Source organism: Lycorma delicatula, chromosome 9 (assembly GCF_047948215.1).
Source record: "Lycorma delicatula isolate Av1 chromosome 9, ASM4794821v1, whole genome shotgun sequence".
Lineage (NCBI taxonomy): Eukaryota > Metazoa > Arthropoda > Insecta > Hemiptera > Fulgoridae > Lycorma > Lycorma delicatula.
Window position 1 is genome coordinate 41,331,281 of NC_134463.1, and position 218,154 is coordinate 41,549,434.

General features: G+C 29.3%; 2 protein-coding genes across 3 annotated transcripts; one reads left to right on the plus strand and one right to left on the minus strand.

Annotated features, from left to right (window-relative positions):
- Positions 1-18,539: 18,539 nt before the first annotated feature.
- On the plus strand, positions 18,540-42,114 carry LOC142330644 (uncharacterized). The gene is made up of 5 exons (XM_075376089.1): positions 18,540-18,596; positions 26,879-27,051; positions 30,118-30,245; positions 38,332-38,583; positions 42,038-42,114. Exons 1-5 carry the CDS (start codon positions 18,540-18,542, stop codon positions 42,112-42,114), a joined length of 687 nt encoding a protein of 228 aa, XP_075232204.1.
- Positions 42,115-43,251: 1,137 nt separating this feature from the next.
- Positions 43,252-190,568, minus strand: LOC142330080 (alkylglycerol monooxygenase-like). 2 transcript variants are annotated; one of them, XM_075375128.1, is made up of 10 exons: positions 190,529-190,568; positions 79,642-79,865; positions 74,395-74,522; positions 70,105-70,256; positions 68,533-68,636; positions 67,291-67,453; positions 64,871-65,022; positions 64,452-64,586; positions 61,693-61,806; positions 43,252-44,731 (listed from the first exon to the last, which is right to left on the minus strand). In XM_075375128.1, the coding sequence occupies exons 1-10, from the start codon at positions 190,551-190,553 to the stop codon at positions 44,462-44,464; spliced, it is 1,467 nt and encodes a 488-aa protein (XP_075231243.1). In that variant the 5' UTR covers positions 190,554-190,568; the 3' UTR covers positions 43,252-44,461. The 2 variants fall into 2 exon arrangements, with proteins under 2 accessions (XP_075231243.1, XP_075231244.1); XM_075375129.1 differs by lacking the exon at positions 190,529-190,568 and adding an exon at positions 96,147-96,636.
- Positions 190,569-218,154: the final 27,586 nt, after the last annotated feature.

The window sequence follows — 218,154 nt, forward strand, 5'->3', positions numbered from 1 at the left end:
TAATTGGTCGTGAAGTCTTTTAAATGGCTATTTAATTTATTAAAGGTATGAACTAAGTAGGTGCACATGTATATGCAATATATGTCGTGTGTGGTTTTATAGTAATGAATAATGTTAAAATTTATTTATTTTTTTTTACAAGTAAGTGACTATTTTTTTTTTAGCGCGTATGACACACTAGTAGACATACGAGCATACACATATGGAAATGTTAAAATATTTCAATTGCATCAAAGAACTGTCAGCCCGTTTTTACATCCTGAAAAATTTGTCTGAATTTTCTGAATATCCCAAGATGTAATTTTATATTTTAACGGGAATATACATAGGAAAAATAAATATTTAAGTATGATTATGAGCTTAGTGATCGATTAAATCAAACTTTTTAAAGAGAAACCGTAGTGTTCGTTCTTGTTACGAATAAAATCGATCCCGTTATCCCACTAAAATACACAGTAGTTCAGGAGGAAAGGGAAATAATTTGGGACTGATTCTAGAGCTTCAAATAAAGAAAAAAATTCATACAAACATATGTCCAAAAATTCTTTGTTATCGATTTACGGCTATCAAAACTTTTTGCCGAATTTCAGTTCCGACGGTGAAATGAGAACATAATGAAATTTTTAAGGCGTTATATAAGCGGTAAACTTGATGGTTTCTTGACCTGAAGAATCTAATAAATAAGTCCCAGAACTGTATCTACCGTAGTTTTCACGATATCCAACGTAAAACAGAAGCCGGCCTCTGTGGCGCAAGTGGTAGCGTTTCGACCTTAAATCCGGAGGTCCCGGATTCGAATCCCGGTCAGGCATGGCATTTTCACACACGCTACAAATCATTCATCTTTATCCTCTGAATGTCTAAAGGTGGATCCGGAGGAAAAAACGTAAAACAGAAAACTTCGTTGTAGAAGAGCACGTTTTTGTTGCCAATCTAAGTTAACAGTTTAATGTTAGATTAATTTAGTAGTCTTCGGTATTGAAATTTCAATAATTATACCAATATTGTCAACAAAAATACGAAATATGAATGAATGATTATCATCATCACAGTTAGTGTTGCCAATCTAATTTTTGAAAGGTCTAAATTTATTGTACTAAAAACAGCTGCTATTAATTTTTACTAATTAATAACATTTTCTGTTAAATTTTGTTGTTTTGTTTTAATAACAAAAGTTGATTTTTTGTTGTTTTTTTTTTAGACTACATCAATTTTTTCAAAATTCAATTCTCTATACTTTTTGATATTAAAATTTACAAATTTTATATCATTTAACGAAGTTAAATAACTTTAAACCTAAAAAACCGTAATTGTACTTTTGCGTTTTTGACATAAACGTAATTGTACTTTAAACCTAAATAAACGTGTTATTCCTCCCCGAAATAAGTAAATTTTGTTAGCGAGAATTACCTATATATATATAGGTAATTATATATAATAATTTTATATATATATATATATATATATATAATATATATATATATATATATATATATATATATATATATATATATAAAATTAAAGTTTTGCCTCTAAATTACTAAGAAAATGTTTAATTTTTGTGTTATCTTTAGTTTCATACAAAACTAAAGCGAAACCTCATAACCTAATTTGCATTCCTCATCACGTTAACCTATTAACTCGATTTATTTTCTTATTATACAGGACGCATTGAAAAACCTGTTTTAATTAAATTTTCAAGATGAACTTACTAGGTATGTTTTTTAAGTAAGTACATTCTCATCCCGTAGGAGAAGACACCCACCATGTGACAGTAGCGGTCCCCGCGCATCCCCCTCCGTACCTAGTCATTATGGGCTTTACCGGAGGTCATCATCAAAACCACGAAGAAAGACATCTCTCATCCTCGTTCTTGCCTCAGTCAGGATGCCATCGATGCGAATGCCACATGTGACATTCCCATCGGTGTACTACTATCCCTAAAAAAACAACAAAACTAAAAACAAAACAGTACGTTTTGTTTTTAATTTTTGTTGCACATGTCTTTGCGTTGTTTTTGTTGTACATGTCACTGCACATGACATGTTAGTTTTCACAAGGCTGACTGAACAAAATAACGAAAGGAACCGAAATCCAATACCTACCCGAAGGTAAAAAAAGTTAGTTCAACACGCAATTACTAAAAAACAAACCAACAAAAAAAAACTTATCAATTACAGAACAAACAAAATAAGAACGCGGGAAAACTCAGGCAGTACCCTAAATACGCACGGCAATCCTTCCTTCTATCAAATAGCGTATGAAATTCACAACTATTATCCATTCGGCCTGGTTTCGCCAATTCACAAGGAGATCCAGCGCCAACCCGATAATATCGAACCAACAGATAGTCTCCGTGCGTATCAACTCATACTTTGAACAAACATACAGAACATGATGGTACATCGTGTCCAATTGTACGCATTGCGGAGACATTACCGAGTCCACCGGTCGAACCTTTGCAGCCTGTCCTGGAAAGCGCCATGCCCAGAAAGACATTGCTTTTGATTATATCCGCTGCAGCGCAGCTGCCGCCGTTTCGAGTACATAAGTACAACGGCGGCAGCCGTTGTACTTATGTACACTGAGTAACTACATAAGTTGGCTTGCTTCAGACACCATTACGTGATTGTTAATCTTTTTTTACAGTTTCCTGTGCGTGTTTAAAATCCTTATGACTACAGACAGTGCCGCCGATTGTGAAATACGCGCTGTAATTCACCTCTAAATGCAAAAAGTACAAAAGAGGCCGAAGTTCATCGATAGATTAGTGAACAGAATGAGAATAAGTTATGTCAGATGGAATGGTGAGAAATAGATTAAGGTGTTCAAAGAGGGCCGTAAAATGTACCCGATAAGTGGGCGACCAATTTGTCACTACTGATGACCTGGTGCAAAGATTTAATGGAAAATTCCGTGAGAATAGACAGTTACTACTTCATCACTATATAATGAATATCAAGTGTTCTATATAAAACCGTACCGAGGTACGCTTAAATTATCGGAAGCTGTGTTCACATTGCTTACCAAAAATGCTGACAAAGTTGCACAAAAACAAACTTTTAGCCAGTGCTTTGAATTTTTAAATAAAATATAGCAATAAAGGCGATCTGTTTTTAAGTCTAACTGTTACTGGTCCCCAGACGTGGATGTCTAACGCTACACTGGAATGAAAACAACCGTCCATGGAATACAGATACTCAACATCTCTAAAAAAAGTGAAGTTCAAGCAAACAATGCCGCGCTGAAAATCATGTGCATTGTGTTTTGATATAGACAGAGGCCGTTACATGTTGATTTTTTGTCTTGGAAAGAAACGATAAATGCCGAGACACATTGTGAGACCTTGACTAAACTGCCTCAAATAATTCCAAACAGATGGCGCAACATGTTCAGTACGGGAATTGTGCTGCTTCACGACAATGCTCGGGCACACGCGGTTCGTCGCATCAAAGATCTCTTCGCGTCATTTGGATGTAAAAAAATGTATCACCCACCGTACGGTCCTGACCTGACGTCTAGTGACTAGCACTTGTTCCTACTTTTAAGTAACACCTCGGCGGTCAGCACCACGACGACGATGACGACGTTAAAACAGCTGTTCAGCAATGGTTTTCTTCTCAGTAAGATTTCTATGAAGCTGAAATGCAAAATCTGATCAAACGATACTAAGGTGCCTTAATAAGTAGGAGGAAATTATATAGAATTGTGGATTAAGATCCAGGCTTTTGGTGAATATAATTAAAAAAAAAAAGATTGCTTGTTATTTTTTATATCAAAACCGTACTTATTTTAAAAATCTGATGTGGATAATACATGATTTCCTTGTACGCCTATTAAATTCCATATACACATTTTTACTTCTTCTACTTAAAATAAAAAATTAACGTACAGAGGAATTATGGACTACAAAAAGATTAATTTAAATAAATTAATATATATATATATCTGAGGCATTCGCAGTCAAGAACGGTGTTGTCAAATTTAGACTAGGCGCGGGGTCCGCGCTTCGCGGTCTCGGTTAGTCAGTTTGATGGAATCATGTTAGGTTGGATGTGAAGATGTCCGTTTGAAGCCTACGTGAAGGCGAAATTTGATTTGTATTTTACTGACGCAAATGTCTGCCGAGGCATTTACATCGATGGCATCCCGACCGAGGCCTGGCTGATGACTGTGAGATTTAATCAATTAGAGAGTCTAAAGACGACCTGCTGTAAAGCCCCTCAGGGCTCGGAACGGAGGGGGTGGTGTGGCGACCAGTAACGTCACAAGGTTTACCGGAGGTCCTCCCCTACGGGGTATATATATACCCCGATATATATATCGTGAAAGATCGATATCTGGAAAATTTCGATATTCTCCGGTGAATGTCGACATATAACAAATACGTCAGTAAAAGACCAAAATAGTTGTTTATTCGAACCGTCGCCGGTATACGTCGACAAACATAGATAAGATCTCGTGAGTGTCGAAACAATAACTAGACATTTTTTCACCCAGCACCAATCTCTAACGTAAATAAATTATAGAAATCCTCGAAAAAAAGGAAATTTTAATTTAAGCCAAACATAACCTACGCTCGGCAACTTAGTCTAATTAACGTCAATATACAAATTATATATGTATGTTATTCTCCAACATTGGAGGTGATTAATCAAATTCATCGCGTTTATAAAAACATTTATTCAAATTTTCAGCGTTTTATAAATTGAAAGGACCAATTAGTATATACAGAATATATTAATTGCATGTTATGAACTATAACGATAAAAATAAATGGTCAGATGATTTGCCCTTTGTTTTATTTTAATATTTTTATTCAACTTTCACCGCCAGTGCATGCTGAATACGGTGAATTTGATTAATCGCCTGCAGTGTTAGAGAATAACATACATAATTTGTATATTTAATGTTAATTAGACGAGATAATCGAGCGTAGGTTATGTTTGAATTAAATTTAAACTTCCTTTTATTTTATGAGGGTTTCTCGTAATCTATTTACCTTAGAGATTGGTACTGGTTGATTTTTTTTTAATTTGTAGTTATCGTTTTGACCCCCATCAGAGCTTAACTGTGTTTGTCAACATATACCGGCAGAGATCAATATTTCGGTCTTTCACCGACGTATTTGGTATGTGTCGACATTTACCGGAGAATATTGACATTGTCTAATATCTGTCTTAATATATATATATATATATATATTACCGTAAAAGAGAGAGAGAGAGAGAGAGAGAGAGAGAGAGAGAGAGAGAGAGAGAGAGAGAAAGAGAGAGAGAGAGAGAGAGCCAAATATCTGTAGCAAATTACAATTTCTTTGGTGAACGCTATATTGAAGTTTTGAGATAAAAATTGTTCGGAAATTAACGTTCCATATCCTCACCCCTAAATTCGATTGGCTTAAAACTTTAGAATTTTAAATAACTTAATATGTACTTTTATTAGTAAAAATCATTTTTGTATGACCATTATATAAAAATTAAACGGACGAAAACTACCCTTCCTTCTTTTTTAATTTTTTCCAAAATTTAATGTAATCAATGACCTATATAAATAAATTTTGTTTAGCTATTTTCTCATAATTTTATTGAATCAGTTTCGAAGGTAATAATCAAAATACTAGCATACACATACGTCATCTGGAAATGTTTATAACTCTGCTTCTGTTTATTGGACTAAGGGGTTCCTGAAACGTCAACTATTGCAAAAACCTCGATACCCAAAAATTTTGGCTGATCCATATATTTTCCCTTTGTAGCTATGCTGCTCTTGTAGCAATAGAGCTACGGAAAGTAAAAATAATAAACGGTAATTGGATAACCTAAATTATAAGCCAAATTAGGGTTTACAACAAAAGGATAAACTAAATTTAAAAATGAGGACATTACTATAATATCCTACACCTATATCATTATAAAAAATGTTCAGAAAGAAACGGAAAGAATTTGATGACACCTTTTACAAGTGAAAATAAATTGTTTATATAAACTTAAGTCCAAAAACGCTTCGCTTTCGAGTTACAACTTGCAAAAATTTTGGCCCTGATAAGCTCAAAGGATAAAATGAAGCCATACTTAAATTCTTGGAACTTAAATTTGATGGTTTTTGACCTGAAAAATTGAATAAAACAGGACCTAAAATTATATTTCTAGTAGTCTATTTTGAAGATTATCATAAAATACAAAACAACTGTATCGTAAAACACAGTTTTTTAGGTTTTACGTACAATAACTTTGTTACATAATCAGTAAACAAACATTTTTCTAACAAAATTTAATTATTAGAAAGTCTATATAAAGAACGATGGATGAAGAGTTTAAAATATTTGACTTTTTATAAAGAAAAAAAAACCAAAATAAATCGCTAAGTATTGTAATAAAATAAAATAAATATTATCATTTAAAACCGGTATAAGGATCATTTGGGATAATTTTGAGGTAGGATAATTTGGAATATCTTATTTATTTTTTTTTTTTTTTTTAGCGTCTCTACGAGCAATTATTTATGATGTACTGTATACTACTTTTGAAAAATATTATATGCCGCCATTTTGATATCATAGCTTGAGGTGTTATATATCAGATTTTTTTCCATAATAAAAAAACATTACTTTACATCTACTTTACTTAACAGTATTTTTTGTATCGTATCTGAACGATAACTTTTAATATTTTTAAATTTCATTTATTTTTTTAGTTTTACCAAAATTGTGATAGTCTATCAAAATAAAATAATTACAGCGGTATCGAATAGCCAATGTCAACATTATTAAAGGCAACAACATGATCCCGTGTAAGGGATTCTGTTTAATGAATTGATAATGAGTCCTGTGGGTGTAGGCCGTATTCTCCTGTGGGACAGGTTGAGGTAGTACTGAATACATTTGGCATACGATGAGGAGAGTGGATGGGGGATAATTGTGGTACGGTACAGGATAGTTCTGTGCACTGCAGAGCAGTGCAGTTGCTTTAAACATCCACCAGTAACCGACCTGAACCTTGTGTGTAAGCTGTAATGCGGTATGCTACATTAGAGTTTGTGTATGTGTCACATACACACAGACACACACACACATATATATATATATGTATATGTATATATATATACACACACAAACACACATATATATATATATTTATGGTTGTGTATGTACGTTTTCTAGAGAGTGAAAAAGGGATAGTTAGAGAAGGAAAATTATTAAAGGGGTGGTAAATGATAAAGAGAGTAAATGAAATGATAGAAGAGGTAGTATTTCAGAACGAATGAGAAATAAAGAGGGTAGCCATAGGGTAGATAGCAGCAGCAGCGAAGTCAGAGAAAGGTAGCTACTATAGCGTTTTAAGTTAGCTCGGTTCATCATCACTATAAAACATACCTTTAATAATGTATTTTGTAGATGAACACGGCAAAATATAACGTTTCTAAAAACATGCATAGTGATATATAATATCTAAAAGTAATACGTAAGGATGGTTACGTACACTTATGTTAACTTTACTCTGTATTACACTTTAAAAATTTATTTTTAATTAAAATTTACACATTTAAATTAACTTAACTAAAAATCTTAACTTTTTTTAAAATAATGAAAAATAAAATATTGATACTTTTTAGAATTCCCTTCCGATTAAAAAGTGAAAATGACGCATCTTTTTCCAAAACAACATTCATTTTTTTTTTGCTTTACACTATTTTTCCCATCATACTTACGACTATGATGTATCTAAACCGGCCGTACTACGAATGACATTAATTAAATATCGCTTACTCTGTAAGTTATGATATTTATTTTAAAACCGGTCTCTGTAATGAACAGAGTTTTAAATAACATAATTAGTAAATATTACTTGCATTCAATCAAACACTTGAGTTCTAAATTCCCAGTTACGAAAACAGCTTCACTCCTCACTTTCCTTATCTAGTGTATTTTTTTTATTTGTTATTCGTGAAAATAGATATATACAATGAAATTCTGTCCCGTTAGTAGCCTAAAACTACTTTTTAAAAGACAAACTAAATATAAATTATAATTTACCCTAGTTATTAAATTTATCCATAAGAGAGAATACAGAAGATGTCTTTATAAATTAAAAGTTAATTTTTTTAATTTTTGAAAAACGCCGAACATATTAAAATATAAGCGAATTTGTACAAATTAGTCGTTCGTTTATCACAAGTCTGTCTTGGAAAAGATCGTTTTGAAATCTATACTGAAAATAATCATTAATATATTACTTACAACTTAAGTACTAAGCTTAGGTACTTAGGTAACTTAAGTAGTATATATTACTTACAACTTATGTTTTTTTATTATAAAAAAACATTCTCTAGATCTAATGGCTTTCTTACTTAATGAAATAAAAGAGTCAGATTTAAGAGACGTGACTGATATTAAACTCACCACCTACTTTAAGACATCTACGATCCTTCTAGTGAACCAGTATTTAGTAAATTCTTTTAGAATCAATTTGTATTTTGTAAAAATACACAATAGCATAACAATTCTTATTATTATTTAAACAATAAATTTTTAACGAAAATTACTGTTCAAATACACCGTATTCATTTTATATCAGATAACGACTTCACCTATATAAATAAAAATGTAAATGTTCGTTTGTTCAAAATTTTAAATCTCCGAAATTTCTTCACCGGTTGCTTTGAAATTTTGACACAACGTTGCATTCGAATACGCGCGTGTTTTTATATATATCTACTATTTATATCTACCTAAGATGTCACACCTGTTTCGGGTAAAAACATGCTTTTTTTAAAAAAGAGCGCTATCTGTTGGACGTAAAAGCAATACACGGTATATTAAATATTTTACGATTCCATTTCAATGTTTCCGATATGTGTCCGCTATAGACTAAAACATTACTTGGCCGATTTACCGCGGGGAAAAAGAGAGAAAGAGAAAAATCGGAAAAAGGAAAGAGGGAAAATCGAAAAAGATAAAAGGGAGAAGGTAAAAAGGTAAGAAGGGGAAATTAAAAAAAATAAAAAAGGAAATAACGGGGAAAAGGAAATGGAAAGGGGGAAAGGAGAAAAAAGAAAAGGGGACAGGAATTAAGAGAAAGAGAAATGGGGGAAGGAAAGGGAGTGGAAAAAAGGGGAAATGGGGAAAAGGAATATGGTAAAAATGAAAATTGGAAAAAGGAAAAGGGAAAGTGGGAAAGGGAAAACGGGAAAAGATAAAATGAAAGGTTATATTTTGTGAATTCCGTAATGTTCATTTTGTTAATGTTTTATCAAACTTTCAATTGTGTTCATTTAAGCTAAATATATACTCAAATCTAGCAATAGCGAAGCACTGCCGGGTCTGCAAGTTAAATAAATAAAATTAAAAACCTGATGTGTACATCACATGATATCCTTGTAGCCTATTAAATTACATATTTATACACATTTACACGAGTACATAAAATTTTATTTCATTAATAACTTCTGATTTGTTTTTCATATTTTTTTATTGTTATTATTGAATCATTATTTATTGTAAAAGTTTCTTTTTACAATCAGAGGTTAATAATTAATTATTAATAAGTCAATATATTTAATTTAAAAAAAAGAAGGAAATCAAGTCGAATTCGAACCGATGTGCCTTCCCCTTGTAAGATCAAAATATTTCATTAATTAAAATATTATTTGGCTTTAACCCTGGAACCAACAAAAAGAAGCAGTACTTATGATATATCGTTGAAAAGTACTCAATGAGGGCTTATTAATGCAGTTAAGAAAAAGTTGAAAATCCAAATCTTTTGATTTTGGGTTTTTTTGGACATTTTTGGTCGAACCGATTGCAGTCAAAAGGGGGAAGTGCACAACTAGATGTTACAACAGTCTAAATCCAAAATTTCAACATGCTACGGCTAATCCTTTTTGAGTTACGCGAGATACATACGTACGCCGAAACTAATCAAAATGGATTCAGCGATGGTCAAAATGGATATTTCCGTTGAAATCTGGAAACCGAAATTTTTCACGATCACAATACTTCCTTTACTTAGTACAAGGAAGTAAAAATCAGTCGTCGTACTCAAATCAGATAGTTCAGTGCTGCTATCTACTGAGTAAAAACAGAGACTGAATGTTATTAAAAAAATTATTTGGTATTTGAAAACAGGCTTAAAATAGTATTTAGTAAATTCTATAATATTTACAATAAAGAAAGCTAAAAATAAATTTGTAAAAAGTAAATATTTTTTAGAAAAACATATAACCGCTAAAATCTTCGTTACATTTAACCCACATATATATATATATATATATATATATAAATGAATATTTGTTTGTTTGTTCCACATGCGTTCCTACACCATTCATCCAATTACAATGAAACTTTGGTTGACTTGTGCCCACGCCCGCCGAAGGTTTCTCAATTAGTTTGAACTCGCTAAGTGGCGCCGGTGTCGAGATATTTAAAAAAAAAACAAGCAAACAAACATACAAACAGACTTTCTTCTTTTGTGCATATATATATATATATATATATATATATATATAAGGCAATGTTGGTACATGTGTCCGCTATAGACTAAAAAACTACTGGACCGATTTACGCGCGGGTTTTTGCAAAATAGTCCGCATTGTCCGGAGAAGGTTTAAAGCTATTGAAATTCTCGATCTAATCAGGAGAAAAAAGGTTAGGGTCATTTTAAACCGACTACTGTCTTTAGAGAGTAAGTTAAATTAAATACGATAGGTAGTGCTGTTTTACTAATTGGATTTATTTACATTTTGACTTTTATAAAGCGAAAGGTTAAATTTTGTGAAGTTCCGTAATGTTCAGTGTTTTAATGTCTTAATATACTCAAATCTAGCAATAGCGAAGCAATGCCGGGTCTGCTAGTCATTTATAAAAAAAGTGATTACGGTCTGTCAAATAAAACTGCTTGTGCAAGGCTTACAATTTTCTTCAACAGTCAAAGCCTACGCATAACATAAAAAAGAGAAGCAATGTTAAAAAAATGTCTTCGTCATTGCTATATATCCCAATATAAACACAAGTACTACCAAACAATGCCGCCCGTATTCCGGACAAAAATTTGCTCGACAGCAAAATTTTGACCGATTGCAAAGATAGCCTGCACGTCGTTTAAGGTTTTACATCGATCATGATGTATTAATCAATCCACACAGACTGTAATACAAATTGCTTTGTTTTGACTACAAACCTACATTCTGTAAAATAAAATGATGTAAATAAAACAAACAACTTCTAACAACAACTACTAATAATGATTAGTAATTACCGACCATTAGAAAATTAAATATTTATTTATGACTTAGCGTTAGAATTATCGGAAGCCCTTTGCATTTTCCTCACATATAGACTACTCTTATTTCTCACGAAATATATTTTATTAGCCACTTTATGATAATCTTTCATTTTGACAACGAACATTCAGTAATTAAAAGTTTCGTGTACAGTAGAACTACAGAACGAGTGAAAAAAAGTAATTGCTTTCATTCAATTTTGCAAAAAAATTATGTGTATTGTATACGCAAAGGAGCATGCAAATCATGCTAAACAGAAAATTTGATATAGCAGAGTCCTGCATTCGTGAGTGGCAAAAGAAAGAAAACTAATTTCTCTTAACAATTAAGAACAAAGGAGCATTTCCGCGGAAAACGCAAAATATCCAGAAATATAAGAAAAACTTGCAGCCCATAAATGGAATATACGTCGGTTTGGATAAGCGATTTCTACAGAAACGAGTCGGATGAAAGTTCTGATAATCACCGATGAATTAAACATCGGAAGAGATGAATTTAAAAACTACTCTTAACTGGCTTAAGACTAGTTCTTTGCCGACATAGTTTTTTTATTCGAAAAAGTACAACAGTACAGCGGCTTCGTAAAGGGTATTATAAATTCATAAAGTTTCAAGATATGTCATAAATTTACGAAAAACGGAACAATTACCGTATTTATTCGAATACCCCATGCACTTTTTTCTTGGAATTGGAGAGAAAAAATAAGGGTGCATGGCTTACTTGAAACATAGCCTTTAGCCAGGATAATTTACGTAAAGTAAACGTTTCCTTAGAAGTACCTAAATTCAATCACATATATATAGTTACATTAGGCGTTCGTTTTTCAAAATCGGATGCCGCTTATACAGAATACATCCTTAATTATTAACATCCTGTTCATATTATCGATAGGAACAAAGTTATGGTATTTTTATAAAACTGATTCATTCTGTATAGGCTGCATCCGGTTCTAATGACACTACAATTACTGTATCAGTTACCCATCGTCGTCTTGTCTATTCGCCATAGTCATTGTACTGTTTGTATATGTGGAAGGTTATGTGTATTTTATCAGTTTAGTTTATCTTGTAAAGTTTAATACGGTGATTTATTTTAATTACGGCATTAAAATGAGTACAAAAGGACAGTGTCTACGATCTTTTACAGTAAATGAAAAACTGCGCGTTATAGAAGAGGCTGAAAAAATTGGAAATCGGGCGGCAGGAAGAAAATTTGAAGTAGATAAAAGCTGCATTCGAGACTGGCGTAAGAAGAAACAACTTCTGGTGAAAGGCACTGGTAATAAAAGGACTTTTCGTGGCTTAAAACCAAAATATACACACATAGAAAAAAAATGTATGACTTCGTTATGGAAATAAGGAAATGCGGTTATGCTGTCACGACAGAAATGTGTCAATCATATGCTCTTGAAATAGCTAAATCATTGAATAAAGTTGATTTTACAGCAAGCCGCGGATGGATAACTCGATTTTTTGCACGTAATGACTTGTCAATAAGACGAAAGACGACAATTTCTCAATGAATTCCAGACGCTTATGAACAAAAAATATTACATTTTCACAAATACATAATAAATCTTAGAAAGATAAAGGCTACTTGCCTTCTCAAATAGGAAACGCTGATCAAACCCCCGTATATTTTGAAATGCCATTTGACAAAACCGTAAATAAAAAAGGTGAAAAAAGTGTTACGATTCGCACTGGTGGTAATGAAAAACAAAGGTGTAGTGTTATGCTTTGCATTACTTCTGATGGATCAAAATTACCTCCGTACATTGTTTTTAAAAGAAAAACTCTTCCTACCGTACAGGTAAATGGAGTTATCAGCGCACAGGAATCAGGTTGGATGAACGAAACCTTAATTTTAGAAATCGAGGTGCGGGGTTTATTCGTGGGCGGGGGGTACTCGAATAAATACGGTATTCCCTACTGCTGATGTGAGCCAGATACCGGTAAATTTCGAATTGCCATAGACAACAATAATTGAAATCGTAGGTGCAGAGTATTCAGATATGAACTGACAGTTACAAAAAAACCTGCTCTGTGATTCTGACAATACTTTCGGACGGAAAACGATTACATCCATACGTATAATTTTTAAAGGAAAACATCTACCAAAAGGTGAAAAATTTTCACCAATGTCATAAAAGCAAAAAAAAAGATAAATAATGAATTAATAGTGGAATGCCGGCCACCGTGGAGCGAGTGGTAGCGTCTCGGCCTTTCATCCGGATGTCCCGGGTTCGAATCCTGGTCAGGCATGGCATTTTCACACACGCTACAAATCATTCAGCTTCATCCTCTGAAGAATGCCTAAAGGTGGATCCGGAGGTTAAAAAAAAGTGGAATGGATTAAATGCATCTAGGAACGTCGACGCACTTTTTACGACGTTTCATACGTGTGGACATTTATTCTTCAATCTCTAGATATATGCATAAACCGACCATTTAAAACCAAACTACGAAGAGACTACACAAACCGGATGGCCAACACGACATGAGACTACATCATCTGGTAAAATTAAGAAATCGTCTTTTTTATAGATTTATGAGTGAATTATTGCTGCTCGGTCATAAATATCGGATGTTTTGATTAAAAATAGTTCAAGAAATGTATTTCGAACGCCCGTGATAGAAGTGAGAACCATTATTTGCGGTTAAATGATTACGAAGGTAATTGCGATTCTACAGGATGGCGGAAACCCGAGCACTGGTTATAGTAATTAAGATAAATACCTATTATAATTCCTGTGCTTTTAATTAATATTTACTGTATAAACTGATTTACTGACATTATGTAAACAAGAAATATTGTTATTCGTTTAATATTCTACGGTAATTTTATTAATAAAATGAAAAAAAAAAATATGAATCGTTTTTACTTTTTCAATTTTCCAAGCCTGGATTAATGAATTAACCCATCAGTCACACAAAAAAGAGAAATTACAACTTTTATTATGTATGAGATCATTGTCAACACTTTTAAAATAATGTTTCTAACAAAAGAAGAATGATTAAAATTTTATGTGCTTTACTTTTTTCATTTCTGTAATAGATTCTGAGTTAAAAATTTATTTTACTAAAGAGTGCAGACTTCATTTAAAATTTCAGCGTTATGTTTACTAATTTTTACAAAAAAAACATTTTATGTAGTTTGTTTGAACTTTCTATTGTTTCGTTTAAATGTATACTGAATGAAGAGATTAATTGTGTTTTTAATTGTTAATGAGGAAATATCCTTTCAGAGAAAAATTTTAAAAATTCATAAAGCATCACTTAATTTTTTGATAATTCAACGGTGCAGGAGTAGAGGGCCGTCGGTGCAAGGGACCCTGAACTGTTGAAAACCATTATCTTAATTATTTTTTAAGGATACAAATTTTAAAAAAAAAGTAATTTAGTGTGTGAGTATATATATATATATATTTGTTCACTATTACTAGCCGGTCGGGAGAGCGTAGCGAACCCCGACAGCTAGCCAGGATCCCCGCAGTGTTCGTTACTCTGATGGTTGGGTTGTATAATAATACTGATTGATAAATAACAATTAAACTATTCAGGCTTTATAGAAACCTGAAAAAAAGTAAATTACAAACGACAGAATAGTAATTATTGTAACTAATGTACATTTATCTTTGACATGGAAAACCCCAACTTATTTCTGTTACAATAATGACAGAAATTAATTTAATTTTTAATTATTTTTTTCTTCTTTAATAAATATCTTTAATTGACAACTTCATCCCAAGGGGGCTAGGACCTTTGTCTATGATTTAATACCTTTATGGGATAACACAAATGTATCCTGCAAATTTGAAAACAATCGGTCGGTTGTTGGTTCTTGCGTGATTCGAGATCATGCAAACAAACTTTCGGCTTTATAAATAATGTGATTTTTAATCAGTGTAGAAGGCAAGGGACCTTGTAGTGGTAAAAGCGTAAATCTTTTCTTCTGCTAAACTATTTCAATTTTCTTTATTAAATTAACATTTTAAAAGGTAGTTTTAAAAAGTAGAAAAAGAAAGATTCAAATGTCTCACTATTCAATTTTTATTAATTTTGTGAGCAGTTAGAGGTAAAAACCCGAGATAAAGAGAGATCTTGACATTTTGTTTATCCGAGCAGCTTACGGGAGTTTAGAATGCTTTCAGTTCTAGTAATTTTATATTTTTGGTACCTTATTTCAGATTCAAAAGTCTAGTGGATGAGTGAGATGCGATTTTGGCGCATATTACAATGAAGGGGTACGAAATAGGACAAAACTGAGTGTATTTCGGACTGAAATCCGAACTGAGTGTATTTCTGTGATTATCCAGAAAAACAAACTCTATCCTTATTTAATAGAATATAGATTTACCATGCATCATATTTTCAAAGTATGTCCAGTGTTATGCCCTGAATTTTAAACATTGTTAATATTTCAATACGAGTAGTCTTTTTTTTAGATAAGAAAAATATTTTCAAAAGTTGTGAATTACGATGACATGTTAAAAATGCATTAAATTAGAACTCTATAATTACAGAATTATGTAACAGTCAAATTTTTTAATCGTGTGCCCCAAAATGGGAAAGAAAATTATTTGTGAAAAATTTAGTGTTCCTTTCTTTAAATAATAATTTTATTACATGTGCAATTTCATATTTACACCTGCTTAAAGAAAAAGAAAAACGATTATTAAAAATCTAGTAAATAGATGATTTAACAATACAACTAGCTTACGCAATTTAGACTGTAGAAATCCCTATGTTCGTTTGCCGAAATATTGGCTCGAAATAGAAAACTGACCAGTTCTGTAACATCGTATTAAACATGGTCGCGTGTGAATCGCAGTGATACCTACTAAGATACGTTGGTCGAACTGTTCAGCAAACTCACAAGCCCCTACGTCGCAAATCTATACACATTTTAAAACCTAAATCGTTTATATACTGTAAAACGTAAATCGTTTTACAGTATGGTGTTACGGAATGCGTTCGTCTAGATGTTGCACGTTACGTATAGAATATAGGTTAGCCGAACCATTTTGCTCAAAATCTGTACGCGGCTTTAATATAAGAACGATCAAATGGTTTTCTTAGATACAAGACCGGCAAACGATAGCCTATAATGTACATTATTATGTTCCTTTGTTATCATGCTATGAATATGGCTTAAGAATAAGAATTAAAATAATAAAATTTTCGTTTTATTAAAATTTATCTTACCTTAAAATGGATATAACTCGTTTGATTATTAAGCACTTCTGTAATTTAAAATATTATTTAAAAGTTTACTCACACTATTCATTAAAATTAACGAACCGGTTAGTTATTATTAAAACACAACGAACAAGAAATGCAGTTTTATACTACAATGTAAATACAAATAATCACAACAGATATTGGAAAAACGTATAAATCAAAAGCCCCCACAACGAGTTCAGAAACCGATATGTGTTTTATGAGGTTAGAAAGAAAACATGCTTGTTAATTCCTGTTGCAGGCGACAGTCCGCGCGACGTTACCGTAACAGGATGACGTCAGCCGTGGCCAGTTGCTTAACGTAGTGTCGGTTTGTTTAAACTGTCGAGAAAAACGACGCGCCGTCTTCTACCACCGTTCTCGTACGCTTTAAATATTTATCACACATAATTGTTTATCGCCCTACAGCCTGCAATTTGTTAAGAATAAATGACAAATAGAGTACGTAAACGTTAACCCATCCCTAGTTAGTTTTCTTGCGCAAAAATTTTTTTTAATTTTAAATGCCATTATTCTCGATAGAGACAAAAAGGAACCAAAAAAAAACAATTGATTAATAATTATATCATCTTATAACTACCGAATACAAAACCAAAAATTTCCTACTCGTTACACAATTTACAATTAGTGAATAATAAGCAACCCCCTCATGGCCCAATGAAATGAGGACTATATGTATGACATGTAAATGAGGTATAGTCTTTTATAGAGTCAGGTCGACCATTCTTGAAATATGTGGTTAATTGAACCCCAACACCAAAGTACACACCGATGACAATGGATACCGATCCACTGTCTAGTATTCAAATTCGTATAAAAGTAACTAACTTTTACCAGGATTTTCGTGTTTGCACAAAATTTACCTCCTGTCAATGTAGGATTTAAATCTGCATGTACAAGAAATATTTTGAAGGTGAAATTTTAGTGAACCTTATATTTACATACTAAAATAAAAATTATTAAAAGGTTTTTTTTTTTAATTTACACTGTAAAATATTAAGATTAATGTGTTTGTTTTTCGTTTGTTACAGAATCGAAAACTCAAGAAAGCAAAAGTACCAGTAAATTAAACAAGGAAGTATAATATTATAACAGTAATAATAAATACATCGATTAATCTAACTAACAGATCAGTAAAGAATAAGTTTTTAAAACGGGAATTCGATTTAAAATGAAAATAAATCAATATTTTACGAAAACTAATGATAAGAGTAACTTATTTGTTGAAAACTGTGTAAGTAAACACAATAAATCTTAGTAAGGAATGTTCGTGTTTATTACTAACAAAGGCGACGAGACGCCATCCAAGTTGAAAATTTGATTTCAAAAACAAAGTTCCCTTATTTAACTTTAAAAAGGTAACTAATCATCTAAAGTTTAAAAAAGTTGTTGACAATCAGTAATTTAAACTTTTTTATATTACTTTAAACTTTTAAATTGTTAGAAATATTTTTACGTTAAAATATATTATTTTTTTGTTTATAAAAAAATTAAAAAGTACTACGAATAACATTTTTTTGTTTATTTTATTATAATTTTATAAAATTAAATTTTCTTGATTTTATAAATATTCGTAATGTTTTCTTAATAGATGTGCGTAATAAAATTAATTTTCTTTTCATAAATTAATAAATCGGGTAAAAATTTGTATATAATGTCTAGCATTTATTTTTGTAGTGCAAAAGAATTTATAAAAATTGCAATTTTATATAAAATTGAAGATAAAAATTTAATTTTATATTTAAGAAGCCTTTTTTTATATCCGCCCGTGTAAAACAGTTTTATTAAGATAATAAATAATAACAATCTAACATTAAGAAAATGTACATAAATTTATAATAATAATAATATTTAGAAAAATAAAATATGTGCGGGTTAAAAATAAAAAGTGCCGAAGAAAATCTCCGATCGACGAAAGACTTTCAAATAGAAACAAATTTTTCGAGAATAACACCTAAACGCATATGGTATAACACTAGCTTAAGAATAATTAACACTTCGTGATCTATCCGAGACACTATGTGTCCTGACATGGCAGACAAAGCGGTTTCAACTGACACCGACTTGGAAGCTCAGGTATGTTAGTTTAATTTATAGTTTTAAATGTTAATAATATCGCTAAGCATTCATATTATGAAAAGTGAAAATTCCGATAGTACTAGATTAAATCATTTCATTAACGATTATAATGAATTTTCAATGGATACAGAAACTTAGTATGAAATTATGGTTACTGAAGTTTTTCTGTATAAATTTCTTAAAAACCGGCCAAAGTCGAATGAGAAATTTTTATAATGGACAAGTTTTCTATATTTTTCATTATAAAAGTTTTTTTTATTATTATTAAACAAACAAACTAGCACTTAGCTCCTCAACGTCATGCTGATTTTATTTACTGAATTACAAAAAAATGAGTAATTTAAAAAAAATACAAAGTATCTTAAAAATGAATAAACACAAGTAGAACAAGAGTGAGTCAAAAAAAAAAAAAGCTGACAACACATTTTTTTCTGATGCAAGGCTTACATAAACAACTTAATTTATAATTTTATTTAAATATAATATTTTTTCGTTTATTTAATTTAATGATTCTTAACTAAAACTCGCGCGCATACCGTATTTAATTCGCGTGGGTAGCGGTACTAGCGGCGATGGTCGGAACAAAGTAAACTAATTTAATTTCACAACTTACATAGAATAAATTTTCGCTCGTATGGTCGGCAACTGGTGTAGCCGCGAGGCTTAACGCACTAGGAACCGAGTAACCGGGCGATTGTTGTTCGAGACCCAGGCAGACCGAGTTGCTTTTTTACACTAAATATTATTCATTTATTTAACTCTACCGCTCACCTGTGACGTTACAACATAGTATAAAACTACAACGCCATTTTTGGGGTGGAGATGCAATTTTGCAAAACATTTTTTTTTGCAAATTTTGTTATTTTTTAAACGTTAAACGTTATTTTAAACCGTTAGAAGATACAGTTTAAGGGTTGGTAAATGGAAAGAGAGAAAGGGAAAGAAGGAGATTTCAGTTGATTGATGGGTTGTGGAAAGAGGAAAATATATGGAAACAAAAACACTTGCACAGGACAGGAACAAGTGGGGAGCAGCCATGGCAAGACCTGCCCCATTGGCTGAACATAATGAATGAATGAATTAATTAATGGTGTAGAAAATTGAGTTTTAGTACATTGGAAGTACTTATTAAGTTATTTAGTATTTCAAAGTATTAAGTTAATCTAATTTCGAATGGTAGACATTTAATATTATTTCTAAACAGGTTTTACCGTATATCTAGAAAACTCGTTGACTACAAAAGTTAAAATTTGGAAATATATAGGCTATATATTCCAGGTTTGACTTTTAACCCCATCATACAAGGGGACATCACTGTACCCATAATTTTTTTTTTAATAAACTACAATTTTGGTAGCCTTATAGAACAACATTGTACCAGAATGAGCAGAATAAATTAAGTATATTTATTTCAATAAATACACTTTTAAACCCCAAAAAAACAAGGGGCTGAATGAATTTTTACTTAAAATATTATTTTTTTAGCTTTAATTTTCAAGATTAAAAATCCAATTGCATCTAATCGTAATATCGAGGACATGGTAACTTTTCTGAAAAAGGAGTTCCTGTGGTATCTGACAAAATTTTAAAAATCTTCTTTTTTTTATAATTTCTGATAAGTTATCCGGTTTTTCTAGTCATGCAGTCATTAAAAATGTTATATGAAGTATCTCTTGTGCAAGGGGATCAAAGGGACTCACATTTTTTTTTAGCAATTATGCAAGTAAAATCTTGATGTAAAAATCATTATTTGGTCAAGAGAGTAAAGCAAACCTAAAATGTATTTTTTTTTTTATTGTAGATTTTAATACTACAAAATTTTTAGGATAAATATCATTTAATCAAGGGAGTCAAATTGGACCAAAATTTTTTTTCTCTTTTATTAAAATATATAATTTCAGAATTATATACTCTGCAGATCCTAGTCTCAGCACAACTTTATCTTTTAAAAACAATTTTGATTGTAATCTATGTACTTTTATTGATCATTTAGTTTAAGTTTTTAAGTTATTCCTGTTAATTTTTAATTACCAAAGAAATAAAGAAGTAAATTAATAAATATAGATATGATTAAAATTTTAAATTAAATGATAAAAGTTAAAAAACCATAATTGTCCAGATAGAAATTTATTTATAGAAAATAATGTTGTAGCGTAAATAGATTGGGATAGCAAAAAGTTAGAAAGATTTATAGAACTTCCTATTTTTGTAGTTGGGGGATTTATTGCCTTTAATGTAAACTTATACACACCACTCAAGTTTTTAAAACTGTTTCACCCTAATAACAGTCTAGAAATAATAAGTTGAGTAAAATTCAAAGCACATACAATATGTAGGGTACCATGCACCACATTTGTACAGAACATTACAAAATAAATTAGAATATTTTTGAATTTAAGCACACTTCAATAAACTCAAAAAGTAGAGGAAGGCAAGTCATTTTTACTTTACTGGCATCATAGCTCTAGAGTTATGTTGCAAGAAGGAAAGTATGGTAATCAGTCAAAAAATGTGATATGGCTTTTTTGCATTTCTCAATACTTCATGACCCAGGAAATCCAAAAAAAAATAGGTGTGTAATGTTCATATGTATGTATGTATGTGTGTTGGTGTGTTTGAAGCTTAATAACTTTTGACTGGATAAACCGATTATGATCAAATTTTGAACAGATTCGTGTGTATTGGAAAATTTGTTGGTAAACTTTTGGGGGTCATTATCTGCAGGGAGTGGGAAGATTTTTCGGTAGTTAATTTTCTAATAATTTTGCATATATAACCCCACTTAATATTAAGCTCAGTACATGCACGCATGCTTAACATATATTTTTTTTTAATTTTTCCCAAAATTACCCTTTTCCTAAAAATCAAAAAGCTACCTTTTTATTTTTTGTATATTTTTTAACTGCTTTTTTTAATGTATTCCTAGAGAAAGAAGTAGCACAAGAACCCAAAAAAAAATATTTCAGGAGGAATTATTGTGGGTGGGGGAGCCAATCAAAGTTTAAAAATATCGATTTTTAATTTTTTCAACATTTTTTTGGAGCTTTTTTTAAACTTTTACTACTGTTAATAAACCTTTAGTAATAATATTACAATAAAATTTCATCATAATTCATCCCCCACCTCCTAAGAATAAATCTTAGGTAACTTTTATTGTTTGTACATTTTTGTGGATTTTTGTTAGTTTCTTCCATTTAACATAGTAAACGTAGAAAAATATTGGAAGATGATTTTGGAGGTGGAGGAGCAGAACTTTAAAAACTTATTTTTTAGTTTTTAAAAACTGAAAAAGTTCTTCCATCCCAAAAAAAAAAATTTAGGTTAATTTTTGAATTTATAATTATTTTTCCACTCTATAAGAATAAATAATAATTGCATTGAAAAATATTGCAACTTTGTTGTTAGCTTTTTTACTTTTCCTCGACATATATAACATAACGTACTAAATATACTGTATAATGGATAAGAAAGTAGCAGTTGCTGTTCTATGTTCCTTAATTACATTTTAAGCGTACTGTAATAAATGAAGAAAAAAGTTCTGAAATTTTGTCTTATAACAACCATTATCAAATAAATGTTACTCTTTAAAAAATAAAATGTGGTATTTTATAAATTTTATGTTTCTCTATAACTTATAATAAACTATAACTTAATACTGTACTCTATAACTCTATAACTGTACTGTATAACTTATTTAGTAACAAATATAATTTAATAACAATGGCGATATATATTCATACTAAAAGAAACGTTTCATACTGAAATAAACGCTGAAACGAACCAAAATATTATCGAATCACTGGAAATCATACTCCGTAGTAGGCCAACTTGAATGAATTCATAACTGATTAGTTCAATGAAAAATTACTGGTCGCTTATTATAAAACGAAAATGTGTTTATCAGCAGATAAATATAGATAAAAATGCTTTTTATTTTTTTAAATCCATTTTTTAGTACGATACTTTTAGTGACATTCTCGTAGATCCTTGCTGACCTCTCAAATAATTTATAAATAAACAAATTTTTTATTCTGATGGTACATAATAATATATAGATCAATCAGAAATAGATAGAAATGCTACTCCGTGAATGTAAAAGAGGAACTACTCCGACATTTATCGGAAAGAATCGAACGAAAGAGGATCAGAGCAACGTTACAAAATAAAAATTTAAAAAAAACTTACAACAGAATTGTATGTAATATTTTCCTGGAATTATATCCTGGATATTTTCCTGGATAGTCATTTATCTTATATAGTGAAAAAATAAAATTCATGAAAAAAATTACCTATGATTTCTTTTTTTGGATGGGAGTAATTTATGATGAAGTTTTATTATAAAATTAACAATAAATGTTTAAATAAACAAAAAAGTGTAAAAATGCAAAAAAAATAGCATTTTTTATGTTTTCTGCTCCCTGCTCCACTTTTAAAATCACCTTCCAAAATATTTTTTTTTATTTCTCTACTCTAAGAAATATAGTTTGTTTACATCAAAAATTAATTTAAATGTCATGAAAAGATTTTTGAAAGTATATGTTTGGAGTGTCGCTTTATATGGAAGTGAAACTTCCATATAAAATCAATCGGAGTATCTGAGAAGAAAAGATTAGAAGCTTTTGAAATGTGGTGCTATAGGAGAATGTTAAAAATCAGATGGGTGGATAAAGTGACAAATGAAGAGGTATTACGACAAATAGATGAAGAAAGAAGCATTTGGAAAAATATAGTTAAGGAAGAGACAGACTTATAGGCCACATACTAAGGTATCCTGGAATAGTCGCTTTAATATTGGAAGGGCAGGTAGAAGGAAAAAATTGTGTAGGCAGGCCACGTTTGGAATATGTAAAACAAATTGTTAGGGATGTAGGATGTAGAGGGTATACTGAAATGAAACGACTAGCACTAGATAGGGAATCTTGGAGAGCTGCATCAAACTAGTCAAATGACTGAAGACAAAAAAAAAAATTCAGACAAAAGTTTTAGGTAATGTTTATAGGACTAACGACCACTTTAAACCGATTCGATACTGTGCTTACTAAGGGAGGTATGATTTTTTCTCACTCCATTTTTCAGAACTCCATTTTTTTCACCCCCAGGGCCAATGGTTGGTGATATCAATAACTTTACTTAGGTAAGTTTTAGGCCTCTATCCAAAAAATAATAGTAACTTTAAAGAATTTGATATTTTACTTAATAAGAAAGTTATAGCGATATTTTGTTTTTTCAACCCACCACCATGGTTCGATTTTGGCAGTTAACGAACTCGACCAAGATTTTGGGACGAGTTATTTTTAAGGAACAATTTGAAAGTGGTTGGCGCAGGATTACGGCAGTTATCATCAACCACAAAAAAGTGAAATATAGTCAGCTCAAAGGTTTATATTTACATATAAACCTTTGAGCTGACGGTGGTTTAGGGGTCTAGGAGATGTGAAACGCAAAGATATGTCGAAATATTCCAGAAGTCGAATCACGGTACCCATTACAATAGATATCTTTCTTGTGAAATTTACTAAAAACTTACCAAGATTTCTTTTGGTCGGGCTGAATTATGATAAAATATTATTACTAAAAATTTATTATTTAAATTTTTATAACATTAAAAGTTTAAATAAACAAAAAAAGTTTTAAAAAAAAATCAATATTTTTATACATTAATCAGCTTCCCTCCACACAACATTGCTCCCAAATTTTATTTTTTGGGGTTTTGCACTACAAACACTATGCCTAGGAAAATATTACAAAAATTCGGTTAAAAATATACAATAAATAAAAAGATGGCTTTTAAGATTTTTGGGGAAGGGGAATTTTGAAGCAAATCATTTATAAAATTGGTAAAAATAAGCATGCATGCATGTACTAAGCTTAATATAAAGTGGAGTTATGTTGCAAAATTTTGAGAAAATTTACCCACAAAAAATCCCCCTTACCGTCTATAGTTGTTGATCCCAAAATTTTACCTACAAATTACCCATTATACTCAGTCTTTGTACAAAATGTCATCAAAATCAATTTATCCAGTCAAAAATTATTAAGCACCAACATAGAGTTAACACACTAACATACTTATTTATGTACAAATATTACCCCATTTTTTTTAATTTATTGGGTTCCTAGTCATGAAACGTCGAGAAATGTAAAAAAAAAAAAACCCAATTTTTGAGTGATTACCATACCTTCCTTCTCCTTTCCAGGAAAGTAAATATAGAACGGGTTATAAGTTCCTTTATTTATTCAAAGGAAAAAGATTAAATAACTGTCTTACTTCAGAATCAACATATTTATGCCGTAGCCCACTGGCTGATCTAGTGGTTAACTCGTTATCGCAAATCAGCTGATTTTGAAGTCGAGAGTCCTAAGGTTCAAATCCTAGTAAAGGCAGTTACTTTTATACGGATTTGAATACTAGATCATGGATGATCTTTGGTGGTTGGGTTTCAATTAACCACACATCTCAGGAATGGTCAACCTAAGATTGTACAAGACTACAATTCATTTACATTCATACATATCATTCTCTGTAGTAATACCTTACAGTGGAGGCTAAAAAGAAAAAGAGAGATATTTATGCTGTAATTAAACTTAATTGAAGGAAAGTTAGTGTCAAAGGTTTACACCGAATGTATTTTCAACTTGAATAGTATTTTAGTTGATAATAATAATAATAATATTAGAAAAAAGACTCTAATTTGAGGCAAGCATTCTTTCAAAATGACTTTCAATTACTCTTAATCTTGTGTATCGAAGGTAGATTAAAGGTAAAACGTATAGAAGATTACGTAAAAAAAATGATAACATTGTTAAGGTTTAAAGAAATTAAAAAAAGAATTAGCGGGAAAGGTGAGAGATGGTAGCATGTGGATTTAGATTGTGTTAACTTTACGTTGCATCACGATAAACCCGTTTGGATCAATAAATCATTGTACTGACTTCAGTTTATTTTATTCTCATTTCCCTTATTACTCTTAGATTGCATTTTCACTCTTTATTTAATCCATTAAAAAAACAAAAATATAGAATGAAAAATCAATGCATTTTAATTCAATGGCAAAAATGTAGGATGTAATGGTTTAAAAAAAAAACATTTTTAAATTCAGATACATTTTTATTCGTTATTAATTAAAGCATTATAAAGATTGGAAGCACCTTTTATATGCATTCATTACAAGTCACTGTTGAAAAATGCTTTAAAAATCATTTTCAAGAATAACAAACATCCTATGTCAAGCTTAATGAGGTGTAATACTGCAAGGGGTGGTGGAATAGTTTCTATATTTTAAAATATGGTATTTCTCGATTGAGAAATATTGTTTAGTTTATGTAAAAAAAAAAATTTATATAAATATTGTTAGAACAATTAAAATTATTATTTTAATATGATTTCTAAATATTTTAAACTTTACTAGCAATATCTCGATCTCGAATCATAAACTTTCTGACAACCATTTTTACTGAGTCAAAAAAGCTGATTTATACCAGGCGATATTTTGTCATAGAAGTCACTCTGTTCACTAAAGGGGGGCTGACTGTATAATGAACATTGTTTTTCTTACAGAAAGCAACCCTTACTGGTGTCTTTTTTACTTCATGGGTGCTTTACATATGTCACAGCCGTTAAGAGATATACAGGGAAATAGTTTGAATTAATTTATTACATATACTACCATTATTACTCTGTATAGGAGTAAGTCGAGTATGGAGATCCATAAATAATTATTAAATTAAAGTAAAGCCCTTGGCAAATGCTCTTTCCAGTTTTATTATTGCTATTTACTTAAATTATTATTTACATGATTACTAAATATCTTAAACTTTATTAACAGTGTCAAATCATAAATTTTCTTGTCTTTTTAACTATTTATAATTTATTTTTTTATGTCAAGTGGAAGAAATGTTTTTTGCAGAAATTTAAATAAACAAGAATGAAATCTTAATCTTACTTGTTAAAATTATCTTGATTTCAAATAATAATAATAATAATATTCAGCACATTATTCTTAGTTTATAATCATCTTAAATTGCATCTAAAATAGACTAAATATGAAACAAAATTATAACATATATATTTGATTTATATCGGAGTATGTCATATTTGTTGTCTTTGCAATATACTATTATCCTGATAAATTGAAAATTGGAATAAATTAATACACTATAGAGTGTAATAAATTAATAAATTTATTACACTCATTAATAATAAATTAGTTGCAGATTATAATTATTAATAGGTTAATTACAAGTAACAGTGTATTGACTACTCGTGTCGATGTTAGCAGGTAGAAGATGGTCCATATTGGAGAGTTGTACAACTAGAGTCATTACTAGCTGCACTAGTTAACTCTAAAGTTGTTGCAATTAAAGCGGATCGTGTTACTGGAGGTAAAACCTACATTAGAAAACCATCTGATTCAGTAGCACCATCATCATCTCCCCACGACAATGTCAGGTAAAGTATAATTATGGCAACAGTAACTAAACTTACGATATTAATATTTTATGTTATCGTACAAATATTTATCTTAAAATATTAATATAATATATATTCTTATTTTTTTAAATTACTTTTTAATTAATCAATTACTTTAAAGTTTAACTAATATTACTTTTGTAATTTAATTAATTACTAAATTTTACTTTTATTATTTCTATTTTAATTTTATTACTACTGTAAATTTTAATTAATTTAAAATATATATATATATATATCTACTATATTGATCACTTTTAAATAGATTAAAAACAATTTTATCAATTTTTGTCAATTTTATTTCAGTATTACAAATCATAAATGTAGTATACAGATATTTTAATAAGAAAAATGGAATGGACAAAACGACAGGTGATAAGTGCCTGATGTGGCTAGAAATCAAGGGATATCCCAAAAGCTGACATGCTAACCACCGCTACACAGTGCAATTTTGTTATATATTTATTTATTTACTCTCCAGTTATATTTAATATGATGGAACTCACCTCATTTTTAATGTCCAAAGATTTATAACAGTACATCCCTCATCATTAAGAGTACATAAAAACCAGTAAAGAAACCTTGTCAATTCGTTTATATTCCTTTTATTATGTTTAACAAATATGTATGTATCTTTTTTAAGCTAAGCTAATATTTATAAATATATATATTGTATAAATAAAATAGATTCAACTTTATCCATCCAAGTACAGAATTGAATAAAATAAAATGACACTCACCTTATTTTTATTTTTTTATACAATCTCTACAAAAGCTATTAAAACATAAAATTTAAAAAATTAAAAAATAAACTTCTTTGATAGTATTGGCTGGCCAAACACATGTGGTGTATTGTATTTTATTTAATTTTTTAATACTTGATATCATATTTTTATATGTAATTTTTAATTTTAACATTTTTATACTTCCTTTAATAAATTTTTTAATATTTTATATTTTTAATTTTTTATATATATTCTAATTTATTATACTTTAATTTTTAATTTTGAGTTTTATATGTATAATTTAACACAAGGATTTTTACAAATAGAAAAAATCTGCAACTGAAGATGCAGGTTGCCACGTTGTAGAGATAATATGAAAAAATAGAAAAAAAGGAGAGTGTCATTTTATTCATTTCTATACTTGGGTGGATCAAGTTTGGTCTATTTTATTTATAGAATAATTTTATTAGTACAGAGGTGATATGGGTCTTGAAAAAATCGACTTTAGAAAAAAAAAATATATATATATATATTCAAAAAACAACTTAACCACTTAAACTTAACACAGATCAGGCTAAAATTTAAATAAATCAGGCTTTAAATTTCTTATAAAAAAAATAACATGGTTCTCAAACAGCTAAATGAAACAATCAAAATCTCAAAAGAAAAGACAATTAATCATTTCAAAAATTGGAATACCTAGAGGAAATTATAACATTAAAGGTCTTTCAACAAAAAAACATGGATGAAAGCTAGAATAGAGAAGATGGAAATATCAACATAAAAAATACAAGAATATAACAACACTTGTACTTCCAGAAGACCTAAATGGAGCAGAATTTACAAAAATTTTCAGAAAGAGAAATCACCATAATAAAAAATCAAATTTAACAAAAATACACCATCTAAAATATCAAAACACTATCAATAAATTAAGAAAACAGAAGAAATGCATAAAGATTTAAAAAAGATAAAACAATTTGAAAAAGAGGAAAATTTTAGTATTTGAAAATACTCAATATAGCAAAAAAGCAGAATTCTGAAGACTAACTTTCAGAAAAAGGAAGATCAATCTGAATTTCCAGAAGAGAAAAAGAAAAAGCAAAATTGTAACTGGAGTGATGAGATGAAAAGAAAGATGAGTGAAAGGATGAAGAGTTTTTAAAAATGAAAGAAGTCCGAGTATATATATGTGAATGTGTGAACCTTAGAGTCAGATCAAAAGAAAAAAAAATTCTGTTTTATCATAAGGTTGCAAATGATCAAATTAAATAAAGTTGGATCTATTTTATTTTATTTAAAAAAAAAAAAAAAAAAAAAATATTATGACCTAAATTAATTAAAAATTATAGCTATACAAAGAGAACAGTGATTTTATTTCCATTCATGTATTTTCAACATCAGATTTAAATAAAAAGAAAACTACTACATTGTACAGAGTAGTATTTGAACTATTTATTGTACTATATTAATATTTTAGTACTTCTCTATTGGAAATCAACAGTGCAAATCAATCACAGTTCTATTTTGAATTTTTATTTTAATTGGCAGCAGGTAATTATTAACAGTAAATCTGCACATTAGCAATTGACTATACACACAGAAGAATATTTTGAGGTGGAAGTACTGCAATTCAACATTCACCTACTTCCTACAGGTTTTTATTATACTCAGGGGTGATTTCATGATCGTTCAAAACGTCAACTATTGTTATGATTTTTATGTTCTAATCCCTTGCAGCAAAATTGTGAAGCGACATTAAATAACTAAAAGAAATTTTTGATCTCCTTAATCAGTACAAAATGTAACTTATAGTAGTAGACTATCTTATTTTTATTATCCACTTAGAGACTTTGTCTCACTGTCTTCTTTACACATACCTTAAGGGTCTACTTTAGATATAGAAAAACAAAATAGTAACGTGTTGATTGTTAAATTCACAACTTTTATGGCTGTGGCTTTATTATATACTTTAAATTTATTTATCACAGTATTTTCATTATGTACTTTATAATAATTACATGCAATTTTACTTTTAATTTCAATTTGAATTCAAGAAAAATAGATTTTCTTTCTGACCTCTTCTTGCAAGATATTTGAAATAAATAAATAGTTAATATGTATGAACACTACCTCTTAGGCGTAACTACCTGAATAAAAATTAATTGGATTTTCAATCTAGAATTGCAGCACTTGACTTTCTAGAGTAAAGTAAGGAATTCCACCAAATAACTTATTATTTTTATATCATACAACTGTTTCTCAGAAACTCTTTATTTGATATATACTTATTGTGCTGTCATAAATTTATGGTATAAAAATGTTACAGGCATCACAGACACCACCACCACCACCACCATCATCATCACCATCACCATCATCATAGACATAAACGAGCAAGAACAAAAAAAGCAGCAGTCTGTAAAGTTCGACAATGGGATGATGGATCCGCAATGGTTTTAACTCCTACAGCAGAAACAGATTTCTGCCATATGGAAGGATTCCCAGAAGAAATGTGTGCAGGCGGTTGTCACTCGCATCATAAAATGTAATTTTTTTTAAATTTATGTATATATGAAATATAGTTACATTATATGTAATCAGGATAAAAATTTAAAAAAAATTAAGGTAAATAACAAAATTTCATGGGTTAGTAAAGAGCATCAATGTAAGATCGAGTAGAAACTGAATATTTGAAATGAGATTCTTTCTTTTTCATTCTGTTGTGCCATTAGGCATCAGGTTACTTTTTTCTGAACTTTTTTTAATTTGTCCAACATGAAATATTAGCCCTTTGACTAGACTAGTCATCAGGTAGAAGACTTCTTTTTTTGAGGCGAAATACACTTTTACGTTATCATCGCCTGGATTAAAATAATTACAAGAGATATTATATCTTCTCAGATATTAAAATATTATAATAAAATAGCAAAATAGAATTTTAAAACTATGATGAAAACTAATGTAGCAGGAGTAAAATTGAAACAGTAAAAGAAATGCAACAATTAGGAATACATGAAACACGAATAACAAAACAATATCAACATTTTGACAGGTTAAATTTATTAAGTACATTCATTTTTTAGAAATAATAATACCCTGTCTAGAACATTCTTGCCATATAGCATATGCAGTACACAAGGATGTGGTGGGCGGACACATAACACACACAGTGATGCACTCTCTGCTGACATCACTTGTCCATGAGTAGCTTTGGTATATCCTAATCACAATTGACACAGAACCACTACCTCTAGGCAAATTTTCCTACATGAAGAGTCCCATGATAACACTGTGTCTTTTATGTGTCAGAGTTTATTATCCTCTGCAGCAGTTTAATGGAATTGATGAGGACTTTTGACTACCTTGATTTGAGGAGTTTGCTACATTCTGTAGCAGTTTCAACTAGGTAAATGATATACTCATTTCTGTTACTGAAATGATACATATTTTCATCCTTCCAGGTTACTGCTCTTTAAGGAAGAAAATCCTTACCTCCTCTCCCCAGCAAAATACTTGGACTCAGTGTCTCACTATAATTGGTTGGTTACATAATCTCTTTCTGGGTAGCTCAATTTAATTTTTTGTGTGTTGAAGTTGGAGTGGAAAGGCTATGAAGAATCTCTCACTGATTCCCTATTTTATTATGCTGAAGCATCATAACTCCTATGAACCTATGTATCACACTCCCGAAAGCTATAACCAGTCCCCCTAGATAAATTTTCTGGGCCCTCTTAATGAGATCAGAACAATAAATTATATCATTTTTTTTCAAATTTTACATCACGATTAAAAAAAAATTATTCTTTTAAATTTTTTTATTCTATCTTAAATTATGACGGTCAATTTTTTTTTTTATTATCCATAAACATGAACAGCTCTTAGCTATTCTATCCTGTTTATGGTATTGCATCAACTTCTTGATGAATAAGATTACCACTAACATATAATCATCAGCTGATGAATATTTTCACATTCAGTTATTGTAATGTACGATAATCACAGCCTCGGTGCAATACTTTTTTTTTGTTTTACATCAGAGGAGGGAAAATCTGCAACCAGATGCCCAGCAGCTCATACTACTGGGTGTGTGGAGTTTCCTGCCAAAGCAGGGACCCACTAAAAACCCTCCCCCTCACACAGCATAAGGATGGGATCGCCTAAGCAGGCTCCCCACATTATCTCCACAAGTGTCTCAGGTTCTACCTGTGTCATCCTCAAGCAGCAGCTTGAAGTGTCCCCCGAGGACACCCAGCAGCAACAATCCTATATGACCCCCACTACCCACCCCCGAGGGCTGGCCCTCCATCACTACTCTCAGACTAAACACCACCCTATCTTGGTTCCTCTTCTTCCATTTTCTTGGACAGGAAGACAGTCTTCCTGGAACCAGTGAGAATAACGACTCCAACCTTCATTGGAGCTAAGCATAATGCTCATAATTTCCTTCAGAGAGATCTCTCCCCCAAACAGTCTATTTGGAGCCCATCTTGGGCACAGAATCATCTTCAAGATTATAATATAGGCACCCCGGCAATGCCCGTATCTCTCTTTTATATAAGTATGCGTTGAACGATCCATGGCCAGATACCCACTGGACTGTCCAAAAATCTATCTCTCCATACTTCCTAGAGATCCATTTCTCATCAGCCTGAAAGTCCATCAGCCCATTAGTGTACTACACCATCTCTCCTACCAATGGCCCATTAGGGAGACCCTAGCCACAGACCTGTCCATACCCTGGTACATTTCAAATATCTCCTCTGCTAGGAGATCCACCAGTGGCATCCCAGCAACAACCAACACTGCTTCTAGTGAGACAGCATGGTATGCCTGTGCCAATCTCTGGTATAACCTGTTGGCCCTCATCTTATCCCTTAAGATGTCTAGAGACAAATCCCATATTGGTTCGGTGCAATACCTAAGTTATGTTAGCTATCTCATTATTAATTGCTGGTAATTCAAATTTTCATTAAATATACTTTTTATTCACTTAAATGTCACATCATCTTTATTGACTTTATTACATTTTGTTTTATATTATTTCATATTAATTGAGGTTAGTTTAAGTTTAAAATTATATTAATATTACATGTCCTCCTCTATGAATCATGAGACCTTGCCGTTGGTGAGGGGGCTTGAGTGCTCAGTGATACAGAGTAGCTGGACCGAAGGTGCAACCATATCGGAGAGGTATCTGTTGAGAGCCAGACTAAGGAATGATTCCTGAAAGAGGGCAGCAGCTCTTTCAGGAGTTGTTAGGGGTGGGAGTCAGGATGACTTAAACGGCCATATCAACATTACTCAGTCCCCTGAGTACTGCGCAGCTGAAAGCAATGGAAAACTACAGCTGCTTTTTTTTCCAAGAAAATGTGGCTCTCTGCATTTTCATATAGCAATGATAGAGGCGCCTTCCTTGGTAAAATATTCTGGAGGTAAACTAGTCCCCTGTTCGGATCTCCATGTGGGGACTACTAAGGAAGGGGTTACCAGAAAATTAAAAAATAACATTCTACGAGTCGGAGCGTGGAATGTTAGAAATTTAAAAAAGGTTGGTAGGCTAGAAAATTTAAAATGGAAATGGATAGGTCAAATGTAGATGTAGTAGGAATTAGTGAGGTTTGGTGGGAAGAGGAAGGCGACTTTTGGTCAGGTGATTTTACAATAATAAACTCAGCTTCAAATAATGGGCAGGCAGGAGTAGGTTTCAAAATGAACAAGAAGATAGGGAAGAGAGTAGAATATTTCAAAACGCATAGCGATAGAATCATTGTAATAAGGGTAAAATCAAAACCTAAACCGACAACGATTGTTAACGTTTATATGCCTACAAGTGCCCATGATGATGATGATAGAATGTGTATACAAAGAGATTGATGAAGCAATTAAACATGTAAAAGGAGATAAAAATTTAATAATAGTTGGAGATTGGAATGCAAGCATTGGAAAAGGCAAGGAAGGAAATATAGTGGGTGAATACGGGCTGGGCAAAAGGAACCAAAGAGGGGGCCAACTAATAGAGTTTTTCACGAAGTATAATTTAGTAAATGCCAACACCCAATTTAAAAATCATAGTAGAAGAATATACACTTGGATAAAGCCAGGCGATACTGCAAGGTATCAGATATATTATATCAAGGTTAAGCAAAGATTTAGAAATCAACTTGTTGACTGCAAAACTTACCCTGGAGCAGACATTGATAGCGACCATAATTTGGTGATAATGAAATGTAGATTGGGGTTTAAAAACCTGAAGAAAAGGTGTCAGATGAATCGGTGGAATTTAGAGAAGCTTGAGGAAGAGGAGGTAAAGAAGAATTTTGAGGAGGACATCGCAAGAGGTCTGAGTAAAAAAGATAAGGTAGAAAATGTAGAAGAAGAATGGGAGAATGTTAAAAAGGAAATTCTTAAATCAGCAGAAGCAAACTTAGGCGGAATAAAGAGAACTGGTAGAAAAACTTGGGTTTCAGACGATATATTGCAGCTGATGGATGAACGTAGAAAATATAAGAATGCTAGTGATGAAGAAAGTAAAAGGAACTATCAGCAATTAAGAAATGCTATAAACAGGAAGTGCAAACTGGCGAAAGAAGAGTGGATTAAAGAAAAGTGTTCAGAAGTGGAAAGAGAAATGAACATTGGTAAAATAGACGGAGCATACAGGAAAGTCAAGGAAAATTTTGGGGTACATAAATTAAACTCTAATAATGTGTTAAACAAAGATGGTACACCATCTTTATACCAAAGATGGTATAATACGAAAGGTAAAGTCGATAGATGGGTGGAATATATTGAAGAGTTATACGGAGGAAATTAGAAAAAGGTGTTATAGAGGAAGAAGAGGAAGTTGAGGAGGATGAAATGGGAGAAACAATACTGAGATCTGAATTTAAGAGAGCATTAAAAGATTTAAATGTCAGAAATGCTCCTGGAATAGACGGAATACCTGTAGAATTACTGCGCAGTGCAGGTGAGGAAGCGATTGATAGATTATACAAACTGGTGTATAATATTTATGAAAAAGGGGAAGTTCCGTCAGACTTCAAAAAAAGTGTTATAGTCATGATACCAAAGAAAGCAGGGGCAGATAAATGTGAAGAATACAGAACAATTAGTTTAACTAGTCATGCATCAAAAATCTGAACTAGAATTCTATACAGAAGAATTGAGAGGAGAGTGGAAGAAGTGTTAGGAGAAGACCAATTTGGTTTCAGGGAAAGTATAGGGACAAGGGAAGCAATTTTAGGCCTCAGATTAATAGTAGAAGGAAGATTAAAGAAAAACAAATCAACATACTTGGCGTTTATAGACCTAGAAAAGGCATTCGATAACGTAGACTGGAATAAAATGTTCAGCATTTTAAAAAAATTAGGGTTCAAATACAGAGATAGAAGAACAATTGCTAACATGTACAGGAACCAAACAGCAACAATAACAATTGAAGAACATAAGAAAGAAGCCCTAATAAGAAAGGGAGTCCGACAAGGATGTTCCCTATCTCCGTTACTTTTTAATCTTTACATGGAACTAGCAGTTAATGATGTTAAAGAACAATTTAGATTCGGAGTAACAGTACAAGGTGAAAAGATAAAGATGCTACGATTTGCTGATGATATAGTAATTCTAGCCGAGAGTAAAAAGGATTTAGAAGAAACAATGAACGGCATAGATGAAGTCCTACGCAAGAACTATCTCATGAAAATAAACAAGAACAAAACAAAAGTAATGAAATGTAGTAGAAATAACAAAGATGGACCGCTGAATGTGAAAATAGGAGGAGAAAAGATTATGGAGGTAGAAGAATTTTGTTATTTGGGAAGTAGAATTACTAAAGATGGACAAAGCAGCAGCGATATAAAATGCAGAATAGCACAAGCGAAACGAGCTTTCAGTAAGAAATATAATTTGTTTACATCAAAAATTAATTTAAATGTCAGGTAAAAATTTTTGAAAGTATGTTTGGAGTGTCGCTTTATATGGAAGTGAAGCTTGGACAATCGGAGTATCTGAGAAGAAAAGATTAGAAGCTTTTGAAATGCGGTGCTATAGGAGAATGTTAAAAATCAGATGGGTGGATAAAGTGACAAATGAAGAGGTATTGCGGCAAATAGATGAAGAAAGAAGCATTTGGAAAAATATAGTTAAAAGAAGAGACAGACTTATAGACCACATACTAAGGCATCCTGGAATAGTCGCTTTAATATTGGAAGGACAGGTAGAAGGAAAAAATTGTGTAGGCAGGCCACGTTTGGAATATGTAAAACAAATTGTTAGGGATGTAGGATGTAGAGGGTATACTGAAATGAAACGACTAGCACTAGATAGGGAATCTTGGAGAGCTGCATCAAACCAGTCAAATGACTGAAGACAAAAAAAAATACATGTTTTATAAGTTTGTATGGGAAAACATGTTTATACATGTATATTAGAAACTAAAGTCATAGTGAACAATACATTAATTTAAAATATGCAACATCAGCTGGTTTAATAAGCTAACATAATACAATATCTTTGTTTAGTGAGTATAAAGAACGTGACAGTTGTTTATTTACATTAATTAGAAAGAAAAGGATCAATCTCAATTACGTCCAAAATACATAATCACAAATCACTTCTTAAAAAGAAATAAATTTTTCCAATAAAATATTAAAAATTGATATCATATACCTATTCACTGACTAACAAGAAAAAATTTCTAGGAAAATTAACAAACTTCAAAACAAAATATGATGTACACTCAAGAACTATAATATATATTTGAAATGTATAAATCTTCAAAATGAAATAGTGATGTAAGGTAAATAATATAAAATTCAATCAAGCTTTGTTATTAATGAAGTGAAATAATATTTAAATATAAAGTAAAAACTATTTCTTAGGTGTTATTTCAAGCAGACTTCCTTGCCAGACGACATACTAATTAATATTGTTGTTCAAGACAACTTCCTCCAAAACCAGTAAGAAATGAGGCACAGGATATTAAAAATGTGTCCATCAAACCCTATAGAAACACCACAGTCTGGAAAAAAGAATTTATAAGTCTTTTTTTCTTTAATGCAAATAAAAAAATTGATTTATACTGCTGATGATATTCACTGATAAAAAAGATAAATAACAAATTAACAAAATTAAATATGAAAAAAGCAATGGTATTACAAAGAGAACTTTTATAATAATTGAATTGACATTAAAATTTTTACTTCCCGTCTAGTTGAAAATTATGTTTACCCTCATTCTTATTTACTTAATTACTTTCTTATGAAAAATAATTAAAAAATAGTTTATATTGATGTTTTGAACTCATAAAAAATAATAAAAATAATTTAAAAAAAATTCAAACCTGTATAAAGGAACAGTCTTAAGTTATTATGTTATTATTAAATCAATAATTTAAAACTCTATTCAAATAGTTCTAAAAAGAGTTGAGTATAAGTAATACCCTTGTCTTTTACCCTTTTATCTGTATTTACTCTGAGACCTTCTGAAAAATATTAAACTATATTTACTATGCTGTTTGTACTTTTATACAAGCTTTTAACTGGATTATGTATATAACATCAATACTCAATTCCTTCATCACTTTCTCATTTACAGGGGTGCTGTCATATGCTTTGCTTGGGTCAAAAAATAATATGTAACTGTATATAACATCAATACTCAATTCCTTCATCACTTTCTCATTTACAGGGGTGCTGTCATATGCTTTGCTTGGGTCAAAAAATAATATGTAAGTCCTCATATTCAATACAATTTTCTGCTAATTGTTTCAAACAAAAAAAATATTATCAATGCATGACCTTTTGGCCCTAAACCCATTATGCTCTTCCGAGTTGAAAAAAACTGCCTCCTCAGTTTAGACTTTAGAACCTTTCTGTACAATCTGGATATGTAAGGTGTCACACTTTTACTTCTTTAATTCTCACAATCAATTTTGCAGCCCTGCATACTTATACAGGGTTGCAATTCAAATTAAGTAATCAAATCCCCATTCATTTAGGATATCTCCTCCATTGATACAATCATTAAACAACTTCAAGATAGTTTCTAAAACTGCAGTCAGAGCGTTCTTTATTAATTCTACAAGTAGATCTCCAGGACCTACAGCCCTACCATTCCTAATTCGCTTAACCGCTAGCACTATCTGGCTGACCAAACTGTCAAGAACATCTTCCCTTGTATAATCAAATTTACAAAAAATAATAGCAATTTAATATTCTTGTGTACATAAGGTGCAATAACCAAACAGGTTGTAGGCGTCCTGATATTAAACACACTCATCAGTAACTAGCTTAGACATTCTCAAGATAACAAACACCCCATGTCAGGCTTGCTAAGAAAAAAGTGAAGTGGTTTCCCATTTCTTTCTTTGCTGAGCCAATCATACCAATACACATTAGCATGTAAAAGATCTGTCTACCAGAAAAACTGACAGACTCCTACTATTAAACAAAATGCACTAAATACATTGTCTCTATTTAGTAGACCATTAATAATAACTTATGTACAAATTAAACTTATGATAGTTACTTTTTCAGGCGTATGACCGGTATGGATGATCGTTATGTAACATTAGATATGGAAGAAGGTTGTGAAAAACCTCGGAGGAAAAGAAGAAAGAAAAGACCGGCGTACCAAGGACCACTAGAAACAAAAGTAAAGATGGTAGACCCAGAAGATCTTCCAAAAAGAGCTCGATGGACAATCATAATAACTGCAGGATTTTTGCTATTGACTTGTATGTTGTTAGTCGGTATAACATTACGCATGGCACCTATCATCGATCAAATGGGTATGTTATATAAAAATATCAATGTAAAATCTGACATATCTTATACAAAAACTAGGAAATTGAATAAAAATTAATCTTTTATAATTATTTTACAAGTTACATGTCACAATGTACTTAAAATGTAAGTCAATTATTGAATTAGTACATGTGTCCATCCGTTTGACCATTTAGAAAATTTGTCTTAATAATTCATCAGATACTGACATTTTCCTTGTTGTATTGCCAAATAAATATTGGTCTAGTTTGAAAATTAGTGAAAGTTGCCCAGACTTTATTGATTTAATGTAAAATAAGTGTAAATAAAAAGAATATTTTTCGGTACTTACGTATTAACACCACTGCAGCAGAAGTTGCACTAATGCGCCAATAAAGAGCAATCTACCCTTAAGTAAAAATAGATAATAGTAAATAATACGTAAACATGAAAATATAATCTAACCAAACTTAACCTACGCTCGCTAACCTTGACTAATTAACAGGAGTGTTTTGATTATTTAAATAATAAATAATTGCAATAATTACTGAATTTATTAAATAAATACTCAAAAAATTACGGTGTTAATCAATCAAGGTTAGCAAGCGAAGCGAGCGTAGGTTAAATTATATTTATAAAATAAATAAATATAAATAAATAACCATTTATTAAAATTAATAAAGAGACTGTTCATTTTCCACCGAAATCCGATTGAATACTTTGTTTTTAAATAAAGCTGTAGCTACGGTGGCGTTAATACATAAGTACCTATTTTTCTCTCAGAGAATATGTAGAGTGCTTTTACTTTAATCCGTAACCATCTCAATGGCCAGGTCAGTACACTATGCAAGGTATCCGTGGTTGCAGATTTAAGACCAAACTGGCTATTTTATAAATATATTATTTATTTATTTTCAAAGAACCAGTATTATTTTTAATAATTCGTACCTTTTTTGAATATTAAACTTTTGATAAATAAAAACAATAACCATATCAACTTATGTTTTGAATTAATTAAATAACTTGTATATAAGTCGGAGATTTTGTCACTCATTTAATCCAATAGAACGAAATCACTGCTTAACAATAAAAAGGGAGTGTAGTTATAATTCAACAGTAAGACTTCTCTGATCTCACTCAAACTGATCAACATTATCAGAATTCCAATACGTAGTAACAGAAGCATTCAGTTTGAACTATTTAAAAATATCTACACTTTTAGCCAGAATTAATTCTCTTACATCCCTTAATGAACTGACGATACAAATGTATAAGAATTTAGTGAATATCTAGCCCGGCAAACTGTTTTTCTGATCAAAGTACAAAAGCCTCTCTGATCAGTCCAATAGCTTATACTACGAAATATCTTTCAGTCATAGTAAAGTGTCGATAGATTATGGAAAAAAGAAGAAACGTTTGGTCAAGGAAAACCTTTTCTTGATTTGGACAGTCAATGTGTTAAACTACTTTATTAAGATTGCTTTGTAGTTTGGGTAGGAAGAAATTTGACCTACATTTAGATTTACTGATAGGTCATAGCTATCTTCAGTACCAAATGGGTAACTACGGAAGTCTGCAGACATCGCTAGGAAGATAGAATCTGGAGATTCATTCCTTCGGAATTTCATGATTTAACAGCAAGATTTTATATTTGGATGAAAAACTTACCTGCTGAAGTTGGAAAATTTTGACTGCAAGCCATCAGAGAATGGTAGAAGGCTACATTAAGATGAGAAGAAAATTATATACAGAGTGATTCAAAGAAACGGGAAATTTAAAAAATTAAATAACGTTAATGAAAAATTTTTTTTAGAAAATGAATTTTGTTTCATGTAATTGTACAAATGTTGCCATTTTAGGATACATAATTTTTAGTATATTTTTTAAAGATGACATCTTGCAGGTGACCTCCTCTTCTACGTAAACACTCACGAAGTCTCTTCGTTAAATTGTTCATGGTTTGACGTAACATCTCAACTGGAATTTCCGCAATTGCTTCTCGGATCTTTGCCTTCAGTTCTTCCGTTGTAGCAGGTCTACTGTGGAACACTTTGCTTTTAAGGTGACCCCACAAAAAGCAATCGCAAGCTGAGAGATCAGGCGATCTGGGAGGCCATCTAATGTCACCATTTCGTGAAATGACACGTTGTCCAAACAATCGGCGTACAGCTGCCATCAATATTCATGCAGTATGTGACGTTGCTCCGTCTTGTTGAAACCAGGCTGTGTTAAGAATCGGTGGAAATCTCTTTTGTTGTTCCACAACAAAGGTTTCAAGCATGGCTACGTAACGAGCCGACGTCACTGTAATCGCAAGACCGTTGTCATCCTCAAAAAAATAAGGGCCAATAACACTGTAACATGACATAGCACACTACACGGTCACTTTCTGGCTGTGCAACGGACGCTGGTGCAGCTGCGTAGGATTATCTTGTGCCCAGTATCTGAAATTTTGCTTGTTAACAAATCCACTGAGGTGGAAATGCAATTCGTCTGACATCCACAGTTCGTGAACAAACTCTTCGTTATCATTTATCTTCTGAAGCATTACATTACAGAATTGTGCTCGCACACAACTGCATCGTTCGGTTTCAGTTCCTGGACGATCTGCAACTTGTATGGATCGTATTGCAAGTCCTTCACTAACATTCTTCGAACACTTGAACTATGCAATTGTAAAGATGCTGAGAGACGACGGATTGACCGATGTGGACTTCGTGTGACAGCATCTTGTAAAGCTTGAACATTCTGTGGTGTACGGACGGTTCGCTCACGGCCTGGAGGTTTCTTTTTCATTGCCGAACCAGTTTCCTCAAAATTAGAGATCCATGTTTTGATTGCATGTGCTGATGCTGTCCCAGATTAAAATGACAGCGAAATTCTCTACGCGCTCCCTCCACACTGTCATTGTTTTTGTAAAACGCTTTGATAGCAAATCTACGTTGCGCACCACTCCAAGGATCCATGACAACTAAATGGCAGGTTAGGTTAGAGAGGCTGGCGCCACTTATCAAGTGGTACCAATCGCCCACGGCTACCAACACAACTTTCAAAATTTCCCGTTTCTTTGAATCACCTGTACAACTATGAACCACAAAATATAGGGTTAGAGTAATGATAAATAAGTTTTTTATTCTGATCGGTACATAATAATAAATTGAGATACATGGTGAGGTGCTGTTTAACGGCTGAAAAAAAATTGGTTGCATGTAAAACTAATCATAAATATTCTAATTGTTTAAATTAACTGATAATAGATAAAAAAAATGGTCGATACATTTCTGTAACTTAACTAACACCTGAGTCAATACTGAACAGTAATTTTAGAGTACGAGAATATTCTTAAACAAAGTTTTTGAATGGTTAAAACAGAATTTATGAATGACAGTAATAAACATTTTTTTATATGGTTGGCACATATAAAATAGGCAATATTATGGTCCTTAACAAATCCCCAATAACAACAATTATTTGTTTCAGTACGTAGCCAGAACGAACAATTGATGAATTCGCTCAATCGTCAAGACTTCAATGACTCATTGTACATAGCGCGATGATGTCTTCCGTACTTATAATTTTTTCCTGAATTATTATTTAAGGTTAGTATTTTAATCATAAACTTTTCAAATTTATAATTTCACAAAAAGTATGTATGTCACTTGATCCATTAACACCAAATTCCTACTGCAGTTCAAAAAATACAAACTAGCTTTCACATTGTTGCAAAAAGAGAAACCTTTACATGTACAATCTAATTATATTAATTATATGCTGCAATATACACTATCACTTGCATAACACATATAAACTACATTCTTTCACCTTAATATTTAATTTGTAATTCCCCTTTTGTTAATTTAATTACTTTTTCAAATTGAATTAGTTAGAATGCATTTATAACACTTAGTATCTCCTTAGCTATGCAGTTTTCTGTCTTCATCATTCTTATGTCTTTATACCTTATTTGTCCCTTCATCGCTACTAATATACCCATAATTTTCTAATAACCTTTCTATATTGTAATTTTTTTTTTTTAATTTAAAATTTTTATTTTTTAATTCATTCATTTTGTTCATTTTGTCCAATGTAAGTGATGATTCTCGAAATAGTGGCTCACACAGGCGCAAGCACAAATGCATGCAAGACAGCATCACCCTCTGTCTATGGCGCCAAGATTAAAAAAAAAAATTACTATAGCTGATCATACTCTTATTGACTTCACATGCTTGTCTGGCAAATGACAATGTTGTGCTACAACTGAATTGCTGCACTTATCATGTTTTAGACTACTTTGAAAAAAACATGTTTTCCATATTTTATTTTCTGAACAAAATCCACATTTTTACCCAAATTTACCGACCTGCTCCCAAGCCCATGTGGCCCTTTCCTAAATCTGGCCATGCTTGTCTTATATTGTTACTCTTGTTTTTACTGCTCCTGCACTTGATTTTGTGTTAATTATTCTGTTATTCACAAAACTACAACTATATCTAATCATAAATTGTCCACTTCATTTTTTAATTAATTTAGAACTATAAGACTAGTAAACTGATTAGAGCATAATATATTACGCTATAATCTGAAAAATATTGTGATTTTTGTTTTTGTGTAAGCACCATTCTAAAAAGGGATAAAAATTATAACAAAATACATGTTATAAAGAGTAAGCAAATAAATATACACGTGAAAAAAATTAAATATTTTAATTAACACATTAAATAATTTTAAAATGTTTAAATGTATTATGAGTAAACATAAAATTACATGACAATACTTACAAAATAAAACACTTCTTTTTTTAAAATTTAATACTAATACTGAAAGTTATTTTATAAATTAAAAAATTACTTCAACGAAAATACAATTACTGTATTTATATTTCTTTGACATAGCATTAAACAAGTGTATATTCAACTTAACTGCTCAACCGAATAAATAAAATAAATATTTATAATTAAAATGAACACATATATGTTATTTACATTAAATAACTATTTTAATTTAACATAATAATAATAATATAATTGATAAACTATAATTAATTTTGTACTGATTATTTTAATATATATATATTATGTATATTACTATTTAATGCCCGCAATCTAAAAAAAACAAAAAAAAAATTATTGTACCTACAAAATAAAACAACCATTTTACAAAAAAATTTAAATAATTCTGAATACTTTTTATTTTGTATTTGAGAACACTAATTTTTTTAACAGAAAGTAAGCATAAGTGGAGGTAATTCCTTTAAATATTAGTACTGTCTATTCTAAGCAATTTTTCTGAAGAAAATATGAAAACAGTACTTTTTTATTTTTTTAAAAAATATTTTTACTATAGTCACAACAATTAAAGTCATTAGCAACTTGTCAATGTAATGTAACTACTGATAAATGTATAGTCTTGACCAAACTCAGGCCAACCATTCCTGAGATATGTGGTTAATTAAGACCCAACCACCAAAGACAATTGGTATCAGTGATCTAGTATTCAAATCCCAATAAAAGCAACTACCTTTATTAGGATTTGAACTTGAGACTATAAAATTAGCTGATTTACCAATCCGGTGGGTTGAAAAGAGTTTTACAATATCATTGATAACAAAATAATTTCAATGAAATTATAAAAAATAACAATAATTTTGATTTAGAATGAAATTATTTTTAATGAGAATCAACGAAACTTTAGATTTATAAGAAAAAGAAAGAAACTTGCATAACTTAATGAATAAAATTAAAAAATAAATGAATGTAACAAATTAACACACAAACATTCTTAAATTACATATATAAATCCTAAACTTAAAATGACTGTTTTGAATACAATATAAATAATTACAATATATCAGTCAACATAAAAATATTTATAAATTATTACATATAAGATTTTTAGAAATAGAAATTACTTCGTTTTTATTTTTATTTGCAGAACACGAAGACAATGCAACACCCAAAACATTGCTGATAAAATATAAAACCATTGTAATAATGGTAGTGGCACTATTGGTTCTGATAAAGTGAGATTACTGTTACGTATAAGAGATACCAGAATGATGCAACGAACTAATTCGATCAAAAATGCATGCGGATGGTTATCAAACATCATACCGATGACAGTAAGTGATCCGATTATATAAATAACAAAGACTAGAACTGCAAACTGATTCATTCCCTGTAACATATAAAAAGAAGATTATTTTTAATATTATATATAAATAAATGTTCTTTATAAATACAATAATTCAGAGCATTCTCAAGTAATACATCATACAATCTGTTGCTGAACTGAAGTCAAATTAATGTACATATTATTATATTACAGAATTTACTAATAGACTGCTTGGCTATTCAATTGTTTAATATTTATTATGTGATCATATATTTGCAAATCTCATAAAAAATTTACTTCATCAAAATAGGCTTAGCGTATTTTGAAAAAGTAAATTTTTTAAAGCCTGTTATCCATAGGCTTTAGCTGACATTAAAAGCACTTCTGGGCATTCAAAATTTTATTCTTTTATTGTATACATGTTCCTCATGTACTATGCTGTATGAAACTTCAGATCGGATTCAGTTTGTACATCATATTAGTTACATTTTACTTTGTAGCATTAAGATTAATTTATGTAAAACCTTAAAACTAAGAAATTGACTCTAGAAAGTATGGAGATAATACTAGGTTCTGTAGCCAGTTATTCACAGTAAATATTGATAACATCATAACTTTACATTAATAAAAAATAGCTTTAATGATAAAGCTTATCTTCATGAAGCTTACTGCTCAGAAAAAGTAATAAGAACTGGTGTGTATTACCACACAATTACTTAGAAGAATGAAAAAGAGTGCCTAGAATGTTCAAACCAGAGGAGTTCATAGGTGTGAAATTTAACTTTGCCTTTTTGTGAAAAAAAATTTGTTTATCATAAAGGCAAAGTATTAGAATACTCCCTAAATTACATTAAAACTTCTGATGCAATTTTAATGGAATTAGATGGCTTGTTCAGGCATATAACATAACATTATACACTTTTAACTGGTAAAAAATTCAACTATCTGCATTTTTATTCTAAAGTATATCTTGTTAATAAAACAAAACAAAAAAATTGAAAATCCAACTTTTTCTTAATTCTTGTATTTATGAATGAATATTTACTTTTTCAAAAAAACTTAATTTAAATACATCTAACAAAAAAGATGAAGATAACTTTTTTGTACATAAAAAATAAAAATATAATTTCTTTAAATAAAAATTTTCAGCATATTTAAAAGTACTGCATAAACATTTTTGTTATTGTATCTTTTTAATTTTTGGTGGATCATTTATTTTTTGACTATTTGAAGATGATTTTTTTTTTTTTAATTTATTTATTTATGTTTTAATATAGAACAATTGAATAGTTTTGAGCAAGTTTGTATTTTATACATTTACACCGTTACATGAGTATTTTCACATTATTTTCTATGAAGAATTATTGCAGTAGAATGAAAATTAATAAATAGTTTAAATTAAAAACATAAATTGATTACAATTTATTATTCAACATATAAAACCATCTGAAAACAAAATTAAGACAACATAAAAATAACCCCCACAAAAAGAAAATAATAGTTATACTCAGAATACAGGATAATTGACTTATTTTAATTTTTAATGAAAACTCATATCTTTTCGCATTAAACTTTCAAAGTAGGCCACCATGTACAACAACACTACAAAAATATGTTTCTTTCCACAAATAGTATTAATTTAAAAACATAAAGTTTAATTATAAAGAACAAATTAGAAGCAATCTAATTTATTATTTTTTTACTTTTTTTACAAAAAGAACAACACAGCATTAATTAAAGTGTAAATTTAATGTTTAATTCATTTAATGTTTAATGTGAATTAATTAATTATAATGTAAATTTAGATTATAATTCAGTTATAATGTTTATTTAATTTAACTTGTTCCTGGTCACTTTGTAACAATCAAGTATTATTTTATATGGAATTTCAGGTAAATAACAGTGGTTATTTTCACTTTATAGAGTACCACTATCAGAAGGAACAATAGATACATCTGATGAAATGAAACTCTTTTTTTTTTACCAGACACAAAAAGATAGTTTAAAAAAAAAAAAAATAAAAGTAAAACCACAATGTTAATAAAATATCACATAAGAGAGTATAATTTTAATTTTTTTTTTAATTATCAATAGTAAAACTGGCTGATAATTTGGAAATTTTTCTAAAGTCATTCATGCCACCATCTATAATGATTCTAGGATAAGTATTCTGTCACCTCCTCAGAGTATTTTATGAGTCACCCTGAATCACTGAATGAAGCAGCAACTTTATGTTGCTCTGCTGTCAAGCAAAACTAAACTAATAACCACAAGAATAGGAATGTCAGTTAGGTTAGGTCATTCTTATCTTGCTCTCTTTTAGGGTCTCATGCTTTATCCAGTGGATTGGCTGGAACCCAGAGACTATTCAGAGGAAGAGCTGGGTTTTGCTGGAAAATATTAGATATATAATTTTCAGTATCATCAGAGGATGCTAGAGCACTCAGTATCAGACTAGTGATTGAGATGTTTCTGTAAGGACTTAATGCCATTTCACATTAACTTGCACACTAAAGTAGGTATCTTGTACCTTATTAGGTGGTGTGAAATCTTACTACAAAAAGATTTAGGTAAATCCTTTATATAAATTATAGATGAAATCATATCCATAATCTTCTATAGAGGGTCTGTAAACACAATGTTTCTTTAATAAGATTATACTGCTATTGATTATTATATTGCTTTGTCATATTGCAAGCTAAAATCCAGTTCAACAGTTAATCTTGTCCAACCTCAGGCCTACTGGTCCACTGAATTCCGAGAGTCGAAGTACACTAGAAGTAAAGTTTTCAAATCCAGTTACAAACAATTTTACCATCAACTGTACTTGAATGCAGGTCCTCCAGCACCATGAGGTAGCAGTAATTACTGTTGTTCAATGACATGCTAATTACTCACTGAAAGAATTTATTCAGGTTCAATTCCTTTTATTGTAATTCTTTGTAACCACCTACTTAATTTCTGTTGATGGTTCACACACTTCATTCTTCCGCTAACCTATACTGCTATTCTTAAACTTCTTTTTATTTCATTATTTCAAATCTATGACAGTATCAAATTGATGTCCACTTCCTAATATGGGGTTTCCATAGAAAATATTGCTCACATGAAGAATCTATTTTTGTAATTTACTAATATATTTACATGTAGGTACCATCGGACAACCATTTTTCATGTAACTTCTAATTTTCAGTTCTTATTTTTCTTATAAAAATGCATATATACTTATGATTGAATTTCATAATGTTTTTAAGCTTGCATTAGTTATAAACATGATAAGATTGAACGTTTTTGGCAATAAATTAAACACAAAGACTCTGGTCATCAAGGAATAGCTTGATAACAAAGAAAGCTAAAATTATCTTATTAAAATACAAGAATATATTGTAGATAAGATTTTATAATAAAGAAATAACATATACACACACACAGACACAGGGTATAAATACATAATTGCTTAAACTGTTACTTAATATTAATAATTTTTATCATCTAAAATTCTAGAACAACCTATTGTGTATTTAATTACCCTCACATTAACATGTAAATTTAAATTAAAAAAAGTTAATATTATTATATGTGTACGTATTTTTGTGACAGAATAATACCATGTATGTATTTATAATAATTATAAATGATATAAATATATAATATTATAATATATACATATGTAATTTATAAATGTATTTTCTGTGATCAGGTTTACCATATAAGGTTAGTAACAAAATGTAATTAATAAAACATACAACGTTTTGTCTCAAAGTTATTAATATATAATTAGGAAGTTAAAAAAGTAATGTATGAATGCATGCAAAAATAGATTTAATGTTAATTTTATGATTAAAATTAAAAACTTAAAATGAATTGTTGTTCACTAATAGTAATAAATTAATATTAATAAATAATATTTAGATAAAATGTTATTTTTGTTGGTATGTATGTTTGTAAATGTACAAAAAGAAATTGTTGTATTAGATGTGTAATATAATAATATTTTAGTATAATATTTCATTAAAAAAAATAATCAAGATGAAATGAGAAAATAAAAAAAAATTGAATAATATTAATAAAAAATAAGAAATAAGGATTGGTTTTTATGAACACAGACTGACTGATTTAATTTTATAAAGGGTGTACTATTAATAATAACAGAAAAAAAACAATATATTAATCTGTTTTATAAAAATGTTGACAGAATTTCTATTAAGAGAGAAAATCTGTGATACTAACATTTCTTTTAAATTTTTAAGATCAAAAATAAAGAAAATTGTTGAAAAATGAATCTTTGTATTTGTACTTATAAAAATAGTAAGTCATACATTTTAAAATTACTAATAGTAATAAATTATATCTAGATAAAATGTTATTTTTGTTGGTAATAGGTGTTAGTAAATGTACAAAAAGAAACTGTTGTACTTTACAGCCTTTAAAATTACCACACTCTACAGTCATAAGACTTAATAACACATATTTACACCTAACAGATCTTTTCCTAACAATGTACAACATAATATAAAATGTTGTTGAATTTAAAAGTTTTTATTCAATAAAAAAGATCTTCAGACTGAAATCTAACCTAACCTTTTCATTAGTTAATCAATATTATTGTTAATTTCTAACAGAATGTTTTTAATCTTAGAGAACAGCAGACAAATAAACAGACAACTTTATAAAATCAACAACTAACACTTTCAATGGAAAATCATCAAAAAAAAAAAAAAAAAAAAAAAAAAAATGAAAATTCTATCAAGAGAACAATCATATATATATATATATATATATATATATATATATATATATATATATATATAAACCTATTTTTGAATTTGTTTACATCTAAACTGTAAAACTTGTGAAATAACAGAACACCTAAACAATGAGATCAATTAAAATAAATTAATGGTATTTTTGTAAGCAATCAGAAACAAATGTTCAAGTATCATTAAAAAAAAATTAAAATCTGAAGCCAAATATATTTCGAATGAACAATCATCTACACGTGTATGTGTGTGTATATATATATATATATATATATATATATATATATATATATAATGTTAAAATTAATTAATTAATTTTAATTTTTTTTAAATCTTCATTAAATAATACACATTTACAAAAGTTCTGTAGAATGAACACTAATATTTTATTTAATGACAAAGATAATCTATAATTTTATTCACATTTTTTAATTTTTTATTTGTTATGAAAAAAATAAAATCCCTTTAAAAGTATTCTACAAAGATTATATAAAAAAAACGAAATTCAACAAGTGGAGAAATTTTTCTAAATATACATATTTTGAAAATTCAAAACTACTATGCTAATTAAATTTAAAAAATAACAACTTAACCACCAAATCACAATAGTCTACTTTCATGGTATCCCACATCATCAGTTGGTACACTAATTACATCATAATTACATCAGCACTTAAAACACTTTTTTTTGCTCAAAAAATTTGTTTGATGCAATTATAGAATTGCGTATCAAGTGATGATGCAAGATCCCACGAAAGTCCACTATAGGTATTAGTTTTCTTTTTTTAGGTTTTTCTGTTAATGTGTTTTGGTGGTTTTATATATATATATATATATATATATATAACTGAAAATTATCAGGATTTACATGATTTATGTACATTCTATTTCTTTTTGAAACATAAAACTTTTAGTTATAATTTATTTACACAAAGCGATTTTATATACAACAGAATTAAATAATTAAAACCATCATTAATAAATAAATATTTTATTTACTTAGGTACATAACAATGCATTTATAGACCACATTAGTGATGAGTAGATAATGCTCCTCTACAGATAAAAAAAGAAACTAACCCACCATTTTCCACAAAGGCTCAAGGGAAATTGTAGTAAGGCTTCAATCCAGCATCTCAAAATTCAGAATGAATTATAAAATAAAAATAGATAAATAGTGATTTTTAAATATTGGTACAATATTATTGTATATGATCAAAATGTACTACGATAAACATCAAATTTGAATCACTTTTCAAAAAAATCAATTATCTTTGATATTTCTTTTAATATTTTAATATTTCTTAGTATTAATATTAAAAGATCACTATATATATATATATATATATATATATATATATGATTAAGACCAATATAAACATTATCTACACTCTGAAAATATACCTTAAATGAGTTTCATGTTATCTACTGATGATGATCATTTAACTGTAAAAATCCTCATTTAATTTTAGTTTTTCGTTTTTATGTTAATGAATCTTGAGTGTTTCTCTGTGATATTCTATTTCAACAATCGCTTAATATACCTCATTTTTTGTATATAATGGTTCAATTTCATTGTAGTAGAAGTGAAGTAGTATCAAGGCTTTTGTTATCTGATTATAATTTTATTATTTCAGTATAGTTAAAATACAATTATATTATTATGTTTAAGTAATAAAATAAAGTCATTTTAAATTTTAAATAATTATTTCATTGTTTAATAGATAATAGTATTACTAGTATCTAATATACATAAAACATATTTTTAATGACCTCAATTACTAATCTAGTTTAGGTTAGTTTTTTTAAGAACTTGCTTCACAAAATTATTTATAAAGAATATTACATTGGGATCATAATTATTAATAGTTCATATATTTGAAACTTAATAGTTCACTCTTTATAATCATTAATTAATCATTTTATTAGTAGATAATAATATTTATAGTAATTAAATATTTATTATTACTTTTTTTAAATGTTTTTATCTTAAACCTGATTAATTACAATGAAACTAACTAGAATTTGATATAAATAATAGTTGAAATATTAAAATAAGTAAAGTGGAATAAGCATAGTATTACATACATATATTGAAAATAAACAAATACTTTTTTTTTAATTATTAATTAATCTGACATGAAAAATGTGCAAAAGTTAATTCTAATTTATGAGAAAAATTTAATATATACTAGAATAATAATAACAAGATTCTTGATTTGAACAAATCCATTCAAATAATTGCAGTTGTCAATTAATAATGAAATGTGGATTATAAAGATTGGACCGTAAATAAAATTAAATGAATTTTTATTGATAGAAACAGCAATTCCCATAAAGGTCCTAGTTACACAGTATGATATTTAACAGATTTTTTCTTTTAAATTTAATGTGCAAAGAGTTCCTGATGCGACTTTCATACAAAATTAGGTGTAAAAAATAAATAGGCAAACAAATATTGAGATAAATAGATGTGTTTACACACAAAAGTATACTTCTTTTCTGATGCATTAAAATAAAGGATGCAGTGAAGGAAAACAATTTACAACTAAAACTACAAGCTCAGTTGTGAAGTCATTATGAAACTTACTTCTTCTGTATATACAATTTCCGAATGAAACTAACATGAGATTTCAAAAGTATTAGGTCATAAATCACCTGCTATTATATAACTATCAGTGAGTTAAGATGATTGATAACTGCACAGTGTGCCAATTTGAATCTCCACTTACTTACATTAGTAAATGGAGATACCTAGCTATTATCCTAGTATGAAAACAGTTTCTAAGTCTCATATGTTTAAGTTTCACATTTCGTACAAGTACATAGTACTACAATGAAAAGCCTAAAATTTTTTTTGAATTTCTAAGTAATTTGTTTAAAAAAAGTGCATTAATATAAATTCCAATTTAATAAAAAACACATTAAAATTTTAAGGTCAGATAATTTGCAAATTTTACTCATCACTAATAATAATGTATGTAGTTTTGCCCGCTTTTATTTAGAGCATAGAAAAGATATAAAGTTGTATGCCATAAAGAAAAAAGTACGGATGGTATATAAAAAAACTCTAAAATGGAATTTAATCTAAAACATTTTTTAATTGTATGAAAGTCAAGGATCCACAACATTTAAACTATCATTAGACTAATACAACAAACATTCTTTTAACAGTTCTCCTGGGTCGATTATTGTTTTAAACCACTGATAGCCAAATATACTTTTATTTTATTCATTTACGAAAAATTTTATATTACAAAGAAAAATCTTAAAATAATTTTCTTCCTTTTTTTGCATTTTTCTGCTTTCATGTTAATAATGTCACTGAAATAGCTAATAAAGGACCAGATAAAAATAACATGTTCACTGTGGCAATGATTTTATGTTTATTTAATATATTTTGGTACATCTTGTAAACATTACATACACATATGTGAAATACAAGACTCCAGATTCCTGTTTGCAGCTTACCACTCAAATTTCACATATAAGTAAATTTTAAAACTTATAAATTTCTATCTTAGACAGATTAATAATATAGATTTTAAATGAAATAACTTTACAAAAAAGCAACTTTCATAATACATCACATGGTTTAAAAGTCTCTTGTTATTTATATTCATATTAATAATTATTTATAATAAAATTTTTGGGTAGAAACAATTTGAATTCAAAGCTATCGATCAAGAATGACTAATTTGTAGTGTTTGATCACAAGTTTTTTTATTAAAGTTTCTTTTTAAAAGTGATAAGCAGCTAAATTTTTAAAATAGCTGTTTCATTGATATATTTCACCTTTGTAATCACAAAAATGCTGTATCAGTAACATAACCCAAATATTAGCCGACAGACAGAATAAATTGAGATTGTAATGTGACCTTTTGCAATTTCATCCTTCTGTGATGCAGTTGTAGCTAGTCATATTTTCCAACTTTAATAAAATTTAATAGTGTGTTTCCATATTATTAAGTGAAATGTAATACAGTTAATGACTTTTTAATAAAATTTTTCTTTTCAAGATTGCAGCCAGTTCATCTTTTAGGAAGTGCATCAACTGTTAATCCCCGTTCAGAAGAATTTAAAACTACAAAAAGCATTCAGTAATGTTGTGAGACTACCTTCTCAATCATCATTAGTCAATGATATCTATTATACCTAGAAATGGGTGCTTGCAATAATGATAATACAATAATGTTTTTTTTGGCACTAGCTAAGCCTTCAACTATCAGTTAATAATAATAATAAATAATTTCTTTTGTACACTTTTATTTATTAAATTCAGTAAAATAAGTAATATCTGCTGCTCATAGAACTACTTGTATCAAATTGTATTTACAATTATATGAGATCCTTTGACTGAAGTTGATTTATGAATAGTAATCTCATAATCAAAATAACAAAACTGAGTATTTAATTTATATTAGTTATCACCGCATGTTTAAATGGGGGTTTTAACTGAGATGCAAATAATGTAAATTTTCCTTTTTTAAAAGATTTATTTTTATAATTATTAAGTCTGAGGGTAAATTTATCAATTATTTTGAAATTTATTTGTGAGTACTTTATCAAAATAGAAATCATTCTTATCAAAACCATCTTCTCTACTTCACTGAAGATTAGATATTTCAAAACATAATTCCATCAATCTGTAATTGGCTAGAACATTTTTTTGCTGAGGCTATACAGTTTTAGCATTATACAAATAAAGATATTTTACTATATTATTTCAATTTTATTTGATTATGGCACACACTAGACTACAACAAGAACTTCAAAAAAGACCAAATGGCGCAAACACTAAAAATTTAAAAATTAATTCAAACGAGTAGACAGATTAAGAATTAAATAACTAACTATTTTAAAAAACTAATGATTATAAATATTTTTATCTTATTGAATTCATAAATATTAACGATATCATAATTAAATATTTTTGAGTAATAAAGAAATATTTTAGACATGTGCACTTCCAGTAATAGTTTCTAAATACAGAACTCAAGAGATCTGGCAACACTGTTAATCCATTATTCTCAGAGTGCAACACCTTCATGAAGACCCGTAAATATGTGAATAGGATCATTATTTAATGAACATAAGTATCAAAAGAATGATGAAAAATATTTAGTGTTAAGAAATCATGGCAAGTATGGAAGTCTGTCCATATAGTCATTATTCTTATATAGAATCTTATGGTCCCATACTGCGGTGGACATGTTAAAGTAATGTAAATAATGTAGTAGAGGCCTTAGAAACTGTGTTTAATAATACAGCATGTCTATTGTAGATATATATATATATATATATATATATATATATATATGTGTGTGTGTACAAACACACTTAATATATAAAATACATAATTTTTCTATAATACTTTTTTTAATTAAATACTTGTTAGATATTTTTAATACTTGTAAAATTGACAAAGTTAACTTCTCTAATAGTTTTTATTCAACAAAAAATAATCATCCGTACTTATGAAAACAGTTTTTTTTTTGTTTTTTTTTTTTTTAATTCACCAATTCAAAAAGTATTTTTGGATTTTATATCTCTTTTATGTATTATTCTTTAAATAAACATGAGAATTAAAAACACAATATAAAATACATTTATACTCAAAAAAGTAAAAAAGAATAACTTGTCTTCCTGAAATATGCTACTATAGGTCTGTAATAAAAAATGAAGGAAAATCAGAAGTGTTAGAGCATATTATTAATCGTTTCATATGTAAATTTTTAGAACTGAACTACATCCTGTGAATCAAGTATCAGAATTTTTTTGCAAGAATTAAACATATAGTAAAGAAAAACTTTATTTTGGCATGATTTTGCAAAAATATACCCATTAAAACTTTATATAAAAGAATTATTAAACTGGTTCAATAACATACCTTTTTACCTACATCAGTTATCCAAAAGAAGTAACACATTATTTTATTAATTGCATCTGTCCTAAGCCTAGATAACATGAGCCATAGAGGTTTGCTGGATTCATTGTAAATTATTTTCTTTAAAATAATGGTAAAGCGAAATAAGATAACATTAATAAAAATAATGGTTCAAAGACATGAGAGTTATTTTCAAAGTAGTGGTACAAGAATATTTTTGAATAGATACAAGAGAAAAATTGTTTTTAATTTATAAAAAATTTATATAGCAAGAAAAGAATAGTATTAAAATTTTCTTTTCTCTTAGTAGTTTGAGCATTTTCTCTATTTTATTTCAGTAATCGATTAGAATAGCAAATTCTTTCCATTCAAAATACAAATTTAACCTTGAACAAACATTTGCATGTTAAACCAGAATTTTGGTTTTTACCGGATAGCAAATAGAGGTACCTTGAATATTGGAAGTACTGAAAATGGAAGCTATTGGATGTACCAAGCAGTATGCTGCTGCTTCGTGGCTGGGGCAAGTCAACATTCATCTTAACAGGTTGGCTCTGAAAAAAACATTTCATCTATGAGCTTTCAAAGCTCATAAGAGTGACAGCACTAATCTGAGAGTTTAAATGTCAAGGAGTTCTTAAAAGAACAATTTTGACTTGCCACAAAGTAGCCACACTCAGAAGCCTGCAGTTGGCAGTATGAGGAAACCAAATTCCTCTACTGTGAGGTTCTTCCTTTTCCTTCTTCTTCTTCTATTTTCCATATATGTAATCCATATATGTATGGGAGGGAACTGACTATCCATATATTTATCAGAATACTACTTTACTGACTCATTTCAAATTAACATCATTCATGCCTAGGTACCCTCTAATACTTACTCTGATGTTGTGAAATCATACTTAAGAAAGTATATTAAACACAATACCCGTGTAATCATCTACATAAAAAAAAATCTCTATCCTATTAATATTTCTGCCACTTCTTTTTTCACAGTGGCTACAGCACTGGCATACAAGTCACAGAACATCCAAAACTGTACTGAAACAGTTTCTCCTGAGGAGCAGCACAAAATCACTGCCACTTTTCAGTCACTGTTTCAGTCAACACTTCACTACCAAATGAACAGCCTAGTACAATGCTTTTACTGATTCAAAATGCCTCAATATATTGTGGCTTTTCTACGACAATGATCTAGTCCATCAATAATTCTAAGGAGTATAAGTGTATTTGTATAACAAAACTGTATAGAATTCTGAAACCAGTACTATATGTTTCTACTACTATTATTACATATGAAGTTAACTCGGTCAAATTCTAATTATTCATGAAATTTACATTTCTTGTTAGTAATTGTAGCAGAACTTTAAATAAACAATCACTAAATTACTTGTAAAATTTTTTAAAAGTATGTTTTAAATATGAATTTACTAATTTATTTCTTATAATCATTAGAAATTCACATGTACTTTTCTAATAAACACCTTAACTATTTTTCATCTTTATAATGTTTTATATGAAACATTTACATATTACTTCAAATAACTTATACATTATAACATTAAAAAACCATATTAATTTTATTATTTTTTTAACAGAGTACATATAAATTACATATGTGTATGTGATAGTGCAACTGTTGGATTCAAAAATACAATCTTGTAATAAACAGGCACTATTTAGTCATTTGAAAGCATTAATAAGTATTTAATTAGTAAGTTAATCTCATAATAAAACATAACTCATCAATTGAGAGATGTCTGAAAAACATCTTTATTTATAATTATAAGTCAAATTTAAAATATATAATCGTTAACATTTTAATGTTGACCTTTTTCTTTTTTACATTATATATTATTACTGAATTAACAATATATATAACTACTTATTTCAATTCAAATTTTAATCAACTTATAACTAACTAATTCACGGTCAAAGACAAAAAGTAATTTTCAATCGATGAGTCATATTTTATACAATCCATTCCTTAATACTGTTATAACCAATAAAATAAGAGCAAATAATATATTTAAATAATTTTAAAATTCTATAACTGTATCATTAGATTATTATTTTCCATAAATTGTGTAGTGCTGTATAAATAAATAAACCACTATATAAATAAATCATTAACATTTTACAATCTTTAATACCGTAAACTAATTTTCTCATCTTCTATAGCACAAAAAAAAAGGATTCTTGAAAATAAAAACTGTCTAATTTCTCCAGATCCTAGACTTCATACCGATTTTGTCCATAACGAATCACATGATATGTAAAGTTTATTATTAATGCAACTATTATTTTCTGATTCATCAGACATTAAAACACAGTTACAGGTAAAACGATGGTAAAAAATATCTGTTTGATTTTAACAGAAATAATATTATAATCAGCATAATATACTTTATTACACTATATTTTCTCAAAGGCTAGTAACTTCTTTGTTACCCGTGTAGAAATAAAAAAAACAATAAGTAATACAATGGCTAAAAGCCACACACAGAGGTGAGTGCTTTTCAAAACTTGAAATGCAGTCTTTTATGTAAATATTTTAGAATCTGTTAACCTCACAACACGTATGTATAAGAATTCTTACTAAGTATTATTATTTTCTAATTTCAAAATTAAATTGCCTCACAACAAACAATGTTATATTATCTACTTAATAGTATTCATTTACTTTATTTTGATAAGTAGACAGAAACCGTAGGGTTCTGAAGTAAATGTTTTAGGAAATAAATAATGAAACCTAATTACTAATAACTAAATAAACTAATAACTAAAACTTAAATAACTAATAACCTAATAAAATAAAAGTAAAATTGCATTAAAAATTGCAATCTTGATCAAAGATTCAAGTCAGACCTACTGTTCACCATCCATTTACAACAACATGTAATGCACGAGTATACTTCGCAATTAGTTTATTTTTATTTTTAAGTAATTCTGATAAAACCTAATAAATATTCAAACATTTTACATAGATCCAGATTTAGTTATATGTATCTGTTCTTATATAATACTGTATCACATAAGCAGACCCTGGGGAATATTATTAAAACCTTACTGTCACCTTAGGGATTAGGAAGTTTGATTGTATAAAGCACTAAGTATGATCGAATACTTAGCATCAGGAAGGGAACTAATGACCTATCTCACAATTTACACCGGTCCTACTCAGTCAAGAAACTTTGTAGAAAGGTTAACATGTCAAAATGTCAATCCTTTTCTTTATGAACCATAAACTTTCATAATTTTGGTTATCATCATAACCATTTGTATTTTTAGGCTGTAGAGCCTGAAAGATAAACACCGTACAAGTTTTTTGAACAGTTCAATTATGATCTAATATTTGTTTGATTCTCATATTGTAGTAAATTTGATAACCAAGATATCTAATACAGTTCTGGGCACAAATCTTGTTCCTCTAACTGCAACACTAACCACATTTTTGATTTCTGCTAATAACAAGAAACTTAGACTTCTTAACACTTATGTAAAGATTTATTCCATATTACTGACTATGCTTAGTAAATCCTCTTGGCTAGAGCCAAAAAGTATTATGTTACAAATTATTTATAAGTTTTCCATTATTAACAACCCTCTTCCTGTTCTCCAACATTCTCTTTGAGTAAACATTAAACATTGGTGGCAAAATGCAAATGTCTGATGCCTTGGTTTAAAAGATTCTTGATTAATATAACTCTTGATTAATATAAATGCCTGAGTTTAAGCCATCTATTCAATTATTACAGAATCAAATCTCTTTAATAAAATAACTATATAAACATGAGTTTTAATGTCAGAACAGATTTCACCAGAACAGAAATTTCACCAATTTTCAATCCATAAAGCAAAAAAGAAGAAATATCAGTAAATTTAAAAATAAATAATACAGTTTTATTTATAATTTATAAAAAAAAAAAATAATAATGAATGTAAAACAAATATGAAGTCGTATTAGAAAACGAAATCTTAACTTGAAACCAACAGTTGTAAACAGATTGAAGTCATGCAAATATTTAGTTAAAAAATTTTATATAACATAATGTTTAAAAAAAATATATGTAAAAAATAAATAGTATTAAAACATTTAATTATAAATGTAAAGTATAAATAAACATAAAATTTGATAATCAATATGTTGCACAATTAACTTTAATAATATTATTATTATTAATAGCATTTTTTTTATACTAAACCAATAATTCTAAATAACTTTGATGCATTAATTTCAATATTTTTTTGTTATCAAAATAGACAAGTAATCAGTATATATATATCCTAATTAATAAAACATAGCCAAAGAAAAATTAGAATAAATATATAATATTAGAAAAATTATCATATTCATTTTTTATATATTTCATTTCTAATAAAAATACAAACCTAATTATTGAATTTTTTAATAATTTATTCTTTTATTGTATTATAAATAATAAACTGTTTAGAAATTAAAAAAAAAGATTGTATAAAATTATTTGTAAAATTACGTTATTAAAGTTGTTTTAATTATTCTATTAAACATTTAAAAATAAATATTATTACTATTATTGTTCAATTTATAATGTAAAAATTTATATAAATTTCATAATAATTGTAATAAATGTTGATTGTTATTAATAAAATAATGTGTTATACTGTGTTATTGATTTTGTGTTATAGCTTTTTGATAATTTACCGCATTATTTATATCACTTCGCCAGAGGCCAGTTTCAATATAAATAAACGTTATTACACTTTCAGTTCATGAAGTGTATTACAATAGATCTAAATCTGGAACAATTTTCTACTAAGTACATCTCAGTACCATTCATTATATGTATATACTCAAAACTAATTTCTATAGACACAGATTTTTTATATTTATAAATTCAGTACATATAAAAAAAAATTAATGAACTAAAAATTTGTGTTCAAATGAACGAAAGATAATCCATTCATTAATTAATCAGTAAACCTGATTTTTTTGTTACATCTTTCCTGGTTTGTATATTTAGATATAAAGAATAGATATAACTTAGAGCTGGAAATATGATACGTAAAGAATATGTATATAAAAAAACTGTAACCATTAATAAGTTAGAAATTCTATAAAAATTTAGTCTTGGACAAAATTTAATTCTCCCCAGAGATAATGAACCCATCACATACTATTTCTAACTGTGTTGTTCATTTTTATTTGTATACATTATCATTTCTAGTAATACATCACTTTTAATGCTTAATATTTGTTGCTAATAATTTTTGACCAGAGTGGTTTCTTGGTGATCACTGCTTCATCAAGTGATAATGAAAAAACCAATAAAAAATATTAATTTTAAATAGATTCTACCATTAAAAAAAAGTTAAAATATTTTTTTTTAATATTTTGCATTTTAATTACTGTCTGATGAAGCAAGATCACTATGAAATTAATCGCACTGGCAAAAATAATAATTAAATAGCAAATACTAATCAGTTTATTAAAACTAATTCAGTGGTTGGAAGCAGTTTAATAAAATATTTATTGTTGCTTATTTACATTGTAATAATTAAAAATATTATCATGTATAATGTTTAACTGTACATTATTTTTGTTATAATCAACATAATAATTTATAATTATGGTAAAAAAAATTATAATTTATTTATTTCAGCAGTCAATAGTTACAATTAAAATTAAGTAAAAAATTATATATTTAAATAAAATCAACAGAACTGTATGCTTAAAAAAAAAATTAAACCCATCATTGAATTGAAATTTTTTTCTGAGGAATGGAATGAAATTTCATCTCCCCACAATCGCTGATCTCTAGTCTGGTAAGCGTAAGGGTTCACAGATATGCTTCATTACATCTAAACAGCTAGAAAAGTAATGGTAAAAATGAAAGTCCAAAGCTATCTAATTCTTGGTTGAAGCCAAAAAATGGAACATGAAAATAAATTTAGGGAAAAGAGAAAAATTAATAGTAACAAGGAATTGATGAAACAAAAATGACAATCAGTTAATACAAAAAGAACTAATGGAAACTGCTATACATATAACAAATTGTGTTAAATATCTGATGATGAAAATGCTTTGGGAAATTAGTAATGTTGTGCAAATGATACATGAAGGTAGAACAAGATATTAAAACCTAAGATGGTCTGGTCATTTATTAAGATTGTAACATGGACAAAGATTATAATATGATTTTTAACAAAGAAAATCATTAACTTAAAAGATTAAGAATAGGGAGAAAGTCTACAGGAAGACTAAGAAGAAGAAGCTCCATAATTTCAATCGTTTAACTTTTCTGAGTGTGTAAAAAACACAAAAGATCTACCCAAAAATAATCCATAAAACATCGTAAAAAAATAAATCGAAAACTAAAATTTAAAATCTTACTCACCATATAACGTGTGGCTAATTCTTGAAAACCTATGAGAACTGCTATGAAATGGACAATTAAATAGGCATTGCACCAATATGCTAACTTAACTTCATACTTTACACGACTTTTTATCTGTAAAAAATAAATAAAATAAGAATGAAAATATTAATAATAAACCAGTAAAAAGATTAAATATAGTAAAATAAATATTGCCACATGTGAGGAGAGAAACAATCAGTAGGCGATAGGTAAGGCAACTTGCAGAAGATCAGGAAAAATAAACTGTATTATTGTGTTAAGAAATATAAAATTATATGAATATTACAGTGAAAAATTGATTACCAAAGATAATGTGAGGATATTAATTTAGAATAACAAATTTTTTCAGATAACTGATCAGAAACAATTAATAAAAAAAGTCCAATGTGATTGATGTAAGACATTTTTCATATTAATGCATTAATTTTATTCTAATTATAACAAAAACAATGTTTCTATTTTTTTTTCAGTTATGTAATAAGAAATTTAATGTTAAAAAAAATATGTTAAAACAACTGTTCTTTAAAAATAACTTACTTTGCTTTGTTTAATACAATTCTTTCTTTTTAATACAATTCTTTGCTATTGAACCCTCTTTTTAATAGCATTGGGTTTTAAAAGGCTTCAGGTTGGTATCAAAACATTTTTTAAACATGTTTCTAATGCTAATCTTAAAATGCTTACTATGAGTAGGCATAAACAAATAAATATTTTATATTTATCTGTGCGTAAGAATGCATTACATGGATCATATCTGGAATGTGTACAAAAAATTATTTGACTGCACCCTTTATATACTCGTACATGTTGAACAAGATGCAGAAAATTAATTCTTTGTCCATTTTTAAATGGAATCATCTAAAAATTTACAGAGTAATATTATTCTGTAAAATAGTCTTTTATCTGTATTTTAAATAAATTGGTACAAAGATTTTCTTAAATGGCTCGATAATTTATTAAAAGTGACTACAATAATATAATATAAGGTCCTTGTTATATGAGAACAGTCCTGTTGTCTACTTTGAAGTGTATACTTTTTTTTTCAATAAGTAACTATTGTTTTTAACAAAGGTTGTTTTTTTTAGCAAAGATAGCATTAAAGACTGTTTCAGCTCTTTCTATGTCACCTTTATTATCTTTTTTTACTGATGCTGTAACAACCAATCTAATAATGACTTTGTCTGTTTTTATCTGTCAGCAAGGACCTGAATACTAGTTTTCAAATCTAATGCACAAGTTCAAATTTTTCTTATACATTCTTCAAACTAGCAACTGTTATTCTACTGATAAATATAGGTGTTCTTGAGTTCCATTACTTAAATTACTGTTTTTATCACTGTAAAAATATCCCAATTCCCTTACAGAGTAAATTTTTAAATATTCTCCCAAGACTCAGCAACCATAAAACCACACCTATAATTTTAGATCTAACTTCTAGTGCAGTTAATTACTCTCTAATCAATTTTTCATAAAATAATTTTCTGATAATTTCTTTTTAATATCTTAATAACTCTCGGTGACAAACATTATTTAATGGATTTCCAATAAAGAAAACGAGCAAGGGTTATTAATGTTTGTTTAAAATTAAATTCTGCCTTGCTTACTGGATTCCCAAAATTTCTATTTATTATTGGAATAAAAATATTGTCATTGTGGTTCAAATTTTGAACCACCTGGAACAAAATGACAAATTCCACATCGAAAAAATTTTAGATTTTTAGAGGCTACCATCATCCTTTTTCAACTATTAGTTTTCAGTGAATATGATATATTAATATGCTATTATGATATTATATATTTCTCATATTATAGAAATAAAAATATAATCACACATAGAATTCAAATCATTAAGAACACAAAATATGTTTTAAAGTAAAATTTGTTAAAAATTGTTTGAACAACCCTTAATTTTCTTATTTCTTAGTTTTTAATTTTTGTATATGATTCATTATTCTTCCAATTTTAGTGGCACAGTAGCATCTCCACCTTTCATCAAGAAGGTTCTGGATATATTTATATATATATATATATATATATATATATATATATGATATTATATATATATATCATATATATATGATATTATATATATATATATATACCAGCATTTTTTACAGACTACAAAATCATTTCTTATCCAAAGAAAAATAAAGCAATAGGCAAACTGTAATCATGCATAGGCCTGTTGTTACCAGAGAGTGGACAAATAAATATTTTGATTATAAAGTAGAAATAAATTCTTAATAAAAATTCTAACTTTTTGGAAAATGAAATAGATGATTTAAAATAGTTCCTAGCATGTAGTATCTGTTTTCATTAAGTTCCAAATCTAGAAATTCTTTGATTTACTTGTTACTAAAAAGGCATATTACATCATCGAATACCATGTTGAAAGACACAAAAATTTAATCTGAAGAGGAGATGCAAGTATTGCAATTAGGTGTGTGATGAACATAAATTTATTTTTAACAAATATATAATGTATGATAAAGAAAAATATTATTAGATATTTTTCATAAATGAGAGAATTGCTTTTTTGAAAATAATTACTATCAACTTAGTAGACCCCAGAAGTAAATAATTTTAAATCTTAAAAAAAATAGTTATTAAATATTAGAGATTGAAAAGTATGTATGATAAAATTCATAAAAAAACTGTGTAAAGCTATGATAATAATCACAGGAAAAAAATGAATCTAGTTTTTTTATAATTCTTAAAAAAATTATTATATGTCTTACATTTGGTTTATCTTCATCGGCACCTGTCCATGGTTTATCAGGTAGCCAACTCGGTCCTTTGATGATAGCAAATAGTTTATTTTTCCAACCAGTCATTATTTGCCATTTTTTATACACATTAGCATTATAAAAGATCTGTAAATAATAAAACAACATTTATTAAAGTAATTGAAGAAATATTTAAAACGCTGAATAAACTCATTAACCGTTAATCTTACTTCATGACTAATATAGCAATTAGAATAACTGTAAATTCATACTTATAAAGGCGTTACTCGTCAATGTAAATGACTTATCATACATGTATGCCATATAAGCTACAGAAAGTGTTAGTTTATTGGCCCAAGGTATTCAACAAAAATAAAACAATAGTAGACTATTTATGCAAATTACAAATGTCAGGTGGCAATTCAACTTACTTGTAAGTAAAATGGATTAAAAGTTGCTTCATTGTAAACTAGTCCATAAATCAATTCTTGTTTCTTCTTTTCTTCAGCAAATGTTCCGAATAGACGATCCCATATAATCAAACAGCCTCCATAATTTTTGTCCAGACAATACAACATACTACCTGTAAATAGCATTATAGATGGAATATTAATATAACTTATTAATTAATCTGTAAAATGTAGACAAAATGAAATCAGAATTCAATATTACATTGACAGCTGTTGTTTTAAAGTCCTCAATATGAAATACATGGAACACATCCTTGGTGAAAATTATCAATGAGAATGTTTCTCATTTTAATAATAATAATATATATGTATATGTGTGCACATATACACACACATATATATAATGTGTGTGTGTGTGTGTGTGTGTGTGTGTGTGTGTGTGTGTGTGTGTGTGTGTGTGTGTGTGTGTGTGTGTGTGTGTGTGTGTGTGTGTGTGTGTGTGTTGTATGTTAAATGTACCACACATCCTGAATGTATTTTGTTCAATAAACTCTTTGTATTTTGCATTGAAACTGTACCTTTATATACTATCTGAAACATCTCAAAGCATATGGAACTGTCTCAATAGCATCTGATGAAGTTAGATTAAAACACAAACATATTTAATAAACTGGGTAGATTTCACAAACCACTGATGTTAAAAAAAAAAAAAATGGTATATTTTCAATGCATGCTACTAACATTTATTAATGGTCAATGGCCTTAGTTAGCAGTCTACACCACTTACAAAATTTCCTGGTCTGTGATTGTTTGTAAAGTATAAGCAGGAGAGATTCTCAGATATCCGGTGCTTTGGAGGGCTAGACTGAGCAATAAAGATATTAAAAAAGCTAAATTTTGATCCTATGAAATAATATTGAAAGAAGTACATAACCGGCTGGATCACTCATATTACTAAAATATAATTTATGTTTGTCTAAGCAGCTACTATTAACCTCATCATAACATTAGATGCAATCTTACTAAAAGAAGATAGATAAGGAAACCTGAAGTTGAGATATCAGAATGGTCCAAAAGATCTATCATCTTGTTGATGATGATGATGATTATATAATTAACTTTAAATTACAAAACTTATTGATAAGTTTTTCAATTTTGGGGGCTACTGCCAAATACCCTGAAGAATTCCAGAATATCTTATAACTTACAATTTATGAAGGCTTAAGTAGTTACTTATTCAATGGGCAGTTTGAACCTGTTTTAAAAAATCTTTTATATAATTTGTAATGAAAAATTTTGATTGGCAGTTATAAGTTAGACAACCGTTTTCTATTCATGGTGGTTTCACAATGTAACCGGATAATCAGAAATAGATTAAATAGAAATTTTAGGTGTATATAAAAACATTACCTACTATGTAATATGAAAAACAATAATTTCTGACAAAATATCCTGTCTATTCCATATATAATATATGGAATATATATATATATATATAATATATAATATAATATATATATAATAATATATATATATATTCAGTAGTATAATATATATATAGATATCTATATATATCTATATCTAGTATATATATATTATTATACTGAATGAGACAGTGATGTGTATTTCTATCGACTCCAGAATTTGCTGGTATCTCAGGAAATGAAATCACACATGAAGCCAACACAATGACAACAAACAGCAAAATATAATTCCTATTTGACAGAGAGATAAAAAATTGACTGACATTATCAGAAACACTTGGAGCAACAAATGGTGAAGATTAAATACCAAATTAAATGCGATCTAAATATCTCAATATAAATGGAAGAGCAATGCGAAACTAACTAGCCAGAAGCAAGTGGGTTTGATAAGACTGACAATCAGTCATAGGAATAACAAATTTATACATCCTCACTGGTAAAGAAAAACCAATTTGTAGTGTATGTGACAAACTGCTCATTGTTGTTTTGAAAAGTGTTCAATGTAACAAAGTCTCACAAAGAGATATGGATTAAGAAAAAATATTGCTACGGATTTGGAAAATTGTAAAGAACAAACAATAGTTACTACCTTCATGCCAGTGAATTACCCATTTGTAGCAGGCTTTTGGCAAAATTTGAGTTATGTTTGACTGCAGACTCCCTCTAAGAAGGCATAGGGTATCTTTTTTTTTAGTATTTAAAAACTTATGTATATTGTTTAAATGATTTTAAAGTTTAATTTTGTTTTTTATTTAATTGTCAGGACATTATACAACCATGCATCTAAGCATCTGATGACAGTATCTGTTATATTTTTTTACTTTTAAACCATGTAACGATGGCTAATAACTTAGAAATAGATGTACACAGATTAAAAAAAATTTCTGATAAAATGCTTGTGCATAATCTATTTTTAAACCATTAAACAATCTGTATAAATATTATAAAGAAAGTTACCATGATGAACACGATGGTGTTTTGGAGTGTTTAGAATCCACTCCAATGGACCTAACGAGGATACTGTTTCAGTATGAATCCAAAACTGATACAGAAGACTGAACTGTTGGTGGGTTAAAAAATGTGCTGGTGGCACAAAAAATGCCATTGGTAGATAGAAAACCTGTAAAAATGGAAAAACAAGACTTAAAAATAATTACAAGACCTTACAATAATAAAGTTTTATAGCATCTTTTTATTTGCTGTATAACGTTTTAAGCACAGTCACTTAAAACTTTCAAGTAAATGAAAATCTTTAACAAAAAAAAATGTTTAACCAAACAAGAAATGTGCCCCTTTTATCAAAATTGAAGAAAGCTTGTCTCATCTATATTTCTTATAATTCTTTAGAAAAGAACAACCCGTATTTATAAAAAGGACAAGTTTTTTACACAGTGGATATAGTATTAATCCCATCTACATAGAAGAGAAATAAGTGTTAAATATTTTTCTATATAAAGTATTATTTTAAAATAAACAATAAATTTAAAAACAGAATTATAAATCAGTTGTATATTTAGGGCACTTTTATCATATAATATTGAGTTTAGTCACCTTCGTTTGAAGGTGAAATGAAAAATTTGAAATATTAAAATTCAACAAAGAAAGGGAACTATATAAAAACATGTCAAATTAAAAATAAAAAAATGATATATTTCATTAACATTACAATAAATATACTCTATTCATTTAAAAACAAAACTATAAATTATATAAATAATGATAGATTTGTTATTCCACAAACAGTAAAAAGGAACTGCTCAAGCATTTACTTGGAAAGGAAATTATATAAAAAAACTTGATCACACTGACATTATTAATTACAAATTTATAAATAAAAAGAGAAGTTGTTATAATCAAAATTAATACATAAAAATAATTAATCAATAATTGAAATAATGGTTATATAATTATAAAAATATGATAAAAGCCAATAAAATAGCCAATAAAATGAAAATTTAAAGGTGTTCATTGCTAAATATTTGAGTATATGTGTACTCAAATATTTATTAATTTTCTTTTGATGTGTTAAAAACTGATGAAGGTATTGGTAACAGCTTGGTTATTATAAAAAGTAATTTTTAAAATACTGATAAATTTTCTTTAATTAAAGCTTTGATGAACATTAGTCATTAATGGGGAAGGTGATGATAAGAAAGTGGAATACAAATATGATTATATATTTATGAATTCTTCACTTACAAATCCACACCATCCTTGCAAGATAGATTGACGTAAACCTACAGCTAAATTAAAATCTTCAGAACTATGATGAACTTGATGCTGGGCCCAGAAAATATGAATTTCTGTAAAAAAAAAAAAATTGTAATTTGAATAAATGTTAGGGCATAATGTTTAGTTTTTAACTTTTCTCCAAAATAACTTTAACAAAAATCAGATTGAGCCTCCATGAGATGCACCTGGATATATCTGGAACAAATATGAGAAGTTGCAATGAAATAAATCTAAATAAACTTCACAACTTTATCTATCATCATTTGTCTTAGCCCACTATCACCTCACTAGATCACATCTAGAGTTGCGGTGGAACATAGTCCCACCGCAGTTGACCCCTTGACAGTCAACCATGAAAGGTCTTTAAGGGATATTCCACTAGCTGAACCATGCAACACCAGAATTCAGAGAAGGCAGCACTCAGAAAGAAAGGGCTGCCACTTTAAAAGATAATATGCAATCAGAAGCATTGGAATGCCCTAACACTACACATACGAACAAGAACAACACAAAATCCTAAGTCAAATCAAAGCAATCGCCTATATTTTCATACACAATCTAAACTGGTAAACTAAAAAACATGCAGACTGGTAAACTAAAAATAATAAATAACCAACCTAACGAACCAACACTAAATTCTCATCATGGGACTGCAAGAAATAAGAAACATCAAACAGGATGCTGTAGAATCTCAAGGATATATGCTCTACAAAGATATACCTAGTAAGAGAGTGATGAAAACTGTCCCACAGTTTGGAAAAGGCTTTTTGGTCAACCTCAAAACAATAAACTCCATACAAGAATTCAAATCACAATCCCAAGAATTTCAATATTGATTCTAAAATCATCTAATAAAATCTACATTATAGTAAAGGCCCATGCCGCCACCAATAATAAAAACAATCTCCTAAAAACCATAAAAAAAAGAAAAAATGTTAGTACCTACTCAACCAGACTATAAATAACACCCCCAAAAATCATGTTAAACAAAAAATAAAAAAACATTATTTACAAAAAAAAAGGAAAAACAATAAAAGCATTATTAGCAACTTTTGTGGTAAAAGTTATTAAGATGTTTTCAAATCTTGGATCTTAATTTTAATTATTAAATCCATATTTTAAAATATCAAATCTTGAGGATATAAATTAAGGATTCTAAAATTATAAATTATTACAATTTACAATTAACAATAATTTTGTAGCTTATAAGAGTGAAAAAACTTGATTATAAAATCATTTTATTTTATATTGTAGATGAAAATTTCATCACACAATATGCATGGAATATGGTAAGGAATGTCTATACCACATAAAACATTTGCTACTACTAAGTTAATTGGTTGAGATGTTTATCTTATATAATACTTTTACTTGAGTGATCTTCAATAACATGTATTATACGACTACATTTCCTTACATACAGAAATGTGATTATAAATTAAATTGAAAATAACAAGCATTCTATTTAATAATGACATATACATCTAATATAGGTACATAAGTACTTTACTGATAATTCAATAATCATAAATTATTTACCATGACTAGCTCTGTGAACCCAGTAATAACAGAAATCGACTGATAGTGCGGCAATATACCACGTAAGAGGTGAATCCCAAGGTAAATTGACTAGTCTGTAATTTTCATAAATGAACATGTAAAGAAAGCCTTCACCACCACGAAACAATAACCTGTAAAATACCATTAATATTATTGATTAAAGTAAAAAAAGTTGTTAAACTCTGCTAAAGTTAAAATATCACCACATGTATAAAAATGTTATCTACCATCAAAAAATATTTTAATGATTTGATAATGATGACATGATTTGATACCAATTTATATGTCACTACATAAATATTAATATTCTATTAAACACTCATTCAAATAACCAACTGTTTCTAGAACTCTTGCTTTTACATGACTTATTAATAATAATACGTGTAACATTAATAACTAATGTTACACTTAATGAGGGAACTAGCAATGTAACAAAAAGGGGATTTATGTAAAGGCTGAATGACTATGACGTCAAGGTTGCATTACACAGCTTTTAAAAAAGTAATCTGGTAAATAATCAGGAGGTCTTTGACTCTTAGAATAAAAATGAAAACTCAAGGCAAAAAATAAATGAGTACCAAAATAACCTTCAATATTTTTCACAGTCACTATCTACGCATGTTTTTACAACATACTCTCACATCCTTACAAGGATGTGCCACAAATACTCTAAGAATATTTATGTTTCTATTCATAACCACAACTTCATACTAAAAATTAATATTAATAATACTTCAAGACAAAATTCTCTTGACTATTTTTTAACTATTTTAATTATTTATAACTATTTTTTTTGTCATAATAAAGTAAACATAACGAATCCAAGACTCTGCTCTGAAGTAAAAGAACTTAACATAAGCAATATTTAGATTTATACCAAATTAATTATAGTTGTTTTGATACAGAACAGCATCATCAATGATAAAACAAGCAACAAAGCACAAAATTAGTTTCATTGTTCTACTATATCTGGAGGGTGGTAGTATGTTTACATGCACATGTAATTTCAAAGTGGCTGCACTGATTTTAATGAATTAGGTATAAAACAAACCTTAATTGAATGAGCAACAAATGATGGTATAACCTTTTCATTAATTTATTATTTTGCATAGACAATCATTTATTTCATAATGCTCTATCAAGTACGGCTATTGAATCTTTCATTCGGTATCCAAACCAAACTATATAGTAATCTGAACTTGTCTCAGCTATATTCAGACCAAAACTTATGATAACTGAATTATTTACTGGCTGAGAAATTCATTAATTTTATTTATAGGAACAACTAAAACAACTTATAGTCAATACAAAATATTTTTAAGACAAAATTTGACAAAACAAACAGTAAGAGAATAAAATGTAACAAATATAAAAGTACATTCACTTTCATCTACTACTTGTAAAGAGCTTTATAACCATTTCTGAGTTAGGGAATTTTTATATAAGATATGTGCTTTTCTTCTCATAATAAATACTGTGTTTGATATTCTGAAAGGTGAACAAACCTATAAGCAATCCTAATCCAAAAACCTTTTTTTCATGACTACCAAACAAATCCTGGGTTTAATCAGAATTAACAAGTTGTGGGATACCATAGTCCCTTCATAGGATTTCATGGAAGTCCTATTAATCTTGATATCTCTATTGTTTCTAAGGAAATGAAAAGAAGTAGATTTGACAATATTTTTGTCATTTGCATGTAAATAATAACTTATACATTCTGGTAAAAAATTAAGACAAATAACTCAAGTTGAACTCGTATGATTTTTGGGCTAAATAATAAATTTAAAAGCGCATATGAAGAACCAAAACTACTTAGTGGAAATGATCTTAATTAAAGGGCAATGCCAAATAGAGCACTGTACTAATAATACTAATCAAAAGTGTTCTTCTTTTTTTTTATATAAAGTTTTGTAGTGCAATTAGAAGAATATAAAGCATCCTTGTTACTTTAAATTAAGTAAAAAATAAAGTGGAATTTTCTACTCACAATGGATCAGTAGTAATAAAGGTAAAAAATCATTTGCATGGATTTATCAATATTACATAAAATTATTACATTTTCACAATATCTTTTATTAACTTCTGATAAAGAACGTAAAATCAAAAAATCTTTTAGGACTACAACCAAAAGCAAGATATGTTACTTAATTTTTCAAGTTATTTGTATTACGTGTCCCTGCCAATGAACCTCTATAGACCGATGGTACTGGCAAGTTTTTTGCTCTAAACTAAATTTCATACTTCTCCCATTAATTTAGGTCTTTAAGTATGAATCATGAAGAGAAATAGACACTGGAGGAAATCAAAGATTTGTATGGAAAGCAATGACAATATAAATGCGATTAGGAAGGAGAAGATGACAAGTAAAAATATTAATTTGAAATAAATGCTTTGCTAAATAATTGTGAAAAATTGAAGTTAAAATTTTTCAACACAGGTTTTACGAGATGTGATTTTAGTTAAATCATTAATTCGCTTTTCACTACAATATCTGTTTCTAACAAAAATAAGTTTTTCCACAATTTTTTTCCTTATTCTGTCCTAATCATTAAGTATTTATTATGTCAACATATATATACCAATCTATATAGTGTAATATTATATTCTGGGACTTCTTCAGAAACTCAGGATGAGTTTTTCAGAGTAAAAATATAAACTGTGTTTAGTGTTGGTAAACAAAAGTAATGTAAACAAATTTATTAAATTACAAGGATACTATTTGTATAAGTTTCTATTTAATACATTATTTAACATGCTATTCAAGTTACAGCAATAATGATTAAGTAAAATAATTAAGATTTTCTCATTAAAATTAAAATATTCACTTCGTCATACATGATGATAAATAATAAATAAAGGGTTCATTTTTATACAAAAATATTATCACTCTATTCATGAATTTTTAAACAATAATATTGTACCAATTAAAGTAAAACTGAATTTTCTGTATCCTAATTTTTAATTTTTTAAAATACATATTTAAATACTTTTCAACTATCTAAAGCATTTTTATATTTCTCTACTGATTTTACTTGTTTTTTCTCTCCACACATTTACACTACTATTATTCCACACAACTATTGTTCTTTTTGTATTATTATGAACTTAAACCATTTTACCTTTATTTATTAATTGGTGGTGATACTATACCAGTTAAGGTTTTCATTAGTTTCCAAGTAAATACCAAGTAGTTCCTTTTAAGTAATAGATACCACACCTATTAGTTCTTGAAATATTTATTTAAATGTAATTATTTACTGCCAAGTAATACATTTGTATGTATGTTAGATACTGTAATAAACAATTACAGGTGACCTGATAGAAGATACCAGCTATTTTCAAAAAATTATGCCTATGTAATTTTATATCACATCAGTTTGCAAGAAAGAAAACATTTCATATTGGTTTCTTCACTGCACTCAATGTACTGTTGCATAATAGCACATCAAGTCATATGAAATATATAAATTACCGAGTTTTACAAACAAATAGTCTCTCTGTTCATATCACGATTAGCTGTATAATGGACATCATTATTCCCAGAGATAGCAATACTAATGAGTACCTCTTGTACCTCATATTCTTTGCTAAAAAAGAGTGGGTTAGATAGTACAAAGAAAAAATTGATGTACTCTTTTTCGTCAGTAACAATCTACTTTACACTTCCACTTTTTTATAGAGAAATAAATTATTTATGTAATTATTTCATCTTAAAAATAATGCACAAAATAGTAATATTTGGTCTTTAGTTTAAAATAAACTTATGTACTCAGCATTAAAACCATAATAAAAATGCATATCGTAGATGTAACAATGTCTTAATAGAATGTAAAATAGTTTATTTAAAATAAAACATATAAATTAATTCAAGTACTAAATAAACTTTTTAGCATATAAATGATAATTTAAATAATTAAAAATTTAGCATTTCTTTTAATTATAATTTTTAGTTTTTACAAAATAAATAATGTAAGAGTAGGTTATAAATGAGAGTGAATGATTTTATTAAAGTTAACATAAGCTGTTTTCTTAGTTTTCATTTAAAAAGTTGTACTGCCTTGATCTTAGATAAAAACAAATACAATGTCAGATAATATTTTTCTCGGTATTCACTAAATTTATATATAGATTTATCTTTATAAATTATTTAATAAGATGGAAGATTAAAACAGGTTTTGCCGAAGGCAGAAAAATACCTTCAGGTAAATCATGTCATTTATAAATGATCATTTACTAAAAAGATAAAATAAAAATGATTAATTTTACCTTCCACACTCCTGTATTACACCATGAGATAATGATGTTATACCATCATTTATCCTCATTAATGGTTTCTTTTCAATCCATAATATAATATTTTCTATTAAAATAAATGCAAGAAAATAAGGCCAAGCCTGTAAAATACAGAAAAACAAAAAAAATATATTTATATATAATAAAATATGATAAATAATCAACTTAAATTAAGCAATTAAATAAATTATTTTAATGATTTTATATATATGTAGATATTTTCGGTAAAGTAGAAAATACCTACATTTTCATGCTTCTTAATTATGTTACATAAAATACAAATCTGATAAGTGTGGTAAAAAAAACCACTCAAATGATTAATTGTAGTGAGAAACATTAATAAAATAGACAAAGCATATTCAAAAGTGAATAAGACAAGCTGAATAGGCAGCCTTTGATATGACTTTAAAATGTTGTTTTATGGAACCGGTGTATAGTAATTTGCATTTTGCTAAATGATTGATGAAAGTTTTAAGAAACTTGGTTTACATAATAGATTTATATATAAGGAAAGGGAATATCTTCTATTAGATATAAAATATGTTGGACATGTAAATTTATTTATGTTGGTAACACATTAATAACACAATCAATCAAGATAATAATGCTCCAGAAAAAATGTTTCATTGCAATTAAAGTTTTTAAGCGGTATCTTAATCTAATTTAATCTTTATTAATAATAATGCAGTTAGTTTTATCTACTTACTGGTTAGGGAGGTAATTAGAAAGTTTTAAGAATATTTAAATAAGTTATTTCTTCTGATAAAATTTAAGTATTAGTATATCAGTTCATAATTTTTTTTAGACTGTATATACAGTGAGCTCATAACATTAATTACAAGTATATAATAAATATTACATTAAAACATTTGTATACTCTACTTCATCATTTATATAATCTATTTTAGAATCCTCAGTAAAATTAGACAGCATTTTCATTCTGTCTAATGGTTTTAAACACCTGAAACATCTCAGGAAGAGCAATGTCTTGGAAATGAAAGTTTTAAAGCATTATAAAAAAAAAATTGAAAGCATCCATCTGATGTATAAATTGTTCAGCATCATGAGTGTTACACCATGATAACTGTTCTTACAAAAGTTTTATTTGTAGCAGTACAGAATCTATTAAAAATTCTATATAGCAATAGCTGAAATAAATAAGATTCTTATGTTGTTATAATAAAAAAATAATAATTTAAGTAAATGACAATATTCAGCCATAGCAAAGCTAGTCGAAACTAACAGTTACAATAGAATATTGCAAGTATTTCTTTCAGGCTGTTGCGTCCCTAGAGTCTGTCTCTCCAACCAGCAACTCTACAAGTAGGGTTGAAATTTATCAAAAACTTGGTACAGTATGGTTTAATTAAAAATTACAAAATTGTTCCTAAACTTAATTATTTACACATTTCCTAATTGTCTCTTTTCTTTTTATTTTAGTTATTTATTCATTATTTTTTTAAATTATAAAACTATTATAAACATGATGATTTTGTCTAAAACATTGCATCATTATATGTATATTTATATATCGACATAAATAAACAAATTAATGTAGAAGTGTAAACAAATTTAGAGGCAGTCTGCCAATATAAGTTAAGAAAACATGAAAGAAAAGCAAAAAAATGTTGCTTTTTAAGCGAGAGTTCTAAAATATATTACAATACTTGAATCACTACCAGTAATGTAATACATACTGTTTTCTTATTCCCACCTATATAATATTAGAGATTACCATAAAGTACTGACGGCACATGTAATATAACTTAACACACCCTAAGATAAACAGAGAAAGATATTACTAGAAACAGAGCCAAACAGAGAATTAAAAAAAAAAAATAGTGTGATATAACAGAAACTGTTTTCATGAAGGTCCACGACTATAAATAACTATATGAATAAATAAAGAATTTATTATTTTTACAAGATATATGTAAAATTGTATCTGTCAGTGGAAACCTAAACCAGTATTCAAAACTTATTCATAAGTAAATTGATTACATACCAGAAATAATTATATAATATGTTTAGATTTACATTATAAAATAAAAATAAAAGATCTAAATAAGCAAAACCAATTAAATGAAAATTTATGCTAATAAATAAACAAATTAGTGAAATATGTTGGTTGTAAGTAAAAATAAATTATCCAATATGTTAATAAGATTTCATTCATAACAAAGAATACCTGGATAGATTTTATTATTACAAAAATAATAATTTCATATGTAAAAAATAGATATTTAAATAAAATATTTAAAAATAATTTTATCTAAGGTCAATGTTGATGTTTGAATAGTGTAGAATGAAGAAATAAATATGTTATCATCTTTTGGAAATATTTAATTTTTTTAAAAATAATATTCATGTGAAAAAAAAATTCCATATACATAGATGACGTGCACAGATTTTAGATCATTGACATTACTACAAATGAAGTAATTTGTACAACGTCTCCAAAACAAATATCATTCATGAATTATAATTTGTTTGCCACTATAAATTCAAATCATATCTTCCTCTGAAAAAGAATGTACAAAGCCTCATTTTGAAGCACAATATTACAGTTAATGTCTCACAACAGAGAAGATACATAAATAAATTTATTCAAGCTAAATTTGAGGAAACAACATAAAAAAATGTTTGTATAAAAAAGTTTTGTATTGCTATGACAAAACAATCCTTTTTTGATCGTTGTGATTTTTTCAATAATTTTATAAGTTTGGTAGAATGTGTGATGATAAAATTTGTGTGCAAACTATCATAAATGTTTCATTGTCTTGTTTTAAGAATAACTTGGGAATGAAAGGTCAGGAAGAATGGCTGCTCATTAAATATTTGGTTTTATGATACGGCAGCTCTACATTGGGCCATGTAAGAGTTCATTAATAATTCATTTATCATCTATTTATTATTATTATTTAAGACACCTCAATTTTATTCCAAAATCTGTTCCGATTACTAATCAAATTTTCATCTTTGATGCATGAACAGGAATAACAATGTTATACAGATAATTATAGATAAGAATTCTGTAAAGTTTAATTATGTTTGATCTTTAATTTAAAATTACCAGGCAAATTAACATTTAATACATAGAGCAATCAAAATGTAAAAGTGGTTAACGAGATAATCTACTAGGTCTATTTATTACAATAAGTAACAGAGTTTCACTTAATAAATGTATAACCATTTACGTACGGTATACAACCATGTATATTGTTAGCTGATCCAGATCGATACCAGCATTACACTGATGCATTTAAATCATACTTTAAGTTTTCAGTGATTTATAACATCGACTATTATAGTAGTATAATCACTATATGTGATTTTCCTAATAATAAATGGAAACAAAATACTGTTAACCATCAAAAAAGTAAAATATATTTTACATCATTTAACTTTAGTGATTGGTAGCAAATGGTTTATTAAGTTTAATAGTTTATTACTTGGCTATAATGCTATGTAGCGTACTAGTCAGGGCCTCACGACATTATCTGTACCTATACAGCAACTTGTCCTGACTGACTGATTCATCAATGCCCAGCAAAAAATATTGAAGGTAAATTGATGAAAATTGGTTTACATATTCTTTTTACAACATAAATGCACACTAAGAAGGAATTTTTTGAAATTCTGAGTTTAAATGGTTAAAATGAAGTAACACTGAAATTTACTTTTTTTTTAAGTTCTCAACAACAATTGAAGATATCAACTTGATCTTTGGTGCATGTAATTTTTATGTGAATATCTAAAAACCAATTCCTAGATTTTTAAAAATTTGACCTTAAAAAGAGGTGAAGAAAGGTAAAAAAAATTGAACAATTATTGAAAATTTTCCCCATTTCCAACAATACTAAATGCTATATTCACGAGGTTGGGGCTTCCAAATACTCCTCAGATAAATATCTAAAAACCATTTTCATTTTTTTTTTAAATTCAATTTTTTAAGGGGTGTGACAGTCTATGGTGCAAGGACTCAACCAACACAGCCACTGTTACTGTATCTGTGAGGCGACTGGCGGCACCTACCTCCGGTTACTTGACTAAAAAATATAAAATAAAAGTAAAGAATTAAAAAAAACATAAGAAACAAAGTATGATAAATTCTTAGGGGTGGTTGTCAGGTAATGCCAAGAACCAGGTAAAATACATTTTTAACCCTACGAAGTACAGTTAACCTATTGTAACAAATATTTTTAAAATTGTAGTCGACTGTTTTTGAAACGCACATTCTTTGATCATTCAAAGTTTTGCGTCATGTAATGACCAAAATGTTGCCCTGAAGAAATTGCAATACACTGTAATGTTTTTATAAATTGAACAGGCTTTAATTTTTATTTATCATTATTATTCTCATAAACATGAGTATAATGAACACAGCTGGGTCCAAGGAGCAAAGCCCTCTGGCTAGACAGGAAGGGTGAGCAAAGCAAGCCACGACTGGCTAATATCCCCTATCTGTGGCAGGAAACACAAGTAACCATATAACATGGTGAGCTGCACGGAGATGCAAGACTGGGAATTGCAATACATTATTTCTTTATCTTTATTCGACTTTTGCTTATCAGTTTATATTGGTTTATTTCAATTCATTAATAAGATGGATTGGTCTGACAAAGATCATTCAATTTTCTTATCTTCCTTTTTTGGTTTTTCATTATTTAAGCATTGGGCAACAATTCATTTTTTATTGTACATTCCTTCTATATCTTTAATAAAAAATTTTATTAACTTTTTTTCAAGATTTAATGAAAATTTTAAAGAATATTCTTGAATAATAATTTTTATTTATAAATAAATAAGTTTGCTATTAGAAAAATATTGCAGGTGAAGCCGCGAAGGGGAATGCTAGTTATCAATAAACGGTTAAATTGGTAATTCAGTTTTAATTAAAATAAGTAACTTAGCCACATAGTTCAAAACTAAATTCAAGATCGAGTAAAATTAATTCACAATAATTTATTTTTGAATATTCTTTATTACATTTATCTCCAAATGGTTAAAATTTTGACTTTAACATTAAATTTTAGTTTAAATATTTTTGTTTAACTTATGCACAGTAAACACCTTTAGTAAACATTTTCTCTGATCTCTTTTGTCTTTAATTAAAATACTTATAAGCAAAAATTAAACAATGAACAAATATTGATTAAATTATTTATAAATTGATTAAATAATTAAATAATAAAAATTAAATTAATTATATAAAGTTACCTGTCTGTAAAAGTGAGGCACTTCTTCAGGAGTTTTAAAGGATGTTTTCAAAGGCGAAGATAAATAAAACATATTTGATAACCCTGATAACCAACAATATGAGGATGAATATTGTTGTGAGATTCCTACTATCTCAGATGATGATGAATTGTATAAAACATTATATGGTAATTTATCATTACTCCACCATTTACAGTCATCAGATGCCATTTTTAATAATTGTACTGAAACAAATAAAAAAAGAAAGTAATTAGTTAAGGGAATAAGTAAATAAATTTTTTTTTTTACCGTCTTTGAAGACTTCTTATATGGACCAAATTATACACCATAGGAACTGGCTGGAAAACAGTTTTGTTCATGTGACAACACATATAAGATTTAGTGATAAATACAAATCTATCACTAAATCTTACATCCTTTGATGATATTTAGATTTTTTACTTAAATTTGTCCCCTATTTTATTATTCTTGATGATAATAAGTTAATCGTTCAGTGATGGTAGAGATCAATATAAAATTGTTGGTTACAGGGATAGTAAAAGAAAAGTGCCATCACAAAATAACAGTTGGCTCAGTACACTTAAGAATATCTCTTTCTGTTTGAAAAGAGAAAAATGTATAAGAGTATGAAACTGTACAATAAACTTTCCTCTGCTATAAAAGAACTGTGAATGATAAAATTTTAACAATTTGTTAAAAAATCATTTAATGAAAAGTCTGTTAATTTTTTCTTTCTTGTATTTTTCCTCTGTTTATTTCATCATGAATATTTTAATGTTTTTGTGTTCAACTGTATTTAATTTTCCTACACTTGATGATATTTGTAAAGTTTCATCTTCAAAACTGTACCAATTATTGCTGTGTACGAAGTGTCCAGATGTAAGTAAATCGATTTTTTTATCTAGGTTTTTATAACATTTAATATGACAATTGTTTACATTTAAACGACTCATATTGATATCATGCATAGATGAATAAACAAATGATCAAATCTATTTTTTAATATCATATTACAGTGCAAGTCCTTGAGCCACATTACACGCTTAAAATGAATGAATTTTTAAATAAAACAATGTTTTTATTTAACAAAAAACTGGTAAAATATGAAATAACAATGACCTACAAAAAATGTATTTATTTCAATATAAATAATATAACCTTTTTGACTTATAATGTGATTGTTAATCATGGAATAAACCATTAATTTAACATCACATTTAGTGTTAGGTTATTTTAAAAATATCTTAAATAATTATTCTGATTTTACATACCATGAAATAATTATATTCACAGTTCATTTAAAAATAATTACAATAATGCTGATAATGGAATGTATAATTATTATATGAATCAAAGCGAGACATATATTCTAATGACTCCCTGCATTTTAGAATTCTTTTTAAAATCAGCTTAAATTGTCAGTTGTATTTCAAAAATATCAAACTCTGAAAAACAAACAGTTTTTCTTTAAAAACTACGATATTAAAAACATAAAAAGACAGTTAAAAAAGTTAATAACTTTTCCTTTTTTCAAGCAACTATAGGTTAACCACCTGATTAAAAAATTACTCATGAGAAGAATTTTTAAATATCTGAAAATATCCGAAGTTGGACTGGGATTTGAACCCAAAACATTTCAGATGAAGGTCAAAAATAATAATAAAAAAAAAATTAATTTACTTTCCTTCCAAAAAAACAAAGGAAAAAGTAATTGAAACCGAGTGTTCAGACTGTAGCTGTTAGCATAAATCTTAATTACCAGCATTCTAAAACAATGTTTACTTAAAAGCTCCGGTTGCTTTTTTTAATTTTAATTTTTAATGATAAAAGATTCTTTTCTATAAAAAAAGAGAGAGGGAGAGATTTTTTCTTCTGTATGTTTTATCGCTGACAGTTTAACAAATATTTTTTACATGCATTCTCCACATTTGAAAAAAGTTTTTATCAGTATTTTTAGTACACTGTCGATTCAGTTTTCTTTTATTTTACTACATATAATAGAAATATAAGAGATTCATGAAATTTTGTTTATAGTAACAATTTTTTTTTTTTTAAATAATTACATAAAAAGCCTTTTCTATAAGATGTTATGAAGTTTTTTGATAATTTTATTTTTTTGAAAATTATTTTATTTTTTTGGTAGCGATAGTCATTTAATTTCCTCAAATCATCATCAATAACATTTCTAAATACATTGTATTTTTCAAAATGTTTCTTTTAATCTCATATTTAGTTTTTTATCCTACTATTATGACCTCAGATAAGCTACATACTTTATTTTAATGAGTAAGCTGTGATGGATGAGATTATATAATAAAAAATGCCAATCCTCTACCAAGAATTGAACCTAAGACTCTGAAACGAATTGATTGACAAAAAAATTCTAGTATAATAAATTTTTAAAAGTTTCTTCAAATGTTTAACAATTTTAAGAGTAGTTAGTAAATCTACTTGAAAACCATTCAAAAAATTTATAAGCAATATGGTATTACTTCACTGAACAGGTATCCAATATGAAACAATGAAAATATTGCGTATTATTCGTATTCATACATTAAATCTCAACAATGTTTGGCTTGAAATACACAACACATTTTTGAATAAACTGTAACCACACTCCACATATAACCTCTTGCAAGACAGTTTTAATCCAGAAAAAAAAACGCGATGAATATACACATATTACATTTACCTTAGAACCTGTTTTATTAAGCACCTGTTCTGAAATTCCATAAAACTGGCATCTAATCTAAAATATTAAATGTATTTAAATAGAAAAATTTAACATAAAACTTGACCTTAGTTTTATTTTTTAAACAGATATTTTCATTAAGTAATAAAAATATATATTTGTATGTTATTAAACGTTATTTATTTTATTTTTTTGTATATATCTTATATATAAAAGAGAAAGTTTGTGGATCTGTCTGTTTGCAACAGCATCACGCAAGAACCAACTAACCGACTGCTTTCAAATTTTCAGGATACATTTATATTACTCCAGGGAAGGATGTTAACCATAAATCAAGGTCGTAGCCCCCTTGGGGGTTAAGAAATTAAAGATATTCATTAAAGAAACAAAAAATAATTCTTTTACTTCATTATATTTCTGTTGTTACAGAAATATAATGAAGTAAAATGGCTAATTCTTCTTCTTTAATGAATATCTGTAAAATATTTAATATTTTCGCAACCATGAGTTTAACAAATGTTGCCAGGGGATGAAGCCCTCGGGCCAAATGGTCACACAAGCGAAGGCAAGCCCTGCCTGGTTAGTGTGTACATTGCATTTACTTTATTTGAATTTTAGTATTATGATTTTAATATCTAATAATAAAATATAACAATTTAATATCTAATTTATATGTAATAATAATATTTTAATATCTAATAATATTTTTTATTAGCGTTACGATTTTTAATATGATAATATAATTTGAATTTTAGTGTTATATTATTTGAATTTTCAAAAAAAATATTTTTTTTGAAAATTCAAATAAGTCAACATATTGACCACAATGATAATTAAGTTCAATATTAATTAACTGAAACTTAACCACTAAAACACAGTAAATAGATAAATATTCTTACCAAATTAACACCAATAATTGATTTTCGCAGGATCTCACATTATCAGTTGGTATTCAGTTTTATAATAACATCAAAATCAATTATTCTTCTAAAAAATAATGTGTTTTGTTGGTTAAGTTTCAGTTAATATATATATATATATATACATACAGTAAAGTGCTGTTCATTGAAAAAGAGAAATGAAATAAATGATATCAGTACCTATCAATGATTTATTTTTAATCACAACTAAAATGGGGTAATTTTATATTTTTACAGTAAATTAAAATATTTTTAAAAAATAAGCAACATAATTTGAATAGGTTAATATAAAAAATGTTTGTTTCATAACTTAAAAAAGATTAAATATGATTTAATGTAAATTAAATACATATTTATATATATATATATATATATATATATATATATATATATATATATATGTGTGTGTGTGTGTGTGTGTGTGTGTGTGTGTGTGTGTGTGTGTGTCAAAAAAATATGTATAAAGTCTACCTATAAATAATATAATGAATAATATTGGAATTTACAATGGTGTTAATCATTAAATAACTCTAAAAATTTTATTTTAAATGAAATATAATACTAAAATAAACTTAAAAAGGGTCAACCAACCTAATTTGTTTTAAAATTTGTATAACTACAAACATGAAAAAAAAATCATTACTTTTTTTACGTAATTTGATTTATTAAACAAATTTATTACTGGCATTAATTTTTAATTATAAGTTGTGTGAGATTACACTGAATAATCAATCATTATTAGCACGTCTTATTTAAACACACTTAAGTAATATGAATATTTTACAAACAAAATATTATTTTTATATATATACAATAAACTTGAGCCGAGTATTATCATATAATACACCATTATTTATACTTAAAAATATCACAAACACGTGCACACGCATTCATAAATCCAAACCACATGCATATGGTTATATTATTTCTATATATTTAATTTCTTCTTGCAATACTTAGTAAAGTACAATTCATAAAATATAAATTTCAAGTAATTCTTGATAATTTGCAAATGAGTTTGATTAAATAACTAACAAAAGAACATTATATTTATTCAATGAACAGATTAAAATTAATTATTTAATTATTTCTAAATAACAATAAATATCATGTATAAAAATATAATTATTAATAGCAATGATATAAAAATGTCAAATAAAATAAATATTATTATTCAACTATGATCTCATCATAAAAATACTTAATCTTATTTTGTTTAAATGTCAACAGTTCATTGCAGTAACTTTTTTTAACAAACTACTTCGCAGTAGGAAATCACTCGTCGAAACAGAAATATTGTAACTAAAAATGCATACACTCAGGAACACATAATTCAAAGATAATTAAGTTTTAGACGATATTCTAAACATGAGTTTACCCACATAAAAAATTAGTATTCCAAGTTAATAATGTTATCAGGAATTATATTACAAGACAGAAACACTAATTATAACTGAAGGAGATTACAAAGTGATGTAAACTGCAAAACTCTCTAAAATCAGTTCGTTACGTGTAAATGTGGTTTGGTTTGTAATAAAAAGGTAGTTTTTATAATATTTTCTGTCAACCGTTACGGATAACTAACACTGTATATTAAATATAAATTCGTATTTGTATTCCGAAACAGATTAATACAGGTCAACATACAGACGGATACGTTTATTGCCGACGATCGGCAAGTTATACGAGAGGCTTTTGGCGGGACGAGTTCAGTCTGAGTTAAGAGGCATCCGGAAGATTGGCGTCACTGTAATTTGGGTTCAACAAAGGAAAATCCACAGTGGATGCCCTCACCAAGGTAGCAAGGTGAATAGAGACAAGTAGTGCGGGCATCCGGAGGACCAGAAAGATACCTCTGATGGTCCTCCTGGATGTCCGCAATGCTTTCAATAGCATTCCGTGGAGACACGTCTTGGAAGAAATGCGGAGGAGGAATTTAAGTTCAAACGTAAAAGCCTCAATAAGTAATTACCTACGGTTACAGAGCTGCTGACACCAATAGAAGGAGAAGAAATACGTTTCCGGATGTATGGGGAAGTCCCCCAAGGATCTGTGCTAAGCCCCCTCTTGTGGAACCTGGATTTTGACGGGGTCTTGAGGTTGGGGTTCCCGGAGGAGGTGACACTCGTTGCGTATGCCGACGATTTGGCGATACTCGTTCATGGATCCACAGAAGATGAAGTGGAAGAAAGGGCGAATAGGGCCATAAGATAGATAAGCATGTGGTTGGCGACAAGGGGGCTACGACCCGCTCCACAAAAAACGCAACTTGTGGTTGTGGCAGGCCGACGTAAAATCAGAACAATTGAAGTTAAGGTTGATGGAGGTTATACTAAAAACAACGCCCTTTGTGAAATATCTCGGGGTATGGTTCGATCGAAATGGGGTATACAACCGACACCTCAATGAAGTATGCAGTAAAGCGTAGCGGATCGTCAACGCTCTGAGCAGACTGATGGGCGCCAAGTAGGGACCCAGAACAGCTAAAAGAAAGTTTTTGATGGTAGCAGTGACTTCTATAGTGTTGTATGCAGTGCCTACCTGGTTTACGGCACTAAACAGCAACAGGAATGTGAAGATTATGACATCACTTCAGAGACGAATGAATTTAATGTTCGTGGCGGCGTACCGAACGGTATCGGTAGATGCGGCAGGAGTTCTGGTCGGGGTACCGCCGATCCAGTTACGGACTATCCAAATGAAACGGATCTGTGAGGACATGGACAGGGAAGATGCCACTAATCTTTTATTACAAGAATGGCAAGAGAAGTGAAATCCCGCTACAACTGGGGCGTGGACAAAGAAGCTTATTCCTGAGCTAGGAACGTGGCTGGGGAGGAAACACGGCGACGTGAGGTACTACCTATCAAAATTCCTCTCCGGTCATGTTGGATTTGGTGTATACTTACACAGGTTTAAAAGAAGGAAGCTCCCAAATTGTGTGCACTCTGGTCAAGAGGACACTCCTTGCCACACCTTTTTTGAATGTGCACGTTGGGAGGATCTAAAAGCCAGATATAACATAAAAGAGATTACTCTGGAAACTATAACAAAGTATATGTTGAGAGGTAAAAAGGAATGGCTGACAATAGAGAGATTCGTGGCAAAGGTTATATGAGCAAAGAAGTGGATTACAAGTAGTGGGAGGAGCTACTTTACGAAAAGAAAAAAAAGACTGAGACCTGGCTGCTGTAGCAGGGAACGTCATAGCCAGGCCTAGTGTCCCTGGCCTTAGAAGTTAAAGGCAGAGCAAGATGAAGATAAGGAAAAGGTCCAGAACCGGTGAGCCGACCTGCCATGCTGGTTGTACTGCCGGCATAGGGGGAGGCTCATTAGACACTCCCCTGGGCTGAGTAATACTTGATTGTTGAGCCGGCCCAGGGGAGCAGAACAAACACAAAAAACAAGTTTGTATTTGTAATGTTTTTGTTTAAAATGGTTAATGATAAAAAGAGATACATAAAACTATTTGAATAGATACAATAAAAAGGGAAGTAACCAAAATGAGAAATGTATTAACAAAGATTCAGAAAAAAACAACTCTCAGATTTAAAAAGGCTCTGTACAGTGAACCCTTTATAGTAAAAAAAAAAAAAAACAAATGTAATTGATTATTACTAAAGCAAGTATTTCTACACTAAATCCCACAGGACAAATCCTTAAACAAAGAAACAATGAACACATAAAAGCTTTACATAGCTACAAAGAATACAAATTTGTCAATTACTGCAACTATAAGAGATAACAGATGCAAATCACAAATACACTAACATTGACAACGATGTTGGTATTGAATTTTTTTTAATAATATAATATTAAAAAGGATCACATTTTAACAATTATTACAAAAAGACCATTAAAAAATTATATAAACATAAGAGTATATTAGATAATTACTTAATAAATCTAACACATTTTTTTAACACATTTCTAAATACATGTCTTCCTAACTCATAAAAATCACATACAATATCTGTCACGACAGTGCTGTAAAACATCAAACGTCAATCAAAATCATTACAGAACTGACTAAAAGTATTGTAAAATACTACTTTTTTTAAAATATTACATTATATAAATTTGGTTCAGTTCAAATTAAATCAATAATTTTACATAATACCATATGTTTAACAACAGTAAACATGTTATAATTTAACCTCAATTGGTAATTCATGAAACAAGTACTTCAATAAAATTTAAAAATAAAAAAAAAATATTAAATATAAAGGTCTGATTCATTACTGAAACAACTGGTTCGTAAAATAATTTTTTAATATTCATATGCGATTAAATGTCAATGTAGAAAATTTATAAATAATTTATATAGTAAATAATGTATTTATTCTTTTTTAAATATTTAAATCCAAGTAGCAAATTCTTAATGTGAAACTGTATAATTAGGTAGACTTTCATTTGGATAACATAATCAGAATTAATAACAATTAATTAAAATATAAGTTAACCAGTGAATTAGATTACCTAAGATTTTATTATATAAAGAGTAAATGTTTATAAATGGAAAAAGTCAAAAGAGTATCGGTATTACTTAAAACATGTAATTTGTATGCACAACACAAAATGAATATAACAGCATCTTACAGGAGGTGTGCCAAGAGGTGTTTCATAGTTTAAATAGATAAACAGTGTTTAATTCATTAATAAAATGTATGTATTACAACAACTTTGAATACAAAGTTAAGGTACAATAAACTAATTAAGTATAACTAAATCATTTACTTGAACATGCTGTGCAAGTAAATGTGCATTCAAGTACATATATATATATATATATACATACACACAAATGGAAAGACAAATAGTGTTTGTAATTTTATAAATAACAGTTGTTAGGTTAGGTTAGTATTAGGTTTAATACTTCACTGATGTATAATTTTCAGCTAATTTTGAAATCTGATTCTTTGTTCATTTTGCAACTAATTGCTGATGCTTAATTAAATCTTTTTTTACAGATTTTTTTTTATCAATACCACTATTGAATTATTTCAGCATGTGAAAAATGCAAATCTTATCTGACTGTTTAATTCATAGACCGTTTAATCAACTAAATAACTTAAATTACTTACAAAAAAAATATATATATACATAATAAATAACAATCAGAGAAGTTTTCATATTATATTTATCAAAAACCTTTATAATTTTTATTTCTTTTTATATGATTCAGTGTGTTTCTGAATTATATAATGATGTGTGTGGTGTAATTTGATATCTGACAATTAAAAAACAAAATTTGAGTGAAAAAATACTTCCTTTGGATATTTATCACTATAAGTCATTAAGAACAATGTTTTGAATAATATAATATTACAAATTATATTTTTATACTCTGTATAAAGTTTAAAGTTTCAGAATCTAAAGTTTCACCAGTACTTTCATACCATTACAAATAGGTTAGGTTAGGTTAGATTAGGCTATCTAAATATGTATAAGAAAGTCTGACCATTAAGGTAACAAACTTATTCATTTATATGAATCTTATCCCTGATTAAAAATTAGGCTTTGTAACATTTAAAAAGTAAAACTTGAGACACTACCCCTTATCATTCAACAATTATTATCTTTGTAGTATTCTCTTATTTACATAAATTTTAATAACTATTAACAAGAACAAAGATTTAATCCATATGAAATTTTTAATGATGTTTATCTAAAATATTTTTTTATAAGTTTGTATTTTTTTCCAGTTTTTGTTACAACTTAAGAGGAAGAACCCATAAAGCACATAATTTTTTCCCACTAGTTCTTCTACCTTTCTTCCTTTCTTTTTCCTGTTTACTCTCCGGTAAATTACCTTTCAGATAATACTTCAGAGGATAAATGATGATGATATGTATGAGTGTAAATGAAGTGTAGTCTTGTACTGTCTCAGTTCGACCATTCCTGAGATGTGTGGTTAATTGAAACCCAACCACCAAAGAACACCGGTATTCACGATCTAGTATTCAAATCCGTGTAAAAATAACTCGTTTTACTAGGACTTGAACGCTCGGCTTCCAAATTAGTTGATTTGGGAAGACGCGTTAACCACTAGACCAACCCGGTGGGTTAAGTTAGTTTTACCTGTACTGTCATTAGTGAACACTTTTATAGCCAAATTGTCAGTAGAGTTGAAATTGCATTTGCTAACACGCCTATTCCATTAAGAAATGTCAAAGCAATTTTATAACTCAACCCTAAAACCAGCAGCTATTGGTTTTGCAACAGTTTTATTCTTTAAACGACATTGCTGGAAAAACAACAGTTTCATAGTTACTTGAAAATAAACAATAAATATTACATTTACTAACTCATATTTGATTATTTTTTTTTAATTTAGATAACTATAAAGAACTTTCATCCTGTTCTTTTTTTTATGAATCACAATATTTTAATAACTGTTGTAAATCATCATAACAGCTTGATTGCCGACTTTTACCGATTTGATCTAAAGGCTGTAAGACTGCTGTTGTTTTCGGTGGTAAGAACACTAACTTTATACACGAAAGATTTTCAACGTGTGGATGAGCCGGACAGTTGTCGGTGAGTAGCAGTATTTTGTCATTTTCAATCATTATTTCACGGTCCCATTTTCGTGATCAAGAAGTAAAGATATCGCTTATCATCCAAACTTTCTTGTTACTTTCGTACATAACAGGAAACGATTTAAAATTTTTAAAACAGCGGGGTTTGGCACTTTTCACTATAACCAGTAGTTTTTTTATCAGTTCCAGTCATATTTGTAGCAATTACTTACGTTAGTCTTTCTTTTGATAAATGTCCCCCCGACCACGTTTCGCCTTTAAGGGGAAGGGTTCTTTCTGGGGTCAGTTTAAAAAAAAAAGACCGGATTCATCAGTATTACAGATTTTTTCGTCCGAGTAGCCCTCAATTTTAGCCAAATGGTTTCTAGCCATTTTTCTGACGCAGCGGTTGGAGCTGCTGCGGCCTCGCCAGTTATTCTCCTCGACACAACACCGTGACGCTGACAGAACCGTTGTATCCAAGCTGAAGTTATTTCACGTGGTTTACCGAATTTTTCAGAAAAATCGTTCGCCTTAGTTTGCAATATGGAGCCGCTAATAAAAATATCACTAGCCCTTTGGTATTTAAACCATTTTAACAGTGTTTGGTCCACATCATATGTAAAAATGATGTAATTTTTTTAGGCCGTAATGTTTTTGATTTCATAGAATTTTATTCAAAATTCATCTTTATTTTTTCACGGTTCTTCCATATCACCGATACTGTTGAATGACCCACGCCTAATTCTTGTGCAATGTCCGTATTAGTTTCACTACTCTCTAACCGCCAGATAACGTGCGCCTTTTCCCCTATCTTGGATGTTTTTTGTGAAGTCAAAATTAAATCACTATTAAATATATTACCACAGGATACGTAAAATAAAATACTGTACCCGCACGATATGAAACAATCACAGCAAAAGATTAATAACAACTGAGTGTGGCTGCTTCAATTTACAATAATCTGATACAGGAAGAAGATAAGAAAAAAAGAACTGTAGTACATATGCAGGTAAAAAAGAAAATACGACTCGTTTTAAACATAAAAATATTTCTGTAGCTAAAATGTAAATATACTACGTTACTGATGAGTCACTTCACCACCGTCATTATACGCGATAAAATGTTGCATTCCAGCAGAAAAAATGTCATAATAACAGATATGTGATTACACCGATGTTATAAACAAAGTACATACTGTATTTTTGTATTAACAGCATACCAAACTTATCAAGAGAAAAGTTTTTATTGTCACTATATCCGATGTCACTATAAACGATACTGAAAAAGTGATTTTGGTTTCATGATATTTTGAAAAGACTTTCAGCCAAATTTGGGCTGAATTACGTTTCCTCATTAAAAAAAAAAAATAATAATAAAGGCCAATAATTTTTTTTTCTGTAACAGTCATTATTACCTTTCCAAACAAAATTATATATTTTCTAATGCAGCATTTCAAACGATTATTAACATTTTTAAACTAACGCATGTAAAATGCATCAAAACAATTTAAAACAATAGAAATAGAAAAGCTACTATTGTACGGCTAATCATGTATTATTTATTAATAAATATTATATCTTATTTATTTAGTATTCAATTTATTATATGATTTATTTATTTACATTTGTGAAGACAACACTCGTGTGCGCCGCCATTACCAGCTACACGTGTAACATTCAATTAATATTATCCTTATGTCCCAAATCAGTTAATCTCGCTTTTAATTCTTTCTCAAAATTTGACAAAAGTTATCGAAGTTAAAATTCAGAAGAATTTATCAATAAAAATTGAAAACAATGTATGACCGTGGTAATGCAAGGAATATGATTCATTTTGAATAGTAGTTTTGAAAAGAATCATTTTGAACTAAATTATAAGTGGAAGAATAAAAATGTCCGTGGAAAACTGCAGCGCAGAAATTTCTCATGAGAAACTGTTACAAGATTTGTAATTCTTACTGGTCATGATTTTAGTTAATAAACGAATACATTATTTATGATGTATTTGTTCTTACAGAAGATGTACACTAATTATTATTGCTTTGTATTATCTGTCCCAATCTTTCTTATAACTATATGTAAAGATCTAAGGTACAATAATGATAGTAAACTAGAGTTGCTTTCTCTAAAAGAAATGATGTCCTTTACAGATGAAATTTTTCTTTTAGCTATTAAATTTTTAGGAGGATTAGCACACCAGACTTTAGCAATGGAAAACTAAGCCACTATATTAGGGCTTTTGATGTGATGCCTCAGGAAAACAACAGTCTATGGAAATTTTTGCAGGCAGCATCGCCAGTCTGTTGAGCTATAGAATGAGCTAGCATATCATTACAGAATGGAGCCAAGATGTAGCCGGCATGATCGCACAGAAAGAAAAACATTAGATAAAGGTCTTTGAATTGGTTGAAACCAAAATAATTTATACCCTAACTAGTGTAACAATTATCTTGTAATAATTATTAATATAACATAATTTATACCTGTGTGAATGGGTTAGATACAAAATGACAAGCATCTACTAGATTGCAAACTTTCCAGTAAATTGTGTAGTACCATAGGCGAAAAGTTGATCACATACTGGAGCAAAAAAGTGTATAATTTGAAGCTAGTTGACCAGATATGAGAAAAAATATCGTAACTTTTAACATGAATTTAATTATTTTAAGACCAGAAACTGGAATTATATTTGTTTACATCTAATGGGATAACAAATTATTTAACAAATGATAACAAATTTATTTGATAACAAATGAATTAATTTTATTAAAATTCATGTAATTTACAAAAATAGTTATTTGTTTTACTCATTTCACTTGCTCTAATGAATAGAAAAAAAAGGATTCCTCATGTAGTATCTGACTGCAAATGATTTATAAAAAAAAAATATAGTATATTGAAAATGTCATTGATTATGGCTGATATAATTTAAAGTTGGATATTTTTTATACAGTTTACAGACATTAATACATAGTTTCAAACATTAAAAATAAAATAAATTGTTGTAATTTAAAAATTTGAATAAAGATCAAACAATAATTTGTTTGAAAATATTTAAAACAAAACATCAGCTACAGTACTCATTTCAAACAGGTAAAATTATAAAAAAAATTAACCTTCATCTGAACTTTTCTTTTTCCTGTTTAGCCTCCGGTAACTGCTGTTCATATAATACTTCAGAGGATGAATGAGGATGATATGTATGAGTTCAAATGAAGTGTAGTCTTGTACAGTCTCAGTTCGACCATTCCTGAGACATGTAGTTAATTGAAATCCAACCACCAAAGAACACCGGTATCCACAGTTTAGTATTCACATCCGTGTAAAAATAACTGGCTTTACTAGGACTTGAACGCTAGAACTCTTGACTTCCAAATCAGCTGATTTGGGAAGACGCGTTCACCATTAGATCAACCCGGTAGGTTACCTTCATCTGAACTAGGTGGTTTCCCTCAATATTAAACGTCTTCAGGATCTCTGAAGACTGTCTGAATTGGTGTTATATTAAGCTTCTTGAAGGTGTCCGCAGAAAATTTAAGACAAAGGTAATATATTTTATGAGTTCACCAATTTAAAAAAGTACTTTGTAATTTAAAAAAATTTAAAACAACTGTAAATAATGGATATCAAAATTCAAATTTTTATTTAATCTTTACTGAAGAAAAGGGCTTTGTAACCTCATTCAAGCTTAACCTTACTTAATAATGAGAAAGACTAATGAAAATGAACCCAAGATCATAACAATAATTATATAGATATCTTATATAACAATTATTTTTTAAGAAACATAAAAATACGTCACAAAAATGTTTCTACACATCTTTCTGTTCACTTTTTATTACTGTTTCTTTCATCTTATTATCTGAAGTATATATGTGATAAATTATGCTGTAGTTCAATTTTTCTGGTAACATGGGATAAAACTGTTGGCAAAGTCGCTAGAAACCTTGATAATTAAGACCTTGATGTAACATAATCATAATTACACTAAACTTGTTTTAAGCATATTTTTTTAATGAAAAAATTACTTAAAACTTAAAAAAAGATTAAAAAAACTTAAAACTTAAAAGGAGTTACCTATCCTTATTAAATGAAAATATTTAATTGGTTGCGCAAATATCAAAGTGTAAATTTACATTATTTAATTACATAATACATTATTTTTTAACCTCCGGAACCATCATTACGTATTGCTTCAGGAACTTAAGTAAGCTTAATTTACTATTTGTTTTTTGACAAATATTTGTTTTATAACGCTAAATAAATGTGTACGTAAACATATATTAAGTTTCACTCAGTTTGACCTCAGCTATTTTTATTTAGACCTCCATATGAAGGCATTTTAACTGGTATTAACTGTTTTCTACTGTAAATTTTACAATGTATATTTTTTATTATTTTGTTTATTGATCTGATGTATTATTAATTTGTTGTAGTAAATGACAATTTTTATATTTTATTTGTTTGATTATGCATGATTCGTTATTATTATTTTGTTGAATTTGATAAAATGTACAGATTTATCTATTTCTTTTGATTTTTTTATTAAAAAAATCATCGCAAAGTAAATTATTTTTGGAAAATTATTTAATATCATATTTATTTTTATATTAGGTTAAAAATATAGAAATATGTAAACTTGAAATTTAACAGAAGTAAATAAAATTAAATTAAAAAAATATATATAAATAATTTTTTTTAATTTAATACCTAAGTAACTGTATATATCCTACCCATAACAGTTCCTCACTCCCAAAAATCACATAGCTGTTCTTATGAATAAAAATATCTTATTACTAAGGGAAAACAAAACGTGAAGGAGTTTCCCATTGCCTCCTTCCATGAGCCAGTTATAATGTTGCATACAATCACATACTAAGTTAGTTAACAACATACTAAGTATAGTGAAATGTAGGTGATATTCAGATCTAAGAGAAGTTATCATTCTGTTCAGGGGGTTGGGCAAATGAAATGCTCTCAGAGAAAGCAACTTATGATGCTTTACATGTACCATAATCATAAGAAAGATTGTAACTGAAGTGTAAAGCAACAAGTTTGTATATACCTTTTTATATTATATGTGTTGTCTCCACTTGATATAGTATGAGAAAATATATTATAATGACATGTGTGAGGAATCGATTGATTTTATTTATAATTAATACACCACATAAAGTACTCTTGTTGGAAAATGATATAGATATTTTTATAGTGGATGTAAACCTGGTACCTCTGAATGAAAAAGGTATGATGCTACTGCTCTACCAAAGAGATCCATCATATAACTGACATATGTTGGTTCATTAGCGCAACAGAATAGAAAAACACTGTATATAGATAATATTTGAATGAGATGTAATTAACCAAGGTTTTATTTACGTACTGGCCTAAGTAACTCTAGAAGCTACAATACATTTTTATAACCATAACATGACATATCTTTCAAAATTTAAAAGCTGTATTTCTTAAAAATAATTTCTATAATTTTGATAAAATGTTAGTATGTTTTATAGTCATGAATAGTGTAATATTTTTGAACAAAGTTTAGCATCATCAAACAATTTTCATAAAATTATTGGAAAAATCAATTTTTTTAGTTTAAAAGATATTATTATCAGTTACTTTTTCAGAAATATTTCTAATTTTTATTATTAGGGGCTCGGACTATCTGAAAGAGGTCCCAAAATCACAGAAAACAACTTTTCTTTTTCAAATCAACAATTTTCGAAGAAGTTTACTTTTTGAAATATGGCTCTAAGTCATTCCCCTAACTAACTAAAAGTGTTTATACTAAATTTTAAAAAAGGACTTAATTGTAAAGAATAAATCTTGTTTAAAAATATAAATGTTTGAAATAATTAAATTAACCAAATTTTATAAATATGATAATGTACTTCGATCACTTACAACCATCTCAGTGTCATAAGGAATTGAGAAAACTTTAAAGTCAGTTATTAAAATCATTCATTTATAAATTTGATTTAATTTGAGTTTCAAAAGTTAACTGTCTTAAATAATTTTCATTATCTACTGTCACAAACAAAAAACTGAAAATAAATCTTCAAAAAGAGGTACTATAGTGATGAAAAAAAATATCTATATGTACGTACAGATGTATGTTCATGAAGTTATTTAAAAAAATGAATGTTTATAAATTTATGGATTAGTTTAAAAACTAAAAGCAGAAAGTATAATTTTATTACTGAAAATAGTTTATTAATGATATATATGTATGTATGTATGTATTTATATATATATACATATATACATGTGTGTGTGTGTGTGTGGTACAAAGTTGTTGAGTGAACAAGAGTTTTCAAAAATTAATCACATATATAAACAAGAGTAATTTAAAAAAAAAAAATCTTACCTGATATATCTCCTGAAATAGATGTTTAAGAAACATTCGTCGTACTTTTTTTCTATTATTTTTAATAATAAACAAGAACACAAATATTTACCGCAAATAATTAATTGTCTACATATTGTAAAATTATTTTAAATTTTAAAATAATTATCAAAAGATGTAATTAAAACAATTCTGATTTACTAAAAATATATGTATATAAATAATAATTATAAAAATGTTTAAAAATTTTAATAATATGCTCGAAATTAATTTAAAATGTAATAATATTTCTTCTAATATCAACACACTGTAACATAGAATGTAAGCGTTTTGAAAATAAAAGAATCGGCTCGTCTACCACGCGCATAAACTCTCAGGTCTAAAGAACGTTTGATAAAACTGTTACAGAATTCGGCTTTTTTAAATAACAAATATACTAACACAAAAACAACCTCCACTCTTCAGCTACTTACCAACGCGCTCACGATTCTGCGCATACATACATATACAAACCAGACAGGTTTAACGAGCAAAACAGTATTAACTATTATTATACTGTTTATAGTAGTAATATAGAACAGTAATCATTACTATTATTACAAAACCATTCAATTCCAGTTGATAAACAAACAAATAGAAATTACAATCTAAATTGTAAGCTGCGGCATTAGTAATTATATTATTAAAATAAGAAATGCAACGTAAATCAGAATAAAAATAATTACTATAACCCTGATTGTACAATTACTTACGTTCATCAACAATTTTTATTTTTTTTATTTTATTAAAACAAAAGAAAATACAGTTTATGTAACCAATCTTTTATGTTGTTATTTATTTTATATTTGTTGATTATCCATTTTATCTTTTTAAATCGCAACCAATAATTTAATCAATTTACGTATTGTATTAAATTGATTTTAATTTTTGTAATTAAATTAATTTACTTATATTTATAGTCTCTTAAAAAACTACGACTTAGAAAAATAAATACTAATGGTAATTTTAGAAGTCAATAGTTCATATTTACCTTTCTAGCATGATTCAACTCGCTCAGACATGGATGAGTTTCGGCATTGTTTTTCCGTTATAACCTTTCATTGTATTCAGAAAACTGGTGTTTCATTTTTTGCTTGTCGCTTCAACTTAAGCATAAAATGAGCAAGTTTTATACTCGTTTTCCGATCTCCGCGGCGGAGTAGTTGCGTTTCGGCCTTTCATCCGAAGATTCCGGGTTCGAATTCCAGTCAGACATGACATTTTTCATACACTACCAAACTTCCATTTCGTATTCCCCCCCTCCAAAACACAGGCAGAGCCAGTTACCCTCGATATCACGTAGAATCATTTCACGCCGTATTCGGTATTCGATTTGCGATAAGAATCGTCATCTCGCTTGAAAATGAAAATTGTTTCTGCGACCCATCATCGAGGATAACTCCTGTTTCACGACTCGATTACGTCTTCTACGCTTCTTTCAGTCTTTGATGATATCCTGGACCCTTACAAAAGATTATTTCCTGGATTAAAACCGCTACATCTCTTTTCGAACAACCAGTGGTAGGAATAAATACGCGCATTAGTTAGAATCATCGAATTAAATAAACGATAAAATATTATATTTAAATAAAATGATAAATATTTTAAATTATGTTTTGTGTGTGTATATTAGTCGTGGATCAGAACAACCTATAGTCGTCAGCTTTTTTCTGTTAATTCTATGCTTCTAAAACGTTATCAACTTGTTCTTTATTTTAAAATGTTTTTAAATATACGGAGCAATCTGTAGGGACCTCGATTAAATTAATAAATTATTAATGTTCATTAAAAATTATAATTCTTAAATTTATTTAATATTTTTGTATGTAATATTTTCCATTCTACAACTCGAACAAAAATCCTTAACTCTAAAGATATTAATTTACAGATTAATCAAAGTTTAATTTTCTATTACTTTATAAAGTTGTTATTATAATAATACGTGTTGGATAGCACGATTTTTTATTTATTTTCATTAATACTACACTTTTTCGTTTGTTATTATCGATGTCGGTTTGCGATACAGTTTTATGGCTTTCTTCCCAATTTTATACTTGTAAGCAAGCACGTAGATTGCAACTTTAGGAAGGGAAGCAAGGCAACTAATGAGATTTGTTTACTGTAGGAGTTATTTTTTTTTACTGTAATTACATTAAAATAAAACATCAAAGTCAGTTCCAGTTTTCTAACAGTTAATACTATTAATTAAATCTTCGTACGTAATAATATTTTTTTTAAAAACTATTATAATTTTTTTTTTTTTAAGTTATGTACCCGCAGGTTAATTTGATATTAATTGTAAGATTACATTAAAAAATAATGATATGTTAGAATATATTACTGTATAATTTATCAGAATCTAAACAAAAATAGATAATTCGAAAATAAAACCGTAGTATTATTATTTATTTACTGGCAGTTTACATTAATAGGCACATTAAATTAAATAATGTAATGGACGCATTAAATTTTTGTATTTTAATTCCAGTGTATTAATATTCGTGTTCAATTATTCTTTCTTTTGAAATGTATACATAGGTACTTCGATAAAAGGGCGCCCAAAAATGATTTCATTGTTAAAAAATTGATTTAAGAAAAAATTAAAGTGATTTTAAGTGCCCGTAATAAAAAGTCCGCAAAACCGACTACATGAACTAAAATATACTCTCATTTATTTGATGATTAAAACAAAACGTGCATGATTTAATGTGTATATATATATATATATATATATATATATATATATATATATATATATATATATATATATATATATATATATATATATATATATATATATATATATATATCTTTAAATAAAGTAATGAGGCTGATTCAAAAAAACGTTTTATTTAGAATCCAATTATATATGGACTATATCACTTTCGATATAGATACCTTGGGAAACCACGCAACGCTTCAAACGGGTTTCCCATTCTTCAAAGCAGTGTTGGAACTCAGAAACCAGAATATTCCTCAGATGGCCGGTTACATTTTTTTTTAATGTTTTCTACTGTTTCAAAATAGTGTCCTTTGAGGTGTTTTTTATTGAGTCGGGAACAGGGAATAGGGACTCAAGTCAGGTGAATAAGGTGGTTGAGGAATTATAGGAATGTTTTTCTTTTCCAAAAATTCATTAATTGAGAGTGCAGTGTGACAAGGTGCATTGTCATGATGCAGAATCCAGTTGTTTTTTATGGCTGGTCTCATGCGGGCAACTCTTTTTCGCAGTCTTTCAAGAATTTCTCGGTAAAAATACTGATTTACAGTCTGTCCTGTAGGCAAAAACTCCTTATGAACAATGCCATTACTATCGAAGAAACGAATAAACATGGTTTTGATTTGCTCATTTTTGCTTTTTTGGGGGTTGGTGAGTTTAGAGTGTGCCACTCCTTGCTCTGGCGTTTTGTTTCTGGGTCGTACTCAAACATGCAAGATTCATCACCAGTAATAAAATGTTTTAGAAAATCAGGATCAGTCTCAATTCGCCGTAGAAGATCGCGGCACACTTCCAACCAGTTGTTTTTCTGTTCAAAAATGAGGTTTTTTGGGAAAAATTTTACACAAACTTTTTTCATGTACAATTCGTTTGTCAAAATTTGATAGACTGTTGTAAGGTTCAAATTCAATTGTTCTCCAATCATTCTAACAGTTAATCCCCGGTCGTTACGTATCAAGTGTGATTCGCTCAATATTGCCGTCACGTTTTGACATTAACGATCTTCCAGGACGTGGATTGTTCGCAACTGATTCCCGGTCGTCTGAAAATGCTTTAAACCACCTAAAAACTTGGGCTCGTGCGTCATCTCCATACTCCCTTTTCAATTTTGAAAAAAGTTTCAGTAACATCTTCACCGAATTTAACACAAAACTTGATTGAACAACGTTGCTTATAATTAGTATCATTCATTTTTGTAACGAAAACAAAAACTCGTTTCACGAAAAGTTTGTTTACGTCTGACGTGGCAACAATAGACTAAAATCAGCAGTTCATATAATCATACGATTATTAACTTTACAGTGTTGCTACTTTGACTACCAAAAAAATCTAGTCTCATTACTTTATTTACAGATCTAGTGTACATATATATGTATATATCAGACTTAGCATAGTTTAATCCAAGCCAACGATATGGTCTTTATTATTCGTGGTCTAGCCACACCTGCACAGCGTAAAAACCATTTCGCAATTCACAATATAAATATAAACATATCATAACGAATAACTTTAAATACTTTATTTTTCACAGTTACTTAAGCTAAACTTTACAAACTTCCAGTTGAAAAACACAGTAAAAATCTAAATAATTATTTCGAGTAGATAAAGTCTAACGCATGTGATTCGTTTCCTAAAAGAAAAATGATTGTTCAGGAATCGTATAAAAATTACACGTAGAAGATTAAAATCAAAATTAGCCTATTAATCCGTCGCGACACTTCCTTTTAGAGTTTGAGGTGCTTCCGCAATGAATTTGTGTATTTCTGGAGTATCATTTCTGCTCGGTAAACTCCTAATTTGATCACTGGATCATAGTTTGCTAAAAAATATAAAACCGGTTAAAATAATAAAAAAATTAGAAGTGTACGAAACACCATTCAGGTTTAGGTAAAACCGGCTAGGTCGGTTAAATCTTATGCAAAATAAAAAAACTGACGACACAGTTGTAGGACTTTCCCGTCACGCGGCATTTTTTTGATGCACGGCTAGACAAATAATTAAAAATATCTATCATTTTATTTAAATACAATATTTTTTGTTTATTTTGTTCAATGATTATAACTAAAGCGCGCGCGCATACCGTATTTCATTCGCGCGGGTGTAGCGGCCACTTTAAATGCATTTTTACACTTTAAATATTATTCATTTATTTAAGTCTGCCGCTCGCCGGTGACGTCACAACATAGCAAACCACTACAGCAGATGTACTGCAGTGCTACTCTAGTGCTCCTTGTGGTGAAGGGGAGTACTATTAACGCAGTATACCCACCTAGCCATTAGTTTATTTAGAGAATTCCTTGTGGTATGGTGTGGGTGCGATTTTTCTATAATTTTTGTTTGAAATATTATTTTTTTTAATTGTTAACAAATGTGTATAAGAAAAAGACCTTGATTAGGCGAAATACTCGAGATACTGTGGGTGATCTTGCTGTACAGCATCACCCCCATGACCTTTTAAGTTGAAAATTTAATGGCACCAATACGCCATATATAGAAATAATCTTACCAAGTTTGGTCAAAATCGGCCGAAACACCCCGAACACACACACGTACATACGAAGATCCGGAAAATTTCCATCCGGTTTTTTGGAACCCTTAGGTGTCAAAATGTCAAAATCTGGTGAAAACCGCATATGTCCAAATTGGATCGATTATAATACTTTCCCTTCTACTACTACAGCGGTAGACGGGAAAGTAAAAGGAATTATGAGAAAAAAAATCTAACTGTAGACTTTCATGGTGTAATTGTAGCCTCTCAGCCTTCCCTTTATAATTCTCGGGACCTAATTCCGGCCAGACTATGCGTTTTCACACTATAGAAAATTTCCAATTTCTATTCAAAAAAAAAAAAAAAAATACCGATGGTTATATTATTGAAAGCGAATGAAATTAGCGAAATATTTTTTAATTAACAAATCTTCAATAAAATTTAAGATACGGAAAACCACAAAATAAATAAACTGTAAGAAAGAATCCCTAGTGAATACTTGAAGACGATTTAGTCAGTGAGTATGAGTACAAAAATTTGTATACAACAGCGGAAGAACTAAATTTAGTGGTTGAACCGAGAAAGCGAAGTCGTTTTAATAATCAGGGTTCTGGGATAATGTGCACGTATTTGTAAAATTTACTATTCTGCTTTATAACATCCGCCTACGAGAGGGTTGTCTCCTTGCGTACGTGACATATTAGCATAAGTCAGCCTTTTTAAGAATAAGTAGTTCGTCGAAGAGAGAAAGAGAGAGCGAGTGAGGGAATGTGAGAGGGACAGATTGTTAATATTCACTCTCTTACTCCTACTGAGTATAATTTTTTTTATACAATCAATTAGTTCTAGAATTACACTTTTTAGTTCTAGAATTAACAAAGAAAGAATCGTAAACAGAGCAAGAGAATGAAATTTTCTAAATTGTGTTCATTAAATTTTAACAAATTATATTTAACAATAGTATTAATAATACTTGTAAAACTAAACAAAAAATATCGTTACGCAAAATGGCAGTTTCTCCTTCGTTCTCTCCCTGTCCGTCATTTTGTTATTTTTATATAAAAATTTATATCTCATGTTCGAATACCCGAATCGCATTAATATTTGGTGAGTGTCTTGGTAATAAAGTTTTAAAATATCAAAAAATCAAGACTTAAATACCTTCAGATATTACAAAATGGCGGCCATTTTATATATCAAAATTTATGTTATTTGATAAAATATTAAACTTTTTATTTTGAACAAAATGGCATTTTATTTTTAAAAATAGGTTAACAAATAAACGAGTTATGGTAAAATTGATGATTTTTTTTTTTTATTCTCGGGTTGTGATGCTCATAGACTACCTGGATAAAGGGCAGGACTATAATTACGGAGAATTACACTTCATTATTGGCCCGATTGAAGGATCCTATTCGGTCTAAACGTTCACATCTGGGAAAATCGAAACTGCTTTTTCACCACGATAACGCGCCTGCTTATACATCTCAGGTTGTTGTTGCAAACTCTATGAGCTACGCTTCGAATGATTTCCCATCCACTGTATTCGCCAGGTTTGATTCCCAGCGATTACTTCCGCTTCCCAAGCCTGAATAAATGGCTCGTTGGACGAAAATTCATTTCAAATGATGAGGGTCAAAGCTTATGAAAATTGTTTAATATAATTTAATATTCCTTAGGTAAGAAATTTTCTGAGAATGTGGGTTTTATTTAGACCCCCATAAAAATGTGGAGGCAAAAAAAACACTTTTTCTTTTTTGTCGTTCCTAAACTCAAAATAGTATTCTTGCAGGGAATTAACAATTCATTGCACTACTACACGTATATAACTTTGGTAATGAATTTGGGCAATTCAACTCAGGGGTGAAGGACAATTAGCCTAATTACTTTGCTTTTTTTGACAGTTATCTTTTAGTATTTTCAAACTGGATTAGCCAATCTCGATGAAATTTTGTACAGAGATTTTTTGAATACAGGTCAATCATGCCATTATTTTGGTTACAATCAGTAAAGGAAACGGAAAAAGACAATTACCGTAGATTCGGTTACCTTAAAACTTAACTCATGTAGTAGAATATTCTGTTTTAGTAATTTTTTACTTGAATATTTAGATATTTTAATGTTCTACTTAATTTTAAATGATATCGGGAGAGATGACGACTTCCTTTTCAATATTGTTACAAGAGAATGTTGTAACCTATGTATCAATAGATCCAGAAGAAAAAACGGTAAAGTGTAGAAAAACCGGCACTGCGGTTAGCCACAATCAAAAAAATTCAAAACACAACCCTCTGCAAAATATTTGGGATTTTTTGGACACTTTTAGTTCAGTTGATTGCAATCAAAAGAGAAGGTGCACAACTAGATGTTACAACAGTCCTAAATCCAAAATTTCAACATCCTACGGATAATAGTTTTTGAGTTATGAGAGATACAAACTTACGTACAGACGTCACGCCGAAACTAGTCAAAATGGATTCGGTAATGGTCAAAATGGATATTTCCACAGAAATCTGAAAACCGAAATTTTTCGCGATCACAATACTTCTATACTTCTTTTATTTCGTACAAGGAAGTAAAAAGGTGAACCCTCGCTCCATAAGAAAAAGATCTACTTGTTCAAATATTGCTTTTCCTAGTTAAATTTTGATAAAATGCATAATCTTCAACGAGTTTAGAAAAAAATAAGTTCCAATAAAAAAAATAAAATATTTATAAAACATATTACCTGTAAATGCTATTTGATAATTAAACTAATTGTCTTTAACTTCCGCTTCTTAGAATTTTTTTATTATGCGAACGAATGCAGTTTTTTCTTAATTTGTAAAAGAAATACGTTTCGTTGATTAAGAAAGGTTTAAAATTAAAATTAAACCTTTTCATAAAATTTATAGAAAAATATTATGAATTCTAATTTTTGACCGATTTATGTTTTTTTTATAAGCTTAATCAATTATACCAGTAAGTACAGGAAATCGATTTTTTGCTTCACGACCAGTATAATCCTCTCATAAAAATTTTAATGACAGACATTGAAAACTAAATTTCAAGATATATATAGCGATTAAAAATCATTTTAATTAGACGACAGTCGAATCTCCCCCGGGGGACGCCACGGGATCGTATCGAATCGGATAGAAGAGAGCCCGGGTGATAACGCGGGCGCTGAGTGCATGCCATAGGGATTGGTTCCGGTCACTGCGTGACTAGAGGGAGAGGTTTTTAGCGGGTGTGAGCCCCGCACTGCCGTCAGAGCAGGCCTGGCGGCGGCTGTTACAGAGCTTTTTCCTCCCCCTACCGGAAAAAAAAATTCGACGACAGTGAGTATTTAAACATCGTGCATCGTTCGTTTATATGCAGTCATTTATATCGTATATATAAATTACCAGAAAAGACTAAACAAGTTAATACACACCTATTTATACATAGGGTGTGTAAAGTGGCTTGTGACGTAAACAAATTATTATTATTATCGTTAAAAAAAATGATGTTTTGAACGAGCTTCCTATACAATTCCAGTTCTCCATTTTACCCGAACCGGTTATTCTGAGAGACAAGACGCGACCTTAATACGTAAATATGTTATATAATAACAGTATGTTATTGAACTTGACCCAACAGAATTCGTAACCGAAGGTCTTCTGTACGCTTAAGTGCAAGCGGATAGATGATGATTTAAACGTATTTATAACATCTATTCATAAATTAATAACATATTTTTGTGGTTTAAGAACAAAATTATAGTAGAATGAAATAATAATAAAATATTAAATAATAGTCGTGAATTTCCTTCTAATCCAATTAAATTGCCAAATGTTTACGTCGAAACAGAAGTATGACGTCAATATTTCCATTTACGTCATTACAATACGTTTATTTAGCAATAAATCAAACAAAATTTAAAAAAAATAAAAATTTATAATAATACTGAAATAAATATATATATAAAACAGATATTTATTTGTATGTTTTTTTTTTTTTTAAATTACTTTATTATGAATATATAAGTTTCTTTAGATGGTCGATACAGATAATATTCAAGTACCGCAAAAATATTACATTATTAAAAAAAATTATAATTCCTATATTTTTGCTTAATTATTAAATACAAAAAAAAACTAATGACAACTTCGTCTGACGTAAAACAAAATAACTGAATTATTAAAAAAAGGAATATATTCGTAAACTAATAATTTTTGCCTAAGAAATTATTTCAATATCAAATTCAGATTTATTATATTAAAATGTAAAAATGAACACACACATATATATATATGTATGTATGTATATTCTATCGTTATCGTGCATTAATAAATTTGCATTTAAAATTGTTTATTTCATGAAATAATTAAGTGCATAAACGGGAAGAATTAAATACTTGTTTGTTCTATATAAGACTCTTTGTATATAACAAATATTAAAAACTCATAAACCGTATGAGTACTGAGGACAAATTCAATCGTTTTTATTTTAAATTTATAAATAATTACCTTATACAACAACTTTAACACGTCATAAATGGAATTCAATAAAATTTTATTTGATTTCCCTCTCTTTAACCCTCTGAGTACACAAATGGAAATGTCTGCAGAGGCAGTTGCATCGGTGGCATCCTGACATAGGCCAAATTGATGACTTTGATTTGTTATCAGGTTTAGAGGATCTAAAAGACAAACTCCAGTAAAGCCCATCAGGGATTTGATGGGAGGGGTCGTGCGGCGATCGGGATCGTTATAAGATGGGTGTCTTCCCCTACGGGTTTCAGCATGGTAAAATTTTGGGGTCAATATTTTCAGGGGGAGGTTTTTTTGGGTTAATTTTCTAAAGATTTTGCAAACATAATCTCCCTTTACATTAAGCTCAGTGTATGCGTATATGTTTATCTTACTATTTTCATAAAAATGTTGCCCTAAAATTCTCCTTCCCCAAAAATCGAAAAAGCTATCTTTTTATTATTGCAGCATATTTTTTAGCCGATTTTTTTTTATCTCTTCAGATTTGATTTTTTGAATTCTTCAGAACTTTTAATATTTAAAGTTCTGAACTTTTAAAGATATTAAATTAAGTTCTGAACTTTTAATAATTTTAAATTACGATAAAATACCATTATAATTCCCCCCCCCCCCACGACATAACTAAAAAATAAATCTTACGTAACGATTTATTTAGTTTGTTCCATTTAACATAGTAAACGTAGAAAAATAAAAAAAAAAATTCTTGTAAGGTGATTTTGAAAGCGGGGGGGGGGGCAGCAGAAAAAAATAAAAAATGTAGATTTTTTAATTTTTTATTTTATTTTATTTATTTAAACATGTAATAATAATTTTACTACAAAACTTCATCATAAATTACCCCCATTCCAAAAAAAAGAAATAATACTTTTTTATGTAATTATTTTTCCACTATATATGAATAAATAACCAGGATAATACTACAACTTTATTTACAGATTTTTGATTAAATAATAAACAGCGATATGCGAATACCTTTAACAATGATAAGTTAACCTGTTTTACAGACAGCGATAAACGACTCGAAGGATTTAAACCGCTTAGATTATGAAAAACACCTGAAAATATTGCATAATTTTCCCGGTTTCGCTCTTGACAGATTTTTATTTTAAACTAAAAAAGTTATTAATATCAGTAAAATAATAATAATAATAATAATTATTATTATTACTTAAAATCGATCAAATTAATTCCGAAACAACAGAAAATTCTGGAAATCAATTTTAGATAAAGATTTTAGAAATCATCGGGGCCAAATGTTGTAATATTTATCTCATGTAAAATAAATAACCCATTGCATGATTTCCTTATAAGGAAAATTTTTAATTAAATTCCCTGCCTTAAATGATCAGTTAAATGTTAGAAAAAACTACTTACTATTTACTAGCCAATGCCCACTCTTGGCTGTTGAGCCATTTTGTGACGCGCTGACCAATATAGACGGGCTGATGTGTAAACGGGGCCTTCATCATCCCTCTGCAAGTGATCCAGAGATCTGCAGGTCCCCAGATGGTCTGCATCCATAGTTTCGTGGCCGCAGAGTTGGCATGCTGGAGAGTTCCGATGTAGGTGCGAGGCCAGATAGTCCGGTTTTTAATCTAACTGCAGCAACGTTGGTTGCTCGAGGGAGGCTATAGCTTATAAACTTATAGAAAACTAATAAAATGTAAAATAGTAACTTTCACCCCTGTTTATTAATTGATTTAAACAAATAAGGGGACATTTTGTTCACAATATTAGCCTTAATAATTAATTGATTTAATTATATAAAAAATTAATATTTACGGAACTAAATAATGAATACAAAATTGGTCGCCATTATGGAATTTTCTATTTTTTTTTTAATTTGTAGAAAATATTGAATACATGTACACTAAATTTCCATTCTTAAATTAAGTATAAATCCATTCTTAAATTATAAATTTTTATTGAAAAAACACAAAACAATGCGGAAAGTAAATGAAGCAAGATAAGGGATTTGTCCTTATGAACTTGATTGTTATTTATTTTTCCTAAATCAGTTCCTTAATCACCTCTACGAAATCCTATCGGGGGAGGAAATATGGATACCCTGATGCCCCTTTATCCGATAGGGTCAAAAAGCAAGAAAAAACTGGGATATGTATATTGGCAAATTCAACTTTTTGATCAATGAGTTTTCGAGACATGAGGAAAAAACTGTTCAGAAATAATGTTGAATATCTTCCATCCCTAAACTGAATTAACTTTGGTTTTTCAAATAACTTTCCTATTGTATTAAAGCTCAATTTTTTGCGATCAGTATACAAAATATCAAAAATTCAAAATGGCAAAGATTACCACCTCTCGCCCTTTTTTAATTTTCAAAAATTTAATGCCATCAATGCATAAAAATTGTTGAGCCATTTTTGAAGAATTTATGTAGACAATCGCGTTGCCATTACATAAAGTGTCCCATTTGAAACGCCCTATTTTTATTCTGCTAGTATAAATTAATAAATAGGAATGAATGTTGTTTGTTGCCAGCTGCCAACCGGTGGATACCGGTGTTCTTTGGTGGTTGGATTTCAAATAATCACACATCTCAAGAATGGTCGACTTGAGACTGTACAAGACTACAGTTCAGTTACATTAATTTATATCATCCTCTGAAGCAATAACTTACGGTGGTTCCGGAGGCTAAACAGATAAAAAGAAAACGTAAGAGGTGCCAATCTTTAGCTGAACTGTACCAGTTTTGTTGAAAAATTGTGATTTTGGAAATTCACGCCAGGTGTCTAAGTGACTACAGTAAGATTAAAAATAACGACACTTGCAGAAAAAGCACAGGTCGTTTGGTGGTAATCGGAACTTCAATCAATAGTGGTTATGCAACGACGATTATGTACGAGAGATACCCCGCCAGATGCGAAGAGAATTAGGCATGGAAAGAGAACATTTTGGAGACTGGTTAGCGGCTAAAAAGCACGGAAGTGGCCGACACAGGGTATCCAGAAGAGAACGTCGAACGTATCGCAGAAACATTTCAAAGAAACCCACGTAAATTCATTTGCAAAGCTTCACGGGAACTGAATATCTCAAAATCAACCGTCCATAGAGTTGTGCATAAGCGTCTGAAATTGTAAGCAGACAAGTGCAATTGCTCCAAGCACTGAAAACACAAGATAAGCGGAAGAGAGCGGCTTTTGAAGAAAACATGTTGGAACGCATTGATCAGAATCCTAACTTTCTGTCATCGATTATGTTTTCCGATGAGGCCACATTTCACATGTCAGTCTACGTCAATCGTCATAACATAAGAATATGGGGGTCAGAACCTCCTCGTGAGGTAAGTGAGTTTGAGAGGAACATCCTAAACTTAATGTAGGTGGTGAGGTCTCATGGAAGATGCAGTCATAGGACCCTTCGTCTTTACTGAAGGTACTGTAACGGGCACTTCATATCTTGACACGGGGCAGTTTGCGTTCACACAAATTGAGCATAAACATCCTAATATCCTCTTCTAGCAAGATGGGGCTTAGCACCGGCTACCTGAGGTAAGATGAAAGGTTGAATGCTTCCTGGTAGGTAAACTGTAAGAAGCGGTTCAATTTCCTGCCTCCAGATCGCCAGACATAACCCCTCTGGATTTCTTCTTCTGAGGTTATGTCAAAGACAGAGTGTAAACGACAAAAGTAGCAAACATCCAGAAGCTGCGTGAAAGCGTTTGGAATGAATGGCCTCCTTGCTCCCCTGATTTTTTAATTATTTTTTTCCTTTGGGATATTTGAAGGATGTAGTTTATGAATCATACCCTCATAATATCGATGAACATTCAACAAGAAATCGACGGCATTAACAACATTTTACTTCAGGTGAGTCGAAATGATCGATCTAGCACAAAAGTGTATCGCTGTACAGAGTGCTTACTTCGAAAATCTTTTGTTAAAATATGGTAAATATGTAAACTTTTTCTAGTGTAAATTTGGAATTTAATTTTCATTTTTTATTTCCTTCATAAAATATTACTTGTCGCAATTGCGTTTCGTCTGTAGCGGTTTAGTTTTAAGTTGTTCACCTACTATAAGGGTGCACCATTTAAAATTCCATCTTTTTATTTAACTATATCTCCTAAAGTATAATACATATCGACATAAAACAAAATTAAATTATAAAGCCTGTCTTATCAAGTTGTAATAGAAAATCACATCAGTTGCACATGTACCCCACCAGTCAAACGAAGAATATCCAGCCGATAGGCGATTCTTGTCATGATTGTTGAAGCATTTCTGGTGCGACGGTTGAAAAAAAAACAAGTCGGAGCAACGTGCCACACATCAAACGATTCACTAACTCTTATTTATGCGGCTTTTAGCAGAAGAACGAACAGTCAGCAGAGAGCGGTGGCCTCTGCGTTCCCCAGATTTATCTAGTTGAAATTTTTTTTCGGACTGTTTGAAGGATATAGTTATGAGGCAGGTCCTTTTTACCAAATCTGACTCCATTATCTCTTACTTCCAACTAAACTTTACATGTTCTTGATAGTTCCCATTTCCTCTTGCTCATCTAATTGTTCAACCCTTTCTGGTCTCTCTTCTTTACACCGATCCTTTTAACACTGTTTTAATCGATCCTTCCCTCATTATATGTTCGGCCGACTGGTTTTCCTATCATGATTAATCTTCTATTCCTGTTCACTGTCCTTATTACTACTTCATTTTCAATCTGTTTGTCCATTCGATCTTCTCCGATTTTCTTCACGTCCACATATAAAATGCCTCGTGCCTATTTCTTCTCATTTTTTTAATTTGCATCTTCACTAAATAATTACAACTGGAAATAATCCAAGGCTGTACATGGATACACCATTTTTTACTCTAAATACAACCTGATGTAATTTTAATATTTTAAAGTATTTTTACCGGAAATTTAAATATAAGTGTTAACCAACAACTTGCTTAGTAACCCTCATTAATTTTATAATTTGTTTCTTTTTGCTTAACGTTTATTTAAAATATTGGTAGACCTAAAGAAGTAAAGGCTGTTTGATAAAAGGACGGACTGCTCATAAGAAACAAAAATTCTGAGTGGTCACCACATGACTTCCTTGTACCTATCAAATTACATATACACTTTTAAAAAAAAATTAAAAGTACATAAACTTTTATTTCATTAATAACTTCTGATATTTTTTCATACTTTTTATCGTTATTATTGAATTATTATTTATTGTAAAACATTTTTTTACAATCAGAGGTAAATAATTATTAATAAACCAATATATTTTAATAAAAAAAAGAAAGTTAAAAAAAGGAGAGAAAGTCGGATTTGAACCGTTGTAAGATCAAAATATTTCATTAATTAAAACTTTATTTGGCTATAACTCTGGAACCAATGAAAATAAGTACCACTTATGATATATCGATGAAAAGCTTTCAACGAGGGCTTATTACTGTAGTTAAGAAAAAGTCCAAAATCCTTCTTTTTCTTGAATTTTGAGCTTTTTTGGAAACTTTTGGTTCAGTCGATTGCAATCAAAAGGGGAAGTGCACACTAGATTTTACAACAGTCCTAAATTCAAAATATCAACATTCAAGAAAAAGTCCAAAAACCATTTTTTTTTTTGGTTATGGGCTTTTTTTGGACACTCTTGGTTTAATCTATTATAATCAAAAGGGGAGGTGCACAACTGGATGTTACAACAGTCCAAAATCCAAAATTTTAACTTCCTACGACTAATCCTTTTTGAATTATGCTAGATACATACGTACAGACGTTACACCGAAACTATTCAAAATGGATTCAGGAATAGTCAAAATGAATAGTTCAGTTGAAATCTGAAAACCGAAATTTTCGCGATTGCAATACTTTATTTCGTACAAGGAGTAAAAAGACGAAAAATCTCAGTCTTTAAATCAATAGGTAAAGGAACTCTAAAGAAATAACATAAAGATAATTTTATTGAGGATAAGTTATAACAGCTTGGAATTTTGAATGTTAAATTTTACAATAAATTATGCTTAATTTTCATAGAAATCTAAATAAAAAAAAGATTTTCAAAAGAGTAACTAAATTTTTTATTGTTTTGGCTTACATTTTTACATTTTATTTAATTACTTAAAACAATTTTTTTTTTAAAATTAATTATGCATTTGATGTAAAATTCTAAATATAAAAACAAACAGTTTTATATGATCCTGTTTTATTTTTATACATATAAAATCATCTTATAAAGTAAACCTTATTTAAAAAAAAAAAAAACAACTAAATCTTGTAAACTTGTTTTCTTCCTTTTACTAATAGCAACGTAGAAACCGATCATTAAATTAATAATTTAAACGCATAATTGTTATCTAATCGCTTGTATTACTGCTCAATTGTCAATTATTATTAACATATGTTAATAAATAAATAATTAAATAATAAACCTTTTTTTATTTTGCGTTTAACAAAAGAATTGTATAATGGATAAACCTTTACAAAGGGCCGTTACAAACATCTTTATTTTCCGGCAACATGTATATGTTAGGTAACAATAAATCGTTTTTTCTATAATTTATATAGCGCGACCGAGTTGATACTGCATGCAAAAAAATATGAACTGTATACTGGTAAACATCCTGTGACCAAACAGTCGTACAAATAAAGACGAGTTGCAGTGTATAGTTTTTCATATATTGTATATTAAGCATTATTATTTTTTTTTATTATTGTTATATATATTTATTGTTGTTGTATATATTTGTTCTTTTTTTTTTGTTTTCCGTAGGGGGAGCAAAAATTCCGCCATACGGTCACTGACGACAGTGCGGGATTTTCACCCGCTAATAAACCTCCCCCTCTTATCCAGCGGGGGCCGGATCTAAACCATATGGTATGTACACTGCCCTTGCATGATCACGCAGGCACTTTACTATCCGAATCTAGATGAACGGAAGGCATCCTCAGGGGGCAATCGATGAGTAACGACTCCGAGGAGCTCCCGCCATCCATCCACAGAAGCTGCCCCCCCCCCTTGATTACCCGTCATCGAACTCCATGTCTCGATCGATCCGCATCTCCTCAGCCTATCGTCGCCTCTCCTCATTGGCCTTCTCTCATATCATTTGTTGCGATCGTGAGATACATTCCCATTCGTCGCTATTGCTGAGCATCACCTCGATTATATTGTTAGCGCCCTCCATGCCCTGATCCTCGAGCAATACTCTTAAGTCGCGCCATCTTTCTTTTCTTTCTCCTGTTTAAATTCCAGTAATTACCTTTTAGATAATACTTCAGAGGATGAATGAGGATGATATGTATGGTGCGAATGAAGTGTAGTCTTGTACAGTTTCAGTTCGACCATTCCTGAAATTGAAATCCAACCACCAAAGAACACCAATCCACGATCTATTATTCAAATCCGTGTAAAAATAACTGACTTTACTAGGACTTGAACGCTGGAACTCGCGACTTCCAAATCAGGTGATTTGGGAAGACACGTTCACCACTAGACCAAGCCGGTGGGTTAAGTCGTGCCATCTAGAGCAAAAGAGCATCACATTCTCTGATGTGTCCAGCGCGCCGCAATCCATGACATCGACTTGTATTGAATCTGCCCGTCCTGTACAGATAGTCCCGCAAACATCCATGTCCAGACAGGAACTGGATGAATTCGTAGCCTGTGTTACCATGCTTTCGCTCCATCCAGTTCCTGACGTCGCTTATGAGTCCATAACCTTCCTTTGTCCGAATCCCGCCATCTGTCAAGCCATGTAAAGACCGTCAGTTACTTCCTTTCTGTCCCGTCCGGCCACTATTGAAGCTTTCATTTGCGCTTGTAATTCTATCGGCGACACCCCATGAATGGGTCTTTTGGTAGTGAGGCCATGAATGTAATAAATAACACCACTCGCGTTAATCGGAACAGAACGAAACCCAAGTATATCGGGAGATAATTTATCCCCCTACTTTTTACACAGCCTGAATATTAGTCCCTTGCTGTTGGATCTTTCTTAATAGGTAGCTGAAGATTATCTTTTAATACCAGTTATAAACTACTGGATTTATTTTTTCTTAAAGTGGACGAAATTTTTAACCATCGGTTCCGAGTTAATCGTATGACTCTTTGTCACCGGTTTTTAAATTTTATAACTTTTATTCACAATACGCTAATGAATGATAAATCATATTTCTCCTTCTGTTAATTTATTAAAAACAAAAATCCTCGGCGTAAGATTCACTATAAAGGACTAAAATTATAATTTTGTGTTCAGTAGCTTCCTCTAAAGTAATCGATCTACATTTCTTTGAAAAAAATGTTTGGATAACAGTTACGTGAGAAAAATATGACCGAACGATTGAAGAAATTTGTCTTTACAAATAAATGAAAAACCAGAAATTAATCCAGACATGGTTTCATCAGGACGAATCTACCGGCCACGTAGCTTTAAGGGATAAGTAAATGCAATTAAACTATTATTTCCAGAACATGTTACCCCTAAATTTTTTTTTAATTTCTTTTGTTTGTTTTACCTCCGGGTCCGCAGTCAAGCAATTCATTCCGCAGAGGATGAGATGAATGTTTTGTAGCGTGTGTAAAAAATGCCATGCCTGACCGGGATTCGAACCCGGGATGAATTTACCCCTAAATACTACAATATTACTTAGACGACGAGATTTCACAGCATACGATTTTTTCTTGTAGAGCTATTTGAAAATAAAGATGATTCACATCTGCGAAACGTTGAATAACTCGACGGTAAAAATTCATCAATTACGGGTGAACTGACTGCGCGTATTCGGAAAATAGAGGAAAAAGGTTTTGGTATTTGGCCGGTGTGATGAGTCGGCAAACGATCAGTATACACACGGTCTCTTTAGAGACGTAAGAGCTTTGAGAGTCGCCTCGTGGATTTTTCCGCAGAGTAGGCGCACTCGGCAATTATGACCGGTTGTTTGGTATGTTCATAGGTTGATTGGTAATTTTAGTTATTTCAATATGGTAGGTCGATGTTGCGAACAATATTTGAGGGTATGAGATAATGTTTTGTTGTAGCTCAATCTGTAAATTTTTTATTGGTTGTTTTTTTTTTTTTTTATTTGGGTTTAGGTGAGTTTGGAAAATACCTTTTATTAGTTGATGGGTTTTAACACCGATGAAAATGTCTTCCGAGGCATTTGCATAGGTGCCATCCTAATAGGGTCGTACTTTAACTCAAATATGTAATCAGAAATTGAGGGTCTGGGCGATGAGGGAGTGGTGTGACGACCGGGATTGTCACAAGGGGGTGTCTTTCCCTATGGGGTCAGGATGGTAAAAATTCAGTATGAAAATCCAAGAATTTGTGAATCGTAAAAATTGGCTACCTTTAGCATGTAGTTTCAAAATTTAATATTGTATTAATTTTAAAACTAAAGAGCTCTTAATAAATTTTCAATTTCTAGTAATTTTTTTTTTTAGATCTACATATAAAAAAATTGTTATAATTTTTAAACTGTTTTTTTTTTTTTTGTTTTGTCTTTCACATTAAACTGATTACAAAAAAACGCATGTCGTTTTCATATTGACTGGCTGTAATTGGTTTTTCTTATTTTTTTTCTTTTTTAGGGCCAAAATTCAAAATTTTTTCGTACCTTTAAGAAAAGAGAACGTGAATTACATAACCTTCTGCTCAAGGAGCATTCATACAGAAATACAATTAATCAATTCTGTTTACATATTGTTTAAACTAAAAAATAAATTATAAACTGGAAAGTCTAGATAAAATTGATTAAAAAAAAAACAAAAGAAAAAAAAATAAAGCTAACTTTTAGTAAAAATAATGATCGTTTGAAATGTTACTTGTTGTAACAGTGTAACAACACATTCAAAAAGATAACGTAAACATGCTTATAAAAAAAAACTACATGAAAACAAATTAACTACGTCGCACTACTTATATGTTTATCTGCGTAACATACCCCCTTTTTAACAGCTTATCTTATGCAAGTTTAATAAATAAAATAAAAACCTGTTCATGAAAGTATCAATAAATTAGCATTTATTTATTATTAATTCATAGAAATACATCTATTGAAAACAGTATTATAATATGCCGTTAGACAGTTTGTAAACAAGTAATAAACAAAATAAATAATCCTAGTGTAAAAAGAAAAATATCGATTTACTTGTACTGAACAAAGGTGATTTTGTAATTAAAATATATTAAGTACAAAAAACAGTTCAGAAAAACAGTCACTAAATAGTTACAATTTCACGTTTATTTTTCAGGGGCGTAAAACACGTGAATTTAATATTATTTATGTATGATTTAATGTAAAACAGAAATGAAAAAAAAAAAAACGGCAGACAAAAAAAAAACATTAATTATAAAACATATACGCAACACAGTCAACAACAAACATTCATACATTTTATTTCTTTGTATTTTTATTTTGTTATATCACGATTTCTAAAGAACAGTAAGTAAATAATTTACAATGGCGCGTCCAACTTAATACGTTTTATCATGTAAAAATTGTACTGTTGCCAAGATATCGCATTATTAAAAAAAAAACTCTTACGCATTTCTATGCGAGAAAACAGACTTTTATTTTGTTTCTTTTAGAAAAAGTGTTAGCTCCTTCGATCAAAAATTTTACAAAAAAACTTGATAAAAAATAGTTACACGTAAAAAACGCAACACAAAAAATATAAATTTTAGGACTTCGAGAAATATGACATGTATAACTCAACAGCAGATAAAGATAACGTCAACGTACCAACTTGCAGCATTATAACGAACCACGCTTCTAACTTGCCCCGCTCAAATTTTTTTCACCTTAAATTAAGCGTAACTACCAATCTTTATCAAATTTTCACATACACAACTTCAGATACACTACTACAACATAACTAAATTTCAATGAAATTGATTACGTAGTTTTGGAGATTTTCGAGCCACAAAAATATACATATAAATATATAACGAAACCATAATTTAAGTGACTGGTATTTTCGTAATCATACTCAAAACGTAATGAAAATTCATTTTTACCTTCATTCCCACCAAGCAACCGAAATTAATACCATACTTTTCTTTGAAAAGTAAGTAAAAAAAAGAACAATAATAACTTACGTGTTTGGTAGACTTCATAAAACAAAGGAAAAAACAACTATTTATAAAAAATATTCAAAATTAGATAAAATAATAAGGAATTAAAAATAACGATATCTAAAAATAATAAAGTATCAAAAATATCAAAAAATTCCGCCGATCTCCATGGTGGAGGAGTAGTAACGTCTCTCGGCCTTTTATCCGGAAGTCCCGGGTTCGAATCCTGATCAAGCATGGCATTTTTCATACCCTACAAAATTCCATTCCCACAGCTTAATTACTGCGCAGTGCAGCTGAGGAAGCGATTGATAGATTATACAAACTGGTGTGTAATATTTATGAAAAAGGGGAATTTCCGTCAGACTTCAAAAAAAGTGTTATAGTCATGATACCAAAGAAAGCAGGGGCAGATAAATGTGAAGAATACAGAACAATTAGTTTAACTAGTCATGCATAAAAAATCTTAACTAGAATTCTATACAGAAGAGTTGAGAGGAGAGTGGAAGAAGTGTTAGGAGAAGACCAATTTGGTTTCAGGAAAAGTATAGGGACAAGGGAAGCAATTTTAGGCCTCAGATTAATAGTAGAAGGAAGATTAAAGAAAAACAAACCAACATACTTGGCGTTTATAGACCTAGAAAAGGCATTCGATAACGTAGACTGGAATAAAATGTTCAGCATTTTTAAAAAATTAGGGTTCAAATACAGAGATAGAAGAACGATTGCTAACATGTACAGGAACCAAACAGCAACAGTAACAATTGAAGAACATAAGAAAGAAGCCGTAATAAGAAAGGGAGTCCGACAAGGATGTTCCCTATCTCCGTTACTTTTTAATCTTTACATGGAACTAGCAGTTAATGATGTTAAAGAACAATTTAGATTTGGAGTAACAGTACAAGGTGAAAAGATAAAGATGCTGATGATATAGTAATTCTAGCCGAGAGTAAAAAGGATTTAGAAGAAACAATTAACGGCATAGATGAAGTCCTACGCAAGAACTATCGCATGAAAATAAACAAGAACAAAACAAAATAAATGAAATGTAGTAGAAATAACAAAGATGGACCACTGAATTTGAAAACAGGAGAAAAGATTATGGAGGTAGAAGAATTTTGTTATTTGGGAAGTAGAATTACTAAAGATGGACGAAGCAGGAGCGATATAAAATGCCGAATAGCACAAGCGAAACGAGCCTTCAGTAAGAAATATAATTTGTTTACATCAAAAATTAATTTAAATGTCAGGAAAAGATTTTTGAAAGTATATGTTTGGAGTGTCGCTTTATATGGAAGTGAAACTTGGACGATCGGAGTATCTGAGCAGAAAAGATTAGAAGCTTTTGAAATGTGGTGCTATAGGAGAATGTTAAATATCAGATGGGTGGATAAAGTGACAAATGAAGAGGTATTGCGGCAAATAGATGAAGAAAGAAGCATTTGGAAAAATATAGTTAAAAGAAGAGACAGACTTATAGGCCACATACTAAGGCATCCTGGAATAGTCGCTTTAATATTGGAAGGACGGGTAGAAGGAAAAAATTGTGTAGGCAGGCCACGTTTGGAATATGTAAAACAAATTTTTAGGGATGTAGGATGTAGAGGGTATACTGAAATGAAACGACTAGCACTAGATACGGAATCTTGGAGAGCTGCATCAAACCAGTCAAATGACTGAAGACAAAAAAAAAAGCTTATATATGGAATTAATTCATCAGACAAAAAAAAAAAAAATAATCCAGCAATTTTTTTTTTTAAAACATTCAAGCATTACTTTACCAAACGAAAGGTTTTCTATTATCCTTTTTTGTATTATACATTTTTTTATTTCCTGTATTCTATATTATATATTTTTTTTATATTCATTTGGTGATCCAGTCGTCTCTATAATTTAGAAAATATTTTGGGTTTTTTCTGTTTTTCCCCACATCGGTTTTTTTTTACGTTACGTATTTTATTTTATATTTTTTCTTCCAAATAAGTGGGTATTTGCAGAGAAACTGTAAATATTATCTAATCAAACTTAACCTACGCTCGCTAACCTATTTTTTTTGTTCTCGTCGATTTTATTCAATCATGGGTCTTGTCTTCTAAATGTACCTGATAGTGGTCGAATATAAGCATTATGCTTATAATTATAAATATAATCAAACCAAACTTAACCCACGCTCGATTTGCTCGCTAACTTTGGCTAGCGAGTGGACGTTGAGTTTGGTTAGATTATAATACCTCCAAATACCCACTGATTTGGAAGAAAAAACAAAAAAATAAATGGCCGTAGGATTCCGAAAAAGTACCATATTGCATAAACATATTGCAAAACATAAAATTGTTTTGTTAAAAACTTATATAAGTTTTAATAATTTTTAATGTCAACATGTAGGTAAGTTACTGAAAAATAACATTTATTATTTTCTCAATGAATTTAAATAGTTTTTCTTAAAAAAATCATCTTTAGGGGGAGAAACAGAAAAGACCCAATATTTTTAATAAAATGGATGATTGAGGATTTTTTCCAAATTTTGTTATAATCACTGTTTAGTATTGAATAAAGTTATATCGTAATAATATGTAGTGTTTGATACTTATAGAATTTTCATACAAAAATTCAAGAAAGTTAGACCGAAAACTTAGAATAAAAAATAATCGTACAGTCCAGAGAATCATAGCTTTTACGTCGTTACTTTGAATTTTTATTTTACGGGGAGGACAGTTTTTTCCTTCGGGGAGTAAAGAGTATATAGGTACATATTTTAAATAAAAACAATTAAATCAGATTAACCTTTTAAAAATATATGTTTACAGGCTTCTCTTGTAGAAATGGAATGAATTTCAGGACATGTGAAATAAAAGAAAAGAAAAACCCATATAAATAAGGATCTGAAACGCGATCAAAGATCAATCACCGTCCGTTTCTGCTGATATTAGGTTGTCATTTTCTAATAAACGCCTCTGCGATATCGGTTCTCTGTCCAACAACGCGACGATATTAACGTAAAATATTTAAGAGAAGACTTAATCAACGAAAAAGTAGGAACTAACGCTTCTTAGAAAGAAGTAATTGTAAATCTCTCTCTTTCTCTCATACACACGCGCGCACACACGCACGCACGCACGCACGCACACACACACACACACACACACACACACACACACACACACACACACACACACACACACACACACACACACACACACACACACACACACACACACACACACACACACATCTTTCTAATTCATATATCTATGTGCAGCTGCAGAATTCTGTACCGATTTGGTTATGATATCCGCATTATTTTGTTCACTTTGTTATAGTCTTACTACCAAAATTCTACATATATAAAAAAGTTGTACATTTTTTTCAAAATCATGGTCGTGTTAAAATTTAAATCATTAATATTAATTTAAATCATTAATATTTTTGATTGTTTTTTCTTTTTTATTAAAGAATTAAATTAAAGGATTAAACATAAGAATTAATATCTTAAGTATTTGATATCTACTTTAGATTCAAATACCATTTAAAGTAAAAACGTTTTTTTAAATCTTTTTATTTATTAAACGAATGATTTTTTAATGTGAAAATCATTTAGAACGAGGAAATGCGATTATTTGAAAACAAAAAATATAATTATTCAAAATAAAGAAAAAAAATGTCAGTTTAATTTCTTCCACTTGAAAAAATGTTATATTTAAAAAAAAAGACAATGAAATATGGACTTGACATTTAAATCGTTACTTCCTTGTATGAAGTAAACGAAGTATTGTGATCACGAAAAATTTCGGTTTTCAGATTTTAACGGAAATATCCATTTTGACCATCCCTGAAACCATTTTGACTAGTTTCGGCGTGACGTACATACGTATGTATCTCGCATAACTCAAAAACGATTGATCGTAGGATGTTGAAATGTTGGATTTAGGAATGTTGTAACATCTAGTGTGCACTTCCCCTTTTGATTGCAATCTATTGAACCAAAAGTTTGAAAAAAAGCTCAAAATTAAAAAAAAAGGATTTTGGAATTTTTCTTAACTGCAATAATAAGCCCTCATTGAGAACTTTTCAACGATATATCATACGTGGTACTTATTTTCATTGGTTCCAGAGTTATAGCCAAATAAAGTTTTAATTAATGAAATATTTGGATCTTACAAAGGGAAGGCACATCGGTTCGAATCAGATTTCATCTCCTTTTCTTTTTTTATTTGAATATATTGATTTATTAATAATTATTAATCAATGAATGTAAAAATAACTTTTACAATAAATAATAGTTCAATAATAACATTAAAAAAAATTTTAAAAAATGAAAAAATATCAGTAGTTATTAATGAATAATTTGTTTTTAAAAAAATGTGTATATGTAATTTAATAGACGTACAAGGAAATCATGTGGTCCCCACATCAGATTGTTTGTAAAGTAATTTTCTTTTATTACCAATAATTAATGTAATAATTTAATTATTTATTAATAATAAGTTAAAATTTATAATAATTTGCATTTTCTTCAAGTCATAATATATATTACCAATAAGTGGTCAGATATTGTTAAAAATATTTATTTTTACAATTTCTGTCTTTCTTTCTTTCTTTTTTCTGTTTAGCCTCCGGTAACTACCGTTTTAGATAATACTTCAGAGGATGAATGAGGATGATATGTATGAGTGTGAATGAAGTGTAGGTCTTGTACATTCTCACTTCGACCATACCTGAGATGTGTGGTTAATTGAAACCCAACCACCAAAGAACACCGGTATCCACGATCTAGTATTCAAGTCCGTGTAAAAATAGCTGGCTTTACTAGGACTTGAACGCTGGAACTCTCGACTTCCAAATCAGCTGATTTGGGAAGACGCGTTCACCACTAGATCAACCCGGTGGGTTTATAATTTCTGTCTGGAATGATAATAAATCACTCAATTCGCCCATTTAACTAAATGAGTGAGTTATTTGAAACAAATACAAATTTGATAAATAAATATAAATATAAATTTGAAATAACAGTTAAAAGCGTCCACCATTTACAATAAGGCAAGGAGGAACATCAGTTCAATTTATGAAAAACGATTTAATAATCATATTTTATTTCAAAAGATTTCACAGCAAATTTTCACAACATATTATTTTTTTTAATAATTGTTAAATTGTATTATAAAATATCCAATTACAATTTAATAGTTAATCTAATCAAGTTTCCGGCTGATCCAGGGACAGTTTTATTAAATAATCCCCAATAATCACCGTGCAGTAGTAATTTTGGCAAATTAGTAAATTTATGCATTTAACTAGATTTAAATAATACTATTTTTAGAATTTTGTTATCTCCTCAAAACACCTGATTTTTTTTCAGCTATTCGGAAGTTTATTTAGATTCCAAAAGTAGAGAATCAATGGAAATTAAAAAATCCTGCGATAACAAAAATTAAAGGCATGAAAAATGAAAACAACAGTGACTTGTGGGAATCAAATGGCTTAAATAATTTACAGTGATAAGTAATAAAATAATAAAAAACTAGCCCTGAATTAATGCATATTCAGCTTCAAAATAAATAACAGTATGTATACTGTTGTTAAAAGTATGTATAATGAATTAAAAGCATTTTTTTATAGGTGTTACTAAACGATATAAATATGTTTAAATAACCGGTGTAAAAAAGCGTTTCATAAGATAATAATAATTATGACTACTATTCAAGATCACACAACAGTCCAATTCAATAAACATATTTCATTACTTATATACTAGAAAATTTTATACTGCCAATAAAATACGTATTTAGTGGCAATCACCTTTACATTATATGAATACAAAATTAACAAGAAAACACCTTAAATTCCGGACCATTATGTTAATCATTTATTTTATTTTTTTAATGGGAAATATTAAGTTAGAAAGAAGTATTTAATATTCACATATTGAAATAAGTATATAAGTATTCAAAATTCACATATTCAATATTACTCATGCATAATCAGTAGCCGATTTGTCACTAAAGGTTTTTTACATAGAGGCCGCCAATCATTTTTTGCATTTATAAAAACTTTCCCTTTCTTTCTTTTCCTGTTTAGCCTCCGGTAACTACCGTTTAGATAATTCTTCAGAGGATGAATGAGGATGATATGTATGAGTGTAAATGAAGTGTAGTCTTGTACATTCTCAGTTCGACCATTCCTGAGATGTGTGGTTAATTGAAACCCAACCACCAAAGAACACCGGTATCCACGATCTAGTATTCAAATCCGTGTAAAAATAACTGGCTTTACTAGGACTTGAACTCTGTAACTCTCGACTTCCAAATCAGCTGATTTGGGAAGACGCGTTAACCACTAGACCAACCCGGTGGGTTGCATTTATAAAAACTAGAAAAAAGGCGAGCCTACAGCCAGTCGCCAAAATGATGCGCGCTTTATATTTCATTACACATGATTTTGTTAAATGTTTTTTTTCCAGTTGTAACTAAATAAAGTTCATGAGTTTAGCGTACTAACAGAGAACCAAAACTTTTACAACGAAAGCTTCAAAATCTTGAACATTTTTTAGCCGTTTCTTGAGTTGTGATTTTTTAACACAGCTCTAACCCCAATGATTTCCTTTTTTATACCCAAATTAAAAATATAATTTTAGATAAATCGTTCGTGCGCTCCGTGCAGCCGCCCAGCGCACCACATTGGTCCGTTCTGCGCCAATAGCAGCTAAAATAAATGTAAGCACAACAAACAAATCCACGCACCATCCTTTTTACTTCCTAGTGGGAATTAAAGGATGTATTGTGATCGCGAAAAATTTCGGTTTCCAAATTTCAACGGAAATATCCATTTTAACCATCCTTGAATCCATTTTGACTAGTTTAGGCGTGACGTCTGTATATACGTATGTATCTCGCATAACTCAAAAACGATCAGCCGTACGATGTTGAAATTTTGGATTTAGGACTGTTGTAACAATTAGTTGTACACAACTTCCCTTTTGAATGGAATCGACTGGACCAAAGTGTCCAAAACACCCAAAATAAAAAAAAAAAATTTGAACTTTTTCTTAACTGCGGTAATAATCTCTCATTTAGAGCTTTTCAACGATATATCATACGTGGTACTTATTTTCATTGGTTCCAGAGTTATAGCCAAATAAAATTTTAATTAATGAAATATTTGGATCTTACAAGGGGAAGGCACAACCGTTCGAATCACATTTCATCTCCTTTTTTTACCTTTTTTGCTTAATTTAAATACCTATATTGATTTATTAATAATTATTAATATCTGATAAAATAAAATATGAAAAAATATCAGAAGTTATTAATGAAATAAAATTTTACGTACTTTTCATTTTTTTTTAAAATGTGTAAATGTAATTTAACAGGCGTACAAGGAAGTCATGTGGTGTCCACATAAGATTTTAATTTTTAGAAGAGAGTGATATCTCGGTTGCTGAATCCTTTATAAGAATTAAATTTATTATTAATTAAAATATTAAATTTTTTGGTTTCCATAATTTCTTTATTATTTATACGAATCCTTTGCTCAAATTAAATATTAATAAATATAAAATCCTGTCCTTTGTGGATGATACTATATTAATTTTTTGAAACAGTTTATGGGAAGCTGTTTTCCAAGCAATAAAATCGGGTGTTTACAGAGTAAAATAGTGGTTTAACTGAAAGTATATAGCTTTCCCACCTGATTTAAAAAGCCGACCTAAATAAATGTCTTCAGATTAAATTCATTAAAAAGACTGTACTGTCTCATTTCGGCCTAAAGGTTGTTTTTGTTCACCTAGAAAGAAAGAATCAAAAATATTAAAATATTTGGGTGTGACGGTGGACAATCCTTTAAATTTTATTCACATTTTTTTACTATATATTTACGTTTTTATCATTATAATTCTGTGAACCCACCAGGTTGGTCTAGTGGTAAACTCGTCGTCGTAAATCAGTTGATTTCGAAGTCGAAGTTCTCAGTTGCTTTTATTCGGATTTGAATAATAAATCGTGAATACCGGTGTTCTTTGGTGGTTGGGTTTCAATTAACCACACGTCTCAGGAGTAGTTGATCTGAGTTTGTTCAAGATTACAAATTTATCGGTACAGTTAGATTACACTGATAAGTCGCTAATGACTAATTGTTGATGCGACTATATATCTTACATATATATATATATATATATATATATATATATCTTACATATATATATATATATATATATATATATATAAATGAATGTCTGTCTGTCTGTATGCCTTCCTACACCGTTCATCCGATTGCGATGAAACTTCGGTGAGTTGTTGTGCGCATGCCTGCGAAGGTTCCTGAATTATTTTGGACCCGCTAGGTGGCGCTGGGGTTGAGATATTACAAAAAATTGAATTTATGATCCGATTTAGCTCTTATTTAGAATATATTTAGTTACGTGAAAAGAAATATTTTTTGCAAGAAATTGATCCGTCAGGTGGCGCCAGTGTCGAGATATTTACTGAACAAGCAAACAAATATACAAACAGGCATTTACGCAGGATAAAAAGGGAGAAATGGAAAAAATAAAACAGGGGAATATGGGAAAAGGGAAAAACGAAATAATAAAAAAGGAAATGGAAATAGAGAAAAAGGGAAAAAATAAAAAAACGAAAATAGGGAATGGAAAATTGAAAATGGGGAAAAGGAACAGTGAAAAAGGAAAGGAAACAGGTGAAAGGGAAAGGGAAAATAGGTGAAAACTTAACTAGAGAAATATGGAAAGGGAGAAAGGGACAAAGGGATAAAAGGATAAAATGAAAGGTTATATTTTGTGAATTCCGTAATGTTCATTTTGTTAATGTTTTATCAAACTTTCAATTGTGTTCATTTATGCTATATATATACTCAATCTAGCAATAGTGAAGTATTGCTGGGTCTGGTAGTTTAAATATAAAAATGAATGTTTGTTTGTTGTGCCGTATGCGTTCCTATACCACTAATCAGAATGCGATGAAACTTTGGTGAGTTGCTGTGCGCACGCCTGCGAAGGTTTCTGAATTAGTTCGGACCAGGTGGCGTTGGGGTCGAGATATTTTGGAAAGTTGTATATATTGACTGATTTGGCTCATATTCACAATATTTATTAGTTACGTGAAAAGAAATATTTTTGCGGAAAATGGAATAAGGGAAATAGGGAGAAAAGAAAAAAAACAAAAGGGAAAAGGGAAAAGGGAAGAAGAGAAGAGAAAGGTTAAATTTTGTGAAGTTCCGTAATGTTTAGTTTTTTAATGTTTCGTCAGACTTTCATTTATGTTCATTTAATTTTTATATATACTCAAATTTAGCAATGGCGAAGCATTGCCCGGTAAGCTAGTAAAAGTAAAAAAAAAAAAAAATTCTCTAAATTACAGAAAATAAAAAAGCACTGCTATTATTAAACTAATATATTTTGCGTATTTGTGGTCGTTGGTTAAGTATCACACACTTATCTGGGGGGCCGTAATGAACTACCGTATTCATAAATTATTTACTGTTGATTGATAAATGTGACTTTTAATTGACTTCATTTGTACAGAGTAGATATATTTTTCATAATTCAAATGTTTTGTTTATCGTTCAACAATTACGTGAAATATTTAAAATTTTTAAGCAATTAAAAGTAATAGCTAATTCCTAACCTGTTGTAGAATACCTTGCGTCCTACAACAAGAAATACTTTTAAAGGTCTGAAAATAAATCAAACTGAAAAAGAAAATACATTTTTTACGAGTAGTTAGTTAATAAATATAACCCCAACGAAGTTTTTCTGACTTCTATTATCTAAACTATTATGCATGTTAAAGAACAATTATATTTTTAAAAATTGATAATTTTAAATTATCATATATTTAATATTTATATTCTATATAATACTATCTCATTTTTATGTATAAAATATATTTTTTATATAAATTGAAGAAATCGATTTGGAATTTAAAGGATCATATCTGCATTTAATTATTAAATCTTTTATTTTAAACGATTTAAAGTGCATAAGTTAACATTATAATTATTTTATTAAAAACTGGTACGCAAGGTGAGTAGCGCAAAAGTATAGCTTTTATTCATGGTGCTTCAAGGAAAAAGAGACAGGAACAAAAAACTGGCAGCAAACTTGTAATACTTCCCTGGCATTGGTTATTTATTCTTTTATAGTAGAAAAGTAATTAATTATACGTAAAAAGGTTACCTTTTCTTTTTTTTGGGGTGTAAGAGGTAATTTATGATGTTTTATTATAAAATTATCATTATACGTTTAAATAAATCAAAAAAAGATTAAAAAATCGGTATTAGGTAGATTTCATAAGAAAGCTACCTATTATAATGGGTACCATGATTCGACTTCCAGAAAATTTCGACATATCTTCGAGTTTCACATCCTCCAGCCCCCAAAACCACAGTCAGTTCAAACGTTTATATGCTTAACTTTCTTGTGGACGCGATAACTGTAATTTTGCGCCGATCGCTTTCAAATTGATAAATAAAATATAAAGACCCAAAATCTCGGTCGACTTCGTTAATGGGCAAAATCGGACCATTGGGGTGAAAATGGAGGGGGGGTTTTTTCGAAAAAAAATATCGCTATAACTTTCTTATTAAGTAATATATTGAATTTGTTTAAAGTTCCAACCATTATTTGGATAAGCGTCTAAAAATTATATAAGTAAATTTTTTTTATATATCACCAACCATTGGCCCAGGGGGTGGAAAAATGGGGTTTCGAAGACAAAAAAATCATACCTCCCGTAATAGGCACAGTATCGAATCTGTTTAAATTGGTCGTTAGTTCTCCAAATATTACCTAACACCTTTGTCTGAAAGAAGTCTTGATATGACCAACCATTACTGCAAGGGATGACTAAGATATTGCTGGAATTGTAAGATGGGGCTTGTCGTATGCTAAACATGTGAAACTTTTTTTCATGTGCAACCATTGTCGTATTGAGTAAATTTGAAGTTTTTCTTAACTTTAAGGTGGAAATCTTTTTTATCTCCTACTTATCACCGGTGAAATCTACCTCCTATAATATCAGAAGCGCCGTCGCTTATTGAAAAAAAAGTACCAGTACTTAGTTCAAACTAAAATATACAGCTATTTCAAACCATTAACGTGTAAATACGTTGACGTATCAATATTTGGGTTTTTTTATTAAATTTTTTATATTATTTTTTGTGCATGTGTTTTGATTAATGTTCTTGTTTACTGTAGTTTTTTTTATTAGGCCTACTATTTTTATAGCTTACATTATATTTATTCCATTTTAGTATAGGTAATTTTATTCTCTTATTTTTTTGGTCGATTACAGTAGTAATCGCTCAACAATATTTTTACTTTTCCGCATAGCGCTATAACTTTAGAAGGGAAAGTATTGCATGTAATCGGTCCAATTTGGGCATATGCGGTTTTGACCGGATATTTACATTTTGACACTTAAGGAACCCAAAAAACCAGATGAAAATTTTTCGGATGTTGGTATGCACGTGCATGTGTTCGGTGTCGTACCCTAAATCACCTTATATCTCCAGAACTACTCGACCGATTTTGACCAAACTTGGCCAGATTACTTCTGTGTACGGGGCATTGATGCCATTACATTTTCAACTTAAAACGTCAACGGGGTGAGGCTGTGGAGCAAGGTTATTCTCAGTATCTCGAGATTTCGCCTAATTAAGGTCTTATTTTTCTTAGCCATATTTGTTAACAATTAAAAAATAATAATATTCCAAAAAAAGTGTTTGCAAAATCGCACCTCCACTCCCAAAAATGCTCTAAATAAATAAATGCTCGTAAAAACTGCATCTGTGTGTCAACTTATTTTATTCATATATGCAAATAGAGGATAGTGCTTTATTTTCAGAAAAATATTTAAAAAAAACTAATTTTAGTCTTTTAATTAGCAACTTATTTTTTTTTTTTTTTTTTTTTTTTTTTTTAACAATAACGAACATAACTTATTATGTACTGTATTCGCATTTTTCTGAATAGCGGACGCTTCTACAATTATGGTAAGATTGTTCCCGAGCCATATCCGATAATGGTAAATTTTACTGTATAATAATTTATCGTCTTCGTGCTTTTCTCCAAAGTGATATAGTACAGGCAATTTGTCATCAAAATAGGCTGTATTTGAAAATCCTTACCTACCAATTGATCTTTTGTCCATGCGTTAGTTAGGGGTGATGAGGGAAGCTTAACTCCAGATTTTTAACATCCCCTCGCCCTAAGATTTTTGAAAAACTCGAAATACTCAAAACGTTTTTGAAATGCGTTTTTCTCTGAATCTATACATTTTAGAGAAAAGTTTTACAAACAAAAAATATAGAGGACATTCACCTCTACAATTAATGTCTTTGAAGTTATGTCGTATAATTTGAAATTGAAATACTAGGTGGCGCTGAAGTTGTAATAAAACGTTGTAAACGAGTAAACCGGTTTCGAACACGTGCCCAATTCACAACATTTTCCCACTTTCACAAAACGGTACAGCCATACAAGAAAATTGTTTAAATAAAAGTTGTCTGTTTTTTGAGATTAACAACTTTTTCAAATGCAATGCAGAAGAAAAACAATTTTTCCGGTGAAAAAACCGAAAAAACGCGTTTTTTACAACTAGCGCCACCTAGTATTTCAATTTCAAATTATACGGCATAAATTCAAAGATAATCTTGTAGAGGAGAATGTCCTCTACATTTTTTGTTTGTAAAACTTTTCTCTAAAATGCATAGATTCAGAGAAAAACGCATTTCAAAAACTTTTTGAGTTTTTCAAAAATCTATGGGAGGGGATGTTAAAAATCTGGAGTTAAGCTTCCCTCATCACCCCTAACATATCGAAAAAACATCAATAGGTAGGTAAGGATTTCCAAATAAAAATATAAATTTACTGTACTAATATAACTTTAAATATCTGCTATGTAATTAATTCGTAAATAACTTGATTCAGTCGACGCTAAAAATGAAAACATCAAACAAAATTCAGATCATAAATCAAATAATTAAAATATACAATTTGTAAGCATAACGCATTGTAAATAAACTGCGAGCGTTTATTTACAATTGGATAGCTCTTAAAATAAATCGAATATAGATAGTCCCATTTAAAATGGCTTGAAACAACAAACGCAGAATTGCTATACTCGATGCAATACTATAAATCAGTCGTGCACTGATATAGTTTTTTTTTTATACCATTACTATCGGAAATGGTACATGACACATCAGGTCTATAAATGTATAAAAAAAACAATATAATTGTAATTTATTATTATTAACAGTTTATTTATTATCTCATTAATGAATCAAACTGTCAATAATAGAGCGAATTAACACTTTTTACAAATAAATTAATAAAGTAAACTAAAGTGACATTTTTATTATATACAAACGCTGTTTAAATATTCATGCGTTACAAAACAGTTGCTTTTTTTTCTGAATCAATTTTTTTCTTTTTTTCTTGTTTAACCTCCACGATCACAGTTAGGTATTGCTTCAAAGGATGAGATGAATGATTTGTAGCGTGTGTGAAAATGCCATGCCTGATCGGAGGATTCGAATCTGATTTAATATTGAAATTATAAATACTTACCACCCGTTTGCTGTATTTAATAATAATAATAATAATAAAATGTTTATTTCAGAATGATGAAAATTACAAAAAAAAAAAATACATAAACATTTTACAGATATGACCATGAGCTGGTCGTCTTTCAGGTTGAGTTTTAATACGTATTTAAAAAGTCTGTTATAAACAAACAGAAGATTATAATAATGTAATGATTACATATATTTTATATAAAAAGAACACAAAGTAATAAATAATATAATTCCCAGAAGTAAACCAAATTCTACTCTTTGCTGCACTTATCTGAACAACTACATTTCCTGCATGCCCGCTTACGGTTTCTTCGCTGTTCCTCCCACCTTCGTATTCATCAGTACTTTTAATTTCTGTAGAAGTCACGTTGTCGCTGCTGGTATCATAGCTTAAGTTTATTCTGAATGATTCGATAGCTTAGATTAATTATAAATGATTCGATAGCCTCCTCCAGTGGTCTAGCATATCCCAGTATTTCTTTTCTATTTCCAAGCAGTGCTTGATTCCTTTCTTCCGTTGTTCTACTACATCCATTGATGGGAATATATTTTTGCAAAATCTGTCAACATCTTCGTGGATAAATGTGGTATTTTGAAATAATAGCTTAGTAGAAAGTGTAGCATCAACACGATTTTTTACATCTGCCCAAATTCAATTCTATCGGGTTCAGCTAGGGGATGGTACGGGGGAAGTTGTAATTCACGTGACCTGATTTTTTAATGATTTTCTCTAATAAAAATTGTCAAATGATGCCTTATGTTCTTTAACTATTTCATAAATTTCTACTTTAAGATCTTTTTACGGAAAGAAATGCCCCGTGTAACTTCAGCCAGTCTTGCATATCGATTTTTTTTAAATTCGAATTAGGTGCTTTGTTCTCTTTAACGTTGTGATAAGATGCGTTATCTAACACAATTAATGAATTAGGGAACAAATTTGGAAGCAGATTTTCTTTTACCCACTTTGAAAAATTTGTTTCGTGATGGTAGTCTCCCGTGGCTCTCGTGAATTTTCGCATACGTATCTCCATCGGCGTGCAAAATAACCGGGGACTTTTCTGTTTTTCCTATACAATGGATATTTCTACGTATTAGTAATTGTTTATGCTTAAACAGGGGGGCCCTTTTCTGTTAACCTACGCTCGCTAGTCAAGATTAGCGAGCGCGTAGGTTAAGTTTGATTAGATTATATTTATGATTATAAGCATAATGCTTATATTGGACCTCTCTCAGGTACATTTGGAAGACCCATGTTTGAATAAAATCGACGAATAGAAATAAAAATATAGGTTATCGAGCGTGCCGGCCTCCGTGGCGCGAGTGGTAACGTCTCGGCCTTTCATCCGGAGGTCTCGGGATCCAATCCCAGTCAGGCATGGCATTTTCACACACGGTACAAATCATTCATCTTATTCTTGGTGGCCCCGGAGGCAAACAAAAAAAAATTATCGAGCGTAGGTTAAGTTTGATTACATTATATTTATAATTTCTCTCCAAATACCTCCTAACACCTATTTATTTGGAAGAAATTGTTAAAAAAAAGTGACTGTCGGATTCCGAAATAACCCCAAGTTTAAATACAACCATATAAAGAAAAGAAATAATCATTGTGGGGGAGAAACAGAAAAGACCCAATAATCGTTCTTGATCCTTTGCCAACCGGTTTTTTCAAAGATTCTTTATGCGGATACTCCATCCTTTGTTTTGTAAATGAATAATGTGTATGAAGGTTTCATCGAGAAACACAACTTAACGATTTTATTCTCCGAATTTACTAGTTTTTTTTTCAGATACTTATAGCGTTTCTATTGGATGTCATGCCTTTCCACTAATACCGATCTATTTGTCGAAATTTTATCCCATTTGAAACCGATTTTTTTTTCAAAATACGTATGTCTTAATGATATAGCGGAATCTTCGAACACATTATCATTTTTTTAATAACTTTTGTAAGATCGGAAGACATTTTTTTTTTAATGTAAAAACTGTTAATTACACGGCGAACAGCGTACAAGTCAAGGTCGTCTAACCCAGAAATAGGACACGATCTATTCTTTTTTTTTTTTGGGGGGTGAAGAAAAAGTCGTTGACGGATTTTCAGTCATAAATTTTGCCTCTGCTTTAATTCGAGTTATAGACTTTTTCAAAACTCTCGTTGCAGCACTAATTCTTTCTATTATTTTTTTAGGATCGATAATAAATACACCATTTTTTGTCTCTTCGGTCATAAATTTCACGACATTAGTCACAACTTCACGAGGTTATGTACAATTTCTCTTCCCCCGATTTTAGACATAATCTAACAAACTAAAAGTAACATTAGATTAACAGAAAAAATAAAACTAACACTACGCCTAGCCCGTAGAATTACTTTACTTATTGCTAACAAAAATACTTTATATGTTTTACTGTTAAAAAATCGTAACCCTGTGATATGAACACAGCGAACAATAATGATCAATAATGATGAACTTTCTTTTTCTGTTTAGCCTCCGATACCACCATAAGGTATTACTTCAGAGGATGATGTGTGTGAATGTAAATGAAGTGTAGTCTTGTATATTCTGAAGTCGACCATACCTGAGATGTGTAATTAATTGAAACCCAACCACCAAAGAACACCGGTATCTACGATATAATATTCAAATCGGAATAAAAGTAACTGCCTTTACTAGGATTTGAACTTTAGAACTCTCGACTTCAAAATCAGCTGATTTATGATGATGAGTTCACCATTAAACTAACCCAGTACGTAAATAATGATGAAATGAAGAAATGTGTTTACGTAATATTAATACTTCAATATTAATAATTAAAATACATTTCATTTAATTTAAGATGTTTACATTTCAATAATAATATTTATAACACGTAATCATTGTTTTTTTTATTTTTTATTATTTATATTTTTTTATGTTTGTGGGCGAAAAACGTCTGGGCGTTATATCGACCGGAATTTTATTAATAAAAGGTTAAAATAACTCCAAAATAATAAACTATATAAGGTGTAAACGTAATATTAATCATATAATAAAAATTTATTAAAACAAGCCAAGAAGGCAAAATAAAACTCAAAACTAATACCACAGACGAAGTTGATAAAATATAAATGTTAAAATAATCGAATAAAGAAACTATATAAAACTTACCTAATTCCGATGGGTTGTGCAAAAATCCCCTCCCCGGATAGTGAAATTAAATACACAGAACCAAAAAAATCAAAATTGAAAGTAAAGGTTTTTTTTTATGAATAATTTCCGAACACAATGTACATTGTGCAAGTATATACGAATAATAAGCTTTTGTTGCTGATAATTTTTGTTTGCAGCAGATGACGCATTTATTTTCTTTATCTGTTTAGCCACCGGAACCACCGTAAGGTATTACTTCAGAGGATGAGGTGAATGAAAAATTTTGTAGTGTGTGAAAATGCCATGTCTGACCAGGATTCGAACCAGGGACCTCCGGATGAAAGGTCGAGACACTACCACTCGTGCCACGGAGGCCGGCATGGCCACATTTACTTGTAAAACTGATTGAATACTCTAGTAGGGACGGGTAGAGGTACTGTCATTCCGCTGGAGTGGTAATGTTAAGTTCACGAGCCATATAAAAAGGCACTCTTTATAAAACTTGTTATCCTTGAGTAGCTGTTTTAGCCCCGAAACATGAATAAGTTATACCCATCCGCTAGCATTCCGATTGCAAATTAAAAAAAAAGTATTATCACAACTCACCGTTTCCATCCGAAGATACAAGAATTTATCTTCTCTGTAATCGGTAGTTTTATTCCTAGATCGACTGATTTTTGTTATCGAGGTGTACCTGTGCAAAAATTCATCAAGGTTTCACGATCGGATAATTCTAACGAAGTAAAATTACACGCTGGTCTGGCCTAATAGTGGTTCTATTAAAAGTTAAATTCAGGTCCAATATTAGAGTAATCGGGCAAAACAGAGAAGATTCCGGTATCGAGTAACACCCTTTCCCTCTGAAATATACAATCAAGTTTACGAATGCATAATTCAGTCGGGTGTACAGTAGACGTTTTGATATTATTTATATCCAAGGGGAGCTAAGAGCTGCCATTGGTAGTAATCTTCGGTCGGATTTTTCGTACGACAGCCTATGCATAATCCATACATTCTGTCCCCTGTACAGATTTAAGCTTCGATATGTTTCGGGTTAATTAACACAAATAAAATTTAGTCATATAAAACGAGAAAATTAGATTAATTTTATTTCTAAATCGAGAGGAATATATTTTTATTACAGACGAAAATAATTTTTGTTTATGCAGTTTCACTTTATTTTATTTTTAAATATTTCAAATGAGTTGAACTATTTTTTTCTGAGATGGGGGTAAAATTCAGTTTACCTTCTTAATCAGATTACTTACCAACACTAGTTATTCGAGTATTTGATTTTGTTGTAAAAATATTATTTCACAAATAAACATATGTAAAGTTTTTGTTTATAAAATCGTAAATAATTTTATAACTAATAACATTTATTAGTAGTAATAAATCTTGGAGTTCGTTAGAACTTTGTCGGTAAGAGGCGACGAAGTCTCAACGTCATGTTGGAACTCCAAATCTAATGACCTAATGACCAAATCTAACAGTGAAATGAAAATGGCGAAAAAAAAGGGTGAAAACATTATATTTCATTTCAGTTTGATTGGTAATAAAGAATATTTTCAAAAAATACCTCGAATTTTGTTAGACTTTTTTTTTTTTTCATTTGATAAACCGCGGGACTCCAATATGTTATTTTATTCATTTTTTTAATGTACCTTTACGAATCGTGACGTTAGATAGCAGTACTTGATAAAATACTAGATAGCGTACAAAAACTTGTGGAAATAATAAAATTTAAAAGAAAATATACTTTCTTTTTGTATTTTTAGCCTCGGTGATTACCTTTCATATAATACTTCAGAGGATGATTAGGATAATATTTACAAGTGTAAATGAGGTGTAGTCTTGTACAGTCTCAGGTCGACCATTCCTGAGATGTATGGTTAATTGAAACCCAACCGCCAAAGAACACCGGTATCAGCGATCTAGTATTCAAATCCGCGTTAAAATAACTGACTTTACTAGGACTTGAACACTGGAACTCTCGACTTCCAAATCAGCTGTTAAAAAAAATATATATGTACTACAGCTTGTTTTATTAGTAAACAGTGCTATGTTAATAAATGTACTGAAGATGAAACAATTTTTTAATCCCCATCAATTCTTTAAAAAAAATAAATAAAAATAAAAGTATTAGTTTACAAGATATTATACTAATTTATTAAAAAAGGAATAAATAAAACAGAAATAAATTCCATTGGTAAAATCGTATTTAAAGATAAAATCCAGGGTTACACATACAAAGTAATAAGTGTAATATTTATTCATACAGTATTTTATTTTTATTCATTTTTGATTCGTAAAGGTCATTCATTATACTAGTTTTATTAAAACAGGAAAAAATATGGTATGAAGTGAATGATATGACCATCAATAAAACAAATTGGCCGTTAAATTCAATTTGGTTGTTCTAAGACAATAAATTTTAATAATAAATCCATAAAATAACAATCAGTAATTCATAAAAAAATAAATAAAAAATAATCTAACAAAACGCAGTGATATAAATAAATAAAAATTACAATGAAATTGTAACTGTACGGCAAGAGTCTCGCAGATTTCATTTCTTCCCCTCAAAAAACAAAAATTTGTGTAATATAAATAAAACCGTTTTTAACAAAAGGATACCGATATCAAAAAAGGTAAGACACTACATTTCTATTATCAAAATCCCTTATTAATTAAAAATTTTCTTTAAAAAAAATATATGTTAAATATACGTAATAATAAAATAATAAATATACAGTAATAAATAATAAACAACGTTTATGCGTTCCATATAAGAAAAAAAAGAAAAATTTATTACACAACTCTTACCGGCCCGATTTCATTTATATGTAATACGTATCACATTAACAGAAATAATGAAATTCTTATGGTTATTCGTTGTTTAATAAATTTATAACTAATAACATTTATTATTAAATACTAATTACTATTTAATTATATCAAATTAAATTTATAATTTCAAGAGGATTTTTGTTATTTAAATGAAAAAATTGGAATAAAAATTACTGTACGCATATTTTTAAAAAAATATTATTATATATTAATCTTCATTAACTGACTATATTTTGTTACCCATCCAAATAATATGTCAGTTTGTGTGTTGTGTGTTTGCGTGTGTGAGTGACCGCGCGCGCGTGCGCGAGTAAAAAAATTCTAAATGTATGTTAAAGAGCTTCATCGTTATTACTCACCGTTAAACGTTTCTATAAAAAAAAAAAAAATAATAAATAAATAAGTCGATTATTATTTTTATTCTCGATGTGAAGAAAGATTTTATTAATAGTATAAACTACACCGGTTGTCATCACGTAGGATGATGTTTCGAGTTAGAATAAAAGATTTCTACCGTGTGTTCTAAGGCAAGTTTAATAATATCTTTCCTGTCGCTGACGCTGAATTTTTACTATATGTGCAACTAGTAAGCTCGTTGGGTTACGACATAAGATACAAAAATAAAATCGCTTTAACAATTTTAACGAATTTTTTACTAATGTACTTTTTTTTATTAGTTTTTAATTAAGAAATATTTCCTTAGTTACTCTTATAAATATTTTGAGTTTTAAGAGAAAAAGATGTTTATTAGTATTAGAAAAATACATCTATACACAAAAAAAAATCCCTTTCGGCACGCCGGAAGGCGGAGGTAGATTTTACCGGTGCTAGGTTGGGAATAAAAAAAAAAAAACACCTTAAAGTTAAGAAAAACTTCAAATTTACTCAATACGACAATGGTTGCATGTGAAAAACATTTCAAATGTTTAGCATACGACAAACTCTATCTTCTTACAATTCCAGCAACATTTTGGTCATCCCTTGCCATAAGGGTTGGTCATATCAAAAATTGTTTCAGACAAACGTTTTAGGTAATTTTTACAGGACTAACGACCACTTTAAACAAATTCGATACTGTACCTATTACGGGAGATATGATGATTATTTTTTGTTTTCAAAAAACTTTACTCATAAAGTTTCAGGCCCTTATCCAAAGAATAGTAGGAACTTTAAACGAATTCGATATTTTACTTAGTAAGAAAGTTATAGCGATATTATGTTTTTTTCCGAAAAACGCCCCTCCCATTTTCACCCCATGGTCAGATTTTGTCCATTAACGAACTCGACCGAGATTTTGGCTTGTTATATTTTATGTATCAATTTAAAAGTGATTGGCGCAAAATTACGGCAGTTGCGTCCACAAGAAAGTGAAATATATATATATATAAAATGTATAAATAAACTTTTGAGCTGACGGTGGTTTTGGGGTCTGGGGGATGTGAAACGCGAAGATATGTCGATATTTTCCGGAAGTCGAATCATGGTACCCGTTACAATAGGCAGCTTTCTTATGAAATCTACCTAAAATTCTCTAAAATTACAGAAAAATATTGATATTAAATAAAAGACCAAGAAATTATTATCTGTTTTGTACTGTATTTATAGAAAAATTTACACACACGCCCACAAACTTACTTTTACGGATAAACTTATAAAAAGCTGTCTTCCAGCTCATTGACATGTATTACCTTGATGATCCGAAGGTCATACATAATAATGCATAATAATAAATGCAATAATGTCAAACACCGTTTGGATAATTATAAAAACAAAATATATTGTGTATTTATAATAATTCTATGAATCCATAAATGTATAATAAGATTATTTATATACGGTTTAAAAGGACAAAGATTTTTACTTCGTGTCGGTGTTAAAACATATTTATTCTTTTGTATATCATTTTAAATTCAAGGAGTCTGTTAATGTACAGTTTAGTAATAATATAAAGGGATCGTAATTACATATCGACGTACAATAAATAATACAAAGGGCGATATTGTAATAAAAATAATATCTCTATTACTAGTAAGTATTAAATATTATCATAATTATTACTTATTTACTATATTCCAAGTAATATAACAATTATTACAATTAATAAAAAATAGTAAAAAAACTTGCTCAATTATTCCTTATTTTCCATTATATAATTACTTGTAGATTTAATATTTTTTAATAAATTACATAAAAGAAGAAGAAGAGTGAAATTCCCATACTGTAATTAATTTATATTATATTTGTGTAATTATATATATATATATATATATATATATATATATTCTATATTATATAGAATACAATAATAATATTGTTTTGTATTTGTTTTATCTCCGCTGACGATAAGTAAAAAGTTCAAAAACTAACTTCATAATTAAAATTATAAAAATTCATCTACAAAAAAAAAACAATCATTTTTTTTCTCTTATTTTCACAATACATTAACGAAACTTTTATTCGTTTGTCATTCAATTGGTTCTGCAGTAATTGATGTTAAAAGAAAATTTTGAAATATTTCTTCTTTCGAATATCATTCCGCTATTAATAGTTTGTCCTAGAACAAATATTTATCTTTTTTTTTACCCGACTGCATAAAAGGCGGAGTGGTATGTATTATATAATAACTATAATAACTTATAAAAGTTTGTTCTCTTTTGTAGCATTACAGATCCAACCATCACAACCAAGTTTTAGTAGGACAGTTCTTCAGTCTGAAAGTAACCTCGGTTATTTTAGATTGTCTTAACAAAAATGTGGCGATACACTGGAGGAAAAAATAGAAACAGTACGCTATTTTCACATTTTAAGGTTGATATTCCATAAAGAATAAAAAGAAAATATCTTTTGATTTTTGTGATTTTTTCCCAAACTTCATCGTTTTCCAGATATAAACGAAAAATGTATTCGGAAAAAATACATGGGCAAGACGGATGTACATTATCATTCATTAACAGTCTCTATTTAAGTACCATAACGTTTCTGAAAAACAAAAAATAATAATACCAGTATTGTAGCTGGATGATTAGTACAGTCAGTAGTAAAATAATGGAAATAACAAAAATGCTTTAAATAAAATGATTATTATAAAACAAAAAAGCCGACTACCAACTCTCACATTTACCTAAAATGATTATGGAAAAGGAACAAAAAACTAGTTAAACAAACTTTTTTCTTTTCTTACAGGAATTTTTTCAGGATACAGTAAGTAAATTACCGATGTGAAATGCTATATGACTTCTATAATTTATGTTGCAGTCGAATGTCTCTGTAGGCTATATGAGATGATGAATTTAGTGGTTTCCACGTTAATACTAACAGGCAACCGAATGCTACATAAAATGTAGAAGTGATATAAAATTTCACATCGCTGATGCTAAGAAGGTAGGGCAACTTACCTCGGGTGCATAAAAGAAATAGCCAACTACTGTTTCCATTTATGACAAGTCAGGTGGACTGAATCAAACCACCGGGTTGGTCTACGGGTGAACGAGTCTTCGCAAATCAGCTGATTTCGAAGTCAGAGTTCCAACGCTTAAATCCTAGTAAATGCAGTTACTTTTATACGGATTTGAATACTAGATCGTGGATACCGGTGTTCTTTGGTATTTGGTTTTCAATTAACCACACATTCTCGCAATGGTCGAACTGAGACTGTACAAAACTACACTTCATTTACACTCATACATATCATCCTCATTCATCCTCTGAAGTTAATACCTGACGTGATTCCCGGAGGCTAAACAGGAACAAAAATTGTGTTTGTGTAAAATACCTTATTCAATCCAGGAGAGGATAGCTATAGTTGAGGCCTATATTCGATCTGGATCGTTTGAAGAATCATATCAGGTATTCGTAGAAAAATTTCCGAAAGCCTGTATCCCAGCGAAGAGTATCTTACACGATTAATTAAAAAATGGCGTACAACAGGTTCGGTTTCAAATGCAAAACAAAATTGGCAACCTTCCGTTAGGATTCCACAGGCCACTGCCAATTTTGAAAGGACAATTACTACCAGTCCAAAAAAATCACTACCCAAGTTATCCCAACAATCTGTGTTAAATACACATCTTGTAAAATTCTTCATTAATTAAAATTGAAACTATACCGCTTTACAACTGTGCAAAAACTGAAGGAGACAGACAAGCCGAAGCGACGTGATTATTGCAACTAGCATCTTGAAAACATTGTTGGTGGACAGATAGACCCGATGTCGTATTTCATGTCAGACAAGAAACGGTCTCATTTATCCGGCCATGTTAATTCGCAGAACACCAGGTTGGAATCGCAGAACACCTGGATGGCAAGGAATCCTCAAGAGATATTCGTGCGTCCACTTCACGATGAGAAAATTGGTGTTTGGTGTGCTAACTATTCGGTCAAACTATTCGATCCGGTAATCGAATAGTTTGACCAATACTTTTTAATCGGACTGCAATTAAAAAGATTACCTGACAATTTTCGAAGAATTCTATACATAATTAATTGATAATGAAAAAAAAAATACAGGTTCTTTCAACAAGACGGAGCTACGTGTCACTCATGAAACGTTTCACTGAATCGGGTTCATGCAGCTTTCACAAATGAACGACTTGTCAGCAGAGGACGATGGCCTCCTCGTTCCGTATAGTCGTGTGCTTGTGATTCCTTTGGAGCTACTTAAAGGAGAGAGTTTATGTATCTAATCCCAACAATTTTGATGAACTGAAACTGAACATTCAACGAGAAATAAATTCACATTTAAATTACGTTTTATGTTTTTCTTACTTAATTTATTTATATCATTTATAAAATTTCATTCAAACATAACTACCGATTCTGGAGCGATTCCGTTATTGATTCGGTTTTACGTTGCTCACTCTGTATAGTGATGAAATATGATATGCGTGAATAGGTAATACTCGGTTCTCCATTTCTCCTGTATAAATACATAATTTTTTTTTTTTATTTACGCATTTGTTTTTAGTCTACTTGATAATAAATAACGTTATAATATTTAATAACCTTCTCCTGTTTCATTTTGTTGATGGTTACATCATAATAATTTAAAAACATAGTATTCGATACATAAACTACTTACATTTATCCAAAGAGTAATAAAAGGATTTTTACTCTATCCTAATATTTCAGGTAAGATTGTTGAATTAATAATTGTATTAATATTTGATGTTAATAAAAACTAATATTTTAGCAATTGTGTAACCGTCCACTTTATTAAAGAATTGGAGGATCGTATATCACTTTCAAATGAAATAAGTATAAATGAAGTGCAGCAAAACCATGTATATGTAATTTAATAGGCGTACAAGGATACCATGTGGTGTCTACATCAATTTTTTTTAAGGATAAAAGTACAAATCACTCTTCAGAAATTTGCTTAGCGGTTTTTACCGACAGTATATTTTACGGTATTATATTTTCTTTATTATATTATTTTTTTATTTTACGGTATGTTTTATGTTTAAACATACGAGTACACAATTAAAACGTTGTGTAAACCGATTCCTTTTATTATATTTAAAAATGATATGATGAAAAATGTTCTAATACAATAAAAGCATCAGCGTAGGAAGGAAAATAATTTTTAAAAGGTTCGAAGATAGTTTTTTAGTGGATGAAATCCAGGTCATCCAACAAATGATTTTAAAATTAGAAGAAAATGTGATTGAATGCGGAATAAGAATGAAATGTTAGAGTAAAAATAATGGCGATATGAGATAATAACGTAACGAATTAGAAATTAATGAGTACAACGGTAGTATAAAGTAATAAAATTTAAAAATAATTTTTTTATTTTCTTTTATTTTGTTAAACCGAATAAATATAAAAATAGTGGATAGCTTAAAAGAAATAAACAATATTAAGATGTAAAATGGAATACCTTGGAATAAAAGTAAACTTGGAGAGTACCTCTGGATGGGTGTAAAATGCGGATGATAAGAAAAAAATAGGAAAGAAAAAAGACTGGTGGTATTTAAAATGTGGACTTGAGAGAAGATATAAGAAAATGAAAGAGACAGAAATTCGATAAAAAAAAATACCGAGGAGGGTGAAGAAAATTAGAAACATTATCGGAACAAGTAGAAAAACTTTCGGTCGGGATATATCATAAGAGGAAAAGAATAAATTAAACAAAAACGCTACAAAAACCAAAAGAAGATGTACAAAAGAATTGCCAGAAAAGATAAAAAAATTATCTATGACGTAAACGGAAGCTATCAAGAAAGAACTTAAAAGGTAAACCGAAATTTAGGAGGATTGGTGCAATAGTTATTCTTCAGGGGAGACAATCAATCGTACAACGATGAGAGCCGATTTCTTTTTAAAAATTTAACAAATCAATTAAAAAGGAACGACACTTAATATCACGATTTTCTCGCTAAGCATATGTAAAAAATTTGAGACCAAGCTTTTTGACTCGAAGATCTCAAAAAATGATAAGAGATTAAACAAATATGAAGGCTTAATTTTTTTAACGGATTGTGAACACTTTCGCTCTGTTTACACTACAAACAGATCGTATTTAATTCCTACCTAAATGCTTATTTAATAAATAATTCATATAACTTTATACTTAATTGAACCTAGAATGTACTTTGTAATGTCTCCAGAATATAAGTCGGCTAATTAGTATTCCTATTTCGTTTTTAAAACATTTAAAACGTTGCCCTAGGTTAAATGTAAGAAAAAATAATTAAAACACAAAAATTAATTTACGAAATAAATTATATCTATAGGCGCCTGATTTTATTCATTTTTATGACCTACATATACTTTTATACCGAATTACTTAAACAACTTTTATAATCCTTCAATTGCATAACGTACACGTTATATTTTATTTATTACGCTTATACATACGGCACATAATTTAATGTAATAATATAAATCGTATGATAATGTAGTCATTATTCGCAAGGGTAAGTACTGAATTTTTTAAACTCCTTTTCTATGCGGTTCACCCTTTTAAGGCTAAAACACATAATATCTATCTACAAATCAAAATGCCTTTGTTTAATTTTAAATTCGATACGTCAACGGAATCTGATGTAAACGTTTTGCCTTTCACGTAATCATAGCTGGTCTACAACTCTCAGAACCCAAAAATTTGAAAATGTAAGCCTCTGTAGACGGGAAGTCACAAAAAAGTGGTGGGGGGGGGGTAATATTCGTACGTAGGCGTGTTTGAAGTTTAATAACTTTTGACTGGAAAAACGGATTTTGATGAAATTTTTTACAGAGATTTATGTATCTAGAGCAACTTTTCGGTAAAATTTTGGAGTCAATATCTCCAGGGGTGGAGGGTATTAACGGTCATTTTCTCAAAATTTTGCAAACGTAACTCCCCTTTTATATTAAGCTCAACAATATATGCGTCCATGATTATTTAATTGCCATTTAAATAAAATTTCCCAAAATTCACTCTTCCACAAAAATCGAAAAAACTATCTTTTATTTATTGCATATTTTTTAACCGAATTTTTATTATGGGTTTCTAGGCATACTAGTAGTAGTAGTAGTAGTAGTGTAGTAGTAGTAGTAGTAGTAGTAGTAGTAGTAGTAGTAATAATAATAGTAGTAGTACAAGCGACTACACCAACTAAACCAACCCATGGGTTGGTTTACTGGTGAACTCGTCATCGCAAATCAGTTGATTTCGAAGTCGAGACTTCTAAGGTTCAAATTCTAGTAAAGGCAGTTACTTTTATACGGAATTGAATACTAGATCATGGATACCGGTATTCTTCAGTGGTTGGATTTCAATTAACCATACATCTCAGAAATGGTCGACCTGAGGCTGTACAAGACCACACTTCCTTTACATTCATACACATCTTCCTCATTCATCCTCTGAAGTAATAACTTACTATAGTTTCGGAGGATAAAAGAGAGTAGTGCAAGCGACCCAAAAGAAATAAAAATACTTGGGACAATATGGAGGAGCTGATAAAGTATAAAAATACCGATTTTTTTAAATTTTTCCAAATTTTTTACTTCCTTGTACGAAGTAAAGGAAGTATGTTCGCGAAAAATTCCGGTTTTCATATTTTAACGGAAATATCTATTTTGACCATCTCTTAATCCATTTATGATGTCTGTACGTACGTACGTATCTCGCATAACTCGAAAACGATTAGCCGTAGGATTGTGAAAATTTGGATTTAGTACTGTTGTACATCTAGTTGTGTCCCTTCCATTTTGATTGCAATCGACTGGACCAAAAGTTCCAAAAAAAGCCCAAAAACCCAAAATATTTGGATTTTGCACCTTTTCTTAACTGCAATAATAAGCCTTTATTGAAAGCTTTTCAATGATGTATCATAAGCGATAATTATTTTCATTGGTTCCAGAGTTATTGCCAAATAAAATTTTAATTAATGAAATATATGGATCTTACAAGGAGAAGGACATCGGTTCGTATCAGACTTTTTTTTAACTTTTCGAATCTATTTTTTTTAACTTTTTTTTTAATTGAATATATTTATTTATTAATAATTATTAACTTCTGATTGTAAAAAAAAATTGACAACAAATAGCAATGCAATAATAACAATAAAAAAAAACGTGAAAAAATGTCAGAAGTTATTAATGAAATAATATTTTATGTACTTTTCATTTTTTTTAAATGTATATATGTAATTTAATAGACGTACAAGGAAGTCCATGTAGGTGGTCCTTAACAGATTTTTTTTGGTTTATTTAAACTTTTAATATTGTTAAAAAGTTTAAAAATTGACATTAGTAATAACAGTATTACAATATAATTACATCATAATTCACCCACCTCCAAAAATAGATTTTCGGTAACTTATTATTAATTGTATATTTTTTATTTTTTTTGTTTCTTAAATAAAAGAAACCTAAAAAAAATTAAAAAACGTAATAAAAGTAGAAAAATCAAAACATTTTCTTGGAAGGTGATTTTTTGGTGGTGAAGAGACGAAAAAATAAAACCTACCAATTTTTTTAAATTGTTATACGATCTTTAGTGGTTGTTTTAAAGGAAAAACCGAAATGTATATTGAAAGAATATATTAATTATACATTTTACTCATAAAACACTACAGTTTTTTAAAAATCGATTCTACCTTTTCTCACCCGGTTAGAGAAGAAAAAGAAAAAAATTCCTTCTTATGTTATGTAACTTCTAAGAGAAATCTTATCTCACATCGCGTTTCAAGTTGAAATTTCTTCTGATTTCGGTATTATTTATCAACTTCTTTTTTAATTTAACCTCTAAATAAATGCTAATGAAAATAATTTTTTATTTTCTTAAATAAGTCTTTCGAATAATTATAGCAAACGTCAGTTTCTTAACTCGTACTAAAGAAATTGGTGTGAGTGCTTTCCCATTTACAGGTTTTTGAAAATAACTTAAATCGATGAGAAAAATCAAAACTTGAATTACCGCTAAATATTTAATGGAATAAAACATCTTTAAAAAATGTTGAAAAATTATTTACAAAAATTAGAATTTTAATAGTAAAAGCATTTCGATGTTAAAACAAATCATCAACAGTTAAGAAGGAATAAAAAATTATATAATTACAGCAGAAAAGTAACCATTAAACATCTTTACATCACCAAAGCCTTCTCCTGAAATCAAAAAATCATTCTATTTCGCATAATAAAACAGAATATCTAAAAGAAGTTTAAGTAAGAATTATAAAATTAATTAGAGTAAATCGCTTGAATAATGAGAGTACACTGTTATACATCGAGCAGGTGTGCAGACGACCTCCAGACATTTCTTTTTTTTTCTTTTTTTTATATTAATTTATGTAATGAAATGTAAATCAGTAAATTTACGTAATATAGGTCCTTGGGTATACTGCAACATACAACTCAACTTTTACAACTCATTAATAAAAGCAAAAACTGATTACGAACAAGAAATTTTTAATTAATAGCAAGGCTGTAAATAATAAATGATTTCCCCTTTTATGTAAAGACACGTGTTATCTAATATAGCATTCAAAATTTGTTGCTTTCAGCCTTTCTTATGTCCGTGACGGATGTAATAAACAAAAAGCACCAATCGTATTTCTTTCTCTAAAAATGATAATGTTCGCGATAAAGCCAGTCGCTTATGTAAAGATATAATTTTTATGATATCAGTACTATAATATGTGATATACACAATTACTGTGTGATTCTAGGAAATGGGAAATTTTGAAAGTTGTGCTGGTAGCCGTGGGCGATTGGTACCACTTGATAAGTGGCGCCAGCCTCTCTAACCTAACCTGCCATTTAGTTGTCATGGATCCTTGGAGTGGTGCGCAACGTGCATTTGCTATCAAAGCGTTTTACAAAAACAATGACAGTGTGGAGGGAGCGCGTAGAGAATTTCGCCGTCATTTTAATCTGGGACGGCACGACCATGTTCCTTCCATCAGCACATGCAATTAAAACATGGATATCTAATTTTGAGGAAACTGGTTCGGCAATGAAAAAGAAACCTCCAGGCCGTGAGCGAACCGTCCGTACACCACAGAATGTTCAAGCTTTACAAGATACTGTCACACGAAGTCCACATCGGTCAATCCGTCGTCTCTCAGAATCTTTACAATTGCATAGTTCAAGTGTTCGAAGAATGTTAGTGAAGGACTTGCAATACCATCCATACAAGTTGCAGATCGTCCGGGAACTGAAACCGAACGATGCAGTTGTGCGAGCACAATTCTGTAATGTAATGCTTCAGAAGTTAAATGATAACGAAGAGTTTGTTCACGAACTGTGGATGTCAGACGAAGCGCATTTCCACCTTTGGAATTTGTTAACAAGCAAAATTTCAGATACTGGGCACAAGAAAATCATACGCAGCTAGACCAGCGTCCGTTGCACAGCCAGAAAGTGACAGTGTGGTGTGCTATGTCATCTTACGGTGTTATAGGCCCTTATTTTTTTTAGGATGACAACGGTCTTGCGATTACAGTGACGTCGGCTCGTTACGTAGCCATGCTTGAAACCTCTGATGCGGAACAACAAAAGAGATTTCCACCGATTCTTAACACAGTCTGGTTTCAACAAGACGGAACAACGTCACATACTGCATGAATATCGATGGCAGCTGTACACCGATTGCTTGGACAACGTGTCATTTCACGAAATGGTGACATTAGATGGCCTCCCAGATCGCCTGATCTCTCAGCTTGCGATTACTTTTTGTGGGGTCACCTTAAAAGCAAAGTGTTCCACAGTAGACCTGCTACAACGGAAGAACTGAAGGCAAAGATCCGAGAAGCAATTGCGGAAATTCCAGTTGAGATGTTACGTCAAACCAAGAACAATTTAACAAAGAGACTTCGTGATTGTTTACGTAGAAGAGGAGGTCACCTGCAAGTAGTCATCTTTAAAAAATAAACTAAAATGTATGTATCCTAAAATGGCAACATTTGTACAATTACATGAAATAAAATTCATTTTCTAAAAAAAATTTTTCATTAACGTTATTTAATTTTTAAAATGTCCCGTTTCTTTGAATATCCAGTACAATCATACAAAGAGCTCGAACAGGAAACCTTTTGATCTTCCCCGAAAAATTATTTTTGATAACCGTTACATTTCCAGGGAGAGAATTGCGACTCGTATAAGGTCGTCTCTTACAACCGTAACGATAATGGCACTTGACAAAAGTGAATATATATTTTCTCCTGCTTATCATTATAATACTTTTTCAAATCGGCGTAAGAAGGAACGAGGGTAAAAGTTTGTTAATCCGAGAAAGCCTAGTAAAAATGTCCGTACAGTGTAAACGAATAAAGTTGAAATTTGAAAATGATTCGGTTATTTTTGTACGAAATAATTTCTTATATTTTGGATAAAATTCTAAAACTATATATTTTTTTTAATTGTACAAATTCAAAATTTTCTCGTTTAATAACACTGGAAAATGTAATTTTTCTTTCTTAACATGTCACAAATGAGTTGAATCACTTTCATCTTTTTTTAATAATGAAAAGTAAATTAGAATTTGTTCTATTCACTTCATTTTGTTGATATTAGCTGGTAAGTATAAATATATATATTTAATCGCTCCAAGCGTTTTTTTCGTAAACTAACCACAATACAAAAAAATTACATAAACAAAATTACTCAGATTTAAGCGGGACATCTCATGGTGACCTTGGATTTGACCACGAACTTGATCTTATTTCAAGGTTAACACGATTTTTTCCACATGGAATAACACAGTTGACCCCAAACTATGTCATTTCATTGAATGTCATTCCATTGAATTATCTAAGTAATTTTTATTTTTGATTTGTTGTGTAATTTCCATTTTTGTAAAAGTATTAATAGAAAATTTTTTTTATGCAAATTTTTCATTTCACCATAAAAGAATTTGGTTTTTATTTACATTAAATAAGTACTTATCTGAAATGTAGTCAGAAAAGTCCTTACTGTTTATTGTTTCTAAAAAAATTCGAATCTTTCTAATTTTTGTTTGTTTTATTCAACTTATCTTACACTCTTTTGTTCAGAAATTAATTCTCTACAATTTTTGTTTAAAGATTTTACGGATTTATTACTCATTTAACAAAGTTATTGTACGTTAAACATAAAAAAAAAACAGGATTTACTTTTACCCAATTTATTGATTTTCATCCCATATTTTTTTCAAAAACTACTGCAGATACGGTTATGGGACCTATTTTATTTCATTTTTCAGTTGAATAACCATAAGAGATCACTAATTTTCTTTCTTAATAAACGACTTAAAAATTTTAGAAGGACTTCATTTCACCGGGGTAGGTAAAATTCGAGCGAAATGTTTTAATAGCCGTAAATCGCAAACAAAGCATTTTAGAACATATGTTTTATGAACTTTTTCAGTTATTTTCTTAAATAGTTTAGGTTATGAAAGTCACGGTAGAACTTCGTGTTACACTATATATATATATATATATATATATATATATATATATATATATATATATATATATATATCAAAAATATATGTATATTTTGTTGATTTTTCTTTTGATCCTTAAGGTGTTATATAATTAAAAAAGTTCAAAAATAAAAGGTTCAATGACATTCGATGGCGTATTAAAACATCATACGAAAACGGATACTGTAAAAAGAGCGATGTAATGCAAATTAACATTTCTTTCAGGTTATTATTTTATTGGCTAACGATAATAATCAATCATGATTATCATTACTAATTTACTTAAAAAGCCACGTAAATTTAATCATTTCTGGGATCTCACATTTCATTCATGCATATTACACTTCAATACACGTTATTACAATTCGTTAGCAGTCTTATAAGACAACGGAGCACTCCGGCGGTAACATAATGAACTACTAGCGTAGATTACAGATTAAAGACATTGATAATACAGTTGTAGTTACATGTATTCAATGAATGCTTAAATATTACAAAACTAGCGGTGGGATAACTACGTTGTCGAAGTAAGAACAGCCGTTGATTTTACGGTTACGGTATTTTATTTTTATAATTAATTCTTGCGTATTTATTTAGAGTCAATCAGCAGATGTTTTTCTTAAGTTAAAGAAATCCCTGGGATGGAAACTTTTGCCGAAAGTCTCCATATTGCTGAATTTTTTATTCATATTGTACCTTCCTAGGAGAACCATTAAAAATTTTTTTTATTACATTTTAAAGTATTTAATTTTTTTTTTCGAACAGGGACTGAAGATTAATGAGATGAGATTTACATCACTGAACTTTTAATCTATAAAAGCAGTACAAAAAACCGCTTCCAGTATTTCATATTTCGATTTTTTATTTTTTTATCCGATCCTTAAAATAGAAAAATATTTTTCGGAAAATAGTTGGTTTGAATAACGAAATTTTCAATTATATTACTGTATTTTCAGTAGAAAAATTTTGAAGTCCCTATTCCTGTTAAATTAAGTCATGATTCCCTTCTCGCATGTGGAGTATCAAATCGCAGTTTGATACTCGCTCTCTCTCTCTCACTCTCTCTCTCTCTTTCCCTCTCTTTCTCTTCATCTATCTTTCTATCACACTTTCTCTCTCTCTCAATATATATATATATATATATATATATATAGAGAGATATTCATAATCAACGACCAGTAAAAACTATTTCAGACAAATTGATAAAAATTTGTATACACCTTCTTCTTACGGTGTAAATGAACACTAAGAAAGCATTTATTTTTTAAATTCCAAGTTGAAAGGGTAAAATGGAATAATAATGAAATTTACTTTTTTCGTATTTCTAGGTAAACAAAGGAAGATATCAACTTGATTTTTAATATGTGTAATCTTGCTGTGAATAACTAAAAAACGATTTCTAGATTTTCTAAAATTCGACCTTGAAAGGATGTTTGCAAAATGTTTGCATTACCGAATTTACTAAACGAGATCTTCATTGTATTTGGGCTGAAATACAGCGCGGCGTCTCAACCAACACAGCCACTGCCACTGTTACTGTATGTGCGATGCAACTGGTTACACTTGCCCCCGGTTAAACGATTAAAAAACATAAAATGAAAAAAATCACGACGACAGAAATGCAACTAACCATATATAGAGCTGGTGAAACCACGGCGGAGATGCTAGTGTGTATGTATATATGTGTGTGTGTATATATATATATATAGCAAATTAAATACTACCACGTCCCGAGTTTGACCTGAGATACAAGTGAATTACGAAGATTGACATAACCATTCCCAAGGATAACCAGCATTTTTTTTCCCTTTTTTTGTACACATGTCTGTGGATATGCCAGCAACTTACATTTTTTGAAAATTTAATTGTACATCCAAAATTTAAATAATAATTTAATGAAAACTAGCCTCTGTAAGTAATTTAAAAAAAAATTAAACGTTTAACTAAGCTTTACAAATATTAATAAATTTAAACATTAAAAAAGAAAACATAGAAACTAGAGTTTTAAAAATGTTGCTACTCTTGCAACTAATCGTAATTTTTCGGCTGGTAGGAAAAGTCTCCTGTTTCCATTTTAAATAAATAGCAACAGAATAATTTTAATTTTTTACCAATTTATTTAAATACAATTAAAATATTTTTAAAAAAAACGGTACTACTCTATTAATGAATTTTTAATTTCCTGGCATCACAGTTCTAGAACTATGTTGCAAGTATGGTAATCAGTCAAAAAATGGGGTATGGGTTATTTTGCATTTCTCGACGCTTCATAAACCATTAACCAAAAACCATTAAACGGGTGGGGGGGGGGGTAATATTCGTACAAGCTTATTAATGACTTAATCCACCGAGTTGGTCTAGTGGTGAACCCGTCTTCGGAAATCAACTGATTTCGAAGTCGAGAGTTCCAACGTTCAAATCCTTGTAAAGGCAGTTACTTTTATACGGATTTGAATACTAGATCATGGATACCGGTGTTCTTTGATGGTTGGGTTTCAGTTAATCACATATCTCAGAAATGGTTGACCTGAGATTGTAAAAAACTAAACTTCACTTGCACTCGTACATTTCATCCTCATTCATCCTCTGAAGTAATACGATGACGGTGATTCCCTAGGCTAAACATTAAAAAAAATGAATGAAAAACCAAATTTGAATGAAATTTTGTACAGAGACTCATATATGCGGGGTAACTTGTTGGTAAAATTTTACGGTCAATATCTGCAAGGGTTGGGGTTGATAATTTTGGGAACAATTTTTTCAAAATTTTGCAAACATAAGATCAGTAAGCTCAGCCGCAAACATAAGCTCAGTAGGTACTGAGTTTCATATAAAATACATGGTTATTTTACCATTTTTAAAAATAATCTGCCCCAAAATTCCATCCCTTTCCTAAAAATCTAAAATAGCTATCTTTTTAATTTATTATATTTTTTATAACGATTTCTTTCACTGTATTCCAAGGCATAGTAATAGTAGAAGCGACCTAAAAAAAATACTTTAGAGGCAATATTGGGGGTTGGGGGAGTCGATCAGAGTATAAAAATATAGATTTTGTTTTACTTTTTCAAAACTTTTTTGGGTAAATAATAAAATTTTAGTAATAATATTACAATAAAATTACATCATGATTCACCCTTCAATCCCAAAAAAGAAATCTTAGGTCATTTTTTATTGGTTTTATCCAACATTTTTAGAAGGATTTTTTTTATTTTTTTATTTCTTCCATTAAAGGTGAAAAAAGGTAAAGGTAAAAAATAAAAAAAAATTCTTTGAAGGTGATTTTTGAGGTGGGGGAGCAGAAAAAAAAATACCGATTCTTTTAATTTTTTAAATTCTTCTTGTTTTTTTTTTAATGTATAATGATAATCTTACAATTAAACTTTATCTTAAATTACCCACACCACAAATAAAAATCTTGCATAATGTTTTTATGTTTAATTAATTTTTCCACTATATTAGAATTAGAAAGCATAACTTTGTTATCAAGTTTTTTTTAATAATATTAAGTAAAGTTTTTTTTTTAAAAATCCGGAGTATTTTCTGAACTTCCGTTCAACCTGTATTTAAATATGTGCTCAAATAATTTTCAGTAAAGTCTGTGTAGTTGTGAATTATTTTAAGTTTTTTTAATATTTAATATGTACATGTTATTTATCTACACATTATTTCATATATTTATATTTAAAATATAATCACGTCCATTTTTTTATTCTACAAAAATACTACTAGCATCGCCGTCACGGCTTCGTCTGCGCGATATGGTAACTTACGTTTCCTGTCGCGGTCAGGGGAAGTTTAGTCGATCATAGCTTCGATCATCATTCTTGTTTAGCCCTCCGTGTTCATTAAACTCATGCTTGTAAGAATAATAATGATAAATAAAAATTAAAGCCTGCTCAGTTTATAAAAACTATCAATTGACTGTAATTTCATCAGAGCAGCAGTTTGGTCAGTACAGGACTCATTTTACAGAGTTGGTCTAGTGGTGAACTCGTCATCGCGAATCAGCTTATTTCGAAGTCAAGAGTTCTAAGGTTCAAATCCTAGTAAAGGCGATTGTTTTTATACGGATCTGAACACCAGATCGTGGTTACCGGTGTTGTTTGGTGGTTGGGTTTTAATTAACCACATATCTAATTAACGGTCGACCTGAGACTGTACAAGACTACACTTCATTTACATTCACATATTTCATCCTCATTCATCCTCTGTATTACCTTACGGTGGTTCCGGAAGCTAAACAGAAAGAGAGGGGACCCACTAATTGGTTTTTAGATTTCACGTCGCGGCTTCTCTCGCGAAATATCATAATTATATCAGAATTATAAACATAAATTACAATCACAATGATACCAAATATCATAAAGATTGATTCATTAGCGGTAGCTTAAATGGTAAAAATGTAAAAAACAACTTATTTTTTACCCCTTAATATATTAAAATTAAAAAAAAAAACTTGAATACCGTTTTTAGATATTTATCTGAAGTGTATTTACAAGTCCAAATCAAGTGAATATTTCGATTAGTATAGTGTGAGATGGGAAAATTTGTTGTCATTTTTCGACTTCTTTTTACTTTTCTTCACCACTGTCAGGGTCGAATTTCAAAAATCTAGAAATTGGTTTTTAGATATTTCCATGAAAATTATACACACCAATAATAAAGTAGATATCTTATTTGTTACAGAGAAAATAAAAAAAACTGATTTGAGTACCACAGTACTTCCTTCTACGCCTATTAAATTACTTTTTTTTTTTAAATGGAAGGTACATAAAATTTTATTTCATTAATAATTTCTGATATTTTTTCATTTTTTAAAAATTATTATTATTGGATTAGTATTTATCGTAAACATTTTTTTTTACAATCAGATGTTAATAATTATTAATAAATCAATATATTTAAATTAAAAAAAAGGAGATTAAGTCTGATTCCAACCGATGTGCCTTCTCCTTCTAAGATCCAAATATTTCATTAATTATCATTCGGCTATAACTCTGGAACCAATGAAAATAAGTACCAGTTATGATATACTGTTGAAAAGCTCTCAATGAGGACTTATTACTGCAGTTAAGAAAAAGGCAAAATTCCAAATTTTTGAGCTTTTTTGGACACTTTTGATTAAGCAGATTGCAATCAAAAAGGGATGTGCACAACTAGATGTTACAACAATCCTAAATAAAAAATGTCAACATCCTACGGCTAATCGTTTTTGAGTTATGCGAGATACAAACAAACAGACGTCACGCCGAAACTAGTCAAAATGAATTCAGGGATAGTAAAAAATTGATATTTCCGTTGAAATCTGTAAACCGAAATTTTTCGCGATCACAATAATTCCTTTACTTCGTACAAGGAAGTAAAATTATATTTAATGTTACCCCATTTTAATCCTTTAAACTCGAACTTTCAAAAATCTATATATTGGTTTTTAGATGTTCACATGAATATTACACACCAAAAATCAAGTTTGTATCTTCGTTTGTTACCGAGAAATTAAAAAAAAAACATACCCGAGTTACAAAAAAATTCAAATATTCATTTTAACCCTTTAAACTCGGAATTTCAAAAAAAATCCTTTCTTAAGTAGAACATATATACAAACTTTCATCAATTTATCTTCAGTAGTTTTTGCTCTGCGTTGAGGAATCAGTCAGAACATGTTCTTCATATATATACAGAGAGAGAGAGAGAGAGAGAGAGAGAGAGCGTGAGGGAGAGGGAGAGAGAGAGAGAGAGAGAGAGAGAGAGAGAGAGAGAGAGAGAGAGAGAGAGAGAGAGAGAGAGAGAGAGAGAGAGAGAGAGAGAGAGAGAGGGAGAAATTAATTTCTAATAATTTTTTTTAAATTTTAATAATTTAATTTGTGATGTTTTGATCAAGATTTTAGCGTAGTTTCCCTTGATCCACCCAGGTAAATCCGTCAAGCTCGACATATTTATACGTGGAGTAGCAGATGTTCTATTTTTTTACGTGATTACGTAATTTATAGTATTATTATGTACTGATCAGAACACAAAGATTTATTTTATTTTGTTTACTACAAATGTAAACTAATTATTAGATTTATTTACATTATTTTATTTATTATTATTACATTTCAATTATTTGTATCCGCTACTTGGTATGCATATAGAATAATTCGAAGAGAAACTATTTTAAATTTTATTAAAATTCTTTCTATTATCAAATCAATATATACACTTATCTACTAATGAAGTAAAAATTTATAATTTGGGGGGCGGAATTCGTGAAAAGGTTTAACTGAGCAATACTTTTTTAACATTTTCATTGTTAAAAAATGTATTGTAATAGAACTTTTTTCATGATTCTAACAAAACTCAAACACAAAATTTAATAAAAAAAATATATACTGGCTTTAATTATTCTAAAAAAAATTAATATTAAAATAAAAATTATAATGTTAATCCATCTTTCTATAAACATTTTGATGGAATATAGAATAAAAAAAAGAAAAAAAATTTGACAAAAGGGGTGATGTTCTTCGAAGATTTAAATCTTTTATTCATTTTATCATTCCTTCAAATAATTAAGAATTCAAAAAAAATAAATAATCGTATCAGTGGTTCTATAAACCTAAATAATATTCTAAAATTTATAGAACCCTACTCGCTATTAAGAAAACTTAGTCGAGAGATAGGTAATTTAATTTTACGAGTATTAAAAAATAATGAATTTTTTCTTTTTTTTAAATTCGATGAATGGTTAATATAATAACATAATCTATATTGCCGGTGTGTGTGTGTATATATATATATATAGACTATATTACGTAACAATATGTTCCTAAGTTGCACAAAATATAATGATTCAACTAATATAAAACTGTTTAATTTTTTTAAAAATGGAAAAAAATTTGACAAAAGGGGTGATGTTCTTCGAAGATTTAAATCTTTCATTCATTTTATCATTCCTTCAAATAATTGATTTCAAAAAAATAAATAATCGTATCAGTGGTTCTATAAACCTAAATAATATTCTAAAATTCATAGAACCCTACTTGCTATTAAGAAAACTTGGTCGATGATAGGTAATTTAATTTTACGAGTATTAAAAAATAATGAATTTTTTTTTCTTTTTTTTTAAATTCGATGAATGGTTAATATAACAACATAATCTATATTGCCGGTGTGTGTGTGTGTGTGTATATATATATATATATATATATATATATATATATATATATATATATATATATATATATATATATATATATATATACTATATTATGTAACAATATGTTCCTAAGTTGCACAAAATATAATGATTCAACTAATATAAAACTGTTTAATTTTCAAAAGAAAATGGAAAAAAAAGTTTGACAAAAGGGGAGATGTTCTTCGAAGATTTAATTAAATCTTTTATTCATTTTATCATTCCTTCAAATAATTATGATTTCAAAAAAAATAATAGTTCAGTCCGTTATGTAACACCTCTATTAATATTAGAGTGGCATAAATTAAGTATAAAAAAAAATAAAAAATATAACAATAATGAAAAAATAAAAGTGGTATGTCAAACCTAAAATTTTTCATTTAATTTTATTATTTCTATTTATATCTTGAATTTAAAAAAAAAGTTAAAAAATAAATCAAACAATATTATAAAGTTGTTAAATAATAATAAAATAAATAAAGATTAAAACAACCTTATAATCGACTTACCGGCTCGTTTGATCTACTTCAATAATAAAGTTTTCTGGAAGTTGTATATTAAGTAATATCGGAAAACTATTATATAACTTTATATATAGTCTGTATTATAAAACCGAAGGTAAATCAACGGCTTAATATTACAGAATACACTTTTACTTGATTTAAATAGAATAACTTAGATAAAAATAACCGCAATTATTATTAGATTGTATCGATAGAACGACTTATAAGTTACAAATAAAATATCGGATAACCTCTAACGGTAAGAGAGTACCAATACTGGCTGTCAAATAACACCGTCTATGTTTCTACAGATGTAATAATACCAGCGGTGTACAATTTCGAGTTGTCTCTATCGACTAGAATAGATAGGATGGAATGGTTAGTACGATGTTGTACATGTACAGTCTTGTTCTTCATATTTAGTTACGTAAAAGCCTCCTGTTACATAATGTTTAAGTACAATATTAAAATCTTACACATTATGTACTGTATATCAAACTATCTAGCATTAATAAATTAACATGTTAGTGAAATTACTGTGTACCATCAAAATAATAAAACGAAAAGTAAATAAAAATTAATTTTTTTTTTTTAATAGATAAGTAATTTAAATTTATTACCAAGGTTATACGAAACCCAAGGTTTTAAAAATAAAAAAACTGGAATATTAGTGTTTTTAATAACCTTAATCGTGTTAGTTTAACATACTATTTCTCTAAAATAAGAAAAACAAATCTTCTATTCATTTCTCATAAATTTTATTTTGGCTCTATTACATAACAAATCTATTTGTAAAATGAAAAAAAACATTGCATCATCATTATTATAAAAAAAAGGTGTGGGAAAGCGAGGCTAAACTTTAAATAATAAAACTTCAAAAGAAAACAACGTGTAATAAAAAAAGGGGAAAAATATTTTTGTATTATGTTTTCGTTCTTGAATTTGCATATCTCTATATATTTTTTCAATTTACACAGATACTAAAAAAATTAATCTTTTCCTTTTTTTTTTAAATTTATTCTCATAGTGTAGCTACAATATACTGGCATATTCAAATAAAAAATACATTTTTTATTTTGATCTGTACATAATAATAAATTATATACACGTCTGGAAAAGGTAGATATGCTAGTAAAATGATTAAAAAAAAATAACTGCTACAGAATTTTCAAGGGTTGATAAAACCTTGATCCAAACATCTCAAAACAGTATTAAAAAAATAAAAAATAAAAATAATTTACATTCCGAGTGTCCCGTGAAAAAACGAGAAACTTTTAGGACATATTCTAATAGTAAAAATAATGAAAAAAGTTCATATAAACATTTGTCTGAAAAAGCTTCGTTTTCGAGTTACGGCTAGCGAAAGATTTCATCTTTCAAGATTTTGAAGATTTCGTCTTCAAGGTTTTGATCAGCTCTTCTGATAGAAAGAAGCCCTGCTATAATTTTTGGGACCCAAATTAGGTAGTAAAGATGGTAGTTTCTTATGAAATTTGAGTTGATAAATGAGATAAAACAGATCTCAAAACTGTAACTCCAGACGTTTTTAATAAACCCGACGTAAAACACTAGAGTCGGTATCGAAAAACAAGTTTTTTCTGGTTTGTAATACGATAGCTTTGTTAAATGCGGACGGTTTAATAGAAAAACTTGTAGAGAATTTAATTCTGAGAAAATTAATGTAAATACACTGAATAAAACTTTTAAAATTCGGTGTTTTACCGATAGTCCAACCGAACTACAGTTAGAGAGAAAAAAAATGTTATCTGGACTTTTATAAGTGGAAATGATAAAGGGGCTTATAATAAACGTAAAAAAATAAATGCGTGAGCATCCGTGAGCGGAGTTGGTGAAGGGATGATTTGGGAGGGGGGGTTGAAAAAAAATGTCCAATAAAAAAGTTGTAGATCATGCAAAAATCTACAATTTTTGTTAAGGTCACTTTTTAACACATCTCAATTTACACAAAAAAAATGGGAAAAATTTTTTATTTTTTATTTCGCAGAAATATTTAATTTTGACGAAACTTGGTGAAACTAAACTTTTCTGTCTTAACAATAAATTTTTTTGACGTCAACTTTCATCAAAAAACGCAATAATACCATTTTTCATCCCTTTTCAACCTCCCAAATCAACCACCACCCTCGCTCACGCATTTATTTTTTTACCTTTATTATAAGCCCCTTCACCATTTCCACTAATAAAAGTCCAGGTAACAATTTTCCCTTCCCCCTAAATGAGTTATTTCGATCGGTCTATCGAAATCTAAGCAAATTAGACAAAAATAGACAGAATATTGCATTATTCTTTCTGCACCTAACAAATATTCTTTTTAAAAACAAAAACGCTAATAACTGAAAATAATTTTAAAAGAAATACAAAATTTATAAAAGAATATTTTAGTTGTATATATTCAATAATTTACACGGGTAAAACGAAATAATTACGTTAAAAAAAAACTAAATTGAAATGCATGCTATATTAGAAACATTTTTTTTTTTTTTATTGTTTAGGTTGGCAATACTAACAGCTGGTCAACATGAAAATTGTGTACTTCGTTTGAATCTGTTGTGATAAATTACTATACAGATAAAAGAAGTAACAAAGATTTTTGTATCTTTTTAATAAACTGGGGGATGGCTACAGACATTAAGCTTAAGGATTATATATATTACAAGTATAAAGAAAGAATTAAAGAAAAAAGGACTCATTATATTAAATATTATCGATGATATCAAGTGTAAACAGGAGGTGCTGCAATTCCACAGTGCCTATACGCGAGCTGCCACGGGTCAAAGTACCAACTTGTAGTATCAGAACGAACCATACTTCTAACTGCCCGCTCAAATTTTTTCGATTTTAAATCGAGTGTAACACAAGAAACATTCGACCAATCTTCATCAAATTTTCATATGCACAACTTCAGATAAATTAAAAGAGCATATCTAAATTTCATTAAAATTGATCGAGTAGTTAGATATTGAACAACACTGGAGATATTTGAACAACAAAAAAGGCTTATAAATAAATATATAAGAAAACAACAATTTAAGTAAATAATATTTTCGTACTCGTACAACAAAACGTGAAGAAATTTTATTTTCACCCCTCCCCCCACTCGCTCTATGGAACCGAAGTACTTTTCTTCGAAAAGTCGGTAAATTTTTTTTACATTTTGTTACGTTTCTAATATTTCATAAATAGATACAAATATACATTTGATAGTAGATCGTCGTAAAATGTAGCTAATAAAAAGGAATGAAAAATCTACCGCACGGCTGCTTTAATTAATATTCTAAATTGATAGCAATTAAGTTACAGAATAATAAATAGTTATGACATATTATTGACCTTCTTGAACGATAGAGGTTTAAAAGATGCTAAACCTTGCTTCTACATCTACAGTTAAGATAGAATTTAATAACATATAACAAAACTGAGAAAAAGCTATGATAATCATCAATAGGCCTACTTACATTACAAATTACACAAGGTTTTCATGTATTGAAATACATCCATCGTATATATAAATGTTTTGTATACAAACACAGTCGTATAGATTGAATTAGTCGTATAATTTGTATTTTTTTAAAGAAGGATAATATCCCTTAGAATAGCGTAAACGAGTCTTTAAACGGCTAATTAAACTCAATACACTTGACATAAAAAAAAATAACGGTAAAGGATTATAAAACTTTCCGGCGTAGTCCTTTATGTTAAACAAAATTTTCGAATTGAAATAATACAACATAACTATGTTCTTAAGTAATTTGTTTTTAATTTTGAATAAAAATTTAAATATTAATATTATTATTCTATTTTTATGGATGCAAAAATAAACAATTCTTTCGAAGTTAATAATCTTATTAAGTAAAATAAATGAAAATAAAATTTGTGAATATTATTATTAAACATAAGTTAATTATTATAACCATTAATAATGTTTCTGTTGGTTTTGGCTATCCGGATACAGGAAGCAGATTTGACCAACAATTGCGAAAATACCATAATAAAAAATTTAGGTACGATTTTGATCAAATTAAGTTTCCTTTCCTTAAAAATTATGCAATATTAAAACAATTATAAGCGAGAAAAAAAATCAAAATTTTTAGTAAATAATTTTGGGTTCTGATTAACCTCCTTGGCCAAATTTACATCATTTACTAACGTACCCCGTCGCGAATTCGTCCACAATATATGTAGCTTCACTGGCAATGCTTTTTTAAAAGCAAACAAAATTTTTTATAAATAAAAAATATTTAATCAACAATATTATATTTAGATTTTCATTAAATCCTGATAAAACGGTAAATAACAATTTTTATGAAAAATACTGAAAGAATATACGATAAACAATTTATTGTTGCCCAAAACTTGAATAAAGGAAAACAAAAAAAGGAAGATAAGAAAATTTAACAATATTTGTTAGGTCAATCCATTTTATGAATGAATTAAAATAGTGCAATATAAAAGTCCAATAAAGATAAACAAAAAATTTATTACAATCCCAAATCTAGCATCCCCATCGCGGCTTCGACCGTGCTTTATGGTTACTTGCGCTTCCCGTCACGATCAGAGAATCATGGCTCGCTTCGCTATCCATTCCAATTCCATTTTCCATTCCATTTTCTCTCGTTTCCCTTTCCTTCTTCCGTTTATCTTCCCCTTAATTCCCTTTCCCTTCCCCTTCTCCTTTCCCTTTCAATCTCCCGTTTTCCCCTTCTTCCCTTTTTACCCTCTTCCCTTTTCCGATTTTTCCTTTTCTCCCTTCTTCCCCGGTTTTCGATGAATTTCGGTATAGGTTCATTTTGCCGCTAAGCAGAAATCATAGCAAAATTCTTTGTTATTCCTAATTTAAAAACAAAGTCTTTTCCGGACGCATATTTATTATGAACTTTTTTCATTATTTTAAACAGAGAAATACAGCTGTAAAATTTCACGGCATTCTTCTGGAGCACTCACATACTCATTCTGTCGCTCTGCGCGCGCACACGATTTATTAATATTGCTTAACAGATGTAATGAATTACTTCATTTCAATGCTTTACCTACGCTTTTAATCTTAACCAATTTTTTTTGCATCTTGACATCTTCAATTATTTGCTTTACATATTCTAATTTTTTAATTCCATTTTAATTTAATTATTTATTTATTTTAAATTTAATTGAATATTATTTTATTTAATTTTTAATTTTAATTACATTTATTTAATCCCCTTCTTCTTCCAACATTTCCCTTTCCCCCTTCCTCTTTTTTTATTTTCCCTTTCCATTTCCTTTTCCCTGTTGTCCCCTTTTTTCATTTTCCCCTTCTACCCTTTTACCTTGTTCGATTTTTCCTATTCCCTTTTCCGATTTTCCCTTCCTCCCTTCTTCCCCGCGCGTAAATCGGTCAAGTAGGTTTTTAGTCCATAGCGGACACACATATCGGAAACATTGTAATGGAATCGTAAAATATTTAGTATAGCGTATGTTGCTTTTACGTCCAACAGATAGCGCTGTTAACACGAAATTTAGTTTTTTTGTCGATTTGAACCCCTTAAATCAAAATTTCGCAAAATCCTTTCTTAGTGCACGCTTACTTAAAGATACGAAGGTACCCTGAAAATTTCAAGTCTATAATTATAATAGTTTTGGGTGTACGTCGATTATGAGTCAATGAATCAGTCAGGACATTCTCTTTTGTATAAGAGATTTATCATCAAAATTATACTGTGATTAGAGTATAATTGGTAAAAAAAATCTGTTGTGGACACCACATGATTTCCTTGTATGCCTATTAAATTACATATATTATTGTGTTTTTGTGATAAGGAGATTCACTAATACTTTTACAATGAAATTGTTTTTTGTTTGTGGTTGTGATATCAGTTACCTTTGTTATACCTTTCATTACTTTCATCATAATGTGTATGATGATATAAACTAAATAAAAAATATTTGTTTTTATAGTCATGTTACTGGAGCACTAATAGAGCTGCAGCCAACACAGGAAAAATTTCGTAGGAGGATCTTTAAAAAAAGAAAAAGAGGACGGTGAGACAGGATAGTAAGTACAATAAAAAAAGATAAAGTTTAGAAAATATGAAATAGATAATCAAGGATGTAGAATGTTTTGAGGTTAATACACTGGAGTAGAATAGAAAGTATTAGAGAAGTTCATCAAACGGCTAGCTAAAAGAAAAAAAAGAAAAAGGTTTCACCATAATCATTTGTTACAAGTTATGTATTATTTAGCTTTACTAATTACTATATTTTAATATATATCACGTTTTAAGATGTATTTTAAAACATGATGTTGTAGAAAAATAGCATATGTTTATTTTAAGAAAGAATCTAATAATGCAGAAAGGAGACAAAATAAATATTTATTACTGTGTACGGCTACTCGTGTACAAAAAAATAATAATTGTAACTGAAATCGCATTAAATTAACCAACAATATGAATACAACAATCTTTTTGTGATTTTTACAACTACATCTCTGAACTACATCTCTGAATTAATTACTTAATTGTTTACAAAACAATTAATTTGTTTTCTAATCATTAATTAAATGTAAAATTAATAAATAATATTTCCATAAATCTAATAAAGAACAATAAGAATTAATAATATTCCTAGCATATAATGAAATGTAAATACTTTTATATCATATACACACACCCGTGTTTACTCGTACATCATACACAAACAGGACTGAATTTAAAAAATTATTCATTTTATTACAGTAGTTTACAGTAAAACAATTATGAAATATTCATATTAACTTTTTGTTTGTTTGTCTATTTATTTATTTACAAAAAGAAAATTATTACTGTGAATATACGAAAACGAAAATAAATTTTATTAATCGAAAAACAAATTTTCTTAATAATTTTTACGATTTTTTTAAAATAAAATATTTGTACGAGTAGTTTTACCGGAATCATAATAGAAAAAAAAAAACGAAAGAGGCGCCACATGTCTCAACACGAACGTTACTGTCATTTTAAAAGGAATCCCCTTTATTGATCTTCCTGAAGATATTGTTATCTTTAGGGGTATATTTGAGCATAAAGTAAATAACTTATTTTCATCCGGGAGGGTAGAATAAAAACTTTACAATTCTTTGCAAGGGGAGAAAATATTATTCCTGTTTTCGAAAAAATTATCTCTGAGAAAATTTTTTACGAACGATTATTATTTTAGAATTAAAATATTTTTTAATAAGTGCATTTATTACAGTTCTAAAGTTCTTTTTTTAAATTTTTTTTGTAATACTTTTGTAAAATATAGGAATTAATAATAAAAGAATAGAATTATAAAAGTTTGTTCGACCGATAAACCCGAATAATATATTCAAATTTATATTTAGGCCTGGTTAAAGTTAATAGATATCAACACCTATGAGAATATTAATAATGTAAACGATTGATTCTAAATGTTTTTTGACCGGATAAATATCTGCCTTTTATATTAACAAGGTTTTATCTGATAAATAAAAAAACCAGTTAGAGTTCCGAAGTATTTAAAAAAATATTTTTTAAATTTTAGGATTTCTTGATGTTATTTTGACTAAAACTAAGAAAGAGTTAGTAAAAGTAATTAACGGTACGAATTCATTACCGGATAGATTCAAACTAAAAATAATTAAATGTAACAAAATGGTGATCAAACAGAGAAAAATTTCTAACTTTAAAACGAGAAGTAGAATATACCAGAGATTGGCGAATTTTGGAAATTTCGATTATAAACTTATAAAATGATAGAAAAATTAAAGAAGGTATAAAAAAAACAAAATTATACGAGATGAAACGGTATTTTTGCAGAAAAAATCTGGTATAAAATGAGCTTTTAGTAAATGTTTTAAAAGCATGTTGTTTACCGATTTGTAGAATTAAACATGGAGCATGTAAAAACAATCCAACAAAAAACTCAATGGCGATCGGTAGCGTCTCAGCCTTTCATCCAGAGATCCCCGGTTCGAATCCCGGTCAGTGATCTCGGTGACATTCTTCATACGATAGCTACACAATTCCATTTTCATAATCCAACGCACAAGGTTCAAGCTTATGTGGCGAAATCATCAAGAAAAAAACTTTTAAAACAGTTTTGTTATTAAAAAAGAAAATCAATAGTTCGATTATGAACTAAAAAAAAGGTTTTAAAACGAACCGAAGAAGACAGAAACTTGCGAAAAAATCTTGGAAAAAGACGAGGTTGGAATTTCATAGATCGAAGAGTACAGGAATTCATTCGATACCACAAACAACTTTTGAGATTAAAAAATAGAAACTATAAATATATGAAAGTTTTAAATGTCTGATATCTCGATTAAAATTTATGTCGTAATAATTATTTTTTCAACGTTTGTTTATGGGTGCATCAACGACAATAGTCACTGGCGACTTAAATAAAACTACATGATCACAAATAATTAACAATAAACTCCAAATATTGGATAAAATGAATACCAAATACTGGAATAATAACACTAGACTATTTTCACTGCGTACACATCATTCTGGAAGGGATTTCACGTAAGTAAAACTGCTAAATTGAGTACTTCATCCCATAATAATTTTATGTTGTATAAAGAGAGGACTACTCCTAATATAGATTTCTAACACACACGTGTAAAATAATAGTAAATTTTACCTTTTTAAAATCCAAATATTAGTGTAGAATTTGTTAACACGAGAATCTTGAAAATTATGCCAGTACCAAAATAACGTGAATTTCTGAGCCCAAATGACGTCACTTCGAGATCATTGAATTTAGTAATAAGATTTATAAGATATAACATCTGAGAAAAGAACGGCGGTAAATAATATTTTAAAGAGAAAGGAAACTTCTTACAAGCGCGAAAAAAACGAGAAGACAAAAAAGAGACGAGGACTAACTGAACTTAAACAGGAAAAAGAAGGGAGAGATTACAGCGATCTCATCGTCCGGGATGCGATCACACCACTATCATATATTTTAAGGGTAGGGATTGATCGATGCAATTTGAATAGCTGGCGATGAAAAATTAGATAAAATATTTGTTTTTGGTTGTAGATGGTATTTTAAGATTAAAAAAATAATCTTAAATGGAGAAATGGATCGAGGTATATAAGATTAATCAACACCCAAAAAACGCCATACGTTTACGTATAAGTTTCTATTTGATTTTTTTTTAATAATACCATACAATGATTAAATGTAAATTTCAACTAGAACCGAACGGATATTTTAATAGATAAAAATATTGCTTCAGTTAAAAAAAATAAAATAATATATTTAAAAATTCTATCATACATACAAACTCGGAAAAATGAAATTTTTTTGTCTTTAAATGAAATAATGTTACAATAATTTCATCTCAGTTTTGAATTTATCATAGCGTAAATAAAACTATTATTCATTAATGATAAACTAAATAAATTTTATATTATGTAACTTCAAACAGTTACGGGCAACGACATTGTAAATGTAATCTACATAAATAAGACAATCTTCGTTTTGTGTGTGCCCTAATTATTCAAAAACTATTTAACCGATTTCGCTGAAAATTTCAGAACTTATTATTTCTTATGCCGGGGGTGTTTAAATGTTATTATTTCACACGTTTAAATAACAATTCGTCAAAAACGACAAAATATTGGTCTCGCCTAATAGCTGTTAATCGATAGAGACATAGACAACAATCGATATAGATGAAATCTCTCGTTTATAACCTATTTTTTTTTAATAATTTAGTAGCAGACCCGGCAACGCTTCGTTGTTGTTAGATTTGAGTATAAATATATAGATTAAATGAACACAATTGAAAGACTGATAAAACATTAACAAAATGAACATTACGGAACTTAAAAAATTTAACCTTTCCCTTTTCCCTTTTCTCCTGTTACCTTTTTCCCCGTTCCCTTTCCCTCCTCCGCTTCTATTTCCTTATGTCCTTTTCCCCCTTCCTCTGTTCCCTTTCCATTTCCTTTTCCCCTTCTTCCCCTTTTACCTTTTACAATTTTCCCTTTTCCGATTTTTCCCTTTCTCCCTTTTTCCCCGCGCGTAAATCGGTCCAGTAGTTTTTATAGTCTGCAGCAGACACACACATCGGAAACACTGAAGTGGAATCGTAAAATATTTGTATAGCGTGTGTTGCTTTTAGATCCAGTAAAAGTTTGAACTGGATAAACATTCCGGGGGTCATAAGAAGAAAGAAAGAAAATTAATAGTAAATTAATATTGTACATTTTTTGTGTTCGTAATATTATTTTCGTAGTTTAATAAAATGCAAAAACTAAAACTAATAAAATAAAACTTTGGGGGAAAACATCACACACAACCTCCCAAGAAAATCCAAACTGGAATGAAAGAATAAATAAACTCATCAAAGCCACAATAAAAACACAAAACATCTATAACAAAATATGCATGTCCATAAACACAAAAATAAGACATTATAACTCAGTTATCCGACCAGAAATACTTTGCGGATGCGAAACCATATTTGGACCGTACCAGACAAGGTTTACCGACAAACTGGAAAAGATTGAAAGAAAGATTCTATGACGATACATCGGGAAAAACATTAAAAAAGACGGGATTTGGAGAATTATTCCAAACGAAGAGATTTACAAAACGATCATCCCGATAACTAATAAATTTAGAAAAAAGAGAAATTCCTTTCTAGGACATATTTTCAGAATGGAAGAGACCAGACTTATCAGACGGATAATCGAACTTTTCAGGAACCAGAAAAGCAGACCGAACTGGTTATACCAAGTACAGAAAGACATGGAGGAATTACACATAACTCGTGATAACCTAAAAACGAAAACTATGAGAAAAACTAAAAACGAAAAACTATGAGAAATTAAAAAATAAAGAAACAAGATTCCTATCAAAACCCAAGAAAACAATAAGCCGGGTGTACTCTGAACAAGAAAAGGCAAGAAGATCTGAAACTCTTAGAAATTACTGACAAAAAAGAAAAGCTGAAAAACAACAAATCAGCAAGAAAAGAAAGAACTTGCCAAAAAAATGAACTAAAGTGATCCATTATGGTTTTAAAAGTAAAAAAAAAACAAAAATGCAAAAAAAAAAACGTAAATAATTAATAACATTAGTATTTGTATAGAACATAAAACTTTTATAATTTAAAAACTAACAATGCCTCCAAAACGCTAAAATATTGATCGACACACACAATTTGAGCCAACAAAATGACAGAGTACAGAAGAAAAGAAACTAAGGAAAAACAGTATAACGAAACGAACGAAATAGATTACATATGTCAAATGAAATACAAAATTTATTTCATACAGTCAAATTTATCAATAGCGAAGCATTGTTGGGTCCATTAAATTCTCAATATAGTTCTGCCGGATACTCTTATAAGTTACAAAGTTACATGATTCAGAAGAATGGTAAATAATTTTCCTAAAGAATAGTCTAAAACCTGTTTAAAAATAGTTTCAGTCCATATTAATATATAAAAATAATAAATCCGCGAAATTATGTATTTATTTAACTATTACAGAAACTACAGGCAGACGCCCAATTAACGTTTCTTCATGTTAGATGAATTTTTTAGTGTATGAAAAATGCCGTCTAATGACATTGCTAGAATTTGAACCCCCGACCTTTATACAACGATAAAGCAAATACATGAAAATAGTAAACAGATAAAATCGGTAAAGAAAAAAATGTTAGTGTTTTAAAAGTATCTTGAAATTATTTTACACACTTTTTTCCTTTCCGATCACTACGGGTCAGTTTGCGTAGTTTTGACTTCTTTTTGTTTTCCCAAAAGGCTTTCGTTATTTTGCTCCGAATTTTCGCCTTTCTTCCGTCCATCTATTCAGGTTTATACCCTTATTTTTCTTCTTTTTTTTCTGGAAACTTAAATTCTTGAATCAATTTATTAAATTTATCTTTATATATGTTAAAAAAGGTGTAAAAAATTCACGGCTTATTAAAAGTTCCGAACAATATTTGTTAATAGAAATCTTATTTTTTTTAAATTGGTCGATAATTTATTAAAAATTGAGGCGGAAGAATAAGAAGGTTTTTTTAAACGTATTTTTTTATTTATTATTTTTAATGTTACATTATATTTACGCGAAAGTTTATTTATTTATTTTTATTTAACATAATACAAAAAAACAATATTTTTAACATAATAATCCCACAAATAAATTATTCGTAGTAAAAAAATTTCTCATTTCATTTGCTTAATGTCATTATCAGGACCAGGTTAATTGTATAGTTCACAGGCGGTGCTAAAGAGGGAAAAATCAAGTAACTCCGGACATACAAGAGAGAAAGAAAAAAAAGAGGAAAATCATCAAAAAATAGTTCGCCCTTGTAATATATATTAATTAATTAAAATCTATCAGGTAAGATAATCCGGTTTAAAGTAAACATTTTCTTTAATCCATTGCTTAATATTTGATTTCTTAGGGATAATTTATTAATGTGAATAAAAAAAAATTGGAAATTGAAATTGGAAACCGTACGGTAAGAGTCTCGCAGAAATCCTTTCTTCAACCACCGGGTTTGTCTAGTAGTCAACACATTTTCCCAAATCAGCTGATTTGGATGTCGAGAGTTCCAGCGTTCAAGTCTTAGTAAGGCAGTTACTTTTAAACGGATTTGAATACTAGATCGTGGATACCGGTATTCTTTGATGGTTGGCTTTCGATTAACCACACATCTCAGGAATGGTCGAACTGATACTGTACAAGACTACACTTAAGCATATCATCCTCATTCATCCTCTGAAGTATTATCTGAAAGGTAATTACCGGAGGCTAAACAGAAAAATGGAAAAAACTCTGTACAAATACTACTTGTAATAGGAGGAAATTATTAAAATGCGACTGAAATTCACTTTTATAAGTAATTACGTAAGCGTGAAAGCGTGATAAAGTTCACGAATTGTTAAAATTTCGATATTTCATAGAGGGTTCTACTAGGAAACAAATACGTTTCGCTGAACACTGTTTGTAAAAGGCGTTTTTTTAATAATGAATAATTATGCATGCGAATATACAGTGAGTGCAGCTCTCCAGATTGTTACACAATACTAGAGCAATGATTAAGCACAAGCAAAATATATTTATTTAATAACTCCAACTACTTTAATTTTCTAAAATTTAACGATACTAAAAACTTTCATCGAGAAGGATATTGTTATCTTTTTTAACGAATAATTACTTTTTTTGAGCAAAAAGAACAAACTCGTAATTATAAACGTATTAATATAAAATAAATTTTTCCTTTTTTTAACTTCGGTTTACATGATTTTTATTTTATCATTAACGTTGATTAATGATTTTCTACAATATTTTTATATCAAAAATGTTTTTAAGCAGAACCAATACATATAATTAAATTTCAGTTGGGAATGATGATTTATTAAGACGCTTCAAAGCGCGACAATATGATTTGATTTTGTTGCAGATTAAATCAATTAGATCTGAGAGAGAGAGAGAGAGTGAGTGAGAGAGAAAAGCCACCGTGTTGGTCTAGTGGTGAACGCGTCTTCCCAAATCAGCTGATTTGGAAATCGAGAATTCCAGCGTTCAAGCCCTAGTAAAGTCATTTTTTACACGGATTTGAATACTAGATCGTGGATACCGGTGTTCTTTGGTGGTTGTGTTTCAATTAACCATACATCTCAGAATGGTCGAACTGAGACTGTACAACTGTACAATACTACACTTCATTTACACTCGTACATATCAACCTCATTCATCTTCTCAAGTAATATCTGAACGGGAATTACCGGAGGCTAAACAGGAAAAAGAAAATTGGGAAAGACAGAGAGTGCGAGAGAGGAGTGAGTTCGGTAGGAGGGGAGAGGGAGTGTGAGAAAGCGATTAATTTTTTTAAATCGCTAGAAACGTTAATGGTTACTGGAAGTTTCTTAACATAATCGGTATATTAAAATTAACCACCATAGATAAAAAAAAACTCATAAATGCTTACTAATAAAAAAAATATTATATATTTACAGTGTAATTACTTTTAATTTATACAATAATAAAAACAAATAATAAACGTGAACAAGATAAAACGTGTTGTCAATAAAAGTATGAACTTTAACGTATGCAGTAATAAAAAAAATTGTTAAGATTATATCCAAAAAGGCAACAAGTGTAAAGAGTAAAAAGATCTATAAAAGGGTATAATATAATAATTATTGTCTTAAGCTGTCCATAATGGTGATAAAAGATTTTATAATATCCTTAAACTGTACTTCAAGAATTTCAATACAATACTTTTAAAAATTGCAATTAAAAATATCGATATCAATTTTCTTAAGCGGAAATAAACTTCCTGTCGATGTCACGAGTAGAAATGGTTATCTACAACAGATAGTAAATTTTTATTTTAGATCTTCTATACTGTTGAATACAAAACTATATCGTAATATACGATATCGAATTAGATATAATCGATTCAACAAAGGAAAAAAGTTGTGTAAGACTACATTAAGATGTAGATCAACAAAAAACTTTGCGCTTTGTAAACTAGTACCTCCCATCGCGGCTTCGCTCGCGAAATACATAATCAGAATTATAAACACGATTTACAATCATAATGTTACTAAATCTCATAAAGACTGATTCATTAGGGGTACCATAATAACACAAAAAAAAGTTATGTATTTACCTTTAAAAAACCGAAAATGGTTTTAAATATTTATCTGAAGAATATTTGCAATCATTTTTCGAAATTCTTTTACTTTCTTCATCCCTTTCAGGGTCGAATTTCAAGAATTTTAGAAATTGGTTTTTAGATATTAATTAATGATATCTTCATTTTTACGGACAAATAAAAAAAAAAATTAATTTAATGTTACCCCATTTTAACCCTTTAAACTCGTAATTTCAAAAATATTCTTTCTTAGTGTGCACTTAAACCGTAATAAGAACGTGTATACACATTTTCATCATTTATCTGAAGTAGTTTTTGCTGGGCGTTGGTTATGAATCTCTCAGGACATGATATGTATACTAAATCAAACTGTCTACTAAACTTGTTTTTTAGTCGTGTAACCGGAGGCTAATGTAACCAGGTTGCATTGCAGATGCAGTAACAATGGCAGTTGCTGTGTTGGTTGAGCCGCCACATTGTATACTGTCGCACTCCTTAAAAAATAGAAATTAAGAAAAAAACCGAAAATGATTTTCAGATATTTATTTGAAGAGTAATTTTAGGCCCAAATACAATGAATATCTCGTTTAATAGAGTCGGTAATGGGTAAAACTTGCAATTGCTGTTCAACATTTTTTACCTTTCTTCTCTCCTTTCATGGTCGAATTTTAGAAAATCTAGAAATGAATTTTAGTTATTCACAGTAAGATTACACACACTAAAAGTCATGTTGATATCTTCCTTTGTTAACTAGAAATTCTAGAAAGAGTAAATTTCATTATTACTCCACTTTAACCCTTTAAACTCGGAATTTCAGAAAAATGCTTTCTTAATGTTCACTTACACCGTTAAGAAGAACGTGTATACAAATTTTCATCAATTTATCTTCAGTAACTTTTGTTGGGCGTTGATGAATCTGTCAGAACATGTTCATAAATATCGCGCGACCAGTTTAACACGATATGCGGGAAAAATGTGAACTATTGATTATGCCACTTCTATTCTAACATAAGCATTATATAACTTGGCGGGTTAGTTTACCTATTAATGTGTTTAAAAAGAAAAAAATCACAGAAAAAATTTAATTACATCATTAGAATCATAAATCTTCCGCGTAAAATTTATAAAACAACACTTTGGTGTCACTTTCAAACTTTTTCATATTACTGGCATGAAAACAGAAAAAACTGTGTTATTTTGGGTTTTTTCTTTACAAAAGAGTTTCCGAAAATTCAAATTTAGAGGCCTTAACAAAATTAACTACTGCTATAAAAATATAAACGTAAACTATAAAAAAGTAAAAATGTTGTTTCTAACCCTTATTTATCACAATGTCGAATAACAGTTCGATTTTTAAAATCTCATGACGTTTGTATAAAAGAAGCAGACCTCGGAGTATGACGAACATTTGGGATCGATGGAATTATCACCATAACACCAGTTCGACTACAACAACATGAAATCGAAATGCCGATCTCCGTGATGGAGTGGTAGCTTCTCGCCTTTCATCCGGAGGTCCCGGGTTCGAATTCCGGTCAGGTATGGCATTTTTCATACGCTACAAAATTCCATTTCCATATCATATCCTACGCACAAGCTTCAAGCTTATGCGGCAATATCATCAAGCCCAAAAAAATAAAATGACAGACACGCAATGGACATAGCTTTTAAACTATTTTATAAATTAAACAGACCTGCGTGCAACCGACTCACAATGCAGTTGCAGCCAGCAGTATTCAGTCGAAATGTGTACTACAAAGGTTTCAGTGGGTGCTTTGTTTAGTGGACTTTCAAGCAGTTACGCGTGTTCAACAGAATGGAATATCCTCCTACATTTAAGTCTATTCGTCAGAGACGAAGCTTGGTTTCTCAAAATGGAAATCATCCAGTTACCGACGAGTCGGTGGATGGTGTACGCGATGCATTCACTGCCAGTCCAGGAAAGTCAATTAGTTACTAATTACGAACTGTAAAATTCCTAGTGCCACAGTTCATGATATTGTTCGTAAGCAGCTTCGTTTGTACAAGTAACAACTGTTCGCCACATTAAATCAAACGATCGCCCTATATGATATCAGTTTGCTGCACAGGTAATGCACAGTGTCGAAAACAATACTAGTTATCGTGATACGGCATTCAGTGATTATGTAACCTTTCATACGTGCGAGAAATTTTACAGACATAATTGTTCAAAGCTTAAGGTAAAGAAAATAAAAGGGACAACTGCGTACGAGTCGGCTTTCCTGCGCATGCGTATTCCGCTGACCTTGAGAATATACAGATCAAATCTTGGGAGATACTCGTTACGGCGACTGGCTTTCTAAATATAGGCCATTGCTTTTAAATACCTTTAGCAGGGACACTCTGTGCAGTTTAATGCATTATATAAATGCAATTTATTAACTTCTTTACAAATCGTCTATAGTAACACCTGTTACTACACAATTTTATTTCTATTTTGTCTGTTTATTTCCGAGAATTTTATTTAACAGCCGAAATATATTACAGTATTTAAATATTGATTGTAGAACAAAATGTTCCTTCCTAATTTCTCTTCTCATAATATTTACAACTCTTTTTTTAGCATGACTTTCTAATTCTATATCTGTTACACTGACCGCTAAAACCTAGAGTAAACCGTATTCACGAATAAGGGATAAAGATTTGCGTTTTTATTTACGCTATTATAATTATGAATTCGATTTTTTTGAATTTCAGTTTAATAATTAAAAAAACTATTTTCATTGTTTATAAAATATTTAATAAGCCTAATTACAAAAAAAAAATTCCCATTTTAAGATTTGCAGCAGGATGCACGTTCAGTTGAAGCTGCGTGTATTCTTAACTGGAGAACTGCCGTCAAAAAGCGCCTTTTTAATCCACAAATATTTTCAAATCTACGTTCATCACGGATCTCCCTAATTTTATTTCGATTTAAAATTGGTTCATTTGAATTCATGTTGCTCTGACGATTCCAACGGACCAAACACGAGTATATCGCAGAAACCCCTTCAGTTTACGGAACGCGGTTCTTCTGCAAAAAAAAAGTCACGGTCGTTTTAAAAATCATTTATTCGAATCGGTCTCGCAGAGTAATAAATATGCAGCTATACTTTTATGACCAATGTTCGTACTACGTACATATGTTTGCGTGATTGAAGCTTATTAACTTTTGACTGGATTAACAGATTTTGATAAAATCTTGTACACAGAATCGTGGTATATGGGGCAATTTGTTGATAAAATTATTGGGTCAATATCTTCTGGGGATGGGAAATTTTGGGAGTCAATTTACTCAATTTTTTTTAAATATAACCCAACTTTATATTAAGTTTATAGTACATATGTGCATGCTTATCTTACAATTTAAAAAAAAAAAATAGCACAAAAATAAAAAAAACGTTTTTTTTATTTATTGCATATTTTTTAACAAAATCTTTCATATTTTCTTAGACATAGTAATAGTGCAAGTGGATCAAAAATAATACTTTGGGGGCAATATTGGGGATGGGGGAGCTGATAAAATTTTAAAAATGACGATTTATTTTTAATTATTCAAAACTTTTATCGTTTATTTTCATGTATTTTCCACTATACAGAGTATTTCTAAAATGGTGAGCTGATTGTACTTTTTCGGATTCTACTTGTAAAACTAAACAAAAAATATACTTACGAAAAATGGCAATTTCTCCTTCGTTCTCCCTCTGTCCGCCATTTTGTTACTTTTATATAAAAAATTATATCTCTAGTTCGGAGAGACAAACCACATTATTTGGTAAGCGTAATAAAGTTTAAAAATTATCAAAAAATCAGGACTTAAATACCTTCTCAAATTACAAAATGTTTATTTTTTAATTCGTTATATCTCCATAAATATTAGTTTTATTAATATTTATGATATTTGCTAAAATATTAAGCTTTTTATTTTGAACAAAATGACATTTTATTTTTGAAAATCATTTAACAAATAGAGTTATGGCAGAAAATTGATGTTGTAATTATTTTCTGTTTAATAAAGAATAAATTTAATAATTGTCTGTTCATGTGTCTGTTTAATAATAAGAATAAATAAAAAATGCCAGGAAAATATTACAACTTTGTTGTCAGCATTTTTGATAATCTGCAGAAGAAACAATGTTTTTACAGACTATTTGAAGAAAAGTAAGGTATTGTTTTCGGTCGCATGGTGGGGTGGGATGAAAATAAATTTTCTCTCAGTTTTGAAGTACGAGGAGTACGAAAATTCCATTCACTTAAATTGGGGTTTCCTTATATATTTAGTAATTTATAGGTCTACGTATAAAAAAAAAAATTGTTGCCAAAAATTTCCGAACTACAAAATCAATTTCATTGAAATTTACATAGCTGTAGTAGTGTATCTGAAGTTGTGCATGTGAAAATTTGATGAACAATAGTCGAGTCGTTCTTGAGTTACGCTCAATTTAAGGAGAGAAAGTTAGAAACGTGTTTCATTATGATGCTGCAATCTGGAACGTTGAGTTTCTTTATCTGCGATATCTATTGCTAGCAATGTTGTCCAGAGTATTCAGGTAGCGTTACCTAATTTTAGATCATGATGACTGGGTATGTGTTTGAGCGGGGAGATTAAATAAAATAACGAAAAGTCGCTTTACTTGCAAAGAACTGCCCAAGAGTTTTTTCCTATTTTCATGCCAATCAAAAGACAACTGAAAACGATACTAAAGTCTATGTTTTATAAATTTTACGCAAAAAATATGGATAAATGTAACGGTGTAATTAAATTTTTCGTATAACTTTTTTGACGACAGTAACAGGGCCAAAGTCACCTGCTAAGTACATTACTATATGTACCAGATGCAACTAACGACTTGTAAATAATAAGCGTCAGATTATCTTCTTTTTTTTTTTCATAAATTTGATCAAATTATTACATACATTAGTATGTATTAGTTTATGGGATTCAATATAAAATGTTAGAAAAAATGTCAAGATATAATCAAATTAACGACCGAAAGTTTCGAAAAAATAACGTATGAACATTTGAAATAACTGTCAAATACTTTATGATGGATGAAAAAATTTGAGAAAATAAATCATTTCATAACGGACGAAGGGTTTAAGCAACTGGGTAAACCTTTTATTGGAGAATCGTCGAAGAGATTAATAAAAGTGACAATTATAATAATGAAGATTGGCCGCATTATCAGGCATTGAAAAAATAAGTAAAACTTTTCTCTTTTTAAATAAAAAGAAAAATGTTGCTTTTTTAAATAAAAATTTATTTGTATTCGAGCAACAAGGTTATGGGTTATCTTTTAAATCTCTCCGTATAATACGCTAAGGAAAGACTGCAGTTTTACAGAATTTATAAGACCACATAAACAAAAACCTTCATAAATATGTTATTGCTGGATAGGGGATTACCCCCGAGTGTGCATCAAATAAATTTAAGATGAAAAAAGTTTTTAAGTGCAAAAACGTTAGTTAAAATTCAAATTTGTTTCACCGGCTCATTGATGCGTTCAATCACTACCGTTTGGTCGCTGTGATACAACCAGAATCAGTACATATTTTTTAGCGGCTATATTTTTCATGTTTTTTAATATTCTGTACAGTTTGTTACTGTAACATTGTACATGTGTTACTCAATGGATATGTGTATATATCAACATTATTCAGCAGCTATGTTTTTCATATTATCTCTAATGTTCATGAATATACCTACGAACGTATTGATGTTTTGGAGAAGCTGTATTTTTCATGTTTTCTAATGTTCTGTACAGTTTGTTAAATAAAACATTGCAATCATTGTACTTACGTTTCCTCTGTTTAGAAATAAATTATTACTGCAGTTTACGTGATTCGATTTTATTTTTATAAAATTTAAAATTACGAAATTTTCGGACGGGTCCGCTTGTCTAGTTTACATTATATTTTAATTTTTTTAATATAATAAGGCTGTAAAATAGATTTATAGAAAAGAATTTCACAATAAAATAAAAGGAGAATGATGTACACTATAAAATTTTAAGAGAATCGGACCGGCAAGTTTGCGGATATGAAAGTTTTTTTTCCCCGTTTAGCCTCCGGGAATCACCGTCAGGTGATTCCCGGAGGCTAGTGCAGGCTACCGGAGGTAGTGCAGGCTACTTCAGAGGTTGAATGAGGACGATATGTAAGAGTGCAAGTGGTGTGTAAGTGAAGTCTAGTCTTGTACGTTCTCAGGTCGACCATTTCTGAGATGTGTGGTTAATTGAAAACCAACTAAAAAATGAAACGGTATTAAAACTTCCGTACTGTTAATAGCGATGTTGATAACGGTGCATACCGATTTCCATTCTCTACTATTCTAACGAGATGAGTGCGGTGTCAATCAGCAACGTCCTGTCGTCGAAAGCACGTGTGATGTTAACTCGGTCGGTCGGTGTTCCGATTCGATATTTCACTTGGAACATTATCGTCCGTTTTAAAAACGATAAATGTTACGATGAAGTAATATCAGGACCAAGAATCTGCGAAGAAAATACATCGATTAAGAAGTCATAAAGTATCATAAAATCAGTTCCTTTTCCAGTTTTTGTGAAGTTGATGATGTTCATTATCTCCTTGTAGGAAAAACATAATATGCAATTTCTATGGAAATTATTCGATTTAAAACACAGTTTTCAATAAGTTTTATTATGTAGTCGACCTTTAAAATTAAGTAGCCGACCTCAGTGAAAAAAAATAGTTACGTAAATGATGCAAAACGTAATGCATCATTACGTAATGATGCACAAAGATGCATAGTTATCGAATGAGTATAGTTAATTATCGGTACGAATAACTTTATAGGACAGTTGCAGTTGAATATATCTTATATACGAGTAATTTATAAAAATGAATGCTTGTTTGTCCCGTATGCGTCCCTATACCATTCATCCGATTGCGATGAAACTTTGATGGGTGGTTGTTCGCACGCCCGCGAGGGTTTCTGAATTAGTTTGGACGCGCTAAGTGGCGCTGGGATCGAGATATTTGGAAAAATTGCACTTATGGTCCGATTTGGCTAAATTCAAAAATTATATTACTTACGTGAAAAGAAATATGTTTGCGAAAAAAGGACCCGCTAAGTGGCGCTGGGTTTGAGATATTTTGAAAAATTGTATTTACGGTACGATTTGGTTCATATTCAGAATATATATTAGTTACGTGAAAATAAATATTTTTGTACAAAAAGGACCCGCTACGTGGTGACGGTGTCGAGATATTTACGAAACAAATATACAAACAGACTTTCTTCTTTATATATACGAGTATAAACAATGTTCGTATGTGTTTCCGCTATAGATTAAAAAACTACTGTACCGATTTATGCGCGGGAAAGAGAAAAAAAAAGGAAAAAGTGAGATAGGGAAAAAGGGATATAGAGGGAAAATAGGGGATGAGATAAGGGGTAGAAAAATAGGGGTGGTAGGGAGGTAGGGGATAGGGAAAAAGGGAAAGATTACATTTTATGAAGTTCCGCAATGTTCAGTTTTTTAATGATTTATCAAACTTTTGTGTTCATTTAATGTATATATTTACTCAAATCTAGCAATAGCGAAGCGTCGGGTCTGCTAGTTACATATAATATTTGCGTTTAATATTCCGTAACCAGGAACCTTTCATAAAGTTTGAAATATTACCATTTCTTTCATTATTCTTTTATTTATACAGAGTGGGCAACTGAAGATTATTAAACCGCTACAGACTATACACAGTTACCGCATGTAAAGTTTTACGTATGAAATTAAACAATTAAAATCTAACTAAATTAAATTCTGTACTTACATTGGCAAAATTTTACATATCTATACAACAGATATTCGAAATGAAGGCCATGCGCAACGGTGCACCTTTCTGTTGGAGTCCCCGGATTCGCGCCTAGACAGATTTGGGGAACGCGGAGACAACCGCCCTCTGTTAACAGTTCGTTCATCTCGTATAAAAGCCGCATGAACACGTGTCAGTGAATCGTTTGATGTGTTACACGTTGCTATGTCTCGTTGGAAGAAACCGTACTCTTTTTCAAGATCTGTTAACCGTGCGTAGAATTCTTTGAAAATTGTATACTTCTTTATAGACAATCCGGTCAAAAAATAATCCCATGTGAAATTACCCGAAACAGCGCACTATATACCGATTTTTTCATCACGAAGTGAACGCTCAAACATTCGTTGACTTTTTTAATCATCGGGTAATTATGATGTTTTGCGAATTAACATGCCCACCTACATGTAACCGTGTCTTATGTGACATGAAATACAGCATCGTGTCTATCAGTTCATCGACAATATCTTTGAGAAACCAATCGCAACGATTAAGATCTTTCGGTTTGTCTGTTATATTAAGTTGCTGCACAATCGTTACACGATACCGTTTAAATTTTAAATCATAAAGCTCTTATGATAAGATGTTTATATTTCACACACAATTTTGTTGTAATAACTTAAATAAAGGTTTTTTCCGACCGGAAAAAATACTTTGAATATCAGTTACGGCCTCTGGAATCCTAAGAGAAGATCGCCTATTTGCTTTTTTGTTTAAAATTTATCCAGTTGTACGTCATTGTTTAACCGAATTGTTTATGCTACTCTTTGCTGGAACACTGGCATTTAGAAATTTTTCAACCAATATTTGACTCGTTTCTTGAAAGTATCCAGAACACATATAAGCTTCCATTCTATCAACTCTTTACTCGATCGAATAAGACATTTAACAAAACTGTACTCAATTGAATCATGAACAGTTTACAACTAACAAAATTGACGAGAGTAGTAATATAACAACCAACAGTGGTGCTAGTGACGTCGAATAACTGCTGTTCGAGCCGGCATGATTCGGTATTGTAGAATCTTCACTAATAAAGGAAGGGATATACTTGGATGGGGTCGAATTTTACCCACACGATTATGATGATCAGAATTCTACTCTGTACAATGGATCATAAAACGCAACGATTTTTAAGAATTTTCTTTATAACGGGGTTTCTTGAATCGGCCCCAGGCCGTATGTAAATCAATGTTTTTAATGAAATTTCATTATTTATTAAGATTTAGAAGATGCGCTTAGAAACTTTAATATAAAATTAGAGTGGCGGTTGTTAAGTAAAATGTTTTGTGGAATTTTTAAATCGTCTTTACTTCTTTTTCCTGTTTAGCCTCCGGTAACTACCGTTTAGATAATACTTCAGAGGATGAATGAAGATGAAATGTATGAGTGTAAATGAAGTGTAGTCTTGTACATTCTCAGTTCGACCATTCCTGAAATGTGTGGTTAATTGAAACCCAACCACCAAAGAACACCGGTATCCACGATCTAGCATTCAAATCCATGTAAAAATAACTGGCTTTACTAGGACTTGAACGCTGGAACTCTCGGCTTCCAAATCAGCTGATTTGGGAAGACGCGTTCACCACTAGACCAAGCCTGTGGGTTTAAATCGTCTTTACTAAGAGTTCTCAACTTTTTATATCACCTTATCACCCTCAGCCGAATTTTTTTTTAACATATTTCAACTTACATTTTTTAATCGGTAATTAATATATTTCTCAAAAACGAACGGATAACTCAAAAAATTATGAATACAGTGTGATTATTTAAAAAGAATGTTTTTGTAATATCATTTTATCCCTTTTTTTGCAATTGTACCAGGTGGAGACCGGACCCGCTTTTTAATCTTAACTCAGTCCCCACTTTGCAAGAGGTCACCCGGAATAATTTTCGGCCACACAGTTGCAAATAATTGTTCAGTTCAATTTCCATGTACTGAGCAATGTTATGCTCCACACTTTTTTCCCTTACATGAGTTAACCACGTAACATACTCCTGAAAGTAATTTCTTACATATAAAGACCGATAATACTCTTTTTACCGAATTGTGTACATAACAGTACTGAAAACTACTATGACAAACGCATAATATGCAACAATAAAATTCACAACATAAGCCCCGACCCGAACACTCGCCTACATAATACATGATTAATAAAATACTCAAAATACATACATAAATACCGACGATGCAACATCACCTATATACATAAAAATTAATACACTTAATATATACAGAAACTAATTTCGCCCAACTACATAAATAAAATACAATGAATAATAACGAAATACACAATAATAAAACACAAGCTCCGACCGAAAAGAGCACATCAACTATGACCCGTGCGAGGTACTCCTACTCGCCGTTCTCTGCTTCTCTTCCACTTTATCCCTTTAGATAGAATGAAAAGCACCTAAATAGGACAAGAAGAATGAGAAAAGATTAATACGTAGTTAATATAGAACTGAAATTTTATTTTTTATACTAGCAATGCTTAAAGTTTTAAAATAGATATAAAAAGAAAACTTTTCTTCCGTATTTTGACGAAAATTATTAATAACAAATAAAATTACTAGGTTTATAGTAAACTGACTTAGTAAAATAAAACGACCTCAGATTTATTGCCAGTACGTGTTACCAATAAAAATGTTTTAACAAACTCATTGACAAAGATGTAGCGCTCTAAAGATATTTTATTTTATAGTATTATTTTTGTACATTGAAAAAAATTTGCATATCTGTTTCATCTCTCTTTTTTCACGCCCTCTCTCTCTCTCTTCCCCTTGACTCTATCACTTACTGGTTTTTTCCATTTTCTCATTATCTAGTTTAAACCGATATAAAGCAGTTAGTGTCATAAAAAAATTTCTATTTACAAATTATTTTTTAAATTACGATTCATTTTTAAATATCTATTCAACAAATCGTTACAGCTATGATTTATCCGATAATGTATTAGCTCTTACAGTTTAAATTAGTCAAATCAAAATTTACAACCGCTGTCGTTAATTAAAAACATTTCAGACAAAGTAAAATGAAAAGATAATATCATATTTTTCGATCGTACTGGAACATTTTCAATTTAAAAATAATTAAAAATTTTAATTCTTTCTTAATTCACAATAAAAATTTTAAAAATTCTTGAAAATAATATAACAACCAAATCTAACCGAAACAAGTATTTTAAAATTATACAACGGACGAGTATGGAAAGTAGTAGACGACCCTGAACTTATTTTCTACAACCTTTTTAATAGAGATGAAGGCGATTCCCAACTCATTTTATACGACTGTCGGTTCAAATGATTATTTTTTGAAAATTATTTCGGCGCTATCACACATGTGTAAGTAAATTATTAGTGGTCTCGAGCGGGTAAATTTATTTTCCTATATGATTATTTATTATTTTCTTTTCAATTCGGACACGAAACGATTAATTCATATACGGTTAGATAAAATGTTAAATTCTCAAAACCGGTTCTTTAACTGGCGCTTCGCTGTAGAAAAAAATTATGTTTTATATCCGACGGTGAAATTTATTTATAGCTACATTAATTTTTTTTTTTTTTTTTTTATTTATTCGTACATAGATAAAAACTAATAAACTAAAATTTATCATTTTGATCCTCTTCAAACTTGTTTGTGGGCGTAATCAAATAATTTTATTTTTTTTGTTTTTACGTAAAATTAAATAATCAAAATTTTCTTTGAATGCTAATGTTATATATACTAATTAACATCATGATTTTTCTTAATTATAATGTATAACAGTAAAATAAAGACGGTGAATGGAATTTTGAAGAATTACTGGGGCGTTGTAAGGTAGTGAACAGTTTCAATATTATTTTCGATTTATACGTAAGCAACTAACAACTTTATTTTGATTTTTCTTAACAGTTTTAATTATAATTGTGTAAGATTATACGTTTTGTAAGGTCATTGAATTTTTTGATCCAATATCTATTAATATTTTTATTTATCTAAATATAAATTGTACCACTATTTAAACAGAATGACAAGAGTAAAACATTACAATAATTTATTCTTCTTCAGTACATTTTATTCGATTTAATAGCTATAAAATTTATTACATTAATTGTTTATTGAAGTTTATTATATAAGTTCTTCAGTGACGGGATTATGATTTACCTTAAAAATGGAAAAAAGTGGTCGATTAAAACAGCACATAAATGGTTTAATAAACTTCATTTGGAATTTAAAAAAAAAATTTTTTTTAATTTATTTGTTGTAAGCGGATTTACTTGAGGTAGAATTTGAGACTGAATCGCATGTGTGATATATACAGCGTCTCTCGAAGAAAAGGAGAAAATTTCAGGTCATGTTCTACTGCTAAAAATAATGAAAAAAGTTTCATATAGACATAGGTTTGGAAATGCTTTATTTTTGAGTTACGACTAGCTAAAAATTTCAAGCGCTAAAATCCGGGCAAATTTCAAGCTCAGATATCTAATAAAAGTAATTTAATACAGTAATAAAATACTGTAATTTTTGGGACCCAAATTAAGGAGTAACGTTGGTAGTTTCTTATATAATATAAGCTGGAAAATTGGGTAATAGGAAAAACAAGGTAATGGGAAATAAGATAAAACAGGTCCCAAAACTATAACTCCAGTAGTCTTTAAGATAACCGACGTAAAACAAAAAATTCGTTGTCTAACAACAACTTTTTTTAGGTTTGTAGTACTATAATCGCTTTGTTAAATGCGGAAAATTTAGTACCTAAACTAGTAGAGAATTTAATTCTGAGAAAATTAATGTAAATATATTTAATAAAAACTTTTAAAAGTCGGTTTTTAATTGAAGCAAATTAGACGAAAAATAAACAGAACGTCGAATTTATTCTTTGTATACATAATAAACATTCTTTTTAATTACAAAATTTACACAGGTAAAACGAAATAATTACATAAAAAAACTAAATTGAAATGTATGCTATTTTAGAAAAATTTTTATTGTATACGTTGGCAACACTAACATCTGGTCAACAATCAAAACTATGTACTTCGTTTGTATCTGTTGTCATAAATCACCATACAGTGTAGTGTTATAATATCGTAGTGTAAAAAATGCCGTTTCAATTTTGTAACAAGGAAAATACAGATATCATTTTTGTTTATGAATTTTTTAACGGAAATTCTGAAGCTGCTTGACGTAAATATCATGAGAGATTTGCTGGAAGGCGGATTTCAAATACAAAACTTATTTTTCGGTGTCATCGTTTACGAACGAAAGGGTCATTTCTAACGTGTTCGTTTTCTGTTGACCGCCAAGTAAATCACCGTGTGATAAACCATATTCAGCGTAACTCGGACACTAGTATAAAGCGAATTTCATGTCGCACTGGTTTGTTAAAAAATAAAGTGTGGCGCATCCCACCGAAAGAAAGAATCTTTATCCTTTCCGCCTGCAGAAGGTTCAAAGTTCTTTCAAACAGATTACCGCTACCGGTTAAACTTCTGTCATTGGCTTCCAGCCAACGCTAATTACGTAAATTCAATTTTATTTACTGATGAAGCCACTTTTACAAGTCTTTTTGAGTCTTCAATTCTAAAAATAGTCATTTATGGAACGAAGACAATCCACATGGTGCTGCGGAACTAGTTTCCAACATAGAATTCATATTAATATTTGGTGTGGCATTATTTACGACAAAATTCTTGGACCATTTGTTTTCAATAAAAACTTTCGGGAAATGCATACGTTCATTTCTTGAAAAATAATTTGCCGGTCCTTTTGGAGGATGTACTTTTATAAACTAGACTGCAAATGATTTTCCAGCGTGATGGTGTAATGCCATATTTTTCTTTAGTAGCTAGAAATCACTTGAATGCTAATTTCTTAAACTGGATTGGACGTTATGAACCAATTGTTTGGCCACCATGATCACCTGACTTGAAGCCGTGCTAGATTATTTCTCATTTGGGACCACATGAAAACGATAGTATACCAACAAAAAGTTAATACTAAAGGAAATTTACTTATCAAATATGAAATGCTATTATTGAATTTATACGAAACAATCCTGAGATGATACGAAAAGCCACCGCTATTATTTTACATCGAGCAGAATTACCACTTACAACATACATCGGAAAGGGGGAATTTCGAACAATTACTGTAACTGAGGTTTGTTAATCTGTTACCATCTATCATTTCATGTATTTTATTTTTTGTTTTGCTATATTAGGAAAACTTATTCGGTACAGAAAAATTAATACAATTTTCTATTTTTCGCCCGTTTTGCTTCAATAAAAAACCCATTTGTAATAGTCTATTGGTTGCATTTACATTAACTTTCTCAGAATTAAATTCTCTACAAGTTTTGTTACTAAATCCTCCTCATTTATTGGTCATTTAACAAAGCTACTGTGCTACAAACCTAAAAAAAACTTGTTTTTCGACACCAAATTTTTTGTTTTACATCGGATATCTTAAAACTACACGAATTATAGTTCTAGGACCTATTTTATCCTATTTCCCACCTCAAATTACATCAGAAATCACCAACTTTACAACTTAATCGGTCCCAAAAATTATAGTAGGGCTTCTTTTTATTAGGTCAGTTGAAATTCTTACAAAATCTTTTGTTAGCCGTAACTCGAAAACAAACAGTTTCCAGACCTATATTTATATGAACTTTTTTTATTATTTTTACCAGTAGAACGTGTACTGAAATTTTCACACTTTCTTTGGGGGACACTGTGTATAAGGTTATATTACAAAGTTAAACAATTTTATACTAAGAAAACATATTTTGAAATCACAGCTGGAGATCAGAAGTGAATAAATTATTCTTATCTAATACTTCTTTTAAGAAAAAAAAAAATTTAATGGAACCCAAATAGTGGATAATTAACATTTCATGTTAAAAAAATTTTCAAAAAAGATATATTTTGAAAAATACATCTCATTTTTTAGTTGCAAGTTTTAAAATTAACTACATTTTAAATTTTTATCAAAATGCATTTCAAGTTTGAACTAGTTATAATGTTTTCTTTATTTCCATTTAGGTTCATCAAAATAAAGTAAAAACATTGTGGATTAAACGTACAAGTAATGAAATTAATAATTCGGTGGTTCGTATCATAATTGTTTTATTTATGATCAATTTAACACGGTCATAAACATTTTATATCAATTATTCTTCAACACAGCAATCTGCTGTTTCTTATGAAGGACTCACAAATATCCATTTCAAGACTAAGATATGCTAATGGATTCCAGTCTAGATTTGTTTAGGATTAGTCAGTTGTATGGGCTATTGCTTTCCTAATTAGTAGAATTGTAACTTAAAGTTGACAATATTCTTAGTTCATTTATTGAAGTGTTAGAGGAGAATTTAATTTTAGTTTTCTGTTCTCCCTCAAAGATCCTTCACTATTTACAACAACAAACTAAAATAAACATGTTAATTGACCCAGTTTGTGATTTAACTTGATAAATGACTTACAACTGTCTGCTAATATAAATATATATATTATATACATATAATAGGTAAGGTTATGTTTCATTTTTTAAACCTAAAAAAGAAACTAATGTTACCAACTTTCACTGTATTTAAATTATTAATTTACTTCCAAATTCTGATTTTGATAGAATTAGAAAAATTTGAAAAGTTAAGTGGTAGTTACAAATTAAATGAAATTTAAAATAAGGTCTTAAGCAAACTGATAAGTCAAGCAAACTGTGTTTGCTTGAAATCACATGTTTAAATTTAATTCTCATAGAATAAAAGTTTTATAGTAAATAAACTTATAATTAAATAAAACAAACTACTCTTTAATCTACAATAAAAATTATTGTTCACAATCCAGCTTTATGATACCTGCTGCTGCTCTTGCATTGCTTGTAAAAATTATCAAAACATGATCCAATTTTTGTCAAACTAACAGGTGTAGCAAACACTTCAAAAATAATATATCTGGTCACAGACTACACTAGTGAAAAACATTTTTCTGTAATTCACCATTATTTTGATAAAATGTCAATAAAATATTATTTTCCAAAGAATTTTACTTTTGTGTAATAATTGTTTGATACTTCACAACATATTTTCATGGTTATTGCTAACATTTTACGAGAATTGCAATTATACATTATATGAATACTCAAATTCCAGTTCTGTCTGGACAATTTCTAAATTCCACTTTGCTGACATGTCTACTGTATCGACAAATTAGAAACATTATTAAACAATAAAGAAAAAAAAAAAAAAAAATATATATATATATATATGTTGTGTGTGAGCTTCTGGAACCTGATAGATGAAAAAGACTACATTACTGTCAGTGATTTTTGCACTTTTTCGATTAGGGTGTTGGATTATGTTTTCTACTCTGATGAAGCATGGTTTCATCTAAGTGGCTACATAAACAGCCAGAACAACATATAATGGAGTTCAGAAAACCTGCACATTTTCCACGAGAATTTTACATTCAAAGAAGGTTGGAATTTGGTGTCCGATTTAACGGAAAACAATTGTACGCCCAATACTTTCACGGAAACGATTAACAGCTGAACATTACCAGGACATCATCATGTAATTCATGGCACTGTTAAAGACTGATGAATGAGACTGCTGGCTGCAGCAAGATTGTGCAATGATGCACTCAACGAATAACAAAATAATAATCTTGCGAGAGTTCTTTGGGGAACACATTATTTCTCGTGGACTGTGGTCGCTTAGATCAACAGATTTAACTCCCCCTCTGACTTTTTTCTTTGGGGACATCTTAAGGGTAATGTCTATAAGAACAACCCTCATACAATCAACCGACTCAAGCACCAACATCGAAGATGAGATATCCCACATAAATGCAGCGACCATCCAAAAAGTAGAAACTGACACATGTGCAGTAGCAGATTGAGGACATTTCTGACACCTATCATGAGAAAAATAAATATAAATATAAATGTACTTTTGGTTCACCTACAAAATATAGTGGAGTATATTATGTTAATAAATTTTTTTTAAGAATGCTAATTATTGAGTTGCAATAACTTTTGGCTCATCTGTATATATATTTATTTAAAATATGAATAAAAATACATACAGTTAATTATTCTTAAGATTAACACCATTCAACTAACATTTTAATTAATTTATATTTTGAAAATTTTTTAAATATCCATTTGAGCCAATTCTAATACAGCTGAGAGAAGAGCGGTTAAAAATGAATAGCTAAATAACTATAAAAATTTTTTTCTGCAGTCATGTTTTTCGCTCAGTGTCTCTATACTCACCTGGATTCACATCAAATATAATCACTAATCTTCAACAAAAATTACAGAATATTGTCCTGGCTTAAACAGTTCTTCAGGAAAATTTTATAAATGCTAATGACTTTCAAAAAATAAAGTGCGACCTAAGTGCAACCAAGCACATACGCTCTATTATACAACTGAACTGTTTCATTAATAACTGTACTCCCATAGAGTGATTTAAGAAATATCTTTTACAAAAATCCAATTACATTCACTGCTTCACTTTTTATATATTAAAAATAGTAAATGCATTTTTATTTTATCAATTGAGTTTCATTTTTATTTCTAAAAATTGAGTTTTTTTTACATTTTTCTAAGTGGCATAAACTGTAATACAACTAATAAATTCCAACTGTAGCTAGACAGTATCCATTTACTTAATGATTTACAGAAACTGCTTTACTAAACATGGCTTCAGTTATTGATGTTTTCCTTACTTAATTATCCTTCAACTTTTAGGATAATACACCTGAGATATTCCAAATGTTGTAAAACAACCATGTTATCAAGATTCCACAATCATTGTAATAACACCATTATTTCATATACAGAATTAAATTAAAATAAACTGTAAATAATAATGTGAACTGTAATTTCTGTAATTATTTCAGAGAAAAAAACAAAATTAGAAAAATTATGCTTGAAATAATACGACAGGTTTAATTTTTGGGAATGAACACAAATGTAATTTTGAAATCTATTAAATTTTTTTTATTAAAATAAAATTTAGCATTTAAAATACAGTAAATATCGTTTATAGTGATATCAGATATAGTGACCAGAAAATTGTCTCTTGGTTGGTTTGGTATGGTTATTAATACATAAATACAGTATATATATTGTTTATAATTATATCGGTTGTAGTGACATATCGGTAATTATGACTTATTTTTCTACTGCAATGCAACATTTTATCGCTTATAATGATGGATGGAAGTGACGTAGTATACCTACATTGCAGCTACAGAAATATTTTGACGGTTAAAATGAATCACCTTTCCCTTTTTACCTACATAATGTACTATAGCTCTTGTTTTTCTTATCTTCTTCCTGTACCAGATCATTGTAAACTGAAGCAGCCACATTGAGTTATTAATATTTTGTTATGAGCGTATCATATCGTATGGGTACAGTATTTTATTTTACGTATCCTGAGGTGGTAATTCATTTAATAGTGATTTAAATATGAGTTCACGAAAAACATTCACTATAGAGGAAAAGGAGCACATTATCTGCCAGATAAGGAATGGTGAAACTAATAAGAATACTACCCAAGAATTAGGTGTAGGTCATTCGACAATATCAAAGAAATGGAAGAACCATGAAAAAATTAAGATAAATTTAGAATAAAATTCTATGAAATCAAAAAAAAATGTGGCCTAGTCAACATAATGACATAGACAAAGCGCTGTTAAAATGGTTTAAATACCAACGGACTAGTAATATCCCTATTAGTGGCCCTATATTACAAACTAAGGGGAACAATTTTTCTGAAAAATTCTGTAAACCACGTGAAATAATTTCAGCTTGGATGCAACGGTTCCGTCAGCGTCACAGTATTGTGTTGGGGAAAATAAGCGGCAAGGCCGCAGCAGCTCCAACTGGTGTGCCAGAAAAATGGCTAGAAACAATTTGGCCAAAATTGATTGATTTAGAAAAGAATCTTCAAAAACTATATTATAACACAAAATGGCTTGTCACCATTCAGTTTCCTCACCCTCACAGTGCCACAGCACACACATCTCCGACAAACTGACTCCTCTCAACACCCTTGGAGTTTAGGATAAAGATCTTGACTCTCTCTTCTTCTTCCAGTGGGTAGCCAAATTCCTCTGATACTTTTTCTTACAACAAGCTGGGCCATCTCTTGTCTATCACTACGGCAAGCTCATGTTTTTGTGAAGAAAGTATACAGTCTAAAAAACATGGTTGACGTTAGTAAAAGATTAATCTGATTAGTAATCTATTATTATAATTCAATATCTATTTTAAATTCATCATTAATTTTGTTAGAATTTGAGGAGTTTTATTGTAATCTCAAATTGTATAATTAAACAGGCAGATTGTCCATTGGTTCATCGTGCAAGAATGACTCACTGAAGCTAAATAGATTTAGAGTAAATTGAATATCTTACTGGGTTTGAATTTAGTGTAAGCCATATTTATTTAATTGCACTGAAATGTAATTTAACCATAGGTTAATTAAAACATAATTTGTCTTAGCAGACTGTTGCTACTTAATGAAGAAAGTGTTTGTAGTGTGTAGAGAATGTTTATGTTTCTAAAGCTTTGAACAAAAGAAAATGTAAAATTAGAATGATACTGCATGTTAATCTCTACCCATTTAGGTTCACAGGTCAGTTAGATATTACCTATTAAAGTTAACAAATTTCATATAATTATTTGTAATTGTAAGATATTACCTTTTAAAGTTAACTAATTCCCTTAATAGCAACTGATGTGTTCTGTCTTTTTGGAGTCTAATCAAAACCAAATAAATTTTCTTAAATTGACACTACCAGATTCAATGATTTTATTATTGTTTAATGTCATGCCCCCTTCTGCTTCATTGATCAAAATGATAAATTAGCATTAGCAAGTCATATGATAAACAACGAAAAAGGTCCTCTCTAAGTTGACATGATTAACCATTGTTATAATGAACAGCTTGAAGATAAGTGTTGTTTTAAAGGAACAAAATTTAATCTCTAGTATAATATAGTATAATCATGGACTTATTTACTGAGCAAATTAGTTTTCTATACTTGAAAGAAGATACTAAATATTCAATAACATAAATTTATAAACATAATAAAATTGGATAGCATGATAAATTCAACAGTACCTGTATTTTTGTTTTTTAAATTTAAGAGCATACAAATCTTTAGAACTATATATTAATTGAATATTTAGAAAAATTTGTGAAAAAAAAATTATGTGTAAATACACACATACTTAAAACTAACAGGTAAATTTTGAACCAATGAACTAGATAATTTGGCATTATATTTTAATAACTAGCTTAGCTATAAACAGTATTTAACTAAATTGATCATGATAATTATCAGATTTTATATTCAATGTTGGTAATTGATTTTTGGAATCCAATATATTATTTTAGAAACGCATTAAAAACATGGTTACATAAACTGGCATGTTTTTTATTAATTTTACTATATGTGGTTATATTAATTTTATACGAGGGACATTAAATAATTAACGAGACAAACTGATGTAGAGAAAAAACAATTTATTCAAAGTTAATGAAACTTTCATTACTTTTCAACATAGTCACATAGCCACCAGCAACATTTAGACACTTGTCCCACCATTCTGTGAGCTTTCTGATTCCTGCAGCATAGAAATCTTTATCTTGTTATTTGAACCTTCATATACCGCTTTTTTGACCACTTCATTGTCATTAAACTTCTTGCAGTGTAAAATGTCTTACATCTTTTATTTTAATTTCACAACATTGTATTTACTTTTAATATACTTGAGCAACTGTGATAGGGTTTTATAATTAATTATCATACTTATATTTTAATTTAGTTCTTTTCTTAACAGTTAATGCAAACTATTTTAATTTTTTTAGGTATGAATTGTTAGGAGTTGCATTTAGGGACAACAATGGATCTGATCATTACATAGTGTTAGAGGGTAACTGGAATACCTTAACTTAACAACAAACAATTTGTAAAGCTGTGCTACTCTTGTTAAAAAATTACTGATGTGATGCAAAAAATAAACAACAGTTAAAGCTAAGTTTAGTAAGCAGCTCTCATAGATTATGTAATTAATATTAAAAGTTTGCTAACAGTGAAAATAATATTCCTCCAGTGTGGAGTGCCTCTAACAGTCTGTTAATTATTTCATACATAATTAATTACAAAAATTACATAAATTCTCTCAACATAAAAATATTTTTTAAATCATTAAAAATTTATAATCAAGTCACTTTTAAATTACCTGTAAATTGTTCTAGAGGTCTGTGAATTGTTCTTCTTTGGTAGACATACTGGTGTAACATACGATACAGGACCAAATCACCTTAAAAAGTAGTATAAAGTTGAATATTCAACCTACATTGTGTTTTTGTTAAATTTAGTTCATTTTTAAATTTAGATCTAAATTACATGTTCATGGCATGCATTTGTAAGTTCTCAATTTTTATGAGCTATATTTCAGTGTGTAAACTACATAATGTCTTTGTATGTCTGCTCAATTACTATGATATAGTTTATAAAAGCTGTTTCCATTCTGTTTTATTGAGTGCCTGTATAAGCACTTAATGCTAGTGGGCAAATGTACAGATCCATTCTATCTGATAAACCCACTGGGTTGGTCTAGTGATAAACTTGTCATCGCAAATCAGCTGATTTCAAAGTCAAGAGTTCTAAGGTTCAAATCCTAGTAAAGGCAGTTACTTTTATACAGATCTGAATACTAGATACTGGTGTTCTTTGGTAGTTGGGTTTCAATTAACCACACACTTTAGAATGGTCAACCTGAGACTGCTCAAGACTACACTTCATTTACATTTATACATATCATCCTCTGAAGTAATACATTTGTTCTCAAGGCTAAACAGAAAAATAAAAAAAAAGTCAATCTGATAAAGTGTTTATTGTAATCACAAAAAATGTACGGACAATTTGTCATTGTGTGTTTTTTAGTTTATTACATTATTTATTTTGTTAGACATTTCAAAAGAGTACAGAATAAGTAATCTTCCGTAAAAATATTGGCACTTTTAATGACTGTTAGTTGGTGTATGTATTTCCATTGGCAATATTTTAATGATTTTGTTCTCTTTTGTACTTATTATGTTGTCAAATAATTGTGGATGGGACGCCATTAACCTGAATGACATGCTTTATTGTATAGAGTTCTTCAGAGTAATTGTTGGTGTCTACTGAAGAGGGATAGACATAATTTGATTCAAAATGGTCTCTGGAAGAACAATTTCCAAGCAACTTAAGAGCTAGTTGTTCTTAATTTTTGCATGTTAACATATTTCATTATGCCAGGCAAAAATTAGAAATATTTACAAAAATTTTCACATAAATAATGAGTAAACTTTTGGACAGAAAACCTAAAACTGAACTGTCAGGTTGTCACTCTGAGCATGCAGTCATATCATGTAAAGGAGGATGTTTACAATTACAACACTTCATTGTTAATTTTATTTGTCTGTAAGAGTTTTGTTACTAAGATATGCTGATTTATTCTTATGTATTCTTTGATGCTGAATCCAAATGCAACTACAAAATTTTTATCATAATCAATATGTTGTTTTATAAATTATCCTTTACGAGGTATGAAACAGAGTAATAATTTGCATCATGTCTGTTAGGTACCATAAATAAATTGTTATAGGTGCCATAATATGAAACTTAAATAACAAAAAATGAATTTGTATTTATTTATAATTATATCAAAGATCAGATGAAACAAGATAAGAAAGCCACGTAAGAAGTGAAGTAGTTTCCTATAACCTTCTTCATTAAGGTAAATATACTATTTCACATTAGCATGTCAAGCACTGAAATGCAGGTGATGTTTAGCCCTTCTGTCACTATTCTATTCAACACAGAGAAAGCTTTATAATAAACAGTATTACTTTCTGAAAAAGCAAATAGTAGTTCTTGTACTTCAGGCGCACTACATAAGTCAAATTATAAAAAACACAATACAACAAATATTTACATCGCAAACATTTTTATCAAGTACAAATTGCAGTTCACTGGATTCGGATATGAAGATTAAATTCCTTCCCCTCTTAAGCTACTTTCCTTCACTTTTTCATTTAGTTTTCCACTCAACTTCCTTTCCTCTGATCATTAAATCAATATTTCTTTATCTATATATAATTTCTTTATAATTTATTTCATAATTTCTTTATCTATATATTCACTTTTCTCATAACATTCTCCATTATTGCATCTCAGCACATTTATTTTTCCTATCCTCTTTCACCTCCAGCTAGTCAGTGCCCTAACTCCTTGTTCTCACAGAACACTTAGGAGTTCTGCACTTTTATTTGATTCATTTTATGTGCACTCCATTTTGTCACACTTCCTTTGGTCTGACACTTTGAAGGATTATTATTAATGTACAGAAAAACCAAACTCAATCTTTCAGTACACTCCTGTTGCCTCTTCCTTAAATATCTTGGTGGAAAAGAATATAGTAAATTTATATCACTCCTATGTCTAAAATCATGTTAGTTCCTTACATCAAGCAATGGAGAGAACTACATAATCCAGTATAAGCAATGCATCTCTAACACAATCACACTTCATCAAATTATCAAAATATTTGAAAAAAGTTACTACTAAATAAATAGATACATTTATAACAATAAATAAAATATTAATTACCATAGGGCATGAAGAAACACTTCTGGTTGAAAGGCCATGTGAGCTTTATCTGGTCTTCATGAGGTCTTTCTGTTCAGGATTGTTTAATGATTCATACCAATCATGTAACCTTTCAGTTTCTAATTCTATTTTAGCATTAGTGGTATCTCCATTGAGAGACTGCTCCATCTTTCACTACTGCTACTAACATCACACCCCAAAGATGATGATTTTGTCTATAAAATAAAATAAAAATTGTATTATTCCATATGCTGTTGGCTGGTAATTAGCAAAATAGCATTTAACTCCATAGTTTTAGAAAAATATTAATTTAATACTGAAAGCATCATCTGGTTATGAGTTATATAAAAATACTCATCACTATGAATGACAGAGCTGTGGTGGGAATTTTTCATCAATTTATAAGGCTACAGAGGCCAGTCAAAATTATTTCTACTATATATACCTGTACAATTTTTGTACACTGCCTTGTTCTGTTGAAAATTACTTCTGTTAAAAAGTGATGAATACTGAAGAAAGAGGCTGTGTTTAAAATGCAAAATAATTTAAAAAATTCAAAACAATCTGTATTTTTTGTATCTGTATTTCTGCTCCTCCACCTCCAAATCTTCCAAGAATTTTTTTGATTTTTCTAAAAAATGTTTTTTTAATTTTTTTCAGAGTTATAACTTACAGGTTACTTATATTTAATTATACTATATATAATTACAAATATATGTAATATATGCAATAATAATAATAATAATAATAATAATAATAATAATAATAATAATAATAATAATAATAATAAGTAATATAACAACTTGAAAATTTAAAAATAATTTCACAAATACTATGCAGATTGAAGGTTTGTTACAGGGCATTTAATGAATGAGAATGATTTTTACGTTAAATTAAAAGTAATATAACAATATTATTTCAGAGTTCAATTTTTGGCTTGAACATGACACATTTTGACCAGTCAATATTCATTTCATTACCTAGACACAGGGAAAACTTGTAAATGAATAACATCTAACAAAAGAATTTCTATATATATATATATATATATATATATATATATAAATTTCATATATAAAAATATGTTGTCAAATAATAGAAATAGTAATTAAAAGTTAAAATGATAAATATGTTAAAAAGAATGAATTATATTACTCTAGAGTAATATAATATTGACTAGCCAAAATACACACACACACACACACACTTGAATGAGTTTGTGTGTGTGTATAAACTCATTCTTTTTAACTATTTATCATTTTAACTTTTAATTAATATTTTCATTATTTGATGACATTTTTATATATGGAATTTTTAACTTTAATCTTGATTTTAAAGTTTACATCTAAAGTTTTAGCAAATTCTGTTTTATTGTATTTATCAAGTATTTATTTCGTTAATGGTGTGTATTTATATGTAATTTTACATGAATATAAAGATTGTATCAAGTGAAGATGTGAGAAAATGGTGAAAGTACTCTTGTGAATATGTGATAACAGTAAGCGTCATCTTGCCTGATTTAATTTTATTCTGTACTTGGTAGATCAAGTTTTTATTTATATTTGTATAATAGTACAGCGGAATATGAGTCTTTAAACTGACTTTTAAAGTCAGTTTAATTTTTTTTTAATAAAAAAATTGTTTCAATGATAACATTTTTGAGGCTTTCTTATCAGATGGCAAAATGTTTTTTTCTTTTGTGAATAAACTGGAATGAGTAATAAATATTATTGATTTGTAATGGTTAGAGCTCAGTTTGTAACACTGATCTGATGTTTTATCTTTTAACTTTTAACTTTAGAAGAGTCAATAAAAATACAGATGTCTGTATGATGTCATCAAACATGTCTAATTTTCATGATACAATGTGAATATATAATTTATTTATGTTTTCTTTATTAAGCATGTCTGCATATTGTTTTAAAGTAAAAATACAGAAACTACTCTGAACTGTAACGAGCAGTAGATCAAAATGAGTTTCTTATAAAAAAAAACCATTACAAATTTACGATTTATGTAAAACCTTTACATAATAACACAATTTCAATAGCATATTTGAAATCAGCACCCAAATTACAGTGAAGACAGTTGTGCAACATGTTAGCTACAAATTCTGTGTCGACAGTGTTTGTTCAATATCTGACAATATGTTTAAATTTAAACAAACAGTATTTTATTTACATTTAATGAAACATTTGATTAATTGTATGTTTATTTAAAACAAATAATTTTAATTAACTATTTTACATCTGCAATGATATTAGATTAGAAGAATTAATTACAGTTTTAGTAAGTAGAAGCAAAGTGGATAATTTGCTGTCACCAATCAGCTATCTATACTCTAATAATATGTTCATTCATTTCATTCGATTTAACGCTGGTAAGAGTAGTCGATGCAACACATGATGCTACTGTTCCCAACTGTGAGGTACATTTTGCGATTCATTCTCTGCGACCTAGCAGAAGTTGTATCTTAAGTTGTTTAATTTCATAATCTGTCACAATCACAATGTGGTGATGCATATAAAGCACAACAGATGCAAGAGATAAAATTGCTTTCACTTTCATTAAGAATACTGATTTACAAACACGACCAGTCCCAATGTTAAACAGAGTAAAGGTGTGTCGCTTGTACAGGTGAAAGATTTCCTGTGTTGAAGTGGGCTCGGCCTACTCTGGGTAGAAGACAATGGGGTAATTGCTTCAGCCCTCGCTTTCCTTATTAAGCCCGGTGTGAAATGCTTTTTTCTTGAGAATGGCAATGCCGTTTTGTGGGACTTGATCTCATATCTTGTTGCATTCAATACTTTGTTGACGACAAATGACATATATAAATGTCTATAATTATTTTATTGACTTTTTATTCAAACTACAATTTCTTCCTAAGTAAGAAGAAGTAAAAAAAATTACCATAACAACTGCGGTGCCTTTATCATATTTTAAAATATCTAAACTTTAATCAGGTTTAATGTAATTCTTAATTACAAAAAATTGTTTAGATCTTCTTATGCAATGTTGGAACAAATGGATAAAAACTGGCAAGTTTTACTTTAGTAAAAATCTAAAGCTATGGTGAAAAGTCAATTCTCCACAATGTATAGAAAAATATGGCATGTACATGAATTCTGGTGAAAAAAAACAGGGTCTAAATATTTTGTTATTTGGAGCGCTATATCTTATAAACATATTTGCACTAGAGTTTCCTCTAGTCGATTTCCACTCTCGGGCACTTGTTGCACCACAATGCAAACTTTTGTAGAAATGATTTTAAAAATCCACCACCCATCCATTTCTGAGCCCCTTGTTAGTTTCATTATACCCAAGCTCCATCAATTCTGGTAGTAGATTCTTTTGTTTCCAAAATGTTGTGACAATCATTTTGTTCAATAATATAATCTGAATCTGTATGGCTGCTCACTTCTCTCTGATTTTCTGGCATTATGACTATGTTGCTCATAATATTAGTATAAACATGAGATTATCATCTACAGATTTTAGTTTGACTGTACGCTTGCTCACAAAAAATGAATTACAAAACACAGAATTAAAAGTTGGAAACAGCAATATCATCATGTCTTTCATCAACTGCTCCTTTAACAGCATTAAACAGAATGAAGTGGTTGAACAAGTGATTACATTATAAATTCCTGATCTGTGACTTCTGTGTTATACAAGTCATGCAAGAAACAAGTGATACCATATAAAGTTGATTTCTTTACATTTATTATGACACGAAATAACCATTCAATGTGATGAATAGAGTAAAAGGACCTATTTCAGGGCTGAATATCAGCTATAGTTTAGTCAGCTTCGTTCTGGTATGCAATAATTTTGACGTAAAGGCATCAGAAAAACAATTAAAATATCCATTTTCCTCAGCAAGCCTAACTCGTGATGTTGAGTTTTTATTAAGACTGGCTCAACATTTTTTTGGGAATAGATATGTGTCATGTCAGGTTATCTGTTGAGTTGTGACACCTTCAGAGACATATAAATATTAATTATTATTGTGAATTAGACTTCTTGAGTCGAATGGAATCACTTTTCCTCAAATAGATTCCATGAATATCAATTACATCTTTGAGCTTTGTCCTTGAAAAAATTCTGGATTTATCTCTTAGGCTGAGGCAATAGGTACTTTTTTAATGGCCCCTTAACAGAGTGACATCTGTCTGCTTATAAGACTTATATCGCAGGCAAATTATTATATTAAAAGCACAACAGACTAAACTTAGATGTCTTGATGAATTAATTTACACTTCTTATAATTTAATTCACCAAATTTCTTCATAACAAAAAGTATAAAGTTAAATTTCATAATTTATTGATGGATTGAATTATGTGTGAACTAAATATCGTTAAACAAAAAATTATACTAATACAACTTACAGCTTGTTTGTTACTTATTTGTAATAATTTAATAATAATTAAACTGTTAAGTTTTCTTTTTCAGTAATGTCAGATGGAGGACTTTTATCCCAGAATTTAATCATAAATACGAGTAGAATTGTCATTTTCATCAAATTAGATTGGAGAGGAAACAGTAATCAGTGAGTTTTCAATTTAATTATTACAATATATAAAATCACAATACAATAAGTAAAAACCATTAAAAATTTAATGTAGAAAAGCGGTAACATCAATGTACATTTAAGAATGTCCAGCAGCTCTTACAAGAGGGGAAGACATGTATCTGTAAGGAAAGATTAGATCTGTAAGGACTCTAACAAAAAGAAAAAAAAAGTTCCATAGGTTTTTTTAACTTGAGAGAAAACATTTAAAAGAATTAGGAAAACTTGGGATTAACTCATCGATTCTTGATTCTACTAATCTTTATTTATTTTATTATAATATTTACAGGCTTATGAATGTAATTAAACTCCATTGTATGAACAATAATTTGTCTTTAAGATGAATACAATATTAGTAATGAATCGATTAATTTGGATAACATCTAAAGTCCAGGTTAAGTCTTTCAAATTACTTCATATAAGAGGTGAAGCATATTGTGGCAGGTTTTAATGTATCTCCCAAAGAGAGAAACGATTGCTTAATTTTCATGAGAAAGTTTTTTATGTTTTTTGGGGTAAGAGTGACATCTCCACTTTCACTGTTGCGAAATGATATTTATAACCACTGATATTCTTATGCAGAATTTACAAAATTTGTTAGAGTATTATAATTTTCAAACCATATAAAGATCACTTAGACTTTTTTTTTGAATAAGTGTTAAGAGAATAAAGCTCACTGAGACGAAAACCCTTTAAAACATCAATTAACTTTCAGGCGTGATTTTTAATTACAACTTACCTGTAAATTATGGTAGTAAATAATTTACTTTGTTATCCACTAAAACTTTCTGTACCTGCACTTACATGTAATTTCTGCCTTAACTTAGTTTAAAATTATATTTTAATAAATGATGTCATTTTGTGATAATAAAATTCTTAACAGTTAAGCCAAAAAATATAATTTTAATAGAATATATGAGATGAAGAGGTAATCACTGAAAGTTAATGTATCATTGCAGTTTATTTATTGACCAGTAAAGAAAAATTCTACTTTAAATCAAACTTTTTGACATTTTGCAATGTTGTTCAGAAGAGGTACAGTGGTGGGAAAGTTTCTGTTATCAAACCATAATTAAAAAAAAAAAAAATGAACTCTCCTTACAGCTGCTGTTGATGTAGTCTACCATCGACATAATCTGTCACTTCCAATCTATTCTCAGCAATATCATATAAAATACATTTTCATGATTTATTACACCTTCAAATCTAACATTTGTCTCCATATGCATACTCAAATGCGTGATACTTAAAAGAAAGTGTATGCATATATTGCTACGTTTATTCTTGATAAATATTATTGTGCAGTGTACTGAGGGGACAGCTTAGCAGCAGGTGTACTATTATATTGATAAGGTAATTTAATTTCTATATTTCCATTAGCAAACACTTCTAACAAGAGGTAGCAATTTCCCAGTTTTTGAAAGTATTTTAAATTCTTTAAGATAAAAAAAAATTAATTTTCGATTTTCTGAAATATTTTTAAAACATTTATTTATACTGATAAAACTACTTAGTAGCTGTGGTATCAGTATCGGAGGAGAAACTTTCTTTTCAAGTCGTACCTCACAAACTGTGAACAGGTAGCAGAAATTTTATCTTTTAAAATTAATTTATTGTTATTAAAATATATATTTAATTTTTTGAGATTGCTTGTTTTATAATAATCTGTGAAAAAATCTAAAAATTAAAATTAAAATCTAATTTAATAAAATTATTTGTAATTATTTTTATAATAATTAGCTGTAATTATGTTCATTTTATAAAATGTGATTAGCATAATTGAATTTATCGAAAAGCCTTTCTTTATACTAATATGTTCTTTAGCTCTAATAGAAAAAGAACGGTTGGTCATAATAACATATTCTAGATGGAGGTTTACACGTTTTAAACCATAGCCAACTTGTCTAAGATATTTATTTATTTGGAGTTTATTATTTTAGTAGAATCGCTATCATTTATAAAATTTAAATATTTTGAAATATTTAACTTAAAATGTAATAAAACATTAAATACATCTAATTTTTTTTTTTTTTTTTTTTTTTGAAAATTGACACCACCCACTGGGTTGGTCTAGTGGCAAATGCATGTCTTCACAAATCAGGTGGTTTCGAAACCGTGAGTTCCTACATTCAAATCCTAGTAAAGGCAGTTACTTTAATACAGATTTGAATACTAGATCGCAGATACCGGTGTTCTTTGGTGGTTGGGTTTCAATTAACCACACATCTCAGAAATGGTGGACCTAAAACTGTACTAGACTACACTTCATTTACACTCATACATATCATCCTCAGAAGTAATACCTGACTGTGATTCCCAGAGGCTAAACAGGATAAAAAGAAAAAACAGAATTGAAATCACATTATATACAGAGTGTATAAAAAAGTTCTCCCAGGATTTTCATAACATATGCTACATGTGAAATTAATGGAAAAAGTTCACATAAACACATGCTTTAAAATGCTTTGTTTGTGAGTAATGGCTAATGACAGATTTCACAGACTTGGAAAGAGGTTATAATGAAATTTTTTGGACATTAATTACCTTAAAAATTGAATAAAATACCTACTACAACTGTATATGCAGTCGTTTTTAAGTAATCTGGGAAGAAAGTCAATAAATTAAGGTAAAAAACCTGTTTTTATGTTTGACGTACAATAAGTTTATTAAATGTGTAATAAACATATAAAATCTTTATTAAATAAAACTTGCAGTGAACTTAATTCTGAACAAAATTGTGTAAATCAGATAAAACAAAGAAAGTTCAGAAAAAATAGAATTTTATTTAGAAACAATACAGAAGATCGAACCGACTGGTTTATAATAAATATTCAAAAACAAGCCCACCAGTTTCAAAACATTTCTTGGCTCACTTCTGTACAGCTTTTGTAGCTCTTCATAGTTCTTCAGGGCTATCCGTAAGTTACTAGGCAGCATCCATAATGCGAACAATTAATTCCTCATGAGATGTATTTTTGTTTTTTTAAACAATATTTTTCATGCATCCCCAAACGCAAAAATCTAAAAGGTGTTAGATCAGGTGATCTTGGTGTCTAGGAATCTGAACCTCCACGAATGCTCCATTTCTCAAGGAAATGATGGATATATTATCCATTAGGCTTATTTATTTTATAAATTTTTTCCTATCACAAGTATTTAAAAGACTTTTTATATATCTTAGCAGATTTCATCAAATGTAGGATCATCATGATAGAGGTAGTACAGCACTTATAATTTAAGATTTCATCATATGATCTTCGGGTTCAGAAATTAAGGAGCCAAATCGTCAAATAACATCTGTTTAATTGTTTCATATGACAGTCGCAAACTTTATCAAATCATAATTATTTTTGTTACCTTCATCAGTTTGTAAATATCAAAGGTCTTAAAGATTAACTAAAAAGCTGTTTACAAGGTACTTAATGTAAAAATCATTAGAAATTAACTAACTTAAGAAGATGCATTAATATAAGAATACGGTGTAAATTCAAGTGAGTTGTATTACAGTAATATTATTTATAATAAAAATATTGATTCTTTTCAATACTGTTGTCGATGTATTGAAAATTACTTCTTTAAAATAAAAGATTTATTGGATGTTCAAATCCACTGAAATTGATGAGGCAGACTTGACTTGCTGGAATACTCTACATTCCAAATACTATCAATTAGACATTTTATAACCGCAGATTTACCATCTTCTTTTAAACTATTTATTCAACTCATGAAATTACTAAAATCTCATTTACCACTGTAAAAAGGTGCCGTACATTAAGTTAAATGAATTTTTACTCCAGTAACAGGTTGTACTATTATTTGTCTTACTGAGATCATGATTATATATAAACTTTGAACAAAGTTTAACATTTTGAGGTTGTAGAAGGATATACTTTCAAACTGTTTTCATAATCTACCATCAAAAACATAATTCTTTCATCCAGGAGTAAGACCATAATCCAGGTGTTATTCAAATTCTGAATTATGGAAGTTTTTGTATGACTGTGCAGAGGAGGTCAGTTCGATTACATAGAAAATTAAATTTTAGGATGGTTGTCATTATATTGATCGATTACTACTGTGAAGTCGACTAACAAAGTTTAAAAATTAAAAGCGTCAAGTACCATAAAACATTTGATTAAAAAAAATCATTGATTAATTGAATATAAAATAATTATTGTTACCTGCAAATTAAGAGTAAAGTTTTACCCTCTAACGCTAATTATCTTCTTAAATTCCTGCGATAGTTAATTCATAACTTCCTGAGAAAACAGAAACATTCCAACAATGACAACACCAGGATCAACTGTAATCGATGACAACAACTTAAAAAAACAAGTGTGTACAAAATCAAGGTATCTTCAAAATATGGGCCTTAAAAAATAAAGATCAGGATTTTCATCGGTACAAAACCTGTAACTACATTTATTTTATCAACAAAAATACTTTTAAGTTCTATTCTTTATATAAGAGTCATTATGTTTCGATTTCATTATTATTATTTTTTTAAACTAAGAAGGAAATATTGTATCTTACTTCTTCAAATTATTTTGATTATTATTATTAAATAGTAAAGCAAAATAGGCAACACTGTTTTTACAAGCTGGACAACAAGATTATATATATATATATACACACACAACATTACATGCATGTGTGTGCGTGTAATGTTATGGAATAAGATCTCACAATTCAATTGCATAATTATAAAGAGCAATGCAAAAGTCACATGACACTTGTTTATAAGTGCTGAATCTATTTTATTTTAATTATTACAAACAGTACTTACAATTATATTTTATGTTCAAAAATTTGAAAAAAGTATTTTTTGCATCACTTTATAGATATGATCAATCCTGTGAATTTTGTTGAAATTGGTGATGGTCAAGTTGTGAGCCTTGTTGTTTTGACATGGAGTGAGCCAGTAGCCCACTGAAACTCCCCTTATGATTCAGCGTTGATTTTTCCTTTTTAAATTTCAGGACCTAAATTGGTTTTGTACCAGACTTTTTTTTTTAAATGGAGTAGGATAATCTGTCCATTTCCTGAATATATCTTGTTGACAGTCAAAATGAACAGTAGTGATTTTTTATGAATTTTTAACTGCTTTAAATGCCATCAGGTATTTGTGCTTCTACTATTTAATCAATTAAACCAATTTGCTTGTCACACTATATATAGAAGTGCCTTCAAATGGGAAATGCCACTGTGACTTAAACTTCAAAATTCTCTTTTCAGAAGTAACAAAGTACAAGTAAATAATAAAGTAAAACTTTTAATCAGGCCAGCAGCACAAGTCGCAAAAAATTGACTTTTTCAAGCTGAATCCAAAAACATTTCAATAAAATGATTTAACAGTGATGCTACATCATTAGCACACTTTTTTGCTACAGTTTGACCATATGAATAAAAAACTGACCGTCTAGAATATAGTATTAGTAATGTTCAACATATAAAATAACAGCTGCTATTTTGTAACAAGACATCTTAGGTGATAATATTTGCTAAGGGTAGGTTTTTGTAGAAGTCCAGTTTTATTGCTTCATAAGTAATCTGTGTGCATTTTTTTTCTGCTAATTGTTTTCTTGTATAAAATGAAACGGCTTTAAGCAGATCAAGTTTGTTCAATTCAGTACTGATTTCAAGCAAATATTTATCTCAAAATATGTTATAACTTTTTTAGTTATAAAAGTTTTTGGGAGTATTACCATCACAAAAACTACAGGTATAAGAGTAATCGAACGCTACATTAAATTTGTTTTCAAAAATTTCTGTGAATGTTTATAAAAAAGAGGAATACTTTGTATTCTTTTCAGAATAAATTTCATTCAAAGTTTTTAAATTACAACTTTCTGGTAAATAAACTTTTGACGAGTCTTTCAGACTATAATGAAATTTCCTACCTTTCAGAGACCCTAGGAACTCAGCAAGAGCTGTTATTGTATATCAGATAGTCTGAGGTCTGTTATCATGTTTTCCTCTATTTTTCAACATTAGCTTTACCAATGTTAGTAAGACTTAGCTTGAATGTTTGGATCGACAGGGAATAATGCCGAAAACACCTACAAATGCTTTGCATAGATTGGAATTTCAAAAACTTTTCTATTTCTTAATAATCTAACGTGATATATATATACGAATAATTGCGTACTGGGTAGAATCATCGGTTTTAACTAGCTTTCTTCAATGTATTGGTTTAAAAGTAATCAGACCACTTACGTAAGTACTTAGTTAATTCTATCTTACGGATTATTAAATGTATAAATTAACTACTTACGATAATTTTTTGTAATATTCTGAAAACATTTTAAGCGATTATATTGTTAATCTGAATCTGGTTTTTACTTGAGTATCTGAACTTTTTCACAAGTCCTTTACTCAACCATATGATTGACGTTTTTTCGTAGTTTGAACATTTTTTGCATGAATTTCTTCAACAATAGATAAATTCATAATTAAATAAATTAATATACTCAAAATATAGTTTCATTAAAAAAAATCAACTCGAATAAAAAATAGAATTAACTTCAAGCACCATAGTCAAAAAATAATTAATTTTTTGTACCTTAATAACCTCAAAACAATAAGATTATTTAATAACGTAAACAGGAAAGATAAATAATCAGCTGATACAACAACGCACTTCTGTATAGTATTGTCCGTTTACGCACAGATCATCGTATAGCAATCTGGTCGTTCTTTCGTGGTTCTTATGGACTATTATCGCTCTTCCCTGACATAATTTCCTATAACTGTAGATAAAATGAGCTCCGATCGTTATTTTGTTTTTCTTAGTTAATGCATAGAATGTACATATAATATAGTATCTTATGGCGCGAAAAAAACAGTTCATTAATTTCTGGAGTTTGATTGTTCTCCTGTGCCCTATAAGAAAGCACGTTTAATTGAAACTCTATATACAACAGCCTAGTGTATGTATGTCCGTGGAATTGTATTTTTTTAAACATCAAAATTACCTATCAGGAAAATATTTCTAAAATGCACAGTACTAAGGCTATAAATATATTACAAAAATTGAATAATTATTATGACTGACAAAAGAAGGCGGCTGAAATTGAGGTAACTAACACAAAAAAAGAAGCTGAGAACACAGTTGTAGGGTTGTTTTTGATGCACAGCTTACACGCACACAACTTAATTTAATATATTAATGATTTTATTTAAATATAATATTTTTTTCGTTTATTTAATTCAATGATTCCAAAAATCATACTATTATATTTATTCATATTTAATTCTCGCGGGTGTGGCAGTACTGGTAGCGACGATCGGTACTAACCTAAACTAGCGTAATTTCACAACTTATGTAAAACAAATTTTGCTCGAACGGTCAGCAGAATTTTGTAGTCGCGAGGCTTAACATACCAGGTACCGAATAAACGGGCGTCAACCATACCTGTAGGAGCCGTGTATGTTTTACACCTACTCTTGTTTCCAGTAATTGTGTTTGTTTTTTTACCTTTTGAACAAATTGACAGATTTCTTTGCACTTATTTCAAAATGTTTATTAACCTCTTAAGAAACTGTGTTCTGATTTTGGATTAGTTTTTCACGTGATCTAATTTTGATTCCCTATGCAAACATGGCGGTGGGCCATGACATCAGCAATGATTGTTGCTAGAAACCTGTTGAACATATACATGTACAAAGTAATATATTATACACATATTTTTGCCGTAGTAGTTTTTAAAAATTTTTATTTTTTTTGAAAAATATAACCTGTAAAATTTGTCAGGTATTATGAAAGCTAACATCCAACATACGCATTGCAAAACGTATTTTTCTGAACAAGGTAATTTTACGTGTGTTACGCTGAAATATGATTAGTAATTGGATTTATTAATAAAGCTGATTTTAAAAAGATTTTATGTGAAGTTTCTTAGCCATTCTCCTGTCTTATATTGATAGCCGTGATTGGAACACACATTAGTCCTAAGAGTTATTACAATATGGTAGTGATGTTCATAAAATTCAGCGCCCTTTTCATTATTCTGTTCAAATTTTTAGTTATAATTAATATTTTTATTACTTTTTGATGTTAAATGACATACAGTATTTTATTTTGGTGATCTGCAGATTCCAGTTTAATAAATTGTTTTGGCCTTTGACTTTATTTTTCTTACATCACGTACTTTAAATTTTAGGATAATACTACCTGAACCTTGAAACATTTTAGGTATGTGGAATCTTCAGGTGGTATTTTATCTAGAAACCTACATTATTGTATTTCATTGTTTATATTTATTCTTTTTATATATTTAACAACTTAATATATCTTTTCTCCAGACCCGTATTGATAGTGACAATTGGATCACACAATTATTTGAAGAGTTAATGCAGCATGTAATGCTGTTCATAAAATTCAGTGTCTTTTTCATTAATTTGTTAAAAATTTTTAGGTTATAACTAATAATATTATTATTTTTTGATGTTAAATGGCATAGGCTAAGCTGTAGTTGTAATATTTGTTATTTTAGTTGTTTTTACTGTTAATTAAATAAAATAATTGAAGGCCTGAAAAATGTAATCAACTTTAAAAGAATTAAAAAATATTAAATATTATGCCTTACACTTTATCATGGCACAATAATTTGGCATTTAGAGATCGCAGAGTTAGTTAAAATTATGATATTTTAAACGGATGAGTTAGTTTAACAGTTAATTTATTATTTTTTACTTAGAAGGGCATAGGACACAGTGCTTGTCTTTAGGCCATATATTCCTTTTTTTTAAATAGTATATGTATTAATTCTATTAAACTGAAGTTTTTTGTATGACGAAAATTAATGAACTTAATTTATAATTTTTAAAACAGAATAGAAAAATATGTTGTAAGAGGGATAAGAATTTTATATTATGATATTTAACTTGCAATAATTTTCCTTCTGGACTGATAGGTTAATTTGTCTCATTTCTAGTAAGACAAATTCTTCTGTGTTTTTAAATTGTATATATTGCCAATCTCCATGGTGGAATGATAATGTCTTAGCCTTTTATCCAGAGGTCCTAGATTCAAGTCCTGGTAAGGCATGGATTTTTCATGTTACAAATTTCCATTATGATAGGGCAAAATGACCAAAGTATTCAATGCTTGTCATCTCAAAAAAAAAAATCATATATATATATAACTTATATTTCATTTTTTATTTGTTTCAGATTTTTATAAAAATAATGTGTATTTGTCAATTAAAAAAATACTTATATAAGTTATTAATATGAAATATTTTTACTGAAAATGGCTATTATGTTAAATTCATATTATTCTTTTTGTAGAAATTATTATATGAAAGTTAATTTAGTAATTATCAGTAATGAAAAAGTAATAATTTCAGAGATACACCAGTTACTTCTTTATTGTCGTATAATTACCATATTCTAAAACATTAATAAAAAAAAATGATGTCTCATCTTAAATTAAGTTTCCTAGGAGCATTATTTTTAGTATTAGGTATTTTTAATCGTAATTTCTTTAATAAGTAGAGAAAAATTCACACTTAATTGGAAAAAATTTAAATTTATAAATGAACTGCATAAAATTGTACAAGGAGTTCAATTATGGACTAATTACATACTTATAAACCTTTTTATTTACAGATTAAAATTTAAAACCGGTGTAGCTTGTGTGTATATTTAAGAATTTCATGTTAATGTTAGTTAAAGGTTTTTTTTGTTAATACTATCGTATTCATTAATTTTTCACTCGGTAATGTTTTACTGTTTATTCCATTATACTCGTACATAGGCTAAACGACAGCATTATTTAATTATTTGTGAATACAGAATGGAAGATTTTTGTTTGCCTTCATGAATGTAATTAGTGGTTTACTGTGAATCACTTACAAGATGTGTGACTTAATTACAGGCTAATCTCAGAGGAACCCTTTGGGTTGGTCTAGTGGTGAACTCGTCTTTGCAAATCAGCTGATTTCAGACTTGAGAGTTCTAAGGTTCAAATCCTTACTTTGAACAGTTACTTTTATATGGATTTGAGTTCTAGATCATGGATACCGGTGTTCTTTGGTTGTTGAGTTTCAATTAACCATACATCTCATCTCAGAAATAGTAAACTGAGACTGTACAAGATTACACTTCATTTACATTCATACATATCATCCTCATTCATCCTCTGAGATAATATACCTCTGTTGGTTGCAGAGGGTAAACAGAAAAAAATTCTATTCTCAGAATGAAATAAGGTATAATCTTTTCCCATTTATGCTAGTATTAGACTGATTTCTACAGACCTACTGGTCAATTGTGCAATAACTATCTCCAAGAATCATCTCATAGATATAAGTTTTAATATAACTTAGTTCAGCACTGCCATTTTTTGTTCTCGTTTGTATGACTAATTTATTTAGAACAGTATAATCAGTTAAGTTTTAAACATTTAGTTTTATAAATAAATTGCTGGCTTCATTTTGTAAAATAAGATTCTTGTAATTGTATAACAAAAGTAAACTTACATTGTATTTTAAAAGCTATAAATATTTGTAAAATTCTTGAATGCAGTTCTTAATAATACATTATTAATCAGTATTTTCATTTTCGTATATGAATCTGAGATCTTTTATTATATTAATCTAAAATCCTCGTATTTTCAGAAATTCATTCAACTTTTTAAATGTGTACTTTCTAATTAAACACGCTGAAGAAGATATTTTAAAAATTGCCCTTTTTCATGTTTAGCCACCGGTAACACCGTCAGGTATTACTTCTGAGGATGATATGCATAAGTGTAAATAAAGTGTAGTTTTGTACTGTCTCAGGTCGATCATTCCTGAGATGAGAGGTGTAGTTAATTGAAACCCAACCACCAAAGAACACCAATTTCCACGATATAATATTCAAAACCGTATAAAAGTATGGTTTTACTAGGATTTGAACCTTAGAACTGTCAACTTTGAAATCAGCTGATTTGCGAAGATGCGTTCACCACTAGACCAACCCGGTGGGTAAAATAACATCTCCTGATATACTCTTAATCAACGTCCACAAAAAACTACTGAAGATAAATTGATGAAAATTTATATAACATTCTTCTTACAGTGTAAGTGCATACTAAAAAATCTTTTTTTGAAATTCTGAGTTTAAAGGATTACAATGAAATAAAAATGAAATTTATTATTATTTTAATTTCTCGGTAATAAATGAAGATATCAATTTGATTTTTGGTGTGTGTAATTAATCTTCATGTGAATATATAAAAACAGATTTCGAGACTTTTTTTGAAATTCCATCTTAAAAGTGTGAAGAAAATTAAACAAATTTTGAATAATGATTACAAATTATCCTCTTCCGACTAAAATAAACGAGAGATATTCAGTAGATTTGTACATTCAAATATTCTTCAGATAAATATCTAAAAACAATATTCCGGTTTTCTGAATTTAAATATTTTAAAAAGGTATAAAAACATTAATTGTTTTTACATTTTGTCGTTTTGTGCTACGCTATTTAATCAACCTTTAAGAATATCGGTAATATTGTGATGCTAATTTATGTCTGTAATTCTGATTACATATTTCTTAAGCGAAGTCACGACGGGAAATCTAAAAACCAATTAGTGGTTCCTGTACTGACTAAAGTGTTCCTCTGAAGAAATTACAATACAGTAATAGTTTTCATAACTTGAAAAGAACACCACCACTTCACATGAGTTTACTGAACAGTCCAGGGGACACAGACTCCTGGACAAACATCCTTAGGCTAAATATTCCCTGACCGCGATGGGAAACACAAATAACTATACAGCATGGGCGAATCCGCGACTGGTACAGCGGGCGGCGTATTGCTGCGCACATAGGCTGACGGCTAGCTTTACCGTTTATTAACTATACTGAAAAACTCTGATAATGTACTGCATCCTATGTAAGTATACGGATATCAGTATTGTTTTGTTAAAAACAGTTTTATTTATATTATAGAAATTTTTGTTTTTTGAGCGGAAGAAATGATATCTGCGAGACGTTTACCGTGCGATTTACAATTACAGCGTAATTATTTTGGATATCATTGCGTTTTGTTAGATTATTCTTTTATTTTTTTTAAGCATTACTGACTGTTATCTTATGGATTTATTATAAAAATTTAATGCCTTTCTAGTACAAACAAATTGAATTACACGATCAATTTTTTTTTGTTGATATTCGTATCATCCACTTCATACCAAATTTTTTCTTCTTTAATAAAACTAGCATAATGACCTTTACGAATCGAAAATCCGTGACGTAATATTAGACCGATTACTTTGTAAGTGTAACCTCTATTTTTATCATTAAATTCGATTTTACCAATCAAATTTATTTCTGTTTTATTTATTTCTTTTTTAATAAAACTAGTATAATCTCTTGTAAACTAATACTTCTATGTTTTTTTAAAGAAGTGATGGAAATTTAAAAAAAACTGTTTTATCTTCAGTACTTTCATTTACATAACAGCATTAACTATTAAAACAAGCTGTAGTATATTTTCTTTAAAATTTTATTTTTCAAGTACATTATCAAGTTTTTGTACGTTACTTAGTACTACCAAGTACTGCTATCTAGCGGCGCGATTCGTAAAGGTATATTAACAAAATTAATAAAATGACATATTCGAGTCTTGCGGTTCATCAAATGGAAAAAAAAACCATTGTCTAACAAAGTTAGAGGTACTTTTTGAAAGTATTCTTTATTACAAATCTAATTGAACTGAAATATAATGTTTTCACGCTTATTTTTTTCCCCACATTTTCATTTCACTGCTATGTTAGGTCATGTTTAGAATTGTAAACGTAGTTTGTTGACTTCGTCACCTCTTACCGACGAAGTTCTAACGAACTCCATGATTATTAATTTACATAATCGAAGTGAACTCATGAGAAAAAGTTAAAGTTCAATGTAAAACAAAAGTAAGAAGAATAAACTTTTGTTAGCAGTTTTGATCTATTAGATATCGTTTGTATATTATTATCTTTTGTATTCCAAAATTATTGTTAATGTTATGGTATAATAACATAGAAAATTACCGTATAAATTCCACAAATGAGGAATTCGCCCGTAATATTTTATCTACCGTATAAGTAGATTAGAAGTGGTAATATTAAAGAAGTTGTTGAGGAATTCGTCCACAATTTCCTAACCGAATAATTGCAAATAGACAAGTTTTTACAAACTCTTAGAAAGCTGAAAGAAAGAGGGTAATTCGTAGTAAATTAAAAAATGGAAAAGAAACAGTGAACAAATATCGCTTGTAATACAGCGAAGTTCATTAACAAGTTCTACACTCGTACAAAAATGGAGTAATATGTTAATACGAAGAATATTACGCTGTGAAGGTTTTCATCATATCATCCGTACCATTTTTAGCGAGTACAAAATCTGGAAAAACGTGATTATAAGAGTGAAAAAAACACTAAAAATGGTTAGTATAAATAGTTAATTTAAATTAATTTTCTACCATTTACAAGTAATGGAATTCACCATACAAGAAACAATTACATTTGAAATACAGCACTTCTCACACGACCTCTGAAACTTCCAGCGTCATTTTTCAAAAAACGTTTGGTAAGATATAGTAGGAAATGTTCTAAGCTTTCCTCATGTCCTTAATCGTTGACTCTCAGAGAATGTCTATTGAAATAGCATAGCGTTATTTGACATTTAGGGCAGAGATCTAGGTTAAATATAATTTCTTTTATAAGAACTTTTTTCATTTTTGTAATGTATGCCATAAACTTCCTGAAACTTAGGGTATATATATGCTGGCTGTTTCCGGTATGAGTACCCTCTCATCAAATACGAAAAAGTTCTTATAGAGTCAAATAGCGATATGATATTTCAATAGACATTCTACGAGAGTCATACGGAGAATTATACAGAACTGTTTTCGTATAACTCTACACAATTCTTAGGCTTACAAGAAAAAACCCGGCAATCGTCGCCATTTTTAATAAATTGCCGAACCATTTGAAAAATCATCCCATCAATTTATTTAAAATACAATTAAAATAATTTTTATGGAAACAATATTATTCTATCGATAAATTTTTAAATAATATTCTATTTATCTGTATCCCGTTCACCGTGCACATAAATATAGCTCAAAATAATTTCTATAGCGAATTCTGAATTATTTTGTAGTAATTTTTATATCTGATATATTATTTCATACTTTTTCATGTGTCTGTATTTAGGCAATTAAAATGGACTATAAAAGCATCTATTTTTTCAACTTTTCGAAGAAAAGAACGTACTTTCGCGTAGAATGTGAGAGTGGGAATTGAAAATTAACTTTATTTACGTTTTGAGATATGAGGCGTACGAAAATATCAGTAACTTAAATTGTATATGTATAAAAAAATATATATTTATTTATTTATAGGCCTATACATACATTTTTTGGCTCGAAAATCTCAAAAATTGCTTGATCAATTTCATTGAAGTTTAGAAATGCTGTAGTAGTGAATCTGAAGTTGTGCGTTTAAAAATCTGATGACGATTGATTCAGTCGTTTCTGAGTTACGCTCAGTTTAAGATCGAAAAAATTTGAGCGGAACAAGTTAGAAAATATGTAACTTCATTTTACTGAATTTATTACATATTTTCAAATAACAAAAAGTTCGGTCTTACTGCGTAAAACTGCGCAAGATTTTTTTATCTTATTATTCGGTTTTACAATTTATTGACATAACCTATATAATGTATTTTTGTGTACCGATCAAATTTCGTTTAGTTTTAATTTATAAGTCCGAATAAACAAAAAATTCGTGAATATTTAATCCAGGACTGCTTTGTGCTATATAAAGGTACAAAAAAAACCGGCAATGAATTGCATAACTTTGTCGGCTATGCCGATCAAGTTATCCATTTGGGAGGCACGGGACTGTAACCCCAGATAAAAAAAAAAATGGAGAAAGGGCCGGGTTCTGGCGGATGGAGCGGGGACCCGGGAACGGCATTGCAGGGTGCAGGGTCCGGTTACCCCCGCCTCTGAAGTTAGAGGCATGTAAATTAAAATAAGAAGATAAAGAACCGGGGGGCCGACCTGCCATGCCAGACCTATTGCCGGCAGGCGGGGAGCCTCGTTAAGAGTCGCAAGGACACGCCCGTGGGCTGAGTCATGCTTGACTGCAGATCGGGTCCAGCGTGTTAGGGGTATCCATTTTTGAAAACAAATTTCTGGCGTAGCCTGAAATTTTAAGCTTTATTTATATTTTTGTGATTCAAAAATGTTCAAATACTTTAGTTATTTCTTCATGGATATATTAAAAAAGGAACCATATATCGTAATAAATTTTAATGTTACTGTTTTAAACATTTTTAAAATTATTATTAAATATAAAATTACTTGTTTGATTACATTTAAGTTTTTTAACTTTAATTTTTGAAGCCAAGATGCTTAAAAAATAAAGAAAAAAAAATTTGTTAACATTAGTATACTAACATCATCAGCATTTTGAGAAAAATTTGTTTTCGACTTTTTGAAAATTTGGGGGGTCTGCATGAGGTTTTTTACTTCCTTGTACGAAGTACAACGAATGTGATCGTGAAAAATTTCGGTTTTCAGTTTTTCAATGGAAATATCCATTTTGACTATCCTGAATCCATTCTAGTTTCGTCGTGACGTCTGTACGTATCTCAAAAATACGTAAGATCAAAAATATCAGATGTTGTTAATGAAATAACATTTTTTGTACTTTTCATTTTTTTAAATGTGTATACGTAATTTAATAGGCGTACAAGGAATTCATGTGGTGTCCACATGAGATTTTTTTTAGTGATTAAAATATTCATTATAATTGACTTTAAATAAATTAAAATCGAAATTTAAAAAAAAAATGTTCGATGTTTTTTTTAAATTTGGGAGATCCCGGCAGGGGAAATTAAAAAAAAATAAGCTATTTTAGAGACTTTATTGTTTAACAAAATACGTTTCGAGCATTAACAATTTGAAATAACGAAAAAAAAATTGTTTTCATTTTGTGGGCTCCCAAACTCAAGGGAAAGCGTTCGGGTCAAATTAATCCCTAAGTAGTTAAAATAAATTTAAAAATGAAACTTGTTTAAAATATGCAAAGATACAGCCGTAATTCTAAACAAGTTGTAGTTTTCTAGGAACGGATGAAAATCTTTGGCTAATTTATTTCTTTCTAAAAATACTAAACTGTAAGGCTATCAAAAAATTAAGAATTTTTATATTTTAAATGCAACGAGTAACTTCCGAAGTGGATTTAAATTTCAAATAAATTTTTAAAAATATATCTTGTTACCACAGATCATTGGAGTGGGATGAGCAAACAATTTTTGAAGTGTTTTGAAGGCCTATTGATGTTGGAAATGTACATACAAAAAATTTCCATTAGCTCCTTTTCTGGAGCAACATACTCGTATAGATAAACAAAATATACATAGTCAATTTTTGGGGAGAGGTTGAATACTAAATAAACATTTTTGGTAATTTATAATCTTGATAAAAAAATTCAACTTTTGTAAAATAAATCTTTTGCTTAAGTGCATCAGTAAAGAATTAAAATTTTATTTCTGCTAAAACACTCCTACTCCGTTTTTCAATTTTTTTTCAAAAATTTAATTCGCTCTTTTCGCTAGAAAGTAGTAACTGTCTACCAAGTTTGAAGAATAGCGGTTGGGGGGGGGGGTTAAGACTAGATACAGACCAACATATATGTACATATGTAAATATGTGCCTGAACGTCCTGACAAAAATAATTTTTTTAGACTTGGGAGAATTGGAATAAATTTTTTTTCGCAGATTATTTACCATTTATTTAACCTACTGATTGTTAAATTTGTTTTAAATCAGTCTTTAAAACATAAAACTTAAAAATAACCAATTTTTTAATTTTTTTTTACCGATCTACATACTTCCACAAAACAGCTGTAACAAATATTAGTATAGTTAAGGCGGCATCTGTTTAGGTTGGGCTTTTTTATATGATCGCTAATTCTTGCTTTAATGCCTCCAGAATATCATCAGAAATGATTATTTCTTTACGCGCCAGTTGTAAAAGATGTGCTTAAATTTTTATTAAACAAAATGCAAAAAAATCGCAAAATATCCATTTTTTTTTTTTTTATTTTAACAAACAAAATTATTATTATTTTTTTAAATCGATATCTTGTAAGCTAAAAAAGTTCAAACATCATACTGCCAAATGCGAATTATTGCTAAATATCGGTGTATTAATTTATAAATAATAATTTATTCCAAAATTTGCACACAAGGGCGGTCAACTATTATCACCGGAGATAATCTTATTATCTCATTATTTTTTAAATTGAATAAAATAATTTTGCTTAGAATTATTATCCGGAGATAATTAACGAATCGAAACTTTTAGGTAGATTTCATAAGAAAGTTACCTATTATAATGGGTAGTGTGATTCGACTTCCGGAAAATTTCTACATATGTTCGCGTTTCACATCCACCAGACCCCAAAACCACCGTCAGCTCAAAAACTGTCATATATTCATTAATATATATATATATATATATATATATATATATATATATATATTTGTGGAAACGATAACTGCCGTAATATTGCGCCAATCACTTTCAAATTGTTCCTTAAAAATAACTCGTTCCAAAATCTCGGTCGAGTTCGTTAATGGCCAAAATCGGAAAATGGGATGGCTTTTTCGAAAAAAAAATATCGCTATAATTTTCTTATTAGGTAAAATATCGAATTCATTTAAAGTTCCAATTTTCTTTGGGTAAGGGCCTAAAAGGTATGTGAGTAAAGGTTTTTAATACCACCAACCATTGGCCCAAGGGGAGGAAAAAGTGGGGTTTTGAAAACACGACAAAATCTTATCTCCCTTTAATAGTCACAGTATTAAATCGGTTTAAAATGGTCGTTAGTTCTCTAAACATTACATAAAACTTTAGTCTGAAACAATTTTTGATATGACTAAGCCTTACGGCAAGGGATGACCAAAATGTTGCTGGAATTATAAAAAGATAGGGCTTGTAGTATGCTAAACATGAGAAACTTTTTTCACATGCAACCATTGTCGTAATAAGTAAATTTGAAGTTTTTCTTAACTTTAAGGTGGAAATTTTTTTATCCTCTGCTTAGCATCGGTGAAATCTATCTCCGCCTTCCTGCATGCCGAAAGGGATTTTTTTTTTTAAAGAAGCTCTTTCCGAATACTTTTAAGCTGTACTTTTTAAAATTAATTTAGATAAAAATTTGTTAAGATATTCAGTTATTTTAAAATCAAACAAATGGCAAGTACGTTTGTAAAATTCTCTAGGCTCTCCTAATTACCCGATTTATATTTTTCAAAGTGCATCTAAAGGTTTGAGTGGTCTTTCATGTGATTAAATGTTCAAGTATCTAGAGACTTTATTTCAGGCTCTACAT

Excerpts from the sequence above, each read along its gene's own strand:
- LOC142330080 (XM_075375128.1), bottom strand. The coding sequence starts at position 190,553 with ATGTGTGTGCTGTGGCACTGTGAGG. Across the intron at positions 74,523-79,641 it reads TGCCTCACTTTTACAGACAG|GCTTGGCCTTATTTTCTTGC; the intron begins GTAACTTTATAT and ends TGTATTTTACAG. Across the intron at positions 64,587-64,870 it reads TTAATCCATTTTACTTACAA|ATCTTTTATAATGCTAATGT; the intron begins GTAAGTTGAATT and ends TATTATTTACAG.
- LOC142330644 (XM_075376089.1), top strand. The coding sequence starts at position 18,540 with ATGTGTCCTGACATGGCAGACAAAGCGGTTTCAACTGACACCGACTTG. Across the intron at positions 18,597-26,878 it reads ACACCGACTTGGAAGCTCAG|GTAGAAGATGGTCCATATTG; the intron begins GTATGTTAGTTT and ends CGATGTTAGCAG. Across the intron at positions 27,052-30,117 it reads CCCCACGACAATGTCAGGTA|TTACAGGCATCACAGACACC; the intron begins AAGTATAATTAT and ends GGTATAAAAATG.